Raw genomic sequence first — 288,358 nt, 5'->3', positions numbered from 1 at the left:
GGAGGGGATCACTCTGTGTATGATTGATCTATTGAAACCTAAGACACGAGGAGGTGACTTTGATCAAGCCCTCCTCAAACGAGAAGCAGAGTGGATCTTTCGTATGCATTTTTACTGCACATACATTTTGGTCATCAGTCTAAGCTGCATTTCTACCATCTGGGTGACTGTGGGATCTGTTTTGGATCCCATTTTTTAGCGCTGATCCTCCTATCGATGGATGACGCGCCTGCCGCTGCAATACACATGTTTAATACGCTGCCGCCGCTCTGATCATCTCACTGGGACCAGGCGCCTGCGCCATTGAGTCCCACACACCAAATATGGTGGCGCCTAGCGTGAATAGTGCTCTTGTGTTTGAGCTACTGTGTTATGGAGCGCACTGGCACCGCCTCCTAGGCATTGCGATCGCGCGCATGCGCAGTCTGGCACTTCTGTATCTATTATGGCGGCGCCCGTTGTACACCATGCGGCCTATTATTCCCTGGTGGCTCAATGTTTTGTGCGGTATGTAAATTCATTCTTTGGATCTGTTATCTGTTTATTTATGCTAAGGGGTGGGAGCCCTTGGCTGATATGGACACTGAGATCTGTGATTGTTTCGGCACATATCGGTTCCACATTTGTGGGATGTGCTACACCCGGTCTGTCTGGAAACTTGTGGAGAGGAGGGGCTTGGGGTGCCCTGCTGATTAGCTAGCAGGATCTGCACTTTACTATATAAGTTCCATCTCCAGGGATCTAAACAGGTCTGTTCCCGGTATCAGGGCACCTGCATTATCGATTCTTGGTTCATCACATCCATGTCTGCCCCCTGAGGAACCGTATGACGGGGAAACGCGTCGGGGCGTTATACTTACAGCTAAGTGTCTCCTTTAGGGAGAATATCCCTTCCACTGGCTGTTTATGTTAGCACCTAAATATTTCTTTTGGTCTAGCATATCGCATTAGCATGAACACTGATTACTGGCCACTAATGATTATTGGCACCTGCATGTGATCCTGTATGCAGTGGTGCTATTACATTGTCTAGTCAAAAAACATTGTTTTGTATACTGCTGGCTAGCTCATGTATAGTGGTGGCAATTATAAATATACTTTGCCAGACAGTGTAGCTATGCACAGTCCTGTATTTGATCTGGACTGAACCAAGTTTTTTGTATCTATGTTCCCCTTCCTACTGGGGTCTCATCATTGATGCATATGAGGATATTTTCTGAGGGCATATATAGGGACAATTGTGCTAATATCTTTGAGCTATTTTTTTGATATATGCCTTTAGTACACTGTCCCTAATGGGACCACAAGTAGGGAGTTGGTCAACATTTATATAGTGTGCACTTTAGTTTTTTTGCCTGCTTGCCCTTCCTTCATCTCTTTATATTGCTCATTGTTTTCTCCCCTTTTAGTTGGCAAGGTATCTAATAGGGCCAGCAGGGGTTAGCCGCCGCGGAGTGGGGGCGCCAAATAAATTATCAGGGTGCCAACCTCCACTGTCAGGCAGGGGCAGTAGGCCAGTGCAGGGATATCCTTCAGGATAGGTGCACCTATAGTCGTATCCCTTAAATATTTAATACACTGTTTTTCTGTTCTCACTGAGAAGTGGTATTTTTAACATATTCAATTATTAAAATTATATTTTTAAAGGGGATTTATATGTTACACGAACTCGGATGTTAAGCCATCCGGACCGGGTGACTTTTTGGGCCGGAGCCCATCAATCGCCCGTCTCACTTCCTCTTCCCTGATTGCTTCTGCCAAAACATGAAGAGAGGGGTCATCCCCTGGCTCAGGGATGGTTTCAGTCAGGAAAGCCGACATCTCATCCCGATCAGGATCCCTCCTCCCCAAGAGGTGCAAGTAGAAGGATCTGACCACCTCCAGGATCCCTGATTTGGATCTGTTCAGGGACCCCGTACTGTCAATCAGTCCTCTCACCATCTTACAATTCACTGACAACCTGCAGTTTCTGTAAGGGTCGGGCGAGCGGTACCTCCCGAAATCCCTCTCAAAAACCAAGGATGTGTGCCTATCATACTGGCACCCCTTGAGCAAGGTCTTCACCCTGGAGATTTCCTCTCGGTCCCCTCCAGTCGAGACGAGCTGCTCGAGTTTCCTCCCCAGCTCCCGATACAGGCGGTACCTGTTCAGGCCCCTGAGGATCGAGAGCTGACGGAAAACCTTGCGACCCTTCTTTTGAAGATCTCCCACCACTCAGACTTACTGCTACAAAGACCCAAGAGAGGTACCTGGCTCTGAAGAAATTCCTCAAAGGACTGTCTTACTTCCGCCTCTTCCAGAAGGGACGAATTCAGCTTCTATAGTCCTCTCCCCATCCGGGGAGGTCTCTGTAACATTCAAAGTAAAGAAAATGAAACAGTGATCGGAGAACTCCACCTCAACAGCGGACACTGCAGAAGAGACGGCTTCCTCCTTTAAAAAAAAAACCTATCTATCCTAGACCTACTGCTTCTCCTAAAAAAGGTGAAACCCCCGTGACCTGGGGTGTGCCGGATGTGGACATCCACCAGGCGAGCTTCGCTTACTATGCTATTCAAGGCTACGCTATCATAAGCCAGCCGGTCTCCGGGGCCTCCCCTATCATGGAGTCTGGTTACAGTATTAAAATCCCCACCGAAGACCACCTGCCAGCTTGTAAAAAGATAGGGCTTGATCCTCAGGAAGAGACATTTACGGTCCCACTTAGATTGCGGGCCATAGATATTGATGAGCCGAAGCTCCTGTCCCCTCATGAAGACGTCAACGACCAAACATCTCCCCATTTCTACCTCGATCACCCGTCTGCATTCCACCTCCGCGGTCTTAAAAAGGACCGCTACCCCGCTATACGGCTCGGCCGCAAGAGACCAGTATGAGGGCCCACTCCTCCATTCCCTCTTTGCTTTGTAGATGGACCCCAGGTCCGTTAGTCTGGTCTCCTGCAAAAATAAAATATCAGCCTCAACCCGGGTGAAAAAATCAAAGGCCGTAAATCTAGCCGTATCTGACTTTATGCTGGCGACATTAATCGACGGCAGAGTCAACGGGGTAGGTTCCGCCATCATGGGTGATTGAGTTAGATGGCCTGTTTTTTAACCGTACCCCCTGATTTCCTCTCCCCCTCTGAGGAGGAGCCCGACTCACCCCTCCTCTTTAAAGACACCGAGGTGTCCATATCCTCCTTTACAGCACTGGACTTCCCAGAAATAGATTCCTCGCCCCTGGACCCCGAGGTAGTCCCCCCTCCAGAGGAGTGGGAATCCCCCGGAGGACAGACCTCACCACTCCCCGAAGGCACCCCAGATGTTGCGTCCGGCCCCTCACCCCCGACCTCCGACACAGCAGAGTCATCGAGGGCTTGGAACCGATTGGAGAGGGGGACCAGAGGGGAGTCGGTGAGCCCTTCCATAGGCACCCTAGTGGCCAGGGGGGCTTAGATTTTTTAGCCTTGTTTTTCCTCTTCTTCCGACTCTTACCGGTACGATTGTCACCCGTTTTTTTAGGCTGCTCCACCACCTCTTCATCCAGACTTTCATACTGGGAAGTTATTAGAAGCAGCCAACTCCTCCCTCTCCATCCTCCGGATCTCCTCGCTCACCGCCTTTTCCCCCAGGGCCTCAGAGGCTTTGGCTGCCGCCTCCAGGGTGGGGGCAGTCATCACCCGAGTTGCCTGAGGCTTATCCTGCCCCCTGCCCTTATGGCTCCTCACCTGTTGCCACTGGTGGGCAGATGTACCAGCCTCGCCTTTCCTCACTGACCCCTCAGCTCCCCTCACGCCTCCACCCTCAGCCCCAGCAGAAGTTGCACCACCGGGGACCCCCCCTTGGCTCCCCCCTGCCGGGCCAGAGATGGTGCTGGAAAAGGAACGGGGGCAGGGGCTATACGGGTGACCTAGGTCACCACACAGGTGACACCTAATGTCACCACAGGCCGTGGTAAGATGGCCTATCCCGCCACACAAGGCACATTTCTGCACCTTGCAGCCTGCGCTGAAGTGGCGGGGATCACCGCACCTGTGGCAGACCTTCGGTTGCCCCTGGTAGATCTGGATTCTGTCCCTCCCCAGAAATGCTGAAGAGGGGATGTGGGTGACCGTGCCTCCTGAAACCTTCAACTTTACCATGAAGGTCCAGCCCCCTGACCAAATGCCAAACTCGTCCCTATTTTTTTTTAGGGACCTCGGTGACTTCCCCATAACGGGAAAGCCACGTCATTATGTTGACCCCAGAGAGGGACTCGTTACTTGTCAGAACGGTCACCCTCTTTACACTATTTTGGCGAGACACCGCCTGCACGGCAAAGTCTCGCCAGCCGGGCTCCCCCTTTGCCAGTTCGAAATTCGACCAGAAAAGCTCCAAGCCCTCTGGCCTAACAAAACTGACATCAAAGAAGGAGGTGCCAAACGGATGAATCAGGGCAAAGATGTCCGTCGCCCTGAAGTCCATCTTCAAAAGGAGCTCCACAACCCTCGCCCTTGGCAGGCACGCTTCACTGCCCCTCCACCGAAGACTGACCACATTCCGCCTGGCCACCCCCTGCCCGGCTATCGGGAGGGACCAAACCGTTTCCCCTTCCCTTTTATCTTGGAAGGCAGCCTGGCCGTGTCTATCCAGCCAAAAGGCCAAGTCCACCACTCTTCCCTCTACTTCGATCATCCGTTCTCCCTTTTTGAGGGCCTCCAGGAAACGGTGCCGCAAGACGCTATCCCTGAGGTCCAGAGGCGAGGAAACCCCCTGACTAGACCCCGAGGCTCCAGCCACCACCCCTGAATAACTCAGAGAACCTGTGGCTGGGGGGGAAGATGGACAGGCCCCCTCCCCCCTTCTCCCACTACCATCAGACACCATACTCACACTTGCCACCCTATTCACACTTGCCACCTTAGACGCACTGCCACTCGCATCCTCATCCATAGACACTTCCATACCCGCACCCTCCTCATCCACTCCATCAGTCACCCCACTCTCACTCACATGCACACTGGGGTCAATATTATTTTGCCTCACCTTTTGGGTATTTCCAGGTTGTTTCCCCTCTGCTACCACCACCTACTGGTGGCATCTTCCCTGCTGGGGGGTTTGGCACACACAGCGCTTGTGTCCCTTTAAGGGTCGCGCTGCCATAGGACTTAAGCAGCACAGCCTGACTTTGCACCACATATGAACCTAAAAAGACGCACCAGACTTACAAATAATCCCTAGATCTAAAGATCGTATAAGGAAAGGTCATAAACCAAGAGTCTGTGCATAAGAATAGAGGTACAAAAAAAGTTATTATAAACAAATATTTATTAGAGTATCAAATATACACACAATATTAAATATAATAATACATGGACAAGAGGGTGGTAGAGAGGAGCAGCTAAAAGATAGCATGTAATAGATGACAAAAAAAACCAATGCTAAAGATAACATGAAAAATGGAAAAAGATTTGAGCACCCTACTCTGACCGCAGCCCAGTGAATACTGGATAGTGTGCAAAAGGTGGTGTGCACAAAATGTCAAAGGGATAAGTCCCTATGGTTGTCCCCTAGCTAAGGTGAATAGTGGGGGATATATGTCTAAAACAAGGCAACATAATCATGGGTACAATAAGTGAGCTCAAGATGACATACTGTTACCTTGGGACATAGTTGCGGTGGATGACAAGGTGCTGCAGGCAGAGAGGGAAGCCTGACTTTGCACCACAGTAGGCACAGAGCCTCCTCCCTCACTCGCAGGTAGGAAGCCAGGTGCAGACCCGCCTCCAGCTCCATCCTGCTTTGTCACCGGAGCCCCCACCGCAGGTAAGCCCCCAGACTTAGGGGACCCCGCCAGGCAGGTGCCCTTGCTGCTGTCTGCTGCAGTCCCTGCTCCATTTCTGACAGTAGCTAAGACCATTATTTTTTCTTTTGCTTGGGAAGCCACGCCCCCAGCCTCTAGCCGCACAGCAGAGCTATCCAAAGCTGCTCCTACATGGGCAGCAGGTGCCGAGTAGGCCACGCCCCCTGAGACCGGTTGCAGCGGGACCCCCAGAGCCGACCCAGAGCTGGATCCACCCCCAGGAATCCTCCCGGCGGTACCAGTCCCCTGAGGCACAGCGCCCCTCACCACCACACCCTGGGCCACAAACAGCCTGGCCACAGCAACTTCAGCAGCCGGCCCCAGGCTAGGCCACTCCCCCTCAGCATCCACCAGCGGCGGTGCCCCCAATGCAGGAGGCCCCGACTTCACTGCAGACCCCGCCAGGGGAGCCCCTACCATTTTCTTTTTATGAGCCGATTCTGCCGGAGCCACAGGCCCCTCCCCTTTACTAGGTGCCTGGGACCCCAGAAGCGATCCAGCTCACCGCCGGAGATGTGGTCCCGGCTGTCACTCTCTTGCCCACCTCTGGGCCACCTTCCACACCATGCTCCATATCAGACACATCACTACCCCCTCCGATACCACTAACAGAGGCAGCGCCCTGCGTGTCATGGCCTGTAATCTCCCCGCTCCCTCGCTGCGGACCCACAACAGAGCCCGAGCCGGGGTGGGTAGCTGGTGCCGCACAGCGGGATCGGGGGGCCCAGAGAGGGGGACATACACATATTTCTCCACAGTAGATGTTTTCTTCTTCTTACTTTTCTTAGCCTTTCTCTTCATCCCCCTCCTGGTTGCCTCGTCTTGGCAGATCTCATCCCCAAACCTCAGCTGGTTAAAACGGACTGGGGACTCGATCTACCGGATCTGCTGCATGATGAGGCAGCCCCCCTCACTGCTGCTACTACCACCATCCTCATCCTCCCCCTCGCTCCCGCTGTCCCGTGAAGGGCCAGAATCTGACGGGAGAGCCACCTGCTCGGGGGCTATCCCACTATGCGACGCCTGGAGATCTCTTACCAGGCCACCAGGCGGTGGGTAGGGCTCGACCTCCTCCTCGCATTCCTCTTCCTCATCATCCTCCTCCACCACCTGGCTGGAGCTCCGTGACCCCTCTGGAGCCCCACCGGTCATGGCTCTGAACCGGTCATCATTTTCCAACTTTTCACGGAAGGGCCCGCTGCCATCCAGGATCTCACACCTACGGCTTTCCAGGTCTTGTATGGATTTTTTGATCTTCTTGACCGCGGCGGATAGCTCGGCCTTCTTATTGCCGGAGGCCCTGTCAGACCTCTCCTTAGCTACCCTCAACTCCCCCCAGAGGGATTTTAGCTTCCTTGAGGCGTCCTCATACTCGCAGAGGTGCGCATGGATGTGTGAACCATAGCCCATGGCGGATTCTCTAGCCACCTTGGTACCCCAACCAAGGGGCACCGCTGCAGCACCCCTGCTCGTACTAGGCCTACCTCCAGGGGAAGGAGCCGCCGCGGCCTCAGGGGTCCTACGGGTCTTCATGCTGGATCCCTTGCCTGATCTTTGGCCAGATCTTGTGACCCTAGCCGGAGTTGTAGTCCTCCCACCCCCCGCCAGCTTGGACCGGGAGGTGGGAGCCGGGGGCCCAGCCCCGGAGGCCAGTCCCAAAATGAGCCTTCTTTCCTGGGAAGGGGGCAGACAAAAAGTCCTGGATGAAAAACTTTACCTCCCTTCCCAGGAGCTCTCTCTAGGCAGCACACGGCAAGCAGGCTCCGCCTCTTCCTGTATGACACTCCAGAGCTGAACTCGCTATTCTGCTGGTGCAGTCACTGTGTACATACATTACATTAGTGATCCTGAGTTACATCCTGTATTAGACCCCAGAGCTGCACTCACTATTCTGCTGGTGCAGTCACTGTGTACATACATTACATTCCAGATCCTGAGTTACATACTGTAATATACAGTTAGGTCCATATATATTTGGACAGAGACAACATTTTTCTAATTTTGATTATAGACATTACCACAATGAATTTTAAACAAAACAATTCAGATGCAGTTGAAGTTCAGACTTTCAGCTTTCATTTGAGGGTATCCACATTAAATTGGATGAAGATTTTAGGGGTTTCAGCTCCTTAACATGCGCCACCCTGTTTTTAAAGGGACCAAAAGTAATTGGACAGATTCAATAATTAAAAATAAAATGTTCATTTTTAGTACTTGGTTGAAAACCCTTTGTTGGCAATAACTGCCGGAAGTCTTGAACTCATGGACATCACCAGACGCTGTGTTTCCTCCTTTTTGATGCTCTGCCAGGCCTTAACTCCGGTGGTTTTCAGTTGATGTTTGGTTGTGGGCCTTTCAGTCTGAAGTTTAGTCTTTAACAAGTGAAATGCTGCTCAATTGGGTTGAGATCAGGTGACTGACTTGGCCATTCAAGAATATTCCACTTCTTTGCTTTAATAAACTCCTGGATTGCTTTGGATTTATGTTTTGGGTCATTGTCCATCTGTAGTATGAAACGACGACCAATCAGTTTGGCTGCATTTGGCTGGATCTGAGCACACAGTATGGCTCTGAATACCTCAGAATTCATTCGGCTGCTTCTGTCCTGTGTCACATCATCAATAAACACTAGTGACCCAGTGCCACTGGCAGCCATGCATGCCCAAGCCATCACACTTCCTCCGATGTGTTTTACAGATGATGTGATATGCTTTGGATCATGAGCTGTACCACGCCTTCGCCATACTTTTCTCTTTCCATCATTCTGGTAGAGGTTGATCTTGGTTTCATCTGTCCAAAGAATGTTCTTCCAGACTGTGCTGGCTTTTTTAGATGTTTTTTAGCAAAGTCCAGTCTAGCCTTTTTACTCTTGATGCTTATGAGTGGCTTGCACCGTGCAGTGAACCCTCTGTATTTACTTTCATGCAGTCTTCTCTTTATGTTAGATTTGGATATTGATACGCCGACCTCCTGGAGAGTGTTATTCACTTGGTTGGCTGTTGTGAACGGGTTTCTCTTCACCATGGAGATTACTCTGCCATCATCCACCACTGTTGTCTTCCGTGGGCACCCAGGTCTTTTTGCATTGATGAGTTCACCAGTGCTTTCTTTCTTTCTCTGGATGTACCAAACTGTAGATTTTGCCACTCCTCATATGGTAGCAATTTCTCGGATGGGTTTTTTTCTGTTTTCGCAGCTTAAGGATGGCTTGTTTCACCTGAACGGAGAGCTCCTTTGACCGCATGTTTACTTCACAGCAAAACCTTCCAAATGCAAGCACCACATCTCAAATCAACTCCAGGCCTTTTATCTGCTTAATTGAGAATGACATAACGAAGGGATTACCCACACCTGTCCATGAAATAGCCTTGGAGTCAATTGTCCAATTACTTTTGGTCCCTTTAAAAACAGGGGGGCACATGTTAAAGAGCTGAAACTCCTAAACCCTTCATCCAATTTTAATGTGGATACCCTCAAATGAAAGCTGAAAGTCTGAACTTCAACTGCATCTGAACTGTTTTGCTTAAAATTCATTGTGGTAATGTCTATAACCAAAATTAGAAAAATGTTGTCTCTGTCCAAATATATATGGACCTAACTGTACCCCAGAGCTGCACTTACTAATCTGCTGGTGCAGTCACTGTGTACAGTCATTACATTACTGATCCTGAGTTACATCTTGTATGATACCCCAGAGCTGCACTCACTATTCTGCTGGTGCAGACACCGTGTACATACATTACTGATCATGAGTTACCTCCTGTATTATGCCCCAGAGCTGCACTCACTATTCTGCTGGTGCAGTCACTGTGTACATACATTACTGATCTTGAGTTACCTAATGTATTATACCCCAGAGCTGCACTCACTATTCTGCTGGGGCAGTCACTGTGTACATACATTACATTACTGATCCTGAGTTACATCCTGTATTATACCCCAGAGCTGCACTCACTATTCTGCTGGTGCAGTCACTGTGTACATACATTACATTACTGATCCTGAGTTACATCCTGTATTATACCCCAGAGCTGCACTCACTATTCTGCTGGTGCAGTCACTGTTAGGGCTAGCGGAACGCACCGAGGAAAATAGTTTTTATTGTTATTGGTGCGTTCGCAGCCCGGGGTCCACCGTGCAGGAGAACCTGCTGCTAGACAAATGGCAGCACTATATGGCGGTATTGGCTAGCTTGGTTAACTCACAGAGCAGCCGTGAAAGCAAAGCTCTGCGCCCTGTTAACTTCACAGGAGCACAGGCTAACTACCCAAGAGAGAGCAGTCAGTGGTCATGCACGCACACAGAACTCCTCGCCGGAGGTGCCAGCATTCTAGGGGCTTATTTCAGCCAGGTCCCTGAATGTACACAGACACACAAACTCCTCGCCGGAGGTGCCAGCATTCTAGGGGCTTATTTCAGCCAGGTCCCTGAATGTACACAGACACACAAACTCCTCGCCGGAGGTGCCAGCATTCTAGGGGCTTATTTCAGCCAGGTCCCTGAACTCAACTACACATGACCACACTGGCGCAAAGCACATAATTTAGAAAGACACTAGCGCATGGCTGTGCGGCCATGCGAGCCTTTTATAGCTGCAGCCCGAACAGGACCTTCCAAGAAGGACCAATGAGAAGCTGCCGCAAAGCCTGAGCACCTTCAGGACCTTGCTGCAGTATCCAAGCATGTGACCCTCGATCTCCAATGAGAGATCTTACCCTGGGCATGCTCAGAAGGAGAAAAGCAAGACTTAGTGCCAAAAGCGTCTGCTCGCCGCTGCCGAGCACTGACTACAATAGCAGAAGCTGGAAGAGCAGCAGTAATTCTCACAGAGTCAGATTGAGCGAGACGCTGAGACTGACGTCTCTGCTGAGCAGCCTCCACTGCAGCAGGAGAAGAATGGGAGACCGCAGTGGAGATGGCCCGAGATTCCCCCTGTGCAGAGGTGGGAACTCGAACCCTAACATTACCCCCCCCTCCTTGGGCCTCGCTACGCTTGAAGGCAGCAATGAGCTGCGAAGCCCTAATGTGCTCAGCAGGCTCCCAAGACCTGTCCTCAGGACCATAACTGTTGTGAACTCTATTTTTGGGCTCCCTCTAGTGGTCACAAGCGGTACTGTGTAGTGTTGTCTTTCTGCAGGTTGCAGCATCAGCTGGTTTGTTATCCTTGGTTGGTTTCCTATTTAGCCCACCTGGATACTCAGTTCCTTGCCTGCTATCAATGTATTCAGTGCTCTTCAGATTCCTTGTGTCTACCTTGCTCCCAGTCTCTCCAAGACAAGCTAAGTTTTTGTTTGATAATTTTTTGATTATCAGCGTTCATTATGTTTTTAGTCCAGCTCGCTAAAATGTGATTTCCTCGCTTGCTGGTTGCTCTAGGGGACTGAGTTTCTCCCCCCACACCGTTAGTTGGTGTGGGGGTTCTTGAAATCTCAGAGTGGATATTTTGTAAGGGTTTTTTACTGACCGCATAGATTCCCTTTTCTATTTTCTGCTATCTAGTATTAGTGGGCCTCATTTGCTGAATCTGCTTTCACCCCTGTGTATGTGCCTTCCTCTTACCTCACCGTTATTATTTGTTGGGGGCTTCTTTATCTTTGGGGATTATTTCTCTGGAGGCAAGAGAGGTCTTTCTTTCTCTCTAGGGGTAGTTAGTTCCTCAGGCTGGCTCGAGACGTCTAGGATTTTTAAGCACGTTCACCGGCTACTTCTAGTGTGTTTGGATAGGTTCAGATTTGCGGTCAGTCCAGTTTGCCACCTCCCTAGAGCTTGTCCTATGTTTGTCACTTAGCTGGAGTAATTTGTGATCCTCAACCACTAAGGATCATAACACATAACCCTTCCAGTCCACCAAATAAAGCTTTTTGCCACGTACCACCTTGCACCCCAAAATAGCGTTCACCTCGTAATCGTCCGTAGACGAACCCGATGTCCCAGCAGATGACTCGGAAAACCGGGACATGTGTACGGGTTTCAAGAGGGACACATGAAAGGTGTCGGTGATACCCAGGCGTGGCGGAAGGGCTAAACGATAGACCACAGGGTTAACCTGTTCGAGGACCTTGAAAGGACCCAAGTAGCGAGGTGCAAGCTTAGTGGACTCAACTCGCAGCCTGATGTTACGGGCGGAGAGCCACACCAAGTCACCATGAGCAAAGGTCGGAGCGGGGCGCCGATGTGCATCAGCGGAAGACCTCATTCTCTCCTTGGAGGCCCGAATGGCATCCTGAGTGCGGTCCCAAATATCCCGTGCCTCCACAGCCCAGTCTGCTACCCTGGAGTCGGTGGAAGACACGGGCATAGGCACAGGTACCCGCGGATGCTGACCACAGTTGAGGAGGAATGGGATTTGACCAGTGGAGTCAGCTACAGCATTGTTCAGCGCAAACTCCGCCCACGGTAGCAAGGATGCCCAGTTATCCTGCCTGGCTGAGACAAAATGTCGCAGATATGTGACCAAGGTCTGGTTGGCCCTCTCTACCAACCCATTCGTCTCGGGATGATATGCGGAAGAGAGATTTAACTCAATGCTGAGAAGACGACAAAGCTCTCTCCAGAACCGAGACGCAAACTGGGGACCCCGGTCACTGACAATTTTGTCCGGCATACCGTGTAGGCGGAAGATGTGTTTTATGAACAACGCTGCCAAAGCCCGTGCAGAAGGTAACCGTGGTAGCGGCACCAAATGCACCATTTTCGAGAAATGATCAGTGATAACCCAAATGATGGTACAGCCACGAGACTTTGGCAAACCCACCACAAAGTCCATCCCGACCATTTCCCAGGGCCTGTCTGCCACCGGCAAGGGATAGAGTAACCCAGCTGGACGTTGTCGAGGAGACTTATTTTTGGCGCAGGAGACACACGCCTGAATATAATCTCTGACATCACGGACCATATGTGGCCACCAGTACATTCTCGCCAACAGCTCAGACATCCTCTTTGTCCCAAAGTGTCCACCCACCCTGGACGAATGAGCCCAAGAGAGAACCTCCGGTCGCAAATTAATGGGCACAAAAGTCTTGCCCGGAGGCACAGACTCTAGCGAAATCGGAGCCACGGTTCTCAGACTCTCGGAAGGGACAATAAGCCGAGGCTCTCCTTCCTCCTCCTCAGATGACACAACAGAGCAAGAAAGGGCATCAGCATGAATGTTCTTCTCCCCAGCGAGATAATGGAGGGTGAAATGCAACCGGGAGAAGAACAAGGACCATCTGGCCTGGCGAGAATTTAGCCGCTGAGCTGTTTGCAAATATAATAAATTTTTGTGGTCCGTGAAGACTTGAAAGGGAAAACGAGCCCCCTCCAAGAGATGTCTCCACTCAGAGAAAGCCAACTTCATCGCTAGCAACTCCCTGTCCCCGATGGAATAATTTTTCTCCGCAGGTGTAAAGGTCTTGGAGAAAAAGAAGCAAGGATGCTTCCGACCTTGAGCATCCTTTTGGAAAAGGACTGCTCCTGCACCAATGGATGAGGCATCCACCTCCATTATGAACGGCTTATCAACATCGGGACGATGTAGGATGGGAGCGCTAGCAAAATGAGACTTGATAGAAGAGAAGGCCCTGGAGACCTCTTCTGACCACAATTTGGGATTTGCTCCCTTCTTGGTGAGGGCTACCAAGGGAGCTACCAAAGTTGAGAAGTGGGGAATGAACTGGCGGTAATAATTAATGAACCCCATAAAGCGCTGCACCGCTTTAAGAGAATGAGGTTCTTGCCAGTCCATCACAGCTTGTAGTTTGGCATGATCCATAGCCAATCCCTGGGCTGAGATGATATAGCCCAGGAAAAGTAAAGACTCCTGCTCAAATATACACTTCTCCAACTTAGCATACAGGGAATTTGCCCATAAGAGGTCGAAGACTGCCAACATCTCTCCGATGGGAGTCAATATCAGGAGAAAAGATGAGAATATCATCCAGATAGACTACAACCGAGGTGGAGAGCATATCCCGGAAAACGTCGTTGACAAAGTCTTGGAAAAAGGCTGGGGCATTACAGAGCCCGAAGGGCATCACTAGATATTCATAGTGCCCATCTCTGGTGTTAAAGGCCGTCTTCCATTCGTTCCTCTCACGGATGCGAATCAGGTTATACGCACCCCGCAGATGCAGTTTGGTAAATACCCTTGCTCCCCGTAGCCTATCAAAAAGCTCAGAAATCAAGGGCAGCGGGTATTTATTTTTAACGGTGATGGCGTTAAGACCCCTGTAGTCTATGCAAGGACGTAACTCTCCGTTCTTCTTCTGGACGAAAAAGAATCCCGCCCCTGCCGGTGACACTGACTTCCTAATTAACCCTCTTGCCAAGTTCTCCTGGATGTATAGGGACATAGCCTCAGTCTCCGGGAGAGAGAGGGGATAGACACGTCCCCTAGGAGGTTCTGCTCCAGGCAAGAGATCTATAGGACAGTCATAGGGACGGTGAGGCGGAAGGGTCTCAGCAGCCCTCTTGGAGAAAACGTCTGCATAGGACCGATAGCATTCGGGAAGAGAAGACAGATCTGCGGGTATCTCAGTGGTGTAAACCTGAACGCACTCTTTCACACATCTGCCCTTACAAGACTCACCCCAACCCAATATCCTCCCAGAGGACCACTCAATAAGTGGAGAGTGAAAACGGAGCCAGGGTATTCACAGCAAAATCTCATCCATTCCCTCGGGAAGAACAAGAAGGGAAATAATCTCCTGGTGGGATGGGGACATGGCTAATGTGAAAGGGACAGTCTGGTGTGTGATCTGTAATGGAAGTGTCGACCCATTCACCACTCTAACAGTTACTGGTTTAGTGAGCATCACCAGAGGTACATTGTGGCGCAGAGCAAATGTAGAGGACATGAAATTTCCCTCAGCTCCTGAATCCACACAAAGCTCAACTGCAAGAGTGAAAGAGTCCAACAGAATTGTCCCTTTAAAGGACAACTTGGAGGAAAAGGCCGCTGTGTCCAGTGAACCTCCTCCTATAGTCACTAGACGCGATCGTTTACCCGACCGCTGTGGACACTTGTTAGCATAATGTCCCAGTTGCTGACAATTTCTACACACCACAGGTACTCGAACGGTCTGAGACTTAGGTCCCGCTCGAGAAACCTCCATGGCCTCATGGGAGTCGGACGCCAGGACGGGAGATTCTAGAGGTTTGGCGAAGGTGGGAGGCAGCCGAAACCTCTGCCTACACTGGGTCCGCTCCAACCTCCGCTCGTTAAAACGGAGGTCGATGCGGGTAGAAATTGTAATGAGCTCCTCCAGTGTGGCGGGAATCTCCCTGGTGGCCAAGGCGTCCTTTACATGATCAGCCAGTCCTTTCCAGTACACCGGAATAAGGACTTTATCCGGCCATTCTAACTCAGAGGCTAGAGTCGGGAATTGAACGGCAAACTGGCTGACCATGGACGAACCCTGAGAAATTGCCAACAATTGGAGCGCGGTATCGTGAGTGACACGAGGTCCTAAAAAGACCTGCCTCAGAGCGTCCAGGAAGAGAGGAGCACTCTGCACTACACGATCATTGCGCTCCCAAAGCGGCGTTGCCCACTCCAATGCCCTGCCTGACAAGAGACAAAATTAATCCCACTCTCGCCCGTTCCGAAGGAAAACGTGCAGCCAGGAGCTCGAGATGTATGGAGCACTGGCTCACGAATTCGCGACATAGTTTGCTGTCACCAGAAAACTTGTCAGGAAGCGGGAGTCGGGATATAGTCGGAGCAGGGGTGGTTGCGGACAAACTGGCTGCAGCTGCACTTGCAGCCTGAACAGCGACAGCAGTGACGTCCACAGCTGAGGTTGTACGCTCTAGAGCCGCCAACCTTCCCTCCAGCTGCTGGACGTACCGCTGTAAACGCTGATCGTCCGCCATTTACTAGCCAGACCCTGGCGCTAGTGTACTGTTAGGGCTAACGGAACGCACCGAGGAAAATAGTTTTTATTGTTATTGGTGCGTTCGCAGCCCGGGGTCCACTGTGCAGGAGAACCTGCTGCTAAACAAATGGCAGCACTATATGGCGGTATTGGCTAGCTCGGTTAACTCACAGAGCAGCCGTGAAAGCAAAGCTCTGCGCCCTGTTAACTTCACAGGAGCACAGGCTAACTACCCAAGAGAGAGCAGTCAGTGGTCATGCATGCACACACAACTCCTCGCCGGAGGTGCCAGCATTCTAGGGGCTTATTTCAGCCAGGTCCCTGAACACAATTACACATGACCACACTGGCGCAAAGCACATAATTTAGAAAGACACTAGCGCATGGCCATGCGAGCCTTTTATAGCTGCAGACCGAACAGGACCTTCCAAGAAGGACCAATGAGAAGCTGCCGCAAAGCCTGAGCACCTTCAGGGCCTTGCTGCAGTATCCAAGCATGTGACCCTCGATCTCCAGTGAGAGATCTTACCCTGGGCATGCTCAGAAGGAGAAAAGCAAGACTTAGTCCCAAAAGCGTCTGCTCGCCGCTGCCCAGCACTGACTACAATAGCCGAAGCTGGAAGAGCAGCAATCCTCCTCACAGAGTCAGATTGAGCGAGACGCTGGGACCGACGTCTCCGCTGAGCAGCCTCCACTGCGGCAGGAGAAGAATGGGAGACCGCAGCGGAGATGGCCCGAGATTCCCCCTGTGCAGAGGCGGGAACTCGAACCCTAACAGTCACTGTGTACATACATTATATTACTGATCCTGATTTCCATTGAGTATTATACTCCAGAGCTGCACTCACTATTCTGCTGGTGCAGTCACTGTGTACATACATTACATTACTGATCCTGAGTTACATTCTGTATTATACTCCAGAGCTGCACTCACTATTCTGCTGGTGTAGTCACTGATTATATACATTACTGATCCCGAGTTACCTCCTGTATTATCCTCCAGAGCTGCACTCACTATTCTGCTGGTGCAGTCACTGTGTAAAAGCTCACAAACGCACAAAGAGAACTTAAAAATCCTCCAGAAAATTGACAAAAAAAATCACAGAGAAAAAAGCAGAGATGGTTACCTGCTGAAGCCTCCAAACAAATGCACCAGCAGGGCGCATCGGACCCGATTAATGATGACAAAAACACAGGTGCAAAAAATACAGATGAAACAACCACTTTCAATCCAGTATTGGTTGTTTGGCATTAGTGCACAAAAAGATAAGCGATAATAGTCTGTATGTGGCATTGTTTGCACAAGCTCTGGCTCTGTAAACTGTAGGCCTCTATTCACACAGCATGCATTTTGTAGCACTGGGCGGCCCGCCTGTATGTGCGTTACTAATAGGCTGTAGACCAGATGCTCTGCATTGCTTGTGTGAACAATGCCACATACAGACTATTATCGCTTATCTTTTTGTGCACTAATGCCAAACAACCAATACTGGATTGAAAGTGGTTGTTTCATCTGTATTTTTTGCACCTGTGTTTTTGCCATCATTAATCGGGTCCGATGCGCCCTGCTGGTGCATTTGTTTGGAGGCTTCAGCAGGTAACCATCTCTGCTTTTTTCTCTGTGATTTTTTTTGCAGTCACTGTGTACATACATTACTGATCCTGAGTTACATTGAGTATTATACTCCAGAGCTGAACTCACTATTCTGCTGGTGCAGTCACTGTGTACATACATTACATTACTGATCCTGAGTTACATCCTGTATTATACTCCAGAGCTGCCCTCACTATTCTGCTGGTGCAGTCACTGTGTACATACATTACTGATCCTGAGTTACATCCTGTATTATACCCCAGAGCTGCACTCAATATTCTGCTGATGCAGTCACTGTGTACATTACTAATTCTGTGTTGTACTCCAGAGCTGCACTTACTATTCTGCTGGTGCAGTCACTGTGTACATATATTACATTACTGATCCTGAGTTATATCCTGTATTATACTCCAGAGCTGCACTTACTATTCTGCTGGTGCAGTCACTGTGTACATACATTACTGATCCTGAGTTACATCCTGTATTATACCCGAGCTGCACTCACTATTCTGCTGCTGCAGTCACTGTGTACACACATTACATTACTGATCCTCGGTTACATCCTGTATTATACCCCAGAGCTGCACTCACTATTCTGCTGGTGCAGTCACTGTGTACATACATTACTGATCCTGAGTTACATCCTGTATTATACTCCAGAGCTGCACTCACTATTCTGCTGGTGCAGTCACTGTGTACATACATTACTGATCCTGAGTTACATTGAGTATTATACTCCAGAGCTGCACTCACTATTCTGCTGATGCAGTCACTGTGTAATACATTACATTACTGATCCTGAGTTACATCCTGTATTATACTCCAGAGCTGCACTCACTATTCTGCTGGTGCAGTCACTGTGTACATACATTACTGATCCTGAGTTACATTGAGTATTATACTCCAGAGCTGTGCTCACTATTCTGCTGATGCAGTCACTGTGTAATACATTACATTACTAATCCTGAGTTACATCCTGTATTATACTCCAGAGCTGCACTCACTATTCTGCTGGTGCAGTCACTGTGTACATACATTAATGATCCTGAGTTACATCCTGTATTATACTCCAGAGCTGCACTCACTATTCTGCTGGTGCAGTCACTGTGTACATACATTACTGATCCTGAGTTACATCCTGCATTATACTCCAGAGCTGTGCTCACTATTCTGCTGATGCAGTCACTGTGTAATACATTACATTACTGATCCTGAGTTACATCCTGTATTATACTCCAGAGCTGCACTCACTATTCTGCTGGTGCAGTCACTGTGTACATACATTACTGATCCTGAGTTACATCCTGCATTATACCCCAGAGCTGCACTCACTATTCTGCTGGTGCAGTCACTGTGTACATACATTACTGATCCTGAGTTACATCCTGTATTATACCCCAGAGCTGCACTCACTATTCTGCTGCTGCAGTCAATGTGTACATACATTACTGATCCTGAGTTACATCCTGTATTATACTCCAGAGCTGCACTTACTATTCTGCTGGTGCACTCACTGTGTACATATATTACATTACTGATCCTGAGTTACCTCCTGTATTATACTCCAGAGCTGCACTTACTATTCTGCTGGTGCAGTCACTGTGTACATACATTACTGATCCTGAGTTACATCCTGTATTATACTACAGAGCTGCACTCAATGGGTCGGGGTGCACAGGGAGGTGATGTTTTCACCCGGTCACGGCTGAGATCCATCCTCCTCCTCTCTGCAGATGTCTCCCATTTTTTCCTGTTTCTCACTTTTTCTGGGTCGCAGTTTCCAGTCTCTGGTTTGGGTTCGTCTCCCCGCAGTCTATGCGGCCATCACACTCTTTGACAATTAAGAAGAGCAAATGTCAGGACTGGAGATGAAGAGATTTCCAGGATCTTGGAAAGTTGGGTGTTGCATTAAAGGGACACTGCAACCCCCTCCAGCCGTTATAAACTAAAAGAGCCATCTTGTGCAGCAGTAATGCTGCATTCTAACAAGGTGGCTTTTTTAGTTTTTGGTGCATGTATTCCCAAAATAAAGCGTTTTATAACTTCTCCAAAATACATGTCTTTCGCCAGGGAGGCAGGTCCTCACCCACCTGCTTGAAACGCCACACTGCCGTCACTCAAATCTTCAGGGGCGCCGCCCCCATCGCGCTGTTTTCGCATGAAATCCGGCGCCTGCGCTGTGTAGTACTGTCTGGTGCAGGCGCAGTGAGCTCTGACCTCCAATGCAGTCTTGCAGACTGCGCCTGTGCGGCCACCCTGCTTGTGAATCCCAGCTCCGCACTCTGCATAACACACCTCTCCCCATTTCCATCCCGTTGTGTGTGTCGTGCCGTCCACTGAGCTACCCCTGTGGGGTCGCTACATATCATGACAGGCGGCCGCAGGGCACAGCACTTTGTATATGGCATTTTATTATTATTATTTATTTATATAGCACCATTAATTCCATGGTGCTGCACATGAGAAGGGGTTACATCAAAATACAAATATCACTTACAGTAAACAAACTAACAATGACAGACTGATACAGAGGGAAAAGTACCCTGCCCTTGCAGGCTTTTACATTCTACAGGATTATGGGGAAGGAGACAGTAGGTGGAGGGTTGCAGTAGCTCCAATGGTGTTGAAGTGGCCGTGTGGTCTTTACAGGCTGTAAGCTTCTTTGAAGAGATGGGTTTTCAGATTTCCTTTGAAGGATCCAGATGTGGTGGATAACCAGACGTGTTGGGGCACAGAATTCCAGAGGATGGGTGATATTCGGGAGAAGTCTTTGAGGCTATTGGGTGAGGAGTGAATAAGCGTGGAGGACAGAAGGTGGTGTTGGGAGGACCGGAGATTACGTGAGGGAAGATATTGAGAGATTAGTGTGGAAATATACGGAGGAGAAAGGTTATGGATGGCTTTGTAGGTCAGTGTTAGTAGTTTAAACTGGATACACTGGGAAATTGGGAGCCAGTAAAGGGATTTGCAAAGAGGGGAAGCAGGAGTGTAGCGAGGCAAGAGATTAATTAGTCGGGCAGCAGAGTTAAGGACGGACAGGAGGGGTGCGAGAGTGTTAGAAGGAAGGCCACAGAGGAGGATGTTGCAGTAGTCGAGGCGAGAGATGATTAGGGCATGCACAAGCATTTTGGTAGAGTGAGAGTTAAGGCCAGATTCTGGAAATATTTTTGAGCAGGAGGCGACAGGAGGTGGCGAGAGCTTGGATGTGCGGTTTGAAGGACAGGGCAGAGTCCAGGGTTACTCCGAGGCAGCGGATTTTGGGGACAGGGGAAAGTGTGATTTCATTTATTTTGAAAGATAGATCAGGTAGGGAAGAAATGCGAGATGGAGGAAAGATAATTAGTTCAGATTTGTCCACATTGAGTTTGAGGAAGCGAGAGAAGGAGGAGGATATGGCTGATAGACACTCTGGGATTCTGGAGAGCAGAGAGGTGACATCTGGGCCAGAGAGGTAGATCTGAGTGTCATCAGCATATAGATGGTACTGGAAGCCATAGGACCTTCTAAATTGTCCCAGGCTGAGTGTATAGATTGAGAAGAATAATGATCCTAGAACAGAGCCTTGAGGGGCACCAACAGAGAGGTGGCGAGATGAAGAGGTAGTATGGGAGTAGGAAACGTTAAATGTGCAGTTGGTAAGGTATGTGGAGATCCAAGATAGGGTGAGGTCTTTGACCCCAAAGGAAGAGAGGATCTGTAGTAGGAAGCAGTGGTCAACTGTGTCGAAGGCAGAGGACAGGTCTAGAAGGAGGAGTATAGAGAATTGTCTGTTAGCTTTGGCTGTAAGTAAGTCGTTAGTAATTTTGGTCAGGGCAGTCTCAGTGGAATGGTGGGGCCGAAAGCCAGACTGTAGGTTGTCGAAGAGAGAGTTAGATGCAAAGTGAGAGGAAAGTTCAGCATGGTTGTGCTGCTCAAGGAGTTTGGATGCAAATGGGAGCAAAGATATGGGGCAATAGCTGGACATAGCGCTTGGGTCAAGTGATGGCTTTTTGAGGATAGGTGTGAGTGTGGCATGTTTGAAAGCAGTGGGGAAGGTACCAGAAGTTAGTGATAGAGTGAAGATATGGGTTAGGGATGGGATTAGCGTGGTGGTGAGGTTGGGGAGGAGGTGCGTCATACATATGCATTTGCAGGACTGGATTGCTTGATATAAATATGGCAAAAATGGTAAACTGGGAAGGAATACCCATTTAATTATTGGGATATCAAAAGTTCTGTAGCTTTCTTATATAATCTCTGCTTCAATCCTATCTATCCATAATGCTTCCATCACCCATCTACATCATCTATCAGCCATCCATTTTATGGAGCACAGTGTGGCGGGGATTTAACTTCAGGCATTTTTATAAAGGAAAGGAAGAACTTGCAAATGGACCTGTTCTAGTTTTTCCGGATTTTCCCATTGGTGCTGGCAGTAATATCAATAACTTTGGGAAAGGTTATCTTCTGAGCAGCACTGTGGCCTAGAGGAAAGGACTGCTGCTTTGCAACATGGGAGTCCTGGATTCTAATCCCACAAAGGGAAAGTGCAAATAGATCTGTTTTTGTTTTTCCTGGTGCTGGTAGTAATATCAATGACGTCGGCAAAAGTTACTTCGTGAGCAGCATGGTATCCCAGTGGAAAGGACTGGTGCTTTACGGCATGGGAGTCCAGGGTTCTAATCCCACCATGGATGACATCTGCAAGGAGTTTGTATGTGCTCAGGTGGGTGGCCACCAATGCTCTAAAGACATACAGGTAGAGACCAGTGATACAAGTACTGTGGTGTTACCTCTGTCAAGAAGCTATCCTGTGTTTCTGAGGGCTGGAGGAATATCAGGATTTAGGGAAATGAGAGGGAAGAAAAGATGCAAATTTTTAGTAAGTCCAAAAAGGACTTTTCAGAGCTCAGCTACCTATATAACAGTCAATTTGTTGCTTTGTGTCAGAACATTTATCCACTCAGGATACTTGCCCAAAGGGGGGACAGGCAAGCAGCCCTCCTGGATGTTGCTCAGGTGACACATTAGTAGCCACAGCACCTGTATGTCTTTACATCATGGGTGGCACACCACCTGAGCACAGGGAGAACATACAAACTCCTTGCAGATGCCATCCATGGTGGGATTAGAACCCTGGACTCCCATGCCGCAAAGCGCCAGTCCTTTCCACTGAGCTACCGTGCTGCTCACAAAGTAACCTTTTCCGACGTCATTGATATTACTTCCATCATCAGGAAGATCAGGAAAAACTAGAGCAGGTCCATTTGGTATTTCCCATGGTGGGATTAGAACTCTGAACTTCAAAGAACCAGTCCTTTCGACTGGGCTATCATACAGCTCAGAAGATAACCTTTGGCGAAGTCATGGATATTACTTCCAGCACCAATGGGAAGATTAGGAAAAACTATAGAATGTCCATTTGCAATTTCTAAAGTACAACTGAGAGGTAGAATTACTCAGACCTCAGTTAGAATTGAACTAAGGACCCAAGCGTTAAAAAGTAAGAGAGCTAACCACCGTGTTACCTGAGAATTACCTGATGGCTAGGTCATCAATATTTCTATCAGTGCCCAGTGTCATGAAAAGGAAGAGCAGGTTTTATTTGAGGTCTCTGAATGAGGTCAATGAGATTCCTCCTCTCAGACACATCTTAGAAAATGAAATCAGAGACCTCAAATAAAACCTGCTCTTCCTTTTCATGACCTGTTGGTGGCCCAGTGGAAAGGACTGGAGCTTTGGAGCGTGCGAGTCATTGGTTCAAATCTCACTATAGGAAATTGCAAATGGATGTGATATAGTTTTTTCCTAATCTTCCTATAGGTGCTGGTAGTAATATCACTGACTTTGCCAAAGACTATTTTCTGAGCAGCGCATTGGCCCAGTGGAAAGTGCTCATGCATTGCAGCGTGTGAGTCCACGATACAAATCCCACAATGGGAAATTGTAAATGGAATTTCAATAGTTTTTCGTGATCTTCCTGGTGATGGAAGTAATATCAATGATGTCGGCAAAGGTTACTTTGCAAGCAGCACGGTAGCCCAGTGGAAAGGACTGGTGCTTTGCAGCATGGGAGTCGTGGGTTCTAATCCCACCATGGGAAATACCAAATGGACCTGCTCTAGTGTTTCCTGATCTTCCTGATGATGGAAGTAATATCAATGACTTTGGAAAATGTTACTTTGTGAGCAGCATGGTGGCCCAGTGGAAAGGACTGGCGCTTTGCAGAATGGGAGTCCATGGCTCTAATCCCACCATGGATTACATCTGCAAGGAGTTTGTATGTTCTCCCTGTGCTCAGGTGGTGTGCCACCCATGGTGTAAAGACTAATTTACATCATCATCTCACGAGACCGCAGCATGGAGCAGTCACCGGAGCGTTGCAAGCGGGAAAGGCCAGTTCTGGATCCAGAGGCTCCTTCTATCTAAACTATTTTTTATTTTATTTCTTTTTTTTTTAACAGGAATATGATGCCCACATTGCTATATACTACGTGGGCTGGGCAATATACTACATAGGCTGGGCAATATACTACTTGGCTGCGCAATATACAACGTGGGCTGCGCAATGTACTGCGTGGGCTGTGCTATACACTACGCATACATATTCTAGAATACCCGATGCGTTAGAATCGGGCCACCATCTAGTTATAGATAAGTGGCCACAAAAATGTCCTATGAGCAAAAAGACAACCTCTAAAGGTGACATCGCTGTGGGACCGCCGTGGCCCCATGCAAAGAACGGACAGACATCATAGAAGCCTTCAGCCGGGCCCTTGTTTCACCAATACCTCTACAATCCATCCAGACTCCTCCCGCCAGACTCCTCTGCTGCCCTCAAAACTCCTCCCTACATTTCTCCCTTCCCTGTATAGATCATTGCAGCTCATCTGGATGAAAATTAAATTACCATGAATAGGGACAAAAGCTTTTGGAAATTAACAGTAGTGACCCCTCTCTGTGACAGACCCAGAGAGTGAGGGGGCACTGGGGGTCCAAGAGATCTGTGGTCTATAATATTGTGCAACCGTGCACACCAAGTGCCCGGGTGTCACTATCTTGTACACCAAGTGCTCGAGTGTCACTGTACCATACCCCAAGTGCCTTGGTCTCTCAGTCCCATACTCCAAGTGCCAGGTCATCACCAGCCCGCATCCCAGGTTCAGGGACTCGTTGGGTTATGTTCAGGGGTGAAATGGCCGTGATCGCAGAGATTGCGACTGGACCTGTTTGGGTACGGACCTGCAAATGCTGCTGCGCACGGACCCATCGGGTCCGTGCGCAGCAATACACGCCAGCCAATCAGAGGCCAGCAGCTGACATCAGAGTGCATGTGACCGGGGCGCATGGCATTGATGTCATGGGCTCCCGTCGGTTGGACACTGAAGTAAGCTGCTGGCTTCAGGAAAGGACTCGTGTGGTGGGGGAACAAAAGTACGGGGAGTATTTATTTTTTAATCAGTGAGTACACTGTGGCCATTATACTGCATGGATGACTATGGGCTGTGCGTTATACTACATGGTGGACTATGGACTGCATTATACTACATGGATGAATATGGGCTGTGCATTATACTACATGGATGACTATGGGCTGTGTATTATACCACATGAATGACTATGGGCTGTGTATTATACGACATGAATGACTGGGCTGTGCATTATACGACATGGGTAACTATGGGCTGTGCATTATACGACATGGATGACTATGGGCTGTGCATTATACGACATGGATGACTATGGGCTGTGCATTATACGACATGGATGACTATGGGCTGTGCATTATACGACATGGATGACTATGGGCTGTGCATTATACGACATGGATGACTATGGGCTGTGCATTATACGACATGGATGACTATGGGCTGTGATTTATACGACATGGATGACTATGGGCTGTGCATTATACTTTATGTAGGGCTATGTTATTTACATTATACTGCATATTATCAGGCCCTGGGCAAAGTTCTCATTTTTTGAGACCTCAATGCAAGAACTGGGAGAGAAAAAGACTTTCTGACCACGGAGGGAAACATCTACATTCTTGGTGCAGAGACTGACAGCCATGACTCAATACACATGGAGAGAAACAGCTACGACAGTACAGTCAACAAAAGTGGCAAAAAGATCCTGAACCTATGTAGAAGCTTAGGACTTCATATTCTTAATGGCCGCACCAAGGGAGACTCCCTAGGAACATATACATTAGACTCCCATGTAGGAAGGAGTATAGTAGATTACGCCATTACAGATATGCAAATGCATGTAGAAAAGCCGCGGAGACACCATCACGTGTTTATTAATGCAAGCAATGAATAGCCAGGTCTTTCACCGGGAAGGAACAACCACGGGAAGGGTAGCATCCAATAAAGGAAAACCACCTATGCCAAAACATGGTATACGCGGCTTTTCTACATGCATTTGCATATTTCCCTTAAGGGATGAAGCAGAATTACATCTCCACCAAACTTAACCAACGCCAAGACGCCCTCCAGGACAACTCCTTCTGTGAACTATGAAACCACATGGGCACAAAAATCAAGAAAAACATCATCCATATCCAAAAAGGCAATATCTGGCTTCAGTACTTCAGAGACCTCTACAAAGACATCCCGAAGGAAGAACTAAACCAAGAACAGAAAAACGTAACAGAAAAACTAAAAGCTATGGAGAAAAAAAGTCAAACATTTCCAAAACCCACTGGATACACCAATCACACTACAGGAAGTTACAGAGAGAATCTCTTTCATAAGGTGTAGAAAAGCCAGTGGCCCGGATGGAATCCCACCAGAAATGCTGAAATACAGCCCACCAGAAATACAGGCAGCAATGGTTAAACTGTTCAATATTGTGCTGAGTGCTGGCTACTTCCCTCCAACCTGGAATCAAGGCCTCATCTCACCCATTCACAAGAGTGGGGACAGGTACAAGCCTGCCAACTACAGAGGAATGTGTCAGCAGTAGTGTTGAGCATTCCGATACTGCAAATATCGGGTATCGGCCGATATTTGCTGTATCGGAATTCCGATACCGAGTTCCGATATTTTTGCGATATCGGAATCGGAAGTGTGCGGTGCGTATGGTTCCCAGGGTCTGGAGGAGAGGAGACTCTCCTTCAGGCCCTGGGATCCATATTCATGTAAAAAATAAATAATAAAAATAAAAAATATTGATATACTCACCCCTCCGGCGGACCCTGGCGCTTAGCGGTGCCTCCGTTCCTAAGAATGCAGGGAGTGAATGACCTTCGATGACGTCGCGGCTTGTGATTGGTCACGTGAGCGGTCACATGAGTGGTCACGCGACCAATCACAAGCCGCGACGTCATCGAAGGTCCTTCACTCTGCATTCTTAGGAACAGAGGCAGACGCTTGGACCGGTGAGAGCCGGGGCTGTCAGAGGGGTGAGTATATCAATATTTTTTATTTTTATTCTTTATTTTATACATGAATATGGATCCCAGGGCCTGAAGGAGTTTCCTCTCCTTCAGACCCTGGGAACCATTCCGATATTTTGTGTCCCATTGATATGCATTGGTATCGGGTATCGGTATCGGCGATATCCGATATTTTTTGGATATCGGCCGATCCAATCCGATACCGATACCTTTGCATATCAGAAGGTATCGCTCAACACTAGTCAGCAGGAACCTGGGGAAGCTGTTCAATAGCATCCTGAACAAAAGGATCCTTAATTTTCTCACCGAGCATCACGTCCTCAGCAAAAGTCAAGCGGGATTCATGCCAAACCATTGCACTACCGACCACATCTAAACCCTGCACAGCCTCGTTCAGAGCCACGTCCACAACACAAAGCACGGGAAGACGTACGCTTGTTTTGTGGATTTCAGAAAGGCTTTTGACTCAATGTGGCCCCGGGCCTGTTACTGAATCTGCTGGAGAGCGGACCCCAGAGACCGTCAGATCCTGAGCCGGTATAGACTCACTGCCCACAATCTGGCCATCGAGGTCGGCCGCCACAGATAGAGCTACAAGCCCAAGAAGGACAGACTGAGCCTACACTGACCTGGAGGATGAGACCCACTTCCTGCTACACTGCACCAAATACTCAGCAGTGAGGGACACTCACTTCAGGAGACATAGTAACATAGGCCGAAAAAAGTAATTTGTTCATCCAGTTCAGCCTGTATTCCATCATAATAAATCCCCAGATCTACATCCTTCTAAAGAACCTAATAACTGTAAGATACAATATTGTTGCGCTCCAGGAAGACATCCAAGACTTTCTTGAACCCTTCGACTGAGTTCGCCATCACCACCTCCTCAGGCAAGGAATTCCAGATTCTCACTGCCCTAACAGTAAAGAATCCTCTTCTATGTTGGTGGAAAAACCTCTCCTCCAGACGCAGAGAATGCCCCCTTGTGACCGTCACATTCCTTGGTATAAACAGATCTTCGGAGAGATATTTGTATTGTCCCCTTATATACTTATACATGGTTATTACATCATCCTCAGTTGACTTTTTTTTAGACTAAATAATCCTAATTTTGCTAATCTCTCTGGGTATTGTAGTTCCCCCAATCCCTATATTAATTTTGTTGCCCTCCTTTGTACTCGCTCTAGTTCCATTATATCCTTCCCGAGCACCGGTGCCCAAAACTGTACACAGTACTCCATGTGCGGTCTAACCAGGGATTTGTACAGAGGCAGTATAATGCTCTCATCATGTGTATCCAGACCTCTGTTTATGCACCCCATGATCCTGTTTGCCTTGGCAGCCGCTGCCTGGCACTGGCTCCTCCAGGTAAGTTTATTATTAACTAGGATCCCCATGTCAGATTTACCCAGTGGTTTCCCGTTCAGTGTGTAATGGTGATTTTGATTCCTTCTTCCCATGTGTATAACCTTACATTTATCATTGTTAAACCGCATCTGCCACCTCTCGGCCCAAGTTTCCAACTTATCCAGATCCAGCTATAGCAGAATACTATCTTCTCTTGTATTGACTGCTTTACATAGTTTTGTATCCTCTGCAAATATCAATATTTTACTGTGTAAACCTTCTACCAGATCGTTAATAAATATGTTGAAGAGAATAGGTCCTGACCTCTTCCCGGATTTCAGCTCCATGAAGAAGGAAGAGAAAACCTATATCCTGCTGGGGGAAGAAGAGAGCACAGTGGAGAGAGCAGCGCAGTATGTGAGCGTGGGGGAGAGTGCAGCGCAGTATGTGAGCACGGAGGAGAGTGCAGCGCAGTATGTGAGCACAGAGGAGAGAGCAGCGCAGCATGTGAGCGTGGGGGAGAGAGCAGCGCAGTAAGTGAGCACAGAGGAGAGTGCAGTGCAGTATGTGAGTGTGGGGGAGAGGGCAGCGCAATATGCGAGCATGGGCCGTAGGCTGCGAGAAGGACAACTATGATATGCCATGGACTTCCGTAGCCCCCACCATGGATGTGCCCCATCCATCGTTCCCACAGTCCCTATCCCCTACTGTGCAGTACTGTAAACTAATGTTTATTTGGTCCTGCCAATAAAGCTACTTTGAATTTGTTTTCGAATATCTGGATGGGGCCCAGGATAAAGGACATGTATACTAAGATGAGGGACATGTATACTAAGATGAGGGACATGTATACCAGGATGAGGGACATGTATACCAGGATGAGGAACATATACACCAGAATGGGGATGTGTATACCAGGATGAGAGACATATACCAGATGAGGGACATTTATACCAGGATGGGGGACGTGTATACCAGATGAGGGACATTTATACCAGATGAAGGACATTAATACCAGGATGGGGACGTGTATACCAGATGAGGGACATGTATACCAGGATGGGGAATGTGTATACCAGGATGGGGAATGTGTATACCAGATGGGGGACGTGTATATCAGGATGAGGGACATTTATATCAGATGAGGGACATTTATACCAGGATGGGGACATGTATACCAGGATGGGGACATATATATCAGATGAGGGACATTTATACCAGGATGAGGACATATATATCAGATGAGGGACATTTATACCAGGATGGGGACGTGTATATCAGATGAGGGACATTTATACCAGGATGGGGACGTGTATATCAGGATGGGGGACACATATACCAGATGAGGGACATTTATACCAGGATGGGGACGTGTATATCAGGATGGGGGACATATATACCAGATGAGGGACATGTATACCAGGATGGGGACGTGCATATCAGGATGAGAGACATATATACCAGATGAGGGACATGTATACCAGGATGGGGACGTGTATATCAGATGAGGGACATTTATACCAGGATGGGGACGTGTATATAAGATGAGGGACATTTATACCAAGATGGGGACGTGTATATCAGGATGGGGGACACATATACCAGATGAGGGACATTTATACCAGGATGGGGACGTGCATATCAGGATGAGAGACATATATACCAGATGAGGGACATTTATACCAGGATGGGGACGTGTATACCAGGATGGGGACGTGTATATCAGATGAGGGACATTTATACCAGGATGGGGACGTGTATATCAGGATGGGGGACACATATACCAGATGAGGGACATTTATACCAGGATGGGGACGTGCATATCAGGATGAGAGACATATATACCAGATGAGGGACATGTATACCAGGATGGGGACGTGTATATCAGATGAAGGACATTTATACCAGGATGGGGACGTGTATATCAGGATGGGGGACATATATACCAGATGAGGGACATTTATACCAGGATGGGGACGTGTATACCTGGATGGGGGACGTGTATACCTGGATGGGGATGTGTATATCAGATGAGGGACGTGTATTCCAGGATGGGGGACGTGTATACCTGGATGGGGATGTGTATATCAGATGAGGGACGTGTATTCCAGGATGGGGGACGTGTATACCTGGATGGGGATGTGTATATCAGACGAGGGACATTTATACCTGGATGGGGACGTGTATACCTGGATGGGGGATGTGTATACCAGGATGGGGGACGTGTATACCAGGATGAGGGACATATATACCAGGATGGGGACGTGTATACCAGGATGCATATACTGACCTACAGTTTGCGTACCAGCAGAGATTGGGGGTGGATGATGCTTTAGTATCTCTGCTACATACAGTACATTCATTCCTGGACAATGATGGATCTGTAGTGCGCGCCATGTTCTTTGACTTCTCAAGTGCTTTCAAAACCTTACAGCCGCCCTTTTTACGTAATAAGCTGACTGATATGGCGGTAGATGAGGGGATGGTGAACTGGATAAGCGACTATCTGACGGACAGGCCGCAGTTTATAAGGATGGGGGAGGTGGTATCTGGCAGTGTTGGAGCCCCTCAGGGTACAGTGCTGCCGCCCTTCCGCTTCACATTGTATACAGCTGACTTTCAGTATAAATCAGATTTGTCACCTCCAAAAATTCTCAGCTGACTCAGTGATTGTAGGGGGCATTGTGGGGGGCCGGGAGGAGGAGGAATATAGAAGGGTGGTTTCCGACTTTGTGAATTGGTGCCAGACTAACTATCTAGAACTAAATGTAAAGAAAACCAAGGAGTTGGTGGTGAGTTATAGAAAGAAAAAGGAGGATTACTTACCGATCAGTATTGCTGGCCAGGAGGTGGAGATGGTTGGGAGCTACAAATATTTGGGGGTTCACCTTGACCGTAAACTCGATTGGAGGTGTCATACAGAAAAGGTTTACAAGAAGGGAATGAGCAGACGGTACTTTCTACTGAAGCTCAGGTTGTTCAATGTGTGCAGTAAAATGCTGGAAATGTTCTACCAGTCCGTTGTGGCAAGCGCCATTTTTTTTGCTATCATATGCTGGGGCATTGGTGTGTGAGTAGCTGACACTAATAAGCTCAACAGTCTTATCAAGAAGGCAAGCGCGGCTGTTGGCCTCCATCTGGACTCTTCTGAGGAGGTATTGGAGGATAGAATTCATAAGAAGTGTAGGGCCATAATGATCAATAATACACAACCTCTATACAAGCAGAAGAGCACATTCAGCCGCCGCCTAATCCTACTAAGCGGCAAGAAGGAGAAATTCAGGAAATCGTTTGTACCTACTGCTATGGGGATGTATAATAGTTTCCTAAGGGTGGTAGACAATAATGACTGATTGCAGGTGTACTAATGTCAATTAACAGTGACGTATACACCTGAACTACCCACATTTGTTATGTAATGTTGGTATACCTGTGCAAGATGTGTCCTAATATTTTATGTACTGCTGTTTGTATTGCTGCTGTAATACCGTAATTTCCCCCGGGATCAATAAAGTGTATCGTATCGTATGAGGAACATTTATACCAGGATGAGGGATATATATTTATACAGGATGGGGCAATGCCCCTGCGCACAGCGCCCCCTTCCCTGTGTGGTCACACACATTTCTGCCTATTTTCCCCATTATTTTCCCTGGACGCCTCTGTCTTGTGTCAGCGGAGACAACGTTGTTTTCTGCCAGCGAGAAGCTGCCAAATAATCCTGGATCCAGACACGTGTGAGGATGTATGCTCCACGTGAGAAGCGTCACAGCAGCTGGAGATAAAGGAGGACGGCGAGAGTCACGGGTGGACAGGGCATGCTGAGAGTTGTGTATATGTGTACTACCGCAGGAGGACAGGGCATGCTGGGAGTTGTAGTGTATACGTGTACTACCGCAGGTGGACAGCCCACCTCACTTTAGAAATTGAAATCAATGAACAGATTGGTTAGATGTGTTGGGCAGCTATGTCTATTTGTCCCAACCTTCCCATCGGTGCCTGGAGTCATATAGACGACTACTTTCACATTTCCGTCGGGCACTCCCCGTCACAGTGCGTCGTTTTGGTAAAAAAACACATCCTGCAAATTTGCCCGCAGGATGCGTTTTTTTCCCATAGACTTCTATTGCCGACGGATCGCGACATATGGCCACTCGTTGTGTCCGTTGTGCACTGGTTGCGTCGGGTTTTGGCGGCCCATCGTCTGGGAAAAACGTTCAAGGGAACGTTTTTCTGTGCGTTGTATCCAGCTTTTCCGTCTGCGCATGCCCGGCCAGAAATGTCTTTCTCTGTCTCTTTCCTGGCCGGGACTGCAGACGGAAATGTGAAAGGACACACTTTCGTCGGTACGTCGCGCCGACACTTTGTGACGGGCGACTACCGACGGAAATTTGCAAGTAGCCTTACCCAGAGGTTAGCACTCGGCAGCATGATGGTGCAGTGGTTAGCACTGCTGGTGTCCTGGGTTCAGCTCTGAAGGCAATGAGATTCCTCCTGTCAGGTGTATTTTAGAAATGATTAGTAATGACGTCATCATCTCGCGAGATCGCAGCATGGAGCAGTCACCGGAGCGTCGCAAGCGGGAAAGGCCGGTTCTGGATCCGAGGGGCCCACGGACGGTGAGTATATAACGTTTTTTTATTTTATTTTTTATTATTTTTAACATTCATGCCGCATAGGCAGCATGAATAGTAAAAAGTTGGTCACACAGGGTTAATAGCAGCGGTAACGGACTGTATTACACCGTGGCATAACGCGGTCCGTTACCGCTGCCATTAACCCTGTGTGAGCGGTGAGGTGTTTGCGGGCGCCGGGCAGTGAGTGCGGGGAGTAAGGAGCGGCCATTTTCTTTCGGACTGTGCGCGTCGCTGATTGGTTGCGGCAGCCATGACAGGCAGCTGCCGAGACCAATCAGCGAATGAATAACCGCGACAGACAGACACACAGAAAGAAGGAAGTACCCTTAAGGCCCCGTCTCACATAGCGAGATCGCTAGCGAGATCGCTGCTGAGTCACAAGTTTTGTGACGCAACAGCGACCTCCATAGCGATCTCGCTATGTGTGACACGTACCAGCGATCAGGCCCCTGCTGCGAGATCGCTGGTCGTGTCGGAATGGCCTGGACCTTTTTTTGGTCGTTGAGGCCCCGCTGACATTGCTGAATCGGTGTGTGTGACACCGATCCAGCGATGTCTTCACTGGTAACCAGGGTAAACATCGGGTTACTAAGCGCAGGGCCGCGCTTAGTAACCCGATGTTTACCCTGGTTACCAAAAAAAACAAACAATACATACTCGCCTTCTGATGTCCGTCAGGTCCCTTGCCCGTCTGCTTCCTGCTCTCACTGACTCCCGGCCGTACAGTGAGAAGTGAGAGCACAGCAGTGACGTCACCGCTGCGCTCTGCTCTCAGTGTACGGCGGCTCAGTCAGAGCAGGAAGCAGACGGCAAGGGACCTGGACACCGAAAGGCGAGTATGTAGTGTTTGTTTTTTTTGGTAACCAGGGTAAACATCGGGTTACTAAGCGCGGCCCTGCGCTTAGTAACCCGATGTTTACCCTGGTTACCCGGGTGCTGCAGGGGGACTTCGGCATCGTTGAAGACAGTTTCAACGATGCCGAAGTCGTTCCCCTGATCGTTGGTCGCTGGAGAGAGCGGTCTGTGTGACAGCTCCCCAGCGACCACACAGCGACTTACCAACGATCACGGCCAGGTCGTATCGCTGGTCGTGATCGTTGGTAAATCGCTTAGTGAGACGGGGCCTTTAGACAATTATATAGTAGATGATTGTGTATGCTGGTTTCCTCTGTGGGTGACCTGTAGGTGTCCTCTGGTCTGGTTGTTTCCTCTGCGGCTGTCCTCCAGGGTGACCTCTGGATGTTTCTGTTTCCTCTGTGGGTGTCCTCTGGATGTGACCTCTGGGTGTTTCCTCTGTGGGTGTCCTCTGGATTTGACCTCTAGTTGTTTCCTTTGTGGGTGTCCTCTGGATGTGACCTCTGGGTGTTTCCTCTGTGGTTGTCCTCTGGATGTGACCTCTCTGTTTCCTCTGTGGGTGTCCTCTGGATTTGACCTCTGGTTGTTTACTTTGTGGGTGTCCTCTGGATTTGACCTCTGGTTGTTTCCTCCGTGGGTGTCCTCTGGATGTGACCTCTCGGTGTTTCCTCTGTGGTTGTCCTCTGTATGTGACCTCTGGGTCTTTCCCTCTGTAGGTGACCTCTGGGTGTTTCCTCTGTGGGTGTCCTCTGGATTTGACCTCTGGTTGCTTCCTCTGTGGGTGTCCTCTGGTTGTTTCCTCTGTGGGTGTCCTCTGGGTGTTTCCTCTGTGGGTGTCCTCTGGATTTGACCTCTGGGTGTTTCCTCTGGGGATGACCATGGATGCAGATCTGTGTGACTGGTGGGAGTCACTGGTTTGGGATGGACACAGGAGGTCCTGGCACCGCTAATTACAAGGTAGAGCTGGAGATATTTAGTAGTTTGCGGGGCTGAGCGCCCCTTTTCCTCTCTCCTTCGTGGCCCCCTCTCCAGCTCCAGTGACCCCTCAGTTCGTTGGCGGATGAATTTGTTTCTGTTTTTCTCGCTCGAGAGCGGCCGCAGCCAATTACCAGCAGCTACATCTTGCGCAACAAATCCGAGCGTCTGTTCACCAGGGAGGGAATGTGGCGTCCAGAACAGACAAAACGGGAGAAAAAAATGAGTCAACAAGTCGCTTCTCTGTGTGGTGGGGACTCCGGAGCTGCTCCTCAGTATTCATGTCCATCATACAGCGCCACCATTCCTCATGGTCGTACTTGGTATTGAAGGGAATGGAGCTGAGCTGTGATACCGCACCCAACCTGCACACATGGGTGGCGCTGTTGAAGGCTGACATTTGTCTTCTAATCCAGGAACAATTCTAGCTTGAAACAGTAGAAAACAGATCCCCACAAGTCCCGTCTTTCCCCGTATACCCCAACAAGTCCAGTCTTCCCTCGTAGACCCCCACAAGTGCCTTCTTCCCCTGGAGATCCCAACAAGTCCCGTCTTTCCCCGTATACCCCAACAAGTCCAGTCTTCCTTCGTAGACCTCCACAAGTGCCTTCTTCCCCTGGAGATCCCCATGTCATGACCATCACAGGGTCTCACAATCCCTGTTATCTAGGGAATGATTGGTTATGCTCATCCTGAGTCTCCTGGTTCAGGACTCGATGCGAGTCCTGCCATTCTCTGTGGCAGTTGATTGCCCCCCACGTACCCCGCAATGGTTTCCAGGTGGGATCATAAAGATAACGTGGCTGCGGATCTGTGGCGGCTGCAGGAACATGAAGCTGAGTGCAGATCACAGGCGGAGAGGCCGCAGGATTTCTACATGGAGTCGTCGCGAATTACGAAGATTTAATGGACGTCTGATCATAACATCGTCTGTCTCTTATCAGCAGTACGTGGACCGGGGGTCCATATGTGATCACATTACCCGAGTGACGTCACCAGACCCCCGACATACAGGAGGTGAGGCTACATAGGGGTATCTAATTCTGTGTGTTACGGTCTGCTGAGCCATGTATCTAATCATATGTGATACTGACTGCTGAGCCGTGTATCTAATCCTCTCCTATGTGATACTGACTGCTGAGCCATGTATTTAATCCTCTAGTGTGATACATCGGCTGAGCCGTGTATCTAATCCTCTTGTACGATACATCCGCAGAGCCATGTATCTAATACTCTGGTGGGATACGTCCGCTGAACTATGTATCTAATCCTCTCCTGTGATAAATCCGCTGAGCTGTGTATCTAATCCTCTGGTGCGATACATCCGCTGAGCCGTGTTCAGGATCGTTTCTCATTTTTCAGGGTTATTTTCTACATTTGATGAGCAGAATTATGTGATGTCTCCTCCGGAGCAGCGAGAGCGGGTTCCCAGGGGGCTTCTAATTAATATCTGGCTGGAATGTATCACACGATATTGAACATTTGTGGGGGCTTGCGCTGTCATAAATCTGGTGGAGACTCTGCTGTCTGGCGGCTCTAATGAGGGTTGTAGTACTTTTCCTCGTAGATTTGCCTCTTGGGGACCTGGGTGACGAGATCGGAGGCAATCATGGCCGCGCTGCTCCTCAGTAATGGGGTACACTGGGCCCTCGGCTCACAGCCCCTCACATGTAGTGTGGCTCCTGGCTGCCCTCTAGTGACCGAACGTCATTTCTACACAGGTGAAGTGATCTGTCCATTGTGGAGCTATAATTTTCTGCAGCCTGTGCTGAGCCTTGTGGTCTCACCTCTGCTGAGCCTTGTGGTCCCCCTGCAGCCCACGTAGTGACATGGGGCTGTATGCTGCAGCTGTGATGGGTTCAGCAGTTCCTTGCTGTGATTTACAAGGCAGCAGTGATGGCCGTGACAAGTCCAGTCTAATAAAAGTGCAGTAAGTGCTCCGCGTAGACCGCAGATGACGCAGGTCGATGCTCCTCGCGCCGCCCGTGTTCTGCCTGTTTACACCATGCGGGCCCCAGCTGTGGATCAGGTGCTGCGATACCAAGTATCTGATCCGATTCATTGCAGGCGCTCCATGCTTCTCTGGCTGCCGAGCTCGGCCACATTTTATCCAGCGCGTAGAATGAGACAACTGCGATGTGACGGAAGCGGAGACGTCAGGATTCAAGAAAGGGATTGTACAGAATCCGCCTGGGAAACATTCAGGAACTGCAGCCAGTTTCCAACAAATCCTCATTTCAGGGCTCAGAAGAAATTGGACAAATACACTTTCCCATAAATAAAATGTCTTTGTTTAACCCTTTATAGAGAATCCTTTGCAGCAATGATGGCCTGAAGTCTGGAGGCCATGGACGTCACCATCACTGGTCTCCTCCGGTGTGAGGCTTTGTATAATGACAGCCTGAAGTCTGGAGGCCACGGACGTCACCATCACTGGTCTCCTCCGGTGTGAGGCTTTGTATAATGACGGCCTGAAGTCTGGAGGCCATGGACGTCACCATCACTGGTCTCTTCCGGTGTGAGGCTTTGCATCAATGACGGGCTGGAGGCCATGGATGTCACCATCGCTGGTCTCAACTGTGAGGCTTTGCAGCAATGACGGGCTGAAGTCTGGAGGCCATGGACGTCACCATTGGGCAGCACGGTGGCTCAGTGGTTAGCACTGCAGACTTGCAGTGCTGGAGTCATGGGTTCAAATTCCATCAAGGACAACATCTGCAAGGAGTTTGTATGTTCTCCCCGTGCTTGGTGGGTTTCCTCCGGGTACTCCGGTTTCCTCCCATATTCCAAAAGACATACTGATAGGGAATTTAGATTGTGAGCCCCAACGGGGACAGCGATGATAATGTGTGCAAACTGTAAAGCGCTGCGGAATATGTTAGCGCTATATAAAGAGATTATTATTATTATCGCTGGTCTCTGGTATGAGGCTTTGCCGCCTTTACTGCAGTCACTTCAGTTCTCGCTCGTTTGTGGCTCTTTCTGCCTTCAGTTTTGTCTTCAGTCGGTGAAATGCTGCTCGATGGACTGAGATCTGGTGAGGACTTGGCCATTGCAGAATATTCCACTTCGTTGCTTTCGCAGGATGTTTTGGGCGATTGTCCATCTGTCCTGTGAATTTCAACCTTGCTGGATTTGGTTGAATGTGAGCAGAGAGTCTCGCCCTGTACACACAGGATTAATCCGGCTGCTTCTGTCTTCAGTCACATCAATAGATACTAGTGACCTGGTGCCATTGGAAGCCATGCATGCCCGCACCATCACACCACCTCCACCATGTGTTACACAGGATGTGATGTGCCGAGGATCAGGAGACGCTCCAAGCCTTCTCCAGACTTTCTTCTTCCCATCATACTGGAACAGGTTGATCTTAGTTTTGCTTCTCCAGAACTGGGCGGCTTTTTTTTTTAGATGATTATTTGGCAAAGTCTAATCTGTCCTTTCTGTTTTCAGGCTGATGAATGGTTTGCATCTTGTGCTGAACACTCTGTACCTGCTCTCATGAAGTCTTCTCTATATGGTGGACTTGGATACTGAAACCCCGACTTCCCAAGAGTGTTCTTCACTTGGGGGATGTCGTGAAAAAAGTTTTTCTTCATCATGGGAAGGATTCTGCGATCATCCACCACTGCTGTCTTCCGGGGTCATCCAAGCCCTTTTCAGATCCTGAGCTCACATGGCAGCACTCTTTTTGCAAAATGTACCAAACTTCTGATTTAGCGGTTCCTTACATTTCTGCAGTTTCTGATGGATTTATTCTTATTTTTTTTCAGCCTAATGATGGTCTGTTTCTCCTCCATTGAGAACCTCTCTGACCGCATGTTGTGGGTTCACAGCAACAGCTTCTAAATGCAAATGTTGCATCTGAAATCAGCTCCAGACCTTTTACCTGCTTAATTGCTAATGGATTAACGAGGGAAAAGCCAATGAAGCCCATTAATAAGCTTTTGAGATAATTGTCCAATTACTTTTGGTCACTTTAAAAAGAGGCAGCGCCTTGTTACAGAGCTGTAATTCGTAAACCCTTCCCCCAATCAGGATATGAATCCCTCAGATTAAGGGTGTAGCCGGACTGGCTGTCTGCTCTCCTGACTCAAGTGTGACGGCTGCACAGAAATACATGGTCAGGAGAGCCGACAGCCAGTCCGAAGGTTGTGATGTGATCCTCGCACAAGTACTGCGGCCGTCTGACTGCACCCTAAAGCGGAGTGTTGCATTGTTAAACCCAGATTGATTATAAGACAGGATCTGGAATATGTTTTGGCAAACAGGTAAAATGGCAAAACTTGTGTCACCGTCCCAATATTTCTGGGCCTCACGTATAAATTCCCAGCTCTGTCTTACTGCTCTGTGATTTTCAGTCTTCGCTGCAGTCTGTCATTCTATTCTTGAAAAAGGAGGCTGAGCAGACACTGTGCACACCCCCCCCCCCAGTGGGAGGATTATAGTGTCCAGTAAGGGTCAGTTCACATTTTATTTTCACCTTCCATTTGGTGTATGCGCTGGCCACGCTTGTGCCGATGATTCCCTGAACCCAGCATTTGCCGGCAGGTATCTTGCGCCGGGTGCCATATACCGACCCCATTATTGTATAGGGTGTCTGTTGGGCATTGTTGTGCAGGGGACATATTACACTGTGCAGTAGGTTTTCTCGTCTCGGTAAGTCGCTGTGCGTCTGTATATCAGTATACTGGGCAGCACTGCTGACGTCTCGCCTGATGCGGCTCCCCTCACTGTCCGCAGTGACTGCAGCGCTCTATGAGATGAGCAATGGCGTCTCCTGAGAATCTGTCACCGGGATCTGCGCTGAGGATGACGCTTCCAAGACATTGGACGGAGGTTCCGGGACGGTGTCAGCGCCTGGAGGTCCGCAGCTACTGTCCCACATTGGGTTGGGACTAGAGCTCTGCTCACAGGAGTCTGCAGCTCTGGATGTGACCAGAGTACAAGACTATATATCGGTGGACACTCAATGACCTGCGCCGCAACCACTGAGGCGCCGCAACCACCGAGGCGCTGCAAGCACAGAGCAGCAACCACTGAGCGGCCGTAAGCACAGAGCAGCAACCACTGAGGCGCCGCAAGGATAGAGCAGCAACCACTGAGGGGCTGCAAGCACAGAGCAGCAACCACTGAGGCGCCGCAAGCACAGAGCAGCAACCACTGAGGCGCCACAACCACCGAGGCGCTGCAAGCACAGAGCAGCAACCACTGAGGCGCTGCAAGCACAGAGCAGCAACCACTGAGGCGCTGCAAGCACAGAGCAGCAACCACTGAGGCGATGCAAGCACAGAGCAGCAACCACTGAGGAGCCGCAAGCACAGAGCAGCAACCACTGAGGCTCAACCACTGAGCGCAGAGTCGCTCTGGTTTCCTACTCCTGTGTCCCTCACTATTTAAGATCTCTGCTTGCTGTCAGTGAATGGTGCCAATCACAGTTTGCATTGGTAGTCCTGTCACTCAGCTGAGGGTTTGTTACAGTTGTCTCCAGTCTAGACAATGCTTTAAACAGGGCTGACTGTGCTGTGCCATTGGCGCTGATACATTGTAGCGAGGCCACAGCTGCGCCATAGGTTGGGTAGTGAGCCAGCGATCGCCCGCGCAGGGCAGAGTCCGAGGCCACGGTGTCTTCTCGCTCCTCCTTATCTGATGGAGACTCTGAGACACAATCTTATTACACAATTTCTCAGATTATATTTTAGGGCTGATAATTGGTGGAAAATCTGGACGACTGCTTTAACCCTTCACTCTCCGGCGCTATGTAACGTACAGCTTGTCCTCGAGCCGTGAACTTCGTTATGGCCTGTGGATGATAACAGAGAGCAGTAGCTTGCTTATAACATCACAGAAGAGCGATGATTCTACAGAGGCTGAAAATCCCTCGCAGCTGAGGGTTTGTTACCATTGAATCCAGTGTAGACAATCTCTGTGCGTGGACTTCAGACTGACACATTGTAACAAAGCATCAGGACTGGAGAAAGATCAGTGCTGCTGGCTTAGCACACAGAGGGTTGTCTGCGCTGACACACTGTGACAGAACGTCAGCCGTGAGATGCGGAGGACTTTGCTCCTGGAGGACAGTTGGGGCCCGTCTGAGTATGGTGACGTGACCCGTCAGTAAATGTCTCGGTGCAGGTGACAGTGATTGGTGAAGGCTTATCTGCATGTGATTGACACATGTGACTGCGGCTGCTGCGCCGCCTCCGGTCACCGCACTTCTGATCATTGATTTTCTGCAGCTTTGCTCGGGCGAGGAGGGGGCAACGCGGGTGATTGGCAGTCGGGCCGCTGGCACCAGTGACCTGCTCCTGTGCACAGATCCCAATAATGAAGCTTTGTGAGGGAATTATGGACATGGAATTACCAGATTACTCTGAGACCCTGGACTCCACGTACACCATGCTGGAATTCGACAGTATCCGGGTGCTGCCGACTAACGCAGGTGAGATCAAAGGTCCGAAAGTGCAGGGACTTGCCATGATCAGGCCTGGACGGGGCGTGCTGGGATGTGTAGACCCCCGTGATGGCCAAATATAAGCAGTTGTATCTATCCAGTGTATTATCCTGTGTAGTCGCCGATCATTGCTCGGCTCACGGGCAGAGATTTCCTGCGCTCCCGCGGACTTCAGTAGGGGTAGAATTTGGCCAATTCAGGTCTCGGGGGGGGGGGGGTGGTGGTTCAGAAGCCGGACCCCCACGTCCTTATTATCTGGAATCTTGTCTCTGTGATTCGTGTGCGGACATTGTAGTATTGGCGACTGTTCAGACACGTGCTCCTGAATTGGGTGTTAATCCCACGGTGAATATTCATGGCACAGAGATCTCGCTTCTTATCTGCAGTAACTAGTGATGAGCGTTCTCTGACAAGGTGTTATCTGAGCATGCTCTTGTGCTCGCTGGGGGTCTTCGGCATGCTCCAATAATATGTTGGCGTCCCCACGGCTCAGCCACAACTCATCGTGCACCAGTATCAGATTCCTGCTCTCCGGGGATTGCGTAGCATTGGGTGACATCTTCTCTTTAGCGTTTTTTGCAGCTGACGTCTTGCACATTCTATCACATAGATGACATAAAAACCTGTAATTTCAGATGTATTTCCCACAGCCCCTGAGGAAGCACAGAGCGAAACGCAGCATAACACAATGATGTAGATTGTGTGTGTGTGTGTGTGTGTGTGTGTGTGTGTGTGTGTGTGTTGGTATGACGAAGTCTCACCAGGTTCTTTATCTTCACTCCCCGGTTATTCTCGCCTCTCATCATCGGGAACAGTTCTCTTATCCTTAACCAGGTATCTTCATCTCTGCAAAATGTTTTAGACTGAAAATAGTATTTCCTTCGCTCCTGGTGCAAAGCATCAAAGGGAAACACGCCGGACTTCAATCCACTTCTATGGAGGCTGCTTTGGCTCAGAAGAGGTCAGCACCCAGCTGTGATCATCCTTCTCCAAACAGCTTTCTTTTAGAAACAAGTTTTGAACCCTTGAGAAAGCCCAACGAGGCGAAACCTGTTCATTGTTTTATCTGATGGGAGGGTATATCCTGTAAGTATAACGTTGCTGCAAAGAAATAAATCGTTGTCAGGATCTGTACAGAGCATTTCTTTGTCTTCCCTGGGTCCACTATTGTAAATTTCCTTGCAATCCACAGAAATCAAAAATAAGGATGGAATAACGCAATAGAGAAGAATTACGGCGTCTGTGGGGCTGAACTGGACCAGGAGGAAAGGAAAGAATAGAGTGAGTATACTAAAGTGTGGAGGGACAAGGATACCAGCTGAACTTCAATAACAACTGCTCCTGGCGAAGAGCGGCGCAAACAACCGGGGCGAAAGTGACCGGGGCAAAGACAACCAGGGCGCTGCTGTGGGAGACAGATTATAGTTATACCAATCAATACGCCTCCCCACTACATCCAAGCCGACAAGTAATGCAATTCACCAGAAATCTGCCATATCTTGTGATACTCACCTAAAACATCCATTTGGGAACCGCCAGGTGCTGGTGATAAATGAAGCTTTTTCTTGTATAGACAAGCAGATTAAATGTGTTGCATTATATGTTAAGAAAACGTATATCTCCAGAGAGATCCAAGCTTCAGATACTGGTAGCTCTGTAGAAACTGTTTGGGTAAGAATACAAGGAGAGAAGATCAGAAAGGACACTATTATAGGCGTTTACTCTAGGCAACCTGGTCAGACTGAAGATATGGAGGAACGCTTTACATTAGATGTCTCTGATCTCAAACAGTACGACATAGTAATCATGGGAGATTTTAACTATCCACATATTCGTTGGGAATCTCTCTCAAACAAAAGTACTGGGTACAGAAAATTCTTATCTTCTCTTGCTGACAACTATCATTCAAAAATAAGAATAGAAAACAAGAGGATCTGCAATCTTGGACCTAATTCTTACCAACAGGGAGAAAATGGTTGAGGAAGTAAAGGTGGCTGGGAATTTAGGAGGCAGAGATCATGATATCCTTAAATTTTGGATTCAAGAGGAGAAGACCTGCCTGCGAGGACTCAGACTTTAAGGTTGGACTTCAGAAAGGCAGATTTTAATGGACTCAGGAGGGTAGGAAAGATCCAAAGGCCAGATGTCCTAAAGGACAGAAATGTTCAAAAAGGATGGGAGATTTTACCAAATGAAATTCTCACCGCACAATCGGTAACAATCCCGAAAAGAAGGAAGAATTGGAGTCATTTAAAGAGACCAGGAAGGATGAACACAGAACTTATCACTTGTTAAAAAGAAATGTATATTAAATGGAAAGAGGGACATATCTAAAGAAGAATATAATGCTATCTGCAGAGCAAGAGTTAGAAGAGCTAAAGCCAGTAATGAAGTGAGGCTTGAAAGGGAGAGCAAAAGTGACAAAAAATATTTTGGAGGCATGTCAAAAGCAAAAGAAAAGTCAAAGATGCTATAGGATTTTTACAGGATGAAAAGGGTTAAGCGGTCAGAAATGATGTTGAGAAGCCAAAGTTTTACATTCCTATTTTTCATCGGTGTTCTCTAAGAAAGCAAATGTAACATCAACAGATCTTCACGGTGCTATCGAAGGAATAAAAGAATCCACACGATCCGTAAACAGAGAGATGGTGAGGGAACACTTCGCTAATTTACATCTCCTGGTCCAGATTAACTACATGCTAGGGTACTAAAAGAAAAACTAGCCAGAATCTTTGAAAAATCCTGTAGAACAGAAGAAGTCCCAGAAGATTGGAAAATGGCAAATGTTGTCCCTACCTTCAAAAGAGGAAAGACGACGGAGCCAGGAAATTACAGACCAGTGAGCCTTACTTCTATACCAGGAATTTGCAGGCCAGTGAGCCTTACTTCTATATTAGAAAATTACAGGCCACTGAGCCTTACTTCTATACCAGGAATTTGCAGTGAGCCTTACTTCTCTACCAGGGAAGATCTGTGAACAAATTATTACACAGCATGTATGTAATAAGTACTTGAATACGCATACAGTCCAGAGCCAGCATGGGTTTGTAGCAAACAAGTCATGCTAATCTAATCTCCTCTGATGGAGTCACTGACATGTTGGATCAGGGAAATGCAGTAAATATAGTACATCTCGACTTCAGCAAAGCATTTAATAAAGTATCTCATACTATCCTTATTGAAAAAATGACTATTGAAACTATGGAAAGGAGAAGGCTATGGTTAGGTGCATTCATAACTGGCTTAGTGATTATACTCAATGAGTGGTGATAAATGGATGCTCATCCAATTGGAAGAGTGTTACAATTGGGGTACCACAAGGCTCTGTCCTGGCACCAGTGTTGTTCAACATTTTTATAAATGATCTAGATAAGGGAACTGAAGGTAAACTGATCAAATTTGCAGACGATGCAAAGCTAGGAGAGATAGCAAACACTAGAAAAGACAGAGAAAGGATTCAGAAGGACCTAGATAAGCTTGAACAATGGGAAGTGACTAGTAGAATGAGATTTAGCCGGGAGAAACGCAAGATTCTACATCTGGGCAAGAAAAATGAAAAATACATCTACAGAATGGGAGGAAAAGAACTAAGCAACAGCACGTGTGACAAAGACTTGGGTATACTAATAGATCACAGACTGCACGAGTCAACAGTGTGATGCAGCAGCAAAAAAAAGGCAATCACAGTTCTAGGATGTATTAAGAGAAGCAGAGTCTAGACTTAATAGCCATTTACAAATATCTGAGGGACTGTCACATTGTAGAGGAATCATCATTCTCATTTACACATGGAAACACGAGAAGCAATGGGATGAAACAAAGGGAGACGATACAGATTAGATATTAGAAAAAAAAATTGACAGTGGAGGGTGATCAATGAGTGGAACAGGCGACCACGAGTGGTGGTGAGTTCTCCTTCAATGGAAGTCTTCACACAGAGGCTGGACAGACATCTGTCTGAGAGGGTTTAGTGACTTCTGCATTCATCAGGGGGATGGACACCAGGACCCCGGGGGCCCCTTCCAACTCTAACATTCTAGGATTCTATGACTGTCTCCTATTGATTTTCCTCCTTTTGCCATATAGCCAATATCACAGATTTGTTCTAAAACCTGATATTTTTCCATTTGTATACAGGAGAAGTTTTACCATTTTGAGATTTTTCTCCTAATTTTAATCTTTTAAACCACAAATACTTCTGGCAGTTTACTTTGTACGATTCACTCTGCATTAGACAATATCCATTTTTTTTATATTCGCATCTATCATTAATACTTTTACACTGGTCAGAAAAAAAACCCCCTTCATCTGACCAAGCCTTCTTATGGAAACGTGGGAGAACTATTGGGATCGACCAAACAATATATAGGGGATGCAAGATATTTATCTGCAAAATAATATTGCCCGACACTGGCTGCACATAATCAGAAATCTGAGCTACATAATATGCTAATTCCAAAAAAGTAATTTGTAAATGATCTGTTACTGCCGGAAATCACCACTAGGGGGAGCTCCCTGTATACAGAGATACATGAGATCCTGTCTGCAGCCACCACTAGAGGGAGCTCCCTGTATACAGAGATACATGATAAGATCCTGTCTTCAGCTGCCACTAGGGGGTGCTCCCTGTATACAGAGATACATGATAAGATCTGGTCTGCAGCCACCACTAGGGGAGCTCCCTGTATACAGAGATACATGATAAGATCCTGTCTGCAGCCACCACTAGGGAGAGCTCCCTGTATAGAGATACGTAAAAAGAGCCTGTCTGCAGTCACCACTAGGGGGAGCTCCCTGTATACAGATTTACATGATAAGATCCTGTCTGCAGTCACCACTAGGGGGAGCTCCCTGTATACAGAGATACATGATAAGATCCTGTCTGCAGCCACCACTAGGGGGAACTCCCTGTATACAGAGCTACATGATACGATCCTGTCTGCAGCCACCACTAGTGGGAGATCCCTGTATACAGAGATACATGATAAGATCCGGTCTGCAGCCACCACTAAGGGGAGCTCCCTGTATACAGAGACACGTAAAAAGAGCCTGTCTGCAGTCACCACTAGGGGGAGCCTCCTGTATACAGAGATACATGATAAGATCCTGTCTGCAGCCACCAATAGGGGGAGCTCCCTGTATACAGACATACATGATAAGATCCTGTCTGCAGCCACCACTAAGGGGAGCTCCCTGTATACAGAGATACGTAAAAAGAGTCTGTCTGCAGTCACCACTAGGGGGAGCTCCCTGTATACAGAGATACAGAATAAGATCCTGCCTGCAGCCACCACTGGGGGGAGCGCCATGTATACAGAGATACATGATAAGATCCTGTCTGCAGCCACCACTAGGGGGAGCTCCCTGTAATTTATTCTACATTTTCTGACATCAGATAGTAGCGGGGTCTCAGGTGATAGGGTCCCTGATCACTAGGGGGGATCTGGTGCTCTTATTCTTATGTGGGTCTCAGCGGTTGGACCCTGGCTAGTCTATGACTCTGGGTGGCGCCCCCTATAGATGGTGGACGTGGAGGATAGAAGCATGTTGTGTAATGTGAGTAAATACATGACAGATAGCGGTGGAGGTGATGGGTGGTGTGCGGGGTCAGGCTCATTGCTGCGAGGTCACGTTCCTTTGTATTATTTGCGGTGGGGTTAATCAGTCACGTATTTGCGGCCGTCTCGTAGAGAATATCAGATGTATAAGAGGCGTCGCGGGACAGCGGAAATCCGAGCAGAAAATGGCGCAAGTAAGAGTACAAGGCCGATAGACCCTCCGATCACCTGGTTTTCAAAATTCTCTGCAGTGAAGAGGTCTCACAACAGGTCAGAGGTCATCAGCGCCATTCCTCCGAGTGGGGCTCATTCACACGAGAGGTCAGAGTACAGACAGCAGAGGTCCCCCTGGGCTCTGTGGGTACGGGGGCCCTTTATGGATTGTGCGCATCGGCCCAGGGACTCTCGTTTTAGGGTCCACCGGCCTGAAATCTCACTCCCCAGTATGGGCTGCACTGTCCCGGGACCCCTTTCTCCTGTATAGGATGTCCTGCCCGTGGCCTCTCTCCCCAGTATGTGGTCCAATGGCCTGGGGCCCCTCTCCTGAGTATGTGGTCCACAGGTCTGGGGCCCCTCTTCCCAGTATGGGGTACACTGGCCTGGGACCCCTTTCACCTGAACGGGGTACACCGCCTGGGGCTCCTCTCCTCTGTATGGGGTGCACCATCCCCGGGCCCCTTTTCCTTGTATGGGGTGCATCGTTCCAGGGCCCCTTTCCCCCGTATGGGGTGCACAGTCCCAGGGCCCCTCTCCCCTGTATGGGGTGCACTGCCCCAGGGCCCTTCTGCCCTGTATGGGGTGCACCGCCCCAGGGCCCCTTTCCCCTCTATGGGGTGCACCGCCCCGGGGCCCCTTTCCCCTCTATGGGGTGCACCGCCCCGGGGCCCCTTTCCCCTCTATGGGGTGCAATGCCCCCAGAGCCCCTTTCCCCTCTTTGGGGTGCACCGCCCTCAGGGCCCCTTTCCCCTATATGGAGTGCCCAGCCTGTGGCCCCTCTCCCCAGTATGGGGTGCACCACCCTCAGGGCCCCTTTCCCCTGTATGGGGTGCAACGCCCTCAGGGCCCCTTTCCCCTGTATGGGGTGCACCGCCCCTGGGCCCATTTCCCCTATATGGAGTGCCCTGCCTGTGGCCCCTCTCCCCAGTATGGGGTGCACTGGCCTGGGGCCCATTTCTTAACCCCGGGAGGGGTCTCTGGCACACAGTAGGGGCTGACATGGCGGCTGAGGCCCGTTTTTCGTGCCCTCTCCTCCCGTGGGCGCCGATGTCTCCAAGATCTGTGACCTTTGATGCCATTAGTTGCATTTATGGCGTTCGGATCTTAATTGCGCCATAAAACTGCAGATTTCTCCCCGGAGATCTGAAGGGTCCCGTCCCAGGCGTAGGACGGAACGTTCCCCAGAATGCACTGCGCCCACCATTATCTGAAGGTTTCTCCTGGTTAAAGGGCCGGCGCAGAGAAGTAGGTCTAGTGATATCTCTGCTTGCAGCCAGTGAACAGCTGATCTTGATGGTGAGAGAGCGCCCTCCCGTGGCCACGGGATGTCACCGCCGCCCGTCACCTGTCCTGTAGATTAGGGAGGAGTCCGGAGTGGAGGATATAGGGGAACAGATTGCTGCATTTTCTATCTCATTGAGTCTCCCTCTTTTCCTGCTATCACTCTCTGGTGTCTGCCACTTCTTGGTTTTTCAGTGTCATGGGGGGGTGCGGAGTTGTATTACATGGCGGCGTCTCAGGAGGTAGGACAAGGAATAATATCTTCTCAGTCTCCAGCACGAATACAACACCCATTCTGCATGGACGGCCTGGAGCAGGGGCTGGTGTTGGATTCTGGGGGGCAGCGCGGTGCAAACATGCAATCCTCTCCAAGATGCTCCCTCAGCATGTAACGCTGTCTGTTTTCACCTGCAGAGATAATAGCGGTGGAGTCGGGGAGCCCGGGGCCCCTTAGCACCGGCGTCAGCTCTTTGTGCGCCATTTGTGGAGACCGAGCTACAGGGAAGCACTACGGGGCATCCAGCTGTGATGGCTGCAAAGGGTTTTTCCGAAGAAGCGTCCGCAAGAATCACATGTACGCTTGCAGGTAACGTCCTCATTAACATTGCTGAAATACTCTGTGCTGCACCAGGGCATTCTCAATCTGTGACATCCCACTAACCCAGCACCCTCCACGCCTGAAATACTCTGTGCCGAGACACATTTCTCTCCTTTAATGCTCTGCGCTGCTGTGGACACTGCTTCTTCCCCATGTTCAGAGCTGTGACCGCTGTTTCCAGGTCCTCCCAGTACATCCGCGGCCGCCGCAGACTCAGGGGGCAGAAGTGGAAATCGCTTGTGCGTTTTTATTCCCAGAGGAGAAAACTACAATAAAATCCTGGAACATTGTCCCAAAGCTGAAATCTCACAGCAGAGGGTTTGTTACAGTTGTATCCAGTCTAGGAACCGTGTGATAGTTTGTTACAATGTATCAGTCTTTTATCAGCAGAGGACACAGCTCACAGAGGCTCGTCAACACCGAATATAATGTAACAAACCCTCAGCTGTGAAGTATGAATGGGCTCATTCCCTGCAACGTGGAAAGCTGCAGTCTGCTCCCAGAGGGCCGCATCTGGAGCAGTTTTCACGTGGATGCTCACCTCGCAGTCCCTTGCTCACATTCACGAGGATGCTCATCTCGCAGCCCCTCGGCCAAATTCACGAGGATCCTCGGCTCGCCGCCCCTCGCTCACATTCACGCAGATGCTCACCTAATTCACGCGGATGCTCACCTCGCCCACATTCACGCAGATGCTCTCCTCGCAGCCCCTCGCCCACATTCACGCGGATCTTCACCTCGCAGCCCCTCGCCCACATTCACGCGGATGCTTACCTCGCCACCCCTTGGCCACATTAACGCAGATGCTCACCTCGCCGCCCCTCGGCCACATTCACGCGGATCCTCACCTCGCAGCCCCTCGCCCACATTCACATGGATCCTCGGCTCGCAGCCCCTCGCCCACATTCACATGGATCCTCGGCTCGCAGCCCCTCGCCCACATTCAGCAGATGCTCACCTCGCAGCCCCTCACCCACATTCACGCGGATCCTCACCTCGCAGCCCCTCGCCCACATTCACGCCGATCCTCACCTCGCAGCCCCTCGCCCACATTCACACGGATCCTCGGCTCGCAGCCCCTCGCCCACATTCATGCGGATGCTCACCTCGCAGCCCCTCACCCACATTCACACGGATCCTCGGCTCGCAGCCCCTCGCCCACATTCATGCGGATGCTCACCTCGCAGCCCCTCACCCACATTCACGCAGATCCTCACCTCGCAGCCCCTCGGCCACATTCACGTGGATCCTCTTCTTGCAGCCCATCGCCCACATACACGCAGGGCCATATCTCAGCCCCCTCCCCTGCGGTGCCGTACCTCAGCCGTTGCCTCTCTCCCGCAGGTTCAGCAGACAGTGTGTGGTGGACAAGGATAAGCGGAATCAGTGCCGTTATTGTCGTCTGCGGAAATGTTTCCGAGTCGGAATGAAGAAGGAAGGTTTGTAGGAGTCGCATGCTCACGGCCGGAGTGCGGCCCCAGGGCTTTTTTTTAGGAAGCACCCTAAGGAATGACTGGTGACTGGGTACGAGATCAGCGGTGCCTTCTGTCTGTATCACTTACATGGGGCTGAGCTACAGTTCCAGACACGACCACAGACAGGATGGGAGAGCTGTCACTAGTCCCATCATCTACTGCAGAGACTGCGGCTCTACAGGACGACGTCCACACTGCTCACAGCTGAGGGTTTGTGACAAATCTCGAGCCACTAATCTCCGAGCATAGTCTGCACAGGGCACAACTGTAACAAACCCTCAGCTGTGAGAAGTAGAAGGGTCGTTCTAAGCCTGTGTGTATCCTGAGGATAGGGCACCAATATCGGATTTCTGGGGTCCGTAGCCCCCTGCCGATCAGCGCTGTATGGAAAGGATCCGGTTGCCTCGCCGCACTGACACCCCCATTTCGTTAGGACTCATTACTGGACGTTCACATTCACTGACGGCAAGCAGAGGCCCTGACCAGACTCCTCAGCCGCTGGTGGTGGGGTGCGCCCCCTACCTCGGATATTGGGGGCCTCCTGACAGCACTTACGTTTGTCATTGCAGCTGTACAGAACGAGCGGGATCGGATCAGTACGAGGAGGAGCAGCGGCTTTGAGGACAGCAGCTCCTTGTCCATCAGCATGCTGACCCAGGCGGAGGCCATGACACAGCAGGTGAGGGGGTTACATGGTGCCTGTCCATCCCGAGGTGCAGGGGTTAACGGCGGCTCGCTGGTTTGGTGCCAGTAATTGGCGCGGTGCCTTCAATCTGCTGTCAAATTATCAGAGGTGAAGGAACAGGACCCAAAAGTAAGAAACTGCCCCGCAGGCAGCGCCACCTGCTGGTCCCCGAGGCATGGGCAGTAGTACATGTGTAGATCTGTATTTGCTCCCTGTGACTCGGGGCCGATTAGATGTAGTGATGCCCGGCGTCTCACCCTCTGCCCGTCCTGTCTACAGCTCTCCTGCCTCAGTCCCGGCTCCATGGGTGACATCTCAATGAAGAAAATCGCCACCATCAGCGACGTGTGCGAATCCATGAAGCAGCAGCTCCTCCTGCTGGTCGAGTGGGCGAAGTACATCCCTGCGTTCTGCGAGCTCCCCCTGGACGACCAGGTAACAGGGCCGACAGCTGCCGAATGGTGGTGAAATTACGCCTTCTAGTGGCCAAGGGAGTAACTGGCACCGAGATGACGAAGATCATCAACCGACAGAAAGCGATGTCTGCGGCATCGCACTGATGACATCACACTGCGGTGACTTCTCATCGTACCCTTCTGCTGTCTCCACAGGTGGCGCTGCTGCGGGCACATGCCGGCGCTCATCTCCTGCTGGGTGTCGCCAAGCGCTCGCTCCCGTACAAAGATTTCCTGCTTCTGGGTGAGTCTCCGGTAGCGGCTCCTCTGAACGGGCAGATTCGCCGCTGCTCTTCCATCACTGCTCCGCTGCTGCACTGCCGCTGCTCAGTCACTGCTCCGCCGCTGCTCTTCCGTCACTGCTCCGCTGCTGCTCAGTCACTGTCGCTGCTCTGCCGACAACACTATTAAAATCCAAACAACAGTTTCCAAAGGGCAAAAAGAATGAAAAAAATGTGCTTATACTGGAAAGTTGGGGGTCAAAGCTCAAAACAGGAGGCGTGCCCCAATATAAAAAATAATCCCCATTCCTCTTTCCTACATTTCTTTTCCTGCACTGCTGCATTTTTCCTGCCGAGCTTTTCATATTCCTTCATTGCTGATCTTTCTTGCACTACACTTTCCTCTTCCTTATCCGCTGCACAGACTTTCCTCCTCCTTCGCTGCTGCACAGACTTTCCTCCTCCTTCGCCGCTGCAGACTTTCCTCTTCCTTTGCCGCTGCATAGACTTTGCTCTTCCTCCTCCTTCGCTGCTGCACAGACTTTCCTCTTCCTTCACCTTTGCCGCTGCACACTTTCCTCTTCCTTCACCTTTGCCGCTGCAGACTTTCCTCTTCCTTCACCTTTGCCGCTGCACAGACTTTCCTCTTCCTTCACTTTTGCCGCTGCACAGACTTTCCTCTTCCTTCACTTTTGCCGCTGCACAGACTTTGCTCTTCCTTCACCTTTGCTGCTGCAGACTTTCCTCTTCCTTCACCTTTGCTGCTGCAGACTTTCCTCCTCCTTTGCCGCTGCACAGACCTTCCTCCTCCTTTCCCGCTGCACAGACTTTCCTCGTCTTCATCACACACCGCTTTATCCACTCCTGTTTTCTCTTTTTCCAATTCCTTTAATGCTGCTTTTCCTGGTCCCCCCAGCTTGTCCATGTACAATGGGGTGTATCGGTGTCCTGTCACCCGCTCCTCCATGATTCTTCTCTTGCTCCCTGCAGGTAACGACTTCATTATTCCCATGCAGTGTCCCGAGCAGGAAATCGCCCGTGTGGCGGTGAGGATCCTGGACGAGCTGGTGAAGCCTCTGCGGGAGATCCAGATCGATGACAACGAGTACGGCTGCCTCAAGGCCATTATATTTTTTGATCCCGGTAAGTGACCTGAATGGGGGAGGTGCCAAACCTGCGCAAAGGTCACATGACCTGCGGGGACAGAATCCGCGAGTGTGTGCCGCTTGTGTCTATGGTGCTGACGGCGGCCTCGTCTCTCCGTAGACTGTAAGGGGCTCAGCGACTCCAGTAAGGTGAAGAACATGCGGTTCCAGGTGCAGGTGAACCTAGAAGATTACATCAATGACCGGCAGTACGACTCCAGGGGGCGCTTCAGCGACCTCCTCCTCCTCCTGCCCCCGCTGCAGAGCATCACCTGGCAGATGATCGAGCAGATGCAATTCGCCAAGCTGTTTGGGATGGCGCGGATCGATAGCCTGCTGCAGGAGATGTTACTGGGAGGTAATGATTCACTGGGGGCTCCTGACACCACAATACTGGGGAGATAATGACTACAGGCAGCACCTGGCACCTGATACAATGCATACCAGATACAGGTCAATATCAGTAATGTAAGGGTAGCTGCCTGGAAAGTGCAGGCGCTTTCTAAGATGCTGTATTTAGGAGCGTATCTAATGTTTAGGCGGTGGTGGAAATTTTTTTTGCTGCAATTGTGACAAAAAACAAAACAAAAACAGTTTGCTGTTATGTGTGAAAATCGCAGAATAAATGTTGCAATTTTTCTGTGATTTTTCCCAGGCACTGCAGCCTTAATGCTCACCTTGTGTTGTCGAATATCTAAATATATTTACAGATTTTTGCATTCTTCCCCAAAATACAAAAGCTTAATGCTCACATAAAATCAATACAGATGTTGTAACCCTCAACTTGTCAGACGGCACAATACTTTACTAACATAGCTATGTAACACGCTGTTTATATATACAGCACCAGAACCAACATCAGTACAAGAACACAGCATCAGAACCACAGTCAGGACGTGAATACACCACCAGAACTACCATCATTATAAGAATACATTACCACAACCACCATCAGCACATGATTACATCACCAAAACTAACACCAGTACAGGAAAACACCAGAACCACCATCAGCACGCAACTACATATGCAGAACCATGGTCAGTACATGAAAACATCACAAGAACTAGTGTCAGTATAGGAATACATTACCAGAACCACCATCCATACAAGACTACAGAAACAGAACCACAGTCAATACATGGATACATCACCAAAACTAACGTCAATACAGGAATACTGCTATATAAAAAGGAATATGACTACTATAATACAGCCCCTATGTACAAAAGTGTAACTACTAGAATACTGCCCCTATGTACAAGAATATAACTACTATAATACTGTCCTTATGTGCAAGAAAATAACTACTATAATTCTGTCCCCTATGTATAAGAATATGACGACTAGAATACTGCTCCTATGTACAATATAACTACTATAATACTGCCCCCTATGTACAAGAATATAACTACTATACTGTAATTCTGTCCCCTATGTATAAGAATATAACGACTAGACTACTGCTCCCTATGAACAAGAACCAGACTTCCCATCAGTACACATCTACAGAAGCAAAACCACTGTCAGAACATAAATACACCACCAGAACATGAATACATCACCAGAACTACCATCAGTACAGGAATATATTACTAGAACCACCGTCTGTACACAGCTACAGCACCAGTACCACTGTCAGTACATGACAATATCACCAAAACCATTGTCAGTACAGGAATACATTACCAAAAACACTAGCAGTATGTGAACACCGCACTAAGCTGAATACAGAAATCAATTACAATGTCAGGCCATCTTCCGCCATATACGCTTGTATTGCATGAAACTGCCACTCCGATCATCATGAGACTCAGGACCACACAGGAACCCCAGTACTGACGAGACGCAATCAGCAGCATTATTAAACATTTACACACTGCGCCACCTGCTGGTCATATGATGTCACTACAGGGGGTCCTGCCTCGCTCTATAACCCCTGAATTTCTGTTACAGGGTCAGCGGCAGATGGCGGCCATCATTACCTGCACGCAGCCCCTTCCAGTCTGAGCCTGGAGCTCCTGCCCGCTCACACCATAGCCCCCCAGGACCTTCCATCAGGTGAGTGGGTATATGGCAGCCCCACAATAATAATAGCAACGTCTTACGCCATACTGTCTTGCTGACCCTTCAGCTTCGGTTCTCCTCTTTATAATATCCTGTTTTATTCCTCCACAGAATCTTCTGATCCGTCGCTATCATCCCCATCCATCACCACGGGGGGCGCCATTCCCATCCTGCACTGCACCGTCATCGCCAAGAAAGAAATCTTATAGGATGTGGAGCCGTCATATCCAGGGAGGGATTGTGTCATCTGTGTTTTATGGAAAGGAAAATTGACCCGAACGTCGTAAAAGAGGATGATGGGAGTCGCATCTGATATGTGAACTGTGAATACATGGGAATCAGCCCGATCCCGCCGGAAAATCACCACATTCCTGAGCGGACTCAGAGAGGACTACATACGGTGAGATGGCGGATTTTATTACTCACCGACTGCAACAAGGACTGGACCTGATGATCCATAACCTGAAGAAAAGCAAAGTGCTGACATCAGGAGCTCAGAAGAGAAGCGGTGAAAAAAATCATAAATCAGAAGAAATCGCAGAAGATCTACAGAACATACAGCAGCTAAATCATCACATGCACAAGTGTTTGACCGCACAATGCGAGCGGCACAAAAGCATTAATACCGACACCCCGAGGTGTGCAACCTGCAAAACCAAAGTCTGTCTGCATTAAATATATCTACTCAAAAGAATGAATCCTCACTGTAACCACTATAATACTGCCCCTATGTACAAGAATATAACTACTATAATACTGCCCCTATGTACAAGAATATAACTACTATAATACTGCTCCTATGTACAAGAATATAACTACTATAATACTGCCCCTATGTACAAGAATATAACTACTATAATACTGCCCCTATTTACAAGAATATAACTACTATAATACTGCTCCCTATATACAAGAATATAACTACTATAAGGCTATGTTCACACTTTGCGGGTTTTGCCGCGGATCCGCAGCGGATTTGACACTGCAGATCCGCAGCAGTTTTCCATGCAGGGTAAAGTACAATGTTACCCTATGGAAAACAAAACCCGCTGTGCACATGCTGCGGATTTCCGCAGAAAAAGCCGCGCGGCTTTTCTGCGGAAAAAAAGAAGGAGCATGTCACTTCTTGGTGCAGAATCGCAGCGATTCTGCACCCATAGAAATGCATTGATCCGCTCACTTCCCGCACAAGGCTGTGCCCACGTTGCGGGGAGTTAAGCGGATAATGTGCAGATGGTACCCGGGGTGGAGGAGAGGAGACTCTCCTCCAGGCCCTGGGAACCATATTTTGGTGTAAAAAAAAGAATTAAAATAAAAAACAATGTTATACTCACCTCTCTGCGCTGCCCGCGGCCGTCCGGTCTCAGTTGCTGTGCCGAACAGGACCTGTGGTGACGTCGCGGTCACATGACCGTGATGACGCCGCGGTCACATGACCGTGACGTCACGAAGGTCCTTGTCGGCACAGCCGCTTGCAGCGCCGAGGAGATCGCAACGTCAGAGGGTGAGTATAGCCAATTTTTATTATTTTTTACATTACTATTGATGCTGCATATTGCTGCATATTGCTGCATATGCAGCATCAATAGTACAGGAGTAATCCCGCAGCGGAAACCGCGGAACAAACCGCGATAAATCTGCAGGGATAACCGCAGCGGTTTTGCCCTGCAGATTTATCAATTCCGCTGCGGGATTAACCCGCAGAGGAACCCGCAAAGTGTGAACGTGGCCTAATACTGCTCCTATGCACAAGAATATAACTACTATAATACTGCCCCTATATACAAGAATATAACTACTATAATACTACACCTAGGTACTAGAATATAACTACTATAATACTGCCCCTATGTACAAGAATATAACTACTATAATACTGTCCCTATGTACAAGAATATAACTACTATAATACTGGTCCCTATATACAAGAATATAACTACTATAATACTGCCCCTATGTACAAGAATATAACTACTATAATACTGCTCCTATGTACAAGAATATAACTACTATAATACTGCCCCTATGTACAAGAATATAACTACTATAATACTGCCCCCTATGTACAAGAATATAACTACTATAATACTGCCCCTATATTACTGCTATAATATTGCCCCCTGTATACCGGTATATTCCGGCTATAATACTGCCCCTATATACAGGTGTATTGCGGCTATAATACTGCCCCTGTATACAGGTGTATTCCGGCTATAATACTGCCCCCGTATAGAGGTGTATTACGGCTAGGATACTGCCCCCTGTACACAGGTGTATTACGGCTATAATACTGCCCCTGTATACAGGTATATTCCGGCTATAATACTGCCCCCTGTATACAGGTGTATTACGGCTATAATACTGCCCCTGTACACAGGTGTATTACGGCTATAATACTGTCCCCTATATACAGGTGTATTACAGCTATAATACTGCCCCCTGTATATAGGTGTATTACGGCTATAATACTGCCCCTGTATACAGGTGTATTACGGCTATAATACTGCCCCCTGTATACAGGTGTATTACGGCTATAATACTGCCCCCCCTGTATACAGGTGTATTACGGCTATAATACTGCCCCCCTGTATACAGGTGTATTACGGCTATAATACTGCCCCCTGTATACAAGTGTATTACGGCTATAATACTGCCCCTGTACACAGGTGTATTACGGCTAGGATACTGCCCCCTGTACACAGGTGTATTACGGCTATAATACTGCCCCTGTATACAGGTGTATTACGGCTATAATACTGCCCCTGTATACAGGTGTATTCCGGCTATAATACTGCCCCCTGTATACAGGTGTATTACGGCTATAATACTGCCCCTGTACACAGGTGTATTACGGCTATAATACTGTCCCCTATATACAGGTGTATTACGGCTATAATACTGCCCCTGTATACAGGTTTATTACGGCTAGGATACGGTTAGATACACTTGGTATTGGGACGTGTCACTCACCCGGTGCGGACGTCTCATCCTTGGTGTCTCCTGGACCTGGAGGGACAGATACATGTTAGGTACGCTGCATCTAAGCAGTAGAGGTATCGCCAGTCACTGCCTTACCTTTGGTGGTGAGATACACGAGGCTCTCCTCCCTGTACACCGCCCCTGCACATGTCAGCCGCCGTCCCCAGCTGTGAGGTGGAATCTCAGCCTTTGGGCGTCACTGACAGCAAGCAGAGATCTTGACACGAAGCATAGTACAGGAGGATGTCGTCCAGCGCCGGGGTTCTGCAGCAGCCGTCATTGCACATGGCAGGCGGCTCCAGCACGGGGAGGGTTAACCCCTCATCAATCCTTTTCCTGCAGATGAACTTGGGGAGGACGAAGACAACTAAAACCAACCAGGTGTCAAATCTCTTAATCCCGTCACTATGGAGATGGACGAGAGCCGATAATCCTGCACCGTCGCCGAGCGTCCCAGCACGCACTACACCCCGATTAGGAGGAGGATGGGAGTAGTGGTCCGGGCCGCAGATCCCACCGAGGTCATCTCTATCGGAGTGCAAGCTCTCGTGTCCGCCTCCATTAATAAATCACAGAATGAAGGTTTGGACTTTCCTGAAACTTCAGATGAGAACATTTCCCCAAATTAAAGGGTCACCCTGCCTCCCACAGAAAATCCTTATAATATATAAGACATCATTTATCACAGGCAGCCGATCTCCAGCCCCAGAAGAGCCCTACAGGAAACGTCTCGGGCCGGCAGCGATCAGAGCGGTGTGTGAAGGGGGCTGGCTAAGACGGCCCCCTCCTAAAATCACAGGATAGACAGAAGGGGTTGTCTGCTCATTACAATACCTAAGCCCCCTCATCTATTATGGCCGAGGTGTAGACAGAAGGGGGCTGGCTTAGGTAGATATGAGCAGACAGCCTGTCACACACTGCTCTGGTCGCTGCTAACACAGGAAACTGGAAGGATTAGGATTGGGCATCTCAAGTTTAAAGGGGAAAATAAACTTCTTAAAAACTTTTTGTAAGCCGTTTAGTGGCTTTGATCGGTGGGTCCAGCAGGCGACGCTCGGCTGTGTGAACAGCGACTGCAACACACGAGAACTGTCAGAAGTTTCCCAACTTTTTCATGGTTTGGCTATACTTTATAAGTCTCAAAGTTTCGCTTTGAGACTCATGGGAAAGTCACAGAACTTCTCATCCAGCGATGAAACTTCACCTGGAGACATTTCTGAGAACATTGCTGTGGGTGAGGCCGGGATGGGGGTAAATCAATGACGACGGGTGCACAAAGGCGGCTACACTAATATCCCCAAACTGTCTATTACCAGTAGTAAGGTCCCCTCCCCCGCCCCTCTGCAGCCACCCTCTACACCAGAGCCACCGCCCTCTACACCACAGCCCTCTACACCACGGAGCCACCAACATCTACAGAGACAAACGAGTTCAATACTTTATTTCACAAATCAGTGCATAAGAGAACTCCCATCATCCACAGCTCCAGAGACATCAGAACGGTGATCCCGGGATGATGGATTTACAATGAAGAGGGAATGACGGCAGCCGGCTCCGCACCGAGTGCAGGGATATGGTCATGCTGGGACATTCGTGTCTTATATGGGTCGTAAGCAGGAGAAGCAGTGACTACTCTGCACGAGGCTGCTCATCCTGGTCATCAACTGACTGAGCAACAGCCTAGACCTCAGCACACCAGGCAGTGCGATACACAGCCAGCCACCTGTACTGCAAAGCAGACCCAGCCCCAACACTGCAGCCAGACCCCTATACTGTACAGCCAGCCTCCCCCACTACAGCAATGCACAGCCAGCCCACATACAGCATAGCCAGCCCCCCTGTACTGCACAGCCAGACCACTAAATTGTACATCCAGCCCCCCCAACAGCAATGCACAGCCAGCCCCCCGTACTGCACAGCAATCCCCCCATACTGCCCAGCAGAGCCACCCCCCCCATACTGCCCAGCAGAGCCATCCCCCCATACTACCCAACAGAGCCATCCCCCCCCATACTGCCCAGCAGAGCCTTCACCCCCATACTGCCCAGCAGAGCCTTCACCCCAATACTGCACAGCCAGCCCCCCAGCAGCAATGCACAGCCAGCTACCACCCAGGTTACAAATCGCGCCATCCCCCCCCATACTGCCCAGCAGAGCCTTCACCCCATACTGCACAGCAGAGCCATCCCCCCATACTGCACAGCCAGCCCCCCAGCAGCAATGCACAGCCAGCTACCACCCAGGTTACAAATCGCGCTCCCTTTCTGCACAGGCACCCCCCCCCTATTACACATCAGGTAACACTATGCAATGTACTCCTGTCACATCCAGAGCTGCATCCACAGCCCTGCTGGCTTACTGTCAGTGCTCAGGCTGATGCAGATGAACAATTCAGGAGGGGCTTCCTGCCTGGGGGGGGGCACACACTGCTTGTTTGGGGTCTGTGCAGAACATTCTATGCTGCATTGTGGTACCTGTATTACTGCTGTCTGGGACATTAAGCTAGGGCACTGCATGACGGGAGTTGTAGTGTCCTGTCATAGATCAATGCATTAGGTGCCTGTGCCAAAGCTGTGACATTTCAGTGAACTGTTGGCTAGCTGTGTTGTGAATGCAGCTCTGGTAGTGACTGGAGAATAGTAGCTGATACAGCAGAATTATGAATGCAGCTCTGGATGTGACTGATGTTTCCCAACTGAACAAGTCTTGGACGAAGATTTAACCGTTAATATGACGTGTAAGGTGGAGCCGAGGCTGCCCGAATGACGGTGGGGGAGGGGAGGACGGAGAGGAAATGGATGAGCCGAGAAATGCGGAGCGATGCGCAGAGCCTGCAGCCGCCATGCACCCATGGGGCAGGACCTGCATGCTGACACCTTCCACCCTGAACCCTGGGCTCCCATCATCCAGCAATAAAACCTTGTACCCAAATCTCATCCATAAAAAATCTTTACACGAGAACTTAAAAAAAAAACAAAACACAAGAATCCGGACCCTGTAGCAGAATAAAAGCCCCTCAGCCCCGGGGCGTCTCCGCAGCTGCGCACTAAAGTGTCGTCATTAAAAACCCAGAATGGCAGGAGCCGCCGTCGTCCGGATTTGTCTTTTTGGTCGTTGATTGGATTTTGTGCAGAGGATTCCTGCGCTGTCCCATAAATACGGATTCCGGGAAAGTCAGGAACAATTCAGACTGAGAACTCGGTGCCTCCTTTCCGGCCTCGTAGTAAACGTCTGGCGGGGAGACCGGCAAAGGGGTTAATCCACAGGAAAGATGGCTGCCCCCCGAAGACGGATCTCATCCCGTCCCAGCGCAGCCGCCGCTCCCAGGTCGGCTTCTCACTCTTCAGTCGCTCGATTTCCTGCCGGCAAGAAAAGAAATTAGTGACATCGTTACCGATACGTAGCCATTCATGAGCGCGGGAAAGCTGGGTGACAACCTCTGCTAGGGTATGGAACGGGTCACTAATGGTTGTCAGCGCGCTGCCCCAGAGAGAGGAAGCTTCCCTCATCCTTTACACCAGAGACATGCAGGAGCCTAGGAAAGCCGGGTGACACCACATATGGGAGCAGTGGGCGATACAGGCTGTCACCCAGCTTTCCCAGGCTCCTGACCGGACATCTGTACTGCAGGCAGTGCACATCGACACCAATGATCGTGGCACCTGGTGACGAACGTCTGCATAATGGGGGGGACACAGACGCAGGGGGGGGGGGGGGGGACACAGACGCAGGGGGGGGGACACAGACGCAGGGGGGGGGGACACAGACACAGGGGGGGGGGACACAGACGCAGGGGGGGGGACACAGACGCAGGGGGGGGACACACGCAGGGGGGGGACACACGCAGGGGGGGGGACACACGCAGGGGGGGGGACACAGACGCAGGGGGGGGGACACAGACGCAGGGGGGGACGACACAGACGCAGGGGGGGACGACACAGACGCAGGGGGGGGGGGGACGACACAGACGCGGGGGGGGGGGGACACAGACGCAGGGGGGGGGGGGGGGGGACACGTACCGTCTCATCATTGCATATCGAGTGGATCTGAGTCCCAAACATGACAGCGGTGAAGGTGAGGAATAGGAGCCCCTCCAAGCAGAGGAAGATCATGAGGATGACCGTGACCGGGGGTGAGAAGGAGCTGCAGTCTGCGGGGCGAGAAACAGCACAGGATTACACACGGAGGAAACTGCGGCCTGACCGGTGAGCAACCGGAGAGATGCAAGGGGGCATCTAATATACAGGGGGGCTGGGGAGCAACCGGAGAGATACAAGGGGGCATCTAATATACAGGGGGGCTGGGGAGCAACCGGAGAGTTACAAGGGGGCTCCCAATATACAGGGGTCTGGGGAGCAACCGGAGAGATACAAGGGAGCATCTAATATACAGGGGTGCTGGGGAGCAACCGGAGAGATACAAGGGGGCATCTAACATACAGGGGGGGCTGGGGAGCAACCGGAGAGATATGAGGGGGCATCTAATATACAGGGGTCAGGAGCAACCAGAGAGATACATGGGGGCCCCAATATTCAGAGTGTCTGGGGAGCAACTGGAGAGATCCAAGAAAAAAAAAAAAAAATGTATGAGCCCGCAATGAAGAATCCGCTGCACCTGTAGACGTCTTATTAGTATAAAACTTCCATTTTATTGAGAAATAATTAAAAAATGTAAAAAAGAAGAGTTACATGCAGTCAGTTCAAATCAGTGGTCATGTAGAACAGCATGTTTCGCCTATAAGGCCTTAGTCATGTACTCACTGATCAGACACAGACATTACATAGCTACAAAGAGGCGTCCGTACAGAGGCCGGTCCAGGGCAGGAGCCTCCGCTGTGGAGGAACTCGATCATGGCCACAGGCACATGGGCTCAACATGGTGTTCATTATCAGTCATTCCTTGTAACCAGAGAAGCTAGAAAAAAGGCCCATGTGAACCTGTACATATGAATACGAGAGCAAGGAATCATATAAACAACACTACAAAGAGTGTCATCTATATATATGAGGCATCCGTGATTACTCGCTAATCCCTCCCCCTGCACAGTAGCTCCGCCCCCCACCACCACACATAATCCTGCCCCCCACCCCATTACCACACACAATCCCGCCCCCACAACATTACCGCACACAATCCGCACATCACCACACAATCCCGCCCCCCCACAAATCCCGCCCCTCACCACACATAATCCCACCCCCAACACATCACCACACATAATCCGGCCCCCCAACACATCACCACGCAATCCGGCCTCCCCAACACATCACCACGCAATCCGGCCTCCCCAACACATCACCACACAATTCCCATTCTCCATTCCCTACCCAAGGTACACAAACCAGACTTTCCTCCCAAAATGAGACCTATAATATCAGGCATTGGGTCGGTGAATGAAAGGCTAGGAGCATGGGTGGACTACATGCTCCAGCCACTCTTAAGAGATCCCTGGATACATTAAGGACACTAAAGCTGTCCTACAAGTATTTGATAAATCTGTGTGGGATGACGAGTTTGGCAGGATTACATTAGATGTAGTGGCATTGTAGCCATCCATCTCTTATCAGGGGGGTATAATAGCTCTGAAATTCTTACTTTTTAAATACAGCACCTATGAGTTGCATGTGTTAGAGTTCATCATTGAATCTGTGAAATTTCTTTTAAATAGAAATTATTTCAAATTTAATAACTTTTAGATCCAGAAACAAGGTGTAACTATGGGGTGGAAGTTCTCAGCCTCCCTTGCAAATATTACTATGGTCTATTGGGAAGAAACCATATTGTTCTCCCCAGACAATCCTTTCTTGGTTTGGGAGATATATTAATGACCTCTTGCTGGTGTGGACAGGTGACATAGATGAACCTAATGCAGTTGTCACATTTCTGAAAGATAATCCATTCCATTTCCAAGTTAGTTTTCTTGAAGTCGCCCTCCGCACCAATAGGGGGGTCACAAAGAGTTAATATATTACCATATAGAAAAGAAACAGACACTAATACCATTCTTACACCTAAATCATGCCATCCCAATAATGTCACACACAATATACCTGTGGGAGAACTCACTAGACTGAAAATAAAGTGTTCTGACGAGACATTACTAGATGCAGAACTGGGTAAAAAAAAAAAATGTGTAGAGGATATTCACAAAACGTCTTAACACGAGCTAAAGACAAGATAGCAAAATGGAGTAGAGATGATTTTATTAAAATAATAAAAAAGTAATACCTCTATACCCAATTAAAGACTTCATAAATTGTAATACCAGCGGAGTTCTATACAGTTGTGGCCAAAAGTATTGACACCCCTGCAATTCTGTCAGATAATGCTCAGTTTCTTCCTGAAAATGATTGCAAACAAAAATTCTTTGGTATTATTATCTTCATTTAATTTGTCTTAAATGAAAAAACACAAAAGAGAATGAAGCAAAAAGCAAAACATTGACCACTTCACACAAAACTCCAAAAATGGGCCAGACAAAAGTATTGGCACCCTCAGCCTAATACTTGGTTGCACAACCTTTAGCCAAAATAACTGCGACCAACCGCTTCCGGTAACCATCAATGAGTTTCTTACAATGCTCTGCTGGAATTTTAGACCATTCTTCTTTGGCAAACTGCTCCAGGTCCCTGATATTTGAAGGGTGCCTTCTCCAAACTGCCATTTTTAGATCTCTCTACAGGTGTTCTATGGGATTCAGGTCTGGACTCATTGCTGGCCACCTTAGAAGTCTCCAGTGCTTTCTCTCAAACCATTTTCTAGTGCTTTTTGAAGTGTGTTTTGGGTCATTGTCCTGCTGGAAGACCCATGACCTCTGAGGGAGACCCAGCTTTCTCACACTGGGCCCTACATTATGCTGCAAAATTTGTTGGTAGTCTTCAGACTTTATAATGCCATGCACACGGTCAAGCAGTCCAGTGCCAGAGGCAGCAAAGCAACCCCAAAACATCAGCGAACCTCCACCATGTTTGACTGTAGGGACCGTGTTCTTTTCTTTGAATGCCTCTTTTTTTCTCCTGTAAACTCTATGTTGATGCCTTTGCCCAAAAAGCTCTACTTTTGTCTCATCTGACCAGAGAACATTCTTCCAAAACGTTTTAGGCTTTTTCAGGTAAGTTTTGGCAAACTCCAGCCTGGCTTTTTTATGTCTCGGGGTAAGAAGTGGGGTCTTCCTGGGTCTCCTACCATACAGTCCCTTTTCATTCAGACGCCGACGGATAGTACGGGTTGACACTGTTGTACCCTCGGACTGCAGGGCAGCTTGAACTTGTTTGGATGTTAGTCGAGGTTCTTTATCCAACATCCGCACAATCTTGCATTGAAATCTCTTGTCAATTTTTCTTTTCCGTCCACATCTAGGGAGGTTAGCCACAGTGCCATGGGCTTTAAACTTCTTGATGACACTGCGCACGGTAGACACAGGAACATTCAGGTCTTTGGAGATGGACTTGTAGCCTTGAGATTGCTCATGCTTCCTCACAATTTGGTTTCTCAAGTCCGCAGACAGTTCTTTGGTCTTCTTTCTTTTCTCCATGCTCAATGTGGTACACACAAGGACACAGGACAGAGGTTAAGTCAACTTTAATCCATGTCAACTGGCTGCAAGTGTGATTTAGTTATTGCCAACACCTGTTAGGTGCCACAGGTAAGTTACAGGTGCTGTTAATTACACAAATTAGAGAAGCATTACATGATTTTTCAAACAGTGCCAATACTTTTGTCCACCCCCTTTTTTATGTTTGGTGCGGAATTATATCCAATTTGGCTTTAGGGCAATTCTTTTTGTGTTTTTTCATTTAAGACAAATTAAATGAAGATAATAACAAATAATTTGTGTTTGCAATCATTTTTAGGAACAAACGGAGTATTATCTGACAGAATTGCAGGGATGTCAATACTTTTGGCCACAACTGTATTTAATTGAATGCAAGGTTCAGTATATTGGTTGCACGATCGGTTCCTGGAAACGAAGAATCAGGAGACATCAGGGTGAACGGAAAATAAATGTGTCAGCCGTCTCAAGATACTTTGTGGTCACGCATGGTGGGAACACTGCCCCATTACCATTCTGGGGCAGAGAAGGTCAGACGCTCGATTCCACAGAAGAAAGGTCCTCAATCGCAAAACATTCTGGACGTTTACGTTGGTCACCAGACGGACTGAATATCAGGAGGGATTTAATCCTACAATATAATTAATATCTTGAAAAATTGCACTGAATTATAGGAAGCTGATATCTCACTATAAAAAAAAATCCTAAGTGGAGCCTTCCTATAGACAACTTTTTCTGAATTCTATCCCACATGCCGCAGACTGTTCAGGCGCCAGCGTTATGAAGGTTATACTGATCAGATTTTGGAACTAATGAAATTCAGGTCTCATACATTAGCCAGAATTTATTGTGAATAATAAATTGTGATATATATGGATTGTGGTATAAAATAGGTTATATAGCACAGATAGGTGGAATACCATTCTGTTTGCATTTACCAGTGGAGAATTTTATTTACGTATTTGTTATTTATATATTTTTATTTTATATTTATTTATAAAAGATAAAAAAAATACCAATACATACCGCGCACATATAATTCCATCATATTCCACTAAAGTCTGATTGTTAGTGTTGTGAGTCTATTATGTATCAGATTAGTGTGTATGGCGTATGGGAATATCCTGATATGAGATGATGACACTCTTTGTAGTGCTGTTTATATAACATGATTCCTTGCTCTCATATTCATATGTACAGGTTCACATGGGCCTTTTTTCTAGCTTCTCTGGTTACAAGGAATGACTGATATTGAACACCATGTTGAGCCCATGTGCCTGTGGCCATGAGCGAGTTCTTCCACAGCGAAGGCTTCTGCCCTGGACCGGCCTCTGTACGGACGCCTCCGTGTAGCTATGTAATGCCTATGTGTGATCAGTGAGTCCATGACTAAGGCCTTATAGGCGAAACATGTTCTTCTACATGGCCACTGGTTTGATCTGACTGTATGTAACTCTGCTTTTTTACATTTTTAACTATTTCTCAATAAAATGGAAGTTTTATACTAATAAGACGTCTACAGATGCAGCGGATTCTTCATTGCGGGCTCATACATTTTTTTTCTGGATTTCGTTGCTGCGGCTGCCGAGCCGTGACCCTGGCTGCGGGACGAACGGACACCTGGAGTGAGATGAGGACGGTGAGCTGACCAAAATATTTCCTTATACTTGTAACCAGAGAGATACAAGGAGGCATCTAATATACAGGGGGGCTGGGGAGCAACCGGAGAGATACAAGGAGGCATCTAATATACAGCGGTCTGGGGAGCAACCGCACAGATACAAGGAGGCATCTAATATACAGGGGGCTGGGGAGCAACCGGAGAGACATGGGGGCATCTAATATACAGGGGGTCTGGGGAGCAACCGCACAGATACAAGGAGGCATCTAATATACAGGGGGCTGGGGAGCAACCGGAGAGACACGGGGGCATCTAATATACAGGGGGTCTGGGGAGCAATCGGAGAGATACAAGGAGGCATCTAATATACAGGGGGTCTGGGGAGCAACCGGAGAGATACAAGGAGGCATCTAATATACAAGGGGGCTGGGGAGCAACCGAAGAGATACAAGGGGGCCCCCCAATATACAGGGTCTGGGGAACAACCGGAGAGATACAAGGGGGCATCTAATATACAGGGGGTCTGGGGAGCAACCGCAGAGGTACAAGGGGGCATCTAATATACAGGGGGTCTGGGGAGCAACCGGAGAGATACAATTGGGCATCTAATATGCAGGGGTCTGGGGAGCAACCGCAGAGATACAAGGAGGCATCTAATATACAGGGGGGCTGGGGAGCAACTGGGGAGATACAAGGGGGCATCTAATATACAGGGGGGCTGGGGAGCAACCGGAGAGATACAAGGGGGCATCGAATATACAGGGGGGCTGGGGAGCAACCGGAGAGATACAAGGGGGCATCTAATATACAGGGGTCAGGGGAGCAACCGGAGAGATACAAGGGGGCATCTAATATACAGGGGTCTGGGGAGCAACCGCAGAGATACAAGGAGGCATCTAATATACAGGGGGGCTGGGGAGCAACTGCAGAGATACAAGGAGGCATTTAATATACAGGGGGCTGGGGAGCAACCGGAGAGATACAAGGGGGCATCTAATATACAGGGGAGCTGGGGAGCAACCGGAGAGATACAAGGGGGCATCTAATATACAGGGGTCAGGGGAGCAACCGGAGAGATACAAGGGGGCATCTAATACACAGGGGGGCTGGGGAGCAACCGGAGAGAAACAAGGGGGCATCTAATATACAAGGGGGCTGGGGAGCAACCGGAGAGATACAAGGGGGCCCCAAATATACAGGGTCTGGGGAACAACCGGAGAGAAACAAGGGGGCAACTAATATACAGGGGGGCTGGGGAGCAACTGCAGAGATACAAGGGGGCATCTAATATACAGGGGAGCTGGGGAGCAACCGCAGAGATACAAGGGGTCCCCCAATATACAGGGGTCTGGGGAGCAACCACAGAGATACAAGGGGGCATTTAATATACAGGGGGCTGGGGAGCAACCGGAGAGATACAAGGGGGCATCTAATATACAGGGGTCTGGGGAGCAACCGGAGAGATACAAGGAGGCATCTAATATACAGGGGTCTGGGGAGCAACTGGAGAGATACAAAGGGGCACCCAATATACAGGGGGGCTGGGGAGCAACCGGAGAGATACAAGGGGGCATCTAATATACAGGGGGTCTGGGGAGCAACCGGAGAGATACAAGGGGGCACCCAATATACAGGGGGGCTGGGGAGCAACCAGAGAGATACAAGGGGGCATCTAATATACAGGGGGGCTGGGGAGCAACCAGAAAGATACAAGGGGGCATCTAATATACAGGGGTCTGGGGAGCAACCGCAGAGATACAAGGGGCATCTAATATACAGGGGTCTGGGGAGCAACCGCAGAGATACAAGGAGGCATCTAATATACAGGGGGCTGGGGAGCAACCGCAGAGATACAAGGGGCATCTAATATACAGGGGGGCTGGGGAGCAACCAGAGAGATACAAGGAGGCATCTAATATACAGGGGCCTGGGAGCAACCGCAGAGATACAAGGAGGCATCTAATATACAGGGGTCTGTGGAGCAACCACAGAGATACGAGGGGGCATCTAATATACAGGGGGGCTGAGAGCAACCAGAGAGATACAAGGGGGCATCTAATATACAGGGGGCTGGGAAGCAACCGCAGAGATACAAGGGGGCACCCAATATACAGGGGGGCAACCGGAGAGTTACAAGGGGGCAGCCAACATACAGGGGGCCTGGGGAGCAACCGGAGAGATACAAGGGGGCACCCAATATGCAGGGGTCTGGGGAGCAACCAAAGAGATACAAGGGGCACCCAATTTACACAGGGGGTGCAGACTAGGGATAGAAAGATATAGTGCAGTGGAGAATCCCCCCAGCAATGCGGTAGCTACTATCAGACTTTCTCACCGCTTCACCATCTCCAATATCTCCGCTTGCTTTCACTGAATGGAAATGTTCCAATTTACACCGGGAAATGTACACACAGCTAATAGTTCTCATAGCTGAGGTTTTGTTACAATTGTGTCTAGTGGAAATCCCCCCTATATTGTCCTGAATGGCTGCAACGTCTGGCTACAATTGTATCAAACCCTCAGCTGTGAAGTCAGAGCAGGTTTCAGCCTCGAGAGCTGCAGAAATCAGGTTCGTTACAATGAGTCAGTGAAGGCAAAAGACAGAAAAAGTCAGATCTAGGCAGATTTTTAAAAGAGACCTTACACCAGGATTTACCCCCTCCTGTAGGTATTGGAGGCGCTTTACCTTTAATGATGCCTGTATTATCCCCAATGGTAACTGGCAGTGGCCTCCTTATCATTGGGGGGAACAAGGTCGGAGAGCACACAAAGGCCATAACTATGGACAATGAGCAACAGTGGGGGGCACGGACCTCAATAACAATATCTGAAGAGAAAGAGGAGGAAAGGTCGAGGTCGGGGGGGTCTCACCTGTCCACTGCCCCCGGACACAGGTGAAAAGCTGCAAGCCGCAGAGGACGAGAGAGTGGAGGGAGATGAGAGCGATGTACATCTGCGGAGAGAAGAGCGAACCATGAACCAAGACCACCTCGCTCCATCCCACCGCATGCCCCCAACACCCACAGCACCCACCGCCGACCTCGCTCCATCCCACCACCCCACAGCATCCACCACCGACGTCTCTCCATCCCACAGCATCCACCGCCGACCTCGCTCCATCCCACAGCATCCACCGCCGACGTCTCTCCATCCCACCACCCCACAGCATCCACCGCCGACGTCTCTCCATCCCACCACCCCACAGCATCCACCGCCAACGTCTCTCCATCCCACCAACGTCTCTCCAAACCACCACCCACAGCTCCATCCCACGGCATCCACCGTGCTCCATCCCACCAACCCACAGCATCCACCGCCGACGTCTCTCCATCCCACCACCCCACAGCATCTACAGCTGACCGCGCTCCATCCCACCACCCCACAGCATCCACAGCTGACCGCGCTCCATTCCACCACCCCACAGCTGACCGCGCTCCATTCCACCACCCCACAGCATCCACAGCTGACCGCGTTCCATCCCACAGCATTCACAGCTGACCACGCTCCATTCCACCACCACACAGCATCCATTGCCGACGTCTCTCCATCCCACCACCCCACAGCATCCATTGCCGACGTCTCTCCATCCCACAGCATCCACTGCTGACCGCACTCCATCCCACCACCCCACAGCATCCACAGCTGACGCCGCTCCATCCCACCACCCCACAGCATCCACAGCTGACCGTGCTCCATCCCACCACCCCACAGCATCCACAGCTGACCGTGCTCCATCCCACCACCCCACAGCAGCCACAGCTGACCGTGCTCCATCCCACCACCCCACAGCATCTACAGCTGACCGCGCTCCATTCCACCACCCCACAGCATCCACAGCTGACCGCGTTCCATCCCACAGCATCCACAGCTGACCACGCTCCATTCCACCACCACACAGCATCCATTGCCGACGTCTCTCCATCCCACCACCCCACAGCATCCATTGCCGACGTCTCTCCATCCCACAGCATCCACTGCTGACCGCACTCCATCCCACCACCCCACAGCATCCACCGCTGACGCCGCTCCATCCCACCACCCCACAGCATCCACAGCTGACCGCGCTCCATCCCACAGCAGCCACAGCTGACCGTGCTCCATCCCACCACCCCACAGCATCCACAGCTGACCGCGCTCCATCCCACCACCCCACAGCATCCACAGCTGACCGTGCTCCATCCCACCACCCCACAGCATCCACAGCTGACCGTGCTCCATCCCACAGCATCCACAGCTGACCGCGCTCCATCCCACCACCCCACAGCATCCGCAGCTGACCGCGCTCCATCCCACAGCATCCACAGCTGACCGTGCTCCATCCCACCACCCCACAGCATCCACAGCTGACCGCGCTCCATCCCACAGCATCCACAGCTGACCACGCTCCATCCCACCACCCCACAGCATCCATTGCCGACGTCTCTCCATCCCAGCATCCATTGCCGACGTCTCTCCATCCCACCACCCCACAGCATCCATTGCCGACGTCTCTCCATCCCACAGCATCCACTGCTGACCGCGCTCCATCCCACCACCCCACAGCATCCACTGCTGACCGTGCTTCATCCCACCACCGACAGCTCTTCATCCCACCACAGCATCCACCGCGCTCCATCCCAACAACCCACAGCATCCACCGCTGATGTCTCTCCATCCCACCACCACACAGCATCGACCGCCAACCGCACTCCATCCCACCACCACACACTATGTTCCAAATTATGCAAATTATATTTTTCTCAGATTTTCCTAAATGGTTGGTCCAAATGACAGTCAGTCTAATAAAAGTAATCACCCGTTAGAGTATACATCGAATTTTATTGAAGAAACCTCCCAATGATAACAGTATAATCTCCAAAATGAATAAAAACTTAAAATGCACTGTTCCAAATTATTAGGCACAGTAGAATTTCTAAACATTTGATATGTTTTAAAGAACTGAAAAAGCTCATTTGTGGAATTTGCAGCATTAGGAGGTCACATTCACTGAACAAAAAAGCTATTTAACTCCAAAATATCCTAACAGGCCAAGTTACATGTTAACATAGGAACCCTTCTTTGATATCACCTTCACAATTCTTGCATCCATTGAACTTGTGAGTTTTTGGAAAGTTTCTGCTTGTATTTCTTTGCATGAAGTCAGAATAGCCTCCCAGAGCTGCTGTTTTGATGTGAACTGCCTCCCACCCTCATAGATCTTTTGCTTGATGATACTCCAAAGGTTCTCCATAGGGTTGAGGTCAGGGGAAGATGGTGGCCACATCATGAGTTTATCTCCTTTTATGCCCATAGCAGCCAATGACTCAGAGGTTTTCTTTGCAGCATGAGATGGTGCATTGTCATGCATGAAGATGATTTTGCTCCTGAAGGCGGCACATTTCTGCTTTTTATACCATGGAGGAAAGTTGTCAGTCAGAAACTCTATATACTTGCAGAGGTGATTTTCACACCTTCAGGAACCTTAGAGGGCCCTACCAGCTGTTTCACCATGATTCTGGCCCAAAACATGACTCCTCCACCTCCTTGCTTACGTTGCAGCCTTGTTGGGACATGGTGGCCATCCACCAACCATCCACTACTCTATCCATATGGACCATCCAGGGTTGCTCGACACTCATCAGTAAACAAGACTGTTTGAAAATTAGTCTTCATGTATGACTGGGCCCACTGCAACCATTTCTGCTTGTGAACACTGTTTAAGGGTGGCCGAATAGTAGGTTTATGCACCACAGCAAGCCTTTGAAGGATCCTACACCTTGAGGTTCGAGGGGCTCCAGAGGCACCAGCAGCTTCAAATATATGTTTGCTGCTTTGTAATGGCTTTTTAGCAGCCGCTCTCTTAATTCGATGAACTTGCCTGGCAGAAATCTTCCTCATTATGCCTTTATCAGCACAAACACATCTGTGCTCAGATACAGCCACAAATCTCTTCCCAGTACGATGATCGCTCTTAAGTTTTCGGGAAATATCTAATGTTTTCATCCCTTCACCAAGGCATTGCACTATTTGATGCTTTTCAGCAGCAGAAAGATCCTTTTCCTTCCCCATGTTACTTGAAAACTGTGACCTGCTTAATAATGTGGAACATCATTTTTAAGTAGTTTTCCTTTAATTAGAATCACCTGGAAAACCAATTATCACATGTGTTTAAGATTGATTTCAGTGATCCATTGAGCCCTGAGACACAATGTCATCCACGAGTTTATTTGAAAAATAAAACCATTAAATCTTTATGACACTTAAATCCAATTTGCATAATAATTTGGAACACAGTGTACACAGCCGACGTCTCTTCATCCCACCACAGCATCCACCGCGCTCCATCCCACCACCACACAGCATCGAACGCCGTCGTCTCTCCATCCCACCACCTCAGCATCCACTGCCGACATCTCTCCATCCCACCACCCCACAGCATCCACCTCCGACTGCGCTCTATCCCACAGCATCAACCGCGCTCCATCCCACCACCCCACAGCATCCACAGCTGACCGCGCTCCATCCCACCACCCCACAGCTGACCGCGCTCCATCCCACCCCACAGCATCAGCAGCTGACCGGGCTCCATCCCACCCCACCACATCCGCAGCTGACCGCGCTCCATCCCACCCCACAGCATCAGCAGCTGACCGAGCTCCATCCCACCACCCCACAGCATCCTTTGCCGACGTCTCTCCATCCCACAGCATCCACTGCTGACCGCACTCCATCCCACCACCCCACAGCATCCACCGCCGCCGTCTCTCCATCCCACCACCCCACAGCATCCACCGCCGCCGCCTCTCCATCCCACCACCCCACAGCATCCACTGCCGCCGCCTCTCCATCCCACCACCCCACAGCATCCACCGCCGCCGCCTCTCCATCCCACCACCCCACAGCATCCACCTCCGCCGCCTCTCCATCCCACCACCCCACAGCATCCACTGCCGCCGCCTCTCCATCCCACCACCCCACAGCATCCACCGCCGCCTTCTCTCCATCCCACAGCATCCACCGCCGCTGTCTCTCCATCCCACCACCCCCGCCATCTCTCCATCCCACCACCCCACAGCATCCACCGCCGCCATCTCTCCATCCCACCACCCCACAGCATCCACCGCCGCCGTCTCTCCATCCCACCACCCCACAGCATCCACCGCCGCCGTCTCTCCATCCCACCACCCCACAGCATCCACCGCCGCCGTCTCTCCATCCCACCACCCCACAGCATCCACCGCCGCCGTCTCTCCATCCCACCACCCCACAGCATCCACCGCCGCCGTCTCTCCATCCCACCACCCCACAGCATCCACCGCCGCCGTCTCTCCATCCCACCACCCCACAGCATCCACCGCCGACGTCTCTCCATCCCACCACCCCACAGCATCCACCGCCGACTTCACACGACCCACTGTGTGTGGTACTCATTACAATATTACTGCAGTCCTGACCCCCAGAATCTAATCTGTCACACAATGTATCACTACTCCCATCACCCCTGACCCCAGGAGCTGAAACTCTCCCTCGGTTACACAGGTGTGGCCCCGGTTGGATGTGATCCTGGGGCCCGGCTCCCACCCCTCGCAGATGCTGATCTTGGACTCACTGTGAACAGCACAAAGAATCTCTGGTTCTTCTCCCCGACGCAGTTATTGACCCACGGGCAGTGGTGGTCCATCTTCCGTATACATCGCTTACAGATACTGACAGGACAGAGAAACAAGAGGTGAGGGGCCGCACCGTTCACCAGCCCCCAATAATGTACATAAAGTGAGTCATCTCAGAAAACTGTCCTACCACCCCCCAGGAGGAAACCCATCCTTTCCACAATCCTTGTCCATGCTGTGGTCACAATCCCACCATGCTGCACTCTACACATGACACAAAGTAACATAGCAAAGACTTGTGTCTCACCCTCCAGAGCTGCACTCACTATTCTGCTGTCACATCCTGTCTCATCCTCCAGAGCTGCACTCACTATTATGGTGTTACATCACACCTCACCCTCCAGAGCTGCACTCACTATTATGGTGTTACATCATGTCTCATACTCCAGAGCTGCACTCACTATTATGGTGTTACATCATGTCTCATACTCCAGAGCTGCACTCACTATTCTGTTGTGGCATCCTATCTTATCCTCCAGAGCTGCAGTCAATAATATGGTGTTACATCATGTCTCACCCTTCAGAGCTGCACTCACTAATATGGTGTTACATCATGTCTCACCCTCCAGAGCTGCGGTCACTAATATGGTGTTACATCATGTCTCACCCTCCAGAGCTGCACACACTATTCTGCTGTTACATCCTGTCTCATCCTCCAGAGCTGCACTCACTATTATGGTGTTACATCACACCTCACCCTCCAGAGCTGCACTCACTATTATGGTGTTACATCATGTCTCATACTCCAGAGCTGCACTCACTATTATGCTGTTACATCCTATCTTATCCTCCAGAGCTGCAGTCACTAATATGGTGTTACATCATGTCTCATACTCCAGAACAGCACTCACTATTATGGTTTTACATCCTAACTTATCCTCCAGAGCTGCACTCACTATTATGGTGTTACATCATGTCTCATACTCCAGAGCTGCACTCACTATTCTGTTGTGGCATCCTATCTTATCCTCCAGAGCTGCAGTCAATAATATGGTGTTACATCATGTCTCACCCTTCAGAGCTGCACTCACTAATATGGTGTTACATCATGTCTCACCCTCCAGAGCTGCGGTCACTAATATGGTGTTACATCATGTCTCACCCTCCAGAGCTGCACACACTATTCTGCTGTTACATCCTATCTTATCCTCCAGAGCTGCGGTCACTAATATGGTGTTACATCATGTGTCACCCTCCAGAGCTGCACTCACTATTTTGGAGTTACATCACATCTCACCCTCCAGAGCTGCGGTCACTATTCTGCCATTACATTGTGTCTCATCCTCCAGTTATTATTTGTGGACTGTGAATGAGCTGCTAGATGAATGATTATGTCCACGTTACGTGGTTTGCACAGTCCTGACATATTGCAACTAGATAGTCATAGGGCTGTGAATGCAGCTTTGGATGTGACTGGAGGATGTAGTTTCCTAGCTTACCTGCAGTGGTGGGCACGTTCTGGTTTGATGCTGCAGCACTTCGGACACTTGTATATGACCTCTCCGGGCTTCAGCTGTAAACTTTCCATGTATTCCTTTGTGGCGTTTCCTTTGGGCACCGCGCCCTAATGTCAATCAGAAAAAACAAAAGCAACTGAAGAGTGGAAACTAGATGGAAGGACAGAGAATGAGCCCGGCAGATGGCGAAACCCCCACACAACGAGCCCTGCAGACAGCGAAACCCCTGCACAACGAGCCCGGCACAGACAGTGAAACCCCTGCACAACTAGCCCGGCAGACAGCGAAACCCCCGCACAACGCGCCCGGCAGACAGCGAAACTCCTACACAACGAGCCAGGCAGACGGCGAAACTCCCCCCACAACGAGCCCGGCAGACAGCGAAACCCCAGCACAAGGAGCCCTGCACAGACGGCGAATCCCCCGCACAACGAGCCCTGCACAGACGGTGAAACCCCAGCACAACGAGCACGGCACAGACGGCGAAACCCCCAAGCAACGAGCCCGGCAGAGAAGTGAAAGCACCGCACAACGAGCACTGAAAGAAAGCCAGTCGTACTGGAGCTCAAACATTCTGGATGTCTGCACAGAAAAAAAGCACACTAGACCACCGTACAGATCACATACCAGACACTGAGTCAAGCAAATAGTATTATAGTAGTTATATTCTTGTACATAGGAGCAGTATTATAGTAGTTATATTCTTGTACATAGGAGCAGTATTATAGTAGTTATATTCTTGTACATAGGAGCAGTATTATAGTAGTTATATTCTTGTACATAGGGGCAGTATTATAGTAGTTATATTCTTGTACATAGGGGGCAGTATTATAGTAGTTATATTCTTGTACATAGGGGGCAGTATTATAGTAGTTATATTCATGTACATAGGGGCAGTATTATGTACAAGAATATAACTACCAAAATACTGCCCCTATGTACAAGAATATAACTACTATAATACTGTCCCCTATGTACAAGAATATAACTACCATAATACTGCCCCTATGTACAAGAATATAACTACTATAATACTGCTCCTATGTACAAGAATATAACTACTATAGGAGCAGTATTATAGTAGTTATATTCTTGTACATAGGGGGCAGTATTATAGTAGTTATATTCTTGTACATAGGGGACAGTATTATAGTAGTTATATTCTTGTGCATAAGAGCACTATTATAGTGGTTATATTCTTGTACATAGGTGGCAGTATTATAGTGGTTATATTCTTGTACATAGGGGGCAGTATTATAGTTGTTATATTCTTGTACACTGAGCAGTATTATAGTAGTTATATTCTTGTACACTGAGCAGTATTATAGTAGTTATATAATTGTACATAGGGGGCAGTATTATAGTTATATTCTTGTACATAGGGGCGGTGTTATAATGGGTGTGTTGTCGTCATGGGTAGCAGTTCTTCTTGTGACTCAGAGATGACTCTCTGGACATGGGTGTATAATTGCCCCGTCAGTACCCTGTGTGGTGGTTCGGGTAGAGATGGCGCTGGAACTTACCGGGTCGGTCAGCATTGTTCTCAGGTGGGAGGTCAGCGCCAGCACCGCTAAGCAGTTGAACATGGTCCCATTAATGACTGAATACCAAAAGTCTCTGGAGGGGAGCAGCATAACAAAAGTCACCACAAAGTCCGCATAGAAGACCAGCATCCATGTGATGACGGCGCAGACCATGCCGCAGCCGTCGCGTATGAACCACAGCCGGTCCGACAGCTCTGTGTCTGATGGGGAGGGGTTGTAGCCATCGCTGTCACTCAGCAGAGGATGGTGCTCCACGTCTCGGAAGCGATGCGCTGACGCCTGCATGTCTGCCAGAAACGTGTCCTGGTAAAGAAGAGGCAGGAGGTCACGACCCGCAGCGCCAAGCGGCACACACAGCGCTGCACCGCGGAGCAAAGACTTTACAGGCTCCAAGGTCCGTGTGTGAGGAATGGAGGGGAGCAATGACCCTAAAGTCAGCGACCAATAACCGCATAAGGGGAGATAAAGAATCGTGAGAGGGGGCAAGGAGCTGCTCTGCAAACTGGCTGATAACAGGGAGCAATAGCTTTCAGAGCAAGTCAACATTACTCCACGTTATCAGCCATTGGGGAATGACTGACTCAAATCTTCTGGTCCAGCATTAAGGTGTGCCAAGGACCCCAATTCTAGGAGAAATCTGCGCCCAGTACCCAGCGTATTAGATTTTGTCTCCATTTTGCAGACCTCTGCTTGTTGTCAGTGATTGGCATTGCCTCCATCTGTCTGCTGCTGAGGGTCTGGTCCAATGTATCCAGCGGAGCCATTGTAAAAAAAAAAAAAAACCCTATCTGGAGAATGTAGACTGGATACACTGTGACAAACCCTCAGCTGTGACACGATCCTGGAGCATTTTATACAAAGTCTATGACAGATCCTGCGACTCACCTTATGGCCTGGGTAATCGCTATGCAGACATCGCACGCGGCTCTTGACCCCGCGATCGGCGTGTGATCATGTCCGGGGGGTTCTGCAAAGAGAGAAAGACTCAAAAGTGAGGAGGTTCCCAGAGGGGGCGGCAGGTGTGTGCGGTGGACCCCGGTAATCCCTGAGCGATGGCAGCACAACACCTGCGGTGTCAGAGCTCGGACTGACCTGCACAGACGCGTCCCCAAACGTCAAATGAGCTCGGCGCCAGGAACGACGCGGGCGATGAATAATCCGACATTTATAGACCGAATCCTGATTAATTATAGGAATGCTAAGTAAATCAGTGAGTCACCGGGAGAATGTAACCGGGCCGGCTCACCCAGGGCGAGAAGAACCGGGGGGACAGGTCTCCGCAGGTTGTCAGGCTCCAGTGTCTGACAACCTGCGACTCTGGATTCAATGACCTAGGATCTTCATTAGTGAAAATGGCAAGGTCTCCCCTGAGTCACGACAGCCTGCGCCACCCCTGGCACGAGTGGGGGAACATGGTTGTCAGCACATGTCAGAGGGACGAGGTCCGACAACCGAGGGAGAACAGACCCCGATCTGTGCAGCCGAGCAGAGTTAGGCAGTCCGGCGGGGGTTAATATAAAAATGTGCAGGGTCCAGGGACCACCCGAGCCCCCAGTACCCCGCACTAATTACTTCTTCATTACCGTAATAATCAGATTAACCAGATAGCGAAAAAAAGAGGTGTCACCCAGAAACAAGGAATGTGACCGCAGCGACCACACTGCGGGGAGCGACCACACTGCGGGGAGCGACCACACTGCGGGGAGCGACCACACTGCGGGGAGCGACCACACTGCGGGGAGCGACCACACTGCGGGGAGCGACCACGTCGCTGTTCTAATCCTCTGTGCTGCCGTGTACGCATACAAGGCAATAATCCCATATTCTGATCTCGTACCTTATGGTAGATTTTGCAGGGGTGAAATGAGCTGCTGTGAATGATGGAGCAATGTGTGTGTCCCCATATACAGTCATATACCCCCATATACATGTCATATACCCCCATATACATGTCATATACCCCCATATACATGTCATATACCCCCATATACAGTACTGTATGAAAGTTTTAAATAGGCAATTTGACAGCACAGAGCCCTGGGTGGTCACCAGATACTGATGATGGAGGTGACGGGTGGTCACCAGATACTGATGATGGAGGCGACGGGCGATCACCAGGAACTGATGGAAGCGACGGGCGGTCACCAGATACTGATGATGGAGGAGACGGGCGGTCACCAGATACTGATGATGGAGGAGACGGGCGGTCACCAGATACTGATGATGGAGGAGACGGGCGGTCACCAGATACTGATGATGGAGGAGACGGGCGGTCACCAGATACTGATGATGGAGGAGACGGGCGGTCACTAGATACTGATGATGGAGGCGACGGGCGGTCACCAGATACTGATGATGGAGGCGACGGGCGGTCACCAGATACTGATGATGGAGGCGACGGGCGGTCACCAGATACTGATGATGGAGGCGACGGGCGGTCACCAGATACTGATGATGGAGGAGACGGGCGGTCACCAGATACTGATGATGGAGGAGACGGGCGGTCACCAGATACTGATGATGGAGGCGACGGGCGGTCACCAGATACTGATGATGGAGGAGACGGGCGGTCACCAGATACTGATGATGGAGGAGACGGGCGGTCACCAGATACTGATGATGGAGGAGACGGGCGGTCACCAGATACTAAATGATGGAGGAGACGGGCGGTCACCAGATACTGATGATGCAGGTTAACAGATACTGATGATGGAGGTCACCAGATACTGATGATGGAGGTCACGGGCGGTCACCGATACTGATGAAGGTCGCGGACGGTCACCAAAAGATGATGATGATGATGATGGAGGCCACAGGCAGTCACATGATGATGATGTTGATGATGGAGGCCAAGGGGGGACCCAGATAATGATGATGTTGATGATGGAGGCCACGGGCGGACACGAAAAGATGATGGAATTTACATTTTTCTTTTCTTTAGTCACTTTGCACTTTGTTCATTGATAAAACTATTATTATTATTATTATTATTATTTTTTATGTAAGGTTATACACATGGGAAGAAGGAATCAATATCACCATTACACACTGAACAGGAAACCACTGGGTAAATCTGACAGGGAGAAGGACTTGGGGATCCTAGTTAATGATAAACTTACCTGGAGCAGCCAGTGCCAGGCAGCAGCTGCCAAGGCAAACAGGATCATGGGGTGCATTAAAAGAGGTCTGGATACACATGATGAGAGCATTATACTGCCTCTGTACAAATCCCTAGTTAGACCGCACATGGAGTACTGTGTCCAGTTTTGGGCACCGGTGCTCAAGAAGGATATAATGGAACTAGAGAGAGTACAAAGGAGGGCAACAAAGTTAATAAAGGGGATGGGAGAACTACAATACCCAGATAGATTAGCGAAATTAGGATTATTTAGTATAGAAAAAAGACGACTGAGAGGCGATCTAATAACCATGTATAAGTATATAAGGGGACAATACAAATATCTCACTGAGGATCAGTTTATACCAAGGAAGGTGACGGGCACAAGGGGGCATTCCTTGCGTCTGGAGGAGAGAAGGTTTTTCCACCAACATAGAAGAGGATTCTTTACTGTTAGGGCAGTGAGAATCTGGAATTGCTTGCCTGAGGAGGTGGTGATGGCGAACTCAGTCGAGGGGTTCAAGAGAGGCCTGGATGTCTTCCTGGAGCAGAACAATATTGTATCATACAATTATTAGGTTCTGTAGAAGGACGTAGATCTGGGGATTTATTATGATGGAATATAGGCTGAACTGGATGGACAAATGTCTTTTTTCGGCCTAACTATGTTATGTTACTATTATTAACCCCTCCACTACTCAAAGCTTCTTCTTCTTCTGCATATATTTAAGAAAATGGAGCGCACTCAGCCGACTAGGTGGTGCAGGCTGTACTTGGGGAAACCCCACAGTAGTCCAATAAACAAGAAAACAAAAGGGTGATATATTTATTCACGTGTTGAAACATAAGTATATATACACACACACACAGCAGGATTAGAAACAGAGTAACGTTTCGACCCTATTCCGGGTCTTTCTCAAACTGTTATTGAAAGTGGACGAAAAATGATAATTACTTACGGGTAATTTGATTTTCCAGATCCATGACAGCACCGGTACATGAGAGATGGTCCCGCCCCCAAGAACAGGAAACCTGCATAGGAGATAAAAGATGGGGGCGGCACCTCTCTCCTCAGTTTGTTTACAGAGAATGTAAGGTAACCGCTATGTTAGTTTTAGGCATATAAAAAATTATATTTAACTCTAAGACTATTTATCTATTGTTATGTTAAGTGGTTATTACCCCATCTTTCATTTGTGTCTTTTTTTTTTTTTTTTTAGATTTTTTTTTTTTTTTTTTTTATTTTTTTTGTGAATCACACACCATCACCAAGATAGGGCGGGAACTAGAGCGGTGCTGTCATGGATCTGGAAAATCAAATTACCCGTAAGTAATTATCATTTTTTCCCTTCCCCATGACAGCACCGGTACATGAGAGGAAGAAATAGAAAGAACCTCTAGGGTGGGACAACAGCAGATAGTACTTTCCTACCAAAGGCAAGATCTGATAGCCCCAGATTCAATCTATAATGGCGGAAGAAAGTAGAGGGAGAAGACCATACTGCTGCATTACAGATTTGCTCTATCGATGCATTTGCCCTCTCTGCCCAAGATGTGGAAATAGCCCTCGTAGAGTGGGCCGTAACACCAGGTGGAGGGACCTGTCCCGAAGAGGAATAGGAAAGTGATATAGCCATACGGAGCCAACGTGCAATAGTCGATTTTGTGGCCTTTTTTCCCCTGTTTGCCCCCTGAAAGGAGACAAAAAGGGCTGTAGACTGTCGCCATGGTTTTGTCACTTCTATATATTGAAGAAGGCAACGTCTGACGTCCAAGCAATGGAAGGTTTCTTCTCCCTGGGATTTTGGATTGGCACAGAATGAAGGCAAGATTATCTCCTGGTCCCTGTGAAATTTCGAGTTGACCTTAGGTAAGAAGGCCGGATCAGATTTTATAATTACCCTATCCTCCAGAATTTCAGTATACGGAGGGTCAATAGATATAGCCTGAAGCTCACTAATGCGTCTGGCTGAGGTAAGGGCAATCAGGAGAACTGTTTTTAGAGTTAGCGCTTTTTCCGATATGGAGGAAAGAGGCTCGAAGGGAGAGGAGGTCAAGGCGTTTAAAACTAAATTTAAATCCCAGGGAGCGACCTTTGGACGAGGTTTGAATGGTCTGGCTGTAAAGGAGGCCCGAATGAACCTACACACCCAGGGGTGATCAGCCAATTTTTGGTCAAACAAGGCGCTAAGCGCCGAAACTTGCACTTTTAGAGTGCTGGTAGATAATCCCCTCTCCAGACCCTTTTGGAGAAACTCTAGGATTTCAGATATAGGGACCTTCTGAACGGTATCAGTTATCCCTCGGCCTGAGAATTCTAAAAATTTTCCCCATACCTTTTGGTATTTATCAGTTGTGACTTTTTTTCTACTGGACAGTAGAGTAGTAATTAACGGATCCGAGAACCCCTTTGCTAGCAGAAGTCCCCTCTCAAGTTCCAAGCAGTGAGGTGTAGGCTGTGAACCTGAGGATGTGTCACCGGACCCTGGTGCAGAAGGTCTGGGACCTCTGGAAGTATCCACGGGTCCGAGATGGACATACATCTGAGCCAAGTGAACCAAGCTCTCTTTGGCCAGAAGGGTGCGATTAAGATTATGCGTGATTTCTCTTCTCGGATCTTCTTCAGGACTGTAGGGATCAATGGGATCGGGGGAAACGCATAGGCTAGTTGGAATTTCCATTGGTGTAGTAACGCATCTACTCCTTCCGGGTTCTCTTTCGGGTTTAGAGAGTAGAACCTTTTTACTTTTCGATTCTGCCTTGTGGAAAAAAGATCCACTTGAGGAAGCCCCCAGACTGCACAGATTTCTCCAAATATTCTTTGATTTAGCGACCACTCGCCCTGGTGCAGGACGTGACGACTCAGAAAATATGCGACAAAGTTTTCCGACCCCTTTAAGTGTGTACTTGTGAGGGATAAAAGGTGGTTTTCGGCCCAAAGAAATAATCTTCCTGCTTCTTCCATTAGGGAACTTGATCTGGTTCCTCCCTGTCGATTTATATACGACACCGTTGTGCTGTTGTCGGACAATACTACTAAATGCCTTTGAGGTCTTCTTCTGATTGAAGAATTGCTTGCCTTACTGCTGTCAATTCCCTCAGGTTTGAGGAGGCTGATTGCATCTGTGGATCCCATAGACCCTGTAGGATCCGATCTGATAGGTGTGCTCCCCAACCTAACGGGCTCGCATCCGTGGTCAGTACCACCGGATTCTGGATTGACCATGGGACCCCTTTTTTAGATTCCCGGAATCTAGCCACCAGCTTAGAGAGTCCCGGACATGTTGTGACAATACGATTTTTCGGTTTAGATTGTAGGGTATTCTTGTTTGTTCTGACAGGATCTCCCACTGTAGGTCTCTTGAATGAAGTTGTGCCCATTGGACCGCCGGAATTGTTGCAGTAAGCATGCCTAGGAGAGACATGGCTTCCCTCACCGAGACGTATTGGGCCACCTGTATTTGTGTTATTCTTTGTTTTATGACCTCGATTTTCCTGTCTGGAAGGATACAGATCTGTTTGATTGAATTTAATTGGATCCCCAGGAACTCCTGTATCTGGGCCGGAATCAATCTTGATTTTTTTAAGTTTATTATCCACCCTAGTTTGGTTAGTAGCTCTCGTACTGTCGTAACTGCTTTTATGCAATCTTCTTGATTGTCTGCTATCAAGAGGAAATCGTCTAAATAGGGCACTAGCAGAATGTTTTCTCTCCTTACGAAGGATGCTACTTCCGAAATTATTTTTGTAAAAATACGAGGAGCTACCGATACCCCAAAGGGGAGACATTGGTATTGTAGATGGGTGTAGACCTGCCCCAGCTGCACAACCAACCTCAGGAATTGTTGATGCTCTCTGCTGATTGGCACATGATAATAGGCATCGGTAAGGTCTATCACTGCCATACCTGGATACAGCAGTTTTACCGCCGTTCTCAGAGTCTCCATTTTGAATTTTTCTACTCGGATGAATTTGTTTAATTCTTTTAGATTGAAAATAGTTCTTAAAGATCCATCCGGTTTTGGAGTGAGGAAAAGGGTGCTGTAAAATCCCCTTCCTATTTCCTGTGAAGGTACTCTTACCAGGACTTTCTTGTCTAGAAGAAGACGAACTACTTTTTCGAGAACTAACTGGTTCTTTTTGGCCACACGAGTAACTTTTATTCGGTGGGGAGGAAGGGAGATGAAATTTAACCGTAGACCGTCTGATAACAAGTTGATTATCCATTGGGACGGCTGTAAGGTTACCCACTGATGGACAAAAAACCGTAACCTTCCTCCCACCTGGAATATGGCGTCATTGTTTAGGATCTGGTTTTGGGGGTTTATTGAAAAGAAAACCTCTTTCTCTTTTCTCACCCTAGGGTTTCCCCCGTGTGGTTCTATCCGTTGGGCGGCCTCGGCCCCTACCTGATCCTCGAAAGGACCGACGATTGTCATACCAACGTCGTCTAAAGAAGGGAGGTGGAGGGAAGTGTTTTTTCTTGTCCGCCGCTTTTTCTAAAATCTCATCTAAAGCGCTGCCGAATAGATATTGACCCTCACAGGGGACTGCACAGAGCTTCACTTTGGATTGGAAATCAGCATTCCAGTTCTTTAACCATAACGCCCTTCTTCCTGAATTTGAAAGGGCACTAGCCCGGGCAGCAAACCGCACAGAATCAATGGCAGCGTCCGCCAGGAATCCCGCTGCATTTTGAAGTGGAGGGATGACTTCTAGAAGTCTGTCTCTTGGACATTTGTTTTTTATTTGGTCGCTAAGTTCCTCCAGCCATTTAACCATGGCACGGGCAGTACAAGTAGCCGCTACTCCAGGTTTAAACGCCCAAGTTGAGGCCTCCCAGGTTGATTTTAGAAAGGCATCCGCCTTTTTATCTAGGGGGTCTTTTAGGGCCCCCATGTCCTCGAAGGGAAGTGCTATGCCCCTGGAGGTACTTGCGATAGCCGCGTCCAACTTAGGCGCCTTTTCCCATTTCTCGCAAATTTCCTCACTAAAGGGATATTTACGTTTTAAGGCCTGGGGAACTGAAATCTTTTTATTCGGTTTTTTCCATTCTTTTTTAATGAGATTTAGAATGTTATCATGAAACGGGAAAACTTTTCGTTTCTTATCCTCCAAATTACTGAACATAGAGTCCTGAACTGTTTGCTTCTCTTTTGGCGTCTCAACCCCCAGGGTGGACCTGACCAGTTTTAGCAACTTCCCCACATCTTCTGATAACACATAAGGCCGGCCACACTCTTCATCTGAAGAGTCCAGGTCCGAACCCTCGTCGGGCGGAAGCTCACCCAGTTCACCCTCGGATTCTACGTCAGATGCCTGGGCAGACGTAGGGAATGGGTTTACGGAGCTCTGCAATCCATGATGTTTTAACTGCTCCTTTACAGTGCTTTGTACTTCGCTTCTAACAATATCTTTTATATTCTGAAGCAAAGATGAAGACTCTTCAGACACCGTTTTTTCTATGCATGAGCGGCACATACGCTTTTCATACGTTTTGGGGAGGCTTCTATCACAGAGTGCACATACTTTATGCTTTTGTTTAGAGGTGACTTTTTTTCCCTGCATATATACAAAAAACACAGTGTCACTGACATGTTTTTTGCCTTACAAAGGCACTCACCCACCGGACCCTTAGTACCACGACAGGCTGTGGGATTTCAGCTGGGATCGTCGATTCCTTCAGATCTGCCATCCTGCAGGAGACTGTTCCCAGCGCCTGCTTGCCGCCTTGCACTTTTAAATATGGCGGGCAGGAAGCGGTGTGTGCGTCTCTGAACTTTCTCCCCCCCGGGGAGTGTCAGCACACCGCTTCTTCAGCGTGTAGCATCACTTCCGGTTCAATCCCGGAAGTTCCCCCATTCAGTCGGCGCCAGCGTCGTGATGGGTACGCTCACTTTTCTCCCTCGGCCCAGCCTCCGGCCAGGAGCGGACGCCGGGGAGTCCCCAGTGGGAAAGACGCATCTGCAGCTCCAGGTATGGAGGCGACGCGCACACGCCGCCACCGCTGCTCCCACCGCGGACCTCGGTCAGAGACCGGCAAAGCAAGGGAGACCTCTCCCCATGCAGCACCGCAGGTTCCCCGCAAGAACAGGAAACCAAACTGAGGAGAGAGGTGCCGCCCCCATCTTTTATCTCCTATGCAGGTTTCCTGTTCTTGGGGGCGGGACCATCTCTCATGTACCGGTGCTGTCATGGGGAAGGGAAAAATGAGGTTTGGTCCCTTTAAGGGCTCCTCCTGGCGTAGTGCTGGGGTATCCTGCTTCTTGCGTTGTGTGCACACAATCCTGCTGTGTGTGTATATATACTTATGTTTCAACACATGTGAATAAATATATCACCCTTTGCAAGACATAACCCAAGAGAGAGCGTCTGTTTTCTTCTTCTGCAGCATCTTTTCCACACCCAAGACTTTTTCACAGCCCTGTCCACATTCTGTAGCTCTCCAAGTCTCTGCTTTAGGTCAACGATTACCTTTGACAAAGGACCTGTCGCCTGTGGAGGAGCCGGGAGCAGCGTCCTGTGTGGTTGGGTCACATCTGGGTCAGCGAGGAGCGCCACCTCTGGCACTGACACCTTATAACAAATCATTTAAAAAGGGCTACAACCCCTAAAAATTTGAAACTCCCCCAAAATACAGGTTCCATGTCATTGTCCTCTTCTGTGTGGACAATCCAACACCATGTTCCAAATTATTGCACAAATCCTGTTCTTTTCCTCTGATTTTCCTGGATGTAGATGAGTCGTATAATGTCCATTCATCAACTGTTAGATGATAAATCCCAATAAGCCCCCAGTGATGACCCGCAGAAAGCAGAAAATTCTCCTCCAGAACGAGAGTGCAGACATTTCTAGGATGTGAAGATCTGAGAGATCTCGGTGATCTGCAGCGTTAGACGTCACATTACTGACATCAGAAGCTTTTCCACCAGAATCTTCACATTCCAGTTTTATGCTTTGTAATGGTATTTTAGCAAGTGCTCGCTTAGTCCAATGAATTTGTCTGGCAGACCCTTCCTTGTTATGCCTTTATCTGCACAAACCCATCTGTGCTATGTATCAGCCACAAATCTCTTCACAGTACGATGACTACGATAAAGTTTTCATGAAATATTTAATATTTTCATATCTTGTCCGAGGCATTGCACTATGTGATGCTTTTTGACACCAGAAATCCTTTTTATTTCCTATATTGCATGAAACCTGCGGCTGCTTAATAAAGTGGAATGCCCCTCTTAAGGGGTATACCTGTAATTGTGGACAAGTCAAAGTAATTATCAAAGGCGTCATAATGATTTCAGTGATCCAGAGACACAAACCGCCCAGGAGGTTATGGGAAAAACAGAAAACTACATCTCTATGGTGCCGACATCCAATCTACAGAATATTCTGTAACGCTGTGTATAAACTGACAACCAAACACCAGCAGTACAGGATGGAGGGTTGTCACCAACTTCCTGGGAATTCTTTGACTGTAGGGCAAGAGGGAGCCATGACCACTGCTCCATCAGCCCCAGCATGATATGATTACCACGGGGGAACGTGGAAATCCGCGTCAGCAGTGCTCCGACAAAAGGAGACATAATCTGAGCATTGATAACAGGAACCACAGGCTGCCACTTATTTCTGCCATATATGAGGGGTAAAGCACGACTTGGGTCCCCAGGTCATACGAGAAAGCCACCCACCCCAGGTCACACAGGAAAGCACCCCGGATTACAAAAGCCACCCAAAGCCCCCCAGATCACAAGAGCCGCAAACCAAAAGGTCACATGGGAAAGCCACTGAATCACGAGAGCCACCCACGCCAGGTCACACGAGCCACCCCAGGTCACATGGAAAAGTCCCCCCCCAGAATCACGAGAGTCATCCCAGGTCACACGGAAAAGTTCCCCCGAATCACGAGAGCCATCCCAAGTCACACGGAAAAGTCCCCCCGAATCACGAGAGCCATTCCAGGTCACACGGAAAAGTCCCCCCGAATCACGACAGCCACCCCAGGTCACACGGAAAAGTCCCCCCAAATCACGAGAGTCATCCCAGGTCACACGGAAAAGTCCCCCCCCCGAATCACGAGAGTCATCCCAGGTCACACGGAAAAGTCCCCCCCCCAAATCACGACAGCCACCCCAGGTCACACGGAAAAGTCCCCCCCCCCGAATCACGAGAGTCATCCCAGGTCACACAGAAAAGTCCCCCCAAATCACGACAGCCACCCCAGGTCACACGGAAAAGTCCCCCCCCCCGAATCACGAGAGCCACCCCAGGTCACACGGAAAAGCCCCCCCAAATCACGACAGCCATTCCAGGTCACACGGAAAAGCCCCCCCAAATCACGAGAGCCACCCCAGGTCACACGGAAAAGCCCCCCCCCCCCCGAGTCACATGGAAAAGTCCCCCCGAATCACGAGAGCCACCCCAGGTCACACGAAAAAGTCCCCCCAAATCACAAGAGCCACCCCAGGTCACACGGAAAAGTCCCCCCCCCCGAATAAAGAGTGTCATCCCAGGTCACACGGAAAAGTCCCCCCGAATCACGACAGCCATTCCAGGTCACACGGAAAAGCCCCCCCAAATCACGAGAGCCATTCCAGGTCACATGGAAAAGTCCCCCCAAATCACAAGAGCCACCACAGGTCACACGGAAAAGTCCCCCCCCGAATCACAAGAGTCATCCCAGGTCACACGGAAAAGTTCCCCCGAATCACGAGAGCCATTCCAGATCACACGGAAAAGTCCACCCGAATCACGAGAGCCACCCCAGGTCACACGGAAAAGCCCCCCCCCCCCCGAGTCACACGGAAAAGTCCCCCCAAATCACGAGAGCCATTCCAGGTCACACGGAAAAGCCCCCCCAAATCACGAGAGCCATCCCAGGTCACACGGAAAAGTCCCCCCGAATCACAAGAGCCATTACAGGTCACACGGAAAAGCCCCCCCAAATCACGAGAGCCATCCCAGGTCACACGGAAAAGTCCCCCCGAATCAAAAGAGCCATTCCAGGTCACACGGAAAAGCCCCCCCAAATCACGAGAGCCATCCCAGGTCACACGGAAAAGTCCCCCCGAATCACAAGAGCCACCCCAGGTCACACGGAAAAGCCCCCCCCCGAGTCACACGGAAAAGTCCCCCCAAATCACGAGAGCCACCCCAGGTCACACGGAAAAGCCCCCCCCCCCCCCCCCCCGAGTCACACGGAAAAGTCCCCCCAAATCACGAGAGCCATTCCAGGTCACACGGAAAAGCCCCCCCAAATCACGAGAGCCATCCCAGGTCACACGGAAAAGTCCCCCCGAATCACAAGAGCCATTACAGGTCACACGGAAAAGCCCCCCCAAATCACGAGAGCCATCCCAGGTCACACGGAAAAGTCCCCCCGAATCAAAAGAGCCATTCCAGGTCACACGGAAAAGCCCCCCCAAATCACGAGAGCCATCCCAGGTCACACGGAAAAGTCCCCCCGAATCACAAGAGCCATTCCAGGTCACACGGAAAAGTCCCCCCGAATCACGAGACCCATTCCAGGTCACACGGAAAAATCCCCCCGAATCATGAGAGCCATCCCAGGTCACACGGAAAAGTCCCCCCGAATCACGACAGCCATTCCAGGTCACACGGAAAAGCCCCTCAGATCACGAGAGCCATCCACCTCAGGTCACACGGAAAAGTCCCCCCGAATCACGAGAGCCACTCCAGGTCACACGGAAAAGCCCCCCCCCGGATCACGAGAGCCATCCCAGGTCACATGGAAAAGTCCCCCCGAATCAAGAGAGCCACCCCAGGTCACATGGAAAAGCCCCTCAGATCATGAGAGCCACCCCAGGTCACACGGAAAAAGCCCCCCGGATTATGAGACCCATCCACCCCAGCTTACACGGAAAAGACCCCAGATCACGAGAGCCAGCCACCCCAGGACAGTTGCGAAAGCCCCTGTATTACAAGAGCTACCACTTGGATCACTCCCTTACAAGCATTCATGAGGGCCCCCTGGATTACACAGGATCCCACCCTTCCCCTGGATCGCTCAAGGTCCCTAGCAAGAAGGATGGAAGATTTCCAGGAGCACGATGTGATCTGTCCGTAGTCACATGACCAGTCAGCGAGGAGCGAGCACAGATTCCCCGTAATGCCACTAAGGATGTGATATAACACAGCTCATCACCAGACAGTAACACATATACAGCTATCAGCAGCATTACTGACAGTCAGGAAAGCTTTCAGACAGACAACTTTCCCTTCTCACACATTTTGCTGCGCCCAGGAGGGGAAGCCGGCGGGCGTCAGGGCAGAGCTCGCTCCGGAGGGAGAGCCGGCGGGCGTCAGGGCAGAGCTCGCTCCGGAGGGAGAGCCGGCGGGCGTCAGGGCAGAGCTCGCTCCGGAGGGAGAGCCGGCGGGCGTCAGGGCAGAGCTCGCTCCGGAGGGAGAGCCGGCGGGCGTCAGGGCAGAGCTCGCTCCGGAGGGAGAGCCGGCGGGCGTCAGGGCAGAGCTCGCTCCGGAGGGAGAGCCGGCGGGCGTCAGGGCAGAGCTCGCTCCGGAGGGAGAGCCGGCGGGCGTCAGGGCAGAGCTCGCCCCGGAGGGAGAGCCGGCGGGCGTCAGGGCAGAGCTCGCTCCGGAGGGAGAGCCGGCGGGCGTCAGGGCAGAGCTCGCTCCGGAGGGAGAGCCGGCGGGCGTCAGGGCAGAGCTCGCTCCGGAGGGAGAGCCGGCGGGCGTCAGGGCAGAACTCGTCCCGGGGGGGGGGAGCAGGCGGGTGTCAGGGCAGAGCTCGCCCCGCAGGGGAAGCCGGCGGGCGTCAGGGCAGAGCTCGCTCCGGAGGGAGAGCCGGCCGGCGTCAGGGCAGAGCTCGCCCCGGAGGGGAAGCAGGCGGGTGTCAGGGCAGAGCTCGCCCCGGGGGGGGAAGCAGGCGGGCGTCAGGGCAGAGCTCGCCCCGGAGGGGAAGCCAAGGGGCGTCAGGGCAGAGCTCGCCCCGGGGGGGTGGGGGGGGAGCAGGCAGGCGTCAGGGCAGAGCTCGCCCCGGAGGGGAAGCCGGCGGGCGGACTCCTCCGGGGGGGGGAGCTCGGGCCGGACTCCTCCGGGGGGGGGGCTCGGGCCGGACTCCTCCGGGGGGGGGGCTCGGGCCGGACTCCTCCGGGGGGGGGGGGCTCGGGCCGGACTCCTCCGGGGGGGGGGGGGGGGGGGGCTCGGGCCGGACTCCTCCGGGGGGGGGGGGGGGCTCGGGCCGGACTCCTCCGGGGGGGGGGGGGGGGGGCTCGGGCCGGACTCCTCCTTTGCTGGGGCCGGACTCCTCCGGGGGGCTGTGTCGGCCCTTGTTCACGCCTGCACATTCTGGCGCTCGCTCCCTGTACAGATGGGGGGGGGGGGGGGGGGGCTCGGGACGGACTCCTCCGGGGGGGGGGGGGCTTGGCTCAGGCCGGACTCCTCCGGGGGGGGGGGCCTCAGGCCGGACTCCTCCGGGGGGGGGGCTCGGGCCGGACTCCTCCGGGGGGGGGGCTCGGGCCGGACTCCTCCGGGGGGGGGGGCTCGGGCCGGACTCCTCCGGGGGGGGGGGGGGCTCGGGCCGGACTCCTCCGGGGGGGGGGGGGCTCGGGCCGGACTCCTCCGGGGGGGGGGGGGGCTCGGGCCGGACTCCTCCGGGGGGGGGGGGGGGCTCGGGCCGGACTCCTCCGGGGGGGGGGGGGGCTCGGGCCGGACTCCTCCTTTGCTGGGGCCGGACTCCTCCGGGGGGCTGTGTCGGCCCTTGTTCACGCCTGCACATTCTGGCGCTCGCTCCCTGTACAGATGAGGCACAGGACGCACGTCCCCATCACATTGCCGCACTGTCTGCACTGGCCGCTCTCACACATGTCTGTATTTCTGTGACATGACATTGACACCTGTCACACGCAGCCGCTGCAGCGCCTCTTAGCCCTCACTCCCTGAGGCGGGTATACACGGCGCCCCTCATGCCGTGCCTCCGGGTGTCGGCGCTGTGACCCGGCGCTACTCAGGCAATGCCGCCGCCGCTCGCCTCACCTGCCGCAGCCGCTCGCCTCCATTGTCCCTCGGCCGCCACAGCCCCTCAGTCTCCCTCTGACAGGACCCAGCTGCTACTTCCGGGGTCGGCGGGATCGGCTTTTTCCGGAGCCGCTGAAGAGGATTTCGGTGAGTTTCGGAGAACCTCCAACACGCATGCGTCCTGACATGTTCCGTAAGGTGCAGAGTTCAATCTGAGGGAAGAGCGGGAATGTGGCCGCCATCTTGGTTGTGGCAAGTTATTTCTCATGTACTTCATATAACTAGCTATGTAACGCTTGCAGTCAGTGCAGGGAGACTCCATCCATCACCACAGGACTCACACAGCGACATGTGCAGTGTTTATAGTCAACTATGGCGGCACGAGGTGATGAAACCTGAGGAAATCAACAACACAAATCCACATCCCCCAGGAAATGAAGTCAGTAATATGTGCCATGCTGTATGACCAGTGATTACATCAGGCCCTCAGATCACCTTCCACCACGATGGCCGGACTCGCCTGCCACAGCTGTCCCCGTGCGGCCATCACAGAGCAGTCTGATCCTGTCTGCGAAGACCCAAAACATCCACAGAAACCGCTCCGACATGTGAGGTGTGTGCAGACAGGAGGCATCAGAGCGCGGGACACTGAGTCCATGGAAAGGTGGCGGCAAAAGGAAAGGCGTCACATCAGGAGGGCCCGTGATAGAGGCCCAGTGCTATCACATCAGGAGGGCGGTAATGTCGTGATGGAGGCCCAGTGCTATCGCATCGGGAGGGCGGTAATGTCGTGATGGAGGCCCAGTGCTATCGCATCGGGAGGGCGGTAATGTCAGGATGGGGGCCCAGTGCTATCACATCAGGAGGGCGGTAATGTCGTGATGGAGGCCCAGTGCTATCGCATCGGGAGGGCGGTAATGTCAGGATGGGGGCCCAGTGCTATCACATCAGGAGGGCCCGTGATAGAGGCCCAGTGCTATCACATCGGGTGGGCGGTAATGTCAGGATGGGGGCCCAGTGCTATCACATCAGGAGGGCGGTAATGTCGCGATGGAGGCCCAGTGCTATCACATCAGGAGGGCGGTAATGTCGCAATGGAGGCCCAGTGCTATCACATCAGGAGGGCGGTAATGTCAGGATGGGGGCCCAGTGCTATCACATCAGGAGGGCCCGTGATAGAGGCCCAGTGCTATCACATCAGGAGGGCGGTAATGTCGCAATGGAGGCCCAGTGCTATCACATCGGGAGGGCGGTAATGTCGCAATGGAGGCCCAGTGCTATCACATCGGGAGGGCGGTAATGTCGCAATGGAGGCCCAGTGCTATCACATCGGGAGGGCGGTAATGTCGCAATGGAGGCCCAGTGCTATCACATCGGGAGGGCGGTAATGTCGCAATGGAGGCCCAGTGCTATCACATCGGGAGGGCGGTAATGTCACGATGGAGGCCCAGTGCTATCGCATCGGGAGGGCGGTAATGTCACGATGGGGGCCCAGTGCTATCGCATCGGGAGGGCGATAATGCCGCAATGGGGGCTGGCTTTGCAGCGTTGAGAATCTCTCCCCTCATGTGCTCACAGCTCCTGGACAGGGGAGGAAGCAAAAGACATTACTGACATTACAGCAGGAGATCGCAGAGGATACATTTTGTGAGGTAAAATATTTTTTAAAAACAGTCAGTGAAATATTTTACCTGACGAAATGAATCCTCTGTGATCCCCTACTGTAATGTCAGTATTGTCTTTTGCTTCCTCTCCTGCCCAGGAGATGTGGTATGCTCCGTACACGGTCAGACACAGACAATTTTTAAAATGAACTTTCGTTCGTGGGAAAACCCCGTTAATGTGATCGTCTTCCTCTGCCTGTAGACACATCGTGCATCTGCCGCCGAGATCACCCGAATGATTCACTGCACCTGCCCGTAATTCGCGCAGATGCAGTAAATCAGACCGCCCCCTTTGTACTGACAGATAGTGGCGGTCACATTAAAACTGCGAATGCGCTCCTCCTGTGCAAAGATGGTGGCGTGTTCGCAACGGTGTTACCGCGCAAGAGGCTGCGTGAGAGTGTGTGAGGTGCGTACGGCGTATAGAGTGTGTGTGTGAGGTGCGACAGTATTCCGCTGATGGTACCGCGCAATAGGTTGGTACCAGCAGCAGTTTCCATATTGAGACACCCATCACTTGAGTGTCCCAATATGGCGGTTGATGACCTTCCTCCTCTTGGAATTCTGGGATACGGTGACATCTGGACAGAACAGGAAATAAAAACATTACAAGGCAATTATATAAATAGATGTGGGGCAGTGCAGCACTGTGGAGAGGACACATGGGTGATGGACAGAGATGAGGAGATGTAGGGCGGTGCAGCACTGTGGAGAGGACGGGTAGGTGGTAGACAGATGAAGAGAAGATGTAGGGCTGCGCAGCACTGGAGAGGACAGGTAGGTGGTAGACAGATGAGGAAATGTAGGGCGGTGCAGCACTGTGGAGAGGATGGGTAGGTGGTAGACAGATGAGGAAGAGATATAGGGCGGTGCAGCACTGTGGAGAGGACTGGTAGGTGGTAGAGATGAGGAGGAAATGTAGAGCAGTGCAGCACTGTGGTGAGGATGGGTAGGTGGTAGACAGATGAGGAGATTTGGGGTGGTGCAGCACTGTGGAGAGGATGGGTAGGTGGTAGACAGATGAGATGTGGGGCGATGCAGCACTGTGGAGAGGACAGGTAGGTGGTAGACAGATGAGCAGATGTAGGGCGGTGCAGCACTGTGGAGAGGACGGGTAGGTGGTAGACAGAGATGAAGAGTAGATGTAGGGCTGTGAAGCACTGTGGAGAGGACGGGTAGGTGGTAGACAGGGATGAGAAGATGTAGGGCGGTGCAGCACTATGGAGAGGACGGGTAGGTGGTAGACAGAGATGAAGAGGAGATGTAGGGCTGTGCAGCACTGTGGAGAGGACGGGTAGGTGGTAGACAGTTGAAGAGGAGATGTAGGGCGGTGCAGCACTGTGGAGAGGACGGGTAGGTGGTAGACAGATGAGCACAAATGTAGGGCGGTGCAGCACTGTGGAGAAGACAGGTAGGTGGTAGACAGAAATGAGGAGATGTAGGGCAGTGCAGCACTATGGAGAGGACGGGTAGGTGGTAAACAGATGAAGAGGAGATGTAGGGCAGTGCAGCACTGTGGAGAGGACGGGTAGGTGGTAGACAGATGAGGAGATGTAGGGCGGTGCAGCACTGTGGAGAGGACAGATAGGTGGTAGACAGAGATGAGGAGGAGATGTAGGGCAGTGCAGCTCTGTTGAGAGGACGGGTAGGTGTCTTTGTTAAAACTCTTGAAATCTAATTTTTATTAACCCCTTAGTGACAGAGCCAATTTGGTACTTAATGACCGAGCCAATTTTTACAATTCTGACCAGTGTCACTTTATGAGGTTATAACTCTGGAACGCTTTATCGGATCCCGCTGATTCTGAGATTGTTTTTTCGTGACATGTTGTACTTCAAGTTAGTGGTAACATTTCTTCGATATTACTTGCGATTATTTATGAAAAAAATGGAAATATGGCGAAAATTTTTAAAATTTTGCAATTTTCAAACTTTGTATTTTTATGCCCTTAAATCAGAGAGATATGTCACAAAAAATTGTTAATAAATAACATTTCTCACATGTCTACTTTACATCAGCACAATTTTGGAAACAATTTTTTTTTTTGTTAGGGAGTTATAAGGGTTAAAAGTTGACCAGCAATTTCTCATTTTTACAACACCATGTTTTTTTTAGGGACCACATCACCTTTGAAGTGATTTTGAGGGGTCTATATGATAGAAAATAACCAAGTGTGACACCATTCTAAAAACTGCACCCCTCAAGCTGCTCAAAACCACATTCAAGAAGTTTATTAACCCTTTACGTACTTCACAGGAACTAAAACAATGTGGAAGAAAAAAATGAACATTTTACTTTTTTTTGCAAACATTTTACTTCAGAACCATTTTTGTTAATTTTCACAAGTGTAAAAACAGAAATTTAACCACAAATTTTGTTGTGCAATTTTTCCTGAGTACACCGATACCCCATATGTGGAGGTAAACCACTGTTTGGGCGCACCGCAGAGCTTGGAAGTGAAGGAGCACCGTTTGACTGTTTCAATGCAGAATTGGCTGGAATTGAGATCGGACGCCATGTCGCGTTTGGAGAGCCCCTAATGTGCCTAAACAGTGGAAACCGCCCACAAGTGACACCATTTTGGAAACTAGACCCCCCAAGGAACTTATCTAGATGTGTGGTGAGCACTTTGAACCCCCAAGTGCTTCACAGAAGTTTATAACGTAGAGCCGTGAAAATAAAAAATCGCATTTGTTTTCACAAAAATGATTTTTTCGCCCACAAATTCTTATTTTCACAAGGGTAACAGGAGAAATTAGACCACAAAAGTTGTTGTGCAATTTCTCCTGAGTACGTCGATACCCCATATGTGGAGGTAAACCACTGTTTGGGCGCACCGCAGAGCTTGGAATTGAAGGAGCACCGTTTGACTTTTTCAATGCAGAATTGGCTGGAATTGAGATCGGATGCCATGTCGCGTTTGGAGAGTCCCTGATGTGCCTAAACAGTGGAAACCCCCCACAAGTGATACCATTTTGGAAACTAGACCCCTTAAGGAACTTATCTAGATGTGTGGTGAGCACTTTGAACCCCCAAGTGCTTCACAGACGTTTATAACGTAGAGCCGTGAAAATAAAAAATCTCATTTTTTGTACAAAAATGATCTTTTTGCCCCCAAATTTTTATTTTCACAAGGGTAACAGGAGAAATTAGACCACAAAAGTTGTTGTGCAATTTCTCCTGAGTACGTCGATACCCCATATATGGGGGTAAACCACTGTTTGGGCGCACCGCAGAGCTTGGAAGAGAAGGAGTGTCGTTTTACTTTTTCAATGTAGAATTGGCTGGAATTGAGATCGGACGCCATGTCACGTTTGGAGAGCCGCTGATGTGCCTAAACAGTAGAGACCCCCCACATATGACACCATTTTGGAAACTAGACCCCTTAAGGAACTTATCTAGATGTGTGGTGAGCACTTTAAACCCCCAGGTGCTTCACAGAAGTTTATAACGTAGAGCCGTGAAAATAAAAAAATCGCATTTTTTCTACAAAAATGATCTTTTTGCCTCCAAATTTTTATTTTACCAAGGGTAACAGGAGAAAATGGACCCCAGAAGCTGTTGTACAATTTGTCTTGAGTACGCCGACACCCTATATGTGGGGGTAAACCACTGTTTGGGCGCATGGCTGAGCTCGGAAGCAAAGGAGCGCCATTTGACTTTTCAATGCAAAATTGACTGGAATTGAGATCGGACGCCATGTCGCGTTTGGAGAGCCCCTGATGTGCCTAAACAGCAGAAACCCCCCAAAAGTGACCCCATTTTGGAAACTAGACCCCCCATGGAACTTATCTAGATGTGTAGTGAGAACTTTGAATGCCCAAGTGCATCACAGAAGTTTATAATGCAGAGTCGTGAAAATAAAAAATATATATTTTTTAACAATAGATTTTTTAGCCCCCAAGTTTTTATTTTCACAAGGGTAACAAGAGAAATTGGACCCCAAAAGTTGTTGTCCAATTTGTCCTGAGTATGCTGGTACCCCATATGTGGGGGTAAACCACTGTTTGGGCGCACGGCAGAGCTCGGAAGGGAAGGAGCGCCATTTTGGAATGCAGACTTTGATAGAATTGTCTGCGGGCGTTATGTTGCGTTTGCAGACCCCTAATGTACCTAAACAGTAGAAACCCCCACAAGTGACCAAATTTTGGAAACTAGACCCCCTAAGGAACTTATCTAGATATGTGGTGAGAACTTTGAAAGCTCAAGTGCTTCACAGAAATTTATAATGCAGAGTAGTGAAAATAAAAAAATATATTTTTTTCCAACAAAAAAGATTTTTAGCCCCCAAGTTTTTATTTTCACAAGGGTAACAGGAGAAATTGGACCCCAAAAGTTGTTGTCCAATTTATCCCGAGTACGCTGATGCCCCATATGTGGGGGTAAACCACTGTTTGGGCGCACGGCAGAGCTCAGAAGGGAGGGAGTACCATTTGACTTTTTTAGCGCAAAATTGGCTGTCGTGTTTGGAGACCCCCTGATGTACCTAAACAGTGGAAACCCCCCAATTCTAACTCCAACCCTAACCCCAACACAGCCCTAACCCTAATCTCAACCCGATCCATAATCCTAATCACAACCCTAACGATAATCACAACCCTAACCCCAAAACAGCCCTAATCTCAACCCTAACCATAACCCTAATCAAAACCCTAAATCCAACACACCCCTAACCCTAATCCCAACCCTAACCCTAATCCCAACCCTAATCCCAAACGTAACACTAATCCCAACCCTAATCCAAACGCTAACCCTAATCCCAACTCTAACCCTAACTTTAGCCCCAACCCTAACTTTAGCCCCAACCCTAACCATAACTTTAGCCCCCGTCGTCACAAAAAAAGTTCAATGTAACCTTTTTTTTGTACGTCGCGTCCGCCATTTTTGCGGATGCGTGGCCGTAACTCTGCCCCCTCCTCCCCAGGACATAGACTGGGCAGCGGATGCGTTGAAAAACTGCATCCGCTGCCCACGTTGTGCACAATTTTCACAACGTGCGTCGGTACATCGGGCCGACGCATTGCGACCGCCCCGTACCGACGCAAGTGTGAAAGAAGCCTAAGGCTACTTTCACACTAGCGTCGTACTCGGCCCATCGCAGTGTGTCGGGCCGACGTACCGACGCTAGCGTTGTAAGCGCCGCACAACGGGTGCAGCGGATGCTGTTTTTTCAACGCATCCGGTGCCCCATTGTGAGGTGCGGGGAGGCGGGGGCGGAGTTCCGGCCACGCATGCGCGGTCGGAAATGGCGGACACGTCGCACAAAAAAGTTACATGTATTTTTTTTTGTGTCGACGGTCCGCCGAAGCACGACGCATCCGTCGCACGACGGATGCGACATGTGGCAATCCGTCGCAATGCCTCGCTAATGCAAGCCAATGGAGAAAAAACGCATCCTGCAAGCACTTTTGCAGGATGCGTTTTTTCTCCAACGACGCATTGCGACGGAAGCCAAAAAACGCTAGTGTGAAAGTAGCCTAACTCTAACCCTAGCCCTAACCCTAACCCTAAATTTAGCCCCAACCCTAACTCTAACCCTAACTCTAACCCTAACTCTAACCCTAACTCTAACCCTAACTCTAACCCTAACTCTAACCCTAACTCTAACCCTAACCCTAACTCTAACCCTAACTCTAACCCTAACTCTAACTCTAACCCTAACTCTAACCCTAACCCTAACTCTAACCCTAACCCTAACTCTAACCCTAACTCTAACCCTAACTCTAACTCTAACCCTAACTCTAACCCTAACTCTAACCCTAACCCTAACCCTAACTCTAACCCTAACTCTAACCCTAACTCTAACTCTAACCCTAACTCTAACCCTAACCCTAACTCTAACCCTAACTCTAACCCTAACTCTAACCCTAACTCTAACTCTAACCCTAACCCTAACTCTAACCCTAACTCTAACCCTAACTCTAACCCTAACTCTAACCCTAACCCTAACTCTAACCCTAACTCTAACCCTAACTCTAACTCTAACCCTAACTCTAACCCTAACTCTAACCCTAACCCTAACTCTAACCCTAACTCTAACCCTAACTCTAACCCTAACTCTAACCCTAACCCTAACTCTAACCCTAACTCTAACCCTAACTCTAACCCTAACTCTAACCCTAACTCTAACCCTAACTCTAACCCTAACCCTAACTCTAACCCTAACTCTAACCCTAACTCTAACCCTAACCCTAACTCTAACCCTAACTCTAACCCTAACTCTAACCCTAACTCTAACCCTAACTCTAACCCTAACTCTAACTCTAACCCTAACTCTAACCCTAACCCTAACTCTAACTCTAACTCTAACCCTAACTCTAACCCTAACCCTAACTCTAACCCTAACTCTAACCCTAACTCTAACTCTAACCCTAACTCTAACCCTAACTCTAACCCTAACCCTAACTCTAACCCTAACTCTAACCCTAACTCTAACCCTAACTCTAACCCTAACCCTAACTCTAACCCTAACTCTAACCCTAACTCTAACCCTAACTCTAACCCTAACTCTAACCCTAACTCTAACCCTAACTCTAACCCTAACTCTAACCCTAACTCTAATTTTAGCCCCAACTTGTCTTCTCCTGCCGGCCGGCAGATGGCAGCAGATGGCGGGCGCACTGCGCATGCGCCCGCCATGATGAAAAAGCCGGCTGGCAGGAGAAGACAGAAGAGGACCCAGGGACCCCGGGTGAGTATGATAGGGTCCCCGAATCCCCCTATTTCTCTGTCCTCTGATGTGCGATCACATCAGAGGACAGAGAAATAACTGATCGCTTTTTTTTTTTTTTTTTTTTTTTTGCGGTCGCCGGTAAACTGTTAATTACCGGCGATCGCAAAGCAGGGGTCGGTGCAAACCGACCCCGATCATGTTCTTTGGGGTCTCGGCTACCCCCGGCAGCCGAGACCCCAAAGAACATCCGGGTGCCGGGCGGCGGGCGCACTGCGCGTGCGCCCGCCATTTTTTCCCGGAAAAAAGATGGCGGCGCCCATGGGGAGACACGAGGAGCACCGGGGGAGGTAGGTAAGTATTGGGGGGCTATTGGGGGCCATCGGGGACCACATTTCTCTGTCCTCAGATGTGCGATCACATCGGAGGACAGAGAAATTAAACGGCAAATCGCGTTTTGTTTTTTTTTGTTGCGACCGCCGGTAAACGGTTAATTACCGGCGATCGCAACTCGGGGGTCGGTAAAAACCCCCCGAATCATGTTCTCTGGGGTCTCGGCTACCCTCGGCAATCGAGACCCCAGAGAAAATCCGACTCTGGGGGGCGCTATTCACTTTATCCACAGCGCCGTTAATTAACGGCGCTGTGGATTAAGTACCCTTAGCGGCCGCCGTTAAAAGGCGTATCGGCGGTCGTTAAGGGGTTAATACTTATATTTTCCTGGTTGTTGTACCTTTTCTTTCTTTTTTTTTTTTTTGTTATCTGACATCTATCCATGACCATCAGTCATTGTATTTTTTCTTTGCATCTGAACCCAGGATTGTGTGTTTTTGGCATTGGGTACATGGGTTAAACACACTCACATCTCTGACTGATCAATATGCACAAATGTTCTTATCTCTACCTGTTTCTCAATCTATTGTTAGACATTTGGAAAATATTCCTTGGGTCGTGCCCCTTAGCTGTGCGACATGTGCTAACGTCTTTGTAAATCCCGTGTGATGAAACGTTCTTTATTCAGGGTCTCATCCTCCATAGTATAGGGGCAGCAGATGAACTTTGTTCTATTTGACAGAGACCGTGGTCTTTGCCATTGTTTAATAATTGGCAGGACTACTCCAGTTCAGGACTATTCTTTAGATTGCCAGGTTGTTGATATAGGTACATTCAATCTGACGGACCGGACGCATCTTTTAGTATGTATATTTTTTTTCCTTCTTACTACCTTTCACAAAGTCCTTCTGCTTGGCCCCAGCGTCCTTAGTTCTAGCTGCCGAAAAGACATCACATCCGGTTTCCCGTGGTAAGAGCTCTCCGGGTTCACAGCATTCACAGTGCGACTCTTTTACGCAAGCGCATGAGCGCAGCATCCCCAGTTACCATGACTATTGGATGTCACTTCCAGGCAGACGTATTCGATGAGCCGGCCGGCCTCTCAGCACATGGAGCGCAGGCGCAGTACGAGTTAGGCCACGGGAACCGTGATGGCCACATATCACTTGCGGGGAACGCTGTCAATGGTCCCTTCCCCTTTCGGACACCAGCCTCGATCCCTTGGCTGCCGCGCATTTACTCTGATTATTCAGGAATAGTGACGAGCGAGTATACTCGTTACTCGGGTTTCCCCGAGCACGCTCTGGTGATCTCCGAGTATTTTGTAGTGCTCGGACATTTAGTTTTCCTCACCTCAGCTGCATGATTTACGGCTACTAGACAGGCTGATTACATGAGGGGATTCCCTAACAGACAGGCAATCTTCACATGTATTCAGCCTGGCTTGCAGCCGTAAATCATGCAGCTGAGGTGAGGAAAACTAAATGTCCAAGCACTACAAAATACTCGGAGATCACCCGAGCATGCTCGCTCATCACTATTCAGGAACTTATATGGCATACTGCTTGTGGAGAAATGGGGTCAGTGGGTGGCCCGGCTGTCTTTAGCAAGACTGCATGGACCACGGCTCATACCACTGAATGCCCGCTCTATCTCCCCGTGGGCAATACACTACACAGACAACAACGGGGTTAAGGTAAAACAGTGTGGCAATACTTTATTGAACCACAACACACAATAGCAAACAGAACAATCCCACCATGGCTGGAATTGTTTTTTTACATGGGCACATATAAAAGGTCACTGCGTCTCCACGTATTTCGAGTATGACATGATGTCAGAGCTCCCAGGGTCGCTACTCCATCTGTGGATGAACGCACAGAGAAGGGGTAACGACAAGCATAGGGAGATGACCAAGAACTGTCCATAGAGTCCATACAAGGTCCAAAGCCAGTTGACATGATGTCAGAGCTCCCAGGGTCGCTACTCCATCTGTGGATGAACGCACAGATAAGGGGTAACGACAAGCATAAGGAGATGACCAAGAACTGTCCATAGAGTCCATACAAGGTCCAAAGCCAGTTGACATGAGTCACCACCTGGCTTATCTGACCATCTCCAAACATATCCATGGTTCAGAGATGGTCACTGGATCAGATCTGTGTCCTTCCAACCGATGCCGAAAACCCCTGGGTTGTTTCCTATAGAATCATAGATCAGTGTCCCTCGTGATGGTGCCATGATGAATTGGCTGCAGTCCTTTCTCTTGTCTGTTGGGTGTTTTGCAGAATGTCTGGCTGGTAGCTCTGTATTACTTCAGACTCCCAGGATGTGATCTCTGAGTCTTTTTATACCCAAGGCATGTAAGCTATTCTTAGGGCATGTGCACACATCAGGATTTCATGCAGAAATTTCCTGAAGAAAACCGGAAATTTTCTGCAAGAAATCCGCATGTTTTTTTTTGCGGTTTTTTTTTAGCATTTTGCAAGCGAAATTAGCTTGCAGAACGCTAAAGTTTTCCAAGCGATCTGTAGCATCGCTTGGAAAACTGACTGACAGGTTGGTCACACTTGTCAAACATACTGTTTGACAAGTGTAACCAACTTTTTACTATAGATGCTGCTTATGCAGCATCAATAGTAAAAAGATATCATGTTAAAAATAATAAAAAAATTTTTAAAAATGGTTATACTCACCCTCTGCAGACAGCCGATCTCAGCGGCTTCCGTTCCTATAGATGGTGTGTGCAGGACCTTCGATGACGTCATCGCAGGTCCTTCACACACACCATCTATAGGAACGGAAGCGGCAGCGTGCACCTGAGAGGCCGGAAGACTGCGGGGGCCATCAAAGGTGAGTATATGACTATTTTTTATTTTAATTCTTTTTTTTTTACCAATTATATGGTGCCCAGTCCGTGGAGGAGAGTCTCCTCTCCTCCACCCTGGGTACCAACCGCACATGATCTGCTTACTTCCCGCATGGTGGGCACAGCCCCGTGCAGGAAGTAAGCAGATCAATGCATTCCTAGGTGTGCGGAATCCCCGCAATTCCGCAAATTTAATGAACATGTTGCTTTTTTTTCCGCGATGCTATTTTTTCGCGGAAAAAAATGCAACATTTGCACAAGAAATGCGGAATACACTGAAAATAATGGGAGGCATATGTAAGCGTTTTTTTCGCGTTTTTATAGCGAAAAAACACGCGAAAAAAAATGAACGTTTGCACATGGCCTTAGAATTACCCAGGGTCTTTCAGTCCAACATCAAGATAAGGTAAACAATGGTGATGAGATTAAGTAGTACTATTAGGCTAGGTTCACATTGCGTCAAGTACATGGCGTTAAACGGATCCGTTAAACGCATGTACAGAAAAGGATCAAATTTGTTGAAAAATCGGCTTCACGTTAACGCTTGCGTTAACGCTTTTGACAGCGTTTTTCTCATTTTGATGTCCGTTCGCGATGTATCCGTTTGTCTGCGTTTGTCACTGTCAATAAAGTTTTTTTTTTTTTTTTTTCTCCTTTTGTCCTCGTCGGGGTGTAGGTGCAGACTCATTCTCCATTTTGAAAGCATTGAGTGAACTTCTGCTAGCAAGAGGTTTGTGTCTGAGCTGGTTCGATTTCGATTGATGCGGTTGCGACTTCGCCAGAGAAAGCGTAGTTCGCAAAGGAGATATTGGATCCACGAAGTGAATTTCTTGCGGAATACATATGGTGCCTTTCACACCCTGTATCTTCAGCTTCGGGATCACCCTTCAAAATTCCAACGCTATCTACGGATGTCCATTGAGACCTTTGATGTTCTGCTTTCACTTGTGAAGGATGAGATACATCATCAGCGCAGCACTTTCCGTGAAAGCATCTGTGCGGAGGAACGATTAGTAGTGACTGTGAGGTAATTATGAAATTTTTTCTCATTCTATTGACAAAGACTAGATCTAGGTATCGTGGGGCATAATGGTCATTTAGCAATTGTATATTCTATTTATGTAGCCTTTTAGTTGTCCTTAAAAATCCTAAACATTTTTTTTTTTTTTTCTTTTTCAATGCCGACAGATATCTGGCTACCGGAGAATCTTTTGCGTCACTGCATTACCAATTTAGACTGGGGAAGTCAACAATTTGCCAACTGGTTCGGGAAACTTGTGATGCCATTTGGAACAACTTGCAACCACTTGTGCTACCAACCCCAACATCAGAAATGTGGCTAGCGATTTCCCAACAGTTCGAGGATGTGGCTAATTTCCCCAATTGTATTGGTGCCGTGGACGGCAAGCACATACGGATTCAGAAACCAGCGCATAGTGGGTCCCTGTACTATAATTATAAAAAATACTTCTCGATAATCTTGATGGCTATTGCGGATGCAAGATACCGGTTTGTAGCTGTGGATATTGGTGCGTATGGCCGTACTAACGATTCAAGAGTCTTCAGAGACTCCAACATGGGGAGATGTTTGTATAGCAACAATTTTAACTTGCCCTCATCACGACCTCTACCGGGGACCGAAGACCCAAGTTTGCCCTTTGTTTTAGTTGGTGATGAGGCATTCCAACTTGGGCAAAATCTCCTCAAACCGTACTCAAGCCGCAGTCTGAACTCCACCAAGCGCATTTTTAATTATCGCTTGAGCCGGGCAAGACGTTATGTGGAGTGCGCCTTTGGGATTTTGACATTAAAATGGCGAATTCTACTAACGTGCATGCAACTGCAACCAGAAAATGTGGACCGTGTTGTGAAGGCATGCATCTGTCTGCATAATTTTGTGGCCAGACATGAACCCCAGGTGGTTGACCCCGATGAATGTGAGTCGAACCTCATGAGCATTGAATCTACTGCTGTTCGGTCTGCAGCACAAATAATGAGGATCCGTGACCAATTTGCACAGTACTTCATACATGAGGGGCATGTTCCATGGCAAGACAGACACGTGTAAAATTTATTTCAAGTCTGAAGCTGTGTCCTGATGTGTTTTTTGGTTTTTTTTTATTTCCCATATGTCTTGTAAAATATGTCTTGTAAAATGTTACATTACTGTTATGTTGTGTTCACAGTCATACAAGAATCAGATTTTAAACAGTTTACTTAAGTTTCTGAATTTTTATGAAAGAACAGTTGTGAACTTGTTACATATGATATCCCATAGGGATGTAAAAAAACACACACGAAATTGGGTGGTAAAAAAACAATAAACCAAAGAACGTGAAACACAGTTTGCACCTGGCTGGGGACACTGAGCTGTACTACAGACTCTGGTATTGCGCGGGCGTATTGTCTGCCCAGGTGTATGATGGACTGCTACTTTGTCTCTGATGTTCCATGCTCGTTTCACACCGGGCTCTATATTGAGGGTTGTAGGCCGGCATGTCTATGCTTCTGGTTCTCGATGGAGCTGGCTCCTGGGGTCCCACAAATTCCTCAAGAAGGTCATTCAGTCTTTGCCGAAACAAAAGGTTTCTGTGTGTCGGGATATTTTGTGCTACGGGAACATAGGACAAAAAAAGTAGCTTCCACTCATTTGCAGAATATACAGACTCGCGAGATTGTAAGTCGGTAATTTCCCCGCCTCAGGTCTTTCAGTTCACTCCGACACATGTCCTCAACCCGCTGAAGTCCATCGACAATAATGGCATCAGCTTCATCTTTTTGTGAAGCTCGCTTGCGTCCACGCACTGATTGCAACCGGGCACTCACACCTAAAGCCACAGTGCTTCTCTCCCCAGATCGTGGCTCGCTGATGACAGAGACGTCTTCAGTGCCCGTCTGCTGACTTGGTTCCAGTGGAGATGGCTCCAGTTCTTCTGCCTGTCTAGGCGCGGCGGTACTGCATATCGTGCTGGAACCAAAAAAAAATATATATTTAGCTTTAATTTTTAAACAATTTTGTCTCGCACGCAGACTAATTTGTACTTACGAGCGCTGAGACACTGTTTTTTGAAGAAAGAGCAATTGCTCGTAATGCACATACGGGGTCACCCGTTTGGCACCTGATCCACTTGGTGGATTTTGACTATTCCGGTAGTCACGGACAAAGCGGTCCCTTATTGATTTCCAACGGGTATGGACCGCATCCGCTGTAATTTTTAAAAAAAGGTAAAAAAAATATATATATATATTAGTAGACAGTTCTTATTTTGATAGTTTAAAAATTGTGTATAGTTAGTTAAGATAGTTGATATATAGCTAGTAGATAGATAGTTGATAGATAGTAATTATAGATGATAGAGATATAGTTTAGTGTATAGGTAGTTGATAGTTCAGAGATAGATAGTAGACAATTTAACATCACCAATATTTACCAATTTTTTTCTTTGAGGTTGACGACTTCTCCATGTATCGGGGATCGAAGTGAGAGATAATTTGATCCCACAACTTCCGGTTCTTTACTATGTCATGGTGGGAGCTGTCTCTTTGGTCCCATATTGAGGGGTTGGCTTCCACAAGGTTGATCAGTGTCTCATTGTGAATGGTCAACGGCTCTTCATCAACCACAATCCTTTTTTTTTTTTTGGCTCGCTGACTTGGACTATGTAAACACAAAGCGTAATGTTGAAAGGTTCAATTATAGATAGATACAGAGATAGATAGATACATAGATAGATACATAGATAGATACAGCGAAAGATAGAGAGAGAGAGATAGTGGATAGATAGTTTATAGATATAGCAGATAGAAAGTGAATAGATAGATTGTAGATACATTTCTAGTTTTATATTTACCACTGGCAGTTGTGGAGACGACAGACGGCGAGGAACCTTCTTCCTCTTGTGTCCTCCGTGTGCCACAACCTATTGAGTATGTAAATGGAAAAAAAAATTACATTTCTTTGATCAATAAATTTATGTTTGCAAAACTTAAAAATGTCTGCTATGTACCTTTGTTGGTTTTGCCTGTTTTTTTGGGGGGGGCCTAGCAGCCTCGGGCTCCGAAGACTCCTATTTGCAATAGAAACATGATTATACATATATATATATAGCTTAATACACTGAATTTTCACACAAATTTTAGTGGTTTTTTAAAGTGCAAGCCTACCGACTGAGAAGAAAAAACCGCAGACACGCTGCTGCTGCTGCTGCTTCCCTCACTATCCGACATCTGCAACAAAGCAATACATTTTTAGTACACACACATCCGTCGTACAATACAGACTCCCATGATGTATACAGAGATATCTACTATATAATTGTCTAGGGAACTTCCGTCTTTCTGTCCTTCTGTCACGGTATTAATTCGCTGATTGGCCTCGGCAGCTGCCTGTCATGGCTGCCGCGGCCAATCAGTGACGCGCACAGTCAGAAAAAAAAGGGCCGCCCCGCACTCACTGCCCGCATACACCCCTCTGCTCACCGCTCACACAGGGTACTGTGACAAACGTCGCTGTGCAATATACTACGTGACTGGGTTCTGTATACTACGTCGCTGGGTGCTGTATACTACTTCACTGTGCAATACACTACGTGGCTCTGTGATGTATACTACGTCACTGGGCAATATACTACGTAGCTGGGCAATATACTACATGCTACATGGCTGGGCAATATACTACGTGGACATGCATATTCTAGAATACCCAATGCATTATCGGGCCACCATCTAGTATATATATATATATATATATATATATATATATATATATATATATATATATATATATATATATATATATATATATATATATATACAAATGTACTTACATTTCCTGTGATCTTTTGCAAGACACTTTTTCTCTGGTGTGCAGCAGGCCTCAGGATGTGCGCTGGGGACAGTAATGGCCGAAATCCTGTTTCCTGTCACATGACCACATGGACATCCCTCAAACGCTATTAAAACGTATGGTTCTTTTTTGAAATTTATCAAGATTTGCGTCTGGCTGCGTTTGCAATAGACATCAATGGCAGAATTAACGCTTCCGTTAGTATTGCGTTAGCTTGGCCGGACCCAAAAACGCTGCAAGCCGCGTTCCAAGGTCCGTCAGAAAAAAACGTTATGTGACTAACGCATGCCAAATTTGGCATGCGTCACGAGGCGTCAGACAATGCAAGTCTATGGGCGCGTTAGTATGTGCGTTATATTGCGTTTTCACTACTTAAAAACGTGTCCGTTAGACGGACTCACCTAGCGCAATGTGAACCTAGCCTTAGGCTGGGTTCACATTGCGTTCAGTGACTCTGTAAAGGTACCTTCACACGAAACGACTTTGTAACGATATCGCTAGCGATCCGTGACGTTGCAGCGTCCTCGCTAGCGATATTGTTTAGTTTGACACGCAGCAGCGATCAGGATCCTGCTGTGATGTCGCTGGTCGCTGAATAAAGTCCAGAACTTTATTTGGTCGTCCGATCGCCGTGTATCGTTGTGTTTGAAAGCAAAAGCAACGATACCAGCGATGTTTTACACTGGTAACCAGGGTAAACATCGGGTTACCAAGCGCAGGGCCGCGCTTAGTAACCAGATGTTTACCCTGGTTACCAGCGTAAAAGTAAAAAAAACAAACAGTACATACTCACCTGCGCGTCCCCCAGCGTCTGCTTCCTGACACTTACTGAGCGCCGGCCCTAAAGTGAAAGTGAAAGCACAGCTAGGGCCGGAGCTCAGTCAGTGTCAGGAAGCAGACGCTGGGGGACGCGCAGGTGAGCATGTACTGTTTGTTTTTTTTACTCTTACGCTGGTAACCAGGGTAAACATCGGGTTACTAAGCGCGGCCCTGCGCTTAGCAACCCGATGTTTACCCTGGTTACCCGGGGGCCTCGGCATCGTTGGTCGCTGGAGAGCGGTCTGTGTGACAGCTCCCCAGCGATCAAACAGCGATGCTGCAGCGATCGGCATCGTTGTCGCTATCGCTGCAGCGTCGCTTCGCGTGAAGGTACCTTTAAACGGACTACGTTACACCGTGGCATAACGCGGTGTAACGTAGTCCGTTAACGCCGCCATTGAAAGCAATGTCGGATGCATCGCTAGCGCTCGACCACAATGGGCGTGCGCTAAGGATGTGCCGTCATTGAGTGACGGACCCTGAGACACGGGCTGCAGCGTTTCCGGGTCCGTCACTGCTAGCGCAGATGGAGCTAGCAGATGCTCTATCTGCGTTAGCGCGCTGCAAACGTCGGCACTTGCGTTACAGCAGCCCGTTAGCGTATGTGATGAACGGGCTGCTGCTAACGCAGTGTGAACCTAGCCTTAGCATATAAGCACACATCAATAAACAAAGCTTAACACACTCAATGTACAGTCACTATTACAGACTTATACAGTATGTTAGATAGTATATCAGTTGGCAAGTCTGTTCTCTTGACCCACCAGACGCAAACACCCAAATTCACAAGCCAATATACAGACAAAAAGTTTTTTGCAAAAACATGGTTGTCTGGGAAATTAAGATACAATCTGGTTTCTTCACACTGCTGCATTGCCGCCACGGCCTCTGAAAAAGCCAGCTAGACTCGCAAAATGCATCAGGATACTTCTTGCTATGTCCTTCTCCTTTTTTCCCCCCCTCCTGCTTAGATCTTTGTCCATCTGCCACAGAGGCTGACCAGCCAGTGCTATGTGTTTCTTAGGGTGCAGGTAGTATCACACTGATGTATGGGTTGTTAACCCACTTGCAATCTCGATGTTGTATCTGCTGCTTGTACCCTACAGGGAGTGATTGTTACGGTATTTGTTTTTTCCTCCTTGTCTTTTCTTAATGTTGCTGGTTCAGCCTTAGGCAAAAGTTTCATCCCACTTGATAAGCATGGTTATTTCATGCATCTTTTCTATACATTTCGGTGTGCACCTTTACAGCATGCTGATGAGCGTCTAATCATGGATCCTATAGGCGCTCATTTTTGGTGTTGAGCTTATGGGCTATGGTTCATGATTCCCCAGGGACGGGGGGCATGTCAGACACCAGTAAATAAAATTGATTCTGTATGCTGACACCAAACACTATAAATGTAAAATCTTTTGTTTAGCATGTGGTGACTTGGGTGTATATCGATCCACAGTAAGGAGGAGTTTGATAGGGCTTGCAGCCCTATTATGGGCATCAATGTGTGGTTTTCTTGATTTTAATGGTTTTAGCATTGCATTCTGTATGTCAATAAACATTAATTATTTTATGTATTTGTGAGTGATCTCTGTGGCATCCTATGCCCCTTTCTTTGTTGGTCTTTGAGGAGATGTAGGGTGGTGCAGCACTGTGGAGAGGACGGGTAGGTGGTAGACAGATGAGGAGGAAATGTAGGGCATTGCAGCACTGTGGAGAGGACAGGTAGGTGTTAGACAGATAAGGAAGTGATAGGGTTGTGCAGCACTGTGGAGAGGATGGGTAGCTAGTAGACAGAGATGAGGAGATGTAAAGCAGTGCAGCACTGTGGAGAGGACGGGTAGGTGGTAGACAGATGAAGAAGTGATGTAGGGCGGTGCAGCACTGTGGAGAGGACAGGTAGGTGGTAGACAGAGATGAGGAGATGTAGGGCAGTGCAGCACTGTGGAGTGGACAGGTAGGTGATAGACAGATGAAAAGAAGATGAACAGTGGTGTAGGACTATGGAGAGGACAGGTAGGTGGTAGACAGATAAGGAAAATTTTGGGTGGTGCAGCACTGTGGAGAGGATGGGTAGGTGGTAGACAGATAACGAAGAGATAGGGTGGTGCAACACAGTGGAGAGGATGGGTAGCTAGTAAACAAAAATGAGATGTAGAGCAGTGCAGTACTGTGCAGAGGACTGGTAGGTGGTAGTCAGATAAGGAGGGATATATAGGGTGGTGCAGCACTGTGGAGAGGACGGGTAGCTGGTAGACAGAAATTAGGAGATTTAGAGCAGTGCAGCACTGTGGAGGGGACATGTAGGTGGTAGATAGAGAAGAGGAGGAGATGTAGGGCGTGGCTGCAATGTGGAGAGGACAGGTAGGTGGTAGATAGAGAGGAGGAGGAGATGTAGGGCGGTGCAGCACTCTGGAGAGGACAGGTAGGTGGTAGATAGAGAAGAGGAGGAGATGTAGGGCGTGGCTGCAATGTGGAGAGGACAGGTAGGTGGTAGATAGAGAAGAGGAGGAGATGTAGGGCGTGGCTGCAATGTGGAGAGGACAGGTAGGTGGTAGATAGAGAAGAGTAGGAGATGTAGGGTGTGGTTGCAATGTGGAGAGGACTGGTAGGTGGACAGAACTAAGGAGATGTAGGATGCTGCAGCACTGTGCAGAGGACGGGTATGTGATAGACAGTGATGAGAAGGAGATGTACAGTGGTAAAGCACTATGGAGATGACAGGTAGGGTGCTAGACAAAGATGAGGAGGAGATATAGGAAGGTGCAGAATTGTGGAGAGGATGGATAGGTGGTACAGATAAGGAGGAGATATATGGTGCTGCAGCACTGTGGAGAGGACAGTTATGTGGTAGACAGAGATAAGGAGGAGATGTAGGGCAGTGCAGCACTGTTTAGAGGATGGGTAAGTGGTAGACAGAGATAAGGTGGAGATGTAGGGTGGTGCAGCACTGTGGAGAAGACAGGTAGGTGATAGACAGTGATGAGAAGGAGATGTAGGATGGTGAAGCACTATGGAGAGGACAGGTAGGGTGGCACACAGATGAGGAGTACATGTAGGGTGGTGCAGCATTGTGGAGAGGACGGGTAGCTGGTAGATAGAGATGAGTAGGAGATGTAGGGCGGTGCAGCACTCTGGAGAGGACAGGTAGGTGGTGGACAGAGATGAGGAGGAGATGTAGGGCGGTGCAGCACTGTGGAGAGGACGGGAAGGTTTTAGACAGACAAGGAGGAGATGTAGGGCAGTGCAGCACTGTGGAGAGGACGGGTAGGTGGTAGACAGACGAGGAGGAGATGTAGGGCAGTGCAGCACTGTGGAGAGGAAAGCTAGGGTTATTGTAATTCTAATAAAACTTTTTTGATTTATTGTAAAAATGTTGCCTGTCTGTGATTTTGGATAAAATGTGAATCGTCGAGTGAATGGTCACAATACGTTGTGCACATAGACAGTGTTAGTACCCTTTATTAATGCAGAAGGAGCACACCAATATAACTGGTTTTATCTTCAAGAACAAATACAAGCTGAATAGCGGTGGTTCAATAGCTGTGTCTGCCTTGCTTGTAGAGTAAAGGTACCTTCACACTACGATATCGCTAGCGATCCTTGATGTTGCAGCATCCTGGCTAGCGATATCGTTGTGTTTGACAGGCAGCAGCGATCAGGATCCTGCTGTGCCATCGTTGGTCGGAGAAGAAAGTCCAGAACTTTATTTCGTCGCTGGATCTCCCGTAGACATCGCTGAATCGGTGTGTGTGACACCGATCCAGTGATGTCTTCACTGGTAACCAGGGTAAACATCGGGTTACTAAGCGCAGGGCCGCGCTTAGTAACCCGATGTTTACCCTGGTTACCAGCGTAAATGTAAAAAAAAAAAACACATTCACATTCCGGTGCCCGGCGTCCGCTTCCCTGCACTCCTCCTGCATCCTGTGTAAGTGCCGGCCGTAAAGCAGAGTGGTGCCGTCACCGCTCTGCTCTGTGGGAGATGTTCGGCGCTGACACAGGATGCAGGAGGAGTGCAGGGAAGCGGACACCGGAATGTGAGTATGTGGGGTTTTTTTTTACATTTACGCTGGTAACCAGGGTAAACATCGGGTTACTAAGCGCGGCCCTGCGCTTAGTAACCCGATGTTTACCCTGGTTACCAGGGGACTTCGGCGTCGCTGGAGAGCTGTCTGTGTGACAGCTCTCCAGCGACCACACAACGACTAAACAGCGACGCTGCAGCGATCGGCATCGTTGTCTGTATCGCTGCAGCGTCGCTTAGTGTGAAGGTACCTTAAGAGAGAGGACCCCACTGACCATAAGAGCTTACACTCTACAGGAGAGAGAGGACCCCACTGACCAAAAGAGCTTACACTCTACAGGAGAGAGGACCCCACGGACCATGAGAGAATACACACTACAGGAGAGGGAGGACCCCACTGACCATAAGAGCTTACACTCTACAGGAGAGAGAGAGAGAGGACCCCACTGATCATAAGAGCTTACACTCTACAGGAGAGAGAGAGAGGACCCCACTGACCATAAGAGCTTACACTCTACAGGAGAGAGAGAGGACCCCACTGACCATAAGAGCTTACACTCTACATGAGAGAGAGAGAGGACCCCACTGACCATAAGAGCTTACACTCTACATGAGAGAGAGAGGACCCCACTGATCATAAGAGCTTACACTCTACAGGAGAGAGAGGACCCCACTGACCATAAGAGCTTACACTACAGGAGAGAGAGGACCCCAATGACCATAAGAGCTTGCAACCTACAGGAGAGAGAAGACCCCACTGATCGTAAGAGCTTACACTCTACAGGAGAGAGAGGACCCCGCTGATCATAAGAGCTTACACTCTACAGCAGAGAGAAAGCATCCCACTGATCATAAGAGCTTACACTCTACAGGAGGGAGAGGACCCCACTAACCATAAGAGCTTACACTCTACAGGAGGGAGAGGACCCCACTGACCATAAGAGCTTACACTCTACAGGAGAGAGAGGATCCCTCTGACCATAAGAGCTTACACTCTACAGGAGGGAGAGGACCCCACTGACCATAAGAGCTTACACTCTACAGGAGAGAGAGAACCCCACTGATCATAAGAGCTTACACTCTACAGGAGAGAGAGGACCCCACTGACCATAAGAGCTTACATTCTACAGGAGAGAGGACCTCACTGACCATAAGAGCTTACACTCTACAGGAGAGAGAGGACCCCACTGATCATAAGAGCTTACACTCTACAGGAGAGAGAGAGGACCCCGCTGACCATAAGAGCTTACACTCTACAGGAAAGAGAGGACCCCACTGACCATAAGAGCTTACACTCTTCAGCAGAGAGAGATGATCCCACTGATCATAAGAGCTTACACTCTACAGGAGAGAGAGGACCCCACTGACCATAAAAGCTTACACTACAGGAGAGAGAGAGGACCCCAATGACCAAAAGAGCTTGCAACCTACAGGAGAGAGAAGACCCCACTGATCGTAAGAGCTTACAGTCTACAGGAGAGAGGACCCCAATGTCCATAAGAGCTTGCAACCTACTGGAGAGAGAGGACCCCACTGACCATAAGAGCTTACACTCTACAGGAGAGAGAGAGGACCCCACTGACCATATGAGCTTACACTCTACAAGAGAGAGGACCCCACTGACCATAAGAGCTTACACTCTACAGGAGAGAGGACCCCACTGACCATAAGAGCTTACACTCTACAGGAGAGTGAGGACCCCACTGACCATAAGAGCTTACACTCTACAGGAGAGAGAGGACCCCACTGACCATAAGAGCTTACACTCTACAGGAGAGAGAGAGGACCCCACTGACCAAAAGAGCTTACACTCTACAGGAGAGAGGACCCCACGGACCATGAGAGAATACACACTACAGGAGAGGGAGGACCCCACTGACCATAAGAGCTTACACTCTACAGGAGAGAGAGAGAGAGGACCCCACTGATCATAAGAGCTTACACTCTACAGGAGAGAGAGAGAGGACCCCACTGACCATAAGAGCTTACACTCTACAGGAGAGAGAGGACCCCACTGACCATAAGAGCTTACACTCTACATGAGAGAGAGAGAGGACCCCACTGATCATAAGAGCTTACACTCTACAGGAGAGAGAGGACCCCACTGACCATAAGAGCTTACACTCTACAGGAGAGAGAGAGAGAGCCCAACTGACCATAAGAGGTTACACTCTACAGGAGAGAGAGGATCCCTCTGACCATAAGAGCTTACACTCTACAGGAAAGAGAGGACCTCACTGACCATAAGAGCTTACACTCTACAGGAGAGAGGACCCCACTGACCATAAGAGAATACACTCTACAGGAGAGATAGGACCCCACTGACCATAAGAGCTTACATTCTACAGGAGAGAGGACCTCACTGACCATAAGAGCTTACACTCTACAGGAGAGAGAGGACCCCACTGATCATAGGAGCTTACACTCTACAGGAGAGAGAGAGGACCCCACTGATCATAGGAGCTTACACTCTACAGGAGAGAGAGAGGACCCCACTGATCATAAGAGCTTACACTACAGGAAAGAGAGGTCCCCACTGACCATAAGAGCTTACACTCTACAGGAGAGAGAGAGGACCCCACTGACCATAAGAGCTTACAGTCTACAGGAGAGAGAGAGGACCCCACTGACCATAAGAGCTTACACTCTACATGAGAGAGAGGACCCCACTGACCATAAGAGCTTACACTACAGGAGAGAGAGAGGACCCCAATGACCATAAGAGCTTGCAACCTACAGGAGAGAGAAGACCCCACTGATCGTAAGAGCTTACACTCTACAGGAGAGAGAGGACCCCGCTGATCATAAGAGCTTACACTCTACAGCAGAGAGAAAGCATCCCACTGATCATAAGAGCTTACACTCTACAGGAGGGAGAGGACCCCACTAACCATAAGAGCTTACACTCTACAGGAGGGAGAGGACCCCACTGACCATAAGAGCTTACACTCTACAGGAGAGAGAGGATCCCTCTGACCATAAGAGCTTACACTACAGGAGGGAGAGGACCCCACTGACCATAAGAGCTTACACTCTACAGGAGAGAGAGGACCCCACTGACCATAAGAGCTTACATTCTACAGGAGAGAGGACCTCACTGACCATAAGAGCTTACACTCTACAGGAGAGAGAGGACCCCACTGATCATAAGAGCTTACACTCTACAGGAGAGAGAGAGGACCCCGCTGACCATAAGAGCTTACGCTCTACAGGAAAGAGAGGACCCCACTGACCATAAGAGCTTACACTCTTCAGCAGAGAGAGATGATCCCACTGATCATAAGAGCTTACACTCTACAGGAGAGAGAGGACCCCACTGACCATAAGAGCTTACACTACAGGAGAGAGAGAGGACCCCAATGACCAAAAGAGCTTGCAACCTACAGGAGAGAGAAGACCCCACTGATCGTAAGAGCTTACAGTCTACAGGAGAGAGGACCCCAATGTCCATAAGAGCTTGCAACCTACTGGAGAGAGAGGACCCCACTGACCATAAGAGCTTACACTCTACAGGAGAGAGGACCCCACTGACCATAAGAGCTTACACTCTACAGGAGAGAGAGAGGACCCCACTGACCATATGAGCTTACACTCTACAGGAGAGAGGACCCCACTGACCATAAGAGCTTACACTCTACAGGAGAGAGGACCCCACTGACCATAAGAGCTTACACTCTACAGGAGAGTGAGGACCCCACTGACCATAAGAGCTTACACTCTACAGGAGAGAGAGGACCCCACTGACCATAAGAGCTTACACTCTACAGGAGAGAGAGGACCCCACTGACCATAAGAGCTTACACTCTACAGGAGAGAGGACCCCACTGACCATAAGAGCTTACACTCTACAGGAGATAGAGGACCCCACTGATCATGAGAGCTTACACTCTACAGGAGAGAGAGGACCTCACTGACCATAAGAGCTTACACTCTACAGGAGAGAGGACCCCACTGACCATAAGAGCTTACACTCTACAGGAGAGAGAGGACCCCACTGACCATAAGAGCTTACACTCTACAGGAGAGAGAGGACCCCACTGACCATAAGAGCTTACACTCTACAGGAGATAGAGGACCCCACTGACCATAAGAGCTTACACTCTACAGGAGAGAGTACCCCACTGACCATAAGAGCTTACACTCTACAGGAGAGAGAGGACCCCACTGATCATGAGAGCTTACACTCTACAGGAGAGAGGACCCCACTGATCATAAGAGCTTACACTCTACAGGAAAGAGAGGACCCCACTGACCATAAGAGCTTACACTCTACAGGAGAGAGAGGACCCCACTGATCATAAGAGCTTACACTCTACAGGAGAGAGGACCCCACTGACCATAAGAGCTTACACTCTACAGGAGAGAGGACCCCACTGACCATAAGAGCTTACACTCTACAGGAAAGAGAGGACCCCACTGACCATAGGATCATTCCATGTCAAGTGGACCAGTGGTCCCCACTCGACCTTCTCCGATTTTGCTGAAAATTTATAAGGATGTACATGTATGTTTGAAAAGAGGTTCTGTAAATTTTTAGGGCCAGATCTCAAATACATTGGGCACTGTTGACCTTTCACTGGAGGTTCCACCAAGCCTGCGGCTTCAGCTAAGAGGATTTTGCAAACTTTGGCACATAGCCATTAGAGTTCTATACTGGCTATGATGCTGAAATTTGGCATACTAGCTCAACTTTTGCTGCTAAACACGATAAAATTATTACCGGCTATGACAAAACAATATTTCGGCCGCAATTTTGTGTCAAAGTAGCTTGAAAAACGCGTCGCATAATTTATGCCAAACTTTGCCCATATATAACTCAAGACCAAAAACCAATAGTAACTGGTGCTTTGCCCTGTACACCAAACATCTACATGACTTTGCATTGCTGCAATATCACGGTCAAAGCATATGTATTTGTGGAAATATTCACACCCACATTTAATGAAAAACGTAAAAAAAACGAATTTTACCTATTTTTAGGTCAAATTTCTCAAAAAGGGTACCCCTAAAATATATTAATTCTGATATCATTAGAAAGAGCTTGTTTTTCTCTACAAGGATCATTGGTTTTTTTTTTGGAGTCTCTCAGTTTAAGAAATGAAAAATGCCAGTGAACATGGTGTTATTTATTAATACGCAATGAATGGTAACTGCACTATTCAAACCCTTGCGATGGTCCATGGTGGTTATACCACAACCAGTTCCCTAAGAATTGGTATTATAATCCTATTAAGAATTGTAATAATGCTGTCTTTCAAGAATTGGCAGCCCCATCGCCTAGGAGCCATGGCCGATAGCCGTGCAAGGCGAGCCTCGGGCGGTCTCTTTATCGCAGGTTCCGAAGCCTGAGGGTGGGTGTCTTTGCCTAGGATCCCAAGTCTAATATTGGGTATCTTTTGTTGGTTCCCAAGCCATAATGTTCAGTCTATGTGGTCTGGAATTGTTGCTGAATTTGCAACATAATCGGTTCAGAGAAGCTGTATTGTCGGCCCATTGCTGTTGCAGCTGGTGCTGGAATTATTGCAATGATTGACTGCTCGGGAATCCAGCATGTATCATTTCTCACAGGCCAGTGAAAGAAGCTAGCTGGTCCATGAGGATGCATAAAATTTATTAATGCATCATGCTCGTCAACTGAAATTTCAGAAATATTTCCAATCCACCAGTTCCTATCGTAAATGCAGGCAATGTATTGCCCTGGCTGGAGGTTTGCAATTGGCACAAAAGGCATTTCTGATCTGACAGATCTATCTACATGGGCAATGAAAGATGATGGGTCATTTGACACCCTTGAAATGCGAATCTTTTTGTCATCAATTGGCACAAACTGGTGATTTTCTCTTGTTCCAGCAATTGTATGTCCATCTTTGAACCTTTCCTCTTGAACTACCCGTATTTCGTCAATTTTTTCTTTTGGAACAAAAAAAAAAAAACTTGATTCCATGCAGTTGCTCGTTGCAAAAGTTGAATAAATCCACCGGGGTCAGTATTTGGTTTTCAGTTGGGCGTTGAAGACTGGCACGAGCTGCCAACCTCTTTGCTGTTCCTCCAATCCCATCACAGGGCGACTTTCGATGACTGGTACCAACAAAAATTCCATTCAGCGCTGATATTGAAATCAGCATTGTGGTGGCACAAGTTGAGAAAATTTTTTAAATTTTTGTACTGTGCTGCAGATCCATCGCTGAAGTAGTGGATATGACGAATCCCATAGATGAGAGTCTTGAGATACTCCACAATTACTGTTAAGAAAGTGTGGACTGCAACTGTGTCATGTCGTGAGCAATCACTGATTATGCACAAGCTGATGTTCTGCGCAGCTTCACCATTTAACTCCTTGAAGTAAATTACAAATGGGTGTACTGTAGCTTGACTATTTTCCCAGTGGAAACCTTGAATGGCATCTTGGACAATAAATGAGTAATTTTCAGCAAAGTCCATAAGGATCACAAGCTTTCCAGGTCTCAGATTTTCCTTCAACGATTTCAGATAGCAACTTTGATGCTTGGCGATGTAGTGATGGCTACAAAGTTTAGAAATTTTCAAAACCAATTCTTCAATGAAATCTTCTATAGTCAGTTGTTTGGTATCAAGCGTGTCTCGATCAGTGTGAATCCATTGTTTGAACTCAATAATAACTTTAATTGTGGAGTATCTCAAGACTCTCATCTATGGGATTCGTCAAATCCACTACTTCAGCGATGGATCTGCAGCCCAGTACAAAAATTTCAAAAATGTTCTCAACTTGTGCCACCACAATTCTGATTTCAATATCAGCGCTGAATGGAATTTTTGTTGGTACCAGTCATTGAAAGTCGCCCTGTGATGGGATTGGAGGGACAGCAAAGAGGTTAGCAGCTCGTGCCAGTCTTCAACGCCCAACTGAAAACCAAATACTGACCCCGGTGGATTTATTCAACTTTTGCAACGAGCAACTGCATGGAATCAAGTTTTTTTTTTTTGTTCCAAAAGAAAAAAATTGACGCAATACGGGTAGTTCAAGAGGAAAGGTTCAAAGATGGACATACAATTGCTGGAACAAGAGAAAATCACCAGTTTGTGCCAATTGATGACAAAAAGATTCGCATTTCAAGGGTGTCAAATGACCCATCATCTTTCATTGCCCATGTAGATAGATCTGTCAGATCAGAAATGCCTTTTGTGCCAATTGCAAACCCCCAGCCATCGGCTCCTAGGCGATGGGGCTGCCAATTCTCGAAAGACAGCATTATTACAATTCTTAATAGGATTATAATACCAATTCTTAGGGAATTGGTTGTGGTATAACCACCATGGACCAATGCAAGGGTTTGAATAGTGCAGTTACCATTCATTGCGTATTAATAAATAACACCATGTTCAGTGGCATTTTTCATTTCTTAAACTGAGAGACTCAAAAAAAAAAAAAAAACAATGATCCTTGTAGAGAAAAATGTGCTCTTTCTAATGATGTAAGAATTAATATTTTTTAGGGTTACCCTTTTTGAGAAATTTGACCTAAAAATAGGTAAAATTCGTTTTTTTAAAGTTTTTCATCATATGTGGGTGTGAATATTTCCACAAATACATATGCTTTGACCGTGATATTGCAGCAATGCAAAGTCATGTAGATGTTTGGTGTACAGTGCAAAGCACCAGTTACTATTGGTTTTTGGTCTTGAGTTATATATGGGCAAAGTTTGGCATAAATTTTATGTGACGCGTTTTTCAAGCTACTTTGACACAAAATTGCGGCCAAAATATTGTTTTGTCATAGCCGGTAATAATTTTATCGTGTTTAGCAGCAAAAGTTGAGCTAGTATGCCAAATTTCAGCATCATAGCCAGTATAGAACTCTAATGGCTATGTGCCAAAGTTTGCAAAATCCTCTTAGCTGAAGCCGCAGGCTTGGTGGAACCTCCAGTGAAAGGTCAAGTGCCCAATGTATTTGAGATCTGGCCCTAAAAATTTACAGAACCTCTTTTCAAACATACATGTACATCCTTATAAATTTTCAGCAAAATCGGAGAAGGTCGAGTGGGGACGATTTTTTAAAACTGGTCCACTTGATGTGGAATGACCCCATAAGAGCTTACACTCTACAGGTTAGAAAGGACCCCACTGACCATAAGAGCTTACACTCTACAGGAGAGAGGACCCCACTGATCATAAGAGCTTACACTCTACAGGAGAGAGGATCCCACTGACCATAAGAGCTTACACTCTACAGGAGAGAGAGGACCCCACTGACCATAAGATCTTACACTCTACAGGAGAGAGAGAGCCCCACAGACCATAAGAGCTTACACGCTACAGGAGAGAGAGGACCCTGCTGACCATAAGAGCTTACACTCTACAGGAAAGAGAGGACCCCACTGACCATAAGAGCTTACACTCTACAGCAAAGAGAGAGGACCCCACTGACCATAAGAGCTTACACTCTACAGGACAGAGAGGACCCCACTGACCATAAGAGCTTACACTCTACAGGAGAGAGAGGACCCCACTGACCATAAGAGCTTGCACTCTACAGGAGAGAGAGGGGACCCCACTGACCATAAGAGCTTACACTCTACGGGAGAGAGAGGACCTCACTGACCATAAGAGGTTACACTCTACGAGAGAGAGAAAGTGAACACTAAAATCCCACATCCTAGATATCACTGAATGAAATATTCCAGCTGTAAATCTTTATTCATTACATAGTGGAACGTGTTGAGAACAATAAAACCTAAAAATGATCAACGTAAATCACAACTAATATCCCATGGAGGTCTGAAGTTGGAATGATGCTCAAAATCAAAGTGGAAAATGAAGTAACTCGCTGATTCAACTTCAGTGGAAATGCCTCAAGACAAGGAAATGATGCTCAGTAGTGTGTGTGGCCTCCACGTGCCTGTATGATCTCCCTACAACGCCTGGTCATGCTCCTGATGAGGCGACGGATGGTCTCCTGAGGGATCTCCTCTCAGACCTGGAGAAAAGCATCCGCCAACTCCTGGACACTGTATGGTGCAACGTGACGTTGGTGGATGGAGCGAGACATGATGTCCCAGATGTGTTCAATCGGATTCAGGTCTGGCGAACGGGCGGGCCAGTCCATTGCTTCAGTGCCTTCATCTTGCAGGAACTGCTGACACTCCAGCCACATGAGGTCTGGCATTGTCCTGCATTAGGAGGAACCCAGGGACAACTGCACCAGCATATGGTCTCGCACAGCGTCTGAGGATCTCATCTCGGTACCTAGTGGCAGTCAGGCTACCTCTGGCGAGCACATGGAGAGCTGTGCGGCCCTCCAAAGAAATGCCACCCCACACCATTACTGACCCACTGCCAAACCGGTCATGCTGAAGGATGTTGCAGGCAGCAAATCGCTCTCCACGGCGTCTCCAGAATCTGTCACATGTGCTCAGTGTGAACCTGCTTTCATCTGTGAAGAGCACAGGGCACCAGTTTTGAATTTGCCAATCCTGGTGTTCTCTGGCAATTGCCAAGCGTTCTGCACGGTGTTGAGCTGTGAGCACAACCCCCATCTGTGGACGTCAGGCACACAGACCATCCTTATGGAGTTGCATTTGTGGCCTGCTGGAGGTCATTTTGCAGGGCTCTGACAGTGCTCCTCCTGTTCCCCCTTGCACAAAGGCTGAGGTATCGGTCCTGCTGCTGGGTTGTTGCCCTCCTACGGCCCCCTCCACGTCTCCTGGTGTACTGGCCTGTCTCCTGGTAGCGCCTCCAGCCTCTGGACACTACGCTGACAGACACAGCAAACCTTCTTGCCACAGCTCGCATTGATGTGCCATCCTGGATGAGCTGCACTACCTGAGCCACTTGTGTGGGTTGTAGAGTCCATCTCATGCTACCACAAGTGTGAAAGCACAACCAACATTCAAAAGTGACCAAAACATCAGCCAGAAAGCATTGGTACTGAGATGTGGTCTGTGGTCCCCACCTGCAGAACCAGTCCTTTATTGAGGGGGTCTTGATAATTGCCAATAATTTCCATCTGTTGTCTATTCCATTTGCACAACAACATGTGAAATTGATTGTCAATCAGCGTTGCTTCCTAAGTGGACAGTTTGTTTTCACAGAAGTTTGATTTACTTGGAGTTAGATTCTGTTGTTTGTGTTCCCTTTACTTTTTTGAGCAGTGTGTGTGTGTGTGTGTGTGTGTGTGTGTGTGTGTGTGTGTGTGTGTGTGTGTGTGTGTGTATATATATATATATATATATATATATATATATCTGTTTAGTATACTTATGAATGTTGTGTATGTTATTTATATTACACTGTACACCCCCTTATTATTTTTAGTCTCAGGTAATTTGTTCTAGTTTTGTCCACAACAAATCTATTTGTCTTATTTCCCTTATTCATATTCATTATTTTCCTATTCACCTTTTTATTCATAATTTTGTGGTGCTTATTCACTGCCTATTTATATTTCTATCACTGCAATCAGATATTATGTCGACTTATTGTATTTTCAATATTTCTATCACGCAATATCCCATTCACAATTGCCTTCCGGTGACATCTTATGCATACTGTCAGTACTTTTCTGCTCTGTGCGCATGCGCATCGGCGCTCCGTTGCTTGGCATTGCCACGTCATCTTGTGTCGGCTCTGGGAGGGCTTGCGTTCTTGGTCCCGCTCATGTGTTCCTCCTGTGGGCCTGGCCGAGTGATGTGGACTCTCCTATCCGTTGACGCTCTCGGCGATTCTGTGCCGCTGATTGTACAGTGTCACGTCCTCTGCATACACCTGCCTAGATTAGCGTCCTGCATACATATAAGGGTCACATTTCGTCATGATACCAGACCCTCGGAAGAAGGCACTGCGCCGAAACGCGCGTTGGGGCGTGTGGCACCACGGTTCTTCAGGTAAATCCTTTGGCACATTTTTACCCTGGCTTTATGGTCATTGCTCTACTTTACCACTGTGGTTAGTTGACTGTTGTGGATTCTGTTTGTGGGCTCCCTCTGGTGGTTACTGCTGGTACTGGGTGACTTTGGTGGGTTGCGGCCTTTGGTTTCCACCTGTCCATCAGTGGCTGGGTGTTTCCTATTTTACCTGGCCTTTCTGTCATTCCCTTGCCGGCTATCAATGTATTCAGATGTGCTCTGTTTGGTTCCTGCCTACCTGCTCCCAGATCTTTCAGGATAAGCTAAGTGCTGATTTTCAGTTGTTTGGGTTTTTTGTCCAGCTTGCTTATTATGTCTCTATGCTAGCTGGTAGCTCTAGTGGACTGAGGTTCTCCCCATGTGCCATGAGTTGGCACATGGGTTCTTGTAATCTCAGGATGGTTTTTTTGATTAGGGTTTTTTGCTGACCGCTCAGTCCCCTTTTGTATCGTTCTGCTTTCTAGTTTACAGCGGGCCTCAATTTGCTAAAACTATATATATCATCTCTATGTGTGTGCCTTCCTCTCATTTCACCGTCAATACATGTGGGGGGCAACTATATCTTTTGGGGTTCATTCCTCTAGAGGCAAGTGAGGTCTTTATTTTCTCTGCAGTGCTAGTTAGCTCTTAGGCTGGTGCGTGGCGTCTAGAACCAACGTAGGCACGCTCCCTGGCTATCTCTAGTTGCGTTTGTCAGGCGTAGGGCAGCGGTCAGCCCAGGTTCCATCACCCTAGAGCTCGTCCGTAATATATTTGTACTTTGCTTGTCCTGTGCTATCCCTAGCCATTGGGATTCATGACAGTATAGCCGGCCCACAAAGTGTTAATTGTTTGGGCTGAAGCAGGAGAAAGAGAAGTGTTTAAGGGAAATTTTTTTTTTTTTTTTTTTTCCCCTTCAGAGTTTTGCTGCCTAGCCCTTAATTGCTGTCTAGCTGCTTCTTACCTCCTCTTAACCCTTGAATGGCTCTGATCTTAGCTGTTTAACATGGATGTCCAGAGTTTGGCTTCCAGCCTGAGTAATCTCGCGGCAAAAGTTCAAAACATACAGGATTTTGTTGTTCACACTCCCATGTCTGAACCTAGAATTCCTATTCCAGAGTTCTTTTCTGGAGATAGATCTACCTTCCTGAATTTCAGGAACAATTGTAAATTGTTTCTTTCTTTAACCCCTTCCCGACCCATGACGCCACATAGGCGTCATGAAAACCCGTGCCAATCCGACCCATGACGCCTATGTGGCGTCATGGAATGATCGCGTCCCTGCAGATCGGGTGAAGGGGTTAACTCCTATTTTACCCGATCTGCAGGGAGAGGGGGAGTGGTACTTCAGCCCAGGGGGGGTGGCTTCACCCCCCCGTGGCTACGATCGCTCTGATTGGCTGTTGAAAGTGAAACTGCCAATCAGAGCGATTTGTAATATTTCACCTAAAAAACTGGTGAAATATTACAATCCAGCCATGGCCGATGCTGCAATATCATCGGCCATGGCTGGAAACACTAATGTGACCCCCCCCCACCCCACCGATCGCCCCCCCAGTGCTCCGTTATAGGGTCCGGTCCCCTCCGTCCGCCTGCCGGCTCCCCCGTCCTGCTGTCCGCTCGCCCGTCCTCCTGCCCGCTCCCCCCCTGCTCCTATGTCACCCCCCCCGTGCTCCGACGCCCCCCCCGTGCCCCGATCTCCCCCCCCTTATACTTACCGAGGCTCCCGGTCCCCGTCCGCCTCCATCATGGGCGCCGCCATCTTCCAAAATGGCGGGCGCATGCTCAGTGCGCCCGCCGGCCGGCAGATTCATTAGAGGTACATTTTGATCGCTGTGGTAGGTTCTATCACAGCGATCAAAATAAAAAAATAATAAATAAACCCCCCCCTTTATCACCCCCATAGGTAGGGACAATAATAAAATAAAGAAAATATTTTTTTTTCTTTTTCCACTAGGGTTAGGGTTAGAACTAGGGTTAGAACTAGGGGTAGGGTTAGGGTTACGGGTAGGGTTAGGGTTAGGGGTAGGGTTATGGCATGTGCACACAGAGCGGATCGGCCGCGGATCCGCAGCGGATCGGCCGCGGATCCGCAGCGGATCGGCAGCGGATCGGCAGCGGATCGGCAGCGGATCCGCAGCGGATTGGCAGCGGATTGGCAGCGGATCCGCAGCGGATCGGCCGCGGATCGGCAGCGGATCCGCAGCGGATCGGCAGCGGATCCGCAGCGGATCGGCAGCGGATCGGCCGCGGATTGGCAGCGGATCCGCAGCGGATGGGCAGCGGATTGGCAGCGGATCCGCAGCGGATCGGCCGCGGATCGGCAGCGGATCGGCCGCGGATTGGCAGCGGATCCGCAGCGGATCGGCAGCGGATCCGCAGCGGATCGGCAGCGGATTGGCCGCGGATCCGCAGCGGATTGGCAGCGGATTGGCCGCGGATCCGCAGCGGATTGGCCGCTGCGAATTCGAAGCAGTTTTCCATCAGGTTTACAGTACCATGTACACCTAAGGAAAACCAAATCCGCTGGTAGGGTTAGGGTTAGGGGTAGGGTTATGGCATGTGCACACAGAGCGGATCGGCCGCGGATCCGCAGCGGATCGGCCGCGGATCGGCAGCGGATCCGCAGCGGATCGGCCGCGGATTGGCAGCGGATCCGCAGCGGATTGGCAGCGGATCCGCAGCGGATCGGCAGCGGATCCGCAGCGGATCCGCAGCGGATCGGCCGCGGATCCGCAGCGGATCCGCAGCGGATTGGCCGCGGATCCGCAGCGGATTGGCAGCGGATTGGCCGCGGATCCGCAGCGGATTGGCCGCTGCGAATTCGAAGCAGTTTTCCATCAGGTTTACAGTACCATGTACACCTAAGGAAAACCAAATCCGCTGTGCCCATGGTGCGGAAAATTCCGTGCAGAAACGCTGCGTTGTATTTTCCGCAGCATGTCAATTCTTTGTGCGGATTCCGCAGCGTTTTACACCTGTTCCTCAATAGGAATCCGCAGGTGAAATCTGCACAAAAAAACACTGGAAATCTGCTGTAAATCCGCAGGTAAAACGCAGTGCCTTTTACCTGCAGATTTTTCAAAAATCATGAGGAAAAATCTCACACGAATCCGCAACGTGGGCACATAGCCTTAGGGTTAGGGTTGGAATTAGAGTTAGGGTTGGAATTAGGGCTAGGGTTTGAAATAGGGTTAAGATTAGGCTTGTGGTTAGGGTTACGGATAGGGTTAGGGGTGTGTTGGGGTTACAGTTGTGGTTAGGGTTGGGATTAGGGTTACGGTTGGGATTAGGGTTAGGATTAGGGTTGGAATTAGGGTTACGGGTGTGTTGCGGTTAGGGTTGTGGTTAGGGGTGTGTTGGGGTTAAGGTTGTGATTAGGGTTATGGCTACAGTTGGGATTAGGATTAGGGGTGTGTTGGGGTTAGTGTTGAAGTTAGAATTGAGGGGTTTCCACTGTTTAGGCACATCAGGGGTCTCCAAACGCAACATGGCGCCACCATTGATTCCAGCCAATCTTGCGTTCAAAAAGTCAAATGGTGCTCCCGCCCTTCCAAGCCCCGACGTGCGCCCAAACAGTGGTTTACCCCCACATTTGGGGTACCAGCGTACTCAGGACAAACTGGGCAACAACTGCTGGGGTCTAATTTCTCCTGTTACCCTTGCAAAAATAAAAAATTACTTGCTAAAACATAATTTTTGAGGAAAGAACAATTATTTTTTATTTTCACGGCTCTGCGTTATAAACTTCTGTGAAGCACTTGGGGGTTGAAAGTGCTCACCACACATCTAGATAAGTTCCTTCGGGGGTCTAGTTTCCAAAATGGGGTCACTTGTGGGGTGTTTCTACTGTTTAGGTACATCAGGGGCTCTGCAAATGCAATGTGACGCCCGCAGACCATTCCATCAAAGTCTGCATTTCAAATGTCACTACTTCCCTTCCGAGCCCTGACGTGTGCCCAAACAGTGGTTTACCCCCACATATGGGGTATCAGCGTACTCACAACAAACTGGGCAACAAATATTGGGGTCCAAATTCTCCTGTTACCCTTGTGAAAATAAAAAATTGCTTGCTAAAACATCTTTTTTGAGGAAAGAAAAATGATTTTTTATTTTCACGGCTCTGCGTTGTAAACTTCTGTGAAGCACTTGGGGGTTGAACGTGCTCACCACACATCTAGATAAGTTCCTTGGGGGGTCTAGTTTCCAAAATGGGGTCACTTGTGGGGGGTTTCTACTGTTTAGGCATATCAGGGGCTCTGCAAACGCAACCTGACGCCCGCAGAGCATTCCATCAAAGTCTGCATTTCAAAACGTCACTACTTCCCTTCCGAACCCCGACGTGTGCCAAAACAGTGGTTTACCCCCACATATGGGGTATCAGCGTACTCACAACAAACTGGGCAACAAATATTGGGGTCCAAATTCTCCTGTTACCCTTGTGAAAATAAAAAATTGCTTGCTAAAACATCTTTTTTGAGGAAAGAAAAATGATTTTTTATTTTCACGGCTCTGCGTTGTAAACTTCTGTGAAGCACTTGGGGGTTGAACGTGCTCACCACACATCTAGATAAGTTCCTTGGGGGGTCTAGTTTCCAAAATGGGGTCACTTGTGGGGGGTTTCTACTGTTTAGGCATATCAGGGGCTCTGCAAACGCAACCTGACGCCCGCAGAGCATTCCATCAAAGTCTGCATTTCAAAACGTCACTACTTCCCTTCCGAACCCCGACGTGTGCCAAAACAGTGGTTTACCCCCACATATGGGGTATCAGCGTACTCAGGAGAAACTGGACAACAACTTTTGGGGTCCAATTTCTCCTGTTACTCTTGCAAAAATAAAAAAATTCTGGGCTAAAAAAATATTTTTGAGGAAAGGAAACACATTTTTTATTTTCACGGCTCTGCGTTATAAACTTCTGTGAAGCACTTGGGGGTTCAAAGTGCTCACTACACATCTAGATAAGTTCCCTTGGGGGTCTAGTTTCCAAAATGGAGTCAATTGTGGGGAGTTCCTACTGTTTAGGCACATCAGGGGCTCTGCAAACGCAACCTGACGCCCGCAGAGCATTCCATCAAAGTCTGCATTTCAAAACGTCACTACTTCCCTTCCGAACCCTGACGTGTGCCAAAACAGTGGTTTACCCCCACATATGGGGTATCAGCGTACTCAGGAGAAACTGGACAACAACTTTTGGGGTCCAATTTCTCCTGTTACCCTTGGGAAAATAAAAAATTGTGGGCTAAAAAATCATTTTTGAGAAAAGAAAAATTATTTTTTATTTTCATGGCTCTGCGTTATAAACTTCTGTGAAGCACTTGGGGGTTCAAAGTGCTCACCACACATCTAGATTAGTTCCTTGGGAGGTCTAGTTTCCAAAATGGGGTCACTTGTGCGGGAGCTCCAATGTTTAGGCACACAGGGGCTCTCCAAACGCGACATGGTGTCCGCTAATGATTGGAGCTAATTTTCCATTCAAAAAGCCAAATGGCGTGCCTTCCCTTCCGAGCCCTGCCGTGCGCCCAAACAGTGGTTTACCCCCACATATGGGGTATCATCGTACTCAGAACAAACTGGACAAAAACATTTGGGGTCCAATTTCTCCTATTACCCTTGGGAAAATAAAAAATTCTGGGCTAAAAATCATTTTTGAGGAAAGAAAAATTATTTTTTTATTTTCACGGCTCTGCGTTATAAACTTCTGTGAAGCACCTGGGGGTTATAAGTGCTCACTATGCATCTAGATAAGTTTCTTGGGGGGTCTAGTTTCCAAAATGGGGTCACTTGTAGGGGAGCTCCAATGTTTAGGCACACAGGGGCTCTCCAAACGCGACATGGTGTCCGCTAACGATTGGAGCTAATTTTCCATTCAAAAAGTCAAATGGCACGCCTCCCCTTCCGAGCCTTGCCGTGCACCCAAACAGTGGTTTACCCCCACATATGAGGTATCGGCATACTCAGGAGAAATTGCCCAACAAATTTTAGGATCCATTTTATCCTGTTGCCCATGTGAAAATGAAAGAATTGAGGCTAAAAGAAATTTTGTGTGAAAAAAAAGTACTTTTTCATTTTTGCGGATCAATTTGTGAAGCACCTGGGGGTTTAAAGTGCTCACTATGCCTCTGGATGAGTTCCTTGGGGGGTCTAGTTTCCAAAATGGGGTCACTTGTGGAGGAGCTCCAATGTTTAGGCACACAGGAGCTTTCCAAACGCGACATGGTGTCCGCTAACGATGGAGATAATTTTCCATTCAAAAAGTCAAATGGCGCTCCTTCCCTTCCGAGCCTTACCATGTGCCCAAACAGTGGTTTACCCCCACATGTGAGGTATTGGTGTACTCAGGAGAAATTGCCCAACAAAATTTAGGATCCATTTTATCCTGTTGCCCATGTGAAAATGAAAAAATTGAGGCTAAAATAATTTTTTTGTGAAAAAAAAGTACTTTTTCATTTTTACGGATCAATTTGTGAAGCACCTGGGGGTTTAAAGTGCTCACTATGCTTCTAGATAAGTTCCTTGGGGGGTCTAGTTTCCAAAATGTGGTCACTTGTGGGGGAGCTCCAATGTTTAGGCACACGGGGGCTCTCCAAACGCGACATGGTGTCCGCTAAAGATTGGAGCCAATTTTTCATTAAAAAAGTCAAATGGCGCTCCTTCCCTTCCGAGCCCTGCCGTGCGCCCAAACAGTGGTTTACCCCCACATATGAGGTATCAGCGTACTCAGGACAAATTGGACAACAACGTCCCTGGTCCAGTTTCTCCTTTTACCCTTGGGAAAATAAAAAAATTGTTGCTAAAAGATCATTTTTGTGACTAAAAAGTTAAATGTTCATTTTTTACTTCCATGTTGCTTCTGCTGCTGTGAAACACCTGAAGGGTTAATAAACTTCTTGAATGTGGTTTTGAGCACCTTGAGGGGTGCAGTTTTTAGAATGGTGTCACTTTTGGGTATTTTCAGCCATATAGAACCCTCAAAATGACTTCAAATGTGAGGTGGTCCCTAAAAAAAATGGTTTTGTAAATTTTGTTGTAAAAATGAGAAATCACTGGTCAAATTTTAACCCTTATAACTTCCTAGCAAAAAAAAAAATTGTTTCCAAAATTGTGCTGATGTAAAGTAGACATGTGGGAAACGTTATTTATTAACTATTTTGTGTCACATAACTCTCTGGTTTAACAGAATAAAAATTCAAAATGTGAAAATTGCGAAATTTTCAAATTTTTTGCCACATTTCCGTTTTTTTCACAAATAAACTCAAAAATTATCGACCTAAATTTACCACTAACATGAAGCCCAATATGTCACGAAAAAACAATCTCAGAATCGCTAGGATCCGTTGAAGCGTTCCTGAGTTATTACCTCATAAAGGGACACTGGTCAGAATTGCAAAAAACGGCAAGGTCATTAAGGCCAAAATAGGCTGGGTCATGAAGGGGTTAAAATCTCGCTCCTCTGGAGACCCTGCTCAACAGGTCAAGATTGTAATATCTTTCCTGCGGGGCGACCCTCAGAATTGGGCATTTGCATTGGCACCAGGGGATCCTGCATTGCTCAGTGTGGATGCGTTTTTTCTGGCATTGGGATTGCTCTATGAGGAACCTAACCTGGAGATTCAGGCTGAAAAGGCTTTATTAGCCCTCTCTCAGGGGCATGATGAAGCGGAAATATATTGTCAGAAGTTTCGGAAATGGTCGGTGCTTACTCAGTGGAATGAGTGCGCCCTGGCTGCAAACTTCAGAAATGGTCTTTCTGAGGCCATTAAGGATATTATGGTGGGGTTCCCTACGCCTACAGGTCTGAATGAGTCTATGGCTATGGCCATTCAGATTGATCGGCGTTTACGGGAGCGCAAACCCGTGCACCAGTTGGCTTTGTCTTCTGAACAGGCACCTGAGACTATGCAATGTGATAGAATTCAGTCCAGAAGTGAACGGCAAAATTATAGGCGGAAAAATGGATTGTGTTTCTATTGTGGTGATTCAGCTCATGTTATATCAGCATGCTCTAAACGCACAAAAAGGGTTGATAAATCTTTTGCCATTGGTACTCTGCAGCCTAAGTTCATTTTGTCTGTGACTGATTTTTTCACTGTCTTCCATTTCCGTCGATGCCTATGTGCATTCGGGCGCTGCCCTGAGTCTTATGGATTGGTCATTTGCTAAACGCTGCGGTTTTAGTCTGGAACCTCTGGAAGTTCCTATTCCTCTGAAGGGAATTGACTCTACACCATTGGCTATGAATAAACCGCAGTATTGGACACAAGTGACCATGCGCATGACTCCCGTTCATCAGGAGGTGATTCGCTTCCTTGTACTTTATAATTTACATGATGTACTAGTGCTTGGTCTGCCATGGTTACAAACTCATAATCCTGTCCTGGACTGGAAAACAATGTCTGTGTTAAGCTGGGGATGTCAGGGGGTTCATGATGATGCACCTCCGATTTCAATCGCTTCATCTACTCCTTCTGAGATCCCTGCGTTTTTGTCTGACTATAGGGATGTTTTTGAGGAGCCTAAGCTCAATTCGCTCCCTCCGCATAGAGATTGTGACTGTGCTATAGAATTGATTCCTGGCAGTAAGTTCCCTAAGGGTCGTTTATTTAATCTGTCACTGCCAGAGCATACTGCTATGCGGAATTATATTAAGGAGTCCTTGGAAAAGGGACATATTCGTCCATCTTCGTCCCCTCTGGGAGCAGGTTTTTTTTTTGTGGCAAAAAAAGATGGTTCCCTGAGGCCTTGTATAGATTATCGCCTTCTGAATAAGATTACAGTCAAGTATCAGTATCCATTGCCATTATTGACTGATTTGTTTGCTCGCATTAAGGGGGCTAGGTGGTTCACTAAGATAGATCTTCGCGGTGCGTATAATCTGGTGCGGATAAAACAGGGTGATGAGTGGAAAACCGCATTTAATACGCCTGAGGGCCATTTTGAGTATTTGGTAATGCCTTTTGGACTCTCCAATGCTCCGTCAGTCTTTCAGTCCTTTATGCACAATATTTTCCGTGAATATCTGGATAAGTTTATGATTGTGTATTTGGATGATATTTTGGTGTTTTCTGATGACTGGGAGTCTCATGTTCTACAGGTCAGGAAGGTGTTTCAGGTTCTGCGGGCCAATTCTCTGTTTGTGAAGGGCTCAGAGTGTCTCTTCGGAGTCCAGAAGATTTCTTTTTTGGGGTACATTTTTTCTCCTTCTACTATTGAGATGGATCCCGTCAAGGTTCAGGCGATTTGTGACTGGACACAACCTACATCTGTTAAGAGCCTTCAGAAGTTCTTGGGGTTTGCTAATTTTTATCGTCGGTTCATTGCTAATTTTTCCAGTATTGTTAAACCTTTGACTGATTTGACTAAAAAGGGTGCTGATGTTGCTGATTGGTCTCCTGCGGCCGTGGAGGCCTTTCAGGAACTTAAGCGCCGGTTTTCTTCTGCTCCTGTGTTGTGTCAACCAGATGTTTCACTTCCTTTTCAGGTTGAGGTTGATGCTTCCGAGATTGGAGCGGGGGCGGTTTTGTCACAGAGAAGTTCTAATGGCTCGGTGATGAAGCCATGTGCATTCTTCTCTAGAAAATTCTCGCCCGCCGAGCGCAATTATGATGTGGGTAATCGGGAGCTTTTGGCCATGAAGTGGGCATTTGAGGAGTGGCGTCATTGGCTTGAGGGTGCTAAACATCGTGTGGTGGTCTTGACTGATCACAAGAATCTCATTTACCTTGAGTCTGCCAGGCGTTTGAATCCTAGACAGGCTCGTTGGTCGTTGTTTTTTTCTCGTTTCAATTTCGTGGTTTCATACCTGCCAGGTTCAAAGAATGTGAAGGCAGATGCTCTTTCCAGGAGTTTTGTGCCTGACTCTCCTGGAGACTCTGGGCCTACTGGTATCCTTAGGGATGGGGTAATATTGTCCGCCGTATCCCCAGACTTGCGACGTGCATTGCAGGAGTTTCAGGTGGATAAACCGGATCGTTGTCCACCAGAAAGACTGTTTGTTCCGGATGATTGGACCAGTAGAGTCATCTCCGAGGTCCATTCTTCTGTGTTGGCTGGTCATCCTGGAATATTTGGTACTAGAGACTTGGTGGCCAGGTCTTTTTGGTGGCCTTCCTTGTCTAGGGATGTGCGTACCTTTGTGCAGTCTTGTGAAGTGTGTGCTCGAGCTAAGCCTTGCTGTTCTCGGGCCAGTGGGTTGTTGTTATCCTTGCCCATCCCGAAGAGGCCTTGGACGCACATTTCCATGGATTTTATTTCTGATCTCCCGGTTTCACAGAAAATGTCCGTTATCTGGGTTGTGTGTGACCGCTTTTCTAAGATGGTTCATTTGGTGCCCTTGCCTAAGTTGCCTTCCTCCTCTGAGTTGGTCCCTTTATTTTTTCAGAACGTGGTTCGTTTGCATGGGATTCCGGAGAATATCGTTTCTGACAGGGGATCCCAGTTTGTGTCTAGATTTTGGCGGACGTTTTGTGCCAAGATGGGCATTGATTTGTCTTTCTCGTCTGCATTCCATCCTCAGACGAATGGCCAGACGAAGCGAACTAATCAGACCTTGGAAACTTATTTGAGGTGTTTTGTTTCTGCTGATCAAGATGACTGGGTTGCTTTTTTGCCACTGGCCGAATTTGCTCTTAATAATCGGGCTAGTTCTGCCACGTTGGTCTCTCCTTTTTTTTGTAATTCGGGGTTTCATCCTCGTTTTTCCTCTGGTCAGGTGGAGCCTTCGGATTGTCCTGGAGTGGACGTGGTGGTAGACAGGCTACATCAGATTTGGAATCAGGTGGTGGACAATTTGAAGTTATCTCAGGAGAAGACTCAGCAGTTTGCTAATCGCCGTCGCCGCGTGGGTCCCCGACTTCTTGTTGGGGATTTGGTGTGGTTGTCTTCTCGTTTTGTCCCTATGAAGGTCTCTTCTCCTAAGTTCAAGCCTCGGTTCATCGGTCCTTATAGGATCTCGGAGATTCTTAACCCTGTATCTTTTCGTTTGGATCTCCCAGCATCGTTTGCTATTCATAATGTGTTCCATCGGTCGTTGTTGCGGAGGTATGAGGTGCCCGTTGTTCCTTCGGTTGAGCCTCCTGCTCCGGTGCTGGTGGAGGGAGAATTGGAGTATGTTGTTGAGAAGATCTTGGATTCTCGTGTTTCCAGACGCAAACTCCAGTATTTGGTTAAGTGGAAGGGTTATGGTCAGGAGGATAATTCCTGGGTGGTCGCCTCCGATGTTCATGCGACTGATTTGGTCCGCGCCTTCCATAGAGCTCACCCTGATCGCCCTGGGGGTTCTCGTGAGGGTTCGGTGACCCCTCCTCAAGGGGGGGGTACTGTTGTGGATTCTGTTTGTGGGCTCCCTCTGGTGGTTACTGCTGGTACTGGGTGACTTTGGTGGGTTGCGGCCTTTGGTTTCCACCTGTCCATCAGTGGCTGGGTGTTTCCTATTTTACCTGGCCTTTCTGTCATTCCCTTGCCGGCTATCAATGTATTCAGATGTGCTCTGTTTGGTTCCTGCCTACCTGCTCCCAGATCTTTCAGGATAAGCTAAGTGCTGATTTTCAGTTGTTTGGGTTTTTTGTCCAGCTTGCTTATTATGTCTCTATGCTAGCTGGTAGCTCTAGTGGACTGAGGTTCTCCCCATGTGCCATGAGTTGGCACATGGGTTCTTGTAATCTCAGGATGGTTTTTTTGATTAGGGTTTTTTGCTGACCGCTCAGTCCCCTTTTGTATCGTTCTGCTTTCTAGTTTACAGCGGGCCTCAATTTGCTAAAACTATATATATCATCTCTATGTGTGTGCCTTCCTCTCATTTCACCGTCAATACATGTGGGGGGCAACTATATCTTTTGGGGTTCATTCCTCTGGAGGCAAGTGAGGTCTTTATTTTCTCTGCAGTGCTAGTTAGCTCTTAGGCTGGTGCGTGGCGTCTAGAACCAACGTAGGCACGCTCCCTGGCTATCTCTAGTTGCGTTTGTCAGGCGTAGGGCAGCGGTCAGCCCAGGTTCCATCACCCTAGAGCTCGTCCGTAATATATTTGTACTTTGCTTGTCCTGTGCTATCCCTAGCCATTGGGATTCATGACAGTTGACTATGTATTTTCCTTGTGCCCTTAGTATACCTGCACACTTTGCCCAATGCACGCTTTGAGCTGACCTACATATTTATTAATACTCACTCTGCCGTTGTTTATTTGCCTGTATACAACCGTGGTGTCCACTATTCTTCGGCTCACTATTGTCATTTCCCTGATGCTCTTCATATGTCTTTACGTCTTGTATTTTACTGTTATTTCAATAAAGCTTTGTCGTTTTAGTATACTGGTTCTTTTTGGTGCTTTTCTTCTTTATATGATTTTCGTTATTGTGGCACTGAACCTTTTCCACACATCTTGCACCCTTATACACTGACCCTTTGATTAGTGGTATCAATTGTGGATGTTGGCTTGATGTATAAGATTTTCCTTTTTCTATATGAGTAGATTCTGGTCAGAATTTTACTTCTCTTTTATTTGAGCAGATTCCTTGGGTTATCTGCTTTTGTGGATTGATCCCTTTGTGTGATGATTGATTGCTGCGGAGGATGATCACTTCCGTGTGCATAGCATTTATCCTTGGGGTTTAAGAGCCGCAGCTGCAGGTGGGCAGAGTTCACTTTGCAGGTGCTCAGACACTCGGTGAAGATCATGGCCATGTTACTTCTTCTTTTTGTGGCTGCCCTTTTCCTGATAAAATACTACTTGTTCAGGGCTCCAGCATCCCCTGCAGGTCGATACCCTGTACCGGGACCATGGTTCTCCATTAAGAGATCCATCTACCTGATGCTAATACGTTTTTCACCTAAAAAAAAGACATCTTATGGAGCTCTGCGGGAACGAGAAATGCATGGGGCCAGTCCCCGCGATTCTCAGCAGCTGACCTCACGTGACCTGGAGGTTCCTCAGAAGCAGATGGACGATCCTTATGTGAGTATATACCCCATTGTGAAGCCATAATATAGCGGGTGACGGCGGCAGTGCCAGGCAGCTCACTGGCAGAGGGTGCAGGACCAGGGTGAAATGGTGCCCTACAGGTTGAAGGGATAGGACCAAGAGGCACCTTCCCAACATGCAAGGTGTGAGGACATTTTTTTGGAGTGTTCTGCATCTTTTTTGTTTATCTTGTCTTAACTTTCTCCAACACTAATTTTCACCTGATTTGCGTGCAATCCGATAACTCAGGTTCTATCGTTGAATGGTGCCTGGTTTTGCTTTGCCAGATGTTATATAACACATGTATGACCTTTTATAAAGTTACTAAATTGTTTGTAAGTCACCTCCACTGTCAGATGTCCAGAGAAGACTCCTGTGTCACCATCACCTCCCGTCTGATCATAATGCGTGATATTACAAAGATGTCATCACATATCACACAGTGCGTCCGCACACTGAAACCCCACGGCACTTATTGTACGTGAAGGGTCCATCTTATCTCACCCCATGTTCTGAAACGTTTCTTACATCTTTACATATTACTTGGAAAAATGATTGCTCTGTTCATTTCTTTATGGAATCTCATTACACATATTCATTGCTTCAAAGAGATTGATACATAGATATGAGATAGATAACTAGATAGATAACTAGATAGATAACTAGATAGATAACTAGATAGTTAACTAGATAGATAATAGATGGATAATAGCTAGATAATAGATAAATATTAGATAATAGATGGATAACAGATAGATAATAGATAGATGATAGATTATAGATAATAGATGGAGATGGATTATAGATAGCTAGATAATAAATAATAGATGCATATTAGATAATAGATTGATAATAGATAAGATGATAGATTATAGATTGATAGATTATATATGATAGATAATAGATAGATAATAGATGGATAATAGATGATAGATAATACCGGTAGATAGATATAGATAGATAAATCGATAGATAATAGATGATAGATAATAGATAGATAGACAATATAGGGATCCTCAGCATCATCTCCTCTCAGGGTGACATGGCTGAGATCTCTTGTGCCACAGAACACATTATCATTAGTCATAACATTCACAGTATCAGCATTTGGTGTGATTTTCATCTTCTGCCTCTCCGACTAGGCTGATTTGACCAGATCGGTCACAGGTTTAGCAAAGGTGGGTGTCATATGCAGGCAGGACCCCCGGAGTGCTGTCTGGCAGGGGCACTGAGGGTGGTTGTTGTACCTCAGGCGTATGGTCGGCCTTATAGGCATCTGCAATCTGTGCTGCTTTAGCAGCCTCCTTTGGCTTCTGGTCCAGCATGAACTGTCGCATCTCCACAGGGCTAAGCTGAAGAAACTGGTCCATCGCCATCAGGTCAACTGAGACCCCAGAGAACATGATCAGGGCTGGATTTTCCGGTGTCCATGCATGTGATCGCCGTTATTCACTGAATAACGTCAATCAGAAAAAAAAAGTGTGTTGGCTGTTTCCATGATTTCTCTCTCTTGTGACATGATATACATGTCAGAGGAGAGAGAAGTGATGTCCCTCAATATCCCTTGGTACCTCTGCCATCCCCTGGTCCCTCCTGATCTGTCCACCAACCTGGCGTCATCTTCCTAAAAAAAAAATGGCGGTCACATTAGCCTGCCGAGATCTGATGGCCGGTACCCAGCAACAATAGGACATTTTTTCCATTGGTTCATTTCGATCACTGTGATAGGGTCTATCACAGTGATCGAAATAAAAAAAAATTGTAAATTAAATCCCTCTTTGTCACTGCTTCGTTAGATAAAAATTATAAAAATTTTTTTTGTATTTTTCCATTCTTTGCAGTTGGGGTTAGGGTTGTTGTAGGGTTGGGTTTGTGTTGGGGTTAGTGTTGTGTTAGGATTGTGATAGGGTTGTGCTGGGGTTAAGGTTGTGTTAAGGTTGTGTTCGGGTTGGGTTTGTGTTGAGGTTGGGGTTAGTGTTGTGTTAGGTGTCATGGTTCCCAATGGCAAGGGAACGTAAGAAACATAAAAATAACGAACGAGCTCTCGGGTGATGGAAACTCGAGTTGACCGTGAGCTAAATCTACCACACAACTAATAGTAGCCAGGGAGCATACCAGGGAGCATACCTACGGCTTCCTAAATGCCACGCGCCAGCCGGAGGACTAACTAAGCCTGGTAGAGGAAGAAACAGACCTCTAGGGAAATACCCCAAAAGATGATAGCAGCCCCCCACATGTAATAACGGTGAAATAAGAGGAAAAGACATACACAGTATGAAAGTAGATTTAGCAAAGAGAGGTCCACTTACTAGATAGCAGAAGGATACAAAAGAGGACTTCACGGTCAACTGAAAACCCTTTCAAAAAACCATCCTGAAATTACTTTAAGACTCCTGTGTCAACTCATGACACAGGAGTGGCAATTTCAGCCCGCAAGAGCTTCCAGCTACAGAGAAAAACAAAACTGCAAACTGGACTAAAGATACAAAATAAAAGGACAAAGTCCACTTAGCTGATCAGCAGACTAGTAGCAGGAACATGCAACCGAAGGCTCTGGTTACAATGATGACCGGCAAGGAAATGACTGGAGAGCAAGGCTAAATAGGAAACTCCCAAACGCTGATGGAAGCAGGTGAACAGAAGCAGCAAAGTGCAAACAAGTCACCAGTACCACCAGCAACCACCAGGGGAGCCCAAAAAGCGGATACACAACAGTACCCTCCCCTTAAGGAGGGGGCACCGAACCCTCACAAGAACCGCCAGGGCGATCTGGATGAGCCCTATGAAAGGCACGAACCAAATCCGAGGCATGAACATCAGAGGCAGTTACCCAAGAATTATCTTCCTGACCATAGCCCTTCCATTTAACCAGATATTGAAGTCTCCGTCTGGAAATACGGGAGTCCAAGATCTTTTCTACCACGTACTCCAATTCACCCTCCACCAGCACAGGAGCAGGAGGTTCAGTAGAAGGAACCACCGGTACCTCATATCTCCGCAACAGCGACCGTCTGGAAATTTACTGCCAGGAATCAGATCTATGGCGCAATCACAATCCCTGTGAGGAGGGAGTGAACCAATCTTAGGCTCTTCAAAAATATCACGATAATCAGACAAAAATGCCGGAATCTCAGATGGAATAGATGACGAAATGGGCACCATAGGAGTGTCCCCATGAGCCCCCCGACATCCCCAGCTTAACACAGACATAGCTTTCCAGTCAAGGACTGGGTTATGAGACTGTAACCATGGTAATCCAAGCACCAAAACATCATGTAAATTGTACAACACAAGGAAGCGAATCACCTCCTGATGGTCTGGAGTCATATGCATAGTCACTTGCGTCCAGAACTGTGGTTTATTACAAGCCAAAGGTGTAGAATCAATACCCTTCAGAGGTATAGGGACTTCCAGAGGCTCTAAATCAAACCCACAGCGCCTGGCGAAGGACCAGTCCATAAGACTCAGAGCGGCGCCAGAGTCCACATAGGCATCCACGGTAATAACTGATAATGAACAAATCAAGGTTACAGACAAAATAAATTTGGACTGTAAAGTGCCAATTGAAATAGACTTGTCAACCTTCCTAGTACGTTTAGAGCATGCCGATATAACATAATAATACCTACGGCTTCCTAAATGCCACGCGCCAGCCGGAGGACTAACTAAGCCTGGTAGAGGAAGAAACAGACCTGGCTTACCTCTAGGGAAATACCCCAAAAGATGATAGCAGCCCCCCACATGTAATAACGGTGAAATAAGAGGAAAAGACATACACAGTATGAAAGTAGATTTAGCAAAGAGAGGTCCACTTACTAGATAGCAGAAGGATACAAAAGAGGACTTCACGGTCAACTGAAAACCCTTTCAAAAAACCATCCTGAAATTACTTTAAGACTCCTGTGTCAACTCATGACACAGGAGTGGCAATTTCAGCCCGCAAGAGCTTCCAGCTACAGAAAAAAACAAAACTGCAAACTGGACTAAAGATACAAAATAAAAGGACAAAGTCCACTTAGCTGATCAGCAGACTAGTAGCAGGAATATGCAACCGAAGGCTCTGGTTACAATGATGACCGGCAAGGAAATGACTGGAGAGCAAGGCTAAATAGGAAACTCCCAAACGCTGATGGAAGCAGGTGAACAGAAGCAGCAAAGTGCAAACAAGTCACCAGTACCACCAGCAACCACCAGGGGAGCCCAAAAAGCGGATACACAACAGTTAGGGTTGTGTTGGGGTTTGGGGTTAGGGTTGTGTTCGGGTTGCTTTTGTGTTGAGGTCGGGGTTAGTGTTGTGTTAGGGTTGTGTTAGGGTTGTGTTGGGGTTAGTGTTGTGTTAGGGTTGTGTTGGGGTTCGGGTTGTGTTAAAGGGAACCTGTCACCCCCCCTGGCATTTTAACTAAAAGCCACCTTGTGCAGCACTAATGCTGCATTTTGTCAAGGTAGTTTTTATTTGGGGTCCCTTCAAACGCTGAAATATTCGTCTTTATTATTTGCCCGCCATACCTGTAGTGTGCCCGGGGGGCATGTCTTTTCCCCCGGACACTAGTCAAAATTCTCACTATACCCTTGGATAAAATCCTTGAGGGTGTGGTTTCCAAAATGGTGTCACTTGTGGGGGGTTTCCACAGTTTAGGCACATCAGGGGCTCTCCAAACGCGACATGGCGTCCGCTAATTATTCTAGCAAATTTTGCATTTAAGAAGTCAAATGGTTCTCCTTCCCTTCCGAGCTCTGCTGTGCGCCCAAACTGTAGATTTCCCCCATAAGTAAGGTATCGGTGTACTCAGGAGAAATTTCACAACAAATTTTGTGGTCCATTTTGTTTCTGAAATCCCTGTGAAAATAAAAAAAAGTTTGGGTCTAAAGTAATTTTTTTGTGAAAAAAATTTAATGTTAATTTTTTTCCTTCCACATTACTTCAGTTCCTGTGAAGCACCTGAAGGGTTAATAAACTTCTTGAATGTGGTTTTGAGCACATTGAGGGGTTCAGTTTTTAGAATGGTGTCACTTTTGGGTATCTTCTATGATATAAACCCCTCAAAGTGACTTCAAATGTGATGTGGTCCCTAAAAAAAATGGTTTTGTAAATTTTGTTGTAAAAATGAGAAATGGTCAACTTTTAACCCTTAGAGTATGTTTCCACGTTCAGGAAACGCTGCGTGTTTGATGCTGCGTAGAGCCGCAGCGTCAAACACGCAGCCTCCAGATGTTACAGCATAGTGGAGGGGATTTCATGAATGTGAATCTATGTTTGTTTGCAAAGCAGCGACGCTCCATCGCCGCACCGTATATTTACCATAGACTATCATTAGATGTGATAAAATCGCATCTAATGATTAGTCACATGCGTAGAAACTGCGTACAAGCAGCTTAGTACACGTGTCCATGTCGGCTCACCTGTCCCGCCGCCGGAAGTCCCTCGTCCACTGCAGTTCTCGCGATAACTTATGTTATCGCGAGAACTGCCGTGCACGTGACCGGGACTTATCTCCGGTCACTAGTCTGGTTCTCGCAAACAGCTGATTAGCTGTTTGCGAGAATGCTGTAGTGTAGGTGATCGCTGGAGAGTTATCTCCGGTGATCATCTACCGGCTCTGCTACATCTAGATGTCAGGCATCCAGATGTAGCAGAGCTAAACTCGTCTACAAACACCATACAACATGCGACAACATGCGATAACATGCGGCGACATGCAGCAACATGCGACGACATGCAACATGCTACATGCAACATACACCATTCAACTCATACATACAGTACATACATACATATAGACATACAGTACATATAACATAGATTACATACTCACCATCACTTGTCACTTTGATCCCCGAAGCCAGTGTCACCTGTAAAAAATATTAAAATAATAAACAAACACTATACTCCCTGATCCGCAGAAATCCAATTAAAACGACTGTCCCACGACGATCTCCCGTGGAGAGCAGCAGCAGCATCAGCTGATGCGACCGCTCTCCAGGGGCTCCAGGAATACAATGATGGAGGGTATCCTTCCACAATGTATTCCTCACAATGTATTCCTACGGCCCTGTGAGAAAATAGTCCTTAGTCTCACTTTTGGCATTGCTGTGTGAGAAATTTTCCCACGCAGCAATTGCCATAAAGTGAGACTCTGAACTAAGGTAACCTCTCAGTAATGCACTGCAGGAGCCTGTGTCTCCTGTCAGTGTGTCACTGAGGGTCCTGTAGAGCAGTGACATCACCCGATGTCACTGTTCTATAGGGGAGATCGTCGTGGGACACTCGTTATTAATTGGACTGCGTCAGGCAGGGAGTATACGGTTTATTATTTTACGTTTTTTGCAGGCGATCGAGTATGGTAAGTATGGTGAAATTAAGAATAATAAAATACTTTTTTCTGGCTGTGTCTATTTCTTTTTTAACTCTTTCACTACTCTAGGATTAATAATGGATAGGCGTCTTATTGACGCCTCTCCATTATTAACCCGGCTCAATGTCACCTTACAATAGCAAGGTGACATTAACCCCTTATTACCCCATATCCCACTTGTACAGGGGAGTGGGAAGAGAGGGGCTAAGTGCCGGAATTGGCAGATTCCAGATGCGCCATTTCTGGGGCGGCTGTGGACTGGTATTTGTAGCCGGGTTGGGCAATATCCATAGCCCCTCTCTAAGCTATGAATATCAGCCCTCAGCTGTCTGCGTAGCCTTTCTGGCTATAAATTATAGGGGGACCCCACGTCATTCTTTTTTTTTTTGGGTCCCCCTATTTTAATAGCCAGTAAAGGCTACGCAGACAGCTGCGAGCTGATATTCATAGCCCGGGGGGGGGGGGGGCATGGGTATTACCCCCTTCCCAGGCTACAAATATTGGCCCCCGGCTTTCCCCCTCTGGCGCAGAAAATTGCGCGGAAGCCCACGCCATTTTTTTCCCATTTTTTTTTAAAATTAAACGTTCATTCATAAACATCAGCCTTGCTATTATATATCTACTAGATGGTGGCCCGATTCTAACACATTGGGTATTCTAGAATATGTATGTACTTTACGAAGTGGTGTTTAAATCCCGCTGCAATATCGTTGATTGGTCCCGCACCAATTCACGGCCTGACTGCACCTGTCGCTGATTGGTCGCGCCAGCCGCCCGCGACCAATCAGCGACACGGGATTTCCGTTACAGACAAACAGACCCTTAGACTATTATATATATATACTAGATGGTGGCTCGATTCTAACGCATTGGGTATTCTAGAATATGTATGTATGTATGTATGTACATCGCGCTGTGAGTGGGGGTTAAATTCCGTGGCAATATCGCTGATTGGTCGCGGCCGGCCGCGTAGTATATAGCACAGCCATGTAGTATATAGCACTGCGAGGTAGTATATAACACAGCCCACGTAGTATATAGCACAGCCCACGCAGTAGATATATTTATAGATAGATAATAGATACGATAGATAAATACGATAGATCTATCTATTATCTATAATCGATCTCTCGATCTATCTGTTATCTATCATCTGTCTGTGTGTGTAAACATTATTCTTCAATGGAGTATGTAAATGAAGAGGTTATACAAGAAATGACATCACCCTTTTTTTTGGGGTATATCTTTATTGAGCTTACAAAAACACACAAATCCACATGAAAAACGTGTCAAAAAACGCATGGAAAACGCGTAAAAAACGCATCAAAAAACGCAGGTGACCTGCCAGTGACCTCAGGTGCAGATTTGGTCAGGATTTTAACTGCATAAAATCCTGACCAAATTATGATGCAATCCTGAACGTGGACACATACCCTTATAATGTCCTAACTAAAAAAAATGATTCTTCCAAAATTGTGCTGATGTAAAGTAGACATGTGGGAAATGTTATTTATTAACTATTTTATGCGACATAACTGTCTGGTTTAAGGGCATTAGAATTAAAAGTTTGAAAATTGTGACATTTTCAAACTTTTGACCAAATTTCAATTTTCTTCACAAATAAATTCAAGTCATAACTAACAAATTTTACCACTAGCATGAAATATAATATAGAATAAATATCAATTGCACACTCCTTTTGAATGCAAACAAGATTTCTTTTTATTAAAGTTCAAGACGTAAGAGCAACCTTTGAGTGTCGACGCGTTTCAGACCAAACAGGCCTCTTTCACGACAGTTGCATGCAGTAGATATTCTCTTCCAGGCAGGGATTTTCTCTTCCCTGGCGGTGCAGTTAAGTCTGGAGGGTATTGTTCAAGAGATATCCATGAGTAGGTTGATGAATATGAAAGGCCTATATTTCACATGTCCCGGGCCGGCTGACTTCCCTCACCACTGTGAACATCCAGACAGCAGCCCAGCTCCTCCCTCCCTGCACCCACGAGTGCGAGCCCGGCCGCCACCACAGGAATGCCAGGCAAGCATTGGCGGGCATTCCACCTCCCTGCCTGCACCCACGAGTGCGAGCCCGGCCGCCACCACAGGAACGCCAGCCAAGCCTTGGCGGGCATTTCACCTCCCTCCCTGCACCCACGACTGCAAGCCCGGCCGCCACCACAGGAATGCCAGCCAAGCCTTGGCGGGCATTCCACCTCCCTCCCTGCACCCACGAGTGCAAGCCCGGCCTCCACCACAGGAATGTCAGCCAAGCCTTGGGCATACCACCTCCCTCCCTGCACCCACGAGTGCGAGCCCGGCTGCCACCACAGGAACGCCAGCCAAGCATTGGCGGGCATTCCACCTCTCTGCCTGCACCCACGAGTGCGAGCCCGGCCTCCACCACAGGAACGTCAGCCAAGCCTTGGCGGGCATTCCACCTCCCTCCCTGCACCCATGAGTGCAAGCCCGGCCGCAACCACAGGAACGCCAGCCAAGCCTTGGTGGGCATTTCACCTCCCTCCCTGCACCCACGAGTGCAAGCCCGGCCGCCACCACAGGATCGCCAGCCAAGCCTTGGCGGGCATTCCACCTCCCTCCCTGCACCCACGAGTGCAAGCCCGGCCGCCACCACAGAATCGCCAGCCAAGCCTTGGCGGGCATTCCACCTCCCTCCCTGCACCCACGAGTGCGAGCCCGGCCGCCATCACAGGAACGCCAGCCAAGCCTTGGTGGGAATTCCACCTCCCTCCCTGCACCGACGAGTGCAAGCCCGGCCACCACCACAGGAGCGGCAGCCAAGCCTTGGTGGGTATTCCACCTCCCTCCCTGCACCCACGAGTTCGAGCCCGGCCGCCACCACAGGAATGCCAGTCAAGCCTTGGCGGGAAACAAGATGACCAATAGGTGCCGCCTACATGTGACGTCACACTAGGTACTGAGCGGCGCGAGAAACAAATTAGGGGGCCAACCAACGCGTTTCAAAGAATGGCGTTCTTCATCATGGTGAACACATTCAGAACACAAACTCTGACCTCCTTATAAGAAAAGCAGATAAAGGAGTTTCTGTTGTTATATTGAATGCGGGACTATAGGAAAAAGGTGTCTGGGAGGAAGAGATTGCTCCATAATCCAGCCTGGGACTTGCAGGCCTAATAACAGCAGCTTAGCTCAGCAGTATGGAGTTTGACCTGGAGCTGAACAGAGGTGTTTGGTGAGCGCGCTGAACCTGAAATACTGAGATTGGTGAGGCTGCTACATTTACCTTGTTTCAAGGTTCAGAAGAAAGGACCATTTATGTTATTAGCTTGTGCTGGAGAAAAGGATGTTTGCATTTTGGAGCTGTAACGTTTATGATGGACAGTACAGTTTATGTGGTGCCTGTGCCTATCCAAGCTGACCCACTACAATACATGTAACCATTGATTTCTCCTTCCGTTACAGGCTATAGATTCATCTTACTTCACGGCGTTCACAGAGGTGGATAAAAGTTTCATCATCACTCGTATTGCCAGAAGGTCGGGTAATCGCTGTGAGCTCTGGCTCTTTATGAGGGTGGATGGAGTTGGGGATTTTGAGGTAAGTCTCTGATTTGTTGATAAATATATGGCTGTATTATGTGGAAGGTATATGGCTGTATTATGTGGAAGGTATATGGCTGTATTATGTGGGAGGTATATGGCTATATTATGTTGGAGGTATATGGCTGTATTATGTGGGAGGTATGTGGCTGTATTATGTGGGAGGTATGTGGCTGTATTATGTGGGATGTATATGGCTGTATTATGTGGGAGGTTTATAGCTGTGTTCTGTGGGAGGTATATGGCTGTATTATGTGGTAGGTTTATAGCTGTGTTATGTGGGAGGTATATGGCTATATTATGTTGGAGGTATATGGCTGTATTATGTGGGAGGTATATGGCTGTATTATGTGGGAGGTATATGGCTGTATTATGTGGGAGGTATATGGCTGTATTATGTGGGAAGTATATGGCTGTATTATGTGGGAAGTATATGGCTGTATTATGTGGGAGGTATATGGCTGTATTATGTGGGAGGTATATGGCTGTATTATGTGGTAGGTTTATAGCTGTGTTATGTGGGAGGTATATGGCTATATTATGTTGGAGGTATATGGCTGTATTATGTGGGAGGTATGTGGCTGTATTATGTGGGAGGTATGTGGCTGTATTATGTGGGATGTATATGGCTGTATTATGTGGGAGGTATATGGCTGTATTATGTGGGAGGTATATGGCTGTATTATGTGGGAGGTATATGGCTGTATTATGTGGAAGATATATGGCAGTATTATGTGGGAGGTATATGACTGTATTATGTGGACAGCGTATGGGAGATTTTTTTTAGGAATGTTTTTGGTATTGTATTTTAGCATTTTTTATTTATAATACGTGTTTATTTTTACTGTGAGATTTCTAGAAATGTTGTTCCTAGCCCATTATCTATAGATCTGGGCCCAAGGGTGGTGAGTAGATGGTGATTCATTCCATGTAGATTTACCACCATTTCTCTGTAGCATCCTGACCACCCTGTCACCATGATGTCTACTAAGCCGAACAGCTGGTGCGCCGGGGGTCTCACTATGTCGTGTGTGCAGCCGTTCCAGACATGGAGGATTTCATTCAATGGTCTCTTAAGGTAGATGACCGCCCCTAATGAGAATGAGATAAATGCTGACTCCTCCCCTAATGATAATGATATAACTGTTGACTGCGCCTGTAATGATAATGAGATAACTGCTGACTCTGCGCCTAATAATGAGATGACTGCTGATTCCATCCCTAATGAGAATGAAATAACTGCTGACTCCGCTCCTAATGCTAACGAGATAACTGCTGACTCTGCCCCTAATAATAATGAGATAATCTCTGATAATGAAATGACTGTTGACTTTGTCCTTTAATGATAATGAGATGACTGCTGACCCCACCCTGTGATAATGAAATGACTTTTACCCCCACCCTGATTATGAAATTACTTTTGACTCCACCTTCTAATAATGAGATGACTGCTGACCCCACCCTCTAATAATGAGATGACTGTAGGTCCCACCCTCTGATAATGAGATGACTGCTGACCTCACCCTCTGATAGTGAGATAACTGTTGACCACACCCTCTGATAATGAGATGACTGGTGACCCCACCTTCTGATAATGAGATAACTGTTGACCTCATCCTCAGATAATGAGATGACTGTTGACCCCTCCCTCTGATAATGAGATGACTGCTGACCTCACCATTTGAGAATGATATAACTGTTGACCTCACTCTCTGATAATGGAATGACAGCTGACCCTGCCCTCTGATATTGAAATGACTCCTGACTCCGCCTTCGGATAATGAGATGTGTTATGATCTGGTGACCTTGGAGCCGCATGGACTTTCTCTGGAGAGTCGGCCCTTAGGAAACTTACAGCCAGGAATCAAAGATTAGAACACAGTAATACCACAAATATAGAGAATATACCTCATATATATACACTCACTGGCCACTTTATTAGGTACACCTGTCCAACTTCTTGTTAACACTTATTTTCTAATCAGCCAATCACATGGCGGCAACTCAGTGCATTTAGGCATGTAGACATGGTCAAGACAATCTCCTGCAGTTCAAACCGAGCATCAGTATGGGGAAGAAAGGTGATTTGAGTGCCTTTGAACGTGGCATGGTTGTTGGTGCCAGAAGGGCTGGTCTGAGTATTTCAGAAACTGCTGATCTACTGGGATTTTCACGCACAACCATCTCTAGGGTTTACAGAGAATGGTCCGAAAAAGAAAAAAAATCCAGTGAGCGGCAGTTCTGTGGGCGGAAATGCCTTGTTGATGCCAGAGGTCAGAGGAGAATGGGCAGACTGGTTCGAGCTGATAAAAAGGCAACAGTGACTCAAATCGCCACCCGTTACAACCAAGGTAGGCCTAAGAGCATCTCTGAACGCACAGTGTGTCGAACTTTGAGGCAGATGGGCTACAGCAGCAGAAGACCACACCGGGTACCACTCCTTTCAGCTAAGAACAGGAAACTGAGGCTACAATTTGTACAAGCTCATCGAAATTGGACAGTAGAAGATTGGAAAAACGTTGCTTGGTCTGATGAGTCTCGATTTCTGCTGCGACATTTGGATGGTAGGGTCAGAATTTGGCGTAAACAACATGAAAGCATGGATCCATCCTGCCTTGTATGGAGCATCTTTGGGATGTGCAGCCGACAAATCTGCGGCAACTGTGTGATGCCATCATGTCAATATAGACCAAAATCTCTGAGGAATGCTTCCAGCACCTTGTTGAATCTATGCCACGAAGAATTGAGGCAGTTCTGAAGGCAAAAGGGGGTCCAACCCGTTACTAGCATGGTGTACCTAATAAAGTGGCCGGTGAGTGTATATTATTCCCAATACTGAAATCACCAATTCTTGGTATACTGTGTAAATTGGTGACCACCGCCACCTAGTGGAAGGAAAGACCCAATCACCCTTCTATGGATTACCAGAAAGTATCAGAACAAAGAACTTTATTTAGAATATATTTCATTCAATGTACACAGGAGTAGCAACATATAATAAAATACATCATTAAAATTGCATCATATTAAAACCAAAACACAGGACAAAAAATAAATGCATAATATATGCCGGCCAAGATGTATAAAAAGATGTATATAGTCCCTTATCCTCACTGCACAAAAAATAAAAAAACACGTGCAAAAAGAATTTTTATAAAGTGCAAAAAGTGCTATAATTATATATATATATATATATATATATATATATATATATATATATATATCTCACAGATAGTAATACATAACACCGTGCAGTGCGCTCGAACCGCACTAAAAAGCAATTTGCTAAAAGTGCAATAGTGCTCAAGAAATATCAGTGCCAAGAAACAGCATACAAAAAAAGGTGCAATAGGACCCCCTGACGAAGGAAAGAGTCCGAAACGCGCGTTGGGGTGCGCCAACACAGGACTCGGCCATTTATAGGTATATATCTGCAAATTATTGATAGTCTCCTCCGGTCTTTGCACATATATGTGTGTTTTAGTACTGAGTTGGCTGATTTGAGAGCTGAGGCACATTGCACCTTTTTTTGTATGCTGTTTCTTGGCACTGATATTTCTTGAGCACTATTGCACTTTTAGCAAATTGCTTTTTAGTGCGGTTCGAGCGCACTGCACGGTGTTATTTATTACTATCTGTGAGATATATATATAATTATAGCACTTTTTGCACTTTATAAAAATTCTTTTTGCACGTGTTTTTTTTATTTTTTGTGCAGTGAGGATAAGGGACTATATACATCTTTTTATACATCTTGGCCGGCATATATTATGCATTTATTTTTTGTCCTGTGTTTTGGTTTTAATATGATGCAATTTTAATGATGTATTTTATTATATGTTGCTACTCCTGTGTACATTGAATGAAATATATTCTAAATAAAGTTCTTTGTTCTGATACTTTCTGGTAATCCATAGAAGGGTGATTGGGTCTTTCCAGCCAGGAATCAAGTCAATCGCACAATCACAGTCCCTATGCGGTGGAAGGGAACTGGACTTGGGCTCATCAAATACATCCTGAAAATCAGACAAAAACTCTGGAATTTCAGAAGAGGAAGAAGAGGAGATTGACATCAAAGGAACATCATTATGAACCCCCTGGCAACCCCAACTAGTCACAGACATAGACTTCCAATCCAACACAGGATTATGTACCTGCAACCATGGAAAACCCAGCACGATAGCATCATGCAAATTATGCAACATCAGAAAACGACAATCTTCCTGATGGGCTGGCGCCATGCACATGGTCACCTGTGTCCAAAACTGGGGCTTATTCTTAGCCAAAGGTGTAGCATCAATGCCCCTCAAAGGAATAGGGTTCTGCAAAGACTGCAAGGGGAAACCACAACGCCTGGCAAACTCAAAGTCCATTAAGTTCAAGGAGGCGCCTGAATCCACAAACGCCATGACAGAAAATGATGACAATGAGCAGATCAAGGACACAGATAACAGAAATTTAGGTTGTACAGTACTGATGGTAAATGACCTAGCGATCCTCTTTGTACGCTTAGGGCAGACTGAAATGACATGAGAAGCATCGCCACAATAAAAACACAACCTATTCTGACGTCTGAATCCTTGTTGTTCCGTTCTAGACAGAATCCTATCACACTGCATTGGCTCAGGCTCTGAGGACAATGCCACAGCGCGCACAGTTCTGCGCTCCTGCAAGCGCCGATCAATCTGAATGGCCAGAGACATAGAATCACTCAGACCGACAGGCGTGGGAAACCCCACCATAACATCTTTAACGGATTCAGAAAGACCCTTTCTGAAAATTGCCGCCAAAGCATCATCATTCCATTTAGTCAACACAGACCATTTTCTAAATTTCTGACAATACAATTCTGCCGCTTCTTGACCCTGAGACAGGGCCAACAAGGTCTTCTCAGCTTGATCCACAGAATTTGGTTCATCATATAATAATCCTAAAGCTTGAAAAAAGGCGTCTACATTAAGCAAGGCCGGATTCCCAGATTCCAGGGAAAATGCCCAATCCTGAGGATCGCCACGCAGCAGGGAGATGACAATTTTAACCTGCTGAATGGAATCACCAGAGGATCGAGGTCTCAAAGCAAAAAACAGTTTACAGTTGTTTTTAAAACTCAAAAATTTGGACCTGTCCCCAAAAAACAAATCAGGAGTAGGAATCTTAGGCTCTAAAACCGGAGTCTGAACAATATAATCTGAAATACCCTGTACCCTAGCAGCAAGCTGGTCTACACGAGAAGCCAATCCCTGAACATCCATGTTAGCACCAGACTCCTCAGCCACCCAGAGAAAAAGAGGGAAGGAAAGACAAAGCAGGCTGCAGAAAAAAAAAATGGCTCAACACCTTTCTTCCCTTCTTCTGAGATGCATTTAACTCATTGTTGGCCAGTTGTACTGTTATGATCTGGTGACCTTGGAGCCGCATGGACTTTCTCTGGAGTAGGTGGAACCTATACTGACTGCAATCCCTAAACTGACCCCGCAACTAGAAGTAGCCGTGGGGTGTACCTAACACATCCTAGACACCTCGACACAGCCGGAGGACTAAATACCCCTATAGATGGAAATGTGAATTCTATCTTGCCTCAGAGCAGAATCCGAAAGGATAGGCAGCCCCCCACAAATATTGACTGTGAGTATAAGAGGAAAGACACACACAGGCAGAAAACAGGATTTAGCAAAAGAGGCCACTCTAGCTAAATAGAAAAGGATAGGACAGAATACTAAGCGGTCAGTAAAAAACCCTAAAAATATCCACAGCAGATAATACAAAAATTCCACCATCTAACTAAAGACATGGAATGTATATCTGCATCTCCTGAGAATCCAACTTGACTGAATAAATCCAAACACAGTCAAAGCTGGACTAAGAAAAACAATGAATAGCACTGAATTGTAAAGCACACTGCATATGTGCTGCAGAAACAAAACCAGACACTTTTATCTTTGCTGATTTTGGCAGCAGGGCAGGAGGAACCAGACAGAGATGCAAACCCTCCAAGAACAATGGACAACTGGCAATGACTAATGAATACTGCACACCTAAATAGCCCAGTCAGAGCTGCAATCAGCAGAAACACCTGCCCAGGATTGCAAGCCAGGGACAACTGCATTACCACCAACAACCACCGGAGGGAACCCAAGAGCAGAATTCACAACATAACCCCCTCTTGAGGAGGGGGCACCGAACCCTCACCAGAGCCCCCAGGTCGATCAGGCCGCGCCAGATGAAAGGCACGGACCAAATCAGCAGCATGGACATCAGAGGCAAAAACCCAAGAATTATCCTCCTGGCCATAACCCTTCCATTTGACAGGGTACTGAAGCCTCCTCCTCGAAAAGCGAGAATCCAAAATCTTCTCAACCACATACTCCAACTCCCCATCAACCAACACAGGGGACGGAGGATCAACAGAGGGAACAACGGGCACCACATATTTCCGCAATAAAGATCTATGGAAGACATTATGGATAGCAAATGAGGCCGGAAGGGCCAATCGAAAAGACCGGATTAATAATCTCAGAAATCCTATAAGGACCAATAAACCGAGGCTTAAACTTAGGGGAAGAAACCTTCATAGGAACATGACGGGAAGACAGCCAGACCAGATCCCCAACCCGAAGCTGGGAACCAACGCACCGACGACGGTTAGCAAAACGTTGAGCCTCCTCCTGAGACAACACCAAATTGTCCACCACATGAGCCCAAATCTGCTGCAACCTGTCCACCACAGAATCCACACTGGGACAGTCAGAAGGCTCAACCTGCCCTGAAGAAAAACGAGGATGAAAACTAAAATTACAAAAGAAGGGCGAAACCAAAGTAGCCAAACTAGCCCGATTATTAAGGGCAAACTCGGCCAATGGCAAGAAAGCCACCCAATCATCCTGATCAGCAGACACAAAGCATCTCAAATAAGTTTCCAAAGTCTGATTGTCAAGGTGAAAATATATATCTTTATACTCTTTTTGTACTTTTATATCTAATACTGTGAAACAATAAGTTTTCCCCTGCTAATGCAAATGTAATTGTATTTAAAGATGGTTGCCAGTGTTCAGTTTCGTTTCAGTTTAGTGACCGAAGGGTTAAGATCCATTTCTTTGGAAATCGAAACTTAAGGAATGTGAAGAAAAGGAGGATTCACCAGAAGATGTCCAGCGAATCATGAGGAGATTGAGCACTAGACGTATACTGTTCAAACCCCGCCTAATGCACGCCTTCCCCTAACACTCAATATAGTATTGTGTATTTTAGAATAAAGCCAGTTGCTGTGACCGTTACACACATGTGTGTGGATCCACGAGCATGCACGGAGATTGAACCAGCTACCTGCCTGACTCATTCTTACCCGGTACCACATGCTTATAGTTTAATTTGGAATGACTGGTGAATGAGAGTTTATTGTCGTTTACGACCCCGACATGATTAGTTCACTCGGTCTGGCCATTTGTCTGAGGATGGAATGCGGAAGAAAAAGACAAATCAATGCCCAGCCTAGCACAAAAGGCCCGCCAAAACCTAGACACAAACTGGGAACCTCTGTCGGACACACTATTCTCCGGAATACCATGCAAACGAACCACATGCTGAAAAAACAACGGAACCAAATCAGAAGAGGAAGGCAATTTAGGCAAAGGCACCAAATGAACCATCTTAGAGAACCGGTCACAAACAACCCAGATAACCGACATCCTCTGAGAAACCGGAAGATCAGAAATAAAATCCATAGAAATATGCGTCCAGGGCCTCTCAGGGACCGGCAAAGGGAAAAGCAACCCACTAGCACGGGAACAACAAGGCTTGGCCCGCGCACAAGTCCCACAGGACTGCACAAAAGAACGCACATCACGTGACAAGGAAGGCCACCAAAAGGACCTACCAACCAAATCTCTGGTACCAAAAATACCAGGATGGCCAGCCAACACAGAACAATGAACCTCAGAAATCACTCTACTAGTCCATCTATCAGGAACAAACAGATTCCCCACTGGACAGCGGACAGGTTTGTCAGCCTGAAATTCCTGAAGAACCCGTCGTAAATCAGGAGAAATGGCAGAAAGGACCACCCCCTCCTTCAGAATGCCGACCGGTTCAAGGACCTCAGGAGAATCAGGCAAAAAACTCCTAGAGAGGGCATCAGCCTTGATATTCTTAGAACCCGGAAGATATGAGACCACGAAATCAAAACGGGAAAAAAACAAGGACCATCGAGCCTGTCTAGGATTCAGCCGTCTGGCAGACTCGAGGTAAATCAGATTTTTATGATCGGTCAAGACCACAATACAGTGCTTAGCTCCCTCAAGCCAATGTCGCCACTCCTCAAACGCCCACTTCATAGCCAACAACTCCCGATTGCCGACATAATTGCGTTCAGCAGGCGAAAACTTACGGGAAAAGAAGGCACACGGTTTCATCAAGGAACCAACAGGATCCCTCTGAGACAAAACGGCCCCTGCCCCAATCTCAGAAGCGTCAACCTCAACCTGAAACGGAAGAGAAACATCCGGTTGACGCAACACCGGGGCAGAAGTAAATCGGCGTTTAAGCTCCTGAAAGGCAGAGACAGCCGCAGAGGACCAATTCGTCACATCAGCGCCTTTCTTCGTCAAATCGGTCAAGGGTTTAACCACACTGGAGAAGTTAGCAATGAAACGGCGATAAAAATTAGCAAAGCCCAAAAATTTCTGAAGGCTCTTCACGGATGTGGGTTGAATCCAATCATGAATGGCCTGAACCTTAACCGGATCCATCTCCATAGATGAGGGAGAAAAAATGAAGCCCAAAAAAGAAACCTTCTGCCCTCCAAATAGACACTTAGACCCCTTCACAAACAAAGCATTATCACGAAGGATCTGAAATACCATCCTGACCTGTTCCACATGAGACTCCCAATCATCGGAAAAAAACAAAATGTCATCCAAATATACAATCATGAATTTATCAAGATAAGTCCGGAAGATATCATGCATGAAGGACTGAAAAACAGATGGAGCATTAGAGAGCCCGAATGGCATCACAAGGTATTCAAAATGGCCCTCGGGCGTATTAAACGCAGTTTTCCATTCATAACCCTGCTTAGTACGAACAAGATTATATGCCCCCCGAAGGTCAATCTTCGTAAACCAACTAGCCCCCTTAATCCTAGCAAACAAATCGGAAAGCAGAGGTAAAGGGTATTGAAACTTGACCGTGATCTTATTCAAGAGGCGATAATCAATACAGGGTCTCAAGGAGCCATCCTTCTTAGCAACAAAAAAAATCCCGCTCCCAACGGTGAAGAAGATGGCCGAATATGCCCTTTCTCCAAAGACTCCTTAACATAACTTGGCATGGCTGTATGTTCAGGCACAGACAGGTTGAAAAGTCGGCCCTTAGGAAACTTACAGCCAGGAATCAAGTCAATCGCACAATCACAGTCCCTATGCGGTGGAAGGGAACTGGACTTGGGCTCATCGAATACATTTTGAAAATGAGACAAAAACTCTGGAATTTCAGAAGAGGAAAAAGAGGAGATTGACATCAAAGGAACATCATTATGAACCCCCTGGCAACCCCAACTAGTCACAGACATAGACTTCCAATCCAACACAGGATTATGTACCTGCAACCACGGAAAACCCAGCACGATAGCATCATGCAAATTATGCAACACCAAAAAACGACAATCTTCCTGATGGGCTGGCGCCATGCACATGGTCACCTGTGTCCAAAACTGGGGCTTATTCTTAGCCAAAGGTGTAGCATCAATGCCCCTCAAAGGAATAGGGTTCTGCAAAGACTGCAAGGGGAAACCACAACGCCTGGCAAACTCAAAGTCCATTAAGTTCAAGGAGGCGCCTGAATCCACAAACGCCATGACAGAAAATGGTGACAATGAGCAGATCAAGGACACAGATAACAGAAATTTAGGTTGTACAGTACTGATGGTAAATGACCTAGCGATCCTCTTTTTACGCTTAGGGCAGACTGAAATGACATGAGAAGCATCGCCACAATAAAAACACAACCTATTCTGATGTCTGAATCCTTGTTGTTCCGTTCTAGACAGAATCCTATCACACTGCATTGGCTCAGGCATCCGCTCTGAGGACAACGCCACAGCGCGCACAGTTCTGCGCTCCCGCAAGCGCCGATCAATCTGAATGGCCAGAGACATAGAATCACTCAGACCGACAGGCGTGGGAAACCCCACCATAACATCTTTAACGGATTCAGAAAGACCCTTTCTGAAAATTGCCGCCAAAGCATCATCATTCCATTTAGTCAACACAGACCATTTTCTAAATTTCTGACAATACAATTCTGCCGCTTCTTGACCCTGAGACAGGGCCAACAAGGTCTTCTCAGCTTGATCCACAGAATTTGGTTCATCATATAATAATCCTAAAGCTTGAAAAAAGGCGTCTACATTAAGCAAGGCCGGATTCCCAGATTCCAGGGAAAATGCCCAATCCTGAGGATCGCCACGCAGCAGGGAGATGACAATTTTAACCTGCTGAATGGAATCACCAGAGGATCGAGGTCTCAAAGCAAAAAACAGTTTACAGTTGTTTTTAAAACTCAAAAATTTGGACCTGTCCCCAAAAAACAAATCAGGAGTAGGAATCTTAGGCTCTAAAACCGGAGTCTGAACAATATAATCTGAAATACCCTGTACCCTAGCAGCAAGCTGGTCTACACGAGAAGCCAATCCCTGAACATCCATGCTAGCACCAGACTCCTCAGCCACCCAGAGAAAAAGAGGGAAGGAAAGACAAAGCAGGCTGCAGAAAAAAAAAAATGGCTCAACACCTTTCTTCCCTTCTTCTGAGATGCATTTAACTCATTGTTGGCCAGTTGTACTGTTATGATCTGGTGACCTTGGAGCCGCATGGACTTTCTCTGGAGTAGGTGGAACCTATACTGACCGCAATCCCCAAACTGACACCGCAACTAGAAGTAGCCGTGGGGTGTACCTAACACATCCTAGACACCTCGACACAGCCGGAGGACTAAATACCCCTATAGATGGAAATGGGAATTCTATCTTGCCTCAGAGCAGAACCCCAAAGGATAGGCAGCCCCCCACAAATATTGACTGAGTATAAGAGGAAAGACACACACAGGCAGAAAACAGGATTTAGCAAAAGAGGCCACTCTAGCTAAATAGAAAAGGATAGGACAGAATACTAAGCGGTCAGTAAAAAACCCTAAAAATATCCACAGCAGATAATAAAAAAATTCCACCATCTAACTAAAGACATGGAATGTATATCTGCATCTCCTGAGAATCCATCTTGACTGAATAAATCCAAACACAGTCAAAGCTGGACTAAGAAAAACAATGAATAGCACTGAATTGTAAAGCACACTGCATATGTGCTGCAGAAACAAAACCAGACACTTATCTTTGCTGATTTTGGCAGCAGGGCAGGAGGAACCAGACAGAGATGCAAACCCTCCAAGAACAATGGACAACTGGCAATGACTAATGAATACTGCACACCTAAATAGCCCAGTCAGAGCTGCAATTAGCAGAAACACCTGCCCAGGATTGCAAGCCAGGGACAACTGCATTACCACCAACAACCACCGGAGGGAACCCAAGAGCAGAATTCACAACAGAGATGACTGCTGACCCCACCCTCTGATAATAGAATGGCTGCTGTCCTGTTGTGAATTTGCTTTTTGCTCCCTCTAGTGGTTACTAGTTTTTTGACTCTGGTTTTTCTGTCATTCCTTTTATCCGCACCTGGGTCGTTAGTTAGGGGTGTTGCTATATAAGCTCCCTGGACCTTCAGTTCAATGCCTGGCAACGTAGTTATCAGAGCTAGTCTGCTGTGCTCTTGTCTACTGATCCTGGTTCCAGTTATATCAGCTAAGTCTGCCTTTTGCTTTTTGCTATTTGTTTTGGTTTTGTATTTTTGTCCAGCTTGTTCTAAATCTATATCCTGACCTTTGCTGGAAGCTCTAGGGGGGCTGGTGTTCTCCCCCCGGACCGTTAGACGGTTCGGGGGTTCTTGAATTTCCAGTGTGGATTTTGATAGGGTTTTTGTTGACCATATAAGTTACCTTTCTTTATTCTGCTATCAGTAAGCGGGCCTCTCTGTGCTAAACCTGGTTCATTTCTGTGTTTGTCATTTCCTCTTACCTAACCGTCATTATTTGTGGGGGGCTTCTATCCAGCTTTGGGGTCCCCTTCTCTGGAGGCAAGAAAGGTCTTTGTTTTCCTCTACTAGGGGTAGCTAGATTCTCCGGCTGGCGCGTGTCATCTAGAATCAACGTAGGAATGATCCCCGGCTACTTCTAGTGTTGGCGTTAGGAGTAGATATATGGTCAACCCAGTTACCACTGCCCTATGAGCTGGATTTTTGTACTCTGCAGACTTCCACGTTCCTCTGAGACCCTCGCCATTGGGGTCATAACAGTTTGCCAGGCCTTGATTAAATGTTTAATGCATTGCAGAAGAGGGATTATAAGAAAGAAGATTCTGAGTTTTTTTTTTTTTTTTCTTCTTCCCCTTTACCTCAGAGTGGCTATGCTTGCTGCAGACATGAATGTCCAGACCTTGTTTACAAGTGTGGACCAGCTGGCTACTCGTGTGCAGGGCATACAAGACTATGTTATCAGAAATCCTAGGTCAGAACCTAAAATACCGATTCCTGAACTGTTTTCCGGAGACAGGTTTAAGTTTAGGAATTTCGTGAATAATTGTAAATTGTTTTTGTCCCTGAGACCCTGTTCATCTGGAGATTCTGCTCAGCAAGTAAAAATTGTTATTTCGTTCTTACGGGGCGACCCTCAGGATTGGGCTTTTTCGCTGGCGCCAGGAGATCCGGCATTGGCTGATCTTGATGCGTTTTTTCTGGCGCTCGGTTTACTTTATGAGGAACCCAATCTTGAGATTCAGGCGGAAAAGGCCTTGCTTGCTATGTCTCAGGGGCAGGACGAGGCTGAAGTGTATTGCCAAAAATTTCGGAAATGGTCCGTGCTGACACATTGGAACGAGTGTGCACTGGCCGCTAATTTTAGAAATGGCCTTTCTGAAGCCATTAAGAATGTTATGGTGGGTTTTCCCATTCCCACAGGTCTGAATGATACTATGGCACTGGCTATTCAAATTGACCGGCGGTTGCGGGAGCGCTAAACTGCAAATTCCCTCATGGTGTTGTCTGAACAGACACCTGATTTAATGCAATGTGATAGAATCCTGACTAGAAATGAGCGGAAAATTCGTAGACGCCGGAATGGCTTGTGCTACTACTGTGGTGATTCTACACATGTTATCTCAGCATGCTCTAAACGTATAGCTAAGGTTGTTAGTCCTGTCACCGTTGGTAATTTGCAACCTAAATTTATTCTGTCTGTAACTTTGATTTGCTCACTGTCATCTTATCCTGTCATGGCGTTTGTAGATTCAGGTGCTGCCCTGAGTCTCATGGATCTCTCATTTGCTAAGCGCTGTGGTTTTACTCTTGAACCATTAGAAAATCCTATTCCTCTTAGGGGTATTGATGCTACACCATTGGCAGCAAATAAACCGCAGTATTGGACACAGGTTACCATGTGCATGACTCCTGAACACCGCGAGGTGATACGTTTCCTGGTTTTACATAAAATGCATGATTTGGTTGTTTTAGGGCTGCCATGGTTACAGACTCATAATCCAGTCCTGGACTGGAAGGCTATGTCAGTCTCAAGTTGGGGCTGTCGTGGTATTCATGGGGATTCCCTGCCTGTGTCTATTGCTTCTTCTACGCCTTCGGAAGTTCCGGAGTATTTGTCTGATTATCAGGATGTCTTCAGTGAGTCGGAGTCCAGTGCACTGCCTCCTCATAGGGACTGTGACTGTGCTATAGATTTGATCCCAGGCAGTAAATTTCCTAAGGGAAGACTGTTTAATCTGTCGGTACCTGAACATACCGCTATGCGTTCATATATCAAGGAGTCTCTGGAGAAAGGACATATTCGTCCGTCTTCTTCTCCTCTTGGTGCGGGATTCTTTTTTGTGGCAAAAAAGGACGGATCTTTGAGACCTTGTATTGATTATCGGCTTTTAAATAAGATCACTGTCAAATTTCAGTATCCTTTGCCGCTGTTGTCTGACTTGTTTGCCCGGATTAAGGGTGCCAAGTGGTTCACCAAGATAGACCTTCGTGGTGCGTACAACCTTGTGCGCATTAAGCAAGGTGATGAATGGAAAACCGCATTCAATACGCCCGAAGGTCATTTTGAGTACTTGGTGATGCCTTTTGGGCTCTCCAATGCGCCTTCAGTTTTTCAGTCCTTTATGCATGACATTTTCCGGAAGTATCTGGATAAATTTTTGATTGTTTATCTGGATGATATTTTGGTTTTTTCTGATAATTGGGATTCGCATGTGGAGCAGGTCAGGTTGGTCTTTAAAATTTTGCGTGAAAATTCTTTGTTTGTCAAGGGCTCAAAGTGTCTCTTTGGTGTACAGAAGGTTCCCTTTTTGGGGTTCATTTTTTCCCCTTCTGCTGTGGAGATGGACCCAGTCAAGGTCCGAGCTATTCTTGATTGGACTCAGCCCTCGTCAGTTAAGAGTCTTCAGAAGTTCTTGGGCTTCGCTAACTTCTACCGTCGTTTTATCGCTAATTTTTCTAGCATTGTGAAACCTTTGACGGATATGACCAAGAAGGGCTCCGATGTAGCTAACTGGGCTCCTGCTGCCGTGGAGGCTTTCCAGGAGTTGAAACGCCGGTTTACTTCGGCGCCTGTTTTGTGCCAGCCTGATGTCTCACTTCCCTTTCAGGTTGAGGTGGATGCTTCGGAGATTGGGGCAGGGGCCGTTTTGTCGCAGAGAGGCCCTGGTTGCTCTGTTATGAAACCTTGTGCCTTTTTCTCTAGGAAGTTTTCACCTGCCGAGCGAAATTATGATGTGGGCAATCGGGAGTTGTTGGCCATGAAATGGGCATTTGAGGAGTGGCGTCATTGGCTCGAGGGTGCTAAGCATCGTGTGGTGGTCTTGACTGATCACAAAAATCTGATGTATCTCGAGTCTGCTAAACGCCTTAATCCGAGACAGGCCCGCTGGTCATTGTTTTTCTCCCGCTTTGATTTTGTTGTCTCGTATTTACCAGGTTCAAAGAATGTGAAGGCCGATGCTCTTTCTAGGAGCTTTGTGCCTGATGCTCCTGGAGTCGCTGATCCTGTTGGTATTCTTAAAGATGGAGTTATCTTGTCAGCTATTTCTCCGGATCTGCGACGTGTGTTGCAGAGATTTCAGGCTGATAGGCCTGAGTCTTGTCCACCTGACAGACTGTTTGTCCCGGATAAGTGGACCAGCAGAGTCATTTCCGAGGTTCATTCCTCGGTGTTGGCAGGTCACCCGGGAATTTTTGGCACCAGAGATCTGGTGGCCAGGTCCTTTTGGTGGCCTTCCTTGTCAAGGGATGTGCGGTCATTTGTGCAGTCCTGTGGGACTTGTGCTCGAGCTAAGCCTTGCTGTTCTCGTGCCAGCGGTTTGCTCTTGCCCTTGCCTGTTCCGAAGAGACCTTGGACACATATCTCCATGGATTTCATTTCTGATCTTCCGCTATCTCAGGGCATGTCTGTTATCTGGGTGATATGTGATCGCTTCTCCAAGATGGTCCATTTGGTTCCTTTGCCTAAGCTGCCTTCCTCTTCCGATCTGGTTCCTGTGTTTTTCCAGAACGTGGTTCGTTTGCACGGCATCCCTGAGAATATTGTGTCAGACAGAGGATCCCAGTTCGTTTCCAGGTTCTGGCGATCCTTTTGTAGTAGGATGGGCATTGATTTGTCGTTTTCGTCTGCTTTCCATCCTCAGACTAATGGACAGACGGAGCGAACCAATCAGACTTTGGAGGCTTATTTGAGGTGTTTTGTCTCTGCTGATCAGGACGATTGGGTGACATTCTTGCCGTTGGCTGAGTTTGCCCTTAATAATCGGGCTAGTTCCGCCACCTTGGTTTCGCCTTTTTTCTGCAACTCTGGTTTCCATCCTCGCTTTTCTTCGGGTCATGTGGAGCCTTCTGACTGTCCTGGGGTGGATTCTGTGGTGGATAGGTTGCAGCAGATCTGGAATCATGTGGTGGACAACTTGAAGTTGTCACAGGAGAAGACTCTGCGCTTTGCCAACCGCCGCCGCGGTGTGGGTCCCCGACTACGCGTTGGGGATTTGGTATGGCTTTCTTCCCGCTTTGTTCCTATGAAGGTCTCCTCTCCCAAATTTAAACCTCGTTTTATTGGGCCTTACAAGATATTGGAAATCCTTAATCCTGTATCTTTTTGTCTGGATCTTCCTGTGTCGTTTGCTATTCACAATGTATTTCATAGGTCCTTGTTGCGGCGGTACATTGTGCCTGTAGTTCCTTCTGCTGAGCCTCCTGCTCCGGTGTTGGTTGAGGGCGAGTTGGAGTACGTGGTGGAGAAGATCTTGGATTCTCGCCTCTCCAGGCGGAGGCTTCAGTACCTGGTCAAGTGGAAGGGCTATGGTCAGGAGGATAATTCCTGGGTGGTCGCCTCTGATGTTCATGCGGCCGATTTAGTTCGTGCCTTTCATGCCGCTCATCCTGATCGCCCTGGTGGTCGTGGTGAGGGTTCGGTGACCCCTCACTAAGGGGGGGGTACTGTTGTGAATTTGCTTTTTGCTCCCTCTAGTGGTTACTAGTTTTTTGACTCTGGTTTTTCTGTCATTCCTTTTATCCGCACCTGGGTCGTTAGTTAGGGGTGTTGCTATATAAGCTCCCTGGACCTTCAGTTCAATGCCTGGCAACGTAGTTATCAGAGCTAGTCTGCTGTGCTCTTGTCTACTGATCCTGGTTCCAGTTATATCAGCTAAGTCTGCCTTTTGCTTTTTGCTATTTGTTTTGGTTTTGTATTTTTGTCCAGCTTGTTCTAAATCTATATCCTGACCTTTGCTGGAAGCTCTAGGGAGGCTGGTGTTCTCCCCCCGGACCGTTAGACGGTTCGGGGGTTCTTGAATTTCCAGTGTGGATTTTGATAGGGTTTTTGTTGACCATATAAGTTACCTTTCTTTATTCTGCTATCAGTAAGCGGGCCTCTCTGTGCTAAACCTGGTTCATTTCTGTGTTTGTCATTTCCTCTTACCTAACCGTCATTATTTGTGGGGGGCTTCTATCCAGCTTTGGGGTCCCCTTCTCTGGAGGCAAGAAAGGTCTTTGTTTTCCTCTACTAGGGGTAGCTAGATTCTCCGGCTGGCGCGTGTCATCTAGAATCAACGTAGGAATGATCCCCGGCTACTTATAGTGTTGGCGTTAGGAGTAGATATATGGTCAACCCAGTTACCACTGCCCTATGAGCTGGATTTTTGTACTCTGCAGACTTCCACGTTCCTCTGAGACCCTCGCCATTGGGGTCATAACACTGTCCCCACCCTCTGATAATGAGATGACTGTTGACCCCACCCTCTGATAATGAGATGACTGCTGACCTCACCCTCTGGTAGTGAGATAACTGTTGACCTCACTCTTTAATAATGAGATGACTGTTGACCTCACCCTCTGATAATGAGGTGGCTGCGGAACCCACCCTCCAATAATGAGATTACTGTTGACCCCGCCCTCTGATAGTGAGAAGACCGGTGACCCACCTCTCTGATAATGAGGTGACTGCTGACCTCACCATCACAGAATGAGATGACTGTTGACCTCACCGTCTGATAATGAGATGACTGCTGAACCCACCCTCTGATAATGAGATTACTGTTGACCCCACCCTCTGAGAATGAGATGACTGCTGAACCCTTCCTCCGATAATGAGATTACTGTTGACCCCACCCTCCGATAATGAGATTACTGTTGACCCCACCCTCTGATAATGAGATTACTGTTGACCCTGCCCTCTGATAATGAGAAGACTGTTGACCCCACCCTCTAGTAATGAGTTGACTGCTGACCTCACCCTCTGATAATGAGATGACTAATGACCCCACCCTCTGATAATAAGTTGACCGCTGAACCCACCCTCCGATAATGAGATAACTGTTTACCCCACCCTCTGAGAATGAGATGACTGATGACCCCGCCCTCTGATAATGAGAAGACTTTTGACCTCGCCCTCTTAGGAGATGACTGCTGACCTCACCGTTTGATAATGAGATGACTGCTCATCTCACCCTCTGATAATGAGATGACTGCTAACCTCACCCTCTGATAATGAGATGACTGCTGACCTCACCCCTTGATAATGAGATGACTGCTCACCTCACCCTATGATAATGACCTGACTGTTGACCCCACCCTATGATAATGACATGACTGTTGACCCCGCACTCTAATATTTATAATGAAGCCACAGTAAGTATAATATGCTTTCTCTTTCATGCTCTGATTTTTAGGAAGGGGCCATTCCGACACAGTGACAGTGAAGACAATGGCAAGAACGTCCACGTACGATTCACAATGCTGTACGTGAAGTGTTTGTGTTAACAGTAGGACATAATCTGGTGAACTACTAATCTCAGCATAGCCCCAATTTATTTCAGATGTCACATTCACTCACTTTGTGTCTCATTCACAGCTGGACAAACGCCACAGATGTTTTTGACTTTGATTACGACTTTCATCCCAGCACGGCCGCAGACGCAATGGCCATGGAGCCGCTGACCAAGGAATTTTTAGCCATTGTAAAAAAGTAAGAAGCAAAGAGGACGGCTAGAAGGTGGGCAGTGGGGAGGCGGTAGTGAGAAGGAGTGCAGTGAGGGGGAGGTGGCAAGAAGGAGGCATCATGGGGGAGGTGGTTAGAAGGAGCGCTCCGAGGGGAGGCAATGAGGGGGAAGTGGTTAGAAGGAACGCAAGGAAGGCGAGGCAGCAAATGAGGGATGGTTAGAAGAAGCACAGCAATGGGGAGGTAGTGAGGAGAAGGTGGTTAGAAGGATCACAGAGAGGGGGAGGTGGTGAGAAGAAGCACAGCAATGGGGAGGCAGTGAGGAGAAGGTGGTTAGAAGGATCACAGAGAGGGGGAGGTGGTAAGAAGAAGCACAGCAATGGGGAGGCAGTGAGGAGAAGGTGGTTAGAAGGATCACAGAGAGGGGGAGGTGGTAAGAAGAAGCACAGCAATGGGGAGGCAGTGAGGAGAAGGTGGTTAGAAGGATCACAGAGAGGGGGAGGTGGTAAGAAGAAGCACAGCAATGGGGAGGCAGTGAGGAGAAGGTGGTTAGAAGGATCACAGAGAGGGGGAGGTGGTAAGAAGAAGCACAGCAATGGGGAGGCAGTGAGGAGAAGGTGGTTAGAAGGATCACAGAGAGGGGGAGGTGGTAAGAAGAAGCACAGCAATGGGGAGGCAGTGAGGAGAAGGTGGTTAGAAGATCACAGAGAGGGGGAGGTGGTGAGAAGGAGCGCAGCGAGGGGGAGGTTGTGAAAAGCAGGGCAGCTAGCGGGAGGGGATGAGAAGGAGCGCAGAGAGGGGAATGTGAGAAGGAGCACAGCAAGGGGAAGTGTTGTGAATTTGGATTCTGGGCTCCCCCGGTGGCTACTGGTGGAATTGAACTGGTGTCTTCATCTTCTCTGTTCACCTGTTCCCATCAAGATGTGGGAGTCGCTATATAACCTTGCTGCTCTGTTAGTTGCTTGCCGGTCATCAATGTTATCAGAAGCCTCTCTGTGCTTGTTCCTGCTCCTAGACAACTACTAGATAAGTTGGACTCTTGTCCATGTTTGTTTTTGCATTTTGTTCCAGTTCACAGCTGTAGTTTCGTTACTGTGTCTGGAAAGCTCTTGTGAACGGGAATTGCCACTCTGGTGTTATGAGTTAATGCCAGAGTTTTAAAGTAATTTCTGGATGGTATTTTTGATAGGGTTTTCAGCTGACCATGAAAGTGTCCTTTCTGTCTTCTGCTATGTAGTAAGTGGACCTCAAATTTGCTAAACCTATTTTCATACTACGTTTGTTATTTCATCTCAACTCACCGCCAATACATGTGGGGGGCCTCTGTCTCCTTTCGGGGTATTTCTCTAGAGGTGAGCTAGGACTAATATTTCCTTCTGCTAGCTTTATTTAGTCCTCCGGCTGGGCTGGGCATCTAGAATCAACGTAGGCATGCTACCCGGCCACTGCTAGTTGTGCGTTAGGTTTAGTTCATGGTCAGCTCAGTTCCCATCTTCCAAGAGCTAGTTCCTATATATGCTTATGCTATGTTCTCTTGCCATTGAGATCATGACAGTTTGACCGGCCAACAAAGTGTTAATTGTTTGGGCTGAAGCAGGAGAAAAAGAAGTGTTGAAGGGAAATTTTTTTTTTTTTTTTTTTTTTCCCCTCAGAGTTTTGCTGCCTAGCCCTTAATTGCTGTCTAGCTGCTTCTTACCTCCTCTTAACCCTTGAATGGCTCTGTGTCCATCTGTTTGTAATGGATCTTCAGAGTGTAATTGCAGGTTTGAATAATCTCGCCACGAAGGTACAAAATTTGCAAGATTTTGTTTGTCATGCACCTGTATCTGAGCCGAGAATTCCTTTGCCGGAATTTTTCTCGGGGAATAGATCCGGGTTTCAGAATTTTCGAAATAATTGCAAATTATTTTTGTCTTTGAAATCTCGCTCTGCCGGAGACCCTGCACAGCAGGTCAGGATTGTGATTTCCTTGCTCCGGGGCGACCCTCAAGACTGGGCTTTTTCATTGACACCAGGGGATCCTGCGTTGCTCAATGTGGATGCGTTTTTTCTGGCCTTGGGGTTGCTTTATGACGAACCTCATTTGGAGCTTCAGGCAGAAAAAACTTTGATGTCCCTATCTCAGTTGCAAGATGAAGCGGAAATTTACTGCCAAAGATTCCGTAAATGGTCTGTGCTTACTCAGTGGAATGAGTGCGCCCTGGCGGCGACTTTCAGAGAGGGTCTCTCTGATGCCATTAAGGATGTTATGGTGGGGTTCCCTGTGCCTGCGGGTCTGAATGAGTCCATGACAATGGCTATTCAGATCGATAGGCGTTTGCGGGAGCGCAAACCAGTGCACCATCTGGCGGTGTCCACTGAGAAGTCGCCAGAGAGTATGCAGTGTGATAGAATTCTGTCCCGAAGCGAGCGGCAGAATTTTAGACGGAAAAATGGGTTGTGTTTCTATTGTGGTGATTCTACTCATGTTATATCAGCATGCTCTAAGCGCACTAAAAAGCTTGGTAAATCTGTTTCCATTTGCACCTTACCGTCTAAATTTATTCTATCTGTGACCCTGATTTGCTCTTTGTCATCTATTACCACGGACGCCTATGTCGACTCTGGCGCCGCTTTGAGTCTTATGGATTGGTCCTTTGCCAAACGCTGTGGGTATGATTTAGAGCCTTTGGAGACTCCTATTCCTCTGAAGGGGATTGACTCCACCCCATTGGCTAATAATAAACCACAATACTGGACACAAGTAACTATGCGTATTAATCCGGATCACCAGGAGATTATTCGCTTTCTGGTGCTGTATAATCTACATGATGATTTGGTGCTAGGATTGCCTTGGCTGCAATCTCACAACCCAGTCCTCGACTGGAGAGCTATGTCTGTGTTGAGCTGGGGATGTAAGGGGGCTCATGGGGATGTACCTGTGGTTTCCATTTCATCATCCATTCCCTCTGAAATTCCTGAGTTCCTGTCTGACTATCGTGACGTCTTTGAAGAATCCAAGCTTGGTTCGTTACCTCCGCACCGAGAGTGCGATTGTGCCATAGATTTAATCCCGGGTAGTAAATACCCAAAGGGTCGTTTATTTAATCTGTCTGTGCCTGAACATGCTGCTATGCGAGAATATATAAAGGAGTCCTTGGAAAAGGGACATATTCGTCCATCGTCATCTCCCTTAGGAGCCGGTTTTTTCTTTGTGTCAAAAAAAGACGGCTCTTTGAGACCATGTATTGATTATCGGCTTTTGAATAAAATCACTGTTAAATATCAATACCCATTGCCGTTGCTGACTGATTTGTTTGCTCGCATAAAGGGGGCCAAGTGGTTCTCTAAGATTGACCTTCGTGGGGCGTATAATTTGGTGCGAATCAGGCAGGGGGATGAGTGGAAAACCGCATTTAATACGCCCGAGGGCCACTTTGAGTATTTAGTGATGCCTTTTGGTCTTTCTAATGCTCCGTCAGTTTTCCAGTCCTTTATGCATGATATTTTTCGCGATTATTTGGATAAATTTATGATTGTGTATCTGGATGATATTCTGATTTTTTCGGATGACTGGGACTCTCATGTCCAGCAAGTCAGGAGGGTTTTTCAGGTTTTGCGGTCTAATTCTTTGTGTGTGAAGGGTTCTAAGTGTGTTTTTGGGGTACAGAGGATTTCCTTTTTGGGATATATTTTTTCCCCCTCTTCCATTGAAATGGATCCTGTCAAGGTTCAAGCTATTTGTGATTGGACGCAGCCCTCTTCTCTTAAGAGTCTTCAGAAATTTTTGGGCTTTGCTAACTTTTATCGTCGATTTATTGCTGGTTTTTCGGATATTGCTAAGCCATTGACCGATTTGACTAAGAAGGGTGCTGATGTTGCTGATTGGTCCCCTGATGCTGTGGAGGCCTTTCGGGAGCTTAAGCGCCGTTTTTCCTCTGCCCCTGTGTTGCGTCAGCCTGATGTTGCTCTACCTTTTCAGGTTGAGGTCGACGCTTCTGAGATCGGAGCTGGGGCAGTGTTGTCGCAGAAAAGTTCTGACTGCTCCGTGATGAGGCCTTGTGCCTTCTTTTCCCGTAAATTTTCGCCCGCTGAGCGGAATTATGATGTTGGGAATCGGGAGCTTTTGGCCATGAAGTGGGCTTTTGAGGAGTGGCGCCATTGGCTTGAGGGGGCCAGACATCAGGTGGTGGTATTGACTGACCACAAAAATTTGATTTATCTTGAGACCGCCAGGCGCCTGAATCCTAGACAGGCGCGCTGGTCATTATTTTTCTCTCGGTTTAATTTTGTGGTGTCATACCTACCGGGTTCTAAGAATGTTAAGGCGGATGCCCTTTCTAGGAGTTTTGAGCCTGACTCGCCTGGTAACTCTGAGCCCACAGGTATCCTTAAGGATGGAGTGGTATTGTCAGCCGTTTCTCCAGACCTGCGGCGGGCCTTGCAGGAGTTTCAGGCGGAGAGACCTGATCGTTGCCCACCTGATAAACTGTTTGTTCCTGATGATTGGACCAGTAGAGTCATCTCTGAGGTTCATTCTTCTGCGTTGGCAGGTCATCCTGGCATTTTTGGTACCAGGGATTTGGTGGCAAGGTCCTTCTGGTGGCCTTCCCTGTCACGAGATGTGCGAGGCTTTGTGCAGTCTTGTGACGTTTGTGCTCGGGCCAAGCCTTGTTGTTCTCGGGCTAGTGGATTATTGTTGCCCTTGCCTATTCCTAAGAGGCCTTGGACGCACATCTCGATGGATTTTATTTCAGATCTGCCTGTTTCTCAGAAGATGTCTGTCATCTGGGTGGTGTGTGACCGTTTTTCTAAGATGGTCCATTTGGTTCCTCTGCCCAAGTTACCTTCTTCTTCCGAGTTGGTTCCTCTGTTTTTTCAAAATGTTGTTCGTTTGCATGGTATTCCTGAGAATATCGTTTCTGACAGAGGGACCCAATTCGTGTCTAGATTTTGGCGGGCATTCTGTGCTAGGATGGGCATAGAGTTATCTTTTTCGTCCGCTTTCCATCCTCAGACGAATGGCCAGACCGAGCGGATTAATCAGACCCTGGAGACATATCTGAGGTGTTTTGTGTCTGCTGACCAGGATGATTGGGTTGCTTTTTTGCCATTGGCGGAGTTCGCTCTCAATAATCGGGCCAGCTCTGCCACTTTGGTGTCCCCGTTTTTCTGTAATTCGGGGTTTCATCCTCGATTTTCCTCTGGTCAGGTGGAATCTTCGGATTGTCCTGGAGTGGATGCTGTGGTGGAGAGATTGCATCAGATCTGGGGGCAGGTGGTGGACAATTTGAGGTTGTCCCAGGAGAAGACTCAGCTTTTTGCCAACCGCCACCGTCGTGTTGGTCCTCGGCTTTCTGTTGGGGATTTGGTGTGGTTGTCTTCTCGTTTTGTCCCTATGAGGGTCTCTTCTCCTAAGTTTAAGCCTCGGTTTATCGGCCCGTATAAGATATTGGAGATTCTTAACCCTGTTTCCTTCCGTTTGGACCTCCCTGCATCCTTTTCTATTCATAACGTTTTTCATCGGTCATTATTGCGCAGGTATGAGGTACCGGTTGTGCCTTCCGTTGAGCCTCCTGCTCCGGTGTTGGTTGAGGGTGAGTTGGAGTACGTTGTGGAGAAAATCTTGGACTCTCGTGTTTCCAGACGGAGACTCCAGTATCTGGTCAAGTGGAAGGGATACGGCCAGGAGGATAATTCTTGGGTGAATGCATCTGATGTTCATGCCTCCGATCTGGTTCGTGCCTTTCATAGGGCCCATCCTGATCGCCCTGGTGGTTCTGGTGAGGGTTCGGTGCCCCCTCCTTGAGGGGGGGGTACTGTTGTGAATTTGGATTCTGGGCTCCCCCGGTGGCTACTGGTGGAATTGAACTGGTGTCTTCATCTTCTCTGTTCACCTGTTCCCATCAAGATGTGGGAGTCGCTATATAACCTTGCTGCTCTGTTAGTTGCTTGCCGGTCATCAATGTTATCAGAAGCCTCTCTGTGCTTGTTCCTGCTCCTAGACAACTACTAGATAAGTTGGACTCTTGTCCATGTTTGTTTTTGCATTTTGTTCCAGTTCACAGCTGTAGTTTCGTTACTGTGTCTGGAAAGCTCTTGTGAACGGGAATTGCCACTCTGGTGTTATGAGTTAATGCCAGAGTTTTAAAGTAATTTCTGGATGGTATTTTTGATAGGGTTTTCAGCTGACCATGAAAGTGTCCTTTCTGTCTTCTGCTATGTAGTAAGTGGACCTCAAATTTGCTAAACCTATTTTCATACTACGTTTGTTATTTCATCTCAACTCACCGCCAATACATGTGGGGGGCCTCTGTCTCCTTTCGGGGTATTTCTCTAGAGGTGAGCTAGGACTAATATTTCCTTCTGCTAGCTTTATTTAGTCCTCCGGCTGGGCTGGGCATCTAGAATCAACGTAGGCATGCTACCCGGCCACTGCTAGTTGTGCGTTAGGTTTAGTTCATGGTCAGCTCAGTTCCCATCTTCCAAGAGCTAGTTCCTATATATGCTTATGCTATGTTCTCTTGCCATTGAGATCATGACAGGGAAGGCAGTAAGGAGGAGGTGGTTAGAAGTTGAGCTGCAAGGGGAAGGTAAAGAGAAGGACCGCAGTGAGACGAGATAGTGAAAAGGAGTACAACGACAAGGAGTCCGCATGGGGGAGGTGGTTAGAAAGAGTGCTTGGAGGGGGAGGCAATGAGGAGGAGCTGGTGAGAAGGAGCACAGCGAGGTGATGGTGGGGAGAAGGAGCAAAGTAAGGAGGGAGGTGGTGAGAAGGAACATAGCGATATTGAGGTGTAGACAGGGCCGGAATGGCCACTTGGCAAATGCCAGAAGGGCCTGTTTGGTCATGGGATGCCTTGTCTGCTACCCATACTGTTAAGAGTTGTGACGGCGCACAAAGTTGTTGACTCCATCACTTACCCCAGCAGGCCACGGGTATCATTAGAAATATTGGTCTTGTAGAAAATCTTCCTTTCCTCCATCCAGGGTAATATTAGTAATAATTCCCATCCGGTTCATGGGGACGGGGACAATATGGGCCTGTGTGATTTCAAATGCCAGGGCTGAATTTCAGCCCCAGTCCATACCTGGGTGTAGACAAGGAGCACAGGCAGGGGGAGCTGGTGAAGAGGAGCTCAGCGAGGGGGAGGCGGTGAGAAGAAGCACAGCGAGAGGGATGTGTAGATGAGCACAGCGAGGGAGAGGTGGTTAGAAGAGATGCTACGAGAAGGAGTCAGGGTTTTTGAGGTGCTTAGTAAAAGCACTGCAAGGGTGAGGTGGTGAAAAGAAGCGCAGTGAGGAGAGATGGCAAGAAGGAGCGCAATGAGGAAGATTTGATGAGAAGGAGCTCAGAGAAAGGGTGGTACTGGGAAGTAGTTCAACAAGAGAAGTAGAGGAGGAGCGCAGTGAGGGGAAGGTGGTGAGAAGGTGCATATCGAAGGGGAGGCTGTGTAGAGAAGCGCAGCTACAGGGTAGTGTAGAGAAGTTCGGCGAGAGGGAGGTATAGAGGAGCTCAGTGAGGGTGAGGTTGTTAAAAAGAGTGCTGCGAGGAGGAGGTGATTAGAAGGAGTGTAGCGAGGGGTAGGTGTTTAACAGGAGCACAGCGAGGGGGAGGTGGTGAGGAGTGTAGCTAGGAGGAGTCAGCAAGTGGAAGGTGATTAGATGGAGCACAATGAGTGGGAAGAGGTTAGAAGGATCACAGCAAGGGGGAGGTGGTGAGAAGGATCACAGCAAGGGAAAAGGAGTGCTTTTAGGAGGAGGTAATTAGTAAGAGTTAGCAAGGGGGAGGTGGAGAGAAGGAGCGCAGTGAGGGAGAGGTGGTGAGAAGGAGCGCAGCGAGGGAGAGATGTTTAGAAGGAGTGAAGCTAGTGGGAGGTGGTTAGAAGGAATGCAGCAAAGGGGTGGTGGTGAGAAGGAGTGCAGTGAGGGGAGGCAATGAAGGGGAGATGCTGAGAAGGATCACAGAGTGGGGGAGGTGGTGAGAAGGAGCGCATCAAGAGGATGGTGTAAAGGAGCTCAGCAAGCAGTAGGTGATTAGTTGTAGTTCTGTAAGGGTTAGGTGATGAGAAGGTGCACAACAAGCGGGAGGTTGGCCGAAGGAGCACAGTGAGGGGGAGACAATGAGGAGAGAAATGGTTAGAAGGATCGCGACGAGGGGGAGGCAGTGAGGGGTGATGGTTAGAAGAAGTGCAGCATAGAGGGGGAGGTGGTGAGAAGGAGCACAGCGAGAGGGAGGTCGTGAGAAGGAGCACAGTGATGGAAAGGTGTTTATAAGGAGTGCAGTGAGGGGGAGGCAGTGAAGGTGAGGTGGTTAGAAGGAATGCAGAAATGGGGAAATGGTGAGAAGGAGTGCAACGAGGGGGAGGTGGTGAGAGGGATAACAGAGAGGGGAAATTGTTAGAAGGATCAGCGAGGGGGAGGTGAAGAGAAGGAGTGCAGTAAGATGGAGGTGGTGAGAAGGAGCGCAGTGAAGGGAAGGTGGAGGCAGTGAGGGGTAAAGGTTCACATTGCGTTAGGGCAATCCGTTTAGCGCATACGCTAGCTTATTGTGCTAACGCAATGTCCCAAAAGGGAAGCAGCATTCGAGGTCCGTTCGAAAATAACGGGACATCGCTAGCGCATGCCAAAAATGGCATGCGTTAGCGACCCGATAGCACATTGTGGTCAATGGTTAATTGCTACAATTGCGCCATGTAACGGAGTCCGCTAGTGGACACCCATTAACGCAATGTGAACCTAAAAGCCTGAACCTAAGTGGTTAAGATCGCTGTGAGGGGGAGGTGCTTAGAAGAAGCGCAGCTAGATGGATGCAGCGTAGGGGAGGTGATTAATGGGAGTGCTGTGAGGGGGAGGTGGTTAGAAGGAGCCAGGGAGGGGAGGTAGTTAGAAGGAGCACAGTGAGGGGGAGGTGGTGAACAGGAGAGCAGCTGGGGGAGTTTTTTAGAAGGAGCACAACAAGGGGGAACTGGAGAGAAGGAGCGCAGCGAGGGGGAGGTGGAGAGAATGGTCACAGCAAGAGGGAGATGGTGAGAAGCAGCACAGCTAGGGGGAAATAGAAGGATTACAGCAAGGGAAAGGTGATGAGAAGGAGCGCAGCAAAGGCATGGTAATGAGAAGGAGCACAGCAAGGGGAAGGCAGCAAGGGACAGGTGGTTAGAAGGAGATCGTGAGCTGGAGGTGGTGAGAAGTGCAGTGAGAAGGAGGCAGCATGGAGGAGGTGGTTAGAATGAACGCTACGAGGGGAGACAATGAGGAGGAATTGGTTTGAAGGAGATGGAAGTTGCAAGGGGTTTTGGTTAGAAAAAGCACAGCAAGGTTGAAGCAGCGAGTAGAAGGTGGTTAGAAGGATCACAGTAGGGGGAGGTGGTGAGAAGGAGCGCAGTGAGGGAGACGTGTTTAGAAGGAGTGCAGTGAGAGAGAGGTGGTTAGAATGAATGTAGCAAAGGGGAACTGGTGAGAAGGAGTGCAGCGAGGGGAGGCAACGAGGTGGGAGAGAGTGAGAAGGATCACAGAGTGGGGATGTGATGAGAAGGAGCACATCCAAAGGGAGGTGTAGAGGAGCTTAACAAGTGGGAGGTGGTTAGGAGTGCTTCAGGGGTTAGGTGGTGAGAAGGAGCAAAGCGAACAGAAGGGGAGGCAGTGAGGAGGTGGTTAGAAGAAGCGCAGCAAGGTTAAGGCAGTGAGGGAAAGGAAAGGTGGTAAAAATGATCACAGAAGGAGGTGGTGAGAAGGAGCACAGAGAGGGGGAGGTGGTGAGAAGAAGTGAAGTGAGGGGAGGCAAAGAGGGGGAGGTGGGGAGAAGGATCACAGAGAGGGGAGGTGGTGAGAAGGAGCGAATCGAGAGGGAGGTGTAGAGGAGCTCATCAAGCGGGAGGTGGTTAGAAGGAGCTCGGCGAGAGGGAATTGGTTAGAAAGAGCTCAGCAAGGAGGAGGTAGTTAGTAGAAGTGCAGCGAAGGGGTTTTTGAGAAGGAGCACAGGGAGAGGGAGGTGTAGAGGGGCTCTGCAAGGGGAGGTGGTTAGAAGGAGTGCTGCAACGGTTAGGTAGTGAGAAGAAGCGCAGCGAGGGAAGGTGATGAGAAGGAGCACAGTGAGCGTTAGGTGGTGAGAAGGAGCCTAGGGAAGGGGAGGTAGGTAGAAAGAGCACGTCAAGAGGGCGGTGGGTAGAAGGAGCCAATCGAGGTGAAGGTGGGTAGAAGGAGCGCAGCAAGCAGGAGGTGGTTAGAAGGAGCACATAGAGGGGAGGTGTTTAGAGGAAGCTCTGCGAGGGGGTGGTTAGAAGAAGCGTAGCGAGGGGGAGGTGATTTGAAGAATGCTGTGACAGGGAGTTGGTGAAAAGAAGTGAAGCTAGGTCGTTAGAATGAGCGTAGCAAAGGGAAGGTGGAGAGAAGGAGAGCAGCGAGGGGTAGATGGAGAGAAGGATCACAGTGAGAGGGAGGTGGTGAGAAGGAGAACAGCAAGGGGGAAATAGTTAGAAGGAACACAGCAAGGGGGAGGTGGCTAGAAGGAGAGCTGCCATGGGGAGGTGGTGAAAAAGAGCGCAGCATTAGGGAGGTGATGAGAAGGAGTGCAGCGAAAAGGATGCCACATGGGGGTGGTGATGAGAAGGAGCGCAATGAGGGGAGGCAGCGAGGGGGTGGTTAGAAGGAGTGCAGAGGCAGCGAGGGGGAGGTGTCTAGAATGATCACAGAGTGGAAGGTGGTGAGAAGGAGCGCAGTGAGGGGGAAGTCGTGAGAAGGAGCGCAGCGAGGGGGAGGTCATGAGAAGGAGTGCAGCGAGGGGGAGGTGATGAGATGAAGCACAGCGAGGGGGAGGTGATGAGAAGGAGCAAAGCAAGGAGAAGGCAGTGAGGGGGACGTGGTTAGAAGGAAAGCTGTAAGTGGGAGGTAATGAGAAGGAGCACAGTGAGGGGGAGATGATGAGAAGCATTGCAGTGAGAAGTAAGCAGCATGGGATAGGTGGTTAGAAGGAGTGCTTTGAGGGAGAAACAACAAGGGGAAGGTGTCTAGAAGTATCACAGAGAGGGGGAGGTGGTGTGAAGGGGCGCAGAGGGGGAGGTCGTGAGGATCACAGCGAGGGGGAGGGAATGAGAAGGAGCGCAGCGAGGGGGAGGGGATGAGAAGGAACAAAGAAAGGAGAAGGCAGTGAGGATCACGTGGTTAGATGGAGAGCTGTAAGTGGGAGGTGGTGAGAAGGAGCGCAGCAAGGGGGAGGTGGTGAGAAAGTGCAGCGAGAGGGATGTGTAGAGGAGCTCAGCAAGAGGGAGGTAGTTAGAAGGAGCGCTGCGAGAAGGAGGCATCATTTTTGAGGTGCTTAGTAGGAGCGCTGCAAAGGTGAGATGGTGAGAAGGAGTGCAAGGAGGAGAGGTAGTAAGAAGGAGCACAGTGAGGTGCAAGTGGTGAGAAGGAGTGCAGCAAGGTGAGGTGATGTGAAGGAGGTCATCGAGGGAGAGGTAGGTAAAAGGAGAGCATCGAGAGGGAGATGAGTAGAAGGAGCGCATCAAGGGCAAGTTGGATAGAATGAGTGCAGTGAGGGGGAGATCGTTAGAAGAAGCTCAAAGAGTGGGAGGTAGGTATAAGGAGCGCATCGAGAGGGAGGTGGTTGGAAGGAGTGTAGCGAGGGAGTGATGTTTAGAAGGAGCGTAGCGAGCGGGAGGTGGTTAGAAGGAGTGCTGTGAGGGGGAGGTAGTTAGGTGCACAGTGAGGGGGAGGTGGTGAAAAGGAGTGCAGCTAGTGGGAAGTAGTTAGAAGGAGCATAGCAAGGAGGAGGTGGAGAGAAGGAGTGCAGCTAGGGGGAGGTGCTGAGAAGGATTACAGCGAGAGGGAGGTTATGAGAAGGCTTTCAGTGAGGTGTAGGTGATGAGAAGGAGCGCAGCAAAGGGATAGGCAGTGAGGGGAGATTGGGTTAGAATGAAATCTGCAAGGTGGAGGTGGTGAGAAGGAGCGCAGCGGGGTGGAGGTGGTGAGAAGAAGTGCAACGAGACGAAGACCGCATGGGAGAGGTGGTTAGAATGAGCGCTACGACGGAGAGACAACGAGGAGTAAGTGGTTAGATGGAGCGCTATGAGGGGAGGCAGCGAGTTGGTTGTTAGAAAGAGCGCAGTAAGGGGTAGGTGGGTAGAAGGAGCGCAGTGAGGAGTTGGTTAGAAGGAGTGCAGCGATGGGAGGTGACAAGAGTCGTGCAGCTACTGTCACTTTCATTGTCTTATTTGTTGCATCATTGCAGAACTAAAGAGGAGAGCTCCCGCTATGAGCAGTGGGGAACCCTCCAAGCTGAGGTGGCGATCAGTGGAGATGAAGAGCGCCGGATGTCCATGAGCGGGATCCGCAGCCATGCCTACGGTACGTTCACCATCCTCAGCACGTGTATGCATAGCGCGCAGTGCAGACCATGTGACCTCGTTCTCCTCTCCTGCAGGCTTGAGGAACTGGTCAGATTTCCACAGATACGTCATGTTTTTGATACATTTTGAGGTGAGTGTTATATATAGGCCACGTCCCTTTGTCAAGTGAACCCCCAGAATTGGAAAACACGTAATAAATGTGCTGGCAGCAGGTACAGCAGATTTCTGGCACTTTTATCTTAGCAGTTCTTCCTCTGTTCTCTAGGATGGGACGTCCATACACCTGAATATCGTCAGCTTTCACAAGAGCACCAGACAGTAAGTAATGGTCACTGATCATAGAGACCCCCAGCACCGCCACTGCCCACCAGCACGCAAATCCTCTCTGATTACACTCATGTTACAGGAGGCTCTGAGCATGTAGATAAAGCTGAGAATGAGCTTTGCCTTTCTTTTTCACATCCTGAGGCTGCTGACAAGCCGTCCATACCTAGTCCTGCTCACACAGTTGAGGGTCTGTTAAAATTCCATCCAGTGTAGACAATCCCTGTGAGACAAACACTCCGGACACCAGACTAATATATTTACCTGCACTGATACATTGTGGCCTTATGTTCTCATTCTTGCCCCCCGTGTTGTGATACTTGCCCCCCGTGTTGTGATACTTGCTCCCCATGTTGTAATACTTGTCCTCTATTTTGTGATACTAGCCCCCTGTGTTGTGATACTTCCTGCTTGTGTTGTGATACTTGCCCCATGTTGTAATACTTGCTCCATGTTGTGACACTTGCCCCTTGTGTTGTGATACATGCCCCATGTTATAATACTTGCTCCATGTTGTGACACTTGCCCCTTGTGTTGTGATACTTACCCCTTGTGTTGTGATACTTGCCCCGTATTGTAATACTTGCTCCATGTTGTAACACTTGCCCCTTGTGTTGTGATACTTGCCCCTTGTGTTGTGATACTTGCCCCCTGTGTTGATACTTTCCCCTTGGGTTGTAATACTTGCTCCATGTTGTGACATTTGCCCCTTGTGTTGTGATACTTGCCCCTTCTGTTGTGATACTTACCCCTTGTGTTGTAATGCTTGCTCCATGTTGTGACACTTTCCCCCGTGTAGGATACTTACCTCATGTTGTGACAGTTGACCCCCTTGTTGTATCTCCTGCCCCCTGTTCTGTCTTTTTAGGAAGCTCCAGTTGATACTTTGTCTCAGTTTTATCTTAGGTTACGTGTTTTTTCCTGGTGGAGAGAAGGCGGGCATTGAATGGTCTGACGCTCACCTCTCTAACCTGGCCGAGGACCGCGACATTAAGAAGGATTATCAGGTCCGATTCATGGCTGGTGAGTTCAATTATCACAGCCGGTTCCCTGCGATGTGTCAGTACGGGCAGCCGGTGCCCTGCGATGTGTCAGTACGGGCAGCCGGTGCCCTGCGATGTGTCAGTACGGGGCAGTCACAGCCGGTGTCCTGCTATGTGTCAGTACAGGGCAATCACAGCCGGTGTCCTGCTATGTGTCAGTACAGGGTAATCACAGCCGGTGCCCTGCGATGTATCAGTACGGAGTAATCACAACCGGTGCCCTGCGATGTGTCAGTACGGGGCAATCACAGCTGTCAATCATCTTATTCACCAGTTTCTCTTTCTCCAGGAGGTCAGACATTTGACGTTTCGGCGACTTTGGACCCCAAGAGCAGCCCCTTTGTTTACACTCCTTCTCTAAGCTCTTCATTGAAACCTATTGGGATCACCCATGAATGTATCGCCACCTTCAGGACGGGCACCGGGGGTAGAGGATGGGGCCTGGTGGAATTCTTCTATGGGGTAAGAGGATTTAGGAGACAGTGAGTATCTTCTGTTAGTTGTGATCTGCTGTGCAGGAGAAGTGGTGGATGATGGAGACCAATGACCTCCTTTATGTCCTCGATGGAGACAAGTCCGGAGACACTGCAGTCACAGGAGGAGGTTTAGGCCATGGAATCTGCTCACAGTAACATGTGGCTTGGGGGTGACATGCTTGAAAGGCTTGTGGAACACTTAGGAGAAATGGCCGCACCACTGGCTCCAATCACCAAATGCCGGGCTGTTATTTCACCTGGAGATCAGAGCGGTCCGGCTATCAGACATTATGCCCCCCCCCCCCCCCCCCCAATACTATCAGGAGGCGTCTGCATGACAAGGGGCTACGAGCCGGACGTTCAACTACAGGAGTCCATTAACTGCACACCACCGCTCGCTCCCACAGGCCATTATGGTGCAGAGCAAGACAGGAATGGAGGTCTGTCCTCTTCAGTCATGACTCTCACTTTTGTCTTGGATGCAATGATAGCCGGGATTGGTCTGGAGACCACGTTGGCAACATGATGCTTCACGAGGGAGCATCACACCAGTCCTTCTACCGGGATTATTGTGTATGGCATAATGTCCGGTAGCCAGAGCCATCTAGTCTTCACTCCAGGTGCACTAACAGCTCTACGTTACACTGATTTTGTCATGGATCCATGGATTTCTTCAAAGTGTCCCAAAAGCTCTTTTTTGGACTACACTCCCAGGTCACATGTTCCTTTTACTACTGTGAGCCGCCTGTGTGACCTAAACCTGCTCCCGTGGCTGCAGTGTCTCCGGACTTGTCTACATCGAGCACATCGGAGACGTCATTGGTCGGTGATTACACAGGAGCTGCGGCAGTGTCTCTGGACTTGTCTCCATCGGGAACATCATTGGTCGGTGATGACACATGAACTGCTGGCAGCGTCGCCGGACTTGTCTCCTTCAAGCACATCGGAGACGTCATTGGTTGGTGATTACACAGGAGCTGCCAGCAGTGTCTCCGGACTTGTCTTAATGGAGCACATCGGGGAAGTCTTTGGTCGGTGATTACACAGGAGCTGCCAGAAGCGTCTCCGGATTTGTCTCCATCGGACACATTTCTTCTCCTCCTCTTCACTCTTTGCTTACCTCTTCTTTCCTCTACCCTCTTTCCCTTCTTTCCTCTCCTCCTCTCCTCTTTCCCTTCTTTCCTCTCCTCCTCTCCTCTCTTTCCCTTCTTTCATCTCTTCTTTCCTCTACCCTCTTTCCCTTCTTTCCTCGCCTCCTCTCCTCTCTTTCCCTTCTTTCATCCCTTCTTTCCTCTCCTCTTCTTTCTTCTCCCCTCCACTCTTTCCTTTCCTCTTCTTTCCTCTACCCTCTTTCCCTTCTTTCCTCTCCTCTCCTCCTCTCTTCTTTTCCCCTCTACTTTCATTTCCTCTTCCCTCTTTACCTTCTTCCCTCTTCTTTCCTCTCCTCTCTTTCCCTTCTTTCCTCTCCTCTTCTTTATTCTCTTCTCCACTCTTTCCTTTCCTCTTCTTTCCTCTACCTTCTTTCCCCTCCTCTTCTTTCTTCTCCTCTACCCTCTTTCCCGCTCTTTCCCTTCTTTCTTCTCCTCTCCACTCTTTCCTTTCCTCTACCCTCTTTCACTTCTTTCTTCTTCTCTACCCTCTTTCCCTTCTTTCTTTTCCTCTACCCTCTTTCCCTTCTTTCATTTCCTCTACCCTCTTTCCCTTCTTTCCTCTCCTCTACCCTCTTTCCCTTCTTTCCTTTCCTCTACCCTCTTTCCCTTCTTTCCTTTCCTCTACCCTCTTTCCCTTCTTTCCTCTCCTTTCTTCTACTCTCGACTCTTTCCTTTCCTCTACCCTCTTTCCCTTCTTTCCTCTCCTTTCTTCTACTCTCGACTCTTTCCTTTCCTCTACCCTCTTTCCCTTCTCACCTTTCCTCTACCCTCTTTCCCTTCTTTCCTTTCCTCTACCCACTTTCCCTTCTTTCCTTTACTCTACCATCTTTCCCTTCTTTCCTCTCCTTTCTTCTCCTCTCCACTTTTTCTTTTCCTCTACCCTCTTTCCCTTCTTTCCTTTTCTTCCTCTGCTTTCCTTTCCTCTCCCCTCTCCTCTTCTTTCCTCTCCTCTCATTCATCTCCTCTTCTCTTTCTCCCCCTTTCACTTTACAATGGCACAAATGTATCAGAGAATGGCTGACACTTTACTGACTGTCTTCATCCATTTGCTCTGCAGATATGAGAATTGCGCCCTCTCTGGTCAATGACCTCCCTGAATCTCACAGTGATTTTCATAAAGAATATGATGTTAAACCGCCAACTCCTCCCCCGCCATCCAGCACTCAATAAAGGGCCGGTGTCCTGTGTTTTGAAGATGAAGCTTAATCATTGTGTGATGATAACTTCTCAGATTTCCTACTTGACTTACTATCTCTAGTTCTTAATGTTTTGAAAACCTCTGCTTACTGTCAATGAATGGAAACCTTATTGACCTGTACAGATCTAATACCGCTCACAGCTGAAGGGTTGTTGCTATGTATGCAGACCAGAAAGTCCTCTGTGAACTAAACAGCCTGGACCCCACACTGATACAGCGTACCTGCACTGACACATTGTAGCAAACTATCAGGACACAGGTTTCTGGTGCTGATGTGTTTCTCGCAGAGGATTGTCCGGCCTGGATACATTGTAACAATTATTGCACTGCATTATTAAATGTGGTCCAAAGTCTATAGGAAAGTTCCAGGCCGTCCTATACGTGATGGACAGTGTTTGCAGTGAGCCTCCGTGTGACCTTGTGCATTGGAACTCATCCACTTTGTGACAATGTAATTACCGGGACCTGGTTATTATATACAGTATATAAGAGGCATCGTGATTACTCGCTAATCCCGCCCCTGCACAGTAGCTCCGCCCCCACCACATCACCACACATAATCCTGCCCCCCACCACATTACCACACATAATCCCGCCCCCACCACATCACCACACACAATCCCGCCCCCCACCACATTACCACACACAATCCCGCCCCCACCACATCACCACACATAATCCCGCCCCCCCACCCCATCACCACACATAATCCCGCCCCCCACCACAATCCCGCCCTCCACATTACCACACATAATCCCGCCCCCACCACATAATCCCGCCCCCTCACCACATCACCACACATAATCCCGCCCTCCACATTACCACACATAATCCTGCCCCCCCCCCACATCACCACACATAATCCCGCCCACCACCACAATCCCGCCCTCCACATTACCACACATAATCCCGCCCCCACCACATCACCACACATAATCCCGCCCTCCACATTACCACACATAATCCTGCCCCCCACTACATCACCACACATAATCCCGCCCCCCACCACATAATCCCGCCCTCCACATTACCACACAATCCCGCCCCCCACCACATAACCCCGCCCTCCACATCACCACACAATCCCGCCCCCCCACCCCATCACCACACACTCCCGCCCCCCCACCCCATCACCACACACTCCCGCCCCCCCACCCCATCACCACACACTCCCGCCCCATCACCACACACTCCCGCCCCCCCACCCCATCACCACACACTCCCGCCCCCCCACCCCATCACCACACACAATCCCTCCCCCCACCCCATCACCACACACAATCCCTCCCCCCACCACATCACCACACATAATCCCGCCCCCCACCACATCACCACACATAATCCCGCCCCCCACCACATCACCACACAATCCCGCCCCCCCACCACCACATTACCACACATAATCCCGCCCCCCACCACATTACCACACATAATGTAATTACCGGGACCTGGTTATTATATACAGTATATAAGAGGCATCGTGATTACTTGCTAATCCCGCCCCTGCACAGTAGCTCCGCCCCCACCACATCACCACACATAATCCCGCCCTCCACATTACCACACATAATCCTGCCCCCCACCCCATTACCACACACAATCCCGCCCCCCCCCACCCCATCACCACACATAATCCCGCCCCCCAACACATCACCACACAATCACCAGCAGCGTTAATTAGATAGCAATGAGCGTGCAGAGCGTTAGCTGGCTGGAAACATCTAGTTAATAATAATAATCAAAATAATCACTTCCACTCTGGTTAATAATGCACACAGCGATGTCACAGTACAGGGATAATACACACAGTGATGTAACAGTACAGGGATACTGCACACAGCGATGTCGCAGTACAGGGATAATACACAGTGATGTCACAGTACAGGGATAATTGTTATGATCTGGTGGCCTAGGAACAGCATGAGACGTACTCAGGAGAAGGTGGTACCTGTACTGACCGCGGACCCTGAACTTAACACCGCAACTAGAAGTAGCCGTGGGATGTTCCTGTCACTCCCTAGACACCTCGTCACAGCCGGAGGACTAAATACCCCTAGAGAAACGGAAAAACTATCTTGCCTCAGAGAAAATCCCCAAGGGATAGACAGCCCCCCACAAATATTGACTGTGAGAGGAGAGGGAATTAACATACACAGACGGAAATCAGGATTTAGCAAAGGAGGCCATTCTAGCTAGATAGAAAGGATAGGACAGAGTACTATGCGGTCAGTATTAAAACACTAGAAAATATCCACCACAGAAAATACAAAAATCTCCACATTTAACTAAAGGTATGGAGGGTATATATGCATCTCCAGAGATACCAGCTTGGATGAGCAAGTCCTTATACAGACCAAGCTGGACAAGACAAAACATAGAAATGCACTGAACTATAAAGCCCACAGCATGTGGACTGCAAAAAACAAAGCCAGAACTTATCTTTGTTGCAATGAACAGCAAAGCAGGAGAGACCAAGCAGAGATGTGAATCCTCCAGGAACAATGGACAACTGGCACTGACTAAAGGGTGAAACAAAACTAAATAGCCCAGTGGATTGAATTAAGTGGACCCACCTGATGAAATGCTGTAATCAAAGACAGCAGCGCTACCACTTATAACCACCGGAGGGAGCCCAAGAGCAGAATTCACAACAGTACCCCCCCCTTGAGGAGGGGTCACCGAACCCTCTCCAGAGCCCCCAGGCCAATCAGGACGAGCCAAATGAAAGGCACGAACCAAATCGTCAGCATGAACATCGGAGGCAATAACCCAAGAATTATCCTCCTGGCCATAACCCTTCCATTTGACAAGATACTGAAGCCTCCGCCTCGAAAAACGAGAATCCAAAATCTTCTCAACCACATACTCCAACTCCCCATCAATCAACACCGGGACAGGAGGATCAACAGAGGGGACAACGGGCACCACATATTTCCGCAACAAAGATCTATGAAAAACATTATGGATGGAAAAAGAGGCTGGAAGGGCCAAACGAAAAGACACTGGATTAATAATCTCAGAAATCCTATAAGGGCCAATAAACCGAGGCTTGAACTTAGGGGAAGAAACCTTCATAGGAACATGACGGGAAGACAACCAGACCAAATCCCCAACCCGAAGCCGGGAACCAACACACCGACGACGGTTAGCAAAACGCTGAGCCTCCTCCTGAGACAACACCAAATTGTCCACCACATGAGCCCAAATTTTCTGCAACCTGTCAACCACAGAATCCACCCCAGGACAATCAGAAGGCTCAACCTGCCCTGAAGAAAAACGAGGATGAAAACCAGAATTACAAAAGAAGGGCAAAACCAAGGTAGCAGAACTAGCCCGATTATTAAGGGCAAACTCGGCCAATGGCAAGAAAGCCACCCAACCATCCTGACCAGCAGACACAAAGCATCTCAAATAAGTTTCCAAAGTCTGATTAGTTCGCTCGGTTTGGCCATTTGTCTGAGGATGAAATGCGGAGGAAAACGACAAATTAATGCCCAGCTTAGCACAAAAGGCCCGCAAAAACCTAGAAACAAACTGGGAACCTCTATCGGACACAATATTCTCCGGAATGCCATACAAACGAACCACATGCTGAAAAAACAACGGAACCAATTCAGAAGAGGAAGGCAATTTAGGCAAAGGTACCAAATGAACCATCTTAGAAAACCGGTCACAAACCACCCAGATAACAGACATCCTCTGGGAAACCGGAAGATCTGAAATAAAATCCATATAAATATGCGTCCAAGGCCTCTCAGGGACCGGCAAAGGCAAAAGCAACCCACTAGCGCGGGAACAGCAAGGCTTAGCCCGCGCACAAGTCCCACAGGACTGCACAAAAGAACGCACATCCCGTGACAAAGAAGGCCACCAAAAGGACCTACCAACCAAACCTCTGGTACCAAAAATCCCAGGATGGCCAGCCAACACAGAACAATGAACCTCAGAAATCACTTTACTAGTCCATCTATCAGGAACAAACAGTTTCCCCACTGGACAGCGGTCAGGTTTATCAGCCTGAAATTCCTGAAGAACCCGTCGCAAATCAGGGGAGATGGCAGAAAGAATCACCCCTTCCTTCAGAATGCCGACCGGCTCAAGGACCGCAGGAGAATCAGGCAAAAAACTCCTAGAGAGGGCATCCGCCTTAACATTCTTAGAACCCGGAAGATACGAGACCACAAAATCAAAACGGGAGAAAAACAGGGACCATCGAGCCTGTCTAGGATTCAGCCGCTTGGCAGACTCGAGGTAAATCAGATTCTTATGATCGGTCAAGACCACAATACGGTGCTTGGCCCCCTCAAGCCAATGTCGCCACTCCTCAAATGCCCACTTCATAGCCTACAACTCTCAATTGCCGACATCATAATTGCTTTCTGCAGGCGAAAACTTTCGAGAAAAGAAGGCACACGGTTTCATCAAGGAACCATCAGAATTCCTCTGAGACAAAACGGCCCCTGCCCCAATCTCAGAAGCGTCAACCTCAACCTGAAATGGAAGAGAAACATCCGGCTGACGCAACACAGGGGCAGAAGTAAATCGGCGTTTAAGCTCCTGAAAGGCAGAAACCGCCGCAGAGGACCAATTCGTCACATCAGCGCCCTTCTTTGTCAAATCGGTCAGGGGTTTAACCACACTGGAGATGTTGGCAATGAAACGGCGATAAAAATTAGCAAAGCCCAAAAATTTCTGAAGGCTCTTCACGGATGTGGGCTGAATCCAATCATGAATGGCCTGAACCTTAACTGGATCCATTTCTATAGATAAGGGAGAAAAAATGAAGCCCAAAAAAAGAAACCTTCACTCCAAAGAGGCACTTAGACCCCTTCACAAATAAAGCATTATCACGAAGGATCTGAAATACCATCCTGACCTGTTTCACATGAGACTCCCAATCATCGGAAAAAATCAAAATATCATCCAAATATACAATCATGAATTTATCAAGATAACTCCGAAAGATATCATGCATGAAGGACTGAAACACAGATGGAGCATTAGAGAGCCCAAATGGCATCACAAGGTATTCAAAATGGCCTTCGGGCGTATTAAACGCAGTTTTCCATTCGTCACCCTGCTTAATACGAACAAGATTATATGCCCCTCGAAGGTCAATCTTAGTAAACCAACTAGCCCCCTTAATCCTAGCAAACAAATCAGAAAGCAAAGGCAAAGGGTGTTGGAATTTGACCGTGATCTTATTCAAGAGGCGATAATCAATACAGGGTCTCAAGGAGCCATCCTTCTTGGCAACAAAAAAAAACCTGCTCCCAATGGTGAAGAAGATGGCCGAATATGCCCCTTCTCCAAAGACTCCTTAACATAACTCCGCATGGCGGCATGTTCTGGCACAGACAGGTTGAAAAGTCGGCCCTTAGGGAACTTACAGCCTGGAACCAAGTCAATAGCACAATCACAGTCCCTATGCGGTGGAAGGGAACTGGATTTGGGTTCATCGAATACATCCTGGAAATCTGACAAAAACTCAGGAATTTCAGAAGAAGGGGAAGAGGAAATTGACATCAAAGGAATGTCACCATGAACCCCCTGACAACCCCAACTAGTCACAGACATAGATTTCCAATCTAACACCAGATTATGTACCTGTAACCATGGGAAACCCAGCACAATAGCATCATGCAAATTATGCAACACCAGAAAACGACAATCTTCCTGATGGGCTGGCGCCATGCACATGGTCAGCTGTGTCCAAAACAGGTTTATTTTTAGCCAACGGTGTAGCATCAATACCCCTCAAAGGAATAGGGTTCTGCAAAGGCTGCAAGGGGAAACCACAACGTTTGGCAAATTCTAAGTCCATTAAGTTCAAAGCGGCGCCTGAATCCACAAATGCCATGACAGAAAATGACGATAATGAGCAGATCAGGGTCACAGATAACAGAAATTTAGGTTGTACAGTACTGATGGTAACGGAACTAGCGATTCTCTTTGTACGCTTAGGGCAATCAGAAATAACATGAGCAGAATCGCCGCAGTAAAAACACAACCTATTCTGACGTCTGAATCCTTGTCGTTCAGCTCTAGACAAAATCCTATCACACTGCATAGGCTCAGTACTCCGCTCGGAGGACAATGCCATAGCGTGCACAACTCTGCGATCGCGCAAACGCCGATCAATCTGAATGGCCAGAGACATAGAATCACTCAGACCAGCAGGCGTGGGGAACCCCACCATAACATCTTTAACAGATTCAGAAAGACCCTTTCTGAATTTGCAGCCAAGGCATCCTCATTCCATTTAGTCAGCACAGACCATTTTCTAAATTTCTGGCAATACGATTCTGCCGCTTCTTGACCCTGATACAGGGCCAACAAGGTCTTCTCAGCATGATCCACTGAATTAGGTTCATCATACAATAACCCTAGTGCCTGAAAAAAGGTGTCTACATTAAGCAAAGCCGGATTCCCAGATTCCAGGGAAAATGCCCAATCCTGAGGATCACCGCGCAGCAGAGAAATGACAATCTTAACCTGCTGTATGGGATCACCAGAGGAACGTGGCTTCAGAGCAAAAAACAGTTTACAGTTATTTTTAAAGCTCAAACATTTGGACCTGTCCCCAAAAAAAACAAATCAGGAGTTGGAATTCTAGGCTTTGAAACCGGAGTCTGAACGATATAATCGGAAATACCCTGTACTCTAGCAGCAAGCTGATCCACACGAGAAGCCAATCCCTGAACATCCATGCCAGCGCCAAACTCCTGAGCCACCCAGAGGTAAAGAGGGAAAAAAGACACAACAGACTACAGAAAAAAAAATGGCTCAGCACTTTCCTTCCCTTCTTTTGAGAAGCAATTAACTCATTGTTGGCCAGTTGTACTGTTATGATCTGGTGGCCTAGGAACAGCATGAGACGTACTCTGGAGTAGGTGGTACCTGTACTGACCGCGGACCCTGAACTTAACACCGCAACTAGAAGTAGCCGTGGGATGTTCCTGTCACTCCCTAGACACCTCGTCACAGCCGGAGGACTAAATACTCCTAGAGAAAGAAACAGAAAAACTATCTTGCCTCAGAGAAAATCCCCAAAGGATAGACAGCCCCCCACAAATATTGACTGTGAGAGGAGAGGGAATTAACATACACAGATGGAAATTAGGATTTAGCAAAGGAGGCCATTCTAGCTAGATAGAAAGGATAGGACAGAGTACTACGCGGTCAGTATTAAAACACTAGAAAATATCCACCACAGAAAATACAAAAATCTCCACATCTAACTAAAGGTATGGAGGGTATATATGCATCTCCAGAGATACCAGCTTGGATGAGCAAGTCCTTATACAGACCAAGCTGGACAAGACAAAACATAGAAATGCACAGAACTATAAGGCCCACAGCATGTGGACTGCAAAAACAAAGCCAGAACTTATCTTTGTTGCAATGAACAGCAAAGCAGGAGAGACCAAGCAGAGATGTGAATCCTCCAGGAACAATGGACAACTGGCACTGACTAAAGGGTGAAACAAAACTAAATAGCCCAGTGGATTGAATTAAGTGGACCCACCTGATGAAATGCTGTGATCGAAGACAGCAGCGCTACCACTTATAACCACCAGAGGGAGCCCAAGAGCAGAATTCACAACAGATAATACACACAGTGATGTCACAGTACAGGGATAATGCACACTGATGTCACAGAACAGGGATAATACACACAGCGATGTCACAGTACAGACATAATACACACAGTGATGTCACTACAGGGATAATACAGACAGGGATGTCACAGTACAGGGATAATGCACACAGCGATGTCGCAGTACAGGGATAATACACACAGCGATGTCACAGTACAGGGATAATGCAAACAGCGATGCCACAGTACAGGGATAATGCACACAGCGATGTCACAGTACAGGGATAATGCACACAGCTATGTCACAGTACAGGGATAATGCACACAGTGATGTCGCAGTACAGGGATACTGCACACAGTGATCTCCCAGTACAGGGATAATACACACAGCGATGTCGCAGTACAGGGATAATACACACAGTAATGTCACAGTACAGGGATACTGCACACAGTGATGTTGCAGTACAGGGATAATACAGTGATGTCGCAGTACAGGGTGTGGTGATACGCTACCTGAGTGTGTTGGGGGACACTCGCTTGGCAGCAGGATAAACGCTTCAGGCACGATATCTCACACAAATCAGTCTTATTTGGTTTATTACACATCATAAACCACATGACGTACAGTCCATTGCGTTACATTTCATGAACTTATCACAACCCACAGACTGTTCATGCAGCAGATAGGCTTCTCTGCTGTATATTATAATCCCCTTGTCCAGGGTTACCTCTCAGGAGTTCCACTCCTCATGCTGACTTCACGTCAGTCCCAGGTCCTCAACACAGACCGTCCAAGTCTACGGCCTCTATGTGCTTCCAGGATGACTCCACTCCCAGGAGTCTCCAACACTGACCGTCCAGGTCTATGGTCTCTAGGTGCTTCCAGGACGACTCCACTCCCAGGAGCCTCCAACACTGACCATCCAGGACCTACAGCACACAGGCCACATGCAAGTCTGTCCACACTTGCAGACTACCAAACACTCACACCATGTGCTACACACACCTCCTTTACATAGGTGTAACCACACCCAGGTACCTGTCACATGGCCAGTCATGTGAGTGTGACATCACCACAGGTCCTTAAACACAAAACTATCTTAGGTGTTCAGACACGCCTCTTTGGTTGGTTTTGTAGGTGACTGGACCCACCCATCTCTCCAATCACCTGGAAGCCTTCCCAATATAAACAAAACCCTCAGCAGTAGATCTGCTTGAGCAAAACATACCCAGGCTTCCATCACAGGGCCACCCACCTCTGCGATACATACCGGCCATTCACAACACTGCCAGTTACTGTTTCATCACAATTATGCTTCCAAGTGCATCTTGAAGTGCACAGACAGCGCCCCCTGGCTGTAACATTGGTCACTGCACCACAAGGGATAATACACACAGTGATGTCGCAGTACAGGGATTATACACACAGTAATGTCACAGTACAGGGATACTGCACACAGTAATGTCGCAGTACAGGGATAATACACACAGTGATGTCGCAGTACAGGGATAATACACACAGCGATGTCGCAGTACAGGGATACTGCACACAGTGATGTCATAGAAGAGGGATACTGCACACAGGGATGTCACAGTATAGGGATAATACACACAGTGATGTCATAGAACAGGGATACTGCACACAGTGATGTCACAGTAGAGGGATAATACACACAGTGATGTCACAGTACAGGGATACTGCACACAGCGATGTCGCAGTACAGGGATACTGCACACAGCGATGTCGCAGTACAGGGATAATACACACAGTGATGGCACAGTATAGAGATAATACACACAGTGATGTCACAGTACAGGGATAATACACACAGTGATGGCACAGTACAGAGATAATACACACAGTGATGTCACAGTACAGGGATAATACAAACTGATGTCACAGTACAGGGATACTGCACACAGTGTTGCCGCAGAACAGGTATAAACACACAATGATGTCATAGAACAGGGATACTGCACACAGTGATGTCACAGAACAGGGATAATACACACAGTGATGTCGCAGTACAGGGATAATACACACAGTGATGTCATAGAACAGGGATACTGCACACAGTGATGTCACAGTACAGGGATACTGCACACAGCGAAGTCGCAGTTCAGGGATAATACATACAGTAATGTCACAGTACAGGGATACTGCACACAGTGATGTCACAACAGGGATAATACACACAGTAATGTCACAGTACAGGGATAATACGCACAGTAATGTCACAGTAAAGGGATACTGCACACAGTGATGTCACAGAACAGGGATAATACACACAGAGATGTCATAGAGCAGGGATACGGCACACAGTGATTTCACAGTACAGGGATACTGCACACAGCGATGCGTCAGAACAGGGATAATACACACAGTGATGTCGCAGTACAGGGATAATACACACAGTGATGTCATAGAACAGGGATACTGCACACATTGATGTCACAGTGCAGGGATACTGCACACAGTAATGTCGCAGTACAGGGATAATATACACAGTGATGCCGCAGTACAGGGATAATACACACAGCGATGTCGCAGTACAGGGATAATACACACAGTGATGTCACAGAACAGGGATAATACACACAGTGATGTCACAGTACAGGGATACTGCACACAGTGATGTCATAGAACAGGGATACTGCACACAGGTATGTCACAGTATAGGGATAATACACAGTGATGTCATAGAACAGGGATACTGCACACAGTGATGTCACAGAACAGGGATAATACACACAGTGATGTCGCAGTACAGGGATAATACAGTGATGTCATAGAACAGGGATACTGCACACAGTGATGTCACAGTACAGGGATACTGCACACAGCGATGTCGCAGTACAGGGATAATACATACAGTAATGTCACAGTACAGGGATACTGCACACAGTGATGTCACAACAGGGATAATACACACAGTGATGTCACAGTACAGGGATAATACGCACAGTAATGTCACAGTAAAGGGATACTGCACACAGTGATGTCACAGAACAGGGATAATACACACAGAGATTTCACAGTACAGAGATAATACACACAGTGATGTCATAGAGCAGGGATACGGCACACAGTGATATCACAGTACAGGGATAATACACACAGTGATGTCACAGTACAGGGATAATACACACAGTATTGTCTCAGTAAAAAGAGATACTGCACACATTGATGTCACAGTGCAGGGATACTGCACACAGTGATGTCACAGAACAGGGATAATACACACAGTGTTGTCACAGTACAGGGATAATACACACAGTGTCAGAATCAGACTGCACTCAGAAGTCATCCGAGTGCAGTCCTATAGGAATACCTGGGGTGGACCCGCAGATCCGCGACAACGAACCTTCCAAGGGTGAGCTGACCTGGTAGACCACCCCCTATACAGGGAGCGTTAGGGGCAGACCCAAGGGAGACTATTGCCGCAGAAGCTGGAACCCAGAGACAGGTAGTGGGAGCGGAAAAGAAGCAGGACTGAGTAGAAAGAATATGGCGGACGCCCAGGACAAACTGGATATAGCGGACGCCCAAGGCGGACTGGATATGGCGGAAACACAGAACGGGCTGGGTATGACGGAGGTACAGGACAGAGCAAGGTAAACACAGAACGGACTGGGTATGACGGAGGCACAGGACAGAGCAAGGTACGACGGACGCACAAGACTGAGCAAGGTACGAAGGGACCTGGGTCAAATGAAGACAAATGACAATCAGGCAAGGATCAGAGGAAAGGGCGTACCTTAAATACATGGTGTGCAGGAGGACTTCCGGGTCAGGATCCTCCAAACCATAGAGAGGAGAAGCAGCGCTCCAGAATGACACAGAAGAAGTGCACGTGCGCAGAGGGAGATGGAGTGCGCACACGCAGCCGACGGACACCAGGAAGCTACAGTGCATCAGGAAGAGAAGGGAGAACGCGCGCCTGCAAGAGGAGTGCGCCGGAGAGGGTAAGTATGCCGGCGAGCGGGGGGCGGAGCGGCAGCGCCGAGCGGCGCCGTGACAGTACCTCTCCCCTTACTCCCCCTCTTACTAAGACCAGAAAGAAATCTGGCTAGTATACAAGGAGCCAGTATGTTTTCACGGGGTTCCCAAGACCTCTCCTCGGGACCAAAACCCTTCCAATCGACCAAAAAGAGAGTCTTACCTCTAGACTTCTTCATGGCAAGAATATCTTTAACCTCAAAGACATCCGGGTCAGAAACCGGTAAAGGAGTTTGAGCAGGAGAAGCATGGAACTGATTGAAAACGACAGGTTTGAGAAGAGAAACGTGAAAAGAGTTAGGTATGCGAAGTGAAGCGGGCAACTTCAACTTGTAAGAAACATCGTTGATACGAGCCAAAACGTTGAAGGGACCTATGTACCGTGGACCCAATTTATATCAGAGAATTTTTAGACGAATGAACTTGGAAGACAACCAGACCCTATCCCCAGGCCGATATACCGGAGGATCCAGGCGTCTCTTATCGGCATGTCTCTTAATCCTGACTTGTGCCTGTTCAAGAGCGGTTTTGGTCTCCTGCCAGACCCTGGAGAACTCCTCAGACAGAAGGTCGGCCGCTGGCACACCCGAGACAGGGAGCACCGGCAGAGTAACTCCAGGATGTTGCCCATAGACAATGAAGAAGGGAGATTTGGAAGAGGAGTCATTGATATGGTTATTGTACGTAAATTCGGCCCACGGAAGCAAATCAGCCCAGTTATTATGATGACTGTTGGAAAAATGGCGGAGATAGCTCATCAGAATTTGGTTAGTACGCTCAGCTTGTCCCTTGGTCTGTGGATGGTAATCGGAAGAGAAATCCAAAGCAACATTCATCAGCTTGCATAGAGCGCGCCAGAATCGAGTGGTGAACTGGACTCCTCTATCAGAGACTATGTGTAGAGGAAAACCGTGAATCCGGAAGATGTGAGCAATGAAGATTCTTGCCAACTCTAGAGCGGAAGGTAAACCAGGCAAGGGGACAAAATGAGCCATCTTGGAAAATCGATCCACGACTACGAAAATGACCGAATGTCCAGAAGAGCGAGGAAGATCAGTAATAAAATCCATGGCAATGTGTTGCCAGGGAGCCGAAGGTACCGGAAGTGGATGCAGGAGACCGGAGGGTGGATGTCTAGGAACCTTGTTCATCGCACAAGAAGGACATGAGGTGACAAAACTTCGGACGTCCTGCAAAAGAGACGGCCACCAATAGTAGCGTGAGATTAGAGCAAGTGTCTTCTTGTACCCAAAATGACCTGCTAATTTGGAGGCATGACCCCAACGTAGAACTCGAGTCCTCTTGTTTGCCTGGACGAAGGTCTTACCTGGAGGTAAGGAAGACATGCTGATTGGAGCTACTGGAATGATCTTGCTGGGATCCATGATATGTGAAGGTTCTTCTACATCGGATGCAAGAAAAGATCTGGACAAGGCATCAGCTTTGAGGTTTTTGTTGCCAGGACGGAAATATAATTCAAAGTCAAAGCGGGCAAAGAATAGTGACCACCTGGCTTGTCGGGGATTTAGTCTTTGCGCAGAACGGATGTATTCCAGATTCTTGTGGTCGGTATAGATTTTAAAAGGGTGAACAGCTCCCTCCAGCAAATACCGCCACTCCTCCAGTGCCAACTTGATGGCCAATAGTTCTTTGTCGCCTATGGCGTAATTTCTCTCCGAGACGGAGAAGATTTTGGAGAAGAAAGCACAAGTAGCCAGTTGACCGGAAGATGATCTCTGAGAAAGAACCGCGCCAGCACCTATGGCAGAAGCATCTACCTCAAGGATGGAAGGCTTGTTGATCTCAGGACGACGAAGTACAGGAGCGGAAGCAAAGGCTTGCTTAAGAGACCGAAATGCTTCTTCTGCTTCTGAAGACCAGGTGTGGGGATTGGATCCTTTGCAGAAATTGAGGAGGCCAGAGTAGAGAAATGTGGAATAAACTGCCGGTAGTAATTTGCGAACCCAAGGAAGCGTTGAATTGCCTTTACCCCTTGAGGTCGTGGCCAGTTAAGAACAGCAGACACTTTATCTGGATCCATTCGTAAGCCAGAATCCGAGATGACGTAGCCGAGGAACGGTAACGAGGATTGTTCAAAGACACACTTCTCGAGTTTGGCATAGAGACGATTCTGTCTAAGACGAGACAGAACTTGGCGGACATATCTCCTGTGGGAAGCAAGATCCGAAGAAAACACAAGAATGTCGTCCAAATATACCACCACACAGGAGTAGAGTAGATCCCGGAAGACATCATTCACGAACTCCTGGAACACCGCAGGAGCATTACACAGGCTGAAAGGCATTACAAGATATTCATAGTGGGTGTATCGGGTGTTAAAGGCGGTTTTCCACTCGTCACCGGAACGAATACGGATAAGGTTGTAAGCTCCGCGAAGATCCAACTTTGTGAAAATTCGTGCTCCCCTTAGGCGATCGAACAGCTCAGGAATAAGAGGTAGAGGATACTTGTTTTTAATCGTGAGAATGTTGAGGCCTCGGTAATCTATACACGGACGTAGGGATCCATCCTTCTTTACGAAGAAAAAGCCAGCACCAGCAGGAGAGGAGGACTTGCGAATAAAGCCTTTAGCCAAATTCTCCTGGACATATTCAGTCATGGCCTGGGTCTCTGTTGGAGACAACGGATAGATACGACCCCGGGGTGGAGTGGAACCAGGAACAAGATCGATTGGGCAGTCGTACGGCCGATGTGGAGGCAGGATCTCTGCTTCTTTCTTGTCGAAGACATCCAAGAAAGACAAGTAAGAGGCAGGTAAATTGGCAGGCGCAGAACTTGGTCGGGGTGGTTTTTGTGGCTGAACAGGAAGCAGACAGTTACTTTGACAGAAGAGCCCCCAGCGCAGGATTTCACCTGACCGCCAGTCAAGACAAGGCTCGTGAGTCCTTAACCAAGGGAGACCAAGCAGAATAGTATGGAACAAGGAGGGCAGCACATAGAAGACGATTTTCTCCCGATGCAGGATTCCAATTTGGAGTTCCAACTCTTCTGTAACCAAGGTAACGGACTCCCGCAGAGGTTGACCATCGACTGACGCAATCTGCCGAGGAGTCTCCAGGGATCTGATCGGAATCCGCAACCTCCTAACTGCCTCGAGTTGGATGAAATTCCCGGCCGCCCCGGAATCTATGTAAGCAAAATCAGAAAAACGCGTATTACCCAGATGCAATAGTACAGAAAGAGTGAGGGTTTGAGAGGATTCAGAGATACCTAGGGAGACCTCTCTTACCTGTCCTAGGTTGAGACGTTTCCCGGCCTCAAAGGACAGGAACGCAAAAGATGAGACGCACTGCCTCAATAGAAACAGAGACCTTGAGCCAGTCTCTCCTTCCGGCGCTGTTCCGCCGCTTTGAGACGATCCACCTGCATGGGTTCTGGGACAGAAACAGCAGAAGTCATAACAGGAGACGGACGGGAAGGACACAGAGTAGCCGAAGGAAGACGAGGACGTCTCCTTTCCCTTGCGGATTCTCGAGTACGCTCTTGGAAGCGTAAATCTATGCGGGTTGTCAGGGATATTAGATCTTCCAAGGTAGCCGGAGTATCCCGACCCGCCAATTCGTCCTTAATTCGGGACGAGAGACCTCACCAAAAGGCTCCCACAAATGCCTCTTTGTTCCATCCCAACTCAGAGGATAGAGTGCGAAACCGAATGGCGTATTGGCCCACAGACAAAGAACCCTGATGAAGGTTAAAAAGAGACTCGGTGGTAGAGGCCAAACGACCCGGTTCGTCGAATACTTTACGAAAAGTATCTAAAAAGACGGATAGTTGAGAGACAAGAGGGTCATCTCGCTCCCAGAGGGGGTTTACCCAGGCTAAGGCCTCTCCCTCTAAGTGGGAAATTACAAAGGCTACCTTTGCTCGATCAGTGGGATACTGCATAGGGAGCAACTCAAAATGGAGTTGGCACTGGTTCAGAAACCCCCTACAAAGTTTTGGATCCCCACTGTAACGAGGTGGTTTAGCCAGGCGAGGCGGTGGGTGAGGAACCGAGGACTGAGAGGAAACAGGAGCAGGAGACAGGAGGACACGAAGGTGGTCAGCCACGGAAGCCATAAAATTTGAGATGTGAGTTTGGGTGTCACGCTGCTGAGCAAGCTCCTGTTGGAGACCTGTCAGCTGCGGTACGCTCCCAGGGTCAGAAACCTGCAGAGACGAGAGATGGGCCTCCATGGACTTTAGGAAGGTCATGATCCTGGACTGATTCTCCCGGAGGAACAAAAGTTCCTTTTGGGTAGGAGACGGGGTACCAGCGGGGTCCATGGCCTGATTGTACTGTCAGAATCAGACTGCACTCAGAAGTCATCCGATTGCAGTCCTATAGGAATCCCTGGGGTGGACCCGCAGATCCGCGACAACGAACCTCCCAAGGGTGAGCTGACCTGGTAGACCACACCCTATACAGGGAGCGTTAAGGGCAGACCCAAGGGAGACTATTGCCGCAGAAGCTGGAACCCAGAGACAGGTAGTGGGAGCGGAAAAGAAGCAGGACTGAGTAGAAAGAATATGGCGGACGCCCAGGACAAACTGGATATAGCGGACGCCCAAGGCGGACTGGATATGGCGGAAACACAGAACGGGCTGGGTATGACAAAGGTACAGGACAGAGCAAGGTAAACACAGAAGGGACTGGGTATGACGGAGGCGCAGGACAGAGCAAGGTACGACGGACGCACAAGACTGATCAAGGTACGAAGGGACCTGGGTCAAATGAAGACAAATGACAATCAGGCAAGGATCAGAGGAAAGGGCGTACCTTAAATACATGGCGTGCAGGAGGACTTCCGGGTCAGGATCCTCCAAACCATAGAGAGGAGAAGCAGCGCTCCAGAATGACACAGAAGAAGTGCGCGTGCGCAGAGGGAGATGGAGTGCGCACGCGCAGAGGGAGATGGAGTGCGCACGCGCAGCCGACGGACACCAGGAAGCTACGGTGCATCAGGAGGAGAAGGGAGAACGCACGCCTGCAAGAGGAGTGCGCCGGAGAGAGTAAGTATGCCGGGGAGCGGGGGGCGGAGCGGCGGCGCCTAGCGGCGCCGTGACACACAGTAATGTCATAGAACAGGGATACGGCACACAGTGATGTCACAGTACAGGGATACTGCACACAGCGATGTCGCAGTACAGGGATAATACACACAGTAATGTCACAGTACAGGGATAATACACAGTGATGTCAGAGTACAGGGAAAATACACACAGTGATATCACAGTACAGGGATACTGCACACAGTGATGTCACAATACAGAGATACTGCGCACAGTGATGTCACAGTACAGGGATAATGCGCACAATGATGTCACAGTACAGGGATAATGCACACTGAGATGTCACAGAACAGGGATAATGCACACAGTAATGTCATAGAACAGGGATACTGCACACAGCAATGTCACAGTACAGGGATAATGCACACAGTAATGTCACAGAAGAGGGATACAGCACACAGTGATGTCACAGTACAGGGATACACTGTGTTCCAAATTATTATGCAAATAATATTTCCTCATATTTTCTCTAAATTACCTATCTGAATTGCAGTCATTGTTATTTTCCGGTCATCTACTATTCTAGTATAATTGCAATGTTTTGGAACAAACTGCCTATGAAAACAGTATCTTTTAAAAAAAAATAAACACTCAAAATGCATGTTCCAAATTATTATGCACAGCAGAGTTTTCAACCTTTTTTTTTTTATTTTGAACAAAAAAATGGTCAATTGTGAAGTTATAAGCATTATCAGCTTATTACAAAATGAAATCAAACAGTTTTCAAGTGAAAACTTTATTCTAGGTGATGTTACATTTGCACATAGGACCCCTTGTTCAAAAGAAGCTTCTGAACTCTCTCGTCCATTGAATTTGTCAGTTTTTGGATGGTTTCTGCTTCAATTGTTTTGCATGTGGACAGAATACCCTCCCAGAGCTGTTGCTTAGATGGGAACTGCCTCCCGCCATCATAGACACTCCTTTTGATGATGCTCCAGAGGTTCTCAATGGGGTTGAGGTCAGGGGAAGATGATGGCCACACCATAAGTTTGTCCTCTTTTATGCCCATAGCAGCCAGAGATGCAGATGTGTTTTTTGCAGCATGAGACGGTGCATTATCATGCATGAAAATGATCTTGCTGCGGAAAGCACAGTTCTTCCTCTTGAACCATGGCAGGAAGTGTTGTTTTAGAAACTCCACATAGATTACGGAGTTCATCTTTACCCCTTCAGGGATCATAAAGGGGCCGACAATCTCTCTCCCCATGATTCCAGCCCAAAACATTACTCCACCTCCTCCTTGTTGGCGCCTTAGCCGTGTTTTCATGGGGTGTCCATCCTCCACTCCATCCATCTGGACCATCGAGCATTGCACGGCACTCATCAGTGAACAAAACAGTTTGGAAGTCAGACTTCATGTATTGTTTGGCCCACTGGAGCCGTTTCTGCTTGTTGCAGTGGATAGAGGTGGTTGACAGGATGGCTTACGCACCTCTGAAGGACCCTGCATCTTGTTGTTCTGGGGACGTTGGAGGCACCAGCAGCTTCAAAAACTTGTCTGCTGCTATGACAAGGCATTTTTGCAGCTGCTCTTTTAACCTTACGCAATTGCCTGTTGGAAAGAGTCCTCAATTTTTCCTTATCAGCACGCACACGTGTGTGCTGGGAATCAGCTACATACTTCTTGATTGTGCGATGATCACGATGAAGTGTCTTGGCAATGTTGATTGTAGTCATGCCTTGACCTAAATACTCCACAATTTGTTGCTTCTCAGCAGCCGACACATCCTTTTTCTTTCCCATTTTGGCAAAAAATGTAGGCTGCTTAATAATGTGGAACAGCCTTCTTAAGTAGTCTTGCCTTTATTTGGACACACCTGCCAAACTAATTTGCACAGGTATCTGCAATTGCTCTCAGTGATATAAAGAGCCCTGACACACATCACCATCAATGAGTTTACATGACAAACAAAAAAATTCTAACCTTATCACTCCTAAACTCTATGTGCATAATAATTTGGAACACAGTGTAATGCACACAGAGATGTCACAGTACATGGATAATGCACACAGTGATGTCACAGTACAGGGATAATACACACAGTGATGTCAGTACAGGGATAATACACACAGTGATGTCACAGTACAGGGATAATGCACACAATGATGTCACAGTAGAGATATAATGCACACCGTGATGTCAGAGTACAGAGATAATGCACACAGTGGTGTCAAAGTATAGAAATAATGAGCACAGTGATGTCAGTATAGGGTTAATGTGCACAGTGATGTCACAGTACAGAGGTAATGCACACAGTGATCTCACACTACAGGGATAATGCACACAATGATGTCACAGTAGAGATATAATGCACACCGTGATGTCACAGTACAGAGATAATGCACACAGTGGTGTCAAAGTATAGAAATAATGAGCACAGTGATGTCATAGTGCAGGGATAATACACACAGTGATGTCACAGTACAGGGATAATGCACACAATGGTGTCACAGTACTGGGATAATGAAGACAGTGATGTCACATACAGAGATAATGCTCACAGTGATGTCACAGTACAGAGATATTACACACAGTGATGTCACAGTACAGAGACAATGCACACAGTGATGTCACAGTACATGGATAATACACACATCAATGTCACTGTACAGGGATAATTCACATCATGATGTCACAGTACAGGGATAATGCACACAGTGATGTCAGATTACAGGGATAATACATACAATGATGTCCCAATACAGGGATAATACAGACAGTGATGTCACAGCACAGGGATAATGCAAATAGTGGTGTCACAGTATAGGTATGATACAAACAGAAATGTCATTACAGAGATAATGCACACAGTGATGTCAGAGTGCAGGGAGAATGCACACAGTGATGTCAGTATAGGTTAATGCACACAGTGATGTCACAGTACAGAGGTAATGCACACAGTGATCTCACACTACAGGGATAATGCACACAGTGATGTCACAGTACAGAGATAATACACAGTGGTGTCTTTATCCATAGGATTCACCTTTCTCCCTCTTTTGCCAAGACTTGCACTGTTCTTCATGATTTTCGATATCCTGCACTGTTCTCCCTCTTTTTCCATAGCCTGCGCTGTTCTCCCTCTTTTTCCATAGCCTGCGCTGTTCTCCCTCTTTTTCCATAGCCTGCGCTGTTCTCCCTCTTTTTCCATAGCTTGCCCTGTTCTCCCTCTTTTTCCATAGCTTGCGCTGTTCTCCCACTTTTTCTATAGCCTGCACTGTTCTTCCTCTTTTTCCATAGCCCGCACTGGTCTCCCTCTTTTTCCATAGCTTGCACTGTTCTTCCTCTTTTTCCATAGCCTGTACTGTTCTCCCTCTTTTTCATAGACCGCACTCTTCTCCCTCTTTTTCCATAGCTTGCGCTGTTCTCCCACTTTTTCTATAGCCCGCACTGTTCTCCCTCTTTTTCCATAGCCCACACTGTTCTCCCTCTTTTTCCATAGCTTGCACTGTTCTCCCTCTTTTTCCATAGCCCGCACTGTTCTCCCTCTTTTTCCATAGCCTGCACTGTTGTCCCTCTTTTTCCATAGCCTGCGCTGTTCTTCCTCTTTTTCCATAGCCCGCACTGTTCTTCCTCTTTTTCCATAGCCTGCACTGTTCTTCCTCTTTTTCCATAGCCTGCACTGTTCTCCCTCTTTTTCCATAGCTTGCACTGTTCTCCCCCTTTTTCCATAGCCTGCACTGTTCTCCCTCTTTTTCCATAGCCCGCACTGTTCTTCCTCTTTTTCCATAGCCTGCACTGTTCTTCCTCTTTTTCCATAGCCTGCACTGTTCTCCTCTTTTTCCACAGCTTGCACTGTTCTCCTCTTTTTTCATAGCTTGCACTGTTCTTCCTCTTTTTCCATAGCTAGTATTGTTCTCCTCTTTTTCCATAGCCCACACTGTTCTCCCTCTTTATCCATAGCCTGCGCTGTTCTCCCTCTTTTTCCATAGCTTGCACTGTTCTCCCTCTTTTTCCATAGCCCGCACTGTTCTCCCTCTTTTTCCATAGCCCGCACTGTTCTAACTCTTTTTCCATAGCCTGCACTGTTCTTCCTCTTTTTCCATAGCCTGCACTGTTCTCCCTCTTTTTCCATAGCTTGCACTGTTCTCCCTCTTTTTCCATAGCTTGCACTGTATTTCCTCTTTTTTCATAGCCCGCACTATTCTTCATCTTTTTCAATAGTTTGCACTGTTCTCCCTCTTTTTCATAGCTTGCGCTGTTCTTCCTCTTTTTCCATAGCCTGCACTGTTCTCCCTCTTTTTCCATAGCTTGCACTGTTCTTCCTCTTTTTCCATAGCCTGCTCTGTTCTCCCTCTTTTTCCATAGCTTGCACTGTTCTCCCTCTTTTTCCATAGCTTGCGCTGTTCTCCCTCTTTTTCCATAGCTTCCACTGTTCTCCCTCTTTTGCCATAGCCTGCTCTGTTCTTCCTCTTTTTTCCATAACCCGCACTGTTCTCCCCCTTTTTCCATAGCTTGCACTGTTCTCCCTCTCTTTCCATAGCTTGCACTGTTCTCCTCTTTTTCCATAGCTTGCACTGTTCTCCTCTTTTTCCATAGCTTGCACTGTTCTCCCTCTTTTTCAATAGCTTGCACTGTTCTCCCTCTTTTTCCATAGCTTGCACTGTTCTCCTCCTTTTCCATAGCCTGCACTGTTCTTCCTCTTTTTCCATAGCCTGCACTGTTCTCCCTCTTTTACCATAGCTTGCACTGTTCTCCCCCTTTTTCCATAGCCTGCACTGTTCTCCCTCTTTTTCCATAGCTTGCACTGTTCTCCTCTTTTTCCACAGCTTGCACTGTTCTCCTCTTTTTTCATAGCTTGCACTGTTCTCCCTCTTTTTCCATAGCTAGCACTGTTCTCCTCTTTATCCATAGCCTGCGCTGTTCTCCCTCTTTTTCCATAGCTTGCACTGTTCTCCCTCTTTTTCCATAGCCTGCACTGTTCTCCCTCTTATTCCATAGCCTGCACTGTTCTTCCTCTTTTTCCATAGCCTGCACTGTTCTCCCTCTTTTTCCATAGCTTGCACTGTTCTCCTCTTTTTCCATAGCTTGCACTGTTCTCCTCTTTTTTCATAGCTTGCACTGTTCTCCCTCTTTTTCCATAGCTTGCACTGTTCTCCCTCTTTTTCCATAGCTTGCACTGTTCTCCCTCTTTATCCATAGCCTGCGCTGTTCTCCCTCTTTTTCCATAGCTTGCACGGTTCTCCCTCTTTTTCCATAGCCCGCACTGTTCTCCCTCTTTTTCCATAGCCCGCACTGTTCTTCCTCTTTTTCCATAGCCTGCACTGTTCTTCCTCTTTTTCCATAGCCTGCACTGTTCTCCCTCTTTTTCCATAGCCTGCACTGTTCTTCCTCTTTTTCCATAGCCTGCACTGTTCTCCCTCTTTTTCCATAGCTTGCAATGTTCTCCCTCTTTTTCCATAGCTTGCACTGTTCTTCCTCTTTTTCCATAGCCCGCACTATTCTTCATCTTTTTCCATAGTTTGCACTGTTCTCCCTCTTTTTCATAGCTTGCACTGTTCTTCCTCTTTTTCCATAGCCTGCACAGTTCTTCCTCTTTTTCCATAGCCCGCACTGGTCTCCCTCTTTTTCCATAGCTATCACTGTTCTCCCTCTTTTTCCATAGCTTGCGCTGTTCTTCCTCTTATTCCATAGCTTGCGCTATTCTCCCTCTTTTTCCATAGCTTCCACTGTTCTCCCTCTTTTCCCATAGCCTGCTCTGTTCTTCCTCTTTTTTCCATAACTCGCACTGTTCTCCCCCTTTTTCCATAGCCTGCACTGTTCTCCCTCTTTTTCCATAGCTTGCACTGTTCTCCTCTTTTTCCATAGCTTGCACTGTTCTCCTCTTTTTTCATAGCTTGCACTGTTCTCCCTCTTTTTCCATAGCTTGCACTGTTCTCCCTCTTTTTCCATAGCTTGCACTGTTCTCCCTCTTTTTCCATAGCTTGCAATGTTCTCCCTCTTTTTCCATAGCTTGCAATGTTCTCCCTCTTTTTCCATAGCTTGCACTGTTCTTCCTCTTTTTCCATAGCCCGCACTATTCTTCATCTTTTTCCATAGCTTGCACTGTTCTCCCTCTTTTTCATAGCTTGCACTGTTCTTCCTCTTTTTCCATAGCCTGCTCTATTCTCCTTCTTTTTCCATAGCTTGCACTGTTCTCCCTCTTTTTCCTTAGCATGCGCTGTTCTTCCTCTTATTCCATAGCTTGCGCTGTTCTCCCTCTTTTTCCATAGCTTCGACTGTTCTCCCTCTTTTGCCATAGCCTGCTCTGTTCTTCCTCTTTTTCCATAACCCGCACTGTTCTCCCCCTTTTTCCATAACCTGCACTGTTCTCCCTCTTTTTCAATAGCTTGCACTGTTCTCCCTCTTTTTCCATAGCTTGCACTGTTCTCCTCCTTTTCCATAGCCTGCACTGTTCTTCCTCTTTATCCATAGCCCGCACTGTTGTCCCTCTTTTTCCATAGCCTGCACTGTTCTTCCTCTTTTTCCATAGCCTGCACTGTTCTTCCTCTTTTTCCATAGCCTGCACTGTTCTCCTCTTTTTCCATAGCCTGCACTGTTCTTCCTCTTTATCCATAGCCCGCACTGTTCTCCCTATTTTTCCATAGCCTGCATTGTTCTTCCTCTTTTTCCATAGCCTGCACTGTTCTTCCTCTTTTTCTATAGCCTGCACTGTTCTTCCTCTTTTTCCATAGCCCGCACTGGTCTCCCTCTTTTTCCATAGCTTGCACTGTTCTTCCTCTTTTTCCATAGCCCGCACTATTCTTCATCTTTTTCCATAGCTTGCACTGTTCTCCCTCTTTTTCCATAGCTTGCGCTGTTCTTCCTCTTTTTCCATAGCTTGCACAGTTCTTCCTCTTTTTCCATAGCCTGCTCTGTTCTCCATCTTTTTCCATAGCTTGCACCGTTCTCCCTCTTTTTCCATAGCTTGCGCCGTTCTTCCTCTTACTCCATAGCTTGCGCTGTTCTCCCTCTTTTTCCATAGCTTCCACTGTTCTCCCTCTTTTTCCATAGCCTGCTCTGTTCTTCCTCTTTTTCCATAACCCGCACTGTTCTCCCCCTTTTACCATAGCCTGCACTGTTCTCCCTCTTTTTCCATAACTTGCACTGTCGTCCTCTTTTTCCATAGCTTGCACTGTTCTCCTCTTTTTCCATAGCTTGCACTGTTCTCCTTCTTTTTCCATAGCTTGCACTGTTCTCCTCTTTTTCCATAGCCTGCACTGTTCTTCCTCTTTATCCATAGCCCGCACTGTTCTCCCTCTTTTTCCATAGCCTGCACTGTTCTTCCTCTTTTTCCATAGCCTGCACTGTTCTTCCTCTTTTTCTATAGCCTGCACTGTTCTTCCTCTTTTTCCATAGCCCGCACTGTTCTTCCTCTTTTTCCATAGCCCGCACTGGTCTCCCTCTTTTTCCATAGCTTGCGCTGTTCTTCCTCTTATTCCATAGCTTGCGCTGTTCTCCCTCTTTTTCCATAGCTTCCACTGTTCTCCTCTTTTTCCATAGCTTGCACTGTTCTCCCTCTTTTTCCATAGCTTGCACTGTTCTCCTCTTTTTCTATAGCCTGCACTGTTCTTCCTCTTTTTCCATAGCCTGCACTGTTCTCCCTCTTTTTCCATAGCCTGCACTGTTCTTCCTCTTATACCATAGCCTGCACTGTTCTCCCTCTTTTTCCATAGCTTGCACTGTTCTCCCTCTTTTTCCATAGCTTGCACTGTTCTTCCTCTTTTTCCATAGCCCGCACTATTCTTCATCTTTTTCCATAGCTTGCACTGTTCTCCCTCTTTTTCCATAGCTTGCGCTGTTCTTCCTCTTTTTCCATAGCCTGCACTGTTCTCCCTCTTTTTCCATAGCTTGCGCTGTTCTTCCTCTTTTTCCATAGCTTGCACAGTTCTTCCTCTTTTTCCATAGCTTCCACTGTTCTCCCTCTTTTTCCATAGCCTGCTCTGTTCTTCCTCTTTTTCCATAACCCGCACTGTTCTCCCCCTTTTTCCATAGCCTGCACTGTTCTCCCTCTTTTTCCATAGCTTGCGCTGTTCTTCCTCTTTTTCCATAGCCTGCACTGTTCTCCCTCTTTTTCCATAGCTTGCGCCGTTCTTCCTCTTACTCCATAGCTTGCGCTGTTCTCCCTCTTTTTCCATAGCTTCCACTGTTCTCCCTCTTTTTCCATAGCCTGCTCTGTTCTTCCTCTTTTTCCATAACCCGCACTGTTCTCCCCCTTTTTCCATAGCCTGCACTGTTCTCCCTCTTTTTCCATAGCCTGCACTGTTCTCCGCTTTTTTCCATAGCTTGCACTGTTCTCCCTCTTTTTCCATAGCTTCCGCTGTTCTCCCTCTTTTTCCATAGCCTGCTCTGTTCTTCCTCTTTTTCCATAGCCTGCTCTGTTCTCCCTCTTTTTCCATAGCTTGCACTGTTCTCCTCTTTTTCCATAGCTTGCACTGTTCTCCTCTTTTTTCATAGCCTGCACTGTTCTTCCTTTTTTCATAGCCTGCACTGTTCTTCCTCTTTTTCCATAGCCCGCACTATTCTTCCTCTTTTTCCATAGCCTGCACTGTTCTCCCTCTTTTTCCATAGCTTGCACTGTTCTTCCTCTTTTTCCATAGCCTGCACTGTTCTCCCTCTTTTTCCATAGCTTGCAATGTTCTCCCTCTTTCTCCATAGCTTGCGCTGTTCTTCCTCTTATTCCATAGCTTGCACTTTTCCCCCTCTTTTTCCATAGCTTCCACTGTTCTCCGTCTTTTTCCATAGCCTGCTCTGTTCTTACTCTTTTTCCATAGACCGCACTGTTCTCCCCCTTTTTCCATAGCCTGCACTGTTCTCCCGCTTTTTCCATAGCTTGCACTGTTCTCCTCTTTTTCCATAGCTTGCACTGTTCTCCCTCTTTTTCCATAGCTTGCACTGTTCTCCTCTTTTTCCATAGCCTGCACTGTTCTTCCTCTCTTTCCATAGCCCGCACTGTTCTCCCTCTTTTTCCATAGCCTGCACTGTTCTTCCTCTTTTTCCATAGCCTGCACTGTTCTCTCTCTTTTTCCATAGCCTGCACTGTTCTTCCTCTTTTTCCATAGCTTGCACTGTTCTCCCTCTTTTTCCATAGCTTGCACTGTTCTACCTCTTTTTCCATAGCTTGCACTGTTCTTCCTCTTTTTCCATAGCCTGCACTGTTCTCCCTCTTTTTCCATAGCCTGCACTGTTCTCCCTCTTTTTCCATAGCTTGCACTGTTCTCCCTCTTTTTCCATAGCTTGCACTGTTCTCCCTCTTTTTCATAGCTTGCGCTGTTCTTCCTCTTTTTCCATAGCCTGCACTGTTCTCCTCTTTTTCCATAGCTTGCACTGTTCTTCCTCTTTTTCCATAGCCTGCTCTGTTCTTCCTCTTTTTCCATAACCCGCACTGTTCTCCCCCTTTTTCCATAGCCTGCACTGTTCTCCCTCTTTTTCCATAACTTGCACTGTCCTCCTCTTTTTCCATAGCTTGCACTGTTCTCCTCTTTTTCCATAGCTTGCACTGTTCTCCTCTTTTTCCATAGCCTGCACTGTTCTTCCTCTTTATCCATAGCCCGCACTGTTCTCCCTCTTTTTCCATAGCCTGCACTGTTCTTCCTCTTTTTCCATAGCCTGCACTGTTCTTCCTCTTTTTCTATAGCCTGCACTGTTCTTCCTCTTTTTCCATAGCCCGCACTGGTCTCCCTCTTTTTCCATAGCTTGCACTGTTCTTCCTCTTTTTCCATAGCCCGCACTTTTCTTCATCTTTTTCCATAGCTTGCACTGTTCTCCCTCTTTTTCCATAGCTTGCGCTGTTCTTCCTCTTTTTCCATAGCCTGCACTGTTCTCCCTCTTTTTCCATAGCTTGCACTGTTCTCCCTCTTTTTCCATAGCTTGCACTGTTCTTCCTCTTTTTCTATAGCCTGCACTGTTCTTCCTCTTTTTCCATAGCCTGCACTGTTCTTCCTCTTTTTCTATAGCCTGCACTGTTCTCCCTCTTTTTCCATAGCTTGCACTGTTCTTCCTCTTTTTCCATAACCCGCACTGTTCTCCCCCTTTTTCCATAGCCTGCACTGTTCTCCCTCTTTTTCCATAGCCTGCACTGTTCTCCGCTTTTTTCCATAGCTTGCACTGTTCTCCCTCTTTTTCCATAGCTTCCGCTGTTCTCCCTCTTTTTCCATAGCCTGCTCTGTTCTTCCTCTTTTTCCATAGCCTGCTCTGTTCTCCCTCTTTTTCCATAGCTTGCACTGTTCTCCTCTTTTTCCATAGCTTGCACTGTTCTCCTCTTTTTTCATAGCCTGCACTGTTCTTCCTTTTTTCATAGCCTGCACTGTTCTTCCTCTTTTTCCATAGCCCGCACTATTCTTCCTCTTTTTCCATAGCCTGCACTGTTCTCCCTCTTTTTCCATAGCTTGCACTGTTCTTCCTCTTTTTCCATAGCCTGCACTGTTCTCCCTCTTTTTCCATAGCTTGCAATGTTCTCCCTCTTTCTCCATAGCTTGCGCTGTTCTTCCTCTTATTCCATAGCTTGCACTTTTCCCCCTCTTTTTCCATAGCTTCCACTGTTCTCCGTCTTTTTCCATAGCCTGCTCTGTTCTTACTCTTTTTCCATAGACCGCACTGTTCTCCCCCTTTTTCCATAGCCTGCACTGTTCTCCCGCTTTTTCCATAGCTTGCACTGTTCTCCTCTTTTTCCATAGCTTGCACTGTTCTCCCTCTTTTTCCATAGCTTGCACTGTTCTCCTCTTTTTCCATAGCCTGCACTGTTCTTCCTCTCTTTCCATAGCCCGCACTGTTCTCCCTCTTTTTCCATAGCCTGCACTGTTCTTCCTCTTTTTCCATAGCCTGCACTGTTCTCTCTCTTTTTCCATAGCCTGCACTGTTCTTCCTCTTTTTCCATAGCTTGCACTGTTCTCCCTCTTTTTCCATAGCTTGCACTGTTCTACCTCTTTTTCCATAGCTTGCACTGTTCTTCCTCTTTTTCCATAGCCTGCACTGTTCTCCCTCTTTTTCCATAGCCTGCACTGTTCTCCCTCTTTTTCCATAGCTTGCACTGTTCTCCCTCTTTTTCCATAGCTTGCACTGTTCTCCCTCTTTTTCATAGCTTGCGCTGTTCTTCCTCTTTTTCCATAGCCTGCACTGTTCTCCTCTTTTTCCATAGCTTGCACTGTTCTTCCTCTTTTTCCATAGCCTGCTCTGTTCTTCCTCTTTTTCCATAACCCGCACTGTTCTCCCCCTTTTTCCATAGCCTGCACTGTTCTCCCTCTTTTTCCATAACTTGCACTGTCCTCCTCTTTTTCCATAGCTTGCACTGTTCTCCTCTTTTTCCATAGCTTGCACTGTTCTCCTCTTTTTCCATAGCCTGCACTGTTCTTCCTCTTTATCCATAGCCCGCACTGTTCTCCCTCTTTTTCCATAGCCTGCACTGTTCTTCCTCTTTTTCCATAGCCTGCACTGTTCTTCCTCTTTTTCTATAGCCTGCACTGTTCTTCCTCTTTTTCCATAGCCCGCACTGGTCTCCCTCTTTTTCCATAGCTTGCACTGTTCTTCCTCTTTTTCCATAGCCCGCACTTTTCTTCATCTTTTTCCATAGCTTGCACTGTTCTCCCTCTTTTTCCATAGCTTGCGCTGTTCTTCCTCTTTTTCCATAGCCTGCACTGTTCTCCCTCTTTTTCCATAGCTTGCACTGTTCTCCCTCTTTTTCCATAGCTTGCACTGTTCTTCCTCTTTTTCTATAGCCTGCACTGTTCTTCCTCTTTTTCCATAGCCTGCACTGTTCTTCCTCTTTTTCTATAGCCTGCACTGTTCTCCCTCTTTTTCCATAGCTTGCACTGTTCTTCCTCTTTTTACATAGCCTGCGCTGTTCTTCCTCTTTTTCTATAGCCTGCACAGTTCTTCCTCTTTTTCCATAGCCCGCACTGGTCTCCCTCTTTTTCCATAGCTATCACTGTTCTCCCTCTTTTTCCATAGCTTGCGCTGTTCTTCCTCTTATTCCATAGCTTGCGCTATTCTCCCTCTTTTTCCATAGCTTCCACTGTTCTCCCTCTTTTCCCATAGCCTGCTCTGTTCTTCCTCTTTTTCCATAACCCGCACTGTTCTCCCCCTTTTTCCATAGCCTGCACTGTTCTCCCTCTTTTTCCATAGCCTGCACTGTTCTCCTCTTTTTTCCATAGCTTGCACTGTTCTCCTCTTTTTCCATAGCTTGCACTGTTCTCCCTCTTTTTCAACAGCTTGCACTGTTCTCCCTCTTTTTCCATAGCTTGCACTGTTCTCCTCTTTTTTCCATAGCTTGCACTGTTCTCCTCTTTTTCCATAGCTTGCACTTTTCTCCCTCTTTTTCAACAGCTTGCTCTGTTCTTCCTCTTTTTTCCATAACTCGCACTGTTCTCCCCCTTTTTCCATAGCCTGCACTGTTCTCCCTCTTTTTCCATAGCTTGCACTGTTCTCCTCTTTTTCCATAGCTTGCACTGTTCTCCTCTTTTTTCATAGCTTGCACTGTTCTCCCTCTTTTTCCATAGCTTGCACTGTTCTCCCTCTTTTTCCATAGCTTGCAATGTTCTCCCTCTTTTTCCATAGCTTGCAATGTTCTCCCTCTTTTTCCATAGCTTGCACTGTTCTTCCTCTTTTTCCATAGCCCGCACTATTCTTCATCTTTTTCCATAGCTTGCACTGTTCTCCCTCTTTTTCATAGCTTGCACTGTTCTTCCTCTTTTTCCATAGCCTGCTCTATTCTCCTCTTTTTTCCATAGCTTGCACTGTTCTCCTCTTTTTTCATAGCTTGCACTGTTCTCCCGCTTTTTCCATAGCTTGCACTGTTCTCCTCTTTTTCCATAGCTTGCACTGTTCTCCCTCTTTTTCCATAGCTTGCACTGTTCTCCTCTTTTTCCATAGCCTGCACTGTTCTTCCTCTTTTTCCATCGCCCGCACTGTTCTCCCTCTTTTTCCATAGCCTGCACTGTTCTTCCTCTTTTTCCATAGCCTACACTGTTCTCCCTCTTTTTCCATAGCTTGCACTGTTCTTCCTCTTTTTCCATAGCCCGCACTATTCTTCATCTTTTTCCATAGCTTGCACTGTTATCCCTCTTTTTCCATAGCTTGCGCTGTTCTTCCTCTTTTTCCATAGCCTGCACTGTTGTCCCTCTTTTTCCATAGCTTGCACAGTTCTTCCTCTTTTTCCATAGCCTGCTCTGTTCTCCATCTTTTTCCATAGCTTGCACCGTTCTCCCTCTTTTTCCATAGCTTGCGCCGTTCTTCCTCTTACTCCATAGCTTGCGCTGTTCTCCCTCTTTTTCTATAGCTTCCACTGTTCTCCCTCTTTTTCCATAGCCTGCTCTGTTCTTCCTCTTTTTCCATAACCCGCACTGTTCTCCCCCTTTTTCCATAGCCTGCACTGTTCTCCCTCTTTTTCCATAGCCTGCACTGTTCTCCTCTTTTTTCCATAGCTTGCACTGTTCTCCTCTTTTTCCATAGCTTGCACTGTTCTCCCTCTTTTTCAACAGCTTGCACTGTTCTCCCTCTTTTTCCATAGCTTGCACTGTTCTCCTCTTTTTCCATAGCCTGCACTGTTCTTCCTCTTTATCCATAGCCCGCACTGTTCTCCCTCTTTTTCCATAGCCTGCACTGTTCTTCTTCTTTTTCCATAGCCTGCACTGTTCTTCCTCTTTTTCTATAGCCTGCACTGTTCTTCCTCTTTTTCTATAGCCCGCACTGGTCTCCCTCTTTTTCCATAGCTTGCACTGTTCTTCCTCTTTTTCCATAGCCCGCACTATTCTTCATCTTTTTCCATAGCTTGCACTGTTCTCCCTCTTTTTCCATAGCTTGCGCTGTTCTCCCTCTTTTTCCATAGCTTGCACAGTTCTTCCTCTTTTTCCATAGCCTGGTCTGTTCTCCATCTTTTTCCGTAGCTTGCACCGTTCTTCCTCTTACTCCATAGCTTGCGCTGTTCTCCCTCTTTTTCCATAGCTTCCACTGTTCTCCCTCTTTTTCCATAGCTTGCTCTGTTCTTCCTCTTTTTCCATAACCCGCACTGTTCTCCCCCTTTTTCCATAGCCTGCACTGTTCTCCCTCTTTTTCCATAGCTTGCACTGTTCTCCTCTTTTTTCCATAGCTTGCACTGTTCTCCTCTTTTTTTCATAGCTTGCACTGTTCTCCCTCTTTTTCCATAGCCTGCTCTGTTCTTACTCTTTTTCCATAGACCTCACTGTTCTCCCCCTTTTTCCATAGCCTGCACTGTTCTCCCGCTTTTTCCATAGCTTGCACTGTTCTCCTCTTTTTCCATAGCTTGCACTGTTCTTCCTCTTTTTCCATAGCTTGCACTGTTCTCCTCTTTTTCCATAGCCTGCACTGTTCTTCCTCTTTTTCCATCGCCCGCACTGTTCTCCCTCTTTTTCCATAGCCTGCACTGTTCTTCCTCTTTTTCCATAGCCTACACTGTTCTCCCTCTTTTTCCATAGCTTGCACTGTTCTTCCTCTTTTTCCATAGCCCGCACTATTCTTCATCTTTTTCCATAGCTTGCACTGTTCTCCCTATTTTTCATAGCTTGCACTGTTCTTCCTCTTTTTCCATAGCCTGCTCTATTCTCCTTCTTTTTCCATAGCTTGCACTGTTCTCCCTCTTTTTCCATAGCTTGCGCTGTTCTTCCTCTTATTCCATAGCTTGCGCTGTTCTCCCTCTTTTTCCATAGCTTCGACTGTTCTCCCTCTTTTGCCATAGCCTGCTCTGTTCTTCCTCTTTTTCCATAACCCGCACTGTTCACCCCCTTTTTCCATAACCTGCACTGTTCTCCCTTTTTTTCAATAGCTTGCACTGTTCTCCCTCTTTTTCCATAGCTTGCACTGTTCTCCTCCTTTTCCATAGCCTGCACTGTTCTTCCTCTTTATCCATAGCCCGCACTGTTGTCCCTCTTTTTCCATAGCCTGCACTGTTCTTCCTCTTTTTCCATAGCCTGCACTGTTCTTCCTCTTTTTCTATAGCCTGCACTGTTCTTCCTCTTTTTGCATAGCCCGCACTGTTCTCCCTCTTTTTCCATAGCTTGCACTGTTCTTCCTCTTTTTCCATAGCCTGCACTGTTCTTCCTCTTTTTCTATAGCCTGCACTGTTCTTCCTCTTTTTCCATAGCCCGCACTGGTCTCCCTCTTTTTCCATAGCCTGCACTGTTCTTCCTCTTTTTCCATAGCCTACACTGTTCTCCCTCTTTTTCCATAGCTTGCACTGTTCTTCCTCTTTTTCCATAGCCCGCACTATTCTTCATCTTTTTCCATAGCTTGCACTGTTATCCCTCTTTTTCCATAGCTTGCGCTGTTCTTCCTCTTTTTCCATAGCCTGCACTGTTGTCCCTCTTTTTCCATAGCTTGCACAGTTCTTCCTCTTTTTCCATAGCCTGCTCTGTTCTCCATCTTTTTCCATAGCTTGCACCGTTCTCCCTCTTTTTCCATAGCTTGCGCCGTTCTTCCTCTTACTCCATAGCTTGCGCTGTTCTCCCTCTTTTTCTATAGCTTCCACTGTTCTCCCTCTTTTTCCATAGCCTGCTCTGTTCTTCCTCTTTTTCCATAACCCGCACTGTTCTCCCCCTTTTTCCATAGCCTGCACTGTTCTCCCTCTTTTTCCATAGCCTGCACTGTTCTCCTCTTTTTTCCATAGCTTGCACTGTTCTCCTCTTTTTCCATAGCTTGCACTGTTCTCCCTCTTTTTCAACAGCTTGCACTGTTCTCCCTCTTTTTCCATAGCTTGCACTGTTCTCCTCTTTTTCCATAGCCTGCACTGTTCTTCCTCTTTATCCATAGCCCGCACTGTTCTCCCTCTTTTTCCATAGCCTGCACTGTTCTTCTTCTTTTTCCATAGCCTGCACTGTTCTTCCTCTTTTTCTATAGCCTGCACTGTTCTTCCTCTTTTTCTATAGCCCGCACTGGTCTCCCTCTTTTTCCATAGCTTGCACTGTTCTTCCTCTTTTTCCATAGCCCGCACTATTCTTCATCTTTTTCCATAGCTTGCACTGTTCTCCCTCTTTTTCCATAGCTTGCGCTGTTCTCCCTCTTTTTCCATAGCTTGCACAGTTCTTCCTCTTTTTCCATAGCCTGGTCTGTTCTCCATCTTTTTCCGTAGCTTGCACCGTTCTTCCTCTTACTCCATAGCTTGCGCTGTTCTCCCTCTTTTTCCATAGCTTCCACTGTTCTCCCTCTTTTTCCATAGCTTGCTCTGTTCTTCCTCTTTTTCCATAACCCGCACTGTTCTCCCCCTTTTTCCATAGCCTGCACTGTTCTCCCTCTTTTTCCATAGCTTGCACTGTTCTCCTCTTTTTTCCATAGCTTGCACTGTTCTCCTCTTTTTTTCATAGCTTGCACTGTTCTCCCTCTTTTTCCATAGCCTGCTCTGTTCTTACTCTTTTTCCATAGACCTCACTGTTCTCCCCCTTTTTCCATAGCCTGCACTGTTCTCCCGCTTTTTCCATAGCTTGCACTGTTCTCCTCTTTTTCCATAGCTTGCACTGTTCTTCCTCTTTTTCCATAGCTTGCACTGTTCTCCTCTTTTTCCATAGCCTGCACTGTTCTTCCTCTTTTTCCATCGCCCGCACTGTTCTCCCTCTTTTTCCATAGCCTGCACTGTTCTTCCTCTTTTTCCATAGCCTACACTGTTCTCCCTCTTTTTCCATAGCTTGCACTGTTCTTCCTCTTTTTCCATAGCCCGCACTATTCTTCATCTTTTTCCATAGCTTGCACTGTTCTCCCTATTTTTCATAGCTTGCACTGTTCTTCCTCTTTTTCCATAGCCTGCTCTATTCTCCTTCTTTTTCCATAGCTTGCACTGTTCTCCCTCTTTTTCCATAGCTTGCGCTGTTCTTCCTCTTATTCCATAGCTTGCGCTGTTCTCCCTCTTTTTCCATAGCTTCGACTGTTCTCCCTCTTTTGCCATAGCCTGCTCTGTTCTTCCTCTTTTTCCATAACCCGCACTGTTCACCCCCTTTTTCCATAACCTGCACTGTTCTCCCTTTTTTTCAATAGCTTGCACTGTTCTCCCTCTTTTTCCATAGCTTGCACTGTTCTCCTCCTTTTCCATAGCCTGCACTGTTCTTCCTCTTTATCCATAGCCCGCACTGTTGTCCCTCTTTTTCCATAGCCTGCACTGTTCTTCCTCTTTTTCCATAGCCTGCACTGTTCTTCCTCTTTTTCTATAGCCTGCACTGTTCTTCCTCTTTTTGCATAGCCCGCACTGTTCTCCCTCTTTTTCCATAGCTTGCACTGTTCTTCCTCTTTTTCCATAGCCTGCACTGTTCTTCCTCTTTTTCTATAGCCTGCACTGTTCTTCCTCTTTTTCCATAGCCCGCACTGGTCTCCCTCTTTTTCCATAGCTATCACTGTTCTCCCTCTTTTTCCATAGCTTGCGCTGTTCTTCCTCTTATTCCATAACTTGCGCTGTTCTCCCTCTTTTTCCATAGCTTCCACTGTATTCCCTCTTTTCCCATAGCCTGCTCTGTTCTTCCTCTTTTTTCCATAACTCGCACTGTTCTCCCCCTTTTTCCATAGCCTGCACTGTTCTCCCTCTTTTTCCATAGCTTGCACTGTTCTCCTCTTTTTCCATAGCTTGCACTGTTCTCCTCTTTTTTCATAGCTTGCTCTGTTCTCCCTCTTTTTCCATAGCTTGCACTGTTCTCCCTCTTTTTCCATTGCCCACACTGTTCTCCCTCTTTATCTATAGCCTGCGCTGTTCTCCCTCTTTTTCCATAGCTTGCACGGTTCTCCCTCTTTTTCCATAGCCCGCACTGTTCTCCCTCTTTTTCCATAGCCCACACTGTTCTTCCTCTTTTTCCATAGCCTGCACTGTTCTTCCTCTTTTTCCGTAGCCTGCACTGTTCTCCCTCTTTTTCCATACCTTGCAATGTTCTCCCTCTTTTTCCATAGCTTGCACTGTTCTTCCTCTTTTTCCATAGCCCGCACTATTCTTCATCTTTTTCCATAGTTTGCACTGTTCTCCCTCTTTTTCATAGCGTGCGCTGTTCTTCCTCTTTTTCCATAGCCTGCACTGTTCTCCCTCTTTTTCCATAGCTTGCACTGTTCTTCCTCTTTTTCCATAGCCTGCTCTGTTCTCCCTCTTTTTCCATAGCTTGCACTGTTCTCCCTCTTTTTCCATAGCTTGCGCTGTTCTTCCTCTTATTCCATAGCTTGCGCTGTTCTCCCTCTTTTTCAATAGCTTTGACTGTTCTCCCTCTTTTGCCATAGCCTGCTCTGTTCTTCCTCTTTTTCCATAACTTGCACTGTTCTCCCCCTTTTTCCATAACCTGCACTGTTCTCCCTCTTTTTCCATAGCTTGCACTGTTCTCCTCTTTTTCCATAGCTTGCACTGTTCTCCTCTTTTTCCATACCTTGCACTGTTCTCCCTCTTTTTCAACAGCTTGCACTGTTCTCCCTCTTTTTCCATAGCTTGCACTGTTCTCCTCTTTTTCCATAGCCTGCACTGTTCTTCCTCTTTATCCATAGACCGCACTGTTCTCCCTCTTTTTCCATAGCCTGCACTGTTCTTCTTCTTTTTCCATAGCCTGCACTGTTCTTCCTCTTTTTCTATGGCCTGCACTGTTCTTCCTCTTTTTCTATAGCCCGCACTGGTCTCCCTCTTTTTCCATAGCTTGCACTGTTCTCCCTCTTTTTCCATAGCTTGCACTGTTCTTCCTCTTTTTCCATAGCCCGCACTATTCTTCATCTTTTTCCATAGCTTGCACTGTTCTCCCTCTTTTTCCATAGCTTGCGCTGTTCTTCCTCTTTTTCCATAGCTTCCACTGTTCTCCCTCTTTTTCCATAGCCTGCTCTGTTCTTCCTCTTTTTCCATAACCCGCACTGTTCTCCCCCTTTTTCCATAGCCTGCACTGTTCTCCCTCTTTTTCCATAGCTTGCACTGTTCTCCTCTTTTTTCCAGAGCTTGCACTGTTCTCCTCTTTTTTCATAGCTTGCACTGTTCTCCCTCTTTTTTCATAGCCTGCTCTGTTCTTACTCTTTTTCCATAGACCGCACTGTTCTCCCCCTTTTTCCATAGCCTGCACTGTTCTCCCGCTTTTTCCATAGCTTGCACTGTTCTCCTCTTTTTCCATAGCTTGCACTGTTCTCCCTCTTTTTCCATAGCTTGCACTGTTCTCCTCTTTTTCCATAGCCTGCACTGTTCTTCCTCTTTTTCCTTCGCCCGCACTGTTCTCCCTCTTTTTCCATAGCCTGCACTGTTCTTCCTCTTTTTCCATAGCCTACACTGTTCTCCCTCTTTTTCCATAGCTTGCACTGTTCTTCCTCTTTTTCCATAGCCTGCACTGTTGTCCCTCTTTTTCCATAGCTTGCACAGTTCTTCCTCTTTTTCCATAGCCTGCTCTGTTCTCCATCTTTTTCCATAGCTTGCACCGTTCTCCCTCTTTTTCCATAGCTTGCGCCGTTCTTCCTCTTACTCCATAGCTTGCGCTGTTCTCCCTCTTTTTCTATTGCTTCCACTGTTCTCCCTCTTTTTCCATAGCCCGCACTGTTCTCCCTCTTTTTCCATAACCCGCACTGTTCTCTCCCTTTTTCCATAGCCTGCACTGTTCTCCCTCTTTTTCCATAGCCTGCACTGTTCTCCTCTTTTTTCCATAGCTTGCACTGTTCTCCTCTTTTTCCATACCTTGCACTGTTCTCCCTCTTTTTCAACAGCTTGCACTGTTCTCCCTCTTTTTCCATAGCTTGCACTGTTCTCCACTTTTTCCATAGCCTGCACTGTTCTTCCTCTTTATCCATAGCCCGCACTGTTCTCCCTCTTTTTCCATAGCCTGCACTGTTCTTCTTCTTTTTCCATAGCCTGCACTGTTCTTCCTCTTTTTCTATAGCCTGCACTGTTCTTCCTCTTTTTCTATAGCCCGCACTGGTCTCCCTCTTTTTCCATAGCTTGCACTGTTCTTCCTCTTTTTCCATAGCCCGCACTATTCTTCATCTTTTTCCATAGCTTGCACTGTTCTCCCTCTTTTTCCATAGCTTGCGCTCTTCTCCCTCTTTTTCCATAGCTTGCACAGTTCTTCCTCTTTTTCCATAGCCTGGTCTGTTCTCCATCTTTTTCCGTAGCTTGCACCGTTCTTCCTCTTACTCCATAGCTTGCGCTGTTCTCCCTCTTTTTCCATAGCTTCCACTGTTCTCCCTCTTTTTCCATAGCCTGCTCTGTTCTTCCTCTTTTTCCATAACTCGCACTGTTCTCCCCCTTTTTCCATAGCCTGCACTGTTCTCCCTCTTTTTCCATAGCTTGCACTGTTCTCCTCTTTTTTCCAGAGCTTGCACTGTTCTCCTCTTTTTTCATAGCTTGCACTGTTCTCCCTCTTTTTCCATAGCCTGCTCTGTTCTTACTCTTTTTCCATAGACCGCACTGTTCTCCCCCTTTTTCCATAGCCTGCACTGTTTTCCCGCTTTTTCCATAGCTTGCACTGTTCTCCTCTTTTTCCATAGCTTGCACTGTTTTCCTCTTTTTCCATAGCCTGCACTGTTCTTCCTCTTTTTCCATCGCCCGCACTGTTCTCCCTCTTTTTCCATAGCCTGCACTGTTCTCCCTCTTTTTCCATAGCCCACACTGTTCTTCCTCTTTTTCCATAGCCTGCACTGTTCTTCCTCTTTTTCCGTAGCCTGCACTGTACTCCCTCTTTTTCCATACCTTGCAATGTTCTCCCTCTTTTTCCATAGCTTGCACTGTTCTTCCTCTTTTTCCATAGCCCGCACTATTCTTCATCTTTTTCCATAGTTTGCACTGTTCTCCCTCTTTTTCATAGCGTGCGCTGTTCTTCCTCTTTTTCCATAGCCTGCACTGTTCTCCCTCTTTTTCCATAGCTTGCACTGTTCTTCCTCTTTTTCCATAGCCTGCTCTGTTCTCCCTCTTTTTCCATAGCTTGCACTGTTCTCCCTCTTTTTCCATAGCTTGCGCTGTTCTTCCTCTTATTCCATAGCTTGCGCTGTTCTCCCTCTTTTTCAATAGCTTTGACTGTTCTCCCTCTTTTGCCATAGCCTGCTCTGTTCTTCCTCTTTTTCCATAACTTGCACTGTTCTCCCCCTTTTTCCATAACCTGCACTGTTCTCCCTCTTTTTCCATAGCTTGCACTGTTCTCCTCTTTTTCCATAGCTTGCACTGTTCTCCTCTTTTTCCATACCTTGCACTGTTCTCCCTCTTTTTCAACAGCTTGCACTGTTCTCCCTCTTTTTCCATAGCTTGCACTGTTCTCCTCTTTTTCCATAGCCTGCACTGTTCTTCCTCTTTATCCATAGACCGCACTGTTCTCCCTCTTTTTCCATAGCCTGCACTGTTCTTCTTTTTCCATAGCCTGCACTGTTCTTCCTCTTTTTCTATGGCCTGCACTGTTCTTCCTCTTTTTCTATAGCCCGCACTGGTCTCCCTCTTTTTCCATAGCTTGCACTGTTCTCCCTCTTTTTCCATAGCTTGCACTGTTCTTCCTCTTTTTCCATAGCCCGCACTATTCTTCATCTTTTTCCATAGCTTGCACTGTTCTCCCTCTTTTTCCATAGCTTGCGCTGTTCTTCCTCTTTTTCCATAGCTTCCACTGTTCTCCCTCTTTTTCCATAGCCTGCTCTGTTCTTCCTCTTTTTCCATAACCCGCACTGTTCTCCCCCTTTTTCCATAGCCTGCACTGTTCTCCCTCTTTTTCCATAGCTTGCACTGTTCTCCTCTTTTTTCCAGAGCTTGCACTGTTCTCCTCTTTTTTCATAGCTTGCACTGTTCTCCCTCTTTTTCCATAGCCTGCTCTGTTCTTACTCTTTTTCCATAGACCGCACTGTTCTCCCCCTTTTTCCATAGCCTGCACTGTTCTCCCGCTTTTTCCATAGCTTGCACTGTTCTCCTCTTTTTCCATAGCTTGCACTGTTCTCCCTCTTTTTCCATAGCTTGCACTGTTCTCCTCTTTTTCCATAGCCTGCACTGTTCTTCCTCTTTTTCCATCGCCCGCACTGTTCTCCCTCTTTTTCCATAGCCTGCACTGTTCTTCCTCTTTTTCCATAGCCTACACTGTTCTCCCTCTTTTTCCATAGCTTGCACTGTTCTTCCTCTTTTTCCATAGCCTGCACTGTTGTCCCTCTTTTTCCATAGCTTGCACAGTTCTTCCTCTTTTTCCATAGCCTGCTCTGTTCTCCATCTTTTTCCATAGCTTGCACCGTTCTCCCTCTTTTTCCATAGCTTGCGCCGTTCTTCCTCTTACTCCATAGCTTGCGCTGTTCTCCCTCTTTTTCTATTGCTTCCACTGTTCTCCCTCTTTTTCCATAGCCCGCACTGTTCTCCCTCTTTTTCCATAACCCGCACTGTTCTCTCCCTTTTTCCATAGCCTGCACTGTTCTCCCTCTTTTTCCATAGCCTGCACTGTTCTCCTCTTTTTTCCATAGCTTGCACTGTTCTCCTCTTTTTCCATACCTTGCACTGTTCTCCCTCTTTTTCAACAGCTTGCACTGTTCTCCCTCTTTTTCCATAGCTTGCACTGTTCTCCACTTTTTCCATAGCCTGCACTGTTCTTCCTCTTTATCCATAGCCCGCACTGTTCTCCCTCTTTTTCCATAGCCTGCACTGTTCTTCTTCTTTTTCCATAGCCTGCACTGTTCTTCCTCTTTTTCTATAGCCTGCACTGTTCTTCCTCTTTTTCTATAGCCCGCACTGGTCTCCCTCTTTTTCCATAGCTTGCACTGTTCTTCCTCTTTTTCCATAGCCCGCACTATTCTTCATCTTTTTCCATAGCTTGCACTGTTCTCCCTCTTTTTCCATAGCTTGCGCTCTTCTCCCTCTTTTTCCATAGCTTGCACAGTTCTTCCTCTTTTTCCATAGCCTGGTCTGTTCTCCATCTTTTTCCGTAGCTTGCACCGTTCTTCCTCTTACTCCATAGCTTGCGCTGTTCTCCCTCTTTTTCCATAGCTTCCACTGTTCTCCCTCTTTTTCCATAGCCTGCTCTGTTCTTCCTCTTTTTCCATAACTCGCACTGTTCTCCCCCTTTTTCCATAGCCTGCACTGTTCTCCCTCTTTTTCCATAGCTTGCACTGTTCTCCTCTTTTTTCCAGAGCTTGCACTGTTCTCCTCTTTTTTCATAGCTTGCACTGTTCTCCCTCTTTTTCCATAGCCTGCTCTGTTCTTACTCTTTTTCCATAGACCGCACTGTTCTCCCCCTTTTTCCATAGCCTGCACTGTTTTCCCGCTTTTTCCATAGCTTGCACTGTTCTCCTCTTTTTCCATAGCTTGCACTGTTCTCCTCTTTTTCCATAGCCTGCACTGTTCTTCCTCTTTTTCCATCGCCCGCACTGTTCTCCCTCTTTTTCCATAGCCTGCACTCTTCTTCCTCTTTTTCCATAGCCTACACTGTTCTCCCTCTTTTTCCATAGCTTGCACTGTTCTCTCTTTTTTTCCATAGCCTGCACTGTTGTCCCTCTTTTTCCATAGCTTGCACAGTTCTTCCTCTTTTTCCATAGCCTGCTCTGTTCTCCATCTTTTTCCATAGCTTGCACCGTTCTCCCTCTTTTTCCATAGCTTGCGCCGTTCTTCCTCTTACTCCATAGCTTGCGCTGTTCTCCCTCTTTTTCTATTGCTTCCACTGTTCTCCCTCTTTTTCCATAGCCTGCTCTGTTCTTCCTCTTTTTCCATAACCCGCACTGTTCTCCCCCTTTTTCCATAGCCTGCACTGTTCTCCCTCTTTTTCCATAGCCTGCACTGTTCTCCTCTTTTTTCCATAGCTTGCACTGTTCTCCTCTTTTTCCATACCTTGCACTGTTCTCCCTCTTTTTCAACAGCTTGCACTGTTCTCCCTCTTTTTCCATAGCTTGCACTGTTCTCCTCTTTTTCCATAGCCTGCACTGTTCTTCCTCTTTATCCATAGCCCGCACTGTTCTCCCTCTTTTTCCATAGCCTGCACTGTTCTTCTTCTTTTTCCATAGCCTGCACTGTTCTTCCTCTTTCTATAGCCTGCACTGTTCTTCCTCTTTTTCTATAGCCCACACTGGTCTCCCTCTTTTTCCATAGCTTGCACTGTTCTTCCTCTTTTTCCATAGCCCGCACTATTCTTCATCTTTTTCCATAGCTTGCACTGTTCTCCCTCTTTTTCCATAGCTTGCGCTCTTCTCCCTCTTTTTCCATAGCTTGCACAGTTCTTCCTCTTTTTCCATAGCCTGGCCTGTTCTCCATCTTTTTCCGTAGCTTGCACCGTTCTTCCTCTTACTCCATAGCTTGCGCTGTTCTCCCTCTTTTTCCATAGCCTGCTCTGTTCTTCCTCTTTTTCCATAACCCGCACTGTTCTCCCCCTTTTTCCATAGCCTGCACTGTTCTCCCTCTTTTTCCATAGCTTCCACTGTTCTCCTCTTTTTTCCATAGCTTGCACTGTTCTCCTCTTTTTTCATAGCTTGCACTGTTCTCCCTCTTTTTTCATAGCCTGCTCTGTTCTTACTCTTTTTCCATAGACCGCACTGTTCTCCCCCTTTTTCCATAGCCTGCACTGTTCTCCCGCTTTTTCCATAGCTTGCACTGTTCTCCTCTTTTTCCATAGCTTGCACTGTTCTCCCTCTTTTTCCATAGCTTGCACTGTTCTCCTCTTTTTCCATAGCCTGCACTGTTCTTCCTCTTTTTCCATCGCCCGCACTGTTCTCCCTCTTTTTCCATAGCCTGCACTGTTCTTCCTCTTTTTCCATAGCCTACACTGTTCTCCCTCTTTTTCCATAGCTTGCACTGTTCTTCCTCTTTTTCCATAGCCCGCACTATTCTTCATCTTTTTCCATAGCTTGCACTGTTCTCCCTCTTTTTCCATAGCTTGCGCTGTTCTTCCTCTTTTTCCATAGCCTGCACTGTTGTCCCTCTTTTTCCATAGCTTGCACAATTCTTCCTCTTTTTCCATAGCCTGCTCTGTTCTCCATCTTTTTCCATAGCTTGCACCGTTCTCCCTCTTTTTCCATAGCTTGCGCCGTTCTTCCTCTTACTCCATAGCTTGCGCTGTTCTCCCTCTTTTTCCATAGCTTCCACTGTTCTCCCTCTTTTTCCATAGCCTGCTCTGTTCTTCCTCTTTTTCCATAACCCGCACTGTTCTCCCCCTTTTTCCATAGCCTGCACTGTTCTCCCTCTTTTTCCATAGCCTGCACTGTTCTCCTCTTTTTTCCATAGCTTGCACTGTTCTCCTCTTTTTCCATAGCTTGCACTGTTCTCCCTCTTTTTCCATAGCTTGCACTGTTCTCCTCTTTTTCCATAGCCTGCACTGTTCTTCCTCTTTTTCCATAGCCCGCACTGTTCTCCCTCTTTTTCCATAGCCTGCACTGTTCTTCCTCTTTTTCCATAGCCTGCACTGTTCTCCCTCTTTTTCCATAGCCTGCACTGTTCTTCCTCTTTTTCCATAGCCTGCACTGTTCTCCCTCTTTTTGCATAGCTTGCACTGTTCTCCCTCTTTTTCCATAGCTTGCACTGTTCTCCCTCTTTTTCCATAGCTTGCACTGTTCTTCCTCTTTTTCCATAGCCTGCACTGTTCTCCCTCTTTTTCCATAGCCTGCACTGTTCTTCCTCTTTTTCCATAGCCTGCACTGTTCTCCCTCTTTTTCCAGAGCTTGCACTGTTCTCCCTCTTTTTCCATAGCTTGCACTGTTCTCCCTCTTTTTCATAGCTTGCGCTGTTCTTCCTCTTTTTCCATAGCCCGCACTGTTCTCCCTCTTTTTCCATAGCCCGCACTGGTCTCACTCTTTTTCCATAGCTTGCACTGTTCTCCCTCTTTTTCATAGCTTGCACTGTTCTTCCTCTTTTTCCATAGCCTGCACTGTTCTTCCTCTTTTTCCATAGCCCGCACTGGTCTCACTCTTTTTCCATAGCTTGCACTGTTCTTCCTCTTTTTCCATAGCCTGCACTATTCTTCATCTTTTTCCATAGCTTGCACTGTTCTCCCTCTTTTTCCATAGCTTGCGCTGTTCTTCCTCTTTTTCCATAGCCTGCACTGTTCTCCCTCTTTTTCCATAGCTTGTACAGTTCTTCCTCTTTTTCCATAGCCTGCTCTGTTCTCCCTCTTTTTCCATAGCTTGCACTGTTGTCCCTCTTTTTCCATAGCTTGCGCCGTTCTTCCTCTTATTCCATAGCTTGCGCTGTTCTCCCTCTTTTTCCATAGCTTGCGCTGTTCTCCCTCTTTTTCCATAGCCTGCTCTGTTCTTCCTCTTTTTCCATAGCCTGCTCTGTTCTCCCTCTTTTTCCATAGCTTGCGCTGTTCTCCTCTTTTTCCATAGCTTGCACTGTTGTCCTTTTTTTTCATAGCATGCACTGTTCTTCCTTTTTTCATAGCCCGCACTATTCTTCCTCTTTTTCCATAGCCTGCACTGTTCTCCCTCTTTTTCCATAGCTTGCACTGTTCTTCCTCTTTTTCCATAGCCTGCACTGTTCTCCCTCTTTTTCCATAGCTTGCAATGTTCTCCCTCTTTCTCCATAGCTTGCGCTGTTCTTCCTCTTATTCCATAGCTTGCACTTTTCTCCCTCTTTTTCCATAGCTTCCACTGTTCTCCGTCTTTTTCCATAGCCTGCTCTGTTCTTACTCTTTTTCCATAGACCGCACTGTTCTCCCCCTTTTTCCATAGCCTGCACTGTTCTCCCGCTTTTTCCATAGCTTGCACTGTTCTCCTCTTTTTCCATAGCTTGCAATGTTCTCCCTCTTTTTCCATAGCTTGCACTGTTCTCCTCTTTTTCCATAGCCTGCACTGTTCTTCCTCTCTTTCCATAGCCCGCACTGTTCTCCCTCTTTTTCCATAGCCTGCACTGTTCTTCCTCTTTTTCCATAGCCTGCACTGTTCTCTCTCTTTTTCCATAGCCTGCACTGTTCTCCCTCTTTTTCCATAGCTTGCACTGTTCTCCCTCTTTTTCCATAGCTTGCACTGTTCTCCCTCTTTTTCCATAGCTTGCACTGTTCTTCCTCTTTTTCCATAGCCTGCACTGTTCTCCCTCTTTTTCCATAGCCTGCACTGTTCTTCCTCTTTTTCCATAGCCTGCACTGTTCTCCCTCTTTTTCCATAGCTTGCACTGTTCTCCCTCTTTTTCCATAGCTTGCACTGTTCTCCCTCTTTTTCATAGCTTGCGCTGTTCTTCCTCTTTTTCCATAGCCTGCACTGTTCTCCCTCTTTTTCCATAGCTTGCGCTGTTCTTCCTCTTTTTCCATAGCCCGCACTGTTCTCCCTCTTTTTCCATAGCCTGCACTGTTCTTCCTCTTTTTCCATAGCCTGCACTGTTCTTCCTCTTTTTCCATAGCCCGCACTGGTCTCACTCTTTTTCCATAGCTTGCACTGTTCTTCCTCTTTTTCCATAGCCTGCACTATTCTTCATCTTTTTCCATAGCTTGCACTGTTCTCCCTCTTTTTCCATAGCTTGCGCTGTTCTTCCTCTTTTTCCATAGCCTGCACTGTTCTCCCTCTTTTTCCATAGCTTGCACAGTTCTTCCTCTTTTTCCATAGCCTGCTCTGTTCTCCCTCTTTTTCCATAGCTTGCACTGTTCTCCCTCTTTTTCCATAGCTTGCGCCGTTCTTCCTCTTATTCCATAGCTTGCGCTGTTCTCCCTCTTTTTCCATAGCTTGCGCTGTTCTCCCTCTTTTTCCATAGCCTGCTCTGTTCTTCCTCTTTTTCCATAGCCTGCTCTGTTCTCCCTCTTTTTCCATAGCTTGCGCTGTTCTCCTCTTTTTCCATAGCTTGCACTGTTGTCCTCTTTTTTCATAGCTTGCACTGTTCTTCCTTTTTTCATAGCCTGCACTGTTCTTCCTCTTTTTCCATAGCCCGCACTATTCTTCCTCTTTTTCCATAGCCTGCACTGTTCTCCCTCTTTTTCCATAGCTTGCACTGTTCTTCCTCTTTTTCCATAGCCTGCTCTGTTCTCCCTCTTTTTCCATAGCTTGCACTGTTCTTCCTCTTATTCCATAGCTTGCACTTTTCTCCCTCTTTTTCCATAGCTTCCACTGTTCTCCGTCTTTTTCCATAGCCTGCTCTGTTCTTACTCTTTTTCCATAGACCGCACTGTTCTCCCCCTTTTTCCATAGCCTGCACTGTTCTCCCGCTTTTTCCATAGCTTGCACTGTTCTCCTCTTTTTCCATAGCTTGCAATGTTCTCCCTCTTTTTCCATAGCTTGCACTGTTCTCCTCTTTTTCCATAGCCTGCACTGTTCTTCCTCTCTTTCCATAGCCCGCACTGTTCTCCCTCTTTTTCCATAGCCTGCACTGTTCTTCCTCTTTTTCCATAGCCTGCACTGTTCTCTCTTTTTTTCCATAGCCTGCACTGTTCTTCCTCTTTTTCCATAGCCTGCACTGTTCTCCCTCTTTTTCCATAGCTTGCACTGTTCTCCCTCTTTTTCCATAGCTTGCACTGTTCTCCCTCTTTTTCCATAGCTTGCACTGTTCTTCCTCTTTTTCCATAGCCTGCACTGTTCTCCCTCTTTTTCCATAGCCTGCACTGTTCTTCCTCTTTTTCCATAGCCTGCACTGTTCTCCCTCTTTTTCCATAGCTTGCACTGTTCTCCCTCTTTTTCCATAGCTTGCACTGTTCTCCCTCTTTTTCATAGCTTGCGCTGTTCTTCCTCTTTTTCCATAGCCTGCACTGTTCTCCCTCTTTTTCCATAGCTTGCACTGTTCTTCCTCTTTTTCCATAGCCTGCTCTGTTCTCCCTCTTTTTCCATAGCTTGCACTGTTCTCCCTCTTTTTCCATAGCTTGCGCTGTTCTTCCTCTTATTCCATAGCTTGCGCTGTTCTCCCTCTTTTTCCATAGCTTCCACTGTTCTCCCTCTTTTTCCATAGCCTGCTCTGTTCTTCCTCTTTTTCCATAACCCGCACTGTTCTCCCCCTTTTTCCATAGCCTGCACTGTTCTCCCTCTTTTTCCATAACTTGCACTGTCCTCCTCTTTTTCCATAGCTTGCACTGTTCTCCTCTTTTTCCATAGCTTGCACTGTTCTCCCTCTTTTTCAATAGATTGCACTGTTCTCCCTCTTTTTCCATAGCTTGCACTGTTCTCCTCTTTTTCCATAGCCTGCACTGTTCTTCCTCTTTATCCATAGCCCGCACTGTTCTCCCTCTTTTTCCATAGCCTGCACTGTTCTTCCTCTTTTTCCATAGCCTGCACTGTTCTTCCTCTTTTTCTATAGCCTGCACTGTTCTTCCTCTTTTTCCATAGCCCGCACTGGTCTCCCTCTTTTTCCATAGCTTGCACTGTTCTTCCTCTTTTTCCATAGCCCGCACTATTCTTCATCTTTTTCCATAGCTTGCACTGTTCTCCCTCTTTTTCCATAGCTTGCGCTGTTCTTCCTCTTTTTCCATAGCCTGCACTGTTCTTCCTCTTTTTCCATAGCTTGCTGTTGTCAACTGTATTTCTTGGCTCCCTCTTGTGATCACTAGCGGTATGACACTTTGATTGTCTTTCTCCAGGTTGGTACCCACCTGGTTCGTTAGGCCTTGGGTGTTCCTATTTAGACTTCCTGGAAGCTCAGTCTAGTGCCTGGAATCGATGTAATCAGTCTATGTCTGTTTTCTCCTGACTCCTGGTCCTCTGATTTTTGCAAGAAAAGCTAAGTCCGCTTTCTTATTTTGGTTTATTGCATTTGTTCTTATTTTGTTCCAGCTTGTACAAGATGTGATTCCTGTTTTTGCTGGAAGCTCTAAGGGGGCTCATATTCTCCCCCCACACCATTAGTCGGTGCGGGGGTTCTTGGATATTCAGCGTGGATATTTTTGTAGGGTTTTTGCTGACCGCATAAGTCCGCTTCCTATTTTCTGCTATTAATTAGTGGGCCTCTCTTTGCTAAATCTAGTTCATACTTACATTAGTCTTTTCTTCTTACCTCACCGTTATTATTTGTTGGGGGCTTGTATATTAACTTTGGGGTCCTTTCTCTTGAGGCAAGTGACGTCTTATTTTCTCTGAAAGGGTTAGTTAGTTCTCCGGCTGGTGCGAGACGTCTAGAACCAACGTAGGTACGTTCCCCGGCTGCTTCTAGTTGTTGTGCTAGGATCAGGTATGCGGTTAGCCAAGTTACCACCTCCCTTTGAGCTGGTTTTTGTGGTTGCGGACTTAGCTACAACTCCTGAGATCCTCTACCACTAGGATCATAACAGTATTCCAGGCCAAAAAGTGAATATTTAATGCATTGCAGAAGCGGGATTAAAAGAAAAGAAGTTCTGAGGTTTTTTTTTCTCCTTCCCCTTTTTCTGAGTGGCTTGAAGCTCTGCTGCAGACATGAATGTTCAGACTCTGATTACTAGTGTGGATCAGCTTGCTGCACGAGTGCAGGGCATTCAGGATTTTGTTACTTGTAGTCCTATGTCAGAGCCTAAGATACCTATTCCTGAGCTGTTCTCTGGAGATCGATTTAAATTTAGGAATTTTAGGAATAATTGTAAATTGTTTCTTTCTTTGAGACCTCGTTCGTCTGGAGACTCAGCTCAGCAAGTAAAAATTGTTATCTCCTTCTTGCGTGGCGACCCTCAGGATTGGGCTTTCTCATTGGCGCCAGGAGATCCGGCATTGACAAATATTGATGCGTTTTTTCTGGCGCTCGGATTGCTTTATGAGGAGCCCAATCTTGAAATTCAGGCAGAAAAAGCGTTGCTGGCTATTTCTCAGGGCCAGGATGAAGCTGAGGTATATTGCCAAAAATTTCGGAAATGGTCCGTGCTTACTCAATGGAATGAGTGTGCTCTGGCTGCAAATTTCAGAAATGGCCTTTCTGAAGCTATTCAGAATGTGATGGTGGGCTTTCCCATTCCTACAAGTCTGAATGATTCTATGGCTCTTGCTATTCAGATTGATCGGCGTTTGCGGGAGCGCAAATCTGCTAATCCTCTGGCGGTGTTGTCTGAAGGGACACCTGACTCAATGCAATGTGATAGAATTCAGACTAGAACCAAACGACAAAATCATAGACGTCAGAATGGGTTGTGTTTTTACTGTGGTGATTCTACACATGTTATCTCAGCATGCTCTAAACGCCTATCAAAGGTTGTTAGTCCTGTCGCCATTGGTAATTTGCAACCTAAGTTTATTTTGTCTGTGACTTTAATTTGCTCATTGTCTTCCTACCCTGTTATGGCATTTGTGGATTCAGGTGCTGCCCTGAGCCTTATGGACTTGTCGTTTGCCAAGCGCTGTGGTTTTGTTCTGGAGCCCTTAGAAAATCCTATTCCTCTTAGAGGAATTGATGCTACGCCATTGGCGGAGAATAAACCGCAGTATTGGACACAAGTGACCATGTGCATGACTCCTGAACATCGGGAGGTGATTCGTTTTCTTGTTCTGCATAAAATGCATGATTTGGTCGTTTTAGGTCTGCCATGGTTACAGACCCATAATCCAGTTTTGGATTGGAAGGCAATGTCTGTGTCAAGTTGGGGTTGTCAGGGAATTCATTGTGATTCCCCGTCGGTGTCTATTGCTTCTTCTACTCCTGAGGTTCCGGAGTATTTGTTGGACTATCAGGATGTGTTCAGTGAGTCCAGGTCCAGTGCCCTTCCTCCTCATAGGGACTGTGACTGCGCAATAGATTTGATTCCTGGTAGTAAATTTCCTAAGGGACGATTATTTAATCTATCTGTACCTGAGCATGCCGCAATGCGTTCTTATATAAAGGAGTCTTTGGAGAAGGGACATATTCGTCCATCCTCTTCCCCTCTTGGTGCGGGTTTCTTTTTTGTAGCCAAGAAAGACGGGTCTTTGAGACCTTGTATAGACTATCGGCTTCTGAATAAAATCACGGTCAAATTTCAGTATCCTTTGCCACTATTGTCGGACTTGTTTGCCCGGATTAAGGGTGCCAAGTGGTTCACCAAGATAGATCTTCGGGGTGCGTACAACCTTGTGCGCATTAAGCAGGGAGATGAATGGAAAACTGCGTTTAATACGCCCGAAGGTCATTTTGAGTACTTGGTGATGCCTTTTGGGCTCTCTAATGCTCCTTCAGTGTTTCAGTCCTTTATGCATGACATCTTCCGGAAGTATCTAGATAAATTTATGATTGTTTATCTGGATGATATTCTGTTTTTTTCTGATGATTGGGATTCTCATGTAAAACAGGTCAGGATGGTGTTTCAGGTTTTGCGTGATAATGCTTTGTTTGTGAAGGGCTCAAAGTGTCTCTTTGGAGTGCAGAAGGTTTCCTTTCTGGGTTTCATTTTCTCCCCTTCTACAGTAGAGATGGACCCAGTCAAGGTCCGAGCTATTCATGATTGGACTCAACCCACGTCTGTTAAGAGTCTACAGAAGTTCTTGGGTTTTGCTAATTTCTACCGTCGTTTTATCGCTAATTTCTCTAGCGTTGTTAAACCTTTGACGGATATGACCAAGAAAGGTTCTGATGTTGCTAATTGGGCTCCGGCAGCCGTCGAGGCTTTCCGGGAACTGAAGCGCCGGTTTACTTCGGCGCCTGTTTTGTGCCAGCCTGATGTCTCACTTCCCTTTCAGGTTGAAGTGGACGCTTCTGAGATCGGTGCAGGGGCTGTTTTGTCGCAGAGAGGCTCTGGTTGCTCTGTGATGAGACCTTGTGCTTTTTTTTCTAGGAAATTTTCGCCTGCGGAGCGGAACTATGATGTTGGTAGTCGGGAGTTGTTGGCCATGAAGTGGGCATTTGAGGAGTGGCGTCATTGGCTTGAGGGAGCTAAGCATCGTGTGGTGGTCTTGACTGATCACAAAAATTTGATGTATCTCGAGTCTGCTAAGCGCCTGAATCCTAGACAGGCTCGTTGGTCGTTGTTTTTCTCCCGTTTTGACTTTGTGGTCTCATACCTGCCTGGTTCGAAGAATGTGAAGGCTGATGCTCTTTCTAGGAGTTTTGTGCCTGACTCTCCGGGAGTCTCAGAGCCAGCTGGTATTCTTAAAGAGGGAGTAATCTTGTCGGCCATTTCTCCTGATTTGCGACGTGTGTTGCAGAGATTTCAGGCTGGTAGACCTGATCCTTGCCCACCTGATAGACTGTTTGTTCCTGATAAATGGACCAGCAGAGTTATCTCCGAGGTTCATTCCTCAGTGTTGGCAGGGCATCCTGGGATTTTTGGTACCAGAGATTTGGTAGCTAGGTCCTTTTGGTGGCCTTCCTTGTCGCGGGATGTGCGTTCGTTTGTGCAGTCCTGTGGGATTTGTGCTCGGGCTAAGCCTTGCTGTTCTCGTGCCAGCGGGTTGCTTTTGCCCTTGCCCGTCCCGAAGAGGCCCTGGACACACATTTCCATGGATTTCATTTCAGATCTTCCGGTGTCTCAAGGAATGTCTGTCATCTGGGTGGTATGTGATCGCTTTTCCAAGATGGTCCATTTGGTGCCCTTGTCTAAGTTGCCTTCCTCTTCCGATCTGGTTCCTTTGTTCTTTCAGAATGTGGTTCGTTTGCATGGCATTCCTGAGAATATCGTGTCTGACAGAGGATCCCAGTTTGTGTCCAGATTCTGGCGATCTTTTTGTGCTAAGATGGGCATTGATTTGTCGTTTTCATCTGCCTTTCATCCTCAGACTAATGGCCAAACGGAGCGAACTAATCAGACACTGGAGGCTTATTTGAGATGTTTTGTTTCTGCAGATCAGGATGATTGGGTGACCTTCTTGCCATTGGCTGAGTTTGCCCTCAATAATCGGGCTAGTTCCGCTACTTTGGTTTCGCCATTTTTCTGCAACTCTGGTTTTCATCCTCGTTTTTCCTCGGTGCATGTTGAATCTTCTGACTGTCCTGGGGTGGGTTCCGTGGTGGATAGGTTGCAGCGGATTTGGAATCATGTGGTGGACAACTTGAAGTTGTCACAGGAGAAGGCTCAGCGTTTTGCCAACCGCCGCCGCGGTGTTGGTCCCCGACTTCGTGTTGGGGATTTGGTTTGGTTGTCTTCTCGGTATGTCCCTCTGAAGGTTTCCTCTCCTAAGTTTAAGCCTCGCTTTATTGGTCCTTATAAAATTTTGGAAGTCCTTAATCCGGTGTCTTTTCGTTTGGATCTTCCGGTGTCGTTTGCCATTCACAATGTGTTCCATAGGTCTTTGTTGCGGCGGTACGTTGTGCCTGTGGTTCCTGCTGTTGACCCTCCTGCTCCGGTCTTGGTTGAGGGCGAGTTGGAGTACGTGGTGGAGAAGATCTTGGATTCTCGTCTCTCTAGACGGAGGCTTCAGTATCTGGTCAAATGGAAGGGCTATGGTCAGGAGGATAATTCATGCGGCCGATTTGGTTCGTGCCTTTCACAATGCTCATCCTGATCGCCCTGGTGGTCGTGGTGAGGGTTCGGTGACCCCTCCTTAAAGGGGGGGTACTGTTGTGAACTGTATTTCTTGGCTCCCTCTTGTGATCACTAGCGGTATGACACTTTGATTGTCTTTCTCCAGGTTGGTACCCACCTGGTTCGTTAGGCCTTGGGTGTTCCTATTTAGACTTCCTGGAAGCTCAGTCTAGTGCCTGGAATCGATGTAATCAGTCTATGTCTGTTTTCTCCTGACTCCTGGTCCTCTGATTTTTGCAAGAAAAGCTAAGTCCGCTTTCTTATTTTGGTTTATTGCATTTGTTCTTATTTTATTCCAGCTTGTACAAGATGTGATTCCTGTTTTTGCTGGAAGCTCTAAGGGGGCTGATATTCTCCCCCCACACCGTTAGTCGGTGCGGGGGTTCTTGGATATTCAGCGTGGATATTTTTGTAGGGTTTTTGATGACCGCATAAGTCCGCTTCCTATTTTCTGCTATTAATTAGTGGGCCTCTCTTTGCTAAATCTAGTTCATACTTACGTTTGTCTTTTCTTCTTACCTCACCGTTATTATTTGTTGGGGGCTTGTATATTAACTTTGGGGTCCTTTCTCTTGAGGCAAGTGAGGTCTTATTTTCTCTGAAAGGGTTAGTTAGTTCTCCGGCTGGTGCGAGATGTCTAGAACCAACGTAGGTACGTTCCCCGGCTGCTTCTAGTTGTTGTGCTAGGATCAGGTATGCGGTTAGCCAAGTTACCACCTCCCTATGAGCTGGTTTTTGTGGCTGCGGACTTAGCTACAACTCCTGAGATCCTCTACCACTAGGATCATAACAGCTTGCACAGTTCTTCCTCTTTTTCCATAGCCCGCACTATTCTTCATCTTTTTCCATAGCTTGCACTGTTCTCCCTCTTTTTCCATAGCTTGCGCTGTTCTTCCTCTTTTTCCATAGCCTGCACTGTTGTCCCTCTTTTTCCATAGCTTGCACAGTTCTTCCTCTTTTTCCATAGCCTGCTCTGCTCTCCATCTTTTTCCATAGCTTGCACCGTTCTCCCTCTTTTTCCATAGCTTGCGCCGTTCTTCCTCTTACTCCATAGCTTGCGCTGTTCTCCCTCTTTTTCCATAGCTTCCACTGTTCTCCCTCTTTTTCCATAGCCTGCTCTGTTCTTCCTCTTTTTCCATAACCCGCACTGTTCTCCCCCTTTTTCCATAGCCTGCACTGTTCTCCCTCTTTTTCCATAGCCTGCACTGTTCTCCTCTTTTTTCCATAGCTTGCACTGTTCTCCTCTTTTTTCATAGCTTGCACTGTTCTCCCTCTTTTTCCATAGCCTGCTCTGTTCTTACTCTTTTTCCATAGACCGCACTGTTCTCCCCCTTTTTCCATAGCCTGCACTGTTCTCCCGCTTTTTCCATAGCTTGCACTGTTCTCCTCTTTTTCCATAGCTTGCACTGTTCTCCCTCTTTTTCCATAGCTTGCACTGTTCTCCCTCTTTTTCCATAGCTTGCACTGTTCTCCTCTTTTTCCATAGCCTGCACTGTTCTTCCTCTTTTTCCATAGCCCGCACTGTTCTCCCTCTTTTTCCATAGCCTGCACTGTTCTTCCTCTTTTTCCATAGCCTGCACTGTTCTCCCTCTTTTTCCATAGCCTGCACTGTTCTTCCTCTTTTTCCATAGCCTGCACTGTTCTCCCTCTTTTTCCATAGCTTGCACTGTTCTCCCTCTTTTTCCATCTTGCACTGTTCTCCCTCTTTTTCCATAGCTTGCACAGTTCTTCCTCTTTTTCCATAGCCTGCTCTGTTCTCCATCTTTTTCCATAGCTTGCACCGTTCTCCCTCTTTTTCCATAGCTTGCGCCGTTCTTCCTCTTACTCCATAGCTTGCGCTGTTCTCCCTCTTTTTTCATAGCTTCCACTATTCTCCCTCTTTTTCCATAGCCTGCTCTGTTCTTCCTTTTTCCATAACCCGCACTGTTCTCCCCCTTTTTCCATAGCCTGCACTGTTCTCCCTCTTTTTCCATAGCCTGCACTGTTCTCCTCTTTTTTCCATAGCTTGCACTGTTCTCCTCTTTTTTCATAGCTTGCACTGTTCTCCCTCTTTTTCCATAGCCTGCTCTGTTTTTACTCTTTTTCCATAGACCGCACTGTTCTCCCCCTTTTTCCATAGCCTGCACTGTTCTCCCGCTTTTTCCATAGCTTGCACAGTTCTTCCTCTTTTTCCATAGCCTGCTCTGTTCTCCATCTTTTTCCGTAGCTTGCACCGTTCTCCCTCTTTTTCATAGCTTGCGCCGTTCTTCCTCTTACTCTATAGCTTGCGCTGTTCTCCCTCTTTTTCCATAGCTTCAACTGTTCTCCCTCTTTTTCCATAGCCTGCTCTGTTCTTCCTCTTTTTCCATAACCCGCACTGTTCTCCCCCTTTTTCCATAGCCTGCACTGTCTCCCTCTTTTTCCATAGCTTGAAGCACTGTTCTCCTCTTTTTTCCATAGCTTGCACTGTTCTCCTCTTTTTTCATAGCTTGCACTGTTCTCCCTCTTTTTCCATAGCCTGCTCTGTTCTTACTCTTTTTCCATAGACCGCACTGTTCTCCCCCTTTTTCCATAGCCTGCACTGTTCTCCCGCTTTTTCCATAGCTTGCACTGTTCTCCTCTTTTTCCATAGCTTGCACTGTTCTCCTCTTTTTCCATAGCCTGCACTGTTCTTCCTCTTTTTCCATCGCCCGCACTGTTCTCCCTCTTTTTCCATAGCCTGCACTGTTCTTCCTCTTTTTCCATAGCCTACACTGTTCTCCCTCTTTTTCCATAGCTTGCACTGTTCTTCCTCTTTTTCCATAGCCCGCACTATTCTTCATCTTTTTCCATAGCTTGCACTGTTCTCCCTCTTTTTCCATAGCTTGCGCTGTTCTTCCTCTTTTTCCATAGCCTGCACTGTTGTCCCTCTTTTTCCATAGCTTGCACAGTTCTTCCTCTTTTTCCATAGCCTGCTCTGTTCTCCATCTTTTTCCATAGCTTGCACCGTTCTCCCTCTTTTTCCATAGCTTGCGCCGTTCTTCCTCTTACTCCATAGCTTGCGCTGTTCTCCCTCTTTTTCCATAGCTTCCACTGTTCTCCCTCTTTTTCCATAGACTGCTCTGTTCTTCCTCTTTTTCCATAACCCGCCCTGTTCTCCCCCTTTTTCCATAGCTTGCACTGTTCTCCTCTTTTTCCATAGCCTGCACTGTTCTTCCTCTTTTTCCATCGCCCGCACTGTTCTCCCTCTTTTTCCATAGCCTGCACTGTTCTTCCTCTTTTTCCATAGCCTACACTGTTCTCCCTCTTTTTCCATAGCTTGCACTGTTCTTCCTCTTTTTCCATAGCCCGCACTATTCTTCATCTTTTTTCATAGCTTGCACTGTTCTCCCTCTTTTTCCATAGCTTGCGCTGTTCTTCCTCTTTTTCCATAGCCTGCACTGTTGTCCCTCTTTTTCCATAGCTTGCACAGTTCTTCCTCTTTTTCCATAGCCTGCTGTGTTCTCCATCTTTTTCCATAGCTTGCACCGTTCTCCCTCTTTTTCCATAGCTTGCGCCGTTCTTCCTCTTACTCCATAGCTTGCGCTGTTCTCCCTCTTTTTCCATAGCTTCCACTGTTCTCCCTCTTTTTCCATAGACTGCTCTGTTCTTCCTCTTTTTCCATAACCCGCCCTGTTCTCCCCCTTTTTCCATAGCCTGCACTGTTCTCCCTCTTTTTCCATAGCCTGCACTGTTCTCCTCTTTTTTCCATAGCTTGCACTGTTGTCCTCTTTTTTCATAGCTTGCACTGTTCTCCCTCTTTTTCCATAGCCTGCTCTGTTCTTACTCTTTTTCCATAGACCGCACTGTTCTCCCCCTTTTTCCATAGCCTGCACTGTTCTCCCGCTTTTTCCATAGCTTGCACTGTTCTCCTCTTTTTCCATAGCTTGCACTGTTCTCCCTCTTTTTCCATAGCTTGCACTGTTCTCCTCTTTTTCCATAGCCTGCTCTGTTCTTCCTCTTTTTCCATAGCCCGCACTGTTCTCCCTCTTTTTCCATAGCCTGCACTGTTCTTCCTCTTTTTCCATAGCCTGCACTGTTCTCCCTCTTTTTCCATAGCCTGCACTGTTCTTCCTCTTTTTCCATAGCCTGCACTGTTCTCCCTCTTTTTCCATAGCTTGCACTGTTCTCCCTCTTTTTCCATAGCTTGCAATGTTCTCCCTCTTTTTCCATAGCTTGCACTGTTCTTCCTCTTTTTCCATAGCCTGCACTGTTCTCCCTCTTTTTCCATAGCTTGCACTGTTCTCCCTCTTTTTCCATAGCTTGCACTGTTCTCCCTCTTTTTCATAGCTTGCGCTGTTCTTCCTCTTTTTCCATAGCCCGCACTGTTCTCCCCCTTTTTCCATAGCCTGCACTGTTCTCCCTCTTTTTCCATAGCCTGCACTGTTCTCCTCTTTTTTCCATAGCTTGCACTGTTCTCCTCTTTTTTCATAGCTTGCACTGTTCTCCCTCTTTTTCCATAGCCTGCTCTGTTTTTACTCTTTTTCCATAGACCGCACTGTTCTCCCCCTTTTTCCATAGCCTGCACTGTTCTCCCGCTTTTTCCATAGCTTGCACTGTTCTTCCTCTTTTTCCATCGCCCGCACTGTTCTCCCTCTTTTTCCATAGCCTGCACTGTTCTTCCTCTTTTTCCATAGCCTACACTGTTCTCCCTCTTTTTCCATAGCCTGCACTGTTCTTCCTCTTTTTCCATAGCCTACACTGTTCTCCCTCTTTTTCCATAGCTTGCACTTTTCTTCCTCTTTTTCCATAGCCCGCACTATTCTTCATCTTTTTCCATAGTTTGCACTGTTCTCCCTCTTTTTCCATAGCTTGCGCTGTTCTTCCTCTTTTTCCATAGCCTGCACTGTTGTCCCTCTTTTTCCATAGCTTGCACAGTTCTTCCTCTTTTTCCATAGCCTGCTCTGTTCTCCATCTTTTTCCATAGCTTGCACCGTTCTCCCTCTTTTTCCATAGCTTGCGCCGTTCTTCCTCTTACTCCATAGCTTGCGCTGTTCTCCCTCTTTTTCCATAGCTTCCACTGTTCTCCCTCTTTTTCCATAGACTGCTCTGTTCTTCCTCTTTTTCCATAACCCGCCCTGTTCTCCCCCTTTTTCCATAGCCTGCACTGTTCTCCCTCTTTTTCCATAGCCTGCACTGTTCTCCTCTTTTTTCCATAGCTTGCACTGTTGTCCTCTTTTTTCATAGCTTGCACTGTTCTCCCTCTTTTTCCATAGCCTGCTCTGTTCTTACTCTTTTTCCATAGACCGCACTGTTCTCCCCCTTTTTCCATAGCCTGCACTGTTCTCCCGCTTTTTCCATAGCTTGCACTGTTCTCCTCTTTTTCCATAGCTTGCACTGTTCTCCCTCTTTTTCCATAGCTTGCACTGTTCTCCTCTTTTTCCATAGCCTGCACTGTTCTTCCTCTTTTTCCATAGCCCGCACTGTTCTCCCTCTTTTTCCATAGCCTGCACTGTTCTTCCTCTTTTTCCATAGCCTGCACTGTTCTCCCTCTTTTTCCATAGCCTGCACTGTTCTTCCTCTTTTTCCATAGCCTGCACTGTTCTCCCTCTTTTTCCATAGCTTGCACTGTTCTCCCTCTTTTTTCATAGCTTGCACTGTTCTCCCTCTTTTTTCATAGCTTGCACTGTTCTTCCTCTTTTTCCATAGCCTGCACTGTTCTCCCTCTTTTTCCATAGCCTGCACTGTTCTTCCTCTTTTTCCATAGCCTGCACTGTTCTCCCTCTTTTTCCATAGCTTGCACTGTTCTCCCTCTTTTTCCATAGCTTGCACTGTTCTCCCTCTTTTTCATAGCTTGCGCTGTTCTTCCTCTTTTTCCATAGCCCGCACTGTTCTCCCTCTTTTTCCATAGCCTGCACTGTTCTCCCTCTTTTTCCATAGCTTGCACTGTTCTCCCTCTTTTTCCATAGCTTGCACTGTTCTCCCTCTTTTTCATAGCTTGCGCTGTTCTTCCTCTTTTTCCATAGCCCGCACTGTTCTCCCCCTTTTTCCATAGCCTGCACTGTTCTCCCTCTTTTTCCATAGCCTGCACTGTTCTCCTCTTTTTTCCATAGCTTGCACTGTTCTCCTCTTTTTTCATAGCTTGCACTGTTCTCCCTCTTTTTCCATAGCCTGCTCTGTTTTTACTCTTTTTCCATAGACCGCACTGTTCTCCCCCTTTTTCCATAGCCTGCACTGTTCTCCCGCTTTTTCCATAGCTTGCACACTTCTTCCTCTTTTTCCATAGCCTGCTCTGTTCTCCATCTTTTTCCGTAGCTTGCACCGTTCTCCCTCTTTTTCCATAGCTTGCGCCGTTCTTCCTCTTACTCTATAGCTTGCGCTGTTCTCCCTCTTTTTCCATAGCTTCCACTGTTCTCCCTCTTTTTCCATAGCCTGCTCTGTTCTTCCTCTTTTTCCATAACCCGCACTGTTCTCCCCCTTTTTCCATAGCCTGCACTGTTCTCCCTCTTTTTCCATAGCTTGAAGCACTGTTCTCCTCTTTTTTCCATAGCTTGCACTGTTCTCCTCTTTTTTCATAGCTTGCACTGTTCTCCCTCTTTTTCCATAGCCTGCACTGTTCTCCCTCTTTTTCCATAGCCTGCACTGTTCTCCCGCTTTTTCCATAGCTTGCACTGTTCTCCTCTTTTTCCATAGCTTGCACTGTTCTCCTCTTTTTCCATAGCCCGCACTATTCTTCATCTTTTTCCATAGCTTGCACTGTTCTCCCTCTTTTTCCATAGCTTGCGCTGTTCTTCCTCTTTTTCCATAGCCTGCACTGTTGTCCCTCTTTTTCCATAGCTTGCACAGTTCTTCCTCTTTTTCCATAGCCTGCTCTGTTCTCCATCTTTTTCCATAGCTTGCACCGTTCTCCCTCTTTTTCCATAGCTTGCGCCGTTCTTCCTCTTACTCCATAGCTTGCGCTGTTCTCCCTCTTTTTCCATAGCTTCCACTGTTCTCCCTCTTTTTCCATAGACTGCTCTGTTCTTCCTCTTTTTCCATAACCCGCCCTGTTCTCCCCCTTTTTCCATAGCCTGCACTGTTCTCCCTCTTTTTCCATAGCCTGCACTGTTCTCCTCTTTTTTCCATAGCTTGCACTGTTGTCCTCTTTTTTCATAGCTTGCACTGTTCTCCCTCTTTTTCCATAGCCTGCTCTGTTCTTACTCTTTTTCCATAGACCGCACTGTTCTCCCCCTTTTTCCATAGCCTGCACTGTTCTCCCGCTTTTTCCATAGCTTGCACTGTTCTCCTCTTTTTCCATAGCTTGCACTGTTCTCCCTCTTTTTCCATAGCTTGCACTGTTCTCCTCTTTTTCCATAGCCTGCACTGTTCTTCCTCTTTTTCCATAGCCCGCACTGTTCTCCCTCTTTTTCCATAGCCTGCACTGTTCTTCCTCTTTTTCCATAGCCTGCACTGTTCTCCCTCTTTTTCCATAGCCTGCGCTGTTCTTCCTCTTTTTCCATAGCCTGCACTGTTCTCCCTCTTTTTCCATAGCTTGCACTGTTCTCCCTCTTTTTCCATAGCTTGCACTGTTCTCCCTCTTTTTCCATAGCTTGCACTGTTCTTCCTCTTTTTCCATAGCCTGCACTGTTCTCCCTCTTTTTCCATAGCCTGCACTGTTCTTCCTCTTTTTCCATAGCCTGCACTGTTCTCCCTCTTTTTCCATAGCTTGCACTGTTCTCCCTCTTTTTTCATAGCTTGCACTGTTCTCCCTCTTTTTCATAGCTTGCGCTGTTCTTCCTCTTTTTCCATAGCCCGCACTGTTCTCCCTCTTTTTCCATAGCCTGCACTGTTCTTCCTCTTTTTCCATAGCCTGCACTGTTCTTCCTCTTTTTCCATAGCCCGCACTGGTCTCCCTCTTTTTCCATAGCTTGCACTGTTCTTCCTCTTTTTCCATAGCCTGCACTATTCTTCATCTTTTTCCATAGCTTGCACTGTTCTCCCTCTTTTTCCATAGCTTGCGCTGTTCTTCCTCTTTTTCCATAGCCTGCACTGTTCTCCCTCTTTTTCCATAGCTTGCACAGTTCTTCCTCTTTTTCCATAGCCTGCTCTGTTCTCCCTCTTTTTCCATAGCTTGCACTGTTCTCCCTCTTTTTCCATAGCTTGCGCCGTTCTTCCTCTTATTCCATAGCTTGCGCTGTTCTCCCTCTTTTTCCATAGCTTGCGCTGTTCTCCCTCTTTTTCCATAGCCTGCTCTGTTCTTCCTCTTTTTCCATAGCCTGCTCTGTTCTCCCTCTTTTTCCATAGCTTGCGCTGTTCTCCTCTTTTTCCATAGCTTGCACTGTTGTCCTCTTTTTTCATAGCTTGCACTGTTCTTCCTTTTTTCATAGCCTGCACTGTTCTTCCTCTTTTTCCATAGCCCGCACTATTCTTCCTCTTTTTCCATAGCCTGCACTGTTCTCCCTCTTTTTCCATAGCTTGCACTGTTCTTCCTCTTTTTCCATAGCCTCCACTGTTCTCCCTCTTTTTCCATAGCTTGCAATGTTCTCCCTCTTTCTCCATAGCTTGCGCTGTTCTTCCTCTTATTTCATAGCTTGCACTTTTCTCCCTCTTTTTCCATAGCTTCCACTGTTCTCCGTCTTTTTCCATAGCCTGCTCTGTTCTTACTCTTTTTCCATAGACCGCACTGTTCTCCCCCTTTTTCCATAGCCTGCACTGTTCTCCCGCTTTTTCCATAGCCTGCACTGTTCTTCCTCTTTTTCCATAGCCTGCACTGTTCTCTCTCTTTTTCCATAGCCTGCACTGTTCTTCCTCTTTTTCCATAGCCTGCACTGTTCTCCCTCTTTTTCCATAGCTTGCACTGTTCTCCCTCTTTTTCCATAGCTTGCACTGTTCTCCCTCTTTTTCCATAGCTTGCACTGTTCTTCCTCTTTTTCCATAGCCTGCACTGTTCTCCCTCTTTTTCCATAGCCTGCACTGTTCTTCCTCTTTTTCCATAGCCTGCACTGTTCTCCCTCTTTTTCCATAGCTTGCACTGTTCTCCCTCTTTTTCCATAGCTTGCACTGTTCTCCCTCTTTTTCATAGCTTGCGCTGTTCTTCCTCTTTTTCCATAGCCTGCACTGTTCTCCCTCTTTTTCCATAGCTTGCACTGTTCTTCCTCTTTTTCCATAGCCTGCTCTGTTCTCCCTCTTTTTCCATAGCTTGCACTGTTCTCCCTCTTTTTCCATAGCTTGCGCTGTTCTTCCTCTTATTGCATAGCTTGCGCTGTTCTCCCTCTTTTTCCATAGCTTCCACTGTTCTCCCTCTTTTTCCATAGCCTGCTCTGTTCTTCCTCTTTTTCCATAACCCGCACTGTTCTCCCCCTTTTTCCATAGCCTGCACTGTTCTCCCTCTTTTTCCATAACTTGCACTGTCCTCCTCTTTTTCCATAGCTTGCACTGTTCTCCTCTTTTTCCATAGCTTGCACTGTTCTCCCTCTTTTTCAATAGATTGCACTGTTCTCCCTCTTTTTCCATAGCTTGCACTGTTCTCCTCTTTTTCCATAGCCTGCACTGTTCTTCCTCTTTATCCATAGCCCGCACTGTTCTCTGTCTTTTTCCATAGCCTGCACTGTTCTTCCTCTTTTTCCATAGCCTGCACTGTTCTTCCTCTTTTTCTATAGCCTGCACTGTTCTTCCTCTTTTTCCATAGCCCGCACTGGTCTCCCTCTTTTTCCATAGCTTGCACTGTTCTTCCTCTTTTTCCATAGCCCGCACTATTCTTCATCTTTTTCCATAGCTTGCACTGTTCTCCCTCTTTTTCCATAGCTTGCGCTGTTCTTCCTCTTTTTCCATAGCCTGCACTGTTCTCCCTCTTTTTCCATAGCTTGCTGTTGTCAACTGTATTTCTTGGCTCCCTCTTGTGATCACTAGCGGTATGACACTTTGATTGTCTTTCTCCAGGTTGGTACCCACCTGGTTCGTTAGGCCTTGGGTGTTCCTATTTAGACTTCCTGGAAGCTCAGTCTAGTGCCTGGAATCGATGTAATCAGTCTATGTCTGTTTTCTCCTGACTCCTGGTCCTCTGATTTTTGCAAGAAAAGCTAAGTCCGCTTTCTTATTTTGGTTTATTGCATTTGTTCTTATTTTGTTCCAGCTTGTACAAGATGTGATTCCTGTTTTTGCTGGAAGCTCTAAGGGGGCTGATATTCTCCCCCCACACCATTAGTCGGTGCGGGGGTTCTTGGATATTCAGCGTGGATATTTTTGTAGGGTTTTTGCTGACCGCATAAGTCCGCTTCCTATTTTCTGCTATTAATTAGTGGGCCTCTCTTTGCTAAATCTAGTTCTTACTTACGTTTGTCTTTTCTTCTTACCTCACCGTTATTATTTGTTGGGGGCTTGTATATTAACTTTGGGGTCCTTTCTCTTGAGGCAAGTGAGGTCTTATTTTCTCTGAAAGGGTTAGTTAGTTCTCCGGCTGGTGCGAGACATCTAGAACCAACGTAGGTACGTTCCCCGGCTGCTTCTAGTTGTTGTGCTAGGATCAGGTATGCGGTTAGCCAAGTTACCACCTCCCTATGAGCTGGTTTTTGTGGTTGCGGACTTAGCTACAACTCCTGAGATCCTCTACCACTAGGATCATAACAGTATTCCAGGCCAAAAAGTGAATATTTAATGCATTGCAGAAGCGGGATTAAAAGAAAAGAAGTTCTGAGTTTTTTTTTTCTCCTTCCCCTTTTTCTGAGTGGCTTGAAGCTCTGCTGCAGACATGAATGTTCAGACTCTGATTACTAGTGTGGATCAGCTTGCTGCACGAGTGCAGGGCATTCAGGATTTTGTTACTTGTAGTCCTATGTCAGAGCCTAAGATACCTATTCCTGAGCTGTTCTCTGGAGATCGATTTAAATTTAGGAATTTTAGGAATAATTGTAAATTGTTTCTTTCTTTGAGACCTCGTTCGTCTGGAGACTCAGCTCAGCAAGTAAAAATTGTTATCTCCTTCTTGCGTGGCGACCCTCAGGATTGGGCTTTCTCATTGGCGCCAGGAGATCCGGCATTGACAAATATTGATGCGTTTTTTCTGGCGCTCGGATTGCTTTATGAGGAGCCCAATCTTGAAATTCAGGCAGAAAAAGCGTTGCTGGCTATTTCTCAGGGCCAGGATGAAGCTGAGGTATATTGCCAAAAATTTCGGAAATGGTCCGTGCTTACTCAATGGAATGAGTGTGCTCTGGCTGCAAATTTCAGAAATGGCCTTTCTGAAGCTATTCAGAATGTGATGGTGGGCTTTCCCATTCCTACAAGTCTGAATGATTCTATGGCTCTTGCTATTCAGATTGATCGGCGTTTGCGGGAGCGCAAATCTGCTAATCCTCTGGCGGTGTTGTCTGAAGGGACACCTGACTCAATGCAATGTGATAGAATTCAGACTAGAACCAAACGACAAAATCATAGACGTCAGAATGGGTTGTGTTTTTACTGTGGTGATTCTACACATGTTATCTCAGCATGCTCTAAACGCCTATCAAAGGTTGTTAGTCCTGTCGCCATTGGTAATTTGCAACCTAAGTTTATTTTGTCTGTGACTTTAATTTGCTCATTGTCTTCCTACCCTGTTATGGCATTTGTGGATTCAGGTGCTGCCCTGAGCCTTATGGACTTGTCGTTTGCCAAGCGCTGTGGTTTTGTTCTGGAGCCCTTAGAAAATCCTATTCCTCTTAGAGGAATTGATGCTACGCCATTGGCGGAGAATAAACCGCAGTATTGGACACAAGTGACCATGTGCATGACTCCTGAACATCGGGAGGTGATTCGTTTTCTTGTTCTGCATAAAATGCATGATTTGGTCGTTTTAGGTCTGCCATGGTTACAGACCCATAATCCAGTTTTGGATTGGAAGGCAATGTCTGTGTCAAGTTGGGGTTGTCAGGGAATTCATTGTGATTCCCCGTCGGTGTCTATTGCTTCTTCTACTCCTGAGGTTCCGGAGTATTTGTTGGACTATCAGGATGTGTTCAGTGAGTCCAGGTCCAGTGCCCTTCCTCCTCATAGGGACTGTGACTGCGCAATAGATTTGATTCCTGGTAGTAAATTTCCTAAGGGACGATTATTTAATCTATCTGTACCTGAGCATGCCGCAATGCGTTCTTATATAAAGGAGTCTTTGGAGAAGGGACATATTCGTCCATCCTCTTCCCCTCTTGGTGCGGGTTTCTTTTTTGTAGCCAAGAAAGACGGGTCTTTGAGACCTTGTATAGACTATCGGCTTCTGAATAAAATCACGGTCAAATTTCAGTATCCTTTGCCACTATTGTCGGACTTGTTTGCCCAGATTAAGGGTGCCAAGTGGTTCACCAAGATAGATCTTCGGGGTGCGTACAACCTTGTGCGCATTAAGCAGGGAGATGAATGGAAAACTGCGTTTAATACGCCCGAAGGTCATTTTGAGTACTTGGTGATGCCTTTTGGGCTCTCTAATGCTCCTTCAGTGTTTCAGTCCTTTATGCATGACATCTTCCGGAAGTATCTAGATAAATTTATGATTGTTTATCTGGATGATATTCTGTTTTTTTCTGATGATTGGGATTCTCATGTAAAACAGGTCAGGATGGTGTTTCAGGTTTTGCGTGATAATGCTTTGTTTGTGAAGGGCTCAAAGTGTCTCTTTGGAGTGCAGAAGGTTTCCTTTCTGGGTTTCATTTTCTCCCCTTCTACAGTAGAGATGGACCCAGTCAAGGTCCGAGCTATTCATGATTGGACTCAACCCACGTCTGTTAAGAGTCTACAGAAGTTCTTGGGTTTTGCTAATTTCTACCGTCGTTTTATCGCTAATTTCTCTAGCGTTGTTAAACCTTTGACGGATATGACCAAGAAAGGTTCTGATGTTGCTAATTGGGCTCCGGCAGCCGTCGAGGCTTTCCGGGAACTGAAGCGCCGGTTTACTTCGGCGCCTGTTTTGTGCCAGCCTGATGTCTCACTTCCCTTTCAGGTTGAAGTGGACGCTTCTGAGATCGGTGCAGGGGCTGTTTTGTCGCAGAGAGGCTCTGGTTGCTCTGTGATGAGACCTTGTGCTTTTTTTTCTAGGAAATTTTCGCCTGCGGAGCGGAACTATGATGTTGGTAATCGGGAGTTGTTGGCCATGAAGTGGGCATTTGAGGAGTGGCGTCATTGGCTCGAGGGAGCTAAGCATCGTGTGGTGGTCTTGACTGATCACAAAAATTTGATGTATCTCGAGTCTGCTAAGCGCCTGAATCCTAGACAGGCTCGTTGGTCGTTGTTTTTCTCCCGTTTTGACTTTGTGGTCTCATACCTGCCTGGTTCGAAGAATGTGAAGGCTGATGCTCTTTCTAGGAGTTTTGTGCCTGACTCTCCGGGAGTCTCAGAGCCAGCTGGTATTCTTAAAGAGGGAGTAATCTTGTCGGCCATTTCTCCTGATTTGCGACGTGTGTTGCAGAGATTTCAGGCTGGTAGACCTGATCCTTGCCCACCTGATAGACTGTTTGTTCCTGATAAATGGACCAGCAGAGTTATCTCCGAGGTTCATTCCTCAGTGTTGGCAGGGCATCCTGGGATTTTTGGTACCAGAGATTTGGTAGCTAGGTCCTTTTGGTGGCCTTCCTTGTCGCGGGATGTGCGTTCGTTTGTGCAGTCCTGTGGGATTTGTGCTCGGGCTAAGCCTTGCTGTTCTCGTGCCAGCGGGTTGCTTTTGCCCTTGCCCGTCCCGAAGAGGCCCTGGACACACATTTCCATGGATTTCATTTCAGATCTTCCGGTGTCTCAAGGAATGTCTGTCATCTGGGTGGTATGTGATCGCTTTTCCAAGATGGTCCATTTGGTGCCCTTGTCTAAGTTGCCTTCCTCTTCCGATCTGGTTCCTTTGTTCTTTCAGAATGTGGTTCGTTTGCATGGCATTCCTGAGAATATCGTGTCTGACAGAGGATCCCAGTTTGTGTCCAGATTCTGGCGATCTTTTTGTGCTAAGATGGGCATTGATTTGTCGTTTTCATCTGCCTTTCATCCTCAGACTAATGGCCAAACGGAGCGAACTAATCAGACACTGGAGGCTTATTTGAGATGTTTTGTTTCTGCAGATCAGGATGATTGGGTGACCTTCTTGCCATTGGCTGAGTTTGCCCTCAATAATTTACTACTACTATTGCTACTTTGGTTTCGCCATTTTTCTGCAACTCTGGTTTTCATCCTCGTTTTTCCTCGGGGCATGTTGAATCTTCTGACTGTCCTGGGGTGGGTTCCGTGGTGGATAGGTTGCAGCCAGTGGCGTAACTACAAAGTTATGGGCCCCGGTGCGAACTTCCAAATGGGGCCCCCCCCCCGCCATAAAATTCAATGTAACCCCCATAGAATACAATGCAGCCCCCCTCATAGTATAATGCAGCCCCTCCATACAGGGGCAGTGAGAAAGACACGAGCAAATGGTGACTAGGGGGCAGGGGAGAGGGCACAAGTGGGCAAGGAAGACAGGCACAAGGGGACACATGGGGGCTAGGAGGGGCAGGGGAGAAGGTTACAAGGGGACTAGTGGGCAAGGGAGACTGACACAAGGGGACAATGGAGACTGACACAAGGGGCACATGGGGACAAGTGGGCAAGGGAGACTGACACAAAGGGCACATGGGGACTAGTGGACAAGGGAGACTGGCACACGGGGACACACGGGGACAAGGGACAAGCACAAGGGGACAAGGGAGACAGGCACAAGGGGACACACAGGGACTAGTGGGCAAGAGACTGACACAAGGGATACAAGCACAAGGGGACACACAGGGACAAGTGGGAAAGGGAGACTGACACACAGGGACTAGTGGGCGAAGGAGACTGACACAAGCACAAGGGGACAAAGGAGACTGACACAAGCACAAGGGGACATAGGAGACAGGCACATGGGGACACACAGGGACTAATGGGCAAGGGAGACTGGCACATGGGGACACAAGCATAAGGGAGACAGGCTCAAGGGGACACACGGCCCCCTGACCTGCCAGAGCCGCTTGCAGCTGTGACCGTGGTAGTTACGCCGCTGCCTCACACACACACATACTACAGATATCACACACACACTACAGATATCACACACACACACACATCATACTACAGATATCACACACACACTACAGATATCACACACACACACACATCATACTACAGATATCACACACACACACACACACACACATCAGTTATCACACACACACTACAGATATCACACATACACACATACTACAGATATCACACACACACTACAGATATCACACACACACATCATATTACAGATATCACACACATACTACAGTTATCACACACACACTACAGATATCAAACACACACTACAGATATCACACACACACACACACAGACATACTACAGATATCACACACATACTACAGTTATCACACACACACTACAGATATCACACACCAGGGGCTGACTGGCCCAGGTGGCAAAGAGGCAAATGCCCCCCGGGCCACTCCCCCAGCAGCTGTTCAGGGCCGGCTGCCTGGTGGTGGCTACAGCCACACAGCAAATTGTGCGCAGCCATGTCCGCTGTACTGTGATGCGGTCGGCAGCAGAGACAGCCGCATCACAGTTAGCGCACACGTCTGTGCTGGGGCTGGGAGCTATGCTTGGCTTTCACCTTGATGGCTGCACAGCTTCTGCTCCCTTCATGTTCTCTATACTTCCAGATTAGGTGTCGAACATGCGCGATGGCATCATCACGCACGCGCCGACATGTCCCGAAAGCTAGAAGCAGAGAGGTGCTGCAGGGGAGCGACTGGTGAGGTAAGTATGAAAAACTTTTTTGTTTTTTTTATAAAATAAATTTAATGGTGGGTAACCGCAAGTGATTAAGTGGGGGGGTGTAAGGAGACTGCACATGATGGAATTTGGGGGTTAAAGGAGACTGCACATAATGGTGTGAGGGGGTAAGTGGGGCTGCACATGATGAAGGGGGAGTGGGGCTGCACATGATGAAGGGGGAGTGGGGCTGTTCATGATGAAGGGGGAGTGGAGCTGTACATGATGAAGGGGGAGTAGGGCTGCACATGATGAAAGGGGAGTGGGGCTGGACTTGATGAAGTTTAGTGGATAAAGGAGACTGCACATGATGAAGTGGGGAGAGTGGGGCTGTACATGGTGGAATGGGGCCGCACATGATGATGTGGGGGTAAGGGGGATTGCGCATGATGAAGGGAAAGTGGGGCTGCACATGAAGTGGGGGGTAAGGGGGACTGCACATGATGAAGTCGGAGGGAGTAAGGGGGACTGCACATGATGAAGTGGTGGTAAGGTGAACTACACATGAAGTGGGGGTAATGGTGACTGCACATGATAAAGTGAGGGGTAAGATGGACTGCACATGAAGTAGGGGGTAAGGGTGACTGCACATGATGAAGTGGGTGGGTAATGGGGACTGCACATGATGAAGTGGGGGAAGGGGACTGCAAGACTGCACATGATGGAGAGTGCCTGAGGTGGGACTGCTCATGATTAAATGGAAGGGGGATAGGGGGCTGCAAATGATGAAGGGGCACTGCAGGTGAAGCGAGGGGGTGATAGGGGACTGAAATGAATGAAGTAAGGGGACTTCAAATTAAAGTGGGGGGACTGCAAATGATGAATTCAGTGTGAGGGACAGGGGACAGCAATGTAATTGAAGGTGGGGGTGGGGAGAGCAAATGATCATTGAAGAGGGGGTGGGGAGAGCAAATGATCATTGAAGTTTGGGTGGGGAGAGCAAATGATGATCTAGGGGAAGAACAAATAATGAATTTTAAGGGTGGGGGAGTAAATGATGTATTGAATGTGGGGTAGAGCAGTTGATAATGAATAGAGGGTGGGAGAGAAAGACATGACAATGAATTGGGGAGAGAGGGGCATGTAACTATACTGAATCGGGGTTAGGGTTAGAGTGGTAGGTACATAGTGGGGGCGTTGAGGATGAAGTGACTGGTAATGAATTGGGGGAAAGAGTACAGGTGCTAATTAATTTATATATTAAATGGGGAAAGTGGCTATTTATAGTTAGTGGGTGCATAGTGGCGGATTATAATTTATATTTGGAATGGTGGGTTAATAATATAATAAATAATAATTATAATTTATTTCTATAGTGCCAACATATTCCGCAACACTTTACATTTTAGAGGGGACTTGTACAGACAATGGACATTAAGCATAACAATAAACACATAGATCAACAGATACCAAAAGGAATGAGGGCCCTTCTCGCAAGCTTACAACCTATGAGGTTGCATAATAACCAATTATATATTGATTGTGTGTGCACCTCTGTATTCAGATGTGTAGTGTAGAAGAAAGGGAAAAAGTGGGGACTGTGCTCTGGAAGCCGTGCTCTAGGTAACTGTTATTTTGTGCAGAGACGAGTCCTGGCTGGAAGAAGTGACGGCGGTCTGTGCTGGATGAAAATGAAAAGCAAAGATGAAGGACTTCAGCTAGAGAAGTCACTAGTGAGTCAGTGTATTACCTATACAGTGACACTATACACTGTATATTATATACAAAGCTCCTGTGTATAATGTCACTGGCAGTGGTGATCACTGTATTACCTGTACACCGACACCTTATACAGATCTCCTGTGTATAATGTCACGAGTGATCACTGTATTATCTTTACACTGACAGTAAATACAGAGTTCCTGTATACAATGGCACTTAGCATTGTGATTTTTTTTAAATTAATGATCAGTATTGTAGTATACAAGCAGTAAAAGGTGTACACTCCCTGACAGGAGTTATGTCGCTTATCCATGTTATGTAAATAAAAGCTTATAACCTGACGTTAAATTCATCCATTGGTTGTATAAATTATTATTTTGAAAGTTGAAACCCTCCAAAATGTGGTTTAGGTTACGAAAATAAATTGGCATCAATGCAGAAATATTGATCAGTTAATGGACACAGAATGGTCAGATTTTAGCAAGACTAAAGTTTTGTCACCTGGTCATATAATGCACCCAATCCTAGTTTACATCCTCACGTGTGCTCAGTAAATGATCGGTTAATTAGTGTGTGTGTATAAAAAGAAACCCAGCACCCCAGACCTTCACTTGAACTGCAACTTAGGCTCTGACAACATGCCAAAAATCCACCCTGTGACCAAAGCCTGGATTATCAAGAGACCAGATCCACTGCAGAGGTGGCGGGCACCTTTAATGTGTCTCAGCATCAAGTACAAAGAATTAAAAAAAGATTTGAAGAGACTGGAGATGTGTTTGATAAGCCCAGGTCCGGCAGACCCCGCAAGACAACTGCTCAGGAGGAATGTTTTTTGGTTAGAAAATCCAAAGCAAGCCCCTCTTCCAATGCAGCAGAGCTCCAACAGGCCTGGTCACTTCAAGTCCCTGTGTCAACTAGAACAGTTTGTATGATTCTGTCTCGAAATGGCCTCCATGGTCGTATCAGTGCCCAGAAGCCAGCACTAAACAAAAGGCAAATAAAAAACCGTGTGACATTTGCAAAGCCCCACAGCCTGCTAAACAGATGGACCCTGGAAAAGTGGCAGAAGGTGGATTTCTCTGATGAATCTTCAGTAGAATTACAGCACAACAGCCGCAAATACTGCAGGAGACCTACTGGAGCCCGTATGGCTCCAAAATACACCCAGAAAACAGTTAAATTTGGTGGTGGAAAGATTATGGTCTGGGGTTACATTCAGTATGGGGGTGTGCAAAACGTTTGCAAGGTGGAAGGCAATATCAATAGCCTAAAATATCAAGAAGTATTAGCTACCTCTTATATTCCAAATCATAATAGGGGTCAAATTCTGCAGTAGGATGGTGCTCCATCTCATACATCCATCTCTACAACAAAGTTCCTCCAGGCAAAAAAGATCAAGGTGCTCAAGGACTGGCCAGCTCAGTCACCAGACATGAACATCATTGAGCATGTTTGGGGTAGGATGAAAGAGGAAGCTTGGAAGACAAAACCAAAGAATCTGGGTGAACTCTGGGAGGCATGTAAGACTGCATTCTTTGCTATTCCTGATGACTTCATTAATAAATTGTATGAATCACTGTTGAACCGTATGGATGCAGTCCTTCAAGCTCATGGAAGTCCCACAAAATATTAAATATGACTCTAACAGCACCACAACTTCATTCACCAATGTTATGCAACATATATTTGTATTTTAAGTTAATTATTTGTTTGAATATCACATTACTTTCTGTGGGCGTCAAAACTTTTGTCTTGCCAAAATCTGACCATTCTGTGTCCATTAACTGATCAATAGTTCTGCATTGATGACAATTTATTTTCTTAACCTAAACCACATTTCGGAGGGTTTCAGCTTTCAAAAGAATAATTTATACAACCAATGGATGAATTTAACGTCAGGTTATAAGCTTTTATTTACATAACATGGATAAGCGACATAACTCCTGTCAGGGAGTGTATGGTGGCATCATTGGTCTTTGTATAGAGTGTAGTTTCATGTAGAGGTAATGGTGATATTATAATATGTATTCACTGTGTAGTGGTGATAGTACTAGACACTGTGTAGCCGTATTGTTGTATGTATGTTTGTAAGTATGCTCCGTTATGGTACCATATCTAAGCAGTAAGCTTGGTTCTGGTACGGTATCAATGTAGTAATCTAGATTATGGTACCGTATGTATGTCGTAATCTTGGTTCTGCTCCAGTTTCAATGTAGCAGGCTTGGTTCCATGTGGTAGACTTATTAAGCTCGGTTCTGCTCCCTTATGTCTGTAGTAAGCTCGGTTCTGCTCCCATATCTCTGTAGTAAGCTTGGTTCTGCTCACATATCTCTGTAGTAAGCTCTGCTCTGTTCCCATATCTCTGGAGTAAGATCGGTTCTGCTCCCATATCTCTGCAGTTAGCTCGGTTCTGTTCCCATATCTCTGCAGTAAGTTCGGTTCTGCTCCCATATCTCTATAGTAAGCTTGGTTCTGCTCCCATATCTCCGGAGTAAGCTAGGTTCTGCTCCCATATCTCCGGAGTAAGCTTGGTTCTGCTCCCATATCTCCAGAGTAAGCTCCGTTCTGTTCCCATATCTCTGGAGTAAGCTCGATTCTGCTCCCTTATGTCTGTAGTAAACTCGGGTCTGCTCCCATATCTCTGTAGTAAGCTTGGTTCTGCTCCCATATCTCTATAGTAAGCTCTGCTCTGTTCCCATATCTCTGGAGTAAGATCGGTTCTGCTCCCATATCTCTGCAGTTAGCTCGGTTCTGTTCCCATATCTCTGCAGTAAGTTCGGTTCTGCTCCCATATCTCTATAGTAAGCTTGGTTCTGCTCCCATATCTCCGGAGTAAGCTAGGTTCTGCTCCCATATCTCCGGAGTAAGCTTGGTTCTGCTCCCATATCTCCGGAGTAAGCTCCGTTCTGTTCCCATATCTCTGGAGTAAGCTCGATTCTGCTCCCTTATGTCTGTAGTAAACTCGGGTCTGCTCCCATATCTCTGTAGTAAGCTTGGTTCTGCTCCCATATCTCTATAGTAAGCTCTGCTCTGTTCCCATATCTCTGGAGTAAGATCGGTTCTGCTCCCATATCTCTGCAGTTAGCTCGGTTCTGTTCCCATATCTCTGCAGTAAGTTCGGTTCTGCTCCCATATCTCTATAGTAAGCTTGGTTCTGCTCCCATATCTCCGGAGTAAGCTAGGTTCTGCTCCCATATCTCCGGAGTAAGCTTGGTTCTGCTCCCATATCTCCGGAGTAAGCTCCGTTCTGTTCCCATATCTCTGGAGTAAGCTCGATTCTGCTCCCTTATGTCTGTAGTAAACTCGGGTCTGCTCCCATATCTCTGTAGTAAGCTTGGTTCTGCTCCCATATCTCTATAGTAAGCTCTGTTCTGCTCCCATATCTCTATAGTAAGCTTGGTTCTGCTCCCATATCTCTGGAGTAAGCTCGGTTCTGCTCCCATATCTCTGCAGTAAGCTCGGTTCTGCTCCCATATCTCTATAGTAAGCTCTGTCTGTTCCCTTATCTCTGTAGTTAGCTTGGTTTTGCTCTCATATCTCCGGAGTAAGCTCGGTTCTGCTCCCATATCTCTGTAGTAAGCTCTGTTCTGCTCACATATCTCTGTAGTAAGCTCCATTCTGTTCCCATATCTCTGGAGTAAGCTTGGTTCTGCTACCATATCTATGCAGCAAGCTACATTCTGTTCCCATATCTGTGTTCCAGCCTGTTTTTAAAGCCTATTATCTCTGCTACTTTAATGCAGTGGCCAGATATATGCAGGGAAATGGAGGGCCACCGCCTTGTGATTGCCCCCCAGGCTGAAAAGTGCCAGCCAGCCCCTGTCACACACACACATACTACAGATATCACACACACACATACTACAGATATCACACACACACACACACACACACACACCAGAGATACCAGCTCATATACACAACTCACAATCTCCTCTCTGGTACAGGGGTGGCTGATGTAAACCGGCTGCAGCTTCAGCTTCTCCTGACTAAAGCGGCTCTGTCCCGCACCTCCCCCCTGCTCTCGCCTTCTGTCCCGGGGTTATTTTGGCTTTCTCTTAAATACGATCTCATTCAGAGGTACATGAGATGTATGAGGGGGAAAAAACAGATTGAGAAGCTGTCTCATCGTGATGACTGGAGCTGCTTCCTGTCTCTCACGTGCCCCGGCTGCCCCCTTCCCCTAGATACGCCTCGGACTGTTGCTGTGCAGGAGGAATCCCCTGCACTGCAATATGGTGTTGGGTGCCAGCACAGCCCGCACAGTGGTCTATCCAGCACAGCCCGCACAGTGGTCTATCCAGCACAGCCCGCACAGTGGTCTATCCAGCACAGCCCGCACAGTGGTCTATCCAGCACAGCCCGCACAGTGGTCTATCGAGCACAGCCCGCATCTCTCGCCCCCCCCGAGAATGCCCCCACAGTCCAGTAAAAAAACAAAAAAACACTCTCCTTACCTTTCCTCTTGCCAGCGTTGCTTCCTGCTCCGATCTCAGGCTCGGCTGCAGTCTGCCCGGGACACAGCAGGTGCGCGATGATATGACGTCATCGCGCACCTGCAGTGTCAGAGGCAGAGCGGGGAATGATGGGAGAGGGAGCGTCTGTAGACGCTCTCTCCTCCGTCATTGCATTTAACTGTACCGGCGTCATAGACGCCGGTATAGTTGAATGCGACGGCGGGGGGGGTGAGTCGGTGGCGGGGGGAGGCGGATCGAGCAGCCCATGACTGGCACCGGCTATTCTGGCATTTGCCAGAAGTGCCCGATGGCCAGTCCGGCCCTGCTCTGACCTGCCGGCCCCGGGCCCCTGACCTGCCGGGCCCGGTCGCAGCGGCGACCGCTGCAACCGCGGTAGTTACGCCCCTGTCCATACTGTACAATGGCCACACATAGTGCTCTATACTGTACAATGGCCACACATGATGCTCCATACTGTACAATTGGCCACACATGATATTGCCTACAGTATAATGGCCACAAATAGTTACTCCTACACACGCGGCTGAGCTCCGTACACATTGCACATGCGGCTCCCCTCCGTACACCTCGTACACACCCGGCTCCGCTCCGTACACCTTGCACACACGGCTCCGCTCCGTATACCTCGTACACACACGGCTACGCTCCGTACACCTCGTACACACACGGCTACGCTCCGTACACCTCGTACACACACGGCTCCGCTCCGTATACCTCATACACACGGCTCCGCTCCGTACACCTCGTACACACACGGCTCCGCTCCGTACACCTCGTACACACACGGCTCCGCTCCGTACACCTCGTACACACACGGCTCCGCTCCGTACACCTTGCACACACGGCTCCGCTCCGTACACCTTGCACACACGGCTCCGCTCCGTACACCTTGCACACACGGCTCCGCTTCGTATACCTCGTACACACATGGCTCCGCTCCGTACACCTTGCACCGTACTCTGTGTACGGAGCGGAGCCGTGTGTATGAGGTATACAGAGCGGAGCCGTGTGTGCAAGGTGTACGGAGCGGAGCCGTGTGTGTACGAGGTGTACGGAGCGTAGCCGTGTGTGTACGAGGTGTACGGAGCGTAGCCGTGTGTGTACGAGGTGTACGGAGCGTAGCCGTGTGTGTGTACGAGGTGTACGGAGCGTAGCCGTGTGTGTACAAGGTGTACGGAGCGTAGCCGTGTGTGTACGAGGTGTACGGAGCGTAGCCGTGTGTGTACGAGGTGTACGGAGCGTAGCCGTGTGTGTACGAGGTGTACGGAGCGTAGCCGTGTGTGTACGAGGTGTACGGAGCGTAGCCGTGTGTGTACGAGGTGTACGGAGCGTAGCCGTGTGTGTACGAGGTGTACGGAGCGTAGCCGTGTGTGTACAAGGTGTACGGATCGGAGCCATGTGTGTACGAGGTATACGGAGCGGAGCCGTGTGTGCAAGGTGTACGGAGCGGAGCCGGGTGTGTACGAGGTGTACGGAGGGGAGCCGCATGTGCAATGTGTGCGGAGCTCAGCCGCGTGTGTAGGAGTAACTATGTGTGGCCATTATACTGTAGGCAATATCATGTGTGGCCAATTGTACAGTATGGAGCATCATGTGTGACCATTGTACAGTATAGAGCACTATGTGTGGCCATTGTACAGTATGGACAGGGGCGTAACTACCGCGGTTGCAGCGGTCGCCACTGCGACCGGGCCCGGCAGGTCAGGGGCCCGGGGCCGGCAGGTCAGAGCAGGGCCGGACTGGCCATCGGGCACTTCTGGCAAATGCCAGAAGAGCCGGTGCCAGTCATGGGCTGCTCGATCCGCCTCCCCCCGCCACCAACTCACCCCCCCCGCCGTCGCATTCAACTATACCGGCGTCTATGATCTCCGTACACCTCGTACACACACGGCTCCGCTCCGTACACCTCGTACACACACGGCTCCGCTCCGTACACCTTGCACACATGGCTCCGCTCCGTATACCTCGTACACACATGGCTCCGCTCCGTACACCTCGTACACACACGGCTCCGCTCCGTACACCTTGCACACACGGCTCCGCTCCGTATACCTCGTACACACATGGCTCCGCTCCGTACACCTCGTACACACACGGCTCCGCTCCGTACACCTTGAACACACGGCTCCGCTCCGTATACCTCGTACACACATGGCTCCGCTTCGTACACCTCGTACACACCCGGCTCCGCCTTGTACACCTCATACACACCCAGCTCTGCCTTGTACACCTCATACACACCCAGCTCTGCCTTGTACACCTCATACACACCCAGCTCTGCCTTGTACACCTCATACACACCCGGCTCCGCCTTGTACACCTCATACACACACACGGCTCCGCTCCGTACACCTCATACACACCCGGCTCCGCCTTGTACACCTCATACACACACTGCTCCGCTCCGTACACCTCGTACACACCCGGCTCCGCTCCGTACACCTCGTACACACCCAGCTCCGCCTTGTACACCTCATACACACACGGCTCCGCTCCGTACACCTCATACACACACAGCTCCGCTCCGTACACCTCATACACACACGGCTCCGCTCCGTACACCTCATACACACCCAGCTCCGCCTTGTACACCTCATACACACACGGCTCCGCTCCGTACACCTCATACACACCCAGCTCTGCCTTGTACACCTCATACACACACTGCTCCGCCTTGTACACCTCATACACACACTGCTCTGCTACATCCACACAAACCCCTCCTGACCTCACACAAAAGCTTACCCTCCTCCAGCACGATGACGACCAGCACTGCACTACTGTCCTGCACTACACGGAAGCCCTTGATCATGTGACTCCGACTCCTCCCCTCCTGTGACCTCATCCTAGGTCCTGTGCGCACAGAGCAGCTGCAGCCATAGTTGTGGTGTGCGGCTCTCTGCGGTGGAGGGGCTCTGCTGCCGTGACAAGTGCAGTCCCACCCGTGATCGCGCATGCACTGAGAGAGTGCACGCGCACCAGGGCCTGTAAAGAAGGTTTATAAAGGGCCGGCGGCCCATTTTGTAGCTCAGAGTTCTTAGGGACCCTAAGCACTGCGGGCCCCGTCGCAATTGCGACCCCTGCGACCGCGGTAGTTACGCCCCTGGTTGCAGCGGATTTGGAATCATGTGGTGGACAACTTGAAGTTGTCACAGGAGAAGGCTCAGCGTTTTGCCAACCGCCGCCGCGGTGTTGGTCCCCGACTTCGTGTTGGGGATTTGGTTTGGTTGTCTTCTCGGTATGTCCCTCTGAAGGTTTCCTCTCCTAAGTTTAAGCCTCGCTTTATTGGTCCTTATAAAATTTTGGAAGTCCTTAATCCGGTGTCTTTTCGTTTGGATCTTCCGGTGTCGTTTGCCATTCACAATGTGTTCCATAGGTCTTTGTTGCGGCGGTACGTTGTGCCTGTGGTTCCTGCTGTTGACCCTCCTGCTCCGGTCTTGGTTGAGGGCGAGTTGGAGTACGTGGTGGAGAAGATCTTGGATTCTCGTCTCTCTAGACGGAGGCTTCAGTATCTGGTCAAATGGAAGGGCTATGGTCAGGAGGATAATTCCTGGGTGGTCGCCTCTGATGTTCATGCGGCCGATTTGGTTCGTGCCTTTCACACTGCTCATCCTGATCGCCCTGGTGGTCGTGGTGAGGGTTCGGTGACCCCTCCTTAAAGGGGGGGTACTGTTGTGAACTGTATTTCTTGGCTCCCTCTTGTGATCACTAGCGGTATGACACTTTGATTGTCTTTCTCCAGGTTGGTACCCACCTGGTTCGTTAGGCCTTGGGTGTTCCTATTTAGACTTCCTGGAAGCTCAGTCTAGTGCCTGGAATCGATGTAATCAGTCTATGTCTGTTTTCTCCTGACTCCTGGTCCTCTGATTTTTGCAAGAAAAGCTAAGTCCGCTTTCTTACTTTGGTTTATTGCATTTGTTCTTATTTTATTCCAGCTTGTACAAGATGTGATTCCTGTTTTTGCTGGAAGCTCTAAGGGGGCTGATATTCTCCGACTAACGGTGTGGGGGTTCTTGGATATTCAGCGTGGATATTTTTGTAGGGTTTTTGATGACCGCATAAGTCCGCTTCCTATTTTCTGCTATTAATTAGTGGGCCTCTCTTTGCTAAATCTAGTTCATACTTACGTTTGTCTTTTCTTCTTACCTCACCGTTATTATTTGTTGGGGGCTTGTATATTAACTTTGGGGTCCTTTCTCTTGAGGCAAGTGAGGTCTTATTTTCTCTGAAAGGGTTAGTTAGTTCTCCGGCTGGTGCGAGACGTCTAGAACCAACGTAGGTACGTTCCCCGGCTGCTTCTAGTTGTTGTGCTAGGATCAGGTATGCGGTTAGCCAAGTTACCACCTCCCTATGAGCTGGTTTTTGTGGTTGCGGACTTAGCTACAACTCCTGAGATCCTCTACCACTAGGATCATAACAGCTTGCACAGTTCTTCCTCTTTTTCCATAGCCTGCACTGTTCTCCCTCTTTTTCCATAGCTTGCGCCGTTCTTCCTCTTATTCCATAGCTTGCGCTGTTCTCCCCTCTTTTTCCATAGCTTCCGCTGTTCTCCCTCTTTTTCCATAGCCTGCTCTGTTCTTCCTCTTTTTCCATAGCCTGCTCTGTTCTCCCTCTTTTTCCATAGCTTGCACTGTTCTCCTCTTTTTCCATAGCTTGCACTGTTCTCCTCTTTTTTCATAGCTTGCACTGTTCTCCCTCTTTTTCCATAGCTTGCACTGTTCTCCCTCTTTTTCCATAGCTCGCACTGTTCTTCCTCTTTTTCCATAGCCTGCACTGTTCTTCCTTTTTTCATAGCCTGCACTGTTCTTCCTTTTTTTCCATAGCCCGCACTATTCTTCCTCTTTTTCCATAGCCTGCACTGTTCTCCCTCTTTTTCCATAGCTTGCACTGTTCTTCCTCTTTTTCCATAGCCTGCACTGTTCTCCCTCTTTTTCCATAGCTTGCACTGTTCTTCCTCTTTTTCCATAGCCTGCACTGTTCTCCCTCTTTTTCCATAGCTTGCACTGTTATCCCTTTTTCTCCATAGCTTGCGCTGTTCTTCCTATTATTCCATAGCTTGCGCTGGTCTCCCTCTTTTTCCATAGCCTGCTCTGTTCTTCCTCTTTTTCCATAGCCCGCACTGTTGTCCCCCTTTTTCCGTAACCTGCACTGTTCTCCCTCTGTTTCCATAGCTTGCACTGTTCTCCTCTTTTTCCATAGCTTGCACTGTTCTCCCTCTTTTTCCATAGCTTGCACTGTTCTCCTCTTTTTCCATAGCCTGCACTGTTCTTCCTCTTTTTCCATAGCCCGCACATTTCTCTCTCTTTTTCCATAGCCTGCACTGTTCTTCCTCTTTTTCCATAGCCTGCACTGTTCTTCCTCTTTTTCCATAGCCTGCACTGTTCTCCCTCTTTTTCCATAGCTTGCACTGTTCTTCCTCTTTTTCCATAGCCTGCACTGTTCTTCCTATTTTTCCATAGCCCGCACTGTTCTCTCTCTTTTTCCATGGCCTGCACTGTTCTTCCTTTTTTTCCATAGCCCGCACTGTTCTCTCTCTTTTTCCATGACCTGCACTGTTCTTCCTCTTTTTCCATAGCCTGGGCTCTTCTTCCTCTTTTTCCATAGCCCGCACTGTTCTCCCTCTTTTTCCATAGCTTGCACTGTTCTCCCTCTTTTTCCATAGCTTCCACTGTTCTTCCTTTGTTCATAGCCTGCACTGTTCTTCCTTTTTTTCCATAGCCCGCACTGTTCTCCCTTTTTTTTCTATGGCCTGCACTGTTCTTCCTCTTTTTCCATGGCCTGCACTGTTCTTCCTCTTTTTCCATAGCCTGCACTGTTCTCCCTCTTTTTCCATAGCTTGCACTGTTCTCCCTCTTTTTCCATAGCTTCCACTGTTCTTCCTTTTTTTTATAGCCTGCACTGTTCTTCCTCTTTTTCCATATCCCGCACTGTTCTCCCTCTTTTTCCATGGCCTGCACTGTTCTTCCTCTTTTTCCATGGCCTACACTGTTCTTCCTCTTTTTCCATAGCTTGCACTGTTCTCCTCTTTTTCCATAGCCTGCACTGTTCTTCATCTTTTTCCATAGCCCGCACTGTTCTCCCTCTTTTTCCATAGCTTGCACTGTTCTCCTCTTTTTCCATAGCCTGCACCGTTCTTCATCTTTTTCCATAGCCCGCACTGTTCTTCCTCTTTTTCCATAGCTTGCACTGTTCTCCTCTTTTTCCATAGCCTGCACTGTTCTTCCCCTTTTTCCATAGCCCGCACTGTTCTCCCTCTTTTTCCATGGCCTGCACTATTCTTCCTCTTTTTCCATAGCCTGCACTGTTCTCCCTCTTTTTCCATGGCATGCACTGTTCTTCCTCTTTTTCCATAGCCTGCACTGTTCTCCCTCTTTTTCCATAGCTTGCACATTTCTCCCTCTTTCTCCATAGCTTGCGCTGTTCTTCCTCTTATTCCATAGCTTGCGCTGTTCTCTCTTTTTCCATACCATGCTCTGTTCTTACTCTTTTTCCATAGCCCGCACAGTTCTCCCCCTTTTTCCATAGCCTGCACTGTTCTCCCGCTTTTTCCATAGCTTGCACTGTTCTCCTCATTTTCCATAGCTTGCACTGTTCTTCCTCTTTTTCCATAGCTTGCACTGTTCTCCTCTTTTTCCATAGCCTGCACTGTTCTTCCTCTTTTTCCATAGCCCGCACTGTTCTCCCTCTTTTTCCATAGCCTGCACTGTTCTTCCTCTTTTTCCATAGCCTGCACTGTTCTCCCTCTTTTTCCATAGCCTGCACTGTTCTTCCTCTTTTTCCATAGCCTGCACTGTTCTCCCTCTTTTTCCATAGCTTGCACTGTTCTCCGTCTTTTTCCATAACTTGCACTGTTCTTCCTCTTTTTCCATAGCCTGCACTGTTCTTCCTCTTTTTCCATAACCCGCACTATTCTTCCTCTTTTTCCATAGCTTGCGCTGTTCTCCCTCTTTTTCCATAGCTTGCACTGTTGTTCCTCTTTTTCCATAGCCTGCACTGTTCTTCCTTTTTTTCATAGCCTGCACTGTTCTTCCTCTTTTTCCATAGCCTGCACTGTTCTTCCTCTTTTTCCATAGCCCGCACTATTCTTCCTCTTTTTCCATAGCCTGCACTGTTCTCCCTCTTTTTCCATAGCTTGCACTGTTCTTCCTCTTTTTCCATAGCCTGCACTGTTCTCCCTCTTTTTCCATAGCTTGCACTGTTATCCCTTTTTCTCCATAGCTTGCTCTGTTCTTCCTTTTATTCCATAGCTTGCGCTGGTCTCCCTCTTTTTCCATAGCCTGCTCTGTTCTTCCTCTTTTTCCATAGCCCGCACTGTTGTCCCCCTTTTTCCATAACCTGCACTGTTCTCCCTCTGTTTCCATAGCTTGCACTGTTCTCCTCTTTTTCCATAGCTTGCACTGTTCTCCCTCTTTTTCCATAGCTTGCACTGTTCTCCTCTTTTTCCATAGCCTGCACTGTTCTTCCTCTTTTTCCATAGCCCGCACATTTCTCTCTCTTTTTCCATAGCCTGCACTGTTCTTCCTCTTTTTCCATAGCCTGCACTGTTCTCCCTCTTTTTCCATAGCTTGCACTGTTAACCTCTTTTTCCAGATCCTGCACTGTTCTTCCTCTTTTTCCATAGCCTGCACTGTTCTTCCTCTTTTTCCATAGCCCGCACTATTCTTCCTCTTTTTCCATAGCCTGCACTGTTCTCCCTCTTTTTCCATAGCTTGCACTGTTCTTCCTCTTTTTCCATAGCCTGCACTGTTCTCCCTCTTTTTCCATAGCTTGCACTGTTATCCCTTTTTCTCCATAGCTTGCGCTGTTCTTCCTATTATTCCATAGCTTGCGCTGATCTCCCTCTTTTTCCATAGCCTGCACTGTTCTTCCTCTTTTTCCATAGCCTGCACTGTTCTCCCTCTTTTTCCATAGCCTGCTCTGTTCTTACTCTTTTTCCATAGACCGCACTGTTCTCCCCCTTTTTCCATTGCCTGCACTGTTCTGCCGCTTTTTCCATAGCTTGCACTGTTCTCCCTCTTTTTCCATAGCTTGCACTGTTCTCCCTCTTTTTCCATAGCTTGCACTGTTCTCCCTCTTTTTCCATAGCTTGCACTGTTCTTCCTCTTTTTCCATAGCCTGCACTGTTCTCCCTCTTTTTCCATAGCCTGCACTGTTCTTCCTCTTTTTCCATAGCCTGCACTGTTCTCCCTCTTTTTCCATAGCTTGCACTGTTGTCCCTCTTTTTCCATAGCTTGCACTGCTCTCCCACTTTTTCATAGCTTGCGCTGTTCTTCCTCTTTTTCCATAGCCTGCACTGTTCTCCCTCTTTTTCCATAGCTTGCACTGTTCACCTCTTTTTCCAGATCCTGCACTGTTCTTCCTCTTTTTCCATAGCCTGCACTGTTCTTCCTCTTTTTCCATAGCCCGCACTATTCTTCCTCTTTTTCCATAGCCTGCACTGTTCTCCCTCTTTTTCCATAGCTTGCACTGTTCTTCCTCTTTTTCCATAGCCTGCACTGTTCTCCCTCTTTTTCCATAGCTTGCACTGTTATCCCTTTTTCTCCATAGCTTGCGCTGTTCTTCCTATTATTCCATAGCTTGCGCTGGTCTCCCTCTTTTTCCATAGCCTGCTCTGTTCTTCCTCTTTTTCCATAGCCCGCACTGTTGTCCCCCTTTTTCCGTAACCTGCACTGTTCTCCCTCTGTTTCCATAGCTTGCACTGTTCTCCTCTTTTTCCATAGCTTGCACTGTTCTCCCTCTTTTTCCATAGCTTGCACTGTTCTCCTCTTTTTCCATAGCCTGCACTGTTCTTCCTCTTTTTCCATAGCCCGCACATTTCTCTCTCTTTTTCCATAGCCTGCACTGTTCTTCCTCTTTTTCCATAGCCTGCACTGTTCTTCCTCTTTTTCCATAGCTTGCACTGTTCTTCCTCTTTTTCCATAGCTTGCGCTGTTCTTCCTCTTATTCCATAGCTTGCGCTGTTCTCCTTCTTTTTCCATAGCTTCCACTGGTCTCCCTCTTTTTCCATAGCCTGCTCTGTTCTTCCTCTTTTTCCATAGACCGCACTGTTCTCCCTCTTTTTCCATAGCTTGCACTGTTCTCCTCTTTTTCCATAGCTTGCACTGTTCTCTTCTTTTTCCATAGCTTGCACTGTTCTCCCTCTTTTTCCATAGCTTGCACTGTTCTCCTCTTTTTCCATAGCCTGCACTGTTCTTCCTCTTTTTCCATAGCCCGCACTGTTCTCCCTCTTTTTCCATAGCCTGCACTGTTCTCCCTCTTTTTCCATAGCTTCCACTGTTCTTCCTCTTTTTCCATAGCCTGCACTGTTCTTCATCTTTTTCCATAGCCCGCACTGTTCTCTCTCTTTTTCCATGGCCCGCACTGTTCTTCCTCTTTTTCCATAGCTTGCGCTGTTCTCCCTCTTTTTCCATAGCTTGCACTGTTCTCCCTCTTTTTCCATAGCTTCCTCTGTTCTTCCTCTTATTCCATAGCTTGCGCTGTTCTCCCTCTTTTTCCATAGCTTCCACTGTTCTTCCTCTTTTTCCATAGCCTGCACTCTTCTTCCTATTTTTCCATAGCCCGCACTGTTCTCTCTCTTTTTCCATGGCCTGCACTGTTCTTCCTTTTTTTCCATAGCTTGCACTATTCTCTCTCTTTTTCCATGACCTGCACTGTTCTTCCTCTTTTTCCATAGCCTGCGCTCTTCTTCCTCTTTTTCCATAGCCCGCACTGTTCTCCCTCTTTTTCCATAGCTTGCACTGTTCTCCCTCTTTTTCCATAGCTTCCACTGTTCTTCCTTTGTTCATAGCCTGCACTGTTCTTCCTTTTTTTCCATAGCCCGCACTGTTCTCCCTTTTTTTCTATGGCCTGCACTTTTCTTCCTCTTTTTCCATGGCCTGCACTGTTCTTCCTCTTTTTCCATAGCCTGCACTGTTCTCCCTCTTTTTCCATAGCTTGCACTGTTCTCCCTCTTTTTCCATAGCTTCCACTGTTCTTCCTTTTTTTTATAGCCTGCACTGTTCTTCCTCTTTTTCCATATCCCGCACTGTTCTCCCTCTTTTTCCATGGCCTGCACTGTTCTTCCTCTTTTTCCATGGCCTGCACTGTTCTTCCTCTTTTTCCATAGCTTGCACTGTTCTCCTCTTTTTCTATAGCCTGCACTGTTCTTCATCTTTTTCCATAGCCCGCACTGTTCTCCCTCTTTTTCCATAGCTTGCACTGTTCTCCTCTTTTTCCATAGCCTCCACTGTTCTTCATCTTTTTCCATAGCCCGCACTGTTCTTCCTCTTTTTCCATAGCTTGCACTGTTCTCCTCTTTTTCCATAGCCTGCACTGTTCTTCCCCTTTTTCCATAGCCCGCACTGTTCTCCCTCTTTTTCCATGGCCTGCACTATTCTTCCTCTTTTTCCATAGCCTGCACTGTTCTCCCTCTTTTTCCATGGCATGCGCTGTTCTTCCTCTTTTTCCATAGCCTGCACTGTTCTTCCTCTTTTTCCATAGCTTGCACTGTTCTCCCTCTTTCTCCATAGCTTGCGCTGTTCTTCCTCTTATTCCATAGCTTGCGCTGTTCTCTCTCTTTTTCCATACCATGCTCTGTTCTTACTCTTTTTCCATAGCCCGCACAGTTCTCCCCCTTTTTCCATAGCCTGCACTGTTCTCCCTCTTTTTCCATAGCTTGCACTGTTCTCCTTTTTTTTCCATAACTTGCACTGTTCTTCCTCTTTTTCCATAGCCCGCACTATTCTTCCTCTTTTTCCATAGCTTGCGCTGTTCTCCCTCTTTTTCCATAGCTTGCACTGTTGTTCCTCTTTTTCCATAGCCTGCACTGTTCTTCCTTTTTTTCATAGCCTGCACTGTTCTTCCTCTTTTTCCATGGCCTGCACTGTTCTTCCTTTTTTTCCATAGCCCGCACTGTTCTCTCTCTTTTTCCATGACTTGCACTGTTCTTCCTCTTTTTCCATAGCCTGCGCTCTTCTTCCTCTTTTTCCATAGCTCGCACTGTTCTCCCTCTTTTTCCATAGCTTGCACTGTTCTCCCTCTTTTTCCATAGCTTCCACTGTTCTTCCTTTGTTCATAGCCTGCACTGTTCTTCCTTTTTTTCCATAGCCCGCACTGTTCTCCCTTTTTTTCTATGGCCTGCACTGTTCTTCCTCTTTTTCCATGGCCTGCACTGTTCTTCCTCTTTTTCCATAGCCTGCACTGTTCTCCCTCTTTTTCCATAGCTTGCACTGTTCTCCCTCTTTTTCCATAGCTTCCACTGTTCTTCCTTTTTTTTATAGCCTGCACTGTTCTTCCTCTTTTTCCATATCCCGCACTGTTCTTCCTCTTTTTCAATGGCCTGCACTGTTCTTCCTCTTTTTCCATGGCCTGCACTGTTCTTCCTCTTTTTCCATAGCTTGCACTGTTCTCCTCTTTTTCCATAGCCTGCACTGTTCTTCATCTTTTTCCATAGCCCGCACTGTTCTCCCTCTTTTTCCATAGCTTGCACTGTTCTCCTCTTTTTCCATAGCCTGCACTGTTCTTCATCTTTTTCCATAGCCCGCACTGTCCTTCCTCTTTTTCCATAGCTTGCACTGTTCTCCTCTTTTTCCATAGCCTGCACTGTTCTTCCCCTTTTTCCATAGCCCGCACTGTTCTCCCTCTTTTTCCATGGCCTGCACTATTCTTCCTCTTTTTCCATAGCCTGCACTGTTCTCCCTCTTTTTCCATGGCATGCACTGTTCTTCCTCTTTTTCCATAGCCTGCACTGTTCTCCCTCTTTTTTCATAGCTTGCACTGTTCTCCCTCTTTCTCCATAGCTTGCGCTGTTCTTCCTCTTATTCCATAGCTTGCGCTGTTCTCTCTCTTTTTCCATACCATGCTCTGTTCTTACTCTTTTTCCATAGCCCGCACAGTTCTCCCCCTTTTTCCATAGCCTGCACTGTTCTCCCGCTTTTTCCATAGCTTGCACTGTTCTCCTCATTTTCCATAGCTTGCACTGTTCTCCTCTTTTTCCATAGCCTGCACTGTTCTCCCTCTTTTTCCATAGCCTGCACTGTTCTTCCTCTTTTTCCATAGCCTGCACTGTTCTCCCTCTTTTTCCATAGCTTGCACTGTTCTCCGTCTTTTTCCATAACTTGCACTGTTCTTCCTCTTTTTCCATAGCTTGCACTGTTCTTCCTCTTTTTCCATAGCCCGCACTATTCTTCCTCTTTTTCCATAGCTTGCGCTGTTCTCCCTCTTTTTCCATAGCTTGCACTGTTGTTCCTCTTTTTCCATAGCCTGCACTGTTCTTCCTTTTTTTCATAGCCTGCACTGTTCTTCCTCTTTTTCCATAGCCTGCACTGTTCTTCCTCTTTTTCCATAGCCCGCACTATTCTTCCTCTTTTTCCATAGCCTGCACTGTTCTCCCTCTTTTTCCATAGCTTGCACTGTTCTTCCTCTTTTTCCATAGCCTGCACTGTTCTCCCTCTTTTTCCATAGCTTGCACTGTTATCCCTTTTTCTCCATAGCTTGCGCTGTTCTTCCTATTATTCCATAGCTTGCGCTGGTCTCCCTCTTTTTCCATAGCCTGCTCTGTTCTTCCACTTTTTCCATAGCCCGCACTGTTGTCCCTCTTTTTCCATAACCTGCACTGTTCTCCCTCTGTTTCCATAGCTTGCACTGTTCTCCTCTTTTTCCATAGCTTGCACTGTTCTCCCTCTTTTTCCATAGCTTGCACTGTTCTCCTCTTTTTCCATAGCCTGCACTGTTCTTCCTCTTTTTCCATGGCCTGCACTGTTCTTCCTTTTTTTCCATAGCCCGCACTGTTCTCTCTCTTTTTCCATGACTTGCACTGTTCTTCCTCTTTTTCCATAGCCTGCGCTCTTCTTCCTCTTTTTCCATAGCTCGCACTGTTCTCCCTCTTTTTCCATAGCTTGCACTGTTCTCCCTCTTTTTCCATAGCTTCCACTGTTCTTCCTTTGTTCATAGCCTGCACTGTTCTTCCTTTTTTTCCATAGCCCGCACTGTTCTCCCTTTTTTTCTATGGCCTGCACTGTTCTTCCTCTTTTTCCATGGCCTGCACTGTTCTTCCTCTTTTTCCATAGCCTGCACTGTTCTCCCTCTTTTTCCATAGCTTGCACTGTTCTCCCTCTTTTTCCATAGCTTCCACTGTTCTTCCTTTTTTTTATAGCCTGCACTGTTCTTCCTCTTTTTCCATATCCCGCACTGTTCTTCCTCTTTTTCAATGGCCTGCACTGTTCTTCCTCTTTTTCCATGGCCTGCACTGTTCTTCCTCTTTTTCCATAGCTTGCACTGTTCTCCTCTTTTTCCATAGCCTGCACTGTTCTTCATCTTTTTCCATAGCCCGCACTGTTCTCCCTCTTTTTCTATAGCTTGCACTGTTCTCCTCTTTTTCCATAGCCTGCACTGTTCTTCATCTTTTTCCATAGCCCGCACTGTTCTTCCTCTTTTTCCATAGCTTGCACTGTTCTCCTCTTTTTCCATAGCCTGCACTGTTCTTCCCCTTTTTCCATAGCCCGCACTGTTCTCCCTCTTTTTCCATGGCCTGCACTATTCTTCCTCTTTTTCCATAGCCTGCACTGTTCTCCCTCTTTTTCCATGGCATGCACTGTTCTTCCTCTTTTTCCATAGCCTGCACTGTTCTCCCTCTTTTTTCATAGCTTGCACTGTTCTCCCTCTTTCTCCATAGCTTGCGCTGTTCTTCCTCTTATTCCATAGCTTGCGCTGTTCTCTCTCTTTTTCCATACCATGCTCTGTTCTTACTCTTTTTCCGTAGCCCGCACAGTTCTCCCCCTTTTTCCATAGCCTGCACTGTTCTCCCGCTTTTTCCATAGCTTGCACTGTTCTCCTCATTTTCCATAGCTTGCACTGTTCTCCTCTTTTTCCATAGCCTGCACTGTTCTCCCTCTTTTTCCATAGCCTGCACTGTTCTTCCTCTTTTTCCATAGCCTGCACTGTTCTCCCTCTTTTTCCATAGCTTGCACTGTTCTCCGTCTTTTTCCATAACTTGCACTGTTCTTCCTCTTTTTCCATAGCTTGCACTGTTCTTCCTCTTTTTCCATAGCCCGCACTATTCTTCCTCTTTTTCCATAGCTTGCGCTGTTCTCCCTCTTTTTCCATAGCTTGCACTGTTGTTCCTCTTTTTCCATAGCCTGCACTGTTCTTCCTTTTTTTCATAGCCTGCACTGTTCTTCCTCTTTTTCCATAGCCTGCACTGTTCTTCCTCTTTTTCCATAGCCCGCACTATTCTTCCTCTTTTTCCATAGCCTGCACTGTTCTCCCTCTTTTTCCATAGCTTGCACTGTTCTTCCTCTTTTTCCATAGCCTGCACTGTTCTCCCTCTTTTTCCATAGCTTGCACTGTTATCCCTTTTTCTCCATAGCTTGCGCTGTTCTTCCTATTATTCCATAGCTTGCGCTGGTCTCCCTCTTTTTCCATAGCCTGCTCTGTTCTTCCACTTTTTCCATAGCCCGCACTGTTGTCCCTCTTTTTCCATAACCTGCACTGTTCTCCCTCTGTTTCCATAGCTTGCACTGTTCTCATCTTTTTCCATAGCTTGCACTGTTCTCCCTCTTTTTCCATAGCTTGCACTGTTCTCCTCTTTTTCCATAGCCTGCACTGTTCTTCCTCTTTTTCCATAGCCCGCACATTTCTCTCTCTTTTTCCATAGCCTGCACTGTTCTTCCTCTTTTTCCATAGCCTGCACTGTTCTTCCTCTTTTTCCATAGCCTGCACTGTTCTCCCTCTTTTTCCATAGCTTGCACTGTTCTTCCTCTTTTTCCATAGCTTGCGCTGTTCTTCCTCTTATTCCATAGCTTGCGCTGTTCTCCCTCTTTTTCCATAGCTTCCACTGGTCTCCCTCTTTTTCCATAGCCTGCTCTGTTCTTCCTCTTTTTCCATAGACCGCACTGTTCTCCCTCTTTTTCCATAGCTTGCACTGTTCTCCTCTTTTTCCATAGCTTGCACTGTTCTCTTCTTTTTCCATAGCTTGCACTGTTCTCCCTCTTTTTCCATAGCTTGCACTGTTCTCCTCTTTTTCCATAGCCTTCACTGTTCTTCCTCTTTTTCCATAGCCCGCACTGTTCTCCCTCTTTTTCCATAGCCTGCACTGTTCTCACTCTTTTTCCATAGCTTCCACTGTTCTTCCTCTTTTTCCATAGCTTGCACTGTTCTTCATCTTTTTCCATAGCCCACACTGTTCTCTCTCTTTTTCCATGGCCTGCACTGTATTTCCTCTTTTTCCATAGCTTGCGCTGTTCTCCCTCTTTTTCCATAGCTTCCACTGTTCTTCCTCTTTTTCCATAGCTTGCGCTGTTCTTCCTTTTTTTCCATAGCTTGCACTGTTATTCCTCTTTTTCCATAGCCTGCACTGTTCTCCCTCTTTTTCCATAGCTTGCACTGTTCTCCCTCTTTTTCCATAGCTTCCTCTGTTCTTCCTCTTATTCCATAGCTTGCGCTGTTCTCCCTCTTTTTCCATAGCTTCCACTGTTCTTCCTCTTTTTCCATAGCCTGCACTGTTCTTCCTCTTTTTCCATAGCCCGCACTGTTCTCTCTCTTTTTCCATGGCCTGCACTGTTCTTCCTTTTTTTCCATAGCCCGCACTGTTCTCTCTCTTTTTCCATGACTTGCACTGTTCTTCCTCTTTTTCCATAGCCTGCGCTCTTCTTCCTCTTTTTCCATAGCCCGCACTGTTCTCCCTCTTTTTCCATAGCTTCCACTGTTCTTCCTTTGTTCATAGCCTGCACTGTTCTTCCTCTTTTTCCATAGCCCACACTGTTCTCCCTCTTTTTCTATGGCCTGCACTGTTCTTCCTCTTTTTCCATGGCCTGCACTGTTCTTCCTCTTTTTCCATAGCCTGCACTGTTCTCCCTGTTTTTCCATAGCGTGCACTGTTCACCTCTTTTTTCATAGCCTGCACTGTTCTTCCCCTTTTTCCATAGCCCGCACTGTTCTCCCTCTTTTTCCATGGCCTGCACTATTCTTCCTCTTTTTCCATAGCCTGCACTGTTCTCCCTCTTTTTCCATGGCATGCACTGTTCTTCCTCTTTTTCCATAGCCTGCACTGTTCTCCCTCTTTTTCCATAGCTTGCACTGTTCTCCCTCTTTCTCCATAGCTTGCGCTGTTCTTCCTCTTATTCCATAGCTTGCGCTGTTCTCCCTCTTTTTCTATAGCTTCCACTGTTCTCCCTCTTTTTCCATACCATGCTCTGTTCTTACTCTTTTTCCATAGCCCGCACTGTTCTCCCCCTTTTTCCATTGCCTGCACTGTTCTCCCGCTTTTTCCATAGCTTGCACTGTTCTCCTCTTTTTCCATAGCTTGCACTGTTCTCCCTCTTTTTCCATAGCTTGCACTGTTCTCCTCTTTTTCCATAGCCTGCACTGTTCTTCCTCTTTTTCCATAGCCCGCACTGTTCTCCCTCTTTTTCCATAGCCTGCACTGTTCTTCCTCTTTTTCCATAGCCTGCACTGTTCTCCCTCTTTTTCCATAGCCTGCACTGTTCTTCCTCTTTTTCCATAGCCTGCACTGTTCTCCCTCTTTTTCCTTAGCTTGCACTGTTCTCCGTCTTTTTCCATAACTTGCACTGTTCTTCCTCTTTTTCCATAGCTTGCACTGTTCTTCCTCTTTTTCCATAGCCCCCACTATTCTTCCTCTTTTTCCATAGCCTGCACTGTTCTCCCTCTTTTTCCATAGCTTGCACTGTTCTTCCTCTTTTTCCATAGCCTGCACTGTTCTCCCTCTTTTTCCATAGCTTGCACTGTTATCCCTTTTTCTCCATAGCTTGCGCTGTTCTTCCTTTGTTCATAGCCTGCACTGTTCTTCCTCTTTTTCCATAGCCCACACTGTTCTCCCTTTTTTTCTATGGCCTGCACTGTTCTTCCTCTTTTTCCATGGCCTGCACTGTTCTTCCTCTTTTTCCATAGCCTGCACTGTTCTCCCTCTTTTTCCATAGCGTGCACTGTTCTCCCTCTTTTTCCATAGCTTTCACTGTTCTTCCTTTTTTTTATAGCCTCCACTGTTCTTCCTCTTTTTCCATATCCCGCACGGTTCTCCCTCTGTTTCCATGGCCTGCACTGTTCTTCCTCTTTTTCCATGGCCTGCACTGTTCTTCCTCTTTTTCCATAGCTTGCACTGTTCTCCTCTTTTTCCATAGCCTGCGCTGTTCTTCATCTTTTTCCATAGCCCGCACTGTTCTCCCTCTTTTTCCATGGCCTGCACTATTCTTCCTCTTTTTCCATAGCCTGCACTGTTCTCCCTCTTTTTCCATGGCATGCACTGTTCTTCCTCTTTTTCCATAGCCTGCACTGTTCTCCCTCTTTTTCCATAGCTTGCACTGTTCTCCCTCTTTCTCCATAGCTTGCGCTGTTCTTCCTCTTATTCCATAGCTTGCGCTGTTCTCTCTCTTTTTCCATAGCTTCCACTGTTCTCCCTCTTTTTCCATACCATGCTCTGTTCTTACTCTTTTTCCATAGCCCGCACTGTTCTCCCCCTTTTTCCATAGCCTGCACTGTTCTCCCGCTTTTTCCATAGCTTGCACTGTTCTCCTCTTTTTCCATAGCTTGCACTGTTCTCCCTCTTTTTCCATTGCTTGCACTGTTCTCGTCTTTTTCCATAGCCTGCACTGTTCTTCCTCTTTTTCCATAGCCCGCACTGTTCTCCCTCTTTTTCCATAGCCTGCACTGTTCTTCCTCTTTTTCCATAGCCTGCACTGTTCTCCCTCTTTTTCCATAGCCTGCACTGTTCTTCCTCTTTTTCCATAGCCTGCACTGTTCTCCCTCTTTTTCCATAGCTTGCACTGTTCTCCGTCTTTTTCCATAACTTGCACTGTTCTTCCTCTTTTTCCATAGCTTGCACTGTTCTTCCTCTTCTTCCATAGCCCGCACTATTCTTCCTCTTTTTCCATAGCTTGCGCTGTTCTCCCTCTTTTTCCATAGCTTGCACTGTTGTTCCTCTTTTTCCATAGCCTGCACTGTTCTTCCTTTTTTTCATAGCCTGCACTGTTCTTCCTTTGTTTCCATAGCCTGCACTGTTCTTCCTTTTTTTCCATAGCCCGCACTATTCTTCCTCTTTTTCCATAGCCTGCACTGTTCTCCCTCTTTTTCCATAGCTTGCACTGTTCTTCCTCTTTTTCCATAGCCTGCACTGTTCTCCCTCTTTTTCCATAGCCTGCTCTGTTCTTCCTCTTTTTCCATAGCCCGCACTGTTGTCCCCCTTTTTCCATAACCTGCACTGTTCTCCCTCTGTTTCCATAGCTTGCACTGTTCTCCTCTTTTTCCATAGCCCGCACTATTCTTCCTCTTTTTCCATAGCTTGCGCTGTTCTCCCTCTTTTTCCATAGCTTGCACTGTTCTTCCTCTTTTTCCATAGCCTGCACTGTTCTTCCTCTTTTTCCATAGCCCGCACTGTTGTCTCTCTTTTTCCATGGCCTGCACTGTTCTTCCTCTTTTTCCATAGCCTGCACTGTTATTCCTCTTTTTCCATAGCCTGCACTGTTCTCCCTCTTTTTCCATAGCTTCCACTGTTCTTTCTTTTTTCATAGCCTGCACTGTTCTTCCTCTTTTTCCATATCCCGCACTGTTCTCCCTCTTTTTCCATGGCCTGCACTGTTCTTCCTCTTTTTCCATGGCCTGCACTGTTCTTCCTCTTTTTCCTGTTATGACCCCAATGGCAGAGGGTCTCTGCAATAAATACCAAGTCTGCAAACACAAAAAACCAGCTCATAGGGCAGTGGTAACTGGGCTGACCGTATAGCTAATCCTAGCACCACAAATAGCAGCAGCCGGGGAACGTGCCTACGTTGGTTCTAGACGTCTCGCGCCAGCCGGAGAACTAACTAACCCTAGAAGGGAAAAGATAGACCTTTCTTGCCTCCAGAGGAAAGACCCCAAAAGTTGGATACAAGCCCCCAACAAATAATAACGGTGAGGTGAGAAGAAAAGACAAACGTAAGAATGAACTAGGTATTTAGCAAAGAGAGGCCCACTGACTAATAGCAGAATATAGTAAGATGACTTATACGGTCAGCAAAAACCCTATCAAAAATATCCACGCTGGATATTCAAGAACCCCCGAACCGTCTAACGGCCCGGGGGGAGAATACCAGCCCCCTAGAGCTTCCAGCAAAATCAGGAATCACATGTAGTACAAGCTGGACAAAAAATAAGAGCAATACAAATAACCAAAAAACAAGGAAGCAAGACTTAGCTTAATTTTGCATGAACCAGGACCAGCAGACAGGAGCAAACAGAAAGGACTGATTACAACGATGCCAGGCACCAGACTAAGAATTCAGGAAGTTCATATAGCAACACCCCTGGACTAACGACCCAGGTGGGTGCCAAACTAGGGAAAGACAATCTCAGAGTCATACCACTAGTGACCACAAGAGGGAGCCAAAAAAGTCTAATTCACAACAGTACCCCCCCTTTAAGGAGGGGTCACCGAACCCTCACCAAGACCACCAGGGCGATCAGGATGAGCAGCGTGAAAGGCACGAACTAAATCGGCCGCATGCACATCAGAGGCAACCACCCAGGAATTATCCTCCTGACCATAGCCCTTCCACTTGACCAGATACTGAAGCCTCCGTCTGGAGAGACGAGAATCCAAGATTTTCTCCACCACGTACTCCAACTCGCCCTCAACCAACACCGGAGCAGGAGGCTCAACAGAAGGAACCACAGGTACAACGTACCGCCGCAACAAAGACCTATGGAACACGTTGTGAATGGCAAACGACACCGGAAGATCCAAGCGAAAGGACACAGGATTAAGGATTTCCAATATCTTGTAAGGACCGATGAAGCGAGGCTTGAATTTAGGAGAGGAGACCTTCATAGGAACAAATCGAGAAGACAGCCATACCAAATCCCCAACACGAAGTCGGGGACCCACACCGCGGCGGCGGTTGGCAAAACGCTGAGCCTTCTCCTGTGACAACTTCAAGTTGTCCACCACATGATTCCAAATCTGCTGCAACCTATCCACCACAGAATCTACCCCAGGACAGTCAGAAGGCTCCACATGTCCCGAGGAAAAACGAGGATGGAAACCAGAGTTGCAGAAAAATGGCGAGACCAAAGTAGCGGAACTAGCCCGATTATTAAGGGCAAACTCAGCCAACGGCAAGAAGGTCACCCAATCATCCTGATCCGCAGAAACAAAACACCTCAAATAAGCCTCCAAAGTTTTATTAGTTCGCTCCGTTTGTCCATTAGTCTGAGGATGAAAGGCAGACGAAAACGACAAATCAATGCCCATCTTAGCACAAAAGGATCGCCAGAACCTGGAAACAAACTGGGATCCTCTGTCAGACACGATATTCTCAGGAATGCCGTGTAAACGAACCACATTCTGAAAGAACAAAGGAACCAGATCGGAAGAGGAAGGCAGCTTAGGCAAAGATACCAAATGGACCATCTTGGAAAAGCGATCACATACCACCCAGATGACAGACATGCCCTGAGACACCGGAAGATCTGAAATGAAATCCATGGAAATGTGTGTCCAAGGCCTCTTCGGGACAGGCAAGGGCAAGAGCAACCCGCTGGCACGAGAACAGCAAGGCTTAGCTCGAGCACAAGTCCCACAGGACTGCACAAATGACCGCACATCCCGCGACAAGGAAGGCCACCAAAAGGACCTAGCCACCAAATCTCTGGTGCCAAAAATTCCCGGATGCCCTGCCAACACCGAGGAATGAACCTCGGAAATGACTCTGCTGGTCCATTTAACAGGAACAAACAGTCTGTCAGGTGGACAAGAGTCAGGTCTACCAGCCTGAAATCTCTGCAACACACGTCGCAAATCCGGAGAAATGGCTGACAAGATTACTCCCTCTTTAAGAATACCAACTGGTTCTGCGACTCCAGGAGAGTCAGGCACAAAGCTCCTTGAAAGAGCATCAGCCTTCACATTCTTTGAACCTGGTAAATACGAGACCACAAAGTCAAAACGGGAGAAAAACAATGACCAACGGGCCTGTCTAGGATTCAGGCGTTTAGCAGACTCGAGATACATCAGATTTTTGTGATCAGTCAAGACCACCACACGATGCTTAGCACCCTCGAGCCAATGACGCCACTCCTCAAATGCCCACTTCATGGCCAGCAACTCCCGATTGCCAACATCATAATTCCGCTCAGCAGGCGAAAACTTCCTAGAGAAAAAAGCACATGGTCTCATTACAGAGCAACCAAGTCCTGGCATACTGTTATGACCCCAATGGCAGAGGGTCTCTGCAATAAATACCAAGTCTGCAAACACAAAAAACCAGCTCATAGGGCAGTGGTAACTGGGCTGACCGTATAGCTAATCCTAGCACCACAAATAGCAGCAGCCGGGGAACGTGCCTACGTTGGTTCTAGACGTCTCGCGCCAGCCGGAGAACTAACTAACCCTAGAAGGGAAAAGATAGACCTTTCTTGCCTCCAGAGGAAAGACCCCCAAAAGTTGGATACAAGCCCCCAACAAATAATAACGGTGAGGTAAGAAGAACAGACAAACGTAAGAATGAACTAGGTATTTAGCAAAGAGAGGCCCACTGACTAATAGCAGAATATAGTAAGATGACTTATACGGTCAGCAAAAACCCTATCAAAAATATCCACGCTGGATATTCAAGAACCCCCGAACCGTCTAACGGCCCGGGGGGAGAATACCAGCCCCCTAGAGCTTCCAGCAAAATCAGGAATCACATTTAGTACAAGCTGGACAAAAAATAAGAGCAATACAAATAACCAAAAAACAAGGAAGCAAGACTTAGCTTAATTTTGCATGAACCAGGACCAGCAGACAGGAGCAAACAGAAAGGACTGATTACAACGATGCCAGGCACCAGACTAAGAATTCAGGAAGTTCATATAGCAACACCCCTGGACTAACGACCCAGGTGGGTGCCAAACTAGGGAAAGACAATCTCAGAGTCATACCACTAGTGACCACAAGAGGGAGCCAAAAAAGTCTAATTCACAACATTTTCCATAGCCTGCACTGTTCTCCCTCTTTTTCCATAGCTTGCACTGTTCTCCTCTTTTTCCATAGCCTGCACTGTTCTTCCTCTTTTTCCAGAGCCCGCACTGTTCTCCCTCTTTTTCCATAGCTTGCACTGTTCTCCTCTTTTTCCATAGCCTGCACTGTTCTCCCTCTTTTTCCATAGCTTGCACTGTTCTCCTCTTTTTCCATAGCCTGCACTGTTCTCCCTCTTTTTCCATAGCTTGCACTGTTCTCCCTCTTTCTCCATAGCTTGCGCTGTTCTTCCTCTTATTCCATAGCTTGCACTTTTCTCCCTCTTTTTCCATAGCTTCCACTGTTCTCCCTCTTTTTCCATAGCCTGCTCTGTTCTTACTCTTTTTCCATAGACCGCACTGTTCTCCCCCTTTTTCCATAGCCTGCACTGTTCTGCCGCTTTTTCCATAGCTTGCACTGTTCTCCCTCTTTTTCCATAGCTCGCACTGTTCTCCCTCTTTTTCCATAGCTTGCACTGTTCTCCCTCTTTTTCCATAGCTTGCACTGTTCTTCCTCTTTTTCCATAGCCTGCACTGTTCTCCCTCTTTTTCCATAGCCTGCACTGTTCTTCCTCTTTTTCCATAGCCTGCACTGTTCTCCCTCTTTTTCCATAGCTTGCACTGTTCTCCTCTTTTTCCATAGCCTGCACTGTTCTTCCTCTTTTTCCAGAGCCCGCACTGTTCTCCCTCTTTTTCCATAGCTTGCACTGTTCTCCTCTTTTTCCATAGCCTGCACTGTTCTTCCTCTTTTTCCATAGCCTGCACTGTTCTTCCTCTTTTTCCATAGCCTGCACTGTTCTCTCTCTTTTTCCATAGCTTGCACTGTTCTCCCTCTTTTTCCATAGCTTGCATTCTTCTCCCTCTTTTTCCATAGCTTGCACTGTTCTCCTCTTTTTCCATTGCTTGCACTGTTCTTTTTTTCCATAGCTTGCACTGTTCTCCCTCTTTTTCCATAGCTTGCACTGTTCTCCGTCTTTTTCCATAGCTTGCACTGTTCTCCCTCTTTTTCCATAGCTTGTGCTGTTCTCCCTCTTTTTCCATAGTTTGCACTGTTCTTCCTCTTTTTCCATAGCCTGCACTGTTCTCCCTCTTTTTCCATAGCTTGCACTGTTCTCCTCTTTTTCCATAGCCTGCACTTTTCTTCCTCTTTTTCCATAGCCCGCACTGTTCTCCCTCTTTTTCCTTAGCCTGCACTGTTCTTCCTCTTTTTCCATAGCCTGCACTGTTCTTCCTCTTTTTCCATAGCCTGCACTGTTCTCTCTCTTTTTCCATAGCTTGCACTGTTCTCCCTCTTTTTCCATAGCTTGCACTGTTCTCTTTTTCCATAGCTTGCACTGTTCTCCCTCTTTTTCCATAACTTGCACTGTTCTCCCTTATTCCATAGCTTGCACTGTTCTCCCTCTTTTTACATAGCTTGCACTGTTCTCCTCTTTTTCCATAGCTTGCACTTTTCTTTTTCCATAGCTTGCACTGCTCTCCCTCTTTTTCATAGCTTGCGCTGTTCTTCCTCTTTTTCCATAGCCTGCACTGTTCACCTCTTTTTCCATAGCCTGCACTGTTCTTCCTCTTTTTCCATAGCCCGCACTGTTCTCCCTCTTTTTCCATGGCGTTCACTGTTCTTCCTCTTTTTCCATAGCCTGCACTGTTCTCCCTCTTTTTCCATAGCATGCACTGTTCTTCCTCTTTTTCCATAGCCTGCACTGTTCTCCCTCTTTTTCCATAGCTTGCACATGTTCTCCCTCTTTCTCCATAGCTTGCGCTGTTCTTCCTCTTATTCCATAGCTCTTGCGCTGTTCTCTCTCTTTTTCCATAGCTTGCTCTGTTCTTACTCTTTTTCCATAGCCCGCAGTGTTCTCCCCCTTTTTCCATAGCCCGCACTGTTCTCCCTCTTTTTCCATGGCGTTCACTGTTCTTCCTCTTTTTCCATAGCCTGCACTGTTCTCCCTCTTTTTCCATAGCATGCACTGTTCTTCCTCTTTTTCCATAGCCTGCACTGTTCTCCCTCTTTTTCCATAGCTTGCACATGTTCTCCCTCTTTCTCCATAGCTTGCGCTGTTCTTCCTCTTATTCCATAGCTCTTGCGCTGTTCTCTCTCTTTTTCCATAGCTTGCTCTGTTCTTACTCTTTTTCCATAGCCCGCAGTGTTCTCCTCTTTTTCCATAGCTTGCACTGTTCTCCCTCTTTTTCCATAGCTTGCACTGTTCTCCTCTTTTTCCATAGCCTGCACTGTTCTTCCTCTTTTTCCATAGCCTGCACTGTTCTCCCTCTTTTTCCATAGCGTGCACTGTTCTCCCTCTTTCTCCATAGCTTGCGCTGTTCTTCCTCTTATTCCATAGCTTGCACTGTTCTCCCTCTTTTTCCATAGCTTGCACTGTTCTCCTCTTTTTCCATAGCCTGCACTGTTCTTCCTCTTTTTCCATAGCCTGCACTGTTCTCCCTCTTCTTCCATAGCGTGCACTGTTCTCCCTCTTTCTCCATAGCTTGCGCTGTTCTTCCTCTTATTCCATAGCTTGCACTGTTCTCCCTCTTTTTCCATAGCTTGCACTGTTCTCCTCTTTTTCCATAGCCTGCACTGTTCTTCCTCTTTTTCCATAGCCTGCACTGTTCTCCCTCTTTTTCCATAGCTTGCGCTGTTCTTCCTCTTATTCCATAGCTTGCACTGTTCTCCCTCTTTTTCCATAGCTTGCACTGTTCTTCCTCTTTTTCCATAGCCCGCACTATTCTTCCTCTTTTTCCATAGCTTGCGCTGTTCTCCCTCTTTTTCCATTGCTTGCGCTGTTCTCCCTCTTTTTCCATAGCTTGCACATGTTCTCCCTCTTTCTCCATAGCTTGCGCTGTTCTTCCTCTTATTCCATAGCTCTTGCGCTGTTCTCTCTCTTTTTCCATACCTTGCTCTGTTCTTACTCTTTTTCCATAGCCCGCAGTGTTCTCCCCCTTTTTCCATAGCCTGCACTGTTCTCCCGCTTTTTCCATAGCTTGCACTGTTCTCCTCTTTTTCCATAGCTTGCACTGTTCTCCCTCTTTTTCCATAGCTTGCACTGTTCTCCTCTTTTTCCATAGCCTGCACTGTTCTTCCTCTTTTTCCATAGCCTGCACTGTTCTCCCTCTTTTTCCATAGCGTGCACTGTTCTCCCTCTTTCTCCATAGCTTGCGCTGTTCTTCCTCTTATTCCATAGCTTGCACTTTTCTCCCTCTTTTTCCATAGCTTGCACTGTTCTCCTCTTTTTCCATAGCCTGCACTGTTCTTCCTCTTTTTCCATAGCGTGCACTGTTCTCCCTCTTTCTCCATAGCTTGCGCTGTTCTTCCTCTTATTCCATAGCTTGCACTGTTCTCCCTCTTTTTCCATAGCTTGCACTGTTCTCCTCTTTTTCCATAGCCTGCACTGTTCTTCCTCTTTTTCCATAGCCTGCACTGTTCTCCCTCTTTTTCCATAGCTTGCGCTGTTCTTCCTCTTATTCCATAGCTTGCACTGTTCTCCCTCTTTTTCCATAGCTTGCACTATTCTTCCTCTTTTTCCATAGCTTGCGCTGTTCTCCCTCTTTTTCCATTGCTTGCGCTGTTCTTCCTCTTTTTCCATAGCCTGCACTGTTGTTCCTTTTTTTCCATAGCCTGAACTGTTCTTCCTCTTTTTCCATAGCTTGCACTGTTCTTCCTTTTTTTCCATAGCCCGCACTGTTCTCCCTCTTTTTCCATAGCATGCACTGTTCTTCCTCTTTTTCCATAGCCTGCACTGTTCTCCCTCTTTTTCCATAGCTTGCACTGTTCTCCCTCTTTCTCCATAGCTTGCGCTGTTCTTCCTCTTTTTCCATAGCTTGCGCTGTTCTCTCTCTTTTTCCATAGCTTCCACTGTTCTCCCTCTTTTTCCATACCATTCTCTGTTCTTACTCTTTTTCCATAGCCCGCACTGTTCTCCCCCTTTTTCCATAGCCTGCACTGTTCTCCCCCTTTTTCCATAGCCTGCACTGTTCTCCCGCTTTTTCCATAGCTTGCACTGTTCTCCTCTTTTTCCATAGTTTGTACTGTTCTCCCTCTTTTTCCATAGCTTGCACTGTTCTCCTTTTTTTCCATAGCCTGCACTGTTCTTCCTCTTTTTCCATAGCCCGCACTGTTCTCCCTCTTTTTCCATAGCCTGCACTGTTCTTCCTCTTTTTCCATAGCCTGCACTGTTCTCCCTCTTTTTCCATAGCCTGCACTGTTCTTCCTCTTTTTCCATAGCCTGCACTGTTCTCCCTCTTTTTCCATAACTTGCACTGTTCTCCCTCTTATTCCATAGCTTGCACTGTTCTTCCTCATTTTCCATAGCTTGCACTGTTCTCCCTCTTTTTACATAGCTTGCACTGTTCTCCTCTTTTTCCATAGCTTGCACTTTTCTTTTTCCATAGCTTGCACTGCTCTCCCTCTTTTTCATAGCTTGCGCTGTTCTTCCTCTTTTTCCATAGCCTGCACTGTTCTCCCTCTTTTTCCGTAGCTTGCACTGTTCACCTCTTTTTCCATAGCCTGCACTGTTCTTCCTCTTTTTCCATAGCCCGCACTGTTCTCCCTCTTTTTCCATGGCCTTCACTGTTCTTCCTCTTTTTCCATAGCCTGCACTGTTCTCCCTCTTTTTCCATAGCATGCACTGTTCTTCCTCTTTTTCCATAGCCTGCACTGTTCTCCCTCTTTTTCCATAGCTTGCACATGTTCTCCCTCTTTCTCCATAGCTTGCGCTGTTCTTCCTCTTATTCCATAGCTCTTGCGCTGTTCTCTCTCTTTTTCCATAGCTTGCTCTGTTCTTACTCTTTTTCCATAGCCCGCAGTGTTCTCCCCCTTTTTCCATAGCCTGCACTGTTCTCCCGCTTTTTCCATAGCTTGCACTGTTCTCCTCTTTTTCCATAGCTTGCACTGTTCTCCCTCTTTTTCCATAGCTTGCACTGTTCTCCTCTTTTTCCATAGCCTGCACTGTTCTTCCTCTTTTTCCATAGCCTGCACTGTTCTCCCTTTTCTTCCATAGCGTGCACTGTTCTCCCTCTTTCTCCATAGCTTGCGCTGTTCTTCCTCTTATTCCATAGCTTGCACTGTTCTCCCTCTTTTTCCATAGCTTGCACTGTTCTCCTCTTTTTCCATAGCCTGCACTGTTCTTCCTCTTTTTCCATAGCCTGCACTGTTCTCCCTCTTTTTCCATAGCTTGCGCTGTTCTTCCTCTTATTCCATAGCTTGCACTGTTCTCCCTCTTTTTCCATAGCTTGCACTGTTCTTCCTCTTTTTCCATAGCCCGCACTATTCTTCCTCTTTTTCCATAGCTTGCGCTGTTCTCCCTCTTTTTCCATTGCTTGTGCTGTTCTCCCTCTTTTTCCATAGCTTGCACATGTTCTCCCTCTTTCTCCATAGCTTGTGCTGTTCTTCCTCTTATTCCATAGCTCTTGCGCTGTTCTCTCTCTTTTTCCATAGCTTGCTCTGTTCTTACTCTTTTTCCATAGCCCGCAGTGTTCTCCCCCTTTTTCCATAGCCTGCACTGTTCTCCCGCTTTTTCCATAGCCTGCACTGTTCTCCTCTTTTTCCATAGCTTGCACTGTTCTCTCTCTTTTTCCATAGCTTGCACTGTTCTCCTCTTTTTCCATAGCCTGCACTGTTCTTCCTCTTTTTCCATAGCCTGCACTGTTCTCCCTCTTTTTCCATAGCGTGCACTGTTCTCCCTCTTTCTCCATAGCTTGCGCTGTTCTTCCTCTTATTCCATAGCTTGCACTTTTCTCCCTCTTTTTCCATAGCTTGCACTGTTCTCCTCTTTTTCCATAGCCTGCACTGTTCTTCCTCTTTTTCCATAGCGTGCACTGTTCTCCCTCTTTCTCCATAGCTTGCGCTGTTCTTCCTCTTATTCCATAGCTTGCACTGTTCTCCTCTTTTTCCATAGCCTGCACTGTTCTTCCTCTTTTTCCATAGCCTGCACTGTTCTCCCTCTTTTTCCATAGCTTGCGCTGTTCTTCCTCTTATTCCATAGCTTGTACTGTTCTCCCTCTTTTTCCATAGCTTGCACTGTTCTCCTTTTTTTCCATAGCCTGCACTGTTCTTCCTCTTTTTCCATAGCCCGCACTGTTCTCCCTCTTTTTCCATAGCCTGCACTGTTGTTCCTTTTTTTCCATAGCCTGAACTGTTCTTCCTCTTTTTCCATAGCCCGCACTGTTCTCCCCCTTTTTCCATAGCCTGCACTGTTCTCCCCCTTTTTCCATAGCCTGCACTGTTCTCCCGCTTTTTCCATAGCTTGCACTGTTCTCCTCTTTTTCCATAGCTTGTACTGTTCTCCCTCTTTTTCCATAGCTTGCACTGTTCTCCTTTTTTTCCATAGCCTGCACTGTTCTTCCTCTTTTTCCATAGCCCGCACTGTTCTCCCTCTTTTTCCATAGCCTGCACTGTTGTTCCTTTTTTTCCATAGCCTGAACTGTTCTTCCTCTTTTTCCATAGCTTGCACTGTTCTTCCTTTTTTTCCATAGCCCGCACTGTTCTCCCTCTTTTTCCATAGCATGCACTGTTCTTCCTCTTTTTCCATAGCCTGCACTGTTCTCCCTCTTTTTCCATAGCTTGCACTGTTCTCCCTCTTTCTCCATAGCTTGCGCTGTTCTTCCTCTTTTTCCATAGCTTGCGCTGTTCTCTCTCTTTTTCCATAGCTTCCACTGTTCTCCCTCTTTTTCCATACCATTCTCTGTTCTTACTCTTTTTCCATAGCCCGCACTGTTCTCCCCCTTTTTCCATAGCCTGCACTGTTCTCCCCCTTTTTCCATAGCCTGCACTGTTCTCCCGCTTTTTCCATAGCTTGCACTGTTCTCCTCTTTTTCCATAGCTTGTACTGTTCTCCCTCTTTTTCCATAGCTTGCACTGTTCTCCTTTTTTTCCATAGCCTGCACTGTTCTTCCTCTTTTTCCATAGCCCGCACTGTTCTCCCTCTTTTTCCATAGCCTGCACTGTTCTCCCTCTTTTTCCATAGCCTGCACTGTTCTTCCTCTTTTTCCATAGCCTGCACTGTTCTCCCTCTTTTTCCATAGCTTGCACTGTTCTCCCTCTTTTTCCATAGCTTGCACTGTTCTTCCTCTTTTTCCATAGCTTGCACTGTTCTTCCTCTTTTTCCATAGCCTGCACTGTTCTCCCTCTTTTTCCATAGCCTGCACTGTTCTTCCTCTTTTTCCATAGCCTGCACTGTTCTCCCTCTTTTTCCATAGCTTGCACTGTTCTCCCTCTTTTTCCATAGCTTGCACTGTTCTTCCTCTTTTTCCATAGCTTGCACTGTTCTTCCTCTTTTTCCATAGCCTGCACTGTTCTCCCTCTTTTTCCATAGCCTGCTCTGTTCTTCCTCTTTTTCCATAGCTTCCTCTGTTCTTCCTCTTATTCCATAGCTTGCGCTGTTCTCCCTCTTTTTCCGTAGCTTCAACTGTTCTTCCTCTTTTTCCATAGCCTGCACTGTTCTTCCTCTTTTTCCATAGCCCGCACTGTTCTCTCTCTTTTTCCATGGCCTGCACTGTTCTTCCTTTTTTTCCATAGCCCGCACTGTTCTCTCTCTTTTTCCATGACCTGCACTGTTCTTCCTCTTTTTCCATAGCCTGCGCTCTTCTTCCTCTTTTTCCATAGCCCGCACTGTTCTCCCTCTTTTTCCATAGCTTGCACTGTTCTCCCTCTTTTTCCATAGCTTCCACTGTTCTTCCTTTGTTCATAGCCTGCACTGTTCTTCCTTTTTTTCCATAGCCTGCACTGTTCTCCCTCTTTTTCCATGGCATGCACTGTTCTTCCTCTTTTTCCATAGCCTGCACTGTTCTCCCTCTTTTTCCATAGCTTGCACTGTTCTCCCTCTTTCTCCATAGCTTGTGCTGTTCTTCCTCTTATTCCATAGCTTGCGCTGTTCTCTCTCTTTTTCCATAGCTTCCACTGTTCTCTCTCTTTTTCCATAGCTTCCACTGTTCTCCCTCTTTTTCCATACCATGCTCTGTTCTTACTCTTTTTCCATAGCCCGCACTGTTCTCCCCCTTTTTCCATAGCCTGCACTGTTCTCCCGCTTTTTCCATAGCTTGCACTGTTCTCCTCATTTTCCATAGCTTGCACTGTTCTTCCTCTTTTTCCATAGCTTGCACTGTTCTTCCTCTTATTCCATAGCTCTTGCGCTGTTCTCTCTCTTTTTCCATAGCTTGCTCTGTTCTTACTCTTTTTCCATAGCCCGCAGTGTTCTCCCCCTTTTTCCATAGCCTGCACTGTTCTCCCGCTTTTTCCATAGCTTGCACTGTTCTCCTCTTTTTCCATAGCTTGCACTGTTCTCTCTCTTTTTCCATAGCTTGCACTGTTCTCCTCTTTTTCCATAGCCTGCACTGTTCTTCCTCTTTTTCCATAGCCTGCACTGTTCTCCCTCTTTTTCCATAGCGTGCACTGTTCTCCCTCTTTCTCCATAGCTTGCGCTGTTCTTCCTCTTATTCCATAGCTTGCACTTTTCTCCCTCTTTTTCCATAGCTTGCACTGTTCTCCTCTTTTTCCATAGCCTGCACTGTTCTTCCTCTTTTTCCATAGCGTGCACTGTTCTCCCTCTTTCTCCATAGCTTGCGCTGTTCTTCCTCTTATTCCATAGCTTGCACTGTTCTCCTCTTTTTCCATAGCCTGCACTGTTCTTCCTCTTTTTCCATAGCCTGCACTGTTCTCCCTCTTTTTCCATAGCTTGCGCTGTTCTTCCTCTTATTCCATAGCTTGCACTGTTCTCCCTCTTTTTCCATAGCTTGCACTATTCTTCCTCTTTTTCCATAGCTTGCGCTGTTCTCCCTCTTTTTCCATTGCTTGCGCTGTTCTTCCTCTTTTTCCATAGCCTGCACTGTTGTTCCTTTTTTTCCATAGCCTGAACTGTTCTTCCTCTTTTTCCATAGCTTGCACTGTTCTTCCTTTTTTTCCATAGCCCGCAGTGTTCTCCCTCTTTTTCCATAGCATGCACTGTTCTTCCTCTTTTTCCATAGCCTGCACTGTTCTCCCTCTTTTTCCATAGCTTGCACTGTTCTCCCTCTTTCTCCATAGCTTGCGCTGTTCTTCCTCTTTTTCCATAGCTTGCGCTGTTCTCTCTCTTTTTCCATAGCTTCCACTGTTCTCCCTCTTTTTCCATACCATTCTCTGTTCTTACTCTTTTTCCATAGCCCGCACTGTTCTCCCCCTTTTTCCATAGCCTGCACTGTTCTCCCCCTTTTTCCATAGCCTGCACTGTTCTCCCGCTTTTTCCATAGCTTGCACTGTTCTCCTCTTTTTCCATAGCTTGTACTGTTCTCCCTCTTTTTCCATAGCTTGCACTGTTCTCCTTTTTTTCCATAGCCTGCACTGTTCTTCCTCTTTTTCCATAGCCCGCACTGTTCTCCCTCTTTTTCCATAGCCTGCACTGTTCTTCCTCTTTTTCCATAGCCTGCACTGTTCTCCCTCTTTTTCCATAGCCTGCACTGTTCTTCCTCTTTTTCCATAGCCTGCACTGTTCTCCCTCTTTTTCCATAGCTTGCACTGTTCTCCCTCTTTTTCCATAGCTTGCACTGTTCTTCCTCTTTTTCCATAGCTTGCACTGTTCTTCCTCTTTTTCCATAGCCTGCACTGTTCTCCCTCTTTTTCCATAGCCTGCACTGTTCTTCCTCTTTTTCCATAGCCTGCACTGTTCTCCCTCTTTTTCCATAGCTTGCACTGTTCTCCCTCTTTTTCCATAGCTTGCACTGTTCTTCCTCTTTTTCCATAGCTTGCACTGTTCTTCCTCTTTTTCCATAGCCTGCACTGTTCTCCCTCTTTTTCCATAGCCTGCTCTGTTCTTCCTCTTTTTCCATAGCTTCCTCTGTTCTTCCTCTTATTCCATAGCTTGCGCTGTTCTCCCTCTTTTTCCATAGCTTCAACTGTTCTTCCTCTTTTTCCATAGCCTGCACTGTTCTTCCTCTTTTTCCATAGCCCGCACTGTTCTCTCTCTTTTTCCATGGCCTGCACTGTTCTTCCTTTTTTTCCATAGCCCGCACTGTTCTCTCTCTTTTTCCATGACCTGCACTGTTCTTCCTCTTTTTCCATAGCCTGCGCTCTTCTTCCTCTTTTTCCATAGCCCGCACTGTTCTCCCTCTTTTTCCATAGCTTGCACTGTTCTCCCTCTTTTTCCATAGCTTCCACTGTTCTTCCTTTGTTCATAGCCTGCACTGTTCTTCCTTTTTTTCCATAGCCCGCACTGTTCTCCCTCTTTTTCCATGGCCTGCACTATTCTTCCTCTTTTTCCATAGCCTGCACTGTTCTCCCTCTTTTTCCATGGCATGCACTGTTCTTCCTCTTTTTCCATAGCCTGCACTGTTCTCCCTCTTTTTCCATAGCTTGCACTGTTCTCCCTCTTTCTCCATAGCTTGTGCTGTTCTTCCTCTTATTCCATAGCTTGCGCTGTTCTCTCTCTTTTTCCATAGCTTCCACTGTTCTCTCTCTTTTTCCATAGCTTCCACTGTTCTCCCTCTTTTTCTATACCATGCTCTGTTCTTACTCTTTTTCCATAGCCCGCACTGTTCTCCCCCTTTTTCCATAGCCTGCACTGTTCTCCCGCTTTTTCCATAGCTTGCACTGTTCTCCTCATTTTCCATAGCTTGCACTGTTCTTCCTCTTTTTCCATAGCTTGCACTGTTCTCCTCTTTTTCCATAGCCTGCACTGTTCTTCCTCTTTTTCCATAGCCCGCACTGTTCTCCCTCTTTTTCCATAGCCTGCACTGTTCTCCCTCTTTTTCCATAGCTTGCACTGTTCTCCCTCTTTTTCCATAGCTTCCACTGTTCTTCCTTTTTTTTATAGCCTGCACTGTTCTTCCTCTTTTTCCATATCCCGCACTGTTCTCCCTCTTTTTCCATGGCCTGCACTGTTCTTCCTCTTTTTCCATGGCCTGCACTGTTCTTCCTCTTTTTCCATAGCTTGCACTGTTCTCCTCTTTTTCCATAGCCTGCACTGTTCTTCATCTTTTTCCATAGCCCGCACTGTTCTCCCTCTTTTTTTATAGCTTGCACTGTTCACCTCTTTTTCCATAGCCTGCACTGTTCTTCCCCTTTTTCCATAGCCCTCACTGTTCTCCCTCTTTTTCCATGGCCTGCACTATTCTTCCTCTTTTTCCATAGCCTGCACTGTTCTCCCTCTTTTTCCATGGCATGCACTGTTCTT

General features: G+C 47.7%; 4 protein-coding genes across 7 annotated transcripts; 2 read left to right on the top strand and 2 right to left on the bottom strand.

Moving 5' to 3' along the window:
* The first annotated feature begins 35,285 nt into the window (after nt 1-35,285).
* On the top strand, nt 35,286-55,319 carry LOC143807399 (hepatocyte nuclear factor 4-beta-like). Of its 3 annotated transcripts, none has more exons than XM_077288889.1 (10): nt 35,286-35,487; nt 48,394-48,565; nt 49,922-50,016; nt 50,622-50,731; nt 51,017-51,172; nt 51,349-51,436; nt 52,404-52,556; nt 52,680-52,916; nt 54,515-54,619; nt 54,737-55,319. In XM_077288889.1, the coding sequence occupies exons 1-10, from the start codon at nt 35,301-35,303 to the stop codon at nt 54,832-54,834; spliced, it is 1,401 nt and encodes a 466-aa protein (XP_077145004.1). In that variant the 5' UTR covers nt 35,286-35,300; the 3' UTR covers nt 54,835-55,319. The 3 variants fall into 3 exon arrangements, with proteins under 3 accessions (XP_077145004.1, XP_077145005.1, XP_077145006.1); XM_077288890.1 differs by lacking the exon at nt 35,286-35,487 and adding an exon at nt 40,239-40,912; XM_077288891.1 differs by lacking the exon at nt 35,286-35,487 and adding an exon at nt 48,164-48,221.
* Nucleotides 55,320-59,018: 3,699 nt separating this feature from the next.
* Nucleotides 59,019-92,731, bottom strand: ZDHHC7 (zDHHC palmitoyltransferase 7). Its single transcript, XM_077288888.1, has 8 exons — nt 92,555-92,731; nt 78,313-78,394; nt 77,407-77,730; nt 75,866-75,990; nt 74,366-74,462; nt 69,649-69,730; nt 61,624-61,754; nt 59,019-60,963 (listed from the first exon to the last, which is right to left on the bottom strand). Exons 3-8 carry the CDS (start codon nt 77,710-77,712, stop codon nt 60,790-60,792), a joined length of 915 nt encoding a protein of 304 aa, XP_077145003.1. The 5' UTR covers nt 77,713-77,730; nt 78,313-78,394; nt 92,555-92,731; the 3' UTR covers nt 59,019-60,789.
* Nucleotides 92,732-92,840: 109 nt separating this feature from the next.
* On the top strand, nt 92,841-182,607 carry LOC143807397 (uncharacterized). Of its 2 annotated transcripts, none has more exons than XM_077288887.1 (11): nt 92,841-93,149; nt 147,366-147,500; nt 148,459-148,580; nt 165,819-165,887; nt 166,001-166,114; nt 178,293-178,408; nt 178,485-178,540; nt 178,676-178,728; nt 179,630-179,757; nt 180,067-180,239; nt 182,462-182,607. In XM_077288887.1, exons 2-11 carry the CDS (start codon nt 147,471-147,473, stop codon nt 182,465-182,467), a joined length of 867 nt encoding a protein of 288 aa, XP_077145002.1. In that variant the 5' UTR covers nt 92,841-93,149; nt 147,366-147,470; the 3' UTR covers nt 182,468-182,607. The 2 variants fall into 2 exon arrangements, with proteins under 2 accessions (XP_077145002.1, XP_077145001.1); XM_077288886.1 differs by lacking the exon at nt 92,841-93,149 and adding an exon at nt 137,256-137,565 and having other exon boundaries at nt 182,462-182,602.
* Nucleotides 106,843-110,923, bottom strand: LOC143803899 (uncharacterized). Its single transcript, XM_077281658.1, has 8 exons — nt 110,858-110,923; nt 108,237-108,376; nt 108,080-108,139; nt 107,924-107,992; nt 107,504-107,730; nt 107,119-107,278; nt 106,888-107,040; nt 106,843-106,846 (listed from the first exon to the last, which is right to left on the bottom strand). The coding sequence occupies exons 1-8, from the start codon at nt 110,921-110,923 to the stop codon at nt 106,843-106,845; spliced, it is 879 nt and encodes a 292-aa protein (XP_077137773.1).
* Nucleotides 182,608-288,358: the final 105,751 nt, after the last annotated feature.

This window comes from Ranitomeya variabilis, chromosome 2 (genome assembly GCF_051348905.1).
Source record: "Ranitomeya variabilis isolate aRanVar5 chromosome 2, aRanVar5.hap1, whole genome shotgun sequence".
NCBI lineage: Eukaryota > Metazoa > Chordata > Amphibia > Anura > Dendrobatidae > Ranitomeya > Ranitomeya variabilis.
Note: the sequence above shows the minus strand (reverse complement) of the source record. Positions and strands in the feature narration are given on the sequence as shown.

Excerpts from the sequence above, each read along its gene's own strand:
- LOC143807399 (XM_077288889.1), top strand. The coding sequence starts at position 35,301 with ATGAAGCTGAGTGCAGATCACAGGCGGAGAGGCCGCAGGATTTCTACA. Across the intron at positions 35,488-48,393 it reads AGACCCCCGACATACAGGAG|AGATAATAGCGGTGGAGTCG; the intron begins GTGAGGCTACAT and ends TTTCACCTGCAG. Across the intron at positions 54,620-54,736 it reads CCCCCAGGACCTTCCATCAG|AATCTTCTGATCCGTCGCTA; the intron begins GTGAGTGGGTAT and ends ATTCCTCCACAG.
- ZDHHC7 (XM_077288888.1), bottom strand. The coding sequence starts at position 77,712 with ATGCAGGCGTCAGCGCATCGCTTCCGAGACGTGGAGCACCATCCTCTG. Across the intron at positions 69,731-74,365 it reads GATTCTTTGTGCTGTTCACA|ATGTACATCGCTCTCATCTC; the intron begins GTGAGTCCAAGA and ends TTCTCTCCGCAG. Across the intron at positions 61,755-69,648 it reads TGTCCGGGGGCAGTGGACAG|ACTGCAGCTCCTTCTCACCC; the intron begins GTGAGACCCCCC and ends CTCGCCCCGCAG.
- LOC143803899 (XM_077281658.1), bottom strand. The coding sequence starts at position 110,923 with ATGAAACTTTTGCCTAAGGCTGAACCAGCAACATTAAGAAAAGACAAG. Across the intron at positions 107,993-108,079 it reads AACAGGCAAAACCAACAAAG|GTTGTGGCACACGGAGGACA; the intron begins GTACATAGCAGA and ends CATACTCAATAG. Across the intron at positions 107,731-107,923 it reads CGTCTCCACAACTGCCAGTG|TCCAAGTCAGCGAGCCAAAA; the intron begins GTAAATATAAAA and ends GTGTTTACATAG.
- LOC143807397 (XM_077288886.1), top strand. The coding sequence starts at position 137,287 with ATGGCCATGTTACTTCTTCTTTTTGTGGCTGCCCTTTTCCTGATAAAA. Across the intron at positions 147,501-148,458 it reads ATGGAGTTGGGGATTTTGAG|CATCCTGACCACCCTGTCAC; the intron begins GTAAGTCTCTGA and ends ATTTCTCTGTAG. Across the intron at positions 178,409-178,484 it reads GATCCGCAGCCATGCCTACG|GCTTGAGGAACTGGTCAGAT; the intron begins GTACGTTCACCA and ends CCTCTCCTGCAG.